At 41.7% G+C, this 279,460-nt stretch overlaps 2 protein-coding genes across 3 annotated transcripts; both read right to left on the reverse strand.

The window, feature by feature from the left end:
- Positions 1–86,551: 86,551 nt before the first annotated feature.
- Positions 86,552–195,866, reverse strand: TBKBP1 (TBK1 binding protein 1). 2 transcript variants are annotated; one of them, XM_060780906.2, is made up of 11 exons: positions 195,776–195,866; positions 186,556–186,674; positions 150,009–150,289; positions 147,685–147,807; positions 138,435–138,539; positions 134,344–134,485; positions 131,287–131,483; positions 128,674–128,735; positions 92,007–92,125; positions 90,152–90,873; positions 86,552–87,787 (listed from the first exon to the last, which is right to left on the reverse strand). In XM_060780906.2, exons 2-11 carry the CDS (start codon positions 186,575–186,577, stop codon positions 87,659–87,661), a joined length of 1,902 nt encoding a protein of 633 aa, XP_060636889.2. In that variant the 5' UTR covers positions 186,578–186,674; positions 195,776–195,866; the 3' UTR covers positions 86,552–87,658. The 2 variants fall into 2 exon arrangements, with proteins under 2 accessions (XP_060636889.2, XP_060636890.2); XM_060780907.2 differs by lacking the exon at positions 186,556–186,674 and having other exon boundaries at positions 195,776–195,859.
- A 37,947-nt stretch (positions 195,867–233,813) lies between these two features.
- KPNB1 (karyopherin subunit beta 1) lies at positions 233,814–269,640 on the reverse strand. Its single transcript, XM_060780908.2, has 22 exons — positions 269,181–269,640; positions 265,749–265,807; positions 260,161–260,343; positions 259,394–259,594; positions 258,357–258,509; positions 256,044–256,103; positions 254,069–254,158; positions 253,851–253,961; positions 253,138–253,239; positions 251,547–251,771; positions 249,209–249,400; positions 248,799–248,929; positions 248,032–248,179; positions 247,615–247,686; positions 246,839–246,983; positions 243,652–243,734; positions 241,209–241,316; positions 240,197–240,340; positions 240,004–240,109; positions 239,137–239,251; positions 237,164–237,325; positions 233,814–236,048 (listed from the first exon to the last, which is right to left on the reverse strand). Coding segments are annotated over exons 1-22 (2,631 nt in total). The 5' UTR covers positions 269,221–269,640; the 3' UTR covers positions 233,814–236,047.
- Positions 269,641–279,460: the final 9,820 nt, after the last annotated feature.

The raw sequence follows: 279,460 nt of genomic DNA on the forward strand, positions 1-279,460 counted from the left end.
AAAACAGTGCATAATAACAATTTAAAAGCAAAGAACTATGTCCTCTCGTTCGAATCCTCATCCCTTACATCATCTTGGGCCACACTCTGGTTACATCCCGTTTAGACTACTGCAACGCTCTCTACGTAGGGTTGCCTTTGAAGACAGCTCGGAAGCTCCAACTAGTCCAACGCTCGGCAGCCATGATTTTAACAGGAGCGGAGCGCAGGGAGCATACAACCCCCCTGTTGCGCCAACTCCACTGGCTACTGATCTGCTACCGGGCTGAATTCAAAGTGCTGGCGTTGGCCTTTAAAGCCCTAAACGGTTCCGGCCCAAGCTACCTATCCGACCGCATCTCTGCCTATGAACCCACCAGGACTTTGAGATCTTCCGGGGAGACCCTGCTCTCGATCCCGCCTGCTTCTCAAGCTCGGCTGGTGGGGACGAGAGATAGGGCTTTCTTGGTGGTGGCTCCTCGGCTGTGGAACGCCCTTCCTACGGACATTAGACTAGCACCATCTCTAATGGTATTCCACAAAAAGGTGAAGACCTGGCTGTTTGAGCAGGCGTTCGAATAATGCAATGATTGGTTAATGAACACTGGAATGGAACAATGGATGACGAATCTGGAACATGTTTTTGATGACGAGACGACAGTGAATGGGTATTGTAGTAACTGTTTATTAATTGTGTAATGTGTTAGGTTGTTAACTGTTTCTATACCGTAGCACTGAATTTTTGCTGTTCGTATTTGTTGTGAACCGCTGTGAGTCGCCTTCGGGCTGAGAACAGCGGTATATAAGTAAGGCAAATAAATAAATAAATAAATAAAATTTCTGATTCAAGTTTGTATATCTATTCCGAGGTTCCAAATGCTTGCTCCAAGAGCCAAGTTTTTACTCTTTTCCGAAAGGTCAGGAGGGAGGGGGCTAATCTAATATCCCTAGGCAGGGTTTTCCACAGCTGAGGTGCCACCACCGAGAAGGCCCTGTCTCTCGTCCCTGCCAGACATGCTTGCAAAGCAGGCGGGATCGAGAGCAAGGCCTCCTCGGATGATCTCAAGTTCCTGGAGGGTTCGTAGAAAGAGATGCGTTCAGATAGATAAGTTGGGCCGGAACCATTTAGGTTGTATTGTATAGAAAACCCACAAGAGTAAAAAACAACAACAACAACTTGGTATTATACCAATTGTGCTGGAGGAAAATTCTGGGAGTGCTTTGGACCGCAAAAAGATCAAACCAGTCCATACTCCAGGAAATAAAGTCTAACTGCTCACTGGAGCAGATATGCAGATGATACCACTTTGATGGCCAAAAGCGAGGAGGAGTTGAGGAGCCTTCTAACCAAGGTGAAAGAAGAAAGTGCAAAAGCTGGGTTGCAGTTCAACATCAAAAATGTGGAGGCAGTGACAGACTTTGTATTTCTAGGCGCAAAGACTACGACCGTCATAGACTGCAGGCAGAAAATCAGAAGATGTTTATTTCTTGGAAGGAGAGCAATGGGCCCAGTCCTGTTCAACATCTTTATTAATGACTTAGATCAGGGGTCCTCAAACTATGGCCCGGGGGCCGGATACGGCCCTACAAGGTCATTTACCCGGCCCTCGCTCAGGGTCAACCTAAGTCTGAAACGACTTGAAAGCACACAACAACAACAATCCTATCTCATCAGCCAAAAGCAGGCCCACACTTCCCATTGAAATACTAATAAGTTTATATTTGTTAAAGTTGTTCTTCAATGTAATTTTTGTATTGTTTTTAAGTGTTTTTTGCACTACAAATGAGATATGTGCAGTGTGCATAGGAATTCATTCATGTTTTTTTCAAATTATAATCCGACCGTCCAACAGTTTGAGAGACTGTGATCTGGCCCTCTGTTGAAAAAGTTTGAAGAACCCTGACTTAGATGAAGGCTTAGAAGGCATGATCATCAAGTTTGCAGACGACACCAAATTGGGAGGGATAGCCAATACTCCAGAAGACAGGAGCAGAATTCAAAATGATCTTAACAAATTAAGAGAGATGGGCTGCAACTAACAAAATGAAGTTCAACAGTGACAAATGCAAGATACCAAGTTTTGGCGGTGGCCAGGGGAGCTTTTGTACAGTTAAGACTTGCGCACCAGCTGCGCCCATACCTTGGGAAGTCTGATCTGGCTAGAGTTGTCCACGCTGTGGCTACATCCCAAATAGATTACTGCAGTGCGCTCTACGTGGGGCTGCCTTTGAAGACGGTTCAGAAACTCCCATTAGTCCAACGGGCGGCAGCCAGATTACTAACTGGAGCGTCATACAGGGAACATACCACCCCCCTGTTATGTCAGCTCCACTGGCTGCCGGTTCATCTCTGAGCTCAATTCAAAGTGCTTGTTTTGACCTATAAAGCTCTATATGGTTCTGGCCCAGCTTACTTGTCCGAACACATCTGCTTCTACATCCCACCTCATTATTTAATAATATCCGGAGAGGCCCTGCTCTTGCTTCCTCAAACATCGCAAATGCGTCTGGCGGGGACGAGGGACAGGGCCTTCTCAGCTTTGGCCCCCCACCTATGGAACACACTCCCAAATGAGATAAGATCGACCCCATCCCTCCTGGCCTTTAGGAAGAAATTAAAATCATGGTTTTGGGACCAGGCTTTCGGACAACAGACTTAAGGAGCACTTTAGCTGGATATCAACTGGAATGACATTACAGCTGTTTATATTGCAATACTGTTTATGGTTTTAATTAATTCTGTATTCACTTTTTTAAATTATTGCTGTATGTATTTTAGTTGGGATTTACTATTGTGATTTTTATGTATTGGCATCATGTCGTTATTAAATGTAAACCGCCCTGAGTCCCCTGTGTTGAGAAGAGACAGGGTATAAATACCAAAGGTAAATAAATAAATAAATAAATAAATAAATACACCACTTAGGCAGAAAAAATGAAATGCAAAGATACAGATTGGGTGATGCATAGCTCGAGAGCAGTACGTGTGAAAAAGATCTTGGTGTCCTTGTAGACAAGTTAAACATGAGCCAACAATGTTATGTGGTGGCAAAAAAAGGCCAATGAGATTTTGGCCTGCATCAATAGAGTCTACGTCCAGGGAAGTCATGCTATCCCTCTATTCTGCCTTGGTTAGACCACACCTGGAATATTGTGTCCAATTCTGGGCACTGCAATTGAAGAGAGATATTGACAAGCTGGAATGTGTCCAGAGGAGGGCGACTAAAATGATCAAGTACGCCCTATGAGGAGTGGCTTAAAGAGCTGGGCATGTTTAGCCTGAAGAAGAGAAGGCTGAGAGGAGACATGATGAGTGCCAGGTATAAATATGTGAAGGGAAGTCATAGAGAGGAGGCTTGTTTTCTGCTGCCCTGGAGATCAGGACACAGAACAACAATGGCTTCAAACTACAGAAAAGGAGATTTCACCTGAACATTAGGAAGAATTTCTTAACTGTGAGAGTTGTTCAGCAGTGGAACTCTCCACCTCAGAGTGTGGTAGAGGCTCCTTTTTTGGAGGCTTTTAAATAGAGGCTGGATGGCCATCTGCGGGAGTGCTTTGAATGCGATTTTCCTGCTTTTTGGTAGGGGGTTGGACTGGATGGCCCACAACTCTAGGATTCTATGATTGTAGATTATATGGCAGTGTAGACTAGTCATGGGCAAACTTCGGCCCTCCAGGGGTTTTGGACTTCAACTCCCATAATTCCGGCTGTTAGGAATTATGGGAGTCAGAGTCCAAAACATCTGAAGGGCTGAAGTTTGCCCATGCCTAGTGTAGACTCATATGATAATGTGGATTACTTGCTTTAATTCTCCTTGCTGCCACTTAGGCCCTATTTTCACAGCCACATAGAATCCCGATTATCAGCTTTGAACTAGATTATATGAGGCTGGATCTACACTGCCATATAACCCAGATGATCAAATCAGACAATTCACATTATCTGCTTTGAACTGGATTATATGGGTCTCTATTGGCATATAATCCAGTTCAAAGCAGATAATCTGGATTTTATATGGTAGTGTAGGAGGGACCAAATAAAGACAGAGCATGATACAAGGCACAGTGGGCACAGTCCCCAAAACATTGCAAAAAGCAATGCTGTGGCTTTTTGTTCAGCCTAATTCTGAGCATCTCTGAGGTTGCCCAATATACCAGGATCTGATCCCAGATTATCTTCCTTGAACTGGATTATATGAGTCTACACTGCCAAATAATCTGGGATAAGCAGATCATCTGGGGCCCCTTCTACACTGTCCTATATTCCAGGATTTGATCCCAGATTATAATTTTATGTCAAATTATCTGGCAGTGGAGACTCATATAACCCAGTAGAAAGCAGATAATTAGAACAGATCCTGGGATATAGGGCAGTGTAGATCCAGCCTTAGAAATACCAGACACAATTCTAAAGTGTCAGGCTCTATCACTGAATGCTCAAGTTATATGTCAAGGCCAGATTCTTGGAGATAAGGACCCAACTCTATAAACACAAAATGTATATATGTTTCATAGCAACCATAAATAGCTGAAGGTAATTTGAGGCAGTGTTTTAAAGATTTTTGTGTATTTTTTAAAGAAGTTTGTGTGCACTGAATCACCAGAAATCAAAGGCACGACTCTCTCAGCCACCTATGTGAATATTTTTTGGATTTTGTATCATTACTCTAAATGGGCATAACAGATGCTCAGCACTGCACACTTCACTATACTCACACAGGTAATTTTTAACAGTGGATCTCACTGCCTCAGAGTATGGTGGGCGCTCCTTCCTTGGAGTCTTTTAAACAGAGACTGGATGGTCATCTGTCGGGGGTGCTTTGATTGTGCTTTTCCTGCATAGCAGGGGTTGGACTGGATAGCTTGTGTGGTCTATTTCGACTCTATGATTCTAATTGGGAACAAAGAAGGAGCCAATTAATGGGGTGGGGGGGGGGAGAGTTCTGGGCTCAAATACTTTTATATGCCGAATTCAGAGCTACAAGTGCCTTCTCCTGCCCTATACATGAGCAGACGTAATGTGGGAGGTTTTTTGCACTCCAATGAAGAAGTGTTCAGTCATGTGAGTCTCCATCTGTGGCCTAAAGTGACATACCTGAGATGCAGAATTTCATAGAATCATAATAATATAGAATCATAGCATTAGAAGAGATCACACTAGCCATCCAATCTAACCCCATTCTGCCATGCACACCCAACAGATGACCATCCAACCTCTGCTTAAAACCCTCCTGGAGACTCCATCACACTCCCAGGCTGCATATTCCAGTGCCAAACAGCTCTTACCATCTGGAAAGATGCAGCCTAACTCTTTCTTTGACTGTCACATATAATTTTTCATCTCAAGTAATTTATTACGTGTGAGAACTAGAACTAGCAGTTGCCTCCTCTGTGGTTTCCCATCCAAAAGACAACTCAGGTCAATACCAACTGGGATGCAGCGATATTACAACATAATATGTTGCTGAACTTTTCAATATTTTGCATCCTTTTCATCAGAAACATGTGAAACAGAAATGATATGCTTTGATTCTCATTTGGATGATTCTGTTTGAGGGGCACTTACATTTCTTCCACCAGATAAGAACTGGGATTCAGTGGAATATGAAAATATATCTGGGTTGTTGTAAGTTTTTTCAGGCTATATGGCCTACCTCTGAGGATGCTTGCCATAAATGCAGGTGAAACGTCAGGAGAGAATGCCTCTAGAACATGGCTATATAGCCTGAAAAAACCTACAACAACCCAGTGATTCCGGCCATGAAAGCCTTTGACAATACAGAAAATATATCGTTTGATGGAAATTTCATTTTTCTATTCCCCCCCCCCCCCGATTTAATTTTAATTTTATTCTACGCATCAGCTCGGCTTACCATGCAGTGTTGTTATGAAAATGCAGAAGAAGGGAACTCTGTAGTCTACCTTCAACTTGATATAATATTTCAAACATCTTTCTTACTCATAGATTGACCAGTTCAAGAATTTGTAATCTTCTCTAAAAGTCAAGTGATAACTCAAACATATTATCATTGTGTTGTCAAAGGCTTTCATGGCTGGAATTGTTGGTTTGCTGTGAGTTTTCTGGGCTTTATGTCCATGTTCCAGAAGCATTCCCTCCTGATGTTTCTGCCATATATGTGGGTGAAACATCAGGGGAGAATGCTTTTGGAACATAGCCATACAGCCCGGAAAACTCACAGCAACGTATATTGTCATCAATCTTTCTTCATTGCTGGAAGGTCCAATATTAAAGAGAGGTGGAACTCAAACTGAGGGGATGACCCAGGAAACCTCCCACAGACTTGGCACGATTTTTGCAGCAAGTCAGATCAAAAGCATTCCCTTCTCAAATCAGTTTTCATAAAAGCCATCTAGGTTTGAAATGCTGATTTTAAAGCTCCTTGACAGGATGTTTCTCCCAAAGGGTTCACTGCTTTAATCTGAAAGAGATATACTTACAAAAAAAAAACCATACACAGGCCATTTTGGGTACATTTTTCCCTGCTTCTCTCTGTGTCTCATAGATTTTAAATCAGCATGAACAATCTCTCTTCTAAGACTGTAGTTTAGTGAGACTCCAGCCCTGTGGCAAAGAAGGCTAAAGATCTTGTCAAACTACAACTCCCATGAGTTAACTAGCACAGGGCCTCATTTGTCCTAAATCGGGCACTGAATTCAGTGCTTTACAGATAATAATAATAATGGCACAAGAATCCCTGAAGTAAAGGTTGTGGGACATTGTCTCAGGAGAGCTTAGAGCCTGCTCAAATTCACCATGTTTTCCCCAGAGTCTTAAACCAGCCATAAGGTAAAGGTAGTCCCCTGACATTAAGTCCAGTCATGTCTGACTCTGGGGTGTGGTGCTCATCTCCATTTCTAAGCCGAAGAGCCAGCGTTGTCCGTAGACATCTCCAAGGTCATGTGGCTGGCATGACTGCATGGAGCGCCATTACCTTCCCGCCGGAGTGGTACCTATTGATCTACTCACATTTGCATGTTTTTGAACTGCTAGGTTGGCAGAAGCTAGGGCTGACAGCGGAAGCTCACGCTGCTCCCCGGAATCGAACCTGCGACCTTTCGATCAGCAAGCTCAGCAGCTCAGTGCTTTAACCCTCTGCGCCACCAGGGGCTCCTAAACTATCCATACAGAGAGCAATTTAAGACAGGTGAATATCAAAAAAGCCTTACAGTGATCAAATATCACAGATTCTTTACAAAGGCAAGTTTAAATGTATTTACCTCAGAGCTGCTAAGAGGCAGATTGTCTGGAATTCCTTCCTCCCAAAGACTATGTCCCTGTGAAGGAAATGAAGTAGAAACAATAGAACACATTTTATTGAAGTGCCGATATTACACAGTGCAACGTAGCCAACTTTTATATCCAATTTTGTCCCACATGATCAGCCTCCTGGGCAGCCGCAGGGGATGGTTAGATATCTTTTAGAGGACAAGTGCTACAGGGTGACCCTCATAGTGGCAAAATTCCTTGTAGTGGAATCAAGGACCAGAAAGAAATTACCCTTGGATAGGGGTACTACTTGAAACCATGTATATTAATCTTATACAATGAGATGGGAGAATGTATTAATGACTGTTCACTGATGGGTCTATGAACCATCATAAATGTTGTTGTTGTTGTTGTTGTTGTTGTTAATGATGATCTTTATTTATAGCCCTCCCTATCTCCCCAAGAGGACTCAGGGCGGCTGATAGTGTAGATAGTGTAGATCAGGGGTCCTCAAACTAAGGCCTGGGGGCCGGATGTGGCCCGCCAAGATCATTTACCTGGCCCTCGCTCAGGGTCAACCTAAGTCTGAAACTACTTGAAAGCAAACAACAACAACAACAATCCTATCTCATCAGCCAAAAGTAGGCCCACACTTCCCATTGAAATACAAATAAATTTATATTTGTTAAAATTGTTCTTCATTTTAATTATTGTATTGTTTTTAAGTGTCTTTTGCACTACAAATAAGATATGTGCAGTGTGCATAGGAATTCATTCATGTCTTTTTCAAATTATAATCCAGCCCTCCAACAGTTTGAGGGACTGACCTGGCCCTCTGTTTAAAAAGTTTGAGGAACTCTGGTATAGATCATGAAAAACTATGGATCACTACTAAAGAAATAAATGTGCCATGGGATTTGATTGTCCTGATGAGTAACCTGAACAGAAAGAGAGCAAAGGAGTGGCCCCCAAACTGGCAAAAGAGCCAAGCAAGGCTGAGCGTTAGCATCTTGTCTGTTTAATTTGTATGCAGAAGAGCCTCAATTTAAGATATGCCAATGATATCGTAGTGCTAGCAGAAAATAGAAAAGACATGGAATGATTACTGAAGAACATCAAAGATGAAAGTGCAAAGGCTGGTTCACAATTGAGCATTAAGAGTAAACATAGCCATAGATTATATTTACATAACTGTAAAGTAGATAATGAAGACACAGCAATAGTTCAAAAGTTTTGATACCATGACTCAGTCATTAATCAGAATGGAGACTGCAGTCAAGAAATCAAAACTGAACTAGGAGCTGGAACGGCAGCCTTAAAGGAACTAGGTAAGATTCCAAAATGTAAAGATGTATAATTGAATACAAGCATTAAGATTTTCCATGCTATCCTATTTCCCATTTCTATGTATGATTGTGAAAGCTAGACATTGAAAAAAGCTGATAGGAAGAAAATAATTTAATATGTGATGATCGAGAAGAGTTTGACAGATACCATGGACTATAAAAAGATAGATAAAGGGGACCTACAAGGCTGTTGGTGACTTGGAGGTCTGTCATTCCCAGGGTTGCCATAAGTCAGTGTTTCTCAACCTGGAGGTCCGGACCTCTGGGGGGGTTGCGAGGGGGTTTCACAGGGGTTGCCAAAGACCATCAGAAAACACAGTATTTTTTGTTGGTCATGGGGGTTCTGTGTGGGAAGTTTGGCCTAATTCCATCATTGGTGGGGTTCAGAATGCTTTTTGATTGTAGGTGAACTATAAATCCCAGCAACTTCAACTCCCAAATGTCAATGTCTATTTTCCCCAAACTCCACCAGGGTTCACATTTGGGCATATTGAGTATTTTGCCAAGTTTGATCCAGATCCATCATTGTTTGAGTCCACATGCTCTCTGGATGGAGATAAACTACAACTCCAAAACTCAAGGTCAATGGCAAACCCTTCCAGTAGTTTCTGTTTTTCATGGGAGTGCCAAGTCTGGTTCACTTCCATCATTGCTGGAGTTTCAGAATGCTTTTTGATTGTAGGTGAAATATAAATCCCAACAACTACAAAATCAACCCCTCTCAACCCCACCAGTATTCAAATTTGGGCATATTGGGTATTTGTGCCAAATTTGGTCCAGTGAATGAAAAATTATCCTGCATATCAGATATTTACATTACGATTCAAAGTAGGAGCAAAATTACAGTTGTGAAGTAGCAACGAAAATAATTTTATGGTTGGGGGTCACCACAACATGAAGAACTGTATTAAGGGGTCGTGGCATTAGAAAGGTTGAGAAACACTGCCATAAGTGGAAGTCGACTCAACAACAACAAACGTAGAATTCTTAGCCGGAGAACTCAAGTACTTCCAAAAAAAGTCAGAATTTTACAGGAACTTGCCATGGCCGTTACAGTGGAATTGAAGTGCTATGTTTGTATTGTGTAAGGGGCCCAAAGATGGTTCAGCTCTGTCTTACACACACCACTCTCTCTTTCTTTGTCCTTCTTTCCTTTCTCCCACAACAATGCAGACTGAATTTAATCTTCCAACCAGACTAATGGCAATTTAAAAGATTTGCCCCAACAATATCATTGGCTCCTTACAACACAAAGGTTAAGTAATACATATCTTAATATTGCTAATAGCTGTAGGGGATGTAGATTTCATGCATTTCTTTTGCTTATCTTCCTACATGCTAAATTTTAAGGAGACTGTTGTAATTATCACTCAAGTTAAAAAAAGATACCATCTTCAATTCACCTGGGTATTGAGTTATTTAAAGAGGATATCAAAACAGAAGACACATAATTGGTGCTTATCTCAGTGACAGCTGTACAAACCTGTATTGCTCCTTTTTGAAAACAACAAGCAATAGGAAGTAGTTAAAACCTATTCTTCCTCACCCTCAAGTTGGATTTTGTTTACCAAAAAAATTAACATACTACTAATATTATATTATAATATAATATAATATATAAATAACAGAAGTTATTTTAGATGATGTATTGATTGACTTATTGAGGGATGCTTACAATTTCAGGAAAATAATTTAGACAAGGTAGGAGCAAGAATATTATACACACAGTTTTGGAAGAGGGTATACCATTCAGCAATAGAAGAATATGTTGTTGAAGGCTTTCATGGCCGGAATTACTTGCTATGAGTTTTCCAGGCTGTATTGCCATGTTCCAGAAGCATTCTCTCCTGACGTTTCACCCACATCTATGGCAGGCATCCTCAAAAGTTATGAGGTCTGTTGGAAACCAAGCAAGTGAGGTTTATATATCTGTGGAATTTTTCTGGATGTTTTTCCCACATCTATGGCAGGCATCCTCAGACCTCACAACCTCTAGGGATGCCTGCCATAGATGTGGATAAAACATCAGGAAAGAATGCTTCTGGAACATGGCCATACAGCCCGGAAAACTCACAGCAACCCAATAGAAAAATGGATGGTTAAAGTCTTTAAAATATCAAAAATTGACAAATTAGCAATGATGAACAATGAAAAAAAACACAAAAAACCTTTATCAAAGACTAGGAACCATTTGTAAACTTTGTTTAAAAAAGAAAGAAGGAAAAGTGTTTACAGAAGGCTTCACAATTTAACCTGTTAGAATCAGTGTAGGTGGGCCCGTAGCCAGGATTTTGATTTGGGAGGGGCTGAGTTTGATTGGGGGGGGGGGGGCTGAGTCTACCCTAGCAAACCTTTTGTATCATTACCCCAATACCCCCATGCATATGGGATATATTGAGCATGGTGATCAGATCATGATATAAATAAACATAACTGTTTAAATAATGTACCAGTAAGGCCTTCTCGCAGACCACCATGAGAAGTTCAGGGGGGGGGGCTGAAGCCCCTCAAGCCCCCCACCCAGCTACATGCCTGAGTGTAGGGGATTTATAAATAATAAATATCAGGCTGGAAGGAAGAATAGAAAAATAATGTAATAGGAAGGAGGAATGGAATTATATATGAATGTCTCCAACCCAAGGGATGAGAAGTCACTAAATTGGGAGGGATGGAAGGAGGGGAGAGTATAACCAAATACAAATATTGTATATATGTTAGGAAGTATTGTATTGGTTTGTGCTCTGACTTACAAGAAGCACTGCTTCACTATCAAACAAAAAGTGGATGCTAGAAATAATATCATACAAAAGCTGACTGGCACAACCTGGGGATAACAACCAGACACAGTGAAGACATTTGCCCTTGCACTTTGCTACTCTGCTGCTGAATATGCATGACCAGTGTGGAACACATGTCATGTCACCATGCTAAAATGGTGGATGTGGCACTTAATGAGACATGCTGCATTATCACAGGATGTCTATGGCCACACCACTGAAGAAATTATAATGTTTAGCCGGTATTGTACCACCTGGTATCTGCCGGAAAGTAGCAGCCTGTAATGAAAGTACCAAGGAATTGGCATCTCCGGCCCACCCTCTGATTGGATATGAACCAGCATGCCAATGGCTTAAATCAAGAAATAGCTTCCTAAGATTTACAGAAACACTTGCAGGAACCCCTCAGCAAGCGAGAGTCCAAAAGTGGCAGGCTAAAATCCGGAACCTCAATCCATGACTGTTACTGGATGAGAGACTCCCTCCTGGGCACACTTGGAAGGCACTGAATAGACTGCGCTCTGCCACCACGAGATGCAGGGCCAACCTTAAGAAAGGGGACTACAAAGTGGAGTCCATGATATGCTAGTATGGAGAAGACAAACCACAAACCACTTACTACAATGCAGCCTGAGCCGTGTCACACGCATAATGGAGGACTTTCTTACAGTGACACCAGAGGCATTCCAAGTGGCCAGCTTCTGGTCAAAGGACATTTAGTGTAATGTCAAGTTTTTAACTCTGTTGGTGTTTTTAAATATATTATAACTGTACCCTCAATTTGCTTCTGAAATGATAAATAAATAAATTCATACATACATACATACATACATACATACATACACATTTGTTTCATTCCTTTTTTATGAATATGTAAACTGAAAATAAAAAATATTAATCATAGACAAGGTACTGTTTATATAGGATCCATTCTTTTCTTTTCTCCATTTTATCCCATTTTAAGTGATCTGAGGCAGACCCAAGATGTAGAGAAAGTGATTTATCTTCAGCTATTTGACAATGCAATAATTCATTAACTTAAAGCTTTATTATCGCTTTTGTTTTGGACAGGGGCAAAAAGACTGCTGATGGACACAAAAATAGTAATATTGGATATGATTGCCATAGCCAGCGTTGTACCAGGTGAATTTCTGTCTGCTGGTCATTAGGGGTGTGTTTGAGAGAGAGGGAGGGAGGAAGAGATAGAAGTGGGGCAAGTGGGAAGAGTGTCAGACAGACCTAGCCATCAAGGGTACTTTTGTAATTCAGACTTTGAAAGTTTTCACAATCACCTGTTTTGTCTTCATCCCTGTTTTGCTTTGCAAGGTTAGGTCAGGAAATGCTTGCAGACATCCTGATGACCAGCAGAAAAATCCGCCTGGATGTATGTAAACCAAAGGGTGCCCCCCTGTGAAGTTGTAAGCAAGGGCGGTTTGATGGGTGAATTTGAGCCCCCTCCCCAACCCACCTGGGTTGTGTATTGCGCCATCAGACAGACTTTAGCATCCATCTCAGACAATTCACAACTTCCATTGTTTGGAAGGGTTTCTTTGCCTTCTTCCTCTTTGGATGTCAAACTCTCTTTCCGGCTTCTTGCAAGTTGCGCTGTAAGGTTCCAGGATCTTGGAAAGGGAACAAAAAATGAGAGAGGAAATAAGAAAACAGCTGTTTTGCTCTGGGATTTTTATGAGGGGATGTGTAAAACCCAGGCAAAATGAGAACCAAGAAATCTGGAGCCAGGCAATATTGTTAAAAGCTGAAAGTGTCATGAATGGATGCTGTTGCCTATTGTGCTCGTTTTCATCTCTGGTTTGAAGCAAACCTGGAAAATTTATAAACAACCACCTCTTGATCTTCTCTCCAAAAAAAAAAAAAAAAGGAAAAAAAGGAAAGCCTTACTGATTGATTCCAGCCCAAAACCAATGGAATGTCTCAGTTTCTCCTATCATTCACTTTATTTATATATATATATATTGCTATCTAGTTACAGTATTTCTGCATTTTTTAAAATATCAGGAATATATTTTGAAATATGGAAAGAGAGTGGTATGCCTCTAAGCATATGAAGAGTGCATTTGCTATACCAGTGAGTCCTCCGAGTTGGGTGTTGTTTGGCGATACTTCCCAGAAGCTTTTACCAGCATATCCAATGGTGGGGACTGCTGGGAATTGCACTCCAACAACATTTGGAGAGGCACATGACTTTTATAATAATAATACACTTTATTTATATTCTGCTCTATCTCCCTGAGGGGACTCAGAGAGGATTACAGTATACACGCATTGTGCAGGTACAGCTGTACCAGGAGCTCCAATTTTGTTTGCTTTGCACTGAATGTTTGTTGTAGTCCTAAGTTTCAGGGACTCTGCAGATAGGTGGCTTCTTTTGCCTGCAATCATAGGGCAAGCCACCTGTCAATTATAGTTAGGTTCCCTGGTCCCGCCCACTTTTTGGGTTTTAGAGGGAATAGGAGCCATTTTGGGTTCAGTCCACACAGAGAAGCCTTTCACACAGGACATAAAACCAAGAGCTCCTGTAGAAAGCTTCGTCTTCTACGGCTTGGCCAGGGAGATATACAGCCCTACAGCTTCTTTGCTGAGGGACTTAAGCCAGCCATCACCGAAACATGAACTCCTTTCCCCCTGGAAGTCTACAAAGCTCTGCTTGGTAAGGGTCACTCGCGGAAGCCAGAAGCAGTTGGTACCGGGTGCAGGGGCTCCACGCCAACAGAGGCAAAGACAGACTGCCCAGATTAGAAGTTAGGGATTTCCCTATGAGCTAAAATACAGTTTATGAAGATAGTGCCTGTTCCCTGTGGACAAGATTGAGAGAGAGCCAATAGACTGTTAAGAAAGCTTTAAAGTACCTGTTTGTTTTCATTAATAAAGAACATTGTTGAACCTTTAAGCAATCTAAAGACTCTGTTTTAAGGAAATCCAAGGGCCTTTAATCTGAGGCAGCCCCGGCGTCCCATTGGGCACATGGAATTTATGCCCTGTCTACAGTCTTAGGCACAGGCCCAACGTGCGACAGCACACGCATATATAGGCAAACATTCAATGCCTTGTATACAGTGAACAATGACATACAGTACACAAGCAAAGGCAAAGGTTTTCCTTTCCATTTCCGGCATCTGGAGGTGATGCTCTACCCTGGCCATGGGGAGATGTTCTTGTTCCATTTTTCCATACCAAGGAGCCTGTTGTCCATAGACCCTCCTTGTTGTGTTGCCTGCATGGCTGCATGGCTGTCCTTTACCTTCCTGCCAAGGCAGTACCTATTGATCTACTTACATTACATGTTTTCGAATTGTTAGGTTGGCAGAAGCTAAGGGTAACCCTGATTTGTTGCTTTGAATTGCCAACCTTCTGGTCAGCAAGTTTTTCTGCAGCTAGCAGTTTAACCCACTGCACTATGACGGCCTTCACACTTCTGGGATGAGAGAACAAACATGTTGGCATTGAGAAACGTTTCTACCCTCAGGCTTGTTTGAACATAACACCTATTATTCTTTCCCCCATCTATTTTACACTATACAACATAATTTTTGTTCCTGGATTATCAATGTCATTTCCTAAGTTGGTTCTATCATAAAAACATGGCAAAAGTTTATTAAACTGTAAAAACTTTGTTTTTGCGGTCTGCACGAAAGGTTGAAAATGCCATATGAAAGTTTAAAAATGGCACATTGAAAAGGGTTAAGAATGGCAGCCCCAAAAATGAAGTTTCTGGAGTAAGTAATGCACAATTAAACAGGAAATAATGCATTCAAACCAGGAACAGATTTTTTTCAAATGTTGTTACATAGGGTTATTTGGTCTTTCTGTGTTGAAATATTTGCATACTTGCCCCATAAATAACATCAGAAGAATAACTGTGCTGTGCTCCAAAGTTGATTTTAATAGTACAGAGAGCTCTTGTTAAGTGAATTATTTATTTGTTTCTTTGTTTGTTTTATTTACTCTATGTATACCCCACCTGTTAATTGCACTGCCCTGTTCTCTAAAGGACTGATCCCACAGCCAAGTTTTTACCTTTCTCCTGAAGGCTAGGAGGGAGGGGGCAGATCTGTCACTGGAGAGGGAGTTCCATAGCCGAGGGGCCACCACAGAGAAGGCCCTGTCTCTCATTCCCACCAGTCGAACCTCCAAAGGAGGCAGGAACCCAGAGCAGGGCCTCCCTGGATGATCTTAATCACTGAGATGGTTCATGGGGGAGATACATTCAGACAGGTAAGCTGGGCCAGAGCCATTTAGGGCTTTATAGGCTAAAGCCAGCATTTTCAATTGTACTCAGTAGCAAACTGGCAGCTGATATAACAGGGGGGCTGTATGCTTCCTGTACGCCGCTCCAGTGAGCAATCTGGCTGCTGCTCATTGGACCATTCATAGCTTCCAAACACTCTTCAAAGGCAGCCCCACATAGAGTGAGTTGCAGTAATCTATTTGGGATGTAGTTATTCTCTGAAAAGCTGGATTTGTGCAAAAATAAAGACAAGATTGTGATCTGGTGTTTTCTGTTTTTTACAGTGATAAACATTAGAAGCTGTTGAGTCTTTTCCAGGAAGAAAGTTCTGCTTTTCCTTTCTGCTGGGAAAAAAGCCATGCTGTATATAAGCTTGCCTTATCTGTTCTTTGTCTCGAACAATGGCTCCAAAACTTGGGTGCTCAGACATTGTTGACTCACAACCTCCGGAATACATGACCATGGAATCCTGGCAACGAAACCCAAGGGCTCTTCAAAAGGCTCTGTTTATGCCGGGGAAATGTCTTTCTTTCCACAGCTACTGTGGTTGTTGTGTTTATTCTGCATACATTTAAGGAGAAGGGTCTCTGACTTTACTATGAATAGTGATAAAATGTACCTTTAGTATTTCATGCCAAATGACCCCTGGTTTGTTTTGTTTGTTTGTTTTTTGCCTTCCTCTTCTTTAACCATGAATGAGGATAGAATGAAGTAGGCTCAAGTCCACATAAAGTATTCATCTTAAGTTCCTACATAAAAGTCCTTGAAACAAAGCATGGGAATGTTATGATGTTGTTCCATGTAATAGTCCTTGTTCCAAAGCTTAGAAATGTTGTTTTGCTGCAGAAGCTTCTAGTCAGCATGGGTTCTAAAGAGAAGTATTTCCAAGCTCTGGTTTGTTGATTCTGTTCCATGCCTTTACTCTTTCATTATCCAATATGGCCTTGTGATTTTCTATTGGACAACAACAAATTGAATCCAGACAAGATAGAGGTGCTCCTGGTCAGCTGTAAGGCCAATCAGGGTATAGGGTTACAGCCTGTGATGGACAGGGTTACACTCCCTCTGAAACCACAGGTTCGCTGCTTGGGAGTTCTTCTGGACTCATCACTGAGCCTGGAACCCCAGGTTTCGGCGGTGATCAGGGGAGCATTCGTACAATTAAAACTTGTGTGCCAGTTGTGCCCGGACCTTGAGAAGTCAGACTTTGTCACAGGAGTCCATGCTCTGGTTACATCCTGAATAGACTACTGCATTGTGCTCTACATGGGGCTGCCTTTGAAGACTGTTCAGAAGCTACAAATGGTCCAATGGGTGGCAGCCAGTTTGCTCACCTTCTGTCATGTTAACTCCACTGGCTGTCAGTCTGCTACCGAGCACAATTCAAAGTACTGGTTTTAACCTATAAAGCCCTGAATGGTTCTGGCCCAGCTTATCTGTCTTAACGTATCTCCCTCTATGAACCACCACAGAGTTTAAGATCATTTGGGGAGGCCCTGTTCTTGGTCCCGCCTCCCTCGCAGGCATGATTGGTGGAGATGAGAGACAGGGCCTTCTCAGTGGTGGCCTTTTAGCTGTAGAACTCCCTCCCCAGGGATATTAGCTTCCTGACCCTCTGCAAGAGAGTGAAAACACGGCATTGTGACCAAGTCTTTGGAGAACTTGTGCAATAGATAGACTTGGAACAATGTGCAATGATCATTGGAATGGCTCAGATTACACTCGTGGATTACACGTTTAATTCTGAATGTACTGGTTTTTTTAAATGTTTTAATTGTTTTTAATCTACTTTAAAATTCTATTTATTTAAGTATGCATTGTGTTTTAAGGCATCAAATCATTGCCTGTATGTAAAACCACCTTGAGTCCCCTCAGGGTGAGGAAGGCAGGGTTGAAATGTCTTAAATAAATAAATAAATAAATAAATAACTGCTGTGGCTTTACTAACTGGAAGTAACATGTCTCATCTCTCCTTCATGTAGTATTTCTTCATCCCTCTATCCTTAATGGTGGGATGGTAAATCCATTCTGGGTTTTTGTCTAAACATTAAATGAGCTATGCAAGGAGCGTGAACCCAATTTCTCAAATAGGTTCAAATAGGTTTCATCAAAGTTTTAAAAATTGGATTAAACTTCAGAGTGAATTCGGCCATAACAACATCTTGTCTTCCACAATATTTTGGCCATTTGTGATACATTAGTAACTACACAGTGCACATGATTTCATGCTTATTTGCTACCAAAATGTTCATGTAATGAAAAAAAAAGAACATCTTTGAAAGAAATAATCACATATATGTCTTCTATTTTATAGAGCTGCTTCTCTCCTCCTTCTTCCCTCCCAAAATCTAGCTTGCTGTGAAAAGCAGTATTTTAAAACTAGAGTGGAGGAGATGCATCTCCAGTTTGTCCCCAAAACTTTTCTTCTAAGAGGAAGCTGCAGTACCTTTCCCTCTACAGCAGACAACTGAAGGTGACAGTGATCAGCTGAAATCAATGTCAACTTGGGTTTTTAAAAATGGATCTTCCGCAATACTGATCCGCTAGAACTGATTGGGGAGCTTTTTAAGGTCATTATGGCTACCTAGAGTCCATGACACACTGGAAAGATAAGATACACTTAGCTAGTCCAGATTTGGCTAGTGCTATACAGCTGTTCCCAATGAGCTGAAATATGTTAAATGAGGGAATATACTATTCTTAAAAGGAGGCTGACTGATACATCTCTCCCATATTTGCGGTTTTCTCCTTGATTTCATCCCTTCTTTTCTGGAGCTGGGTCATTCATCCACTTCTCGATACAGTGATAATTGATGTAAGAATTTAATTTGTTCTGGGACCATGTTCTTAAGTCAAAACATTCTTATCTCAAAGCAAATTTCCCCATTGGAATGCATTGAAATGTTATTAGTCATTAATTTGAAATGGGTGACAGAAATTGAACAGGTGAAAGCTTGTATGACTAAATGGGTTGCCCACATTGGACATTCCATAAAATTGGAAGAATGGGAGAGACTTTGGAACAATAAATTAAAGTATGCTTATTCATACAATTTGAAAGAAAACTGGTACTGGTGGTATATTACCCCTCAAAACCCTTGTGCCGGCAGGACTGAAGACTGACAAGTCGCAGGTTCAAATCCAGGAAGAGCATGGATAAGTTCCCTCTGTTAGCTCCAGCTCCTCATGGAGGGACATGAGAGAAGCCTCCCACAAGAATGGTAAAACATCAAAACATTCAGGCATCCCCTGGGCAATATCTTTGCAGATGGCCAATTCTCTCACATCAGAAGTGAGTTTCAGTTTTTCAAGTCCCTCCGGAAATGGAAAAAAAAACCCCCAAAAGTTGGCAAAAATGCTACAAAAATATACAAGATAAATGCTGGAAATGTGAAACACATGTGGGTGCATTTTACCTCATGTGGTGGTCCTGCAGAATTGCAAGCAACTATTGGAAAAATGTTCAAGAAATAACTCAGAAAATATTGAAAATAAGAATCCAACTTAAACCAGAATACTTCCTCCTAGGAATGACACGTCCTAAACTTGAAAACAAAATCAATGATATTCACTTAACTACTTTGCTACAACTGCAAGAATAACATACGCAATGTACGCCATTCCAGTTTCCCTCCTTCCCTCCCTCTCTTGCACCCTCTCTTTCTTTCTTTCTTTCTTTCTTTCTTTCTTTCTTTCTTTTTGAAGCAAAACATACAGTACCAGGACTTAAAAGCACACATTTGAACTAATCCAAATTTCCTTGGTGGATAGCAATCTCCCAAAGCAGTGAAGAGCATGCAGGCAAAGACATGCAGGCTGAGGCACTGAGCCACGAGGTACAATGGTTACTCCGGTCTGCTGGAAACCCTGTACTCACTGTTTAGGCAGAGCCTCTGCTACAACAGGATGGACTGCAACCTCTGGAGTGGACTCTCTGGATTTGACTCCTCCCAAAATGTTCAGAGGAAGCAATCACATGGAGCTGGAATTTCTGCCTTGCAAGAAGAGCCAGAGGTGCTTTGGCTAGAAGTCCAGTCCAAGCTTTGTCTCTCTGCCTTGCTGTTAGAACTGGTTAGGGGACAAAGAGACCTCTTTTGCATTGTTCATAGGTCAAAACAGCATTCGTATGTAAAAAACATCACTCTAGACCGAGTAAGGATTTGTAAGTTAAAACGTACTTATTTTGGAACAGTCTTATGTAGGGGTTCTACTGTATAAGGTGTGATTGGACCATTCCTCTTCAGGTTAAAAACAACACACAAGCTACCTAAATATAGCTGAATTGGGGTGCTGTGAGGTTTCTGGGCTGTATTGCCATGTTCTAGTAGCATTTTCTCTGGACATTTTGCCTGCATTTGTGGCTGGCATCTTCAAAATTGCCTGTTTCTCAAAAGGGGTTGCCTGCTAAATCTCTAAATGAGTCACTTTTTCTATTAAAGTAGCCCATTAAGGCCAATGACTCATGCAGGAACTGAGGTGGAAATTCCAAGTCTTGACACAGCGAAAAAGTACGTTTCCAATTAAAGCTGTTTATTATATTCTTTCCTCCAACATATTACTTAGTTTCGAGGCAAAGAACCACATCATAAAACAGTTAATATTATGCAAGTGTGTGTACGGGGAAACAACAAGAGGCAAACTTTTAGTTCAGGAAAAAAGTGTGCTGCAGCATTAGCAAAAATTTGGAAACGCTAGCCTAGCGTTAGCTTTCATTGTAGCTTATTTGCCAAAAGGCCTTTAGGACTTAGGAACTGTGACCAGGACAAGTTGTTGAAACTTCAACATGGACACCAGGGCAAACAGAAGCCAAGGATCAGCCCTACTATAAAGCATGGTGAGTCAACCACCAAGGTCAGTGAATCTGGAGCATTGCAAATGGGCAGCAAATGATTTGATTTATCATTGTATTTTTACTGGCAGGCATGGAAACAGGCATTTGCCAGAATAACCTAGCTAACTTTGGATGTTATGCACCTTGACTCAAGTGAGTAACCAACATCATAAGCTGTTCTGTCTCAGCCAGAAAAAAAATGTATTTGAAAGTATATTTTCTGTTTTGTGACATTTCTATCTTGTTCTTCCTCCAAGGAACCCAGTTTCGCAAACAAACCTCCAAGGTAGATTGTGTTGAGCCTGGAACAGAGTCATCCAGACCTAATCCTTACAAAGGTTGTATCCCAGTTCTAGTGTGCAGTACAGTATTCTGCCCTGGTTTGACCCCATTAATATAATACTTGGTCTTGAAAGCCACACAGTTCCCCTTGAAGTCACCTCAGTATGAAATGCCAAATTTTTGGCATGTTCACGTGTTTGCTATATTGGATAATTTTAGGTCATACGACCACAGCTGGTTTTTCTCCCCTTCCCAAAATGCATGCAAATTTACATGTATAAACTATTAAGTAATATCCTTCTTGTTTTCCTGTCAGTCTTACCATCCACCTCCACTCCCACTGGCTAGCTCTCCCATCCCATAATAACATACACCCCTTAAAAGGTAAAGGTAAAGGTTTCCCGTTGACATTAAGTCTAGTGGAGTCCAGTTGTATCTGACTCTGGGGGGTAGTGCTCATCTCTGTCTTCAAGCCAAAGAGCCGGCGTTGTCCTTAGACACCTTCTAAGTCATTTGGTCAGCATGACTGCATGGAGCTTCCCACCGAAGCGATACCTATTGATATACTCACACTTGAATGTTTTCAAACTCCTAGGTGGGCAAAGCTGGGGCTAGCAATGGGAGCTCACCCCATCCATGAATTCGAACTGCCAACCTTCCAATCAGTAAGTTCTGCAGCTTAGCAGTTTAACCTGATGCACCACCATGGCCCCTAACACATATACCTCTTACTGGGCAGAAAATCTCAGACTTTGAATATGTGAATATCCGCATACATACGTTGAATGCTAGAAAAACAAAAACAAAAAAATAGTAACACCATGTTTGTTGGATTTGGATGCCAAGGCAACTACTCACCAATCCATATCATCCTTGAATTATTCAATTTCCCAATTCCACCCTAATTCCAATTCAGGCACATGATACAAACTGGAAAGATCCAGTTTTTCCTAGAAACTGCAGGGTAAAAAGTTTTTTTCCCTTAATCACATTAAATCCCATAGGCATCAAAAAGAAGTGCTTTCACTTTGAAACCAGAGGAATGCTTTGCATTTAAATCGGACTCAGATCAAGGTAAGGATGAATTATTTTGGAGGTGTGAATTCAGTCCCAATGATCTTCATAGTTGAGTGAAGAATCGACTCCCCATCTACACCGCTATATAGTCAGTTTCAAACTGTATTGCATGGTCAGTGTAGACTCATATAATGCAATTTCAAACTGCATTATAGGGCAGGTGGTGCTTGAATCTTCCTTTCACATGGGCTCTCAGAGAATGCTTTTGCACTATAGAATCAATGCTGTTTGACACCACTTTCACTGCCATAGCTCGATGGAGTGTGACCTTGGAATATGTAATGTAGTGATACGCTAGCAATGTCTAGCAGAGATGGCTAAAGACTTTCTAAAACTACATCTCCCATATTCCATAGCATTGAACTACAACCATTAAAGTGGCATCAAATTCCATTAATTCTGCAGTCTAGATGCACACAAAGGATATTAGATGTTTGTTCTTAGCAGAAACGGCCTAAAAAACCTCTAAAAACAGGACAGTAAATAAAGAGGAGCACTCAAACAACATGGGAATTCCTGACATGAAACTATCAGGACTACCTATCACCTCCAAACAAAGGATTCCCCTGGGCAGGAAGCAGCTAGTCTTTGAATCTGCAAGGACATTCATTGCTAATCAAGGTGGCCAGTTGCAACATTCACACCCTCCTCAACCAGGCAAGAGTTTTTTCTCCCACCCTGGGCATTCCACAGATATATAAACCTCACTTGCCTAGTTTCCAACAGACCTCACAACTCCGAGGATGCCTGCCATAGATGTGAGTGAAACATCAGGAGAGAATGCTTCTGGAACATGGTCATACAGTCCGGAAAATTCACAGCAACACAGTGATTCTGGCCATGGAAGCCTTCAACAACACATCGGCCTGAAAAATATAGCTGTTCAATTTGAAAGTTTGCTCTCAGAATTTTAAAGACAAAATGGCTCTAATAAAAGTTCTTTCTCCCTCTTTCTATTGAATGTGGGAAGATAATGTTCCCTCTATAATTTCCCTCCCTATGTTGGGAAGGATTTGTTTGTGAGAACTCATTAGGAAGAAGGAGAAAGTGTTACAGCACGCAGCTAAGAATGTGTTAATTCATTCTAGCTTGACTTTCTCCCCTGCAAAGGAAAATAAAAATAAAATGTAATGAATACCTTGTGCAATCAGGCTTCACAAGCCAGGAAGGGAAGAAAAGGAAGCCATTACAGCCTGAAAGCTGAAATGCCCCTCACTTTGACTGACACGAGTTAGCATGATGTGCTCCCATGTCTCCTTTGTGAATGGGAGAGCAAAACAAAAAGTCAATGTTGGGAGAAAAAAACCACTGGCCAGAAAGAAGATCTCTAGATCCTGAAAACAAGAATATTTTGTACAGAAATCTAGTTGATCCAAAAGTAATACTTCTGCCACCTCTTCATAGAAAACTGGGGATTATGAGATAACTTGTTAAGGCAATTCAGAAAAGCAGAAACTTTTTAAAGTTGTTTTTTTTATTTGTTCAGTCACTTCCGACTCTTCGTGATATCACCAGACACCAGAGCTTCCTGTCGGCTGTCACCATCCCCATCTCCTTCAAGGTCAAGCTAGTCACTTCAAAGATAACATTCATCCACCTTGCCCTTGGTCAGCCCCTCTTCCTTTTTCCTTCCCTTTCCCCCAGCATCATAGCCTTCTCTAAGCTTTCCTGTCTTCTTATTATGTGGCCAAAGTATTTCATCTTTGCCTCTACTATCCTTCCCTCCAGTGAGCAGTCAGGCGTTATTTCCTGGAGTATGGACTGGTTGGATCTTCTTGTGGTCCAAGGCACTCTCAGAATTTTCCTCCAACACCACAGTTCAAAAGCATCTATCTTCCTTGTCTCAGCCTTCCCTATGGTCCAGCTCTCACATGCAATTGTTTTAACTATGCAGATCTTAGTTACCAGTGTGATGTCTCTACTCTTAATTATTTTATTAAGATTGGTCATTGCTGTCCTCCCAAGAAGTAAACGTCTTCTGATTTCCTGGCTGCAGTCTGTGTCTGCAGTAATCTTTTCTCCTAGAAATACAAAGTCTGTCACTGCCTCCATGTTTTCTCCCTCTATTTGCCAGTTATCATCTGTCTGGTTGCCATAATCTTGGTTTTTTGATGTTTAACTGCAACCCAGCTTTTGCATTTTCTTCTTTCACCTTGGTCAGCTCCGCAGCTCCTCCTTGCTTTCAGCCACCAAAGTTGTAACATCTGCATATCTGAGGTTGTTAATGTTTCCTCCATCAGTTTTAACTCACTTATCAGAAGCAAAATTAAAAGATATTAGACAACTGCTGTCAGATGAAAATGTCACTTAATTTGAAAAAGAGGTTTGGCATTCCTTTAAAAGTGTGCTTACTATGTTTCTTGGGAAAAACAAGGGTACTGAATATGTCTTCATTGTTGAAAATGTGCCGAACAAATCCAAAGCGTTGGGATGTTTAATGAGTATTGAAATTCATTTTTTGAATGCCCATTTGGACTTTTCCCTAAGTTCAGTAAGTGAGAAACAGGGAGAACATTTCCATCAAAAATATGCATTTTCATAATAATAGTAATAATAATAAGTTTTATTTATACCCCGCCCTCTCTCCCCGGAGGGACTCAGGGTGGCTTACAGCAATCAAACAATACAGAAAACAATATGGTAATAAGCAGTATACAACAAAACAGTTAATTACTTAGTGCAGTTAAAAAGACATAATAATACAAGTATTAATAAATAGCAGAATTAAAACTATTTGACCTCCAAAAATAATCTAATCTAAATCTAAATACAATCTAATCATCATCAATCTAATCTAATCTAAATACAATATTCCTATTGTCAAGCAAGCCAGCAATTATGATTAATGTTCTCGTTCATGATCAATTCAAGTCCTGTCTGATAGTTCAATAATACTCTAGCCATTATCAAAGGCTTGCTCAAATAGCCAGACTTTTAACTCCTTCCTGAAGGTTAACAGGGTGGGTGCTTGCCTTATTTCTTTGGGGAGAGCATTCCAGAACCAGGGGGCCACTATTCAGAAGGCCCTCTCCTTCATCACCACCAACCTCACTTGTGAGGGAGGTGGGATCGAGAGGAGGGCCTCCCCAGCTGATCTTAAAGTCTGACCAGGTTCATAGGGAGAGATGTGGTCACATAAATAGACAGGACTCGAGCCTTCATGAAATTTATTCCATTGTCAAATTTCTCTTGGAAATCATGTAAGTTGTAAATAATGCCAACAATGAAGGGAATACAGTAGGCCCATGGTATCCTCTGACATTTGGTTCCAGGACCCCCTGGAGACATCAAAATGTGTGGATATTCAAATCTCCTTACATTAAATGATAAAATCAAGGTTTACTTTAGGGAACTTTTTTTGTTTTGCAATATTTTCAAGGCTGAATCTGTAGATGCAGAATCCGTAAATACACAGGACCAACCACCATTGCATTCCACATGACAGAACTTAAGTCGATCAAATCTCAGATCATCAAGTTTTAATATTTTATTCTATTGTTGTAATGCCCTCTAATAGAAGCTGCTTTGGAAAATTAGCATGAATACTTAAATAGGCATCCTGGACATTCCACAGATATATAAACCCCACTTGCCTAGTTTCCAACAAATCTCACAACCTCTGCCATAGATGTGGGTGAAACATCAGGAGAGAAGGCTTCTGGAACATGGCCATACAGCCCAGAAAACTCACAGTAACCCAGTGATTCCAGCAACGAAAGCCTTTCACAACACATTATCTAAATAACTTTGAAAACAAATTAAAATAAAACATATAAACACAAGACACAAAGCTATGGCTTTCCTGTAACCACATTTTAATATCAATAGCGAAGTAAGCTGGGCCAGTGAACTGGGGAAAGTGCGGGAAGTTGTGGGCATTCGTTTGCTTAATTAAGCTCTCTGTTTCATTATTAAATACATCAAACCAGCGATGACTGCACTGAGTCACAGGATGGAAAGTGGGGTATAGTACACCTGCGTGGGAGTATTTGCATCTAACGTTTCTATACATAGAGAGTATAAGGGGAGAAATTGCTCACTGGCAAAGGCAACATCTGTAACAGCTGGCAACCCCCTTGGGAAAGAACCAATTCATCACCCACACTGAGCGAGTTGCTGAGTAATTACACGTGTGCACATGAAGATACTCTGCAAGAGCCCAGCAGTCTAACTTTCTAGTCCCCGTAATACTTGGAAGCCAGATTTCTAATTATATAACCTCATAGCCAGAACTTTATTTTTAAAAGATTTGCTGGAACAGTTATTTTTTCAGAAAGCCTTGGAGCTAGATATATAAATTTGGAATTTGCAAACATCAGGAGGAATACCAACCTACATGCTGGACTGCTCTGCAGAACATGTTCATTTGTTCCAGTGGAAGTACCATACACAATGTGAAAAAATCATCTAAGAACCATCCTTAAAGAATGGCTTGTTTCACTGTCTCTCTCCATTGGTTTAGAATGCAGTCTATTGATACAGTAGCATGCTGCAGGTAGGGGAAAAGCAGAGTTGTGTGTCGTAAACTTGTATGTACTAACAAAAGAGCCACCACTAAGAAAGCACTGTCCTAAATTCCCACCTGCCTCCTACCAAAAGAAATATGGCCCAACGTGGAATCTCTGACTCAGGCTGGGAGTGCTTCCAGACAGCACAAAATCATGGGTTTTAGTCAGGGGCAAATAAACACAGGACTTGAGAAGAGGTCTATATAATAATAATCTTTATTTATACCCCACCACCATCTCCCCAAAGGGGACTAGGGGCGGGTTACATGAGGCCGAGGCCAGAAATACATTATTGCAAAATACATAATAAAACCAAAAACAACTTAGGGATACAATAGAATCATAGAATCAAAGAGTTGGAAGAGACCTCATGGGCCATCCAGTCCAACCCCCTGCCAAGAAGCAGGAATATTGCATTCAAATTACCCCTGACAGATGGCCATCCAGCCTCTGTTTAAAAGCTTCCAACTCTAAAACTCTCAATGGTAGAGCTTGGAAAAATGAATTTTCTACCATAATTCCCATATTTCCAAGCCGGCGTAGTTCAGATTCAGTTTAGTTTAAACTTTGTCTCTTCCCATTTGTGCAGTGAGGTTTCCATTGGAGGTCATTTCTCTTATGCTACCAGAAAACTGGTGCCAAATGTGAGGTCTGCCTTCGTTGATGTTGTATGCCTTCAAGTAGTTTCTGATTTATGGTAACTCTGAAACTCGGATGATCACAGGGTTTTCTTGACAAGATTTGTTCAGAGGGAGTTTTTTTCCTTTGAGACTGAGAGAGTGTGACTTGGCCAAATGGGTTTCCGTGGCTAAAGTTCTTGCTACTTTTCACTGGCCTACAAGCCATCATTAATTTCTCCTGCGGCACGCCACTTGTTCATTTCAGTAGTGATTCTATAGAACTTTCCAAAGGATCATGCCTCTGATATTCTATCCATTTATTATTTCTCCCTTCTTTCTGTTCCAAATAGTACTCAGTTGGAAGCTGCTTCCTCCTTTTTAAAATTGTATTGCCTTTGAATCCCCAAGAGATTGTGTGGATTATCTTAAAATGCTGAGATCTTCAGCCTGCCATTTCTGCACCTTCTCCTCTAACCTCTTGCGTGGCTATTCTGTACGCTGCAATTTGTTTCAGAGGAAACCAGATTGTGTCTGAAAACAAGCTTTCCCCTTTCTAACCGCTCGTGGGGTTACTCCAAACACTGTCGGCCCAGCTTAGTGTAACTCTGGAAAGCAGAGTCTTTGGGGTGGATGGCCGGAGGGGCTGCTCCTTTCATCAGAAGGATTAAAAGGCGAAGAAATGATGGGTACTGACCGCTAAGAGAAACTGGTAAATATTACATGTGTTACAACCTCTGGGGAAACAAGGAAAATAAAAAGGGTCAACAATCTTGTCATACACTGATCCTGCCTTTCATTTGGTATTCTGGAATGCAGGCACTGAGGAAAATTTCGGAGAATGTTCAATTAGAAGTGTGAAACAGCTAGGGAAGGACTGACAGGAGGGGGAAAGAGGCAAGAAAAGAGGGAAAGAAGGCCTGGCAAGGGAGGCAAAAAGATGGAGGATATGACAGCAAAAGATGAACTTCAAATATTTATATCAGGTTGTGGGTACTCACAGATTGTATGCAAATTAGTATTGGACCTAAAATTTGTTGGATCATGTAAGGAATCAGGGAGTGTGTGTGTGACAACTGTAAAATAAGATGCATGAAACTGATTGGTCGGGCTATGTTCAGGGAGCAGGCTGAGCCTGGGACTTTTGGATACTGTTACATTTTTGTTCGGGCTTCAGCTATGCAGGTATTTGGAGCAGCAGAGAGAGAGAGAAACAAGCAGAGAGAGTTTGGAGTGTGTTCTCGCTTCATGAGCTGTTGAAGGAGTTTGCCTACATGGACAAAGGAAGACTATTTTAAATCTCTCATAAAAGGACATTATGTGAGTTGATACAACTGATCACATTGTACATATGTTGTTCTGAACTATGAAGAGTAAATGCTTGTTATTCATTGTTCATCTGTGTGGCATATCTTTTTTCTCTGGCAAGGCAGTGTGTGGGCTGATCAAACGTGAACTACACATGGTTAATTTTACACTACGCCACAAAATTCAACAACGGAAGAATCTCAAATTTAAAAAGTCAAGTCTCCAGTTCTCATAGCTTCTTATTGAAATAGTGAGGGAGGGACTATGTCTGGGGAATCTTAGCAGCCAAAGCAATGTTATCAGATTTAGAGATCTGCTCACTGTCATGCTTTCAACACTGTTGTTCACAGGCAGCCAAAGTACCAATAAACTGCAAAATAGTAATATGGGTGAGAATTTGTCTGGTCATATTTTACACAGATTACAGAAGGTAGATTTCTTGGATATCCATCCTCTCTCTCTTTCTTTGTGTGTTATGCATATTCAACACACAACTCTACTTTTATGTGATTTACCTGAGCCAAACTGAGCACTGACTGGAAACTGTTCAGAATACAAAATAATACTGAAATATTTACAGGATCAACAACAAAAGAGTTTATTTTCACATGCCAAAGTGCTTTCTCCCATTACAGAAGATTAAATACAACTCAGCTTTACAGATCTACATTCATAATTGCTTCCAAACAAGGCTGTTTAATATGAGTCACCACACGTCCTTTGAGCAATTTTATGAAAACCCGAGAATGACAAGCTTCTGAAGTTCTCCCTCTTCATTTTGAAGATGGAACACAATGAGAATCAAACATACTCCCAAGAGCACAATATCCACATGGCAATGTTCTTCCTAATTTACGGGCAACATATATTTGATAGCAGTTAAGAGCCCATATCTGTAAGGAAACGAGGAGACCAGATGTATGGCAGTTTCAAATGGAAGGAAAGGGAGAATGAAACCAGAAGTTAAAATATTATTTATTTATTTATTACCCACTTTATCTTTCCCACAGGAGACTCAAAGTGCCTATGCAAAGCTTATCTATCTTAAGTTGACACTAATCTTTCAATAGGTCAGTATCATACCTGTTGTAAAGATGGAGGGCTTGAAGCCAACCTATGTTTACATATGGATGCGTTCCCTTGCCCCATGATGGGGAATAACATTTTGATCTCTCATCTGGAAGTCTAAGGAGCCCATAATAAAGCCAGAACATGTTGCCTTACACACTCTGGCCCATGCCAGCAACAACATTCCTCTCCAGTCGTCTGAAGGAAAATTACATTCCAGCTCCCCCCTGCTCTATTACCAGCTGGGATGACTTGGTTAATCGGTCACACATATCCTTCATGCTCTAATTCTTGAAACTGGATGCATTCCAAACTTGATATTCCAGTAACTCTCACCCCATCCTCCCCATCTTGTTGCCCCCTCACTTCTCCTGAACTGTAACTATGACATACAGTTATGGCACTTTAACTGCCATCTTCTGGAATCCTGGGATTTCTAACTTTATAAGATACTTTCTGTCATTCAGTAGACAAGAGAATTCTAATATCTCAGCAAACTAAAAATCCCAGGAGTCCAGTGGATGGAATCTTGGCAGTTAAGATGGTATCAACATCTTGATTTGTGTAGTGTAGCTACAACCTTGGACTTACATCTAACTTTTTGAGCTCCTCCCCCCTGCCTTTCTCTCTGTTCTGACACCTCTTTTCATTATCACAGGCAGTCCCTGAGTTACAAACTTACAAACAACTCGTAGTTAAGAACAGAGGTGAGACAATAAGTAAGAGAAATTTCCTCCATGGTAGGGAAATTCACTCCTGAAAGAGTTATCATGGGGAAAAGGTGTCGCAAATGAAGCTTAATCACCAATCCTTGTTTTCACAAGTCCATTTTTTCAAAATCCAATTATCACATGGACAGAAAGTGAGATGAAATATTTTGAACAGGGGCACAGATGGCAAAACGCCTATGCTATTTAATGCATATATATCTTCCTCCTTCTAGAATTTGTCCCACAAATTAGTAGGGTCCACTTTGCCTGTCATTTCCACATGGCTTTCTTTTAGGCATTCCTTTTTTAAAACCCTCATGGTTTTGACAGTTTGATGCAACTGCTTGTACGGCAGCTGGAACATCGCACCACCTATCACTGCAGACCATTGCCCGTTGGTTGGTTATCCAGCCGGCACTGCTGGGAGGTGGGGGTCAGACTTTTGCTGGCCTTCCAATGCATATACAGTGTTCCCTCGCTACTTCATGGTTCACTTTTCATGGACTCGCTATTTTGTGGGTTTTTGCCTCCCAGTTTATTAATGGTTGCCATTGCCATAATCCCACCTCCTGGCAACAATAGAATGTGGAAGGGGGTTTCACCCTCCCCCTCAAGAGAGAGGCAGCCAATCAAGAGAGATTGCAAAGCAAAGCAGAGAAAGTTTGCAAAAAAAAGTGCACGGTGCCTTTAAATCTCTCCTCACTTCGGCCTCACCCACTGAACACGATATACATATATAGTGTCCCTACTTTGCAGATTTTCACTTTTCGTGGGTGGTCCTGGAACAGTGTGTGTGTGTAGAGAGAGAGAGAGAGTTAAAACGTATATGTTCCGACTTACATACAATTTCAACTTAAAAACAAACCTATGGAAGCTATCTTGTTTGTAACTTGGGAATCCCTGTATTGTAACTTTTATACAGATGCTGCATACAGAGCTTTGTACAGGAAGACTCTGTCAGTTATCATCAAGTGGCAGTAGTCCAAGGTCCAAATATTGACACTTAGACCTGTTTTAGACGCCTTGGCATTATAGCATCATAGTGCTATGATTTCGTGTTAACTGCCAGGGTTGCATCCTATGGTATACTAGGATTTGCAGTTTGCAGTGACATTTAGAATCCTCCACCAAAGAGTTCTAGTGTCTCCTGAACATCAAATTCCAGGATTCATACAAAAGGACCGTGGCAGTTAAAACTAAATAATTGTGTTATAACTTTGTTATGTGAATGGGTTCAGAAGTAACTCAAGAGCACCCAGTCACTTTCATGTTTCAGTGGGCACTTGACTCTAGATCAGTGTTTCGCAACCTGGGGGGGGGTCATGAGGGGGGTTTCAGAGGGGTCGCCAAAGACCGAACTCCTTTGGCAGAGAAGGCTGAAGATCTCTCCACCTGTCCATCTCTTGCTTTTTGGTGTTGGTGAACTACAATCCCCAGAATTCAAAAACACCCCCCCCCCAAACCCCACCAGTATTCAATGTTGGCCATGTAAGTAGTGTGCCAAGTTTGGTGCAGAACTGTTGTGGGCTGGGTTCAGAATGCTCTTTGATTGTAGGTTAACTATAAATCCGAGCAACTACAACTCCCAAATGTCAAGTTCTATTTTCCCTAAACTCCACCAGTGTTCACATTTGAGCATACTGAGTATTTTTGCCAAGTTTGGTCAAGAGCCATCATTTTTTGAGTCTACAGTGCTCTCTGGAGGTAGGTGAATTACAACTCCAAATCTCAAGGTCAATGCCCACCAAACACTTCAAGTATTGTCTGTTGGTCATGGGGGTTCTGTGTGCCAAGTTTGGTTCCATTCCATCATTGGTGGACTTCAGAATGCTCTTTGAACTATAGGTGAACTATAAATCCCAGCAATTACAACTTCTAAATAACAAAATCAACCCCTCCCCCCCAACCCCACCAGTATTCATATTTGGGCGTATTGGGTATTTGTGCCAAATTTGATCCAGTGAATGAAAATACATCTTGCATATCAGATATTTTCAAACATCACAATTCATAAGAGTAGCAAAATTACAGTTATGAAGTCGCAACAAAAATAATTTGATGGTTGGGGGTCACCACAACATGAGGAACATGAGGGGTCGCAGCATTAGGAAAGCTGAGAAACATTGCTCTAGATGCTCCAAATCCCAGCCTAATCACTATAACTGCTAGGCCGCACCAGCTGTCATAAAACCTTAAAGAACAATGTGAACAAAAGGGACTGTAAATAAATGATGTAAATGGCTTCATTATCATAATAAGATAAGTTTAATGAAAGAAAAACCGCATTTCGATGTGATCAAATGGAAGTCATAGAGCTTGATTTTATTTTATTTTTGAAGCATTGCTACACAGAGAGACACAGACAGTATGTGTAAGAAACTGTCCAAATGCTGATTCAGGAAAAATCAAAGAAAATATTCTTTTATACAGTGTGTGATTATCAATGTGCACAATTAACTGCTGCAATATATGCCAATAGCTACTGATGCACCTATACCAGGCATGGGCAAACATTGGTCCTCTGGGTGTTTTGGACTTCAACTCCCACAATTCCTAACAGCTGGGAAGCTGGCTGGGATTTTTGGGAGTTGAAGTCCAAACCACTTGGAATGCTGAAGTTTGCTCATGCTAATCTACACTGTAGGATTAATGCAATCTGACACCACTTTAACTATCATGGTTAAATTCTATGACATCATGGGAGTTGGAGTTTTACAAGGTCTTTAAGCTTCCCTGCCAAAGAACGCTGTTACCTCACAAACTGTCACTGAGCCATGGCAGTTAAATTGGTATTAGATTACATTGATTCTTCAGTGTCAAAAGCACCTTAGATTGCTTTAAAAGGGGACTGCAAACCCCAGTGGATAACTTATTCTGAACTTATCCTATAAAAACAACTTTCCCAAGTTCTGACAAATCCATAGTTAGAGACCATGCTGGCTGTGAAATTCTGAGAGTTACAATTTAATAAATAATTCTGTATAATGTTGAGTAATTCCAATCAAGATAGATCAACCAGCAACAAATATTAGCTCTGATGACATTTTAATGGAACCTCCATCTGCTAGGATGGTATACTACTCTCCATCTTCCTGAATAGTATACCAATATTAGAGAAAAGGAAGCGCAGACTTGCCTTCTGACTTTCCTCATTTAAAGCCAAAGTAGAAATTGACCTCACATCTCCTTCCTTCCTTCCTTTGCTGGATCAGAGATCTGGCTGAAAACAGATTAACCCCTTGGAATCCCTTCTCTAGGTGCCCCCTTCCCGTCCCCAACCCTCTCTATTTCGAGCTGGTTTTGGGTGGCATTAACTGAGCTATGCTAATGGCTTTCCTTCCTGTTCCTCTCTGTTTACGCTGACAAGTATCGGGTTGTGCTCTTGGAGTAACCAGAGCTCACTTCCTTCCAGAAGATTAAGAAGTCCTTGCGCTTGCAGAGCCCCTCGCTGCCCAAGGATGTTGACAAGGAGCTAAAACTAGTGATTAATATCCCAGGACAGGTTCTTAGATCTTTTACCTCTTCTCCAGCATGGGACAAAATCCTTTTCGGTTCCTCTTTCCTCCAGTATAATCCTGAAACCTTTGCCATTTGTCTAACTTTGGCCAGTTAATTTCTTTGGGGAGCTTCTGCCAGAGAGAGGGGCTTTTCACTTTTCACATAGCCTTCAATCTAGCTGAATTATCTTTCTTTCAGATATCCCAGAAGCAGCTTCAAGCTGCTTTACAGTTTAATATAGGTTGAGTCTCCCTTATCCAAACTAATTGGATTTCCCCCCAGATTTTGGAACACCTCTGTTTGCATATACATCTATATATAAAAAAATGCTCTGTGCATAATGAGTACCTTAAAAACAAAAGAACTAATGAACAAAATCACACCAAATTTGGCAACAAAATGTCTCACAATACAAGGAGTGACCATCACTCAAAAATTATGATTTTTTTATTTGGGAGTTGTAGTTGCTGGGATTTATAGTTCATGTACAATCAAAGAGCATTCTGAACTCGACCAATAATGGAATTGAACCAAACTTGGCACACAGAACTCCCATGACCAACAGAAAATACTGGAAGGATTTGGTGGGCATTGACCTTGAGTTTGGGAGTTGTAGTTCACCTACATCCAGAGAGCACTGTGGACTCAAACAATGATGGATCTGGACCAAACTTGGCACAAGCACTCAATATGCCCAAATATGAACACAGATGGAGTTTGGGGGAAACAGGCCTTGACATTTGGGAGTTGTAGTCACTGGGATTCACAGTTCACCTGCAATCAAAGAGCATTCTGAACCCCACGAACGACAGAATAGGGGCAAACTTCCCACACCCAACAGAAAAGAATCCCCAAAACCAACAGAAAATACTTAAGGCCATCCAGTCCAACTCCCTTCACCAGGGCAAGTCCTCCTGACAAAGAGCCATCCAGCCATAGATAGATAGATAGATAGATAGATAGATAGATAGATAGAGATATGATTCACACACAGAGAGATATAGTATCCTAGATTTGAAAGGGACCCCTAAAGCAGGACAATGATACGTTGCATGTTCCAGGGTGGGCAAACCAGACACTCTCCACATCAACACTGACAAAGAAACAGCAAGACATACTGTTGACCCACAAGCATAAAGAAATTACATATATTAGCAACCAACACTTTCTCATTACTTTATTTTCCAGATCAACAGACTGGGCCACAGCAACGCGTGGCAGGGGGCAGCTAGTACCTAATGAAATCTCTTGGAGATGGAGCCCAAGTCCAATCACAAAATGCATTCATGTTTGTTATACACTTTAGAGACACGGAACTTGTATATAATATTTTAGCAATTTTGTTCATGATACAAAGCATGTGCATACAGAACCATCAGAAAGTAGAGATGTTACTTACATCACTTATGTGGACAGTTTTGAATTTGGGAATATTTTCAATTTTGGAATGCCGGATAAAGGATGCTCAACCTGATGCAAGGTAATGTGATGATGGCTTACATCAGAGTTTTCCAAACTGTCTGTTGTGGCACATTTGTGTTGTTGGCTACAGTGTGTAAGTGTGTGACAAACAAAAAACTTCTGAATCTATATGAAATAAGAAATAAATCATATTTATTTATTTATGTTGAAGAAGGGGGACATGATTATCTACTTATGAGCTGAGGAAGTTTTCCAGGAGAGATTACTCTTGCCATTGCCCACCTGAATTTGGAAAAGCTCTTGCACAAGCAGATACAGGATTCCTCTTTGCTGAATATCTGAAAAATCTCTTATGCTAACATAGCTGCAAGTTATATTAACTTGGGAAGTCTGATTTGGCCACGGTAGTCCACGCTCTGGTTACATCCCGGATTGATTACTGCAACGCGCTCTACGTGGGATTGCCCTTGAAGACTGCTCGGAAGCTTCAGATGGTCCAGCGCTCGGCAGCCAGGTTGCTAACGGGAGCGGCACTCAGGGAGCATACCACTCCTCTGTTGAGCCAGCTCCACTGGCTGCCAATCCGCTACCGGGCACAATTCAAGGTGCTGGCTTTAGCCTATAAAGCCCTAAACGGTTCTGGCCCCGCTTACCTCTCCGAACGCATCTCCACCTATGAACCGACTAGAACATTAAGATCGTCTGGGGAGGCCCTGCTCTCGATCCCGCCTGCGTCACAGGCGCGTTTGGCGGGGACGAGAGACAGGGCCTTCTCAGTGGTGGCCCCTCGGCTATGGAATGCCTTGCCGGCAGACATCAGACAGGCACCTTCGTTGCTGACGTTTCGGAGAATGGTTAAGACCTGGCTTTATGAACAAGCGTTTGGCTAAGCAATGCAACCAATTAAGGAAGACGGTAAATGGAACATAGGAATGGCACAAGGACTATGAGAACGGATCTGATTTCAACTGAGGCGTTATATATGTTGTTTTGTTGATTTGTCTTGTCTGATTGTTAATTGTTGTGGATCGATGTGTTGATCCTGTTGTTTCATTGTTATGTTTTTAATTGCACTGTAAACCGCATTGAGTCGCCTGTTAAGGGCTGAAAAATGCGGTATAAAAATGAAGCAAATAAATAAATAAATAAATAAATTACATCACCAAGAAGACTCAACCCGGAGATCCAGTGCATGGAAAAGTTGCTTTGTGATCCCATAACTTTCCTTCCAGAAAATGATTTTTTCCAAGCTCTGGAATGAACATATTCCAAAAATAGAATAGGACATAATATCAATGTTCTGCAATTTCACAGCTCTCTGGTGTGCTGGCAATTTGGTGTAACCATTGCACTGTGACAGATCAACTCTTACTCTGTTCTCTGCTTGTGGCACACGAGTGGTCCAGATTGCATAAACTAAGGGCAGAAGCTGACAATCACTTGGTCCTATGTAAGCACAAATGCAATACTTGTGTGTATGCCCAGCTTACCTGTCCGAACGTATCCCCTCCTATGAACCATCGAGGAGCTTAAGACGTCTGGGGAGGCCCTGCTCTCCATCCCGCCTGCCTCGCAAGTGTGATTGGCAGAGACGAAGGACAGGGCCTTCTCAGTGGTGGCCCCCCAGCTATGGAACTCCCTCCCCAGAGATATTAGATCGCCCCCCCCCTTTCTCCTGACTTTCCAAAAAAAGTAAAGACCTGGCTCTTTGAGCAAGCTTTTGAGAATGCAGGGGAATAGATAATACGGAACTATGAATGATGAACATGGAATCGCCAGATGATGTTACTGGATAACATTTATAACAAGATGACACCGATGATTATATGGTTTTTATTTATATTTTATATTGTAATGTTGATTATTTTTAATGGCACTTTTATGAATGCCTGACATTGAATTGTGCCAATCTGTAACCTGCCTTGAATCGCTATATGGCTGAGAAAGGTGGGCTATAGATATCGTAAATAAATAAATAAATAAATAAATAAATAGTGGTTGTTGTAGGTTTTTCCGAGCTATATGGCCATATTCTAGAGGCATTTTCTCCTGACGTTTCGCCTGCATCCATGGCAAGCATCCTCAGAGGTAGTGAGGTCTGTTGGAAGTAGGAAAATGGGTTTATATATCTGTGGAATGACCAGGGTGGGACAAAGGACTTTTGTCTGCTGGAGCTAGGTGTGAATGTTTCAATAAATAAATATGTGTGCCAATCTGATAACCTTTTTGCCCCGTCTTACCATTCGCTTTTAAAGTGGGTGAAATTCTCTTTGGCAAAACCTTCCACTTAGCAAAGAGGGAGGCCACAGAAAGTCTCCCACATCTCCAAGAGCGGTCCTTTGTGATGAAATGTGACAGCCTGCATGGAAGGCAGGACAACGGCCAATATCTTGAGGGCAAGCATCTTGCAGGAAATGGCATTCACACACATACAGACAAACAGAGGCACACCGTGAGGCTGAGTCAAGATGTCAGGCCTGGAACAAAACAGTTTGTCATTTCCTTAACCTTATAATTAACGGAGGATTCTTGTTCCAAGCAGAGGGGTGTGTGCATGTGTGAAATCATGGTGCGTTTGGAGCTGCAAAAAAGGGTAATGTTTATGCAGAAAGAGAGCTGTGCTAAGTTTGCTCTCAGGAGAACATCTGTCTTGCTTAGAGGTATATTGCACTGCATGTACAATGACTCTTTGCAAGCAGAAATGCAAGTCTACAGGGGACTGCCATGCAGAAAATAACAGGAAAATGATACTGCTTAGCAGATGGGAGTGGATTTTTTTCTTGTTGTGGGGCTGAACAGTTTCAGCTCTGTTTCACATGTATGACAAATACAGACACAGTAACAAGCAAGGAAACTTGGTAACTTTCACTCCTAAGTTCATAAAGGTGCTCTAGCTCTTTTTGAATAACACTGAGTTCCAGAAAATCTTTGCAGCACAAACAGACCAGGAGACTACACTGTTTCAGCTTGGTATCCAACCGCCTATCCCAATGTGTTTCTCAACCTTTCTAATGCCGCAATCCCTTAATACACTTCCTCATGTTGTGGTGATCCCCGGCCAAAAAATTATTTTCATTGCGACTTCATAACTGTAATTTTGCTACTGTTATGAATCATAATGTAAATATCTGATATGCAGGATGTATTTTCATTCACTGGACCAAATTTGGCACAAATACCCAATATGCCCAAATTTGAATACTGCGGGGGGAGGGGGGGAGGTGATGTTGTCATCTGGAAGTTGTCGTTCACCTACAATCAAATAGAATTCTGAACTCCACCAGCAATGGAGTTGAACGAGACTTGGCACACAGAACTCCCATGACCAACAGAAAATACTGGAAAGGTACTGAACTCCACCAATGATGGAAGTGAACCAAACTTGGCACTCCCATGACTAACAGAAACTACTGGAAGGGTTTGGTGGTCATTGGCCTTGAGTTTTGGAGTTCTAGTTCACCTATATCTAGAGAGCACTACGGACTCAAACAAGGATAGATCTGGACCAAACTTGGCATGAATACTCAATATGCCCAAATGTGAACACTGGTGAAGTTTGGGGGAAGCAAATCTTGACATTTGGGAGTTGTAGTTGCTGGGATTTATAGTTCACCTACAACCAAAAAGCCTTTTGAACCCCACTAGCGATAGATTTGGGCCAAACTTCCAACACAGAACCCCCATGCCTTGAAGGGACTTGCTGACGCTGACCTCCCTCCTGTCTTGCATGCTCTCCTTCGCCTGCACATGCACACCATGCTGCCATGCGTCAAGCATGCCTGCTCTCCTCTCCCCCACTTGGAGTCTCAGAAATAACCCTCCCCTTGGCTGAGAGGCTGGCCAATCACAGTGGAGGAGTGCTTTTGGTGGAAGGATTTGGTGTCTGTTTCCAAAAAGGAAGTGAAGGACAGGCAGAGAGATCTTCAACCTTCTCTGCCAAAGGGGTTCCCAAGACCATCAGAAATATATATTTTCTGATTGTCTTTGGTGACCCCTCTGAAACCCCCTTGCGACCCCCCCTCCCCGGGGTCCAAACATCCTAATTGAGAAACGCTGGCCTATACTGTGTATATGGATCTATATACCAGTGTGTATGGCTCAATAACACTATGTGAAAAATTTTCTGTTCCTGGATTGAAGTGTTATTTCCTGTTTACTTGTGCGGTACTTACTTTGAAGTAGTTGTTATACTCCAGAAACATTTTTGTGGCTGCTATTTTAAACCTTTCAATGTACCATTTTTAATCTTTCATATGCTATTTTTAAACTTTTGTGCAGACCACAAAAAAGTTTTTGCTGTTGAATAATCTTTTCACATGTTTTTATGATAAAAGCAATTAGGAAATGACATTTATAATCCAGGAACAAAAATCGTGTTACACAGTGTCATCAATGAGCATGGTTGAGAAAGGATTAAAATTGCAGGAAACAAAAACATTCCATCTAAACATTAGGAAGAACTTCTTAATGGTAAGAGCTATTTGACTGTTATATTGCCTGGAAGTATGTTGGAGTCTCTTTCTCAAGAGGTTTTTAAGCAGAGGCTGAATGGCCATCTGCCGGGAGTGCTTTGATTTTGTGTTCTTGCATGGCAGGGTGTTGGACTGGATGGCCTTTATGGTCTCTTCTAACTCTATGATTCTATTAATTTCCTAGCAAGAATTGCACACATGAGTCCTAGTTTTTATCTGTGAAATGGAGCCCCCAATAGTGCAATGGGTTAAACCCTTGTGCCAGCAGGACTGCTAACCGAAAGGTTGGTGGTTCAAATCTGGGGAGCAGTGTCAGCAAATTAAACTCTCACCATTTGCCACGCTACTCAGAGAATGGGATGGTTTCTTTTTTTATAGGAGTTCAGGTACAATACTCGAGCCCCCAGTGGTGCAATGGGTTAAACCTTGTGCTGGTAGAACTACTGACCAAAAGATTGACAGTTCGAATCCAGGGAGCAGGATGAGCTCCCATCTGTCAGCTCCAGCTTCTCATGCGGGGACATGAGAGAAGCCTCGCACAAGATGGTAAAACATCCAGGCATCCCCTGGCAACGTCCTTGCAGACAGCCAATTCTCTTACACCAGAAGCGACTTGCAGTTTTTCAAGTCACTCCTGGCACACACACAAAAAAATAATCTGTGAAACTCTGGAGGATAACTCAGCTTTAGTGCAATACTGTAACCATAAAATACACAGGCATTTGGGACTTTTCCACTCCTATGGCCTTGTGTTTTAATACAAATATATTATAAGCAGTAGTAGCCACTGTAGACACAGCCAGCTTAGTATTTGAATGTTGGCTATGACTCTGGAGATCAGGGTCTGAATTCTTACTCATCCATGGAAACCCACTGGGTTTCTAAAAGTCAGAAATGACTTGAAGGTATACAAGAACGGGAGCCACTGTGACACATTACAGCCTCTGACAAATACCGATCTTCCTTGGTGGGCTGCTGGAATTTCATAGGTGCCCAGTATTTCCTGTGATGTTATTGCCATTTTTCTGAAGTCGTTGCCTACTACTTTCATTTGGGTGGGAAAAGGAAACATGGGGGGTCTCAATGCTCTATATGATCTCATGCACATTTTGAAATAACAATGAGTTCTGAGAAGTGGAAACTAAAGCTCACAGAGCAGCAGAAAAAGGAAATTGCTACCCACCTGACCACATTTTAGCCTATGCATCATTAAGGAGGGAGGAAACAGGTGGGAACAGAAAGGAATTTTAGATAGCTAGCGCAGTCTGGTTTATTTGTGTGTTACACTTATATCCCACCTTTCCTCCAATGACCTCAGAACAGCTGTACTATTCTCTCATCACTCCTTTATCCTCCTGACAAGACTGTGAGGTAAACCAGATTGAAGGAGACTGACAGCCCCAAGTTTATCTAATGCAGTGGTTCTCAACCGGTGGTTCCCCAGATGTTTTGGCCTTCAACTCCCAGATATCCTGACAGCTAGTAAACTGGCTGGGATTTCTGGGAGTTGTAGGCCAAAACAGCTGAGGGCCCACAGGTTGAGAATCACTGATTTAGTGAATTTCACAGCTGAGTATTGATTTGAACCCTTATCCCACAAATTGTAGTCAAACCACTAGGAAATACTGCCTAGACAATGAGAATGTGAATAAAATATTTTCAAGATTAATTTAGGAAAATACAGAATTTTTCAAGGGAAAAGGAAGGCATACACAGAAAAATGCACCCCTGTTTATTTACCAGCAGCAGTAGCCAAACCCCAAAGGCATCAGTTCTTGTCTGTGATTGGATTTTAAGCAGGTTGGATCCTGGTGAGTGCTTGGATGGGAGATAGCAAATAAATACCATGTCTTGGAAGCTATATATTAGAGCAGTGGTTCTCAGCTTGTGGGTCCCCAGATGTTTTGGCCTTCAACTCCCAGAAATCCTAACAGCTGGTAAACTGACTGGGATTTCTGGAAGTTGTAAGCCAAAACACCTGGGGACCCACAGGTTGAGAACCATTGTGGTAGAAGAAAGATCTAGCAAAACTAGTTTGGACTATTCCTTAGCTAAGAAAGCCTTAATAAAAAATTATGGAGTGGTCATAAGTCTACAGACAACTTGAAGGCACCCTTTTCCCAAGTGAAAATCTCTGTCCCCCTCTAGTGGCAATGGCTATTTAGTAAATGAAAGGTCCTAACCAAGAAGTGAAGAGTAGAGACATCACCCTGGCAACTAAGAGCTGCATAGTTAAAACAATGCCATTCCCCGTAGTAACCTACGCGTGCGAAAGCTGGACCATAAGGAAGGCTGAGCAAAGGAAGATAGATGCTTTTGAGCTGTGGTGTTGGAGGAAAATTCTGAGAGTGCCTTGGACCGCCAGAAGATCCAACCAGTCCATCCTCCAGGAAATAAAGCCCGATTGCTCATTGGAGGGAAGGATATTAGAGACAAAGATGAAGTACTTTGGACGTATCATGAGAAGACAGGAAAGCTTAGTGAAGACAATGATGCCAGGGAACATGGAAGGAAAAATGAAGAGGGGCCGACCAAAGGCAAGATGGATGGATGGATGGTATCCTTGAAGTGACTGGCTTGTCTCTGAAGGAGCTGGGGGTGGTGATGGCTGACAGCTCTGGCATGGGCTGCTCCATGAGGTCACGAAAAGGCGGAAGCAACTGAACAATTAAACAGCAAGAACAACCAAGGTGCATAATAAACTAAGCCGGCAATTACAACACATCATTGCTGCCTTTCAATGTAAGAATTCAACAGTAATATTTTGGCATTTTTAAAGACTTGATTCCAGATTGTTCACTCTGAAGTCACCTGTTTTAATTTCCCTAAAAAACTTTCAGACATTGTATCCCATAATGGACTTATTTAGGAGATGGTTACTTTGCTTTTGTTGGTACAGTGGGCCCTTGGTATTGACTGTGATTAAGTCCATGGATACTGAAGTCCCTATATATATATATATATATATATATATATATATATATATATATATACATAGTAAAATGGTGTTCCATTAGATAAATCAGCAAAACCAAGGTTTGCTTTTTAGAATGTTTGGACAGAGCTGTTACTTTATTTTTTTTTACTGCTGGGGATGGGAATAGGCCATATTTTCAGTCTCATAGGCCAAAGTATCCTAGCTGTTTTGAGTACTGTGCCTTTTGACTCATTGAGGAAGCGAATGCTTGAGACATCAAAATGCCTTTGAACTCTGAACCATTCAGAAGAAGATGCTGACAACCCTACTTGTGGTTTGAAGACTTTGAGTGTCATTATCATTTTCAAGGAACCATGGTTGTTGGGACCCACAGCCTTTTCTAAAATAGACACTGTAGTAAATGCCTCTTTGGCTGGAATTGCAGTACACTTTTAAAAATAAGCAAGGCTTTTAAAAAGCATGTTAAATAAGCATGGCTAAAAACATTGCTTTGGGACCAAGCCTTTGGTCAATAGTGCAGTGCAATAAGTGATGATGAAAAATGTGCAATGACAATTGGAATGGCTTAATCTATAATATCTGCTTTGAACTGGCTTATCTGAGTCCACACTGCCATATAATCTAGCTCAATGTGGATTTTTTAAAGCTGTGTGGAAGGGGCCTAAGATTTTACTTTTTGCCACTGTACTCAGAGAAGGGAATGGCTCCTTTCTTTTAATAATAATCCTGTTAAAGAGATTCAGTACCATGGAGAGCTCTCTTCAAGCATCCAAGGAGAAATTTAACAGCTTCAAAAAGTGGGTTGTCACCTATTTCAACATTATCTTGTCATTACAGGAAAATGACGATGTTCCTGCTATGGATGGCCTTCCTCTGGGTAGAACTGGGGAACAGCACACAGTGACACAAGATCACAGGCCCCATGACTGTTGCCAAGGAATTATGTATGAAAGGAAAACAGCCCTCTAAAAATCAAAATGTCCTCTAGTCACATTTTTGGAGAAAGACCTCATCATATACAGAGATAACACATTATTATTGAGAGGGAAAGCTGATGAAGGCCAGATTGCTTTGTCAAAACACTATGATCACTGGCAGCGAATGGACTTCAAGACAGTGCAATTGCCAACTTGATTGGGGTTTGTTCCCTTAAAGTTTGGCCTACAGCCTGGATTGGAATCATTGCCCAATTAATTATGACCCATCAGCTTTAGGTTTGTAAATGTTTGGGGGTTTTAATTTGCAATAACCAACTCTATGCTGCTAGGTTTGGGCAAAATGGAAGACAAATGGTCTCCCGATTGAACCAAAAGAAAGTACTACATTCCTGAAATGGAATAGGACATTGGAGGAGGTTTGTCCTTTCTGTTCCATTTATCCATGTTGCTGCTTACGATTCTGAGACACAGCTCCCATCATACACTGCCAAATAGTTTTCAGCTGACCTGATGGACCACACATCAAAATCCAAATGTTATTCTGTAGAGGTGAGGAATCTCATATTGTCTCAGAAGTTGGTGGATCAATCCTGGGACACAAAATTGCTCAGCCAAGTCTGGGGGGGATGTATTTTCCATGGGAGCAGTCGCAGTTCTCTTGGATTGCTGCAACTCAGCCTGATTTAAACAGGGAAGTTAATTAAAAATGTAAAGCACACTTTGGCCTTAACTCATCAAAAGTGATTGCTACTTCATGTTCCCTTCACTCAGTGGCCATTCTGTTTCTAAGTCCACTGGAGCCATTTCTATTCTCATCCTTGCCTAGAATGGCTACCAGGAATTTACTGGCCTGAAAATGACCATTGAAAAGGAGGTTCTGTTGACATTGTTTGTTTGTTTGTTTGTTTGTTTGGAACATTTATATTCCATCCTTCTCAACCTCTGAAGAGAGATTCAGGACGGCTACCAAGAGGCACTATTCAATGGCAACACAAAATAAAACATAGCATAAAATAGAGTTAGTACGAATTAAGACGGTTATAAATATACATTGCATTAAAACAGTTCACCAGTTCAATTTGTCATCCTAAAAACAGTTCATTGTCGTCCATTAAAACATTGTCTTTCCCAGCAAATCAGTCTATTCTGCAAACGCTTGATCCCACATCCAAGATTTGAGTTTCTTCCAGAATGTCAGGAGGGAGGAGGCAGATCTGATCTCATTAGGGAGGGAGTTCCACAGCCGAGGGGCCACCATGGAGAAGGCTCTGTCTCTCATCCCCACTAAACGCGACTGCAAAGGTGTTGGGACCAACAGCAGAATCTCTCCGGACAATCTTAAGGTCCTTGATGGTTTGTAGAGGAAGATACATTCTGACAGATAAACTGGGACAGAACCGTTTAGGGCTCATTTGTCTGTGTAATATCAATTCAATGCCAAGGTGAACACTATGTCTTCTTCTGATTAGTAGTGTGTGGATAGAGCAGGCATGGGCAAACTTCAGCCCTCCAAGTGTTTTGGACTTCAACTCTCACAATTCCTAACAGCCTCAGGCCCCTTCCTTTTTCCCCAACACCCTCTCCTATGAAAGGTGGAGGTGCCCCAGATTTGGAAAGAGCCTGAGGTTGTTAAATTGTTGAATTATGGGAGTTGAAGTCCAAAACATCCAGAGGGCCAAAGTTTGCCCATGCTTGGGATAGAGTAAGAATCGTTGCAGGTCTGGCTACTGAAATGCCAACTACACTTTGCTTGGACTACTTGCTTTGAAGTACAGCTTGGGAGGATTATATTTTTGCACTACTGTTCCCAGAATCCTTTAATCAGCAACCAGACCAGGTGGTAGATTCTGGGAGTTGTAGTAAAAAAGGAAGGTCACAACATTCTGCTTAGAGGTGATTGAACAAATTAAATGCAAGTTGTAGGCTATATTTCCCAAGAAGGAAGTGGCAAAATCTCTGAGCATTAGTTGCCTAAGAAAACTATGAAAAATTCAAGGCATTGACCTTCAAAAAAATTCAAGGCATTGGCCTTCAAGTCAACAAGTGACTTGAAGGCACATGCTTACCTTTGAATTAGAGTGTTGGGTTGGAGTTAGAGAACCCTGTTCAAACTGCCTTTGTGATATAAAACTTGGGTCATTCACATACTCTAGGCCTGTTGTACCCTATACAATTATTGTGATGGTATAAATGGGAAGGGATCCCAGTGCAATGCCCTAAAGTTTGTTGCAGAAAATGAGAAATATAAACATCAGAAATCAATAAAACAAAATAATAACTGGAAGGATAATGTGACAGAGATTTCACTGAGGGGAACAGATAAAATCAGTTCCCTCTTCCTGTGTTTTGTGAACAGGGCAGATCTCAGATAAGAGGTATCAGGTGGAGTTTGGGGAATCAAGAAACCCCCTTTAATGAAATGAAGGCATTTAATGGATGGGACCACAATCCATGCAGTCTGCAGTTCCAACTCTCTGCAGCGCAGCTGGAAGAAAGCCGGGCAGGAGTGGAGAAATGGATCGGCATTTGCCTACATGGGAGAAAAGGACTTCTCAAAATTCAAAGTGACAAATGATGGCCCCTGTGCTTTAATTGATGTGACGCTGGGCTGACATTGCTACTTGGGGAGAAGGCGGCCGGGGGAGGGGAAAAGAGAGGATGCCTAATATCCATGTGTGTGTGTGTGCATATTAGGAAGAGGGCAAAATCCAATCAAATATAAGAAATAGGTCACAAGGAAGGAAATAAAAGCAGTTTTAATTTCAGCAGTTCAGTCAATAAAATTTCCCTCTTCCTTATCCATCCCTCTGTTCTTCTGCTTACAGGAATCTTCATTTGTGAGGCTACATAACATTTCAATAAAAGCACAAACCAGGTCCTATGGAAAAGACTGAAATGAAGTAACTTCCCCATAAATACTCGAGTATAAGCCACCCCAAATATAAGCCGAGGAACTAATTTTACCACAAAAACCTAGGAAAACTTCTTGACTTGAGTATAAGCCAAGGCTGCGAAATGGAGCAGCTACTGGTAAATTTCAAAATAAAAATAGATACCAATAAAATTGTATTAATTGAGGCACCTGTAGCCTAAATGTTTTTAAATATTTACATAAAACTGTAATTTAAGATGAGACTGTACAACTCTGGATTAAATCATTATTCTGACTTTCTTCAATGTAAATGTGTTTATGTATCCTTCCAAAAATCATCATAGTTTATTTTAACTATACATTTTGGGGGAAATACTGTGTGTCCATAAATAAGAAAAAAGTGGGAAAGACTGCTGCTGAGAGAGGAAGGTGCACGCTGCATTGAGAGAGGAGGAGAGGAAGGCGTGCGTTGCGCAAGAAAAGAGGAAAGGAAGGTGTGCGCTGCACGAGAGAGGAGAGGAAGGAGAGCTGGGTTGCTGTGCAGAAAGGTGAGGGTCCTGGCAGGAGGGCAGGAGGCTGAAAGAAGAGATTTAAAGATGGGCTTAAAGCCAACTTTAAAACTGTGGCATAGACAACAAGAACTGGGAATCCCTGGTCCTTGAGCACTCTAACTGGATGTCAGCTGTTGCTAACAGTGCTGTGGAATTTGAAGAGGCAGAAATGGAGGGTGAAAGGGAGAAACGTGTCAAGAGGAAGTCACATCAAGCCAGTTCTGACCAGGACCACCTTCCAGCTGGAAATCGATGTCCTCACGGTAGAAGAACTTGCAGATCAAAAATAGGTCTCTACAATCACCTACTGACCCTACGCTTGGAAGGCCATCCTCCCTGGACATGAGTGATCTCCGATGATGATGATGGTTGGGGTCCAGGTTACCTACAGGATTGCTTTCTCCCATATAATCCACCCTAAACACTTCGGTCCTCTGGGCATTTACTCCAGCCATGACTCAGAGGACCCTTTCATTACTGACTCAAGACTGTGAAAGAGATTTGACAGCTAGATCTGCCATAGGAATTTAAGACACATTTAAATACTCATCTCTTCTGGCAAGCCTACCCAGTCAATTTTAAAATTGTTGGAGAAGGCAGTGATATGTCAAGCAGTCTGCCTTTCATCTCCTAAGCTATCTTCTTGCCTTCCAACATGGGGCTGAATACCATAATATCACCATTATTGAGGAAAAACACATCTGCCAGTTCTGTCAGGTCTTGTACATGGAAAGGGAGGTCCCCCTTTGTCTTTTTCCTCAGAAGACATACGTCTTGAGACAGCCCTGAGTAAGATGTATAGAGTTGTGCCAATATGGTCAGCTCCTTTTAGCAAAACCGCCCCTCTCTCATTTAGCTAATATCCGCAAAGGCAAAAAATAAGCAAGAAAACAAATTTGCTCACTTTCAAATGGCAGCTGCCACCATTCCTATGGAGGTTTGACAAAGGTCATACGAGCTGTCCAATGTGCTGTAAATGATCCCCAAAACATCACCTACATTTTGGATAGCAGGATTTCAACTAAATCCTGAACTAAATCCAATACTCCACTGCTACAGGATATCCTGGCATCCATTTCTTTTAAATTTGATTTTTGACACCCTTTAGGTACTTCAGTGATAGGGCCAATCCTGAAACAGTAGGATTTTAAAATAATTTTTCAGGTGTTTTAATAATTTGAGTATTTTAATTTAAACAACAAACACCCAACTTTAATAGGAAACTATGGCTATTGGATAACACCCATGGCATAATACATATCAATGGGACTGCAGGATTCACTTTCATAGATGTGATCTTAAGTTTCAGAGCTTGGAAACCAGTTTGTTGGACTACAACTCCCATAAGAATTTTCAGGAAGGTATTTCTGCAAATAGACTCCCCATTGGATTCCTTTCCTGTGTTTATTTAATACAAAACGGCAAAGAATTCACAAGATGAATTGCTCTGGACCACATTTTACTTTAACACCTTGCTGTTGTCCACTCAGGATGTATATATTGTTATTTCTCATGATCTCTTTATTTCCAGTGAGACTGACTTCCTGGAAAATGTGCATTGGTTTTTGGCATTAAGCTCGGAGTAAGTCCCATTGGCAGATGTTGAATCGGGATGCTTTGGGATATATGTGTGAGCAAATTCATTTATTAAGTGCAGAGCTCGAATGCTCTTGATTGCATTGCACTCATTTGATTGTCAGTAACCCTTCTCGCCTCTGAAGGGTCACAAAAAGTTCAGACCAATAGAAATACCAGCAGTTTATATTGACACATCTGGTTGCTGCAACCTGCCAGGCACTGACTATATTTAGAAAAAGGGAAGGGGAAAGAAAAGGGAAAAAAAGAAATATTGACAGTGTTATTTATTCAAAACCTTGTGTACTGTTTTTCTTATCAAACTCAAAAGTGACCAGGATTCCATCTTTCAGGAAAATACACTATTGCAAACACAAGAGCTACAATATTTGGACAGTATATGAAAAAACTAACATTATACCTCCACCAACAAAAATGATTTACTGTATATATTCTGCCGGGGCCCTGCTTCAGATATACAGTGAAATGTGGGCTAAAGCGAGGGAATTCCCTGTTTTTAATGTACAGCTCTTACTTTCATTACCATCATCTCCTCTATTTGGAGTGCTTTCCAGGCCAAAACCAGATAGTTTTAGGATAAATAATGCTAAAAGGGATGTTCCCCAATAATACTGAGCAAGCCGACAGGTCTCCCAATCTGCTTGCTCAGATCTTTGTACAGGGGTAATATCAGACTATATCAGTGAAAACTGCAGAGTCTTATGTTAATGATGAAGAGGATTAATTTCACATACACTTTTGTGGACTGCAATCTACTTCACTAGATGCATATTCACAATCACTTTACAGATTTGTGTACAAAATTTTGCATGTGGCAGTTGCAAGCAGACCTGCTTCCTCTTCAGCCCTTCTTTTCAACCAAGGCATTTTGGTGATACATATCCATTATATTAGGCAGATTCTTTTTGGTGCCTCCTTAAACTTTGTTTCCAGCTGATTCAGGAGCTGCAAAATTTCCTGGGGCTGCAATGGTGTGTCATAGTCAATACTGCAGGAGGATGATGATGATGATGATGATACACTTTATTTATATTCCGCTTTACCTCCCCAGAGGGACTCAGAGTGGATTAAGTTTTGCATATATAAGGCAAACATTCAATGCCTTTTTACACAGTAAACAACGACATACAATACACAGAGAGATAAAGGCCTTCCCCTTCCATCTCCGGCATCTGGAGGTGATGTTCAACTCTGGCGATGGGGAGGTGTGCTTGTTTCATTTTTCCATGCCAAGGAGCCTGTTGTCCATAGACTTCTCCAATCGTGTTGCCAGCATGTCTGCATGGAGCCCCTTTTACCTCCCCACTATGGTGGTCCGTATTGATCTACTTAGATTACATGGTTTTGGACTGCTAGGTAAGCAGAAGCTAGGGCTAACAGTTAAGAGCTCACCCCGACTCACGGTTTTGAACTGCTAACCCTCTGGTCATCAGATTTCTTGCAACTAGTGGTTTAACCCACTGCACTACTGTTATATGTGTTTGTGTGTCAAGTCACAGTAAGACCTTTCTTATGGGCTCAGTGGTATTTCCTGGTTTCAGGGTAGAATGCTATTTTAACTGAAGCTCCTTCCTTCTTCTTTGGTGTTTAAAACTTTCTCACCAGGACTTGCAATAGGAATAGATTCTGAAATGACAGATATAATAAGGGTCAAGGTAGGCGTATCATTCTAAGATCACAAAATCGACAGGAGTTGCAACATCAAAACATGATTCCGCAGTAAAAATAGATAAAATCCAGTTTCTAAAATAAACCCAGTGTGGTTGAGTGGATGCTCTTGTTTTAATGGTTATGATGTATTACAATTGTGGAAGTTCAATCTCTTTAAATTCTGCTGGTTTGCTTTGAAGACCCAATCCTGAAAATAAGCTTTTGAAACCTTAAAAGGCTCTCTGGATTTCTTTCTGTAGATACCATGGACTGCTAAACAATTAATAGGTCTTAGAGGAGCCCCTGGTTGCACAGTGGGTTAAACTGCTGAGCTGCCGAACTTGCTGCCCGAAACATCGGCGGTTCAAATCCAGGGAGTGGGGTGAGCTCCTGCTGTTAGCACCAGCTTCTACCAACCTACCAGTTTGAAAACATGCAAATGTTACTAGATCAATAGGTACTGCTTTGGTGGGAAGGTAATGGCACTCCATGCAGTCATGCTGGCACATGACCTTAGAGGTGTCAATGGACAATGCCAGCTCTTCAGGCTAGAAATGAAGATGAGCACCACCCTCCAGAGTCGGTCACGGCTAGACTCAACATCAAGGGAAAACGTTTACCTTTACCTTTTAGAGGAAATCAAACCTGAACTCTCCCCAGAAGCCAAATGATGACCAAATTGAGACTGTGATACTTTGGAGATATTATGAGAAGACTTCACTCATTAGAAAAGACAATAATGCTTGTTAAAAGGCAGTAGGTAAGTGGTTCTCAACCTGTGAGTCCCCAGGTGTTTTGGCCTACAACTCCCAGAAATCCCAGCCAGTTTACCAGCTGTTAGGATTTATGGGAGTTGAAGGCCACAACATCTGAGGAATCACACGTTGAGAACCATAAACCCAATCTGGAAAGTCAAAACCCTGAGTATTCAAGAAAGAGCTGGACTGTTGATGACTTGGAGATCTCACATTCATGGGGTCCTCATAAGCAAAAAATTAGAATTCTCTTTGGTGCCTAAATAAACTACAAAAGCCAGAACTCCACAGGATCAAATTTTAATAGAATGCCTAGAACCTTGGACAGTTCTTTTACAGTCTGGGCTAAAACTCAATAGGTTTGCTGCTCCAGAGAATGGAAGCTACACCTGCGCCCACTGCATACCACAACTTGTTTGTGCATCAAAAATGCAGGAAAGGTTTGGAGATTGCAATTAATATTTAGGAAATGAAAATGTGAGAGCAATTCTCCTTGTAATGTGCATTCTCTTCATCTCTTTAACTTGCAGGCTGAGAGAAATAGGGATAGTTCTCCTAACCATAGAACAAATGGCAAGCAATGCTTTATTGTCTTCTTCTAAAAATGTACCTTATTTCCAGAGAGCCCGGCTTGCTCTCTGGTCACTAATCCCACTGGAACAGATTGATATGTTCTCTGCGAATCCCACGTGAGTCTTGTCTCGACATTTATGGTCAAGCGAGACTGAGCAAAACAGACAGCAACTGCCTGACTATCCAATGTATTTCTCAACATTTAGATTTTGACACTGCCATTGACATGTGCATTTTGCCCAACTCCTCAGGTCCTTAGCCAGAGGATTTGGAATCTGTTTCTATTGCAGTTGGGGAGGAGGTAGTGTGAAATGGACTTGTTTACATTCGACTGTCTGTACATATACTGGTATTCAAACTCCTAGTATAAGATGATGCTCTTTTCCACTGAATTGGTCAGTCAATAGAAAGGGCTTGGAAAAGTTACTTTTGTGGACTGCCAGGCCTTAATTCTGTGGCCACCATGACCACATTAAAAAAAAACCTTTCCAATTCTCTATTAGAGCCAAGGCTTTGAAAAGTCCCAGAAAGAGTTTTCAATTCCAATCCCCGGATGGTGAATGAGTGAAAAAATAGTATTTTTGAACACATGAAATGCTCTAAGTAATCAATACCAGTTTCCCGGGACCCAACTTTAAGGCAAAAAGTCTTGAAGTCAGAAATTATAGTTTGCAGGATGTCTGGTCTTCTGGTATGAATTTTCATCTCTCAGCATATCTTTTGTTTTGGTCAGCCTGGATGCCTGATGTTTTTCCTACTACAGACTGTACCATAAAACACAAATAGATACTTTCAGGTTGTTTCCAACTTTAGGTGATCCCAGATGTGTAAGTTAGTGACATTGGACTGATGGCTAGAGTTTTTAATGAAAAAGAATACATAAACTAGGGGCCCTTCCACACAGTCCTATATCACAGAATATCAAGCCAGAAAATCCCACATTATCTGAGTGTAGATTCAGATAACCCAGCTAAAAGCAGATATTGTAGGATTTTCTACTTTGATAGTCTGGGAGATAGGGCTGCGTGGAAGGGCCCTGGGAGAGAGTCCAGCAATTTGCCTTTGGCTATGGGCCCTTCCACACAGCCATAAAATGCAGAATATCAAGGCAGAAAATCCCACAATATCTGCTTTGAACTGGGATATCTGTATCCACACTGCCATATATTCCAGTTCAAAGCAGATAATGCAGGATTTTATTCAGCCATGCAGAAGGGGCCCAAGTCTACAGGGAAGGGCAAATTTCTATTGGCTACTAACCTTTCCTGATTCAATGATGAATTAAAGGAGTGCAACTTCCTTTTGCACTTTGAAGTCAGGGCCCTTCCACACAGCCATATAACCCAGAATATCAGGCCACAATATCTTCTTAGAACTGGATTACCTGAGTTCACACTGCCATATAATCCAGTTGAATGCGGATTTGATACAGCTATATGGAAGGGACCTCCATTTCCAACAAGTGAAGTAAGCATATAACAATGGGGGGAAATGAGGAAAAGGGAAGAAATTTGGACATTTTAAAAGCAACTGGAAAAGTGCTATGACATGATTAAGTGGGGCTAGGTAATGTAAAGGGTTACGTTACATTAAGTCTAGCCGTGTCCTATTCTGGGGGGTGGTGCTTATCTCCATTTCTAAGCCGAAGAGCCAGCATTGTCCATAGACACCTCCAAGGTCATGTGGCCAGCATGACTGCATGGAGCACCATTACCATTGCAGAAGTGGTACCTATTGATCTATTCATGTTTGCATGTTTTCGAACTGCTAGATTGGCAGAAACTGGGGCAAACAGCAGGAGCTCATCCCGCTCCCTGGATTCAAATCACCAATCAGCAAGTTCAACTGTTCAGCAGCTCAGCGGCTTAACCCACTGCACCATCAAGGGGCCACTATTCCTCCAAAATCAGGACAGATGCAGGTTTGCACTTGTTATTGTGATGTTCCCAATTTTTTATTCAGAGTGTGAACTTGGGAACATAACAGAAATCTCAACGATCTTCAGGAATAAGCTCTCAGCTACAGCTGCCACAGAGCTCTACTTCTATACAGAGCCGCATAAAAGAACTGGTCAATGGCCTATGGTTGTTGGTCTTTTTGATTTTGTGACTGGGTTGTACAAATTTGAACGCACCCTTGGAAAGGAAACTCAGCTCCTCTTCTCTCCTCTCGCCAACCCCATTGCTGGGGGGACTTGTAACAGCCTTTTCATTCTCCCGCCTTCAGCAACTGACACCAGAGTGAGAAGAATTCCATTTTGGAGCACCAAGTTCCCTTAACCCTAGTGGGCAACCCTGATGAAATATCAACATGCGCCAAAGATCACAAACCTATGACTGAAAATTAAAATGTGGAGACAGGCTTGTATCTGCTGTGTGTACTCTTCTCTCTCAGTTCATAGAATGGGAAAGAAGGGAGAGAAAAATGACAGGTCACAGCTTTGGGGAAATGACATGTTTGGGATTTTTGTTTTGCTTCCCATGATGCGTGTATGCGTGTAAATACCCGAGATGCAGAGCATGCAGAGGGGCTGCAGGGCAAGTGATCTCGCTGTCAGGAGGCGACAGAAATGAACTTCCCCTGATGTTACTATATATGACTCTTCCCTCTTGCGCTCCCCCTTCTTTATATTCCCCCCTCCCTTTCTGCGGTGGACAATGCCTCAGCAAACCAAGCCAAGGGGGTAGACCTCAGCTGTCAGATTTGATCTGTGTTGGGGGTAACATTTTCCAAAGCAGTAAGTGGGGTTAAACTTGGGGTCATGGGTATCAAACATCAAAGGGTGTTTGTTTATCAATCCAGCCTCATTTTGCCTCCTGCGAGCTCCCCTCTTCATGTCAGCTGCTGCCATCATCAAACCCCTCGCCCTGCTCCGAGGTGTAGGTCCCAATGGACTTCAGCTGGCTTGGCTTGCATGTGCCTCTCTTTGGCTGGGTGGAAGCCGTGAGCACGAGAGATGGAGAGAGCCTACAGAGAGCAAACTTAGCAGGGGAAACAGAGTTACAGAACAGCGGGTGGCACAGAGATTGCCGTGCCAGCCTCCTTTCCAGGCAGCTTCTGTGGGCTTCCCATTGCTTGTGCCTTTTGGCACCCAGATGCACCAGCTGCGGATCTTGTTTGCCTTGACTGTCACTTGTGTATAATTTTATTTCCTTTCTTCTTTTTTAATCACCAAAGTTTGGAAAAGAAGAAAGATCAGCCTTCAAGAAAGAGGAAGTTTCAACCCGTGAGCTCAGGTCTCTCACCTTTGCATTGATACAGAAAGATCTAAAAACTTAGCTTTTCTGATGTGCCTTTGGAGAGTGACCATATATTCCATTCCTGTTGTGTCATCCACACTGTTTTCCTCATATTACATTTCCCCCCATCTTATTGAAAGTCTAACTCCACCGTTTCATCCCCTACGAGCTCCTCCCCCACAAATACACCTTTTTCATTGCTATCTCATCCAGAGTTTTATCATTTTATGTCGTGCATTTGGCCCGCCCACTGTGCTTGATTTTCCATTATGTTATTTTGCACTGTTTATTTTACTTGGATGGCTTATTTATTTTATTGTGATGTTATTTTTGTTGCTTATATTTTATTTAGCTGTAATGTATCACTGGGCTTGGCCTCATGTAAGTCGCCCCGAGTCCCCTTTGGAGAGATGGTGACAGGGTATAAATAAAATTGTTATTATTATTATTATTATTATTATTCAGACAAAATGCATCCAGAATTTTATTTGTTAGGAATGTATGATGCAGAGTTCTTCAAAGACACTAATATGGAAAAGCTATTCACTTTTCTTGCAACAGTGGCCAGAATGGTTTTTTCCAGACTTTGGAAACAAGATTTTACTCCTTCAAGAGCACAATGGCTGGAGAAAGTAATAGACATTAAAGACATGGATGAACTGACTTATTGGCTTAGGCAAAACAATGGGAAAGGGACAAAAAGGACGGACTGGAATGCGTTGGAAAATTATATTGAAAAGGAGCTTTAATGGGACAAAGTTAACAAAAGATACAGAAAAAGTTATAGAAAAAGTGAGAGAATGAAACTATAGGAATCATTTTTCCTCTACTACCTCTTTTGATGTTTTCCTTTTGAGAGGGGAGGAGGGACTATGACACTAATGGGAGAAGCGAAGGAAGAAAAGCGGAAGTCACAATTTTATTTTATTTTTACAATTTTTTCCTCTTCTTTTTAGATATATGTCGTCTTATTTATCCATCCTTTTTTTCTTCTTTTTTTCTCTTTTTTTCTTTTCTTTTTCTTTTCCCCTCTTTTATTTTTAAAACGTTAATAGCTATGTCTATTTGTTGTATGTATTTTCTTATTACAAAAATCAATAAAAAAATATTATTCAGACAAAGTGCTTGCCTGGGTTACAATTCAGGGCTCTTCCACACAGCCCTATATTCCAGAATATCAGCGTAGAAAATCTCACAATATCTGCTTTGAACTGGGTTATCTGAATCCACACTCAGATAATGTCAGATTTCCTGCCTTGATATTCTGGGATAGGGCTGTGTGGAAGGGCCCATAGAGACTCTTCCAGCCTACAAGGCTACTAGGAATTATAACCCAAGAAAGTAATGCTTACATGCTTTGCACCATGGATTTACTATATGGCTGCTTCCTCCAACCTGGTGCTCTCCAGATGTGTCTTGGACAAATTCCCAGACTGTGTGATGGGAGTCGTAGTTCAACACATCTGCAGGGCACCACTAGGGAAGCCTGCTCTTTTTGGTTTCAGTTTCATTTGCTATGCAAACAGTCTAATAGGGATGCCAAGAATAGAAATGAGAAAGCAGATGGTATGTATTAAAAGATTTGTCAAAGCCAAGCATTGCTAATAGTTTTGCATATTTTCCGAAATTTAACATGATGCTATCATGTTTTGCTTCTTTTCCAAAATTTAACATGATGTTATCATGTATTTCTCCCCCATCCCATTCCTCCAAGTGGTATTGGAGAAATACAACTTTTTGACTGACTGTTATATTTGGGACAAATTCTCTTTAAGAGTGAAACATCTTTTCTGCCTTTAGTTATATGATATGGCAGTGTAGTATATTAGTGAGTAAGCAAGCAAATAATCTGTTACTCTCCCTGGCATTAACTGAATTGGGAAGAGATGTAGTAATTATAGTTGCCAGTTCAGGATGGTCCTAGACCCTAAAATATCCAGGCCCAAACATGAGATTTAGGGCCTTTCTACGCTGCCCTATAATCCAGATTGTCAAAGCAGATAATCCACATCCCATTTGAACTGGATGAGTCTATGCTACCATATAATCCAGTTTAAAGCAGATAATCTGGATTTTATATGGCAGTGTAGTGTAGGCCCTAGAAGTGTCCTGGTGATGATACTAGCCACAAATTTTCACAAATTGCCATTCAAACATACATGAACCCACAAATTTTCCTGTTTGGAAATTAATAAATCTTAGGGCCCTTCCACACAGCCCTATCAAGGCAGAAAATCCCAAATTATCTGCTTTGAACTAGAATATCTGGCAGTGTGGACTCAGATAACACAGTTCAAAGCAGATATTGTGGGACTTTCTGCCTTGATATAACCTTAAGGAGAGAAGACAAGTAGATCCTGAACACTGGACCTGTTACACGGGTTCCTTAGTCACAACTGTCATCACCGTTGGGCAAGACAGACTACATATTTTTGTTTAAATATCAGAATCTATATAAATTAAAATGTAATGTTTGTTTGTGGGATTAACATAACTCAAAAACCACTGGACAAATTGCCACCAAATTTGGCCACAAGACACCTACTAATCCAAGGAACAATCATCACTAAAAAATGATTTTGTCATTTGGGAGTTGTAGTTGCTGGGATTTATAGTTAATCTACAATCAAAGAGCATTCTGAACTCCACCAATGATGGAATTGAACCAAACATGGCACACAGGACTCCCATAACCAACATAAAACACTAGAAGGATTTGGTGGGCATTGACCTTGAGTTTGGGAGTTGTAGTTCATCTATATCCAGAGAGCACTGTGGACTCAAGTTTGGTACAGAACGATGGATCTGTACCAAACTTGGCACAAATATTCCATATGCCCAAATATGAACACCGATGGAGTTTGAGGGAACTAGACTTTGACATTTGGGAGTTGTAGTTACTGTGATTTATAGTTCACCTACAATCAAAGAGCATTCTGAACCCCATTTACGACAGAATTGGGGAAAACTTCCCACAAGAACCCCCATGACCAACAGAAAATACTTAAGGCCATACAGTCCAACTCCCTTCACCGGGGCAAGAAAACATAATCAAAGCCCTCCTGACAAAGAGCCATCCAGCCATAGATATATATAATTCACAGAGAGAGAGAGAGAGAGAGAGAGATAGTATCATAGATTTGAAAGGGACCCCTACAGAAGGACAATTATATGTCGCATGTTCCAGAGTAGGCAAACCAGACAATCTCCACATCAACAGTGACAAAGAAACAGCAAGAAATACTGTTTATCCACAAGCATAAAGAAATTACATATATTAGAAACCAGCACTTTCTCATTACTTTACTTTCCAGATCACCAGACTCGGCCACAGCAACGCATGGCAGGGGACGGCTAGTTATTTATAAAAGTGTCTCTATAAATACAAATGAATATACGAAGATGTAACTCAAATCTGTGCTGTTTTGTCATGTGTTCATTCCCAGTTGAGATGTCACGATTTCACACTGAAGAACAGCCCTCCCCTAATGAGAATCAGACAGGATAATCTCCCTGTGGATGGTGCCCAATATTTCCTTCTCTACTAATAGCCATGGTGTTGGCTTCCTTTTCTTTCAATGGCTCCTTGTTATTGGTTCATGCTCTACTGCCATCTCAGTGGAGGGTTTCTCTCTTCCCTTTCCCCAGTCTCATTACCTTCCACTGCCTCCTTCCCCATCTCATATACAAAGTGAAGCAATTTACTGCTTTCTTTTGATAGGTGAACTGGGGGCTCTTCTCCTGGTCTCCCTCTGGCCTAGTGGTGCTGGAGGGATTTCGAATGCAGTGGTTGAGTACTAACCATGTGATGCATTGTGACAGGGAGGGAGTGCTTGTGCAATGGATTTTGGCTGTGCCCCCCACCCTCAGCCTTCCTCCCCCTCCTGTCTATCCCTACAGGCTCATCATCACCTCAAAGGTGATAATAGGAGAAACACGTTCCGTTTTCTCACATTGAGAACGGGAAGGGTGACGGATAGGAACTGTGATCCTGCAAAAGAAAGAGAGGGGAGGTGGGATTCATATAACTCCTTCTCCTGCTCTTGTGCTCCAGGCTTTGCAATCCTAAGGGACACCCAAATATAGAGTGATGCCAAGGTTTTTTGGTAGCTGTGTACTCAGAACAAAATAGGGGAAGCAATCTAGAAAGAGAGAGAAAATCTCACCCAGTTGCAGGAATGATGAAATTAGCTATAATGCATGCCATATTTTCTTGTATCCCATAAAATTCATGATAAACTGATTCACTTTCAGAATTATTCTTAATAAGATATAATTACAAATATCCAGATGCATATGTATTTGATCTGGTTTATTTATTTGTACATGCATTTATTTGTATATGCATTTGGATATTTGGATACTTCCAAATGCACTTCCAAATGCATAGGAGTCCCCGGTGGCACAGTGGGTTAAACTGCTGAGCTGCTGAGCTTGCTGACCAAAAGGTTGCAGGTTTGAATCCAGGAAGCGGCATGAGCTTCTGCTGTCCGCCCCAGCTTCTGCCAACCTAGCAGTTTGAAAACATGCAACTGTGAGTAGATCAATAGGCACCATTCTGGCAGGAAGGTAATGGTGCTCCATGCAGTTATTCTGGCCACATGACCTTAGAGGTGTCTACAGCTCTTCGGTTTAGAAATGGAGATGAGCACCAGCCCCCAGAGTCGGACACAACTGGACTTCATGTCAGGGGAAAACCTTTACCTTTACTATCCAAATGCATGTCTAGTCAGCCTGGTTTAATTATTTGAACATTCCCATTTAAGGTGACTGATGGCATTGTAGTGTTTGTGTTTTAAGAAAACAAACCTTAAAATACTGAATTTAGCAAGTTACTTCCTTGAGGATTGACTTATCTGCAATTAGTCCTTGATACAGGTCTTGCCTTCTAGATTTTTTTTCTTTTTCTTTCATATATTGGTACTATATAAAGATCACTCTGACCAAAAGGTCATGAGTTCGAAGCCAGCCCGGGTTGGAGTGGGTTTCCAACCAATTGTGTAGCCTGTTGTCGACCTTTGCAACCTGAAAGACAGTTGCATCTGTCAACTAGGAAAATTAGGTACCACCTTAAAGTGTGGAGAGGCTAAATTAACTAATTTATGAGGACATAAAAAAAAGATTCTAGCAAGCACTCCAGCAAAAAGCACGCGGGGAATGCAGAAGTACTTCATCAGTGTCGCAGATGGACGATGAAAGTGACAGCTCTCCTGACGGCCAGAAAAAGTTAAGTAGCCTCTGTCTATGTCTGTATATGTTGTATGTCAAAATTGGCATTGAATGTTTGCCATATATGTGTACACTGTAATCCGTCCTGAGTCCCCTGCGAGGTGAGAAGGGCGGAATATAAAAGCTGTAATTAATAATAATAATATGTTGTCGAAGGCTTTCATGTCTGGAATCACTGGATTGCTATGAGTCTTCCAGGTTGTATGTCCATGTTTCAGAAGCATTCTCTCCTGACGTGTCACCCACAACTGTAGCAGGCATCCTCAGAGGTTCAGGGATCTGTTGGAAACTAGGCAAGTGAGGTTTATATATCTGTGGAATAATGTCCAGGGTGGAAGAAAGAACTCTTGTCTGCTTGAGGCAAGTGTGAATGTTGCAATTGGCTACCTTAATTAGCATTTAATGGCTTTGCAGCTTCAAAGCCTGGCTGATTGCTGCCTGGGGGAATCTTTTGTTTGGAAGTATTACCTGGCCCTGATTTATTCCTGTCTGGAATTCCCCTGCTTTTTGAGTGTTGTTCTTTATTTACTGTCCCGATTTTAGAGTTTTTTAAATACTTAATGGCCTGGATACTAAGAGGGGAAAGAACAGGGAAAGTAAAGGAGGGGACTGCACATAGAAATGCAAATATAGCCCAATCTCTCAAACTGGAATTTCTTTTAGAAAACTCACATTTTCCCGTCCTTCTCTTAAATGTTTTACAAATTGTAATAAGTTCTCACTTTTTTTTTAAAAAAAAGTGAAATTAAATCATTTATATTGGTTGTAGGATATAACACCAAAACCCTAGTTTGCATTGAGCTTCAGAAGATAAAATACATACAATACAATCAACATATGTGCTAAATATGTATGTATTAAATCAGTGCCTTGAAGCATTCAGATCAACATTATACCTACAAATGCAATGAACTAAATCTATAAATTAAAAATATAGCATGTTAATTGTAAATACATAAATAAGGACAATTCAGTGTTCCCTCACTTATCATGGGGGTTATGTTCCAGGACCACCTGCAATAAGTGAAAAACCACGATGTAGGGATGCTTCCCCACTGACATGGGGCTCTCACCCAGTCGCCCGAGAAAGAAGCCTACCTTGGTGGCCCTCCCCGGCCCTCTCTGGGCTCTTTGCCAGCCACACACATGCCTTCCTCGCAGCCCGCCGCCTCCGCAGCCAGGACAATGCTTCTGGTTTCCGAAGAAGAAGCCCCGGTGGAAGATCCCTTTGTGGCCCTCTCCGGACTCTTTGTCAGCCACACACTTGCCTGTCTGTGAGTAACCCTGCAATTCAAGTTTGTTGTAGCATCTATGCTGAAGAAACAACACACTTTGATAATGGGTATATAGTGTATTTTAATTTATTTTTAAAAAACCCCCGCAAAACAGCAAGTCTGTGTGAAGCAAACCACGAAACAGTGAGGGAATACTGTATGCTGTATTACGCAAGGAAATGTAATAAAGGAAGTTTTGTGTGTAAGAGGCTTCAAATCACCTGTAAATTAATGGTGACAATATACATTTCATAGATTTTTGTTAGTGAAGGAATACTTTGCCATTTCCCTTCTCTGAAATTCAGCCTACAGCATTTGCTGATGGCGGCCCTCCATCTATGGACTAACCGGGCCTGACTCTGTTTTGCTTCCAAGATCAGACAAGATCTGTTTCCTTCAGACAATTTAGGTAGTAGATGAGGTGTTGGGGGAAATCAATTTGTTTAAATTGTGTTGGCTGCAAAGCCATTTCAGGTAGGACTCAAGACAACCAAGGCAATGATGCATGGCTGTACTCCCTTTGGCAATATATAAGGCATCGGTTATTCATTCCATCCCTAGCTCTAATTGGAACTTGAAGTCTTGACCAATTTACAGTCCAAGTCCTAGGAAACCATCCAAACAAAAACAGTCAATTAAACATTCAATTTACAGTCCAAGCCCTATGATGCCATCTGCATGAAACCACCAATAAAAAGAAATATTATCACCCTGGAGGTGACACAGGATAAACTTTTGGCACCATTTGTAGGCAAACAGTGCACACAAACATGGACAGACTCCACTCAGTTGAATAAAAAGACGTACATGCAATCAAAAATAAACGTTTTTCCAGGATTACCTGTGGTGCCTCTTGACAGATAGAGTCAAACATTCACAATCAAAGGACATTGTACAATTCCAGGAGGCGTTCACACTATTCTGATAGACCATTCTGATTGCACTTGAACTGCCACAGCTCCAATCCTATACTATTTTGGGATTTGTAGTTTGGGAGACTACTGTTCTCTTGCTGGGAATTCTGAATACTTTTCCCTGATCTGGAAATCTCAGAATCCCATAGGATGCAGCCATGGCAATTAAAGTGCAGTTATTGTGCTATAATTATTAGTGTTAAAGGACCCTTTTTATTTTCTCCTTAGCATTTTTGGTAATCCAAAAATCCAAGAAGCATTATGGAAACTGAGGAAAACTACAAGCTGAGAACTACTTTCCATAATGTCCTATGTCTCAGCACAGGTCTTGCCTGGGTGCTGGATGAGGGTTTTGGTAGCTGTAATACAATCAAATTGTTTACCCTGGCTGTGTACAAAGGATGTGTTGAGACCCTGCTCCAATTCTGCTGTGGCTTCCTGGCTATTCTATGTCCACCTCATCTTATCTTCAAACTCTTCCATGCTTTAAATTTCCACCTCAACTATTTCCATGTTGTGTTATCTATACCTGGCAAATATTACCTGCAGTAGGACCAGGGTTGAGGGGCCCTGGACAAAATACCCTATGGTTGGTGGCCTCTGCTATTTTACACTTATCTCAGTGACAGCTGGATCTATGAACAGTATCTTAGAATGATATTGACACATAGGACATTATGGGAAATTATTTAAATAGTAGTTAGATTTCTCTGCCATTGGTTTTGTTTTAATATGACAATTTGTTTTGGTTGCATCCTAATATTAACTAGTTTTAGATTTTTTTTCCTTATTTTAAATATGCAATGGATAAGTCGTAGTTTGAGTTTCTAGAATGAAAAACTAGATTTGACTGCTGTATATTTAACAGTTGTGTAAAAGAGGGTATTTCTATAGGAGTTGCTTGTTATACAGTTAGGTAACAGGTAACACCTGCTGAAGTTCCTTCTACATAATCATTAAAGGTACAGGAGGCCTTCCCATTTTTTCACTTCAGCAGCATATGAATAGGAAGGAAGGATGAATGGATACATGGTCACATAATAAAAATCACTCCTGGGTGGTTGAAATAGGGAAAGGCAGAGCTCTGTGGAGGAAATGTCCCCCCCCCCCCCAGGACCCAAGGCATTCTTGAAGATGGAGAAGCTTTGTCCACCTTCCTTTCAATTCCAGGACAAGGCAGAGATGAAGATTCTTTTGACATCAAGTGGACATATCTCCCAATTTCCTGTTCACACAATGAAGTTGAAGGTATGTGCCCAAAAGGCTGTATTGACATCTTGCAGTTGACAGATCTCTTGTCTTTTTTTGGCATTAATCAGGCATAGGAGCCCCCAAAGGTGCAATGGGTTAAACCCTTATGCTGGCAGAACTGAAGACCGACAAATCGCAGGTTCAAATCCGGGGAGAGTGCAGATAAGCTCCCTCTGTCAGCTCCAACTCCCTATGTGAGGGCATTAGAGAAGTCTCCCACAAGGATGGTAAGACATCAAAACATTTGGGTGCCCCCTGGGCAACATCCTTGTAGACAGCCAATTCTCTCACACCAGAAGTGACTTGCAGTTTCTCAAGTCACTCCTGACACACACACACACACACAAATTGCTAGCTTAATCGTTAAAAGTGAAGCAATGTCTCAGGTCCCATCTACACTGCCATATGATCCAGGTTATTTGAATTGGACTATATGACAGTGTAGACTTAAATAATCCAGTTCAAAGCAGATAATCTGGGATCAGATACTGGATTGTATGGCAGTGGAGATCCAGCCTCATGCAACTGTTCTGAATGTTATGAAAAGATTGAAAAGTGGCTCCTGCTGTACTCATTATCTTTTGCCGCTCGTGAAATTGTACTTTTGGGGTTTTATGTGTTTGTGCCAGGTGCCAAAATACAACCAATAATAATAATAATAATAATAATAATAATAATACCACCTGCCTGCAACAAAGAACTTATGAGATCATAAACCTGAAAAAGTTACAGAAAAAGAACATGTCAAGTACTCTGGGACTTCCGAATTCAGACAGAGAAAGATCTGGAGCATAATACTCCTGAACTCACAATCATGTTAAAAACAAAGTATGGATTGTCGATGTTGCAATTCCAGGTGACAGCAGGATTGAAGAGAAACAACTGGGAAAGCTGACATGATATGAGGGTTTAAAGATTGAACTGCAAAGACTCTGGCACAAGCCAGTCAAGGTAGTCCCAGTGGTGATCGGCACACTGGGTGCAGTGCCTAAAGGCCTTGGCCTGCACTTAAACACAATCGGCGCTGACAAAATTACCATCTGCCAGCTGCAGAAGGCCACCTTACTGGGATCTGCACATATCATTCACCAATACATCACACAGTCCTAGATACTTGGGAAGTGTCCGACATGTGATCCAATACAACAGCCAGCAGAGTGTCTGCTGCGGACTCATCTTGTTGTGTTTCAAATAATTAATAATAATAATAATAATAATAATAATAATAATAATAATAATGCACAAGTTTGCTTTCTGCTAAATCATATATTTTTAAAATGTTTTAAAGCTTCCCTAAAATATCTTGTCTTTTTGCAAAATACAACCTGAACAAAATCTCCCTTGCACAGGTATCTGCATAATGTCTTCTGTTTCTCTTTCTCTTTTAAAGGTTAGGATTCATGCCATCCAGTGAGTCCATCAAATTAGGGCTTTTTGCCCCACACAACCTTTAATATGAAAGAAAAGTTTCTTCTTATGGTTCACATGACACAGCAGGTTAAAAGCATGGTTGAAGCAGTGCACATTTCAGGTCTGAGTCACGCCTGCCACCATGCGGACAGGAAACTGTGGGAGGAGAGAAAGCGGTTTTGACTCCCTTGACAGGTGAGCGGACTGGAGAAAGTGCAGGGCTGGTTTCCTATAAAAGAAGAAACTTCTCTGAAGCGAAGGCAGCGGAGTGCGTGGGACTGGGAGTCCCGTGACACAAGCCACAAACTCTCCCAAGGGTGCTTGGGGAAAGGAGTGAGAAGCATAGAAAGAAGCTTCTGCTAGCTTGTGTGGTTCCCCAAGTGTTTACCCATTTCTGTAGAAGAGAAAAAGATTTATTTGGGGAGGGGGTGCAAATGGAGGCAAGGCATTGGAAGAGAATAAGAGGAGTCCTGCTGGATTACATAAAAGGCCTGCCTAGTCTAGTTTCCATAATGGCCAATAAGGTACTCCAGTAGGGTTGCCAGTTCTCAATTGTCATGAATTATCTTTAAGCAACAACTGAGAGTACAAGGTCTTTGGGGGAGGGGAGGGGTTTGGGGGGGGGGATCAGCTTGGAACAATTAATTAATTGTATTGTCGAAGGCTTTCATGGCCGGAATCACTGGGTTGTTGTAAGTTTTTTCGGGCTATATGGCCATGTTTTAGAGGCATTTCTCCTGATGTTTCACCCTGGTCATTCCACAGATATATAAACCCTTTTTCCTAGTTCCAACAGACCTCACTACCTCTGAGGATGCTTGCCATAGATGCAGGCGAAACGTCAGGAGAAATGCCTCTAGAACATGGCCATATAGCCCGAAAAAACCTACAACAACCCAATTAATTCATTTATTGCTGAAATTTGCTTAGGCCCCTTCCACACAGCTGAATAAAATTCCGCTTTATCAGTTTTGAACTGGAATATATGGCAGCGTGGACTCAAATAACCCAATTCAAAGCAGATATTATGGGATTTTCTGCCTCGATATTTTCAGTTATATGACTGTGTGTAAGAGCCCTTAGTTATCTTCCTTTTCTCCAAGTTGTTGTGGTGCTAGAATTCACCTTCTACTCTCCTCTATGTCTGCTTTCTGGGAGAAGTAAGGGTGCATCTACACTGCAGTATTAATGTAGTTTGACACCACTTTAACTGCCATGGTTCAATGGTTCAATGTTCTGGAATCCCGAGAGTTGCAATTTGGTGAGGCATCAGAACTCTTTGGTCGAGAAGGCTCTATAGAACGATAACTGTCCTGATTCCATGGCATTGAACCATGGCAGTTACAGTGATGCCAAGCTGCATTAATTCTACAGTGTAGATGCACTCTAAGTAGTCTGGAGTACATTCTCCTTACCCTACTTCTCCAAGACAGGGAAAAGGAACACAATTCTTTTAACTTGATCTGGAAACAGACAATGTACAGACAATAAGAATAATACACTTAGTTTATATTCTGCTCTATCTCCTCGAGGGGACTCAGAGTGGATTACAGTATACACATATATAGGGAAACATTCAATTTCTTTTATACAGTAACAACAATGACATACAATATACAAACAAAGGCAGAGGTTTCCCTTTTCATCTCTGGCACCTGGAGGCGATGCTTGACTCTGGCCATGGGGAGGTTCTCTTGTTGCATTTTCTTTTTTAAAAAAGAAATTTTATTAATTTTTTTATATAGAATACTACAAAAGAGTGAGAACAATAAGGTATAGAAAAGTGAAGAAGAATAAGAGAAAGGGAAAGGCCAGTAAAGTAAAAAGTAAAAAGGACGTCCTTAATAAACCCTAAAAAAAAAGATTTTTAAAAAATATATAAACTACAAAAATACATACACACACACACACACACAAAAAGAAAGAAAAGGAAAGGAAAAAAGGTGACTTCCATTCTATCTTCTTGGATAAAATATTCTTATTATTCAAAAATATATATAACTTTTTTATTAAAGATAATAAACTTGTCTCTCTTGTTTTTTATTTTTGCAAATTGTCCAGATAGTCATGAAGATTGTCCTAATTGGTTCTTTTTATTATAGTGCCTCTCTTGTTGCATTTTCCATGCTGAGGAGCCTTTTGTCCATAGACCCTCCTGGTTATGTTCGTCAGCATGGCTGCACTGGCGCCCTTTAACATCCCGCTGAGGTGGTACCTATTGATCCACTCACATTTCATGTTTTCAAACTGCTAGGTTGGCAGGAGCAAGGACTAAGTTCACCCCGACCCATGGCTTCGACCTGCCAACCTTCCAGTCAACAAAATTTCTGCAGCTAGTGGTTAAACCCGCTGTGCTACTGCAGACAATGTGATCCCCTCCTTTGAAGAGCAGACAGATAGTAACAGCATCTTAGAGCATTACGCAGGTTACTAACTAGTGTGCTATCTGCTCAGTTTGCCAACAAAATATCATAGGAATCTCCTTGGTGAGAAGCACTGACACTCCCTTTTCCCACTGTGGGACAAAGCCCTAGTTTAAGACCAGGCTTTGAAAAGCAACACACAAACACCCTTTTGCAGTGATGATTTGCTTCTGGTCTCCAGCTCAAACCACTACCTAGCACTAGGTTTCAAAACAGTCTGGAAGTGGTTCCTTGTAACCTTGAACCACGTGCTTCATGCTTCCAATCCCACTCGGACAGACCATAATTGCTTAGGAGGAAAATGACAGGCACTTGACGCTCAGAGGCAACTTATGCTTTTGCAATTAGTTTAATTATATGAATGTTCTTAGGACTTGAACTGATGAAGAGAAGACTCTTACAATACACTGGGTTTTTGTAGGTTTTTCAGGCTATGTGGTCATGTTCTAGAAGCATTATCTCCTGACGTTTCACCTGCATCTATGGCAAGCATCCTCAGAGGTTGACCTCACAACCTCTGAGGATGCTTGCCATAGATGCAGGTGGAACGTCAGGAGAGAATGCTTCTAGAACATGGCCATATAGCCCGAAAAACCTACAACAACCCAGTGATTCCAGCCATGAAAGCCTTCAACAATACTCTTACAATACATTTTGAAGAAGCTTTATTTAGATGAGAAAAAGTGATGTTCTGGATTATATCTCCCAAAACAGAGTGTCAGTATGGCGTCATAATTTCAGTATTGGACTACAGTTTTTGGAGATCAGGAACAAATCCCTATTCAGCCATGGAAAGCCAAAGGGTCGCCTTAGGCAAAGCACATTCTCTAAGCCTCAGAGGAAGGCAAAGTCAATGTTTTCTGAACATGTCTTATTGCAAAAACCCTGTGATAGAGTCACTTAAGAGTCACCATAACTTGGAAATGATAAGTTTCCAAAATCCCTCAGCTAATTTCTCCCCTAAACTCTGATCATGGAATAAGTGGTCAGGTTGGGGGTGATGATGGGTAAAGAATGGAGAAAGGATATCCCTGAATATTGCAAAAGCAACAGATCAGAAGCCAGACATAAGTTCTTTCCCTATTATCTTTTGCATTGGAAACTCTCTTAAATTCACACAATTTTTTTCTACATCTTCTGTTCCTTGACTTTTAAAAAATTGTTTGGCACGTCTCACCTCTGCTGCTACTACATGGCAGGCTATGACAAGGCTAAATCTATTCTGACACCTCTGTGAACTTCAACCACTTTGCCTGTACTTGACCCAGCAGTCCAGAGTTCCCAGTGGTGTTTCACTAAGTGCTTTGCAGCCACAGATACGGGGGTATTTTATCCAGGCCCAGGTTCAGTAGAAGGGCAAGTCTCTATCAAACATCTCCAGTGTTTTTCCTTTTTTATTTGCTTGCTCATTCTCCAGCTCTCTTTCAGCCTAGTGACTTTTTATTCACCTTTCAAAGTCAAGTAAAGCCAACAAGGAAGCTCAATGTCTATTATTATTATTATTATTATTAGTAGTAGTAGTAGTAGTAGTAGTAGTAGTAGTTACTTTTACCTAGGCGATCTCACATAGCATGAGGATGATTGTCTTCCAAATGTGGTGTCTTGGCAGTGGGTCCGTACATGGCTGTGGAGCCCTATTCTTGATCCACACGTTCTCCTACAGTGAGGACATCGGTTTCCAGATGGAAGGCGGTCCTGGTCAGGGTTAGCTTGACGTGCCTTCCTCTTGGAATGTTTCTCCTTTTCGCCCTCCATTCATACCTCTTCAAATTCTGCAGCACTGCTGGTCACAGCTGACTTCCAGTTCGAGCAGTCAAGGGGATCATTAGAGGGAAAACAATCAGGGACATCTAATCACCTCTCAACAAAAGATTGCTCCAGGCACTTCCAGGCCATCAAATGCTAATCAAGGTGGTCAGTTGAAACATTAATACCTAGCTCCAACAGACAAGAGTCCTTTGGTGGGTCCTTCCACAGATATATAAACGCTTTTCCCTAGTTCCAACAGTCCTCACTACCTCTGAGGATGCTTGCCATAGATGCAGGTGAAACGTCAGGAGAGAATGCCTCTAGAACATGGCCATATAGCCCAAAAAAACCTACAACAACCCAAAAAAATTGTTTTCTTTTGATTTTAATTTTTGTAGTTTTCAAAATATAACTTCTGATGATGGCCAGCCCTCTTGTGGCCAGTCAAGGAATAAAGTTAGGAAAGTTTGTGTCTATTCTTTGGTGCCAACATTGTTCTTGGTTAAGCAACAATGAACACTGGTATAAGGCACATAGCAACTGGGGAGGGGGATAACTATCTTAGTTGTGTCTCAAGCTGTGTCGGAAGTCCTTTTGAGCATTTACTCCATTATGAATAGGGAGTTTGTCTACACTGTAGAATTAATGGAGTTTGTTACCATTGTAACTGCATGGCTCAATGTGATGGTGTCCTGGGATTTGTAATTTGGCGAGACACTGACACTCTTTGGCAAAGAAGCGTGCAGACTTTGTAAAACTATATCACTGAGCCATAGCAGTGTCAAACTTCATTAATTCTACAATGTAGATTCACCTTGAAACTAAATTAAAGAAGACTGTTGATAGGAGAATGGTGCCTTTTCTTCTACCTACTATCTTCACACTCTAAGTTGATCACCTTCATAAACTTTCTTGACTCATACACTTTGTTCTCACTGGAAATCATACCCAAGAGTCAAGCAAGGAGTGAGAAGCTATGAGTCAGATCAGAGATATTACAATGATGCTTGAAGCATTATCATGTGATTTAGAAAAATACAAAGACCTTCTCATCATGAACTGGGTATGTATTTCCAAAGCCAGTTCTAGGGACCAGAGATCTTGCGAGTAACTGGTTTCAAATAACTAGCTACCCATAATTTATTCATTTGACAACAAACAAGAGAAAACTAAGATTGTAACCTTAAGGCATGAGAAGAAAACTTGAAGCTGGGAAGGAGCTTTTACATTCATATTGTTTTCATTTTTACCTTGCAGTATTTTGGGGCAATGGGCCAGTACTTGTGTTTTTGAAAGGTAGTTTTGTTTTGTTTTAACTGGTCCATTTAGCAAAGCTTGAATAACCATGGTCACAAAGAGCTATAGGCTTGTTAAGCCCTTTCTCAAACAATTAGTGTATATGTAACTCACATTATGACTAGAATGCAAAGGTGGCTTCATCCCTCTTTGCTGCATTGTTGTAAATATTTAGCTACTTTTCTACTTATGGGGTGTGTGACGTCATTAAATGGTGAGAGAAGAGTGTCTCGGGGGTTCAAGTAGTGGCTTGCAATGCTCTGTTGTGGGTGTTGAGGTGATGACAAGGTAGATGATGGTGAAGAGTGCTTACCGCAGGCCGGCAGATTTGTATGTATGTGAATGAAACTGAGGTCGTTACTTTTGAGAAACAGAAACAGAAGTACTTTTTGTAATTGGAACCACTGTGACAAACAATTCTGACCTTTGGTAACCCTTTCACAGGAATTTCTGGGGCTGAAAACAGGTGAATTGTCCAGGGTCACTCAATAGGGTTTTATGGCCAACTTTAGATTGTATGCCTTCGAGGTATTTCTGACTTCCAACACCTGGCAGATACCCATGATGCTCAGGGATTTTTCAAAGCCACAAAGGTCATTTATGGACCAAGAAACCATGGCATACAGCCTCTACGCTCATCAGATGGAACCAAATTCCTGAAGGGCCAAAAATCAATTGCACTACATTGGAAAGAACACTACCAAAGCCTCCTGAACCGCAGCTCCAATGTGGCCAAAGAGGTTCTCTCACAGATCCCAGAACAACAAACCAGGGATGAGCTTGCAGCACTGCCTAGTTTGAAAGAAGTCAGCAATGCCATCAGCCAACAAAAAATAATGAAGTCAGCGAACCTGATGGGATCCCTGTTGAAATCTTTAAAGAGGGAGGACCTGAGCTGACACAACAACTCCACCATCTCATAGAAAAAGTGTGGGTGACCGAGAAAATCCCAGGAGATTTCAAGGATGCCACCATCATCACCCTCTTCAAAAAAGGGGAAAGAACAGACTGCGGAAACTATCGAGGTATCTCCCTTCTAACCTTCGCTGGGGAAATCCTCGCAAGAATCCTTACAAAACTGGGAAGCTCTGGCCCTTGAGCGCTCTAGCTGGAGGTCGGCTGTGACCAGCAGTGCTGAAGAATTTGAAGAGGCACAAATGGAGGGTGAAAGAGAGAAACGTGCCAAGAGGAAGGCGCATCAAGCCAACCCCGACCGAGACCGCCTCCCACCTGAAAACCAATGCCCTCACTGTGGGAGAAGATGCAGGTCAAGAATAGGACTCCACAGCCACCTACGAACCCACCCCCAGGACACCGAACATGGAGGACTATCATCCTCGGACTACGAGGGATCACCTAAGTAATACTGCAGCAATCTGGTTTCATCACAAATTCAATGTTAGCAATTTCTTCCAGCTCAATAGGTAGGTTGACAGATACAATGGATATGATAGATACATAGATGATACCTAGCTAGCTAGCTAGCAACAAACAAACAGACCAACAGACTGACATATGATAGATAGATGCTAGCTAACTAGCTCAATAGATAGGTTGATTGATATAATAGATGCAGTATATTTTTTGCAAGACAACCACAAAGGATAAAATGTTCCAATGTTTATCTCTGATTTCTAACATTTACTAGAACTGACTTTATACATCTTAGAAAGTCTCTCTCTTATACAATGATGTTTTCTTGTCACAATTTTTTCAGAGATTATTTGTCATTGCCTTCCTCTGAGTCCAAAAGAATGTGACTTGCCCAAGACACCCAGTGGCTTTTCATAGCTGAGTCTCCTGTCCTCCAAGTCACAGTACAACACTATGCTGGTTCTTTTGATCTTATAATTGTAAGTCATCATTTTTGAAGGCCATTTTATTTGTTATTGGGTAACAATAACAAATAAAATGTATGTTGTTGTTGTTGTTGTTGTTGAGCCAGTGTGCAAACCTAGCCTAATACTGGTTTACAGGTGAATCTTAGCTTAATAGTCAGAGTGCAATGTGAGGTATATCCCATCTTACAGTTCTCTGCTCACACCATGGACCTGCGATATCCTCACTTTCCAAGCCAAATACATCTCAGCACCATGCACATACATACCTTGGTTACATTGTTTGAGCAAGGAGCTTCCTGTTCTTTATATGCTCACTCACCCTGCACCCTTCTCCCCTTCTTCTATCTAGCTCAGTGGTTCCCATCCTGTGGTTCGTGGATCACCAGTGGTCTACAAGAACTAAAATATGGTCCATGACCTCACTGTTACTGCACCTTTGCAACAAGAGTGACTAGTCTTGTGAAACCCTCTTATAGTGCCAAGGCTTACTATATATGGTTTTATATAGGTGAGCAGATGGCAACTACTGGGTGGCATATGTTCTATATCAGAAACTAAAGCTGTTGTGGTCTATCCAATGCAGTTTTCTATATCAGCGCCCCAAATAACCAAACCGAATCTAAAGTTGACCAAAAACTGATTCGTAACCCTTTTGGTACTAATGTTGGAGAGTGGTCCCTGGTCAAAGTGATCCCTGGTCAAGTGGTTCCTAGTCAAATGGTCCCCGATCAAATTGGTCCCTGGTCAAAGTGGTCCCTGGTCAAAGTGGTCCCTAGTCAAGTGGTCCCTGGTCAAAGTGGTCCCTGGTCATGTGGTCCCTGGTCAAGTGGTCCCTGGGGAAAAAAGGTTGGGAACCACTGATCTAGCTGGACATTGGAGAGATAGCAAAGGAGAGATAGATACACCCAAACTGTCAGAATTGGGTTGCAATAATGCAATAAAGTAAATAATGCAATAAAGCTTCAGCTGGGAAAAGGCCGGATTTTATTCCAGCCAGTCTCACAGTAGCCATGTTCACTTGCCTACAGCAAGCAAAGTTGTTGCCTGAAATCCTTACTGAGTATGTGTGAATGGCAAAGCAAAGAGGCAAGAGGGAAGACAGATATACCTGTCTCACCATCTCCTTCCAGCATGATAAAATAATAGGTCTGATCACCAGAGTGAAAACCATAGGAAAACTAGAACCTGGTGAAAGAAAACCCTGGATGCATTTTGGAAGAAGCTTTGAAATGGTCTCTAGAAAGTTCAGAATGCTTCCAGTTGTGCAAGTCTTGCCTAGTTGTTTCATTTCTCATGTGCATATTTCTCGTTTTAAATTTTTTAAAATCCTGAAAAAAGCAAACTGCTTTTATATAATTAAAAAAACTCTATTTCTATGCCTTCAGTGTTATTGCTGCTGCTGTTATCAAATTGTCTGTTAAAGGAGACATGCCCAGGATCCCATGGACTGAGTTGGACCTGTTTTGTGACCTGTACATCTTAACAGTGGTTCCACCTTTGAGGAGACCCACAGCAAAATGCTTCTGGTTAGCCCTCCCACCCCGACATTATGAGAAGTTATTTAGCAATGAGTGGCATAATACTGGCCATTTGAATTGCCCACAGTACCCTCAACATGCCATAATGTCATATTCAGTATATAAATAATCTTAGTAACTGTGCACAAGCAAATAGCAGCAAGTTTTCTTATTCAGGAAATGCACTGTTATCTCCCACTGCTGATCAAAGATGAAGGTGGGGTTTCCCTGAACAACACTCCTTCATCTCTAAGCAGGGAAATCCCAACTCTTATCTCTTATCAGTGACTGGAGATGAAAGTGGGGATTACCGCACATTCGGGGGGGGGGGGGGAATGTCCCCTATATCCATCTTAATGACCAAGTATATCATGTAACATTATTTTTGAAGCAGTACTCCACAAGTTAATTTGAAAAATTGTATCTATGAGAATTCCTCAGACAACATAGGTACGTTTTTAGACTGAAACTCCCTTTTACTTTTAAACTACTTAGCCATCATGGGCAGTTTATGCCCCAAAAGTAATCTTTCCAAGCTCTAGAGAACAATCTCTATTGATGAAAAATGTAGGACACTATGTGAGAATAACAATAGGATTGTACCTTAATTTTAGTCCTAATTTTTACTATGGTGTTCCCTGCCTCAAGCCGTGAAGAGGTGGGTAACAATAACAAATAAAATGTATATTATTGTTGTTGTTGTTCTTGTTATTATTAGTATTATTATTATTGCCATATTTCTTCAGTTCTAAGAGCCCAATGATTGTAAAAGCACACTATCTATACCAAGAAAAATACATAAGAAGCATCCCATTTTAGAGATGTTTATATGGGGAAGACATGCATCCTAGAATTGAAGATACAAATTATTGTTGTTGTTGTTGTTGTTGTTGTTGTTTTACTGACACAAAAACACAGTATGTCATAGCAAACAAGACATATATGCTGGAACACTTCCCAAGCGTCTAGGACTGTGTGATGTATTTTCTAATGATGCGCGCAGATCCAAGTAAGGTGGCCTTTTGCAGTTGACAGATTGTGATTTTGTCAATGTTTATTGTTTCCAAATACTGGCTGAGATCTTTTGGCACGGCATCCAGTGTGCCGATTACCACTGGGATCACCTGTACTGGTTTATGCCAGAGCCTTTGCAGGTTTAATTTTGAGGTCTTGATAACGGCTGAGTTTTTTCTGTTGTTTTTTCCCAATGCGGCTGTCATTTGGTATGGCGACATCAATAATCCAAACTTTTTTCTTTTCCACAATCATGATGTCTGTTGTTGTTGTTTGGAAAGGACACATGGAAAACAACTGAACTTAGAAGTGATTATGTTTTCAATGCATCTAATAAATAAATGGACAAATCTGCCTGTTTGATGTAATTTACCAATATTTTAAAGTACAGTTTTAGGGTTTTTTGTTTCCACAAAAAATGCATTTTTAATTTTTAAAAAACATAGAAAAATATGTTTTCTTGAGGGTGTTCAACAGTACATGTACGTATGTTTTGAAGCAAGTTTCCATAATACATTCAGTTGTTACCAGTGCTTTCATTTAATGCATGTCTTTTGTCTGCAATTTTTTTTCTCAGCGTATGCATATTTGCATACAGCTTTCCCTTATGTATGCATTTTTTAAAATCAAAGAACAGTGCCATAGATTTCAATAAAGATCTCAGCAGATGTCTATAGCATTATATTTTCAGTGGTCTTCCCTAAACTCTATTTAAGAAGGCATCCTGGAATCACATCCATATGGCCACAGAGTAAATGCCTCTTCCCACATCCACAAGATGAAACGTTTGCCTATCTTTCTTTGATGCAGGAATGGTTCTACAGCCATTCCTGACAAGCAAGCATATGGTTCTAAAGTGCTTTGCATTGTGGGTTCTTTCCTCTTCTAGAAATGTAGAGATCAGCTTCTAGCACGGCTGCTTCGCCACAACCTCTCGGAAGAGTGGGTTATCTCCTTCACACCATCTGGCCAGGCCTTTGTGCGGGTTTGTTTTTTGCTCGCCAAGCCACAAAAGATCTCTAGAATCAATTTGACTAAAAACTGGCATAGAGAGGGGGGAAGTTGTGAACACAACGGTGGTGAGAGCACACAAAAAGGCAACCCTCAGGGGCATGATTTCCACTGATGCATCTAACAAATCCTCGTAAATCAATAAGTAGCCTTGAGAAGGTTGAAGGGGGAGTCTGGAATTTGTGGTCCCTAAGTTTGGCCAGACTTTTTTGGCATTGGACAACGCAACAGGATAGCAATGAGTGTCTTCATTCTCCCATGCTCAAAATTTCCTCTTCAAAACTGGCTTCTAACTATGTGCTTATGTATATGTATAAACTCTGTGGCTTTGCCATTCTTTCCTCGGTTCCCAAACAGTGTTCCGTGGAACCCTAGAGTTCGCCAAAAGCACGTAAGTGTTTTTTAAAGTCTTTTTCAAAATCTTTTTTTTAAAATCTGTGCCAGAATATGTATGAATTTTTTTTTGAAATTCAGTATACCTGCTTTAAATTTGAATCTGTGCCACTGAGTGACAATTGGGTAGGACTGAGAGATGTATAGCTGCCAGTACTGGAAAGGCTATTTGAGCAATGTTCCCCTTTATTTCCCCATATTGTTGCAAATCAGGCTTTTAAAACAAATGCTTACAAACACACATTTTGAAGTAAGTTAGATGCCACCTTGGATTTATGTATTCAGCTGTCAGACATAAATCCCAATTTCAAAACTAAAAGTATAAAAATTAAGCACATATATTCATCACTTTAGATATGAATCCCATATTTTCCTATGCCAAAATAAACATTTGTGGTTATATCCTATATTTTCTTGTATGAAAACAAAGGTTTGGCTTTAAAATGTGTTCTTCTTATGGCCAAACTTACTACATTATACAAACACTCAGGCAATAGGGACTATGGCTAACAGAAGATTTTACCGAGAAGAAGGTTGGCAGTTCAAGTTGCAGGTCAGGCTCCTGCTGATGGCTCCTGCCATCAGCCCTAGCTTCTGCTTACCTAGCAGTTCAAAAACAGATAGATAAGCACCGCTTTGGCAGGGAGGTAAAAGGCGCCCCTGAAAAACATGTTGGCAATTTGATCAGGAAGACATCCACAGGACAACAGGCTTCTCAGCATGGAAAAATAAAACAGTAACACCTCCCCATGGCCAAGTCAAGCAGCCTCCAGATGCCAGAGATGAAAAGAGGGAAGCCTTGCTTCTGTTTATGTACTGTCTGTCCTTGTTGTCAATCACAGAATGGTACTGAATGTTGTCCATATATGTACCCTGTAATCCACTCTGAGATAAGAGTGGAATAAAAATAAAGTTTATTATTATTATAGATGAAAAAAGGAAGAACTTTGAAGGTGTGCAATGCTGAGGGTAAGAGTTATGGTTCCTTGGAAAAATCAGGGTCAGAATCGGGTTCTGCAGGAAAATCAGGGAAAAGATTAGGGTTCTGCAGAGTGGGTGGGTGTCTTCTGAAGGGTTACATAACCAAAAAAGTTTGGGAACCGCTGGTCTATAGCACCCAGTAAGGTTTGGAGAAAGGAATTCAGAGTTGGAAATCTGGAGAGACTACTGGATGATTTAAACAACTTCTAGTTGCACTGCAGTCTTTTACCTCTTTCTGTCAATCTCCTAGACTAAATCACTCTTACTTTCTTTAGGTATCCCTGAACAGCTTGAACTCCTTGAGGAGTGATTCTTATTTGAATCAAATTAAGGGCAGCGACACTTAGCAGCAATCAAAGAAGTCAAAAAGCCATAACTTTGCAAAGAAGAGTGAGGAAGAGGTGTCACCTTCTCCACCTCAAAGAACAAGTAACTTATTAACACCTTCCCCACATTCTTAATAATGAAACAGACCTCTGTACTTTGTGGGTTCAGGTGGCATGTTTCTCCCTCCCAACGAACATGAAGTATCAGCCACTAATTAAGTTCTAATTATCCAAGGCAACTTGCTTTTCATTAACACGTCTGATTCACAAGCAAGTGCATGATGCTCAAATCGTAAAAGCGACTTCATTAGCATGGCCTCTCAAGTGTTTCAGGAAGCTTCCAGTTTGGAGATGCCATCTTGCTAAATTAACCACAGTTGGGGACCAGTAAGCAACCAACCGTTTTGTAAACCATTCACTGGTCCACCATAGAAACTATATCAAGAATAAAGCTACATGTGCCTTTGAGCTGTAATATGTGTATAGTTGAGTCTCACTTATCCAACATAAATGGGCCCACAGAAAGTTGGATAAGCGAAAATGTTGGATAATAAGGAGGGATTAAGGAAAAGCCTATTAAACGTCAAATTAAGTTATGATTTTACAAATTAAGCACCAAAACATCATGTTTTACAACAAATCGACAGAAAAGGCAGTTCAATACATGGTAACGTTATGTTGTAGTTACTGTATTTACAAATTTAGCACCAAAATATTGCAATGTATTGAAACAGCTGTGGATCCGGGTGAGAGACAAACTGCATTGGATAATACAGAATGTTGGATGATTGAAGGTTGGATAAGTGAGACTCTACTGTATTTTAAGAACTCTTCTTTTAATATCCTGGAGTTCTACATATTCAAATCATCTTGTGAAGTATGGCATCTTGGGGGATATCCAAACTCCGTACTGTTTTCTATATCAAGTGTTATTCAGACCCAGAGAGTAAAAATCCCCCATGATAGAGCCGAAATATGCAGTATAGGGGAATGATAGAGGAGGATATGCTTGACATAGCACTGAGAAAAAGCGTTGGTTAGAAAATGTACAGGACTTTCTAAAAAAATTATTTTGAACTTCCACTTGAGAATTCCCCAGCCAGAATGGACCAAGTTCTACAGAAAATGAACCCTCAAAAACCTATTAAGAGCTCTCAAAGGCTTTTCGGGAATCTACAAAATATATGTATTTGAAGATTATTTATTAATGTTTGTGTTATGTCCCAACTTTCAGGCAGATGACAATATTAGGTAGACAGCTAAACCAATACAAACTTACTTGATATGTCTAATTGAGCAGACCACCTCAAAGATATTAATGCACCTATCTGTTTCAGTGTTTGTGTTTATGGGCAGATTATGCTTGATATACTGTGCCACATAGCACTGTGCATTTTTACTTAGAAATAATATGCTGAAGTGGAACATATTAGGCTCTTACAATTGGTTTTAACGGTATTGTATGGTGGTGAAAAAACAAGCTATGAATCAGAACATTTCTAGTGCAAATCACACCTCTACCACAAACTCACATATTAGGTTGCTTTTGGTAAGCTAATCAACCTAGCTTACCAAAGGCCACCTAATACATGATCTTTGCAAGATTTAGAGGAAAAATTCTTTGAGTTTTTTTTACTACTGCTACTGCTAAAAGGATCCTCCAGCCAACACTTGCAATAAGAGATCATTACTGACCGACGTACAATTGCACTTCGTTGCTCCAATTTTCCATTTCAGAAAAATATAAGCAACGATGTCCCTAGCACTTTAGAGCTATTCAGCCATTTATTGAATCTTTTTTATTATGACCTTGTATAGAAAGAAGCCTTCCCTACAGTCCAGCTGTGACCTTAGGGAAGGCTGAGCGAAGGAAGAGAGATGCTCTTGAACTGTGATGCTGAAGGAAAGTTCTGAGAGTGCCTTGGACTGCGAGAAGATCCAACCAGTCCATACTTCAGGAAATAAAGCCTGACTGCTCAATGGAGGGAAGGATACTAGAGACAAAGTTGAAGTACTTTGGCCACATCATGAGGAGACAGGAAAGGTTAGAGAAGACAATTATGCTGGGGAAAATGGAAGGAAAAAGGAAGAGGGGCCGACCAAGGGCAAGATGGATGGATGGCATCCTTGAAGTGACTGGATTGACCTTGAAGGAGCTGGGAGTGGTGATGGCCAACAGGGAGCTCTGGCATGGGCTGGTCCATGACATCACGAATAGTTGGAAATGACTGAACGAATGAACAACAAATAGAAAGAAGGCACTAAGAAGAGCTGTGGGTTCATTTACAGTGTAGAATTAATACAGTTTGAAACCACTTCCAACTGCCATGGGTCCTTGCTATGAAATCTTGGGAGTTGAGAGTTTTACAAGGTTTTTACTTTTTTCTGTGAGAGTACTGATGCCATACCAAACTACAACTCCCAAGACTCCAGGACTTCTCCACAAAGTTCCCCTTCTAGAGATAGGGGAATACTTTTCATTCAGATGTGTTTTTGGGAACTGATGGTACTAAGAAATTGACTCTTTTTTTAAAAAAAAAAACCAATCCAAATGTTTTAAAATACTATCATATTTTTATTATTTTAAGACTGCACCACGATGCCCCAATGACATCAGATAGGATCTTCCCTAGGGCAGAGATGTTGGTCCCTGGTCTGACAACCTTATTCCCACTCCTAATTTATGATGTCATTTAAACTGGAATGGCGTATTTGCTGCTATGTGTCAAGCCGTGAAAGAAATCATTAGCAAAGAAAAAAAAATACAAACAAAAATAGATAATATTTTAGTTGAATTTTAAAAAAATGTCATTCTTCATTGAAGTTTCCTCTTGGGGGGAAAAGACAAACAATTAAAGATATCTCATTATTGTGACAGTCTCCTTCCTGAGAGGGAGACCCATCAAACATGTGTCTTTCTTTCACTCTCCATTCGTGTCTCCTCAAATTCTACAGCACCGCTGGTCACAGCTGACCTCCAGTTAGAGCGCTCAAGGGCCAGGCTTCCCAGTTCTCAGTGTCTATGCCAGAGTTTTTAAGGTTGGCTTTAAGCCCATCTTTAAATCTCTTTTCCTGTCCACCAACATTCCGTTTTCCATTCTTGGGTTCGATTTCCATGTTCATAATCCATATTCAAACCGTGCCATAGCCGGTAGTCACTTATTCTTCAAACGCTTGTGTGCAAAGCTGTCTTTAACTTTTTTTAAACTTTAGCCTTGTGCTATCTTATGCTCTTCTCCACAACTTATTTATGCAAACAATTGCTTTCTGCTTTGCTGAAAATTAAAAACAAGTCTAAGAATTTATTGAAAGTAAGTGATGATATGCGTGTAACTTTGAGCAATAATATTAACTCCAGGATTACCCAATTTTAGAGACGATGCAAGCTCAAAAATCACATTGTTGCACTCCAAATTTAATTTTCTATTTAAAATGTTATTTTCCATATTATAATAGTACTTTTAATTCATGTTACTATTAAGTTTGATTAGTTTATTTTTAAATTGACACAGTTTATTATTCTTGAACCTTGTGGTCCCTGCTAACAACAACAAAATCAAAGTGGGTTGTTATAGGTTTTTTCGGGCTATATGGCCATGTTCTAGAGGCATTCTCTCCTGACGTTTCGCCTGCATCTATGGGAAGCATCCTCAGAGGTTGTGGTGCCTGATCAAAAAAAGGTTGGGAACCACTGTTCTAAGAACTGGATGAAGAATTATTCCCAACATCGCTAACTACAACACAAAGCAATTCATTGCTGGTGTAGGAAATGAAGACATACATGAAAAGGTCCATCAATTGGCAACTTTTATTGGAGTTGTTCTGTTTCACAGAGCACAGAATCTCTTCAGAAGAAAAACACACATCAAAGAAAAGGATCAGGACAATACAAACAGACCAGTCTCTCTCCCAAGGGTTTTTTGTTCTCAGCCCAACAGCTAAGTAAGTTTTTCTTGCTCCTTCGTGTTTGGGACAAACAAGCTAGAGAGAAGGGGTGTTGGAACAGAGAGGCTGATTTTGGACAAACAAGTAATGTAACAAACAATATGTTCTTTTTCAAACTGTGCTGAATATTCCCTCCACCCCCATTTTGTGGAACCATTCATCCTTTGCAAAAACGGGACAATGTTTTGTGACTTTTAGGAGGGAGAGTACATTTAAAGAATTTGGGGGCATGGGGTCTTCATATCACTCCTTTTTTTCTTAATAAAGGAAAACATGCCATTGCTTCAAGCAGCTGTTTGGCTGCTCCCTCTGTGCTTCATTCGTGGGGTACTGCATTGGTAAGTCCTCCCCGATTCTTGTGAATTCTTTAAATTTGCCCACTTAAAGTGTAATACAAGCTTTGGGTGCATTTTGGTCCCTGAAACCTATGCGATTCAGATGAGCTAAGCCAGGCATGGTCAAACTTTGGCCCTCCAGGTGTTTTGGACTTCAACTCCCACAATTCCTAACAGCCAGTAGGCTGTTAGGAATTGTGGGAGTTGAAGTCCAAAACACCTGGAGGGCCAAAGTTTGACCATGCCTCAGCTAAGTAGTTCAACTAAACATTATTTGTTTTAGGAAAAAATATTAGACAGAAGGAAAGGTGTGAGTATGTGAATAGTGAAAATCTATAGGTAGACTATTTTGATCCTGCCCAAAGGCAAATCTAATCTATATTACCCATTGTGAGACTCCTATGTGTTGGTTAATAAGGAACAAAAGACGAACAAAGGGCTGGAAGAGTATTCACATAAACATGCATTGTAACAGTGTAGAATAATGTACTCCCCACCCCATATTTTAACAACACACATTGGAAAAACAATTGGTTTTCTTTGTTTACAGAGTTCTCAAATCCATTCCAATGGTTCTAAGAACCGAAAAGCTGTCTTGAGGGTTTATATCCAAAAATTTCAATTTACGCCAATGTTCTCTTCTTGACAGCAGCCATGCAGATGTTCCTGGGAAACCGTCAAGCAAGGCATGAAAGCAGCAGCTGACCAGAGCCTGGAAATGTTAGATTTGTGGCCTGGAAATCTCAGAATCACCCAATCAGCATAAGTGATTCTAGCAGCAATAGTTAAAAAATATAACATTTCCAAGCCCTAGCCCTCCTCCCCTGAAAAATGGTAACCAGAGAAAACTTACATTCTGTTTAGCCATTGGTAGACCCTATACTATAAGGCAGTGGTTCTCAACCTGTGGGTCCCCAGATGTTTTGGCCTTCAACTCCCAGAAATCCTAACAGCTGGTAAACTGGCTAAGATTTCTGGGAATTGTTGGCCAAAACACCTGGGGATCCACAGGTTGAGAACCACTGCTATAAGGCTTAGTTTAGTGGTTCTCAACCTGTGGGTCCCCAGGTGTTTTGGCTTACAGCTCCCATAAATCCCAACCAGTTTACCAGCTGTTAGCATTTCTGGGAGTTGAAGGCCAAAACATCTGGCGACCCACAGGTTGAGAACTTCTGGCTTAGTTAAAGACAGTGTTGATCTTCTAACTTTTGCTTCCTACACAAATCACAAAACCGGTTTACTTTACTGCAAGTAATTCCGACACCAATGTACTGTGACTGTACAAAAGCCATTCTCCAGTTATACATTTATAGTTGTCTGTTGAGTCTTGGGGTGCTTCTAAAAAGGGGCAGATGCTTCCTGGGTAACAAAAAGGAATATTGGAGCCACTTCTTCCTTCTTCACCACCCCTTAGCTTTTTTCTGGCAGATTAAAAAAGACTGGAGAAGCAATGGAAAAATGAGGAGAATATTTCATAAACTGAAGATGACATCTGCCCACTCACCCCATACACTTCTGTGTGTGAGAAAGAGATGGTTCCTTCATCTGGAAACACTTTGAAGTCACTGGTGGTTCCAAAATACCAATGGGCCCTTCTACACAGCCCTTTATCCCAGAAAATTGAGGCAGAAAATCCCACAATATCTGCTTTGACCTGGGTTATCTGAGGGCCCTTCCACACAGCCCTATATCCCAGAATATCAAAGCAGGAAATCTCACATTATCTGAGTGTGGACTCAGATAACCCAGTTCAAAGCCGATATTGTGGAATTTTCTGCCTTGATATTCTGGGATATAGGGTTGTATGGAAGGGCACTGAGTCCACACTCAGATAATGTGAGATTTTCTACCTTGATATTCTGGGATATAGGGTTGTGTAGAAAGACCCTACATGAGATATATGTGTTAAATGTGAAGTTTCATTCAGAGCTGTTATAGTCCACTGCTCAGTTTAGTCACTATGCTAAACCAGCCTAAACAGGTATAATGGATCCTGGGCAGAGAATATTTATTCTGTTCATGGCCTTTGCTTCCCGTTGTCATCAACGCCTTGAGCTTGCCATCTCTTTTTGTTTCCAATAATGTAATGCTTCAAGGCAAGGAAAAAGAGTTTGGAGAATATTAAAGCCCTTCAAATATGGTAGGCTACAGATTTTCAAAAAATAAAAGTATCTTCCCGTCACTTAATGCCCACCCACCCCCACATTTTTTGCTTGTATCATTCCTGCTTCTCATCAGTCCTGAGGTAGATTTCGCAAACAGAAATGGAAGAAAGGTGACAAGTGGGAGAGACGCATTTTCAGCTTTGTTCATAGAACTTGCCTATTTTCCCACTTTTAAAAAAATCCCCACATAATCAGAGAAAGAATATGATTTCATGAGGATGAAATGTTTCCGTGGCTAGTTCTCAGTGCCTGTATGAGGGAAGGCCCATACAACATGGGTGCCAAGTGAATAGCTCCATTTTAAATAGATCCACTCAGTGAATTGTGCACATATGTGAGGAAAATCACTGCATTTACCAGACACCTTTTTACTACTATACAATTTTAGTTGAAGACACTTTGCAGAGGTATCTACACAACTCATTCTCATAGAGGAAGACTCACCATGGCTCCATGTGGCAACTGTGTCACTAAACTTTGGTGATAAAGATGAGGGAAAATAATGTTGACCTGGCTCAAGCAGAAGCAGCCCTGCCATGTAGTAAAGTGAGGAATTATATCAGGCTGCTCTGGAGACACCATTACAAGTCACTAGAGTGGGAGAATTTTTCTCAAAATAGATACTATTACAATGAGTGGAAAATACATCCCTGAATTCCATTTCCAACTACTTCCCAGATGATAGCGGAACAGGCTGTTAAACTCAGATCCTAAGTCAGCTGACAGAGAGTAAAGTATATGTTCTGCAAAGGCCAGCTTCCCAGAAGACATCTCTTCTTGCACAACCAACATGTGAACCTTCTAACTGGGGAAAAGTAAGACGAGAAAGGCTACAAATCTGACCAAGACAAGAGTAAGACTGGATGTCCATCAACTCTACTTAATACAAGTTTTCTGTGCCTCTTTTACCACAGTCTGTGGGGACAACACTTTTGGAGAACCTTCAAACAAGTTGATGTGGAAGAGCCCCATAACTGTCCTGGGATGGCATGGCAAAAACATGGCCGGTGAACAAATTCAGAATGTATAAATAAGAAACAACATGTTAGAACATCCACTATATTTGCAAGGGACTTGGGTACATTATCATTCCATTCAATAGGAGTGCCCAGATGAAAATGAAAACCAAGGTAAGTGGTCCTGGTCCTTGAAAAATGTACTCCTTAAGCTGGTCTTCTCCAACCTGGCTCTCATGATTCCTAATGTGGCAATGGGAAGAATTAAGTGGAGTCAAATACATCTGGAGAGTTCCAGGTTGAGAGAGGCTACCTTAATGAGTGAGGATATATAACAACTGTCCAGTCCTTATTGGGTTGTAAAATTCTTGACAGGTTGTTTACCTCTTAAACTAGACTTATTTCTTAGAAGAGATTAATGTGAAGTTAGTGAGGTTCTTAGAGACTTTGACTGGAATCCTGCTTATTAGGCCTAAGAAGAGTAGACTCATTCAATGAATTGTTGAATAACACTATGTAACACAATTTGACAAAAATTCTGTTCCTGGTTTGAAAGTGTTATTTCCTGTTTAATTGTGCAGTATATACTTTGAAAGTAGTTGTTGTACTCAATAAACTTAATTTTTGTGGCTGTCACAAACTATGTTGAATTGGTTGAGGCTCGATGAGATATTCACTGAAAATCTATAACAAAATATTCTGCAGGTTGTCCCATAAAAAGTTTAATAAACCTTTTTCTGTATTTTTATAATAGAACCAATTAGGAAATGACATTTATAACCCAGGAACAAAAATTGTGTTATGTAGTGTAATAAAGCAACACATAGGTACATCCCATTTATTCAATGGGCCTTCTTTAGGTAAGACCAGGAATCGACTTCAAGCCCTTGTATATAAAGAGACACACAATTTGTAAATGCTCAGTGGCTGAGACAAAGTGACATGTCCCATGGAATCTTACTTATTTTTAGCATACATTTGTAAGAAAAATCGGATTCACTTTTACAAAGTATGTAGCAAGACAAGGATGGGGGACATGTGGCCCTCCAGATGAAGCTGGATAGCAACTCCCATCAGTATATGCCTACACATTCAGTAGCGAGCGATGGTAGCGGTTGCAGTCCCACAGCATCTAGAATGCCATACATTCTGTACCCCATAGTAAGATCTCCAGGACTGGACCTAAGTCTGGCTAGGAGATAAACAGCCAGAGGCAGGGTGTTAAATTAAGGGAGAGAAGAAGTGGACAAGGAAAGGTTCAGCTTCACCCTATTGCCAGCCACTTCCCCATCTGGAATCACTTCTCCACTCTGTTTTTATGGAAGTTTGGCAGTAATTCACCTTTGAAAACATGGATCTGCCATCATTGTACCCTTAGGACAGACAAGATTCAGTGTAAGGGGTGGAGAATATTATGTGGACATACTGAATGAGGAGTAAAAATAGGAATCAAAGAAAGGAAATGTGGAAATTTGAAACCTTAACAGGAGGGAGATCATACTCAAGATAAAAGGAGGAAAACAACACTGTTGTGATAGGTTCAAATCTACAGAAACAGAAACTGGACTGGGTTACAACTAGCTCTATGGGAGTGAGCATAAAGGAATAAAATATTAATAAAGCATATTTCAATTCCATGTCTCATTTTTAAAATTCCATTCTCCTCTTACGTTCCACATGAATTAGATAGTGAGTCACAAAGGCTCGTGTCTATTTGCCACTGGGTATCCTGAGACCTCTTGGGATAAGGCAGTCTATAAATCTCAACACATACATTTGTTAATAAAGAACCTGGTGATAGGAAGACAGTTGCCTAAAGAGGAGAATTTCCGTGCAGCTCTTTTTTTTTCTTTTTTTCTTTTTCAGCAAAGCCTGATGTATGCACAGGCTGTTTTTAAAGGAGACAATTCTCACAATATGGAGGCACCACACATCCGGAAGGAAGAGATCAACCGGAACATGCCTGTAGTTTTAGATCAGTACAGCAAAAAATATGCTCAGTAAGGCCAGAGAAAGAGAAAGAATGAAACCATGGGTGTCAGATATGGAAAGTGTGTTTACATTTATGCTGTTGTCGAAAACAGTGTCAACATGCTGTCATTGCGAGAGATTTATGAGGCAGAATGTGGTGAGTACCATTCTTGTTATACAGGAACTATCTAAAGCAAGGTGAGAAGGGTGTTTATGAGAAAGGCGGAAAACAGTCACCAAAAGAGAACACGGACAGTCACGCGGGGACACTTCCTGGAGCTCTACCCAGTCAGGGACGCACAGTTCCTCTAGTGCAACACACAAGAAAATAGCATGGGAGGCCAGGAGGAGCTCCTTTGGAAGTGGCGGTGGGGAAAGCTTTGTGTGTTGTAATGTCCAGTGCAAAAACATAAGAACGTCCATGCTACACCTCTGGAAGTTGGCTCTATTTCTCAGCAGCATCGTTAAAAGTAGCCTTTTAATGTAAAAGACCAAGACGAAGACACTTGAACCAGTGACTGGAGGCCAAGGCTTTCTATGTCCGATAATTGACCAACCCAGATGCCCTTCTTAGGTGCTGAAAAGGTGGGGAGATTTGACCCACTTGGATATCCCTCCACAAGACGGGCACAAAATGAAACCTTTTGATTTCTTATCTTCTGAGTGGCAGGCTGTGCCCTCAGTCGATTGCAGTCCATCTTGTCTGTTCCTGCATCCCACCCCAAAACACGCAACCAGGTGTGACTTCTCACTCATCCTACCCTGAGATCTTCCAGAGACACCCAAACTGAACCATGTAGAGAGAGCCCCCCAGAAGGCAACCTCACTTCTGAGCTGTTGGGTTGTTATGCCCTGCTCAGCCTGGTTCGAGGATATTCCTCACCCCCTCCCCTACCTCCAGAGATGGTCCAACCATTGGAGAAATATTGCAAGTCCTGCTCAGAAAGAGCAGGAAGGAGAGGCAAAACCCACTTTACAAACCAAGGCAAAGAGAAGAGGACAAAAGAGGGAGGCAAAATTCTTCATGGTTCAGTCTGCCGGAGACTTGGAGGTATTTTAGAGAGAGCCCCTGTTGCACCACCACTTTTCATGCAGCATCCAAGACGGGTGGGGTGGGGTGAGGTGGGCAGGTCTCATTAAGGAAGCCAGAAGAGGAAGGAGGGCAGCCCAGGCCTCAGATCTTACTGTTCTCCAGGTGTGAGTCAATATGTTTTATCAAAGCATCGTCTGGGTAACCAATGGGAAAGGCCACCTGGCAGAGAGGGCAGCTTCGGATGTCAGAGTCTACCGTCTCCATCAGCAACTGCAGGATAATAGAGTAGGAGAAGGAATGGACATTAGAGGAAAATTTCACTTTTTAAATAAACCCAAACTAATAAATATTTATGATTTTTAGATGAAATGAGAGCTCAACGTATTCTGAAAACTGAACCTCTCATATATACTCCTGATCAGCAAAGTACATTTGTGCAAGGTCACATGCAAAAAATAAATAAATAAGCCACTATGTGGAGGTTAATCTTTGCTGTGAAAAAGAGCTTTTCACAGCAAGTCATATGTTTTCCTTCTTACACTGGTCCCTTTTTAAAGAGAGAAGTCTATGATAGTTTTAAGTACACAGAAAGGGAGTTCGGGTAGCAGGGAAAGAACATACCATAAGTGGCTCTGGGAAATTCCTGAAGGGGATGCACAGAACTGTGAACTAAGCTTTTTTGGTAACTTATTTAGGACATGATGAAATTATAGTAGTAGTAGTAGCCATCCAGTTGTAAAAAATAAAGCTATAGATAATTTCAGTGTTTATATACTGTGTTTTTATACTATGGGAATTTAGATTATTTTATTTATTTATTGCATTTTGCCTTTCTACAAGAGCAGGACACTTGACAGGCATTGGAGCACTCACATCATGTAGAGTGGTCCTCCATCTTTGGTCCTCCAGGTGTTACGGTCCTCAGTTCCCAGAAGCCCCAGCCAACTTGGTCAACTGTAGGAAATTCTAGGAGCAAAACACCTAGGGGACCAAAGGTTGGAAGCGACTGGTACAGAAAATAAAAGGATAGAGGAAAAATATTTTAGATAACTAACAGCTCATTGGGTTGAAGAGTTAGGTTAGTCTTATACAATGTTTTTGTGCATTCTTCAAGGAGCACTCCCTTACAATCAGATGGTATAGATTTTGCTCCTAAAACAGTTACCAATGTGATATTAATCATAACATAAGAATATTACTCTTTTGCACACAAAGCACCTGGCATCCACAGACAGGATAGTTATTAGCCATAGGGTTCAAGGAGTTCTAGGCCAAAAGGAAGAACTTCTCCAACATCTGCACATTACTGGGTTGAACCTTCTTTAATGCCTAATTTCAGTCATCATTAACACCTGGTAGTGCATTCCTAATAGGCAAACTCTGGCCAATCCCTCCCCTTTTCCTATCTGTCACTCGGAAACAATGGTTCCCAACCTGTGGGCTGTGATATCTAAAATAAGATCAGGGGCTACTACCAAATCAGCATTAGATTATTAAATATGGTTTTCTGTGGGCGAGCAGATGGCAACTACTGGATGGCATATGTTCTGTATCAGAAACTAGAGCTGATGTGGTTATTTCCTGAATCAGCACCCCAAATAACCAAACCAAATGTAAAGTTGACTAAAAATGGATTTGTAACCATTTTGGTTTTGTGTTTGTTTTGTTTGTTTTTGTCATGTCAGGAGTGACTTGAGAAACTGCAAGTAGCTTCTGGTGTGAGAAAATTGGCCGTCTGCAAAGACGCTGCCCAGGGGATGCCCGGATGTTTTGATGTTTTATCATCCTTGTGGGAGGCTTCTCTCATGTCCCCGCATGAGGAGCTGGAGCTGATAGAGGGAGCTCATCTGCGCTCTCCCCGGATTCGAACCTGCGACCTGTCAGTCTTCAGTCCTGCTGGCGCAGGGCTTTAACCCGCTGCGCCAATGAAGTACTAATGTTGGAGAGTGGCTCCTGGTCAAAGAAAGATTGGGAACTACTGCTCTAAAATCAAGTTTCACACACAACAGTCCATATTTCAAGATTCATGAAGGCTACTATGAAGTAAGTTCTGAGAACAGCTAATAAGTGGTGGTGATGAGGCAGAGAAGAAAGTGTGTTCAAATGAGACGGAATTCCAGAACTGCTAAACTGAATTGGATTTCAATGGATCACAGATGCATATGAATAAATAAATAAATATGATTTAGTATTATCTCGCTATTAAACAGAAATATTACTTTACAATTCAGTGTAACATATATTGCCCTGAAAACATTAAAAAAAACCCCTACAAAATATGACCTTCTAGCTCCATGATCCAAGACCCATGAGATTTTGTCAGTCAGTCACCCCACTGTTCAAAGTTTCATGATGGCTACCATCACCACAGAAACAGCAGCCTTCATAATATTTAGTCCTTCACCAAGAATCTGTGCTGACAACATATTTGGGTTTGAGGCATTCACATAAGAAACATTCAAATATTGCAGTTCCTCCCCTCTTCCCACCAACCTTCCACAACCTTTATCTGGATGGAAAATGAATGAGGCAAAACAAGAATGGGTATTTGTTTGTACCTTAGTAATTCGACACAGTGCACCTAAATCGGGGCAAGGGAGGGCACAGAACACAGATGGCACTGGTATTGCTTACATTGATTGAGGGCCAGGACTGGGCATGTTCAGCCCTGGAGTACGAGGCATCAGTCCGGTGCATGGAGGTGTCGGGGATGGGGAACCCTGCACAGAAAGAGGCGCAGCGGATGCCCCCTGCTTCAGGGCTGGGGGGACTTGGGAGGGCCCAGTCGTCTTCGTCTGAGGACTGCTTCTCGAAGCGCAAGTGCTCTTCAAAGGCGTCTCTGGCGTAAACCTCACCGTAGGGACGGTGCTTTGGTAAGGTGGAAGCTTCAGGCTGCAGCCAGAGAGAGCGGTTCTGCTGGTACAAAGCCGCATCGCTCACCTCCGAGTAGCTCCGACGGCCTTGGAAGCTTGCTTTGATGTGGTGGCTCGAGGGTTTGGAATAGCCCAGATCCATAATGCTTCTCTCGCCACCGGGAGACCTGTGTTGTGAACTGATGGCAGGGGATGAACAATTGAGGGATGGTGAGCAACGTTGCTGGGCAGGAGACGGGTTAGAAGGCGGAGCTGGAGAACGACGCTGAGAGACGGGTGACTGGCAAGGAGGTGGAGCTGGGGAGCGGCGCTGATGAGCTGGAGACTGACAGGGTGGTGCTGGAGACCGTCTCTGTAGGGCCGGAGACTGGCATTGAGGGATGGAGGGTCTTCCTTGCTGAGCTGGGGAAGTGCACTGCGGAGCTGGAGAACGGCGTTGGTGGGCAGGTGAATGCCGCTGGGAATGGGGAGAGTGCCGCTGGCCTGGAAAGGATCAGAAACAAGTAAGAGGAGAGCCAGGCGCTACCTTGGAGAAGGAATAGATGTTCCAAGCTGTAGGGAACACACACATTTATGCTACACTGAGGAGAGGTTGGATTGCAGCCCGTGTATGTCTAATTGTGAGTGAGATAAAAGACAATTCATGCTACATATGTTAGAAAAGACAATGGAAATAACAATACCTGTATGGTAATCCCATTAAACAAACCTATGGTGAAATCACAGTGCACATTTTCATTATTCAGGGAGGATCTAGGCAGCCCCTTTTTTGCGGAAACTTCCGCAGTAAAAAGAAGGCTGTCCAGACAATGTTCTGGTATGTTGTTGTTCATTCGTGCAGTCGTCTCCAACTCTTCGTGACTTCATGGACCAGCCCACGCCAGAGCTCCCTGTCGGCTGTCACCACCCCCAGCTCCTTCAAGGTCAGTCCAGTCACTTCAAGGATGCCATCCATCCATCTTGCCCTTGGTCGGTTCTGGTAACCCGGGATTAATTCACTGCAAACCTGGAAAACCTTCATTTGTGGCAAATTAATTTGACAATGGGTTGATTCCGCATCTTCTTGAAAAGCATGGGATAAACCCACTATTTCAGGTGTCTGGGCTGAAAAACTGTGGGAATACCCACTCCTTTTCCCCCAAAGTCCTAAAGAAATCACTGTTAAAAATAAAAGTACAGTGTTCCCCTGCTACTTCGCGGTTCGCTTATTGCGGACTTGCTGTTTTGTGGGTTCCTTCACCACCACCGGAGACACAGGGAGGAGGAAGAGGAGGAGGAGGGGAGAGGAAATCAGGCACTGGACCTTACCCTGGGGCTTGTCTCCGGGCTGGGTCTCTGCTGCTCCCTACTCCCTGCCTTTGAGTCTTTCTAGTACATTTTCTAGACCATATGTATGCATGCATGTGTGTGCACATAGAGGCCAAGACCTTGCACTGACCTGCAAGATCCCACATTGACATTATGCCATTGTACGTCACCAAGAGGATTCAGGTTGTAGTCTCACTTAAGGAATCAAACACCCAAGTTTACACATTTATGTTTGAAGTTTTGATATCCTTTGAACTGCTATCAAATTCTGCAAATCCTCCACCATCTCCTCTTTGATTCTTACTCACCGCCACTGATGGTTTGCTCTTGCATAAGCGTCCGAAGAATCTGGCTTTGCAAAGAACTCAGGTTTCTCAGACGGCACAACTCCTCTGTCAGCTCTGTGTAAGCAAGAGCCAGGTTTACCCTAACAAAAGAGAACAATGGGGTAGCCCCCAAAGGCAAATAAGTTTCAGCTTCTACAATAGGAGACGATTTAATTTTTCCAGGGTGAAAAATTAATTAATCTAACCCAACTACTTGGGATGTCTGTTTTTTGTCTTTCCAACGTTTTGTGGATCATCAATGATGGAAAAGTGAAAGAGTGAACCTGTCTTTTTTAGTCATTCCCTGCAAACATAGCTTCCAAATAAGAATGCCAAACAAAACCAGTGATGCACCCAGTTCAACCTTGGTTCAATGATTCAAGCTTGGTTGAAAGTCCCAACATGAAGTCTCATCACTCTGGACTGTTTACCTGTAGTGGCAGCACCTGCATGTTGTCAGATAAGTTCATACCTGTCCTCTCCACATTACCTATAATACTGGTTTTCCCATGTCTGAGACCTCCAGACACATAGGCCTACAGCTCCCATCACCTCAATGTCAATGGAGGAAACCAGGGTGGAAAGTGCAAAGAAGACTGACTAACACTACAAAGTGCTGGATGAGGTGCAGAAATTGAGTGAAACAAACTTTCAAGCAAGTAAAGCAATAAAAGATAAAGGTTTTCCCATGACATTAAGTCCAGTTGTGTCCAATTCTGGGGGTTGGTGCTCATCTCCATTTATACGCCAAAGAGCTGGCGTTGTCTGTAGACACCTCCAAGGTCATGTGGCCGGCATGACTGCATGGAGCACCGTTAACTTCCTGTTGGAGCGGTACCTATTGTTCTACTCGCATTTGCATGCTTTCAAACATGGTTGGCAGAAGCTGGAGCTGACAGCGGGAACCTGTGACCTTTCGGTCAACAAGTTCAGCAGCTCAGTGGTTTAACCCACTGTGCCACCGAAGGCTCCAATATTTCATGTAAAAGCCCTGAGAAATATATTTAATCAACATTTTTATTCTTCATTTCACAGTGCTCCAAAATTTGGCTTAATAATTTGTCCGACTCTTAAATGCTTTTACATGTAGGATTGCTCAAGCTAGGGCTTGAAATATTTACCTTTTTTTTTTAACAACTTCCAGAAGCCCACTGAACATGCTGGCTGGGATGTAGCCTAAAAAATAGCTGCCCAAGCTCTGCACTCAACCACAGAATCCTTTCCTACTGACCATAACTCAGTAGTAGACTTATTTTGCTCCCATAAAATTTATTCTGCCGTGGGTTGTTGTAGGTTTTTCGGGCTATATGGCCATGTTCTAGAAGCATTCTCTCCTGATGTTTCGCCTGCATCTATGGCAAGCATCCTCAGAGGTTGTGAGGTATTCTGCAATGTTTTCATTCCAAAGGATCTCCAGCAGAAATACTTGCAAAACAACTGCCAGGAGATCTTAGACACCCTTCCCTAACTAGATGCCATTGATTCGTTCTGGGGATGATAAGACTTAGGGGTTCATATCACACAGAGGTCATCATATTGGAGAAATCTGCTCTAGGGTACTACTGGCAGAAAGTGGAGCTAAATGGACCAATTATCTGAATCACTATGAGTGACACATTCAAAGCATTAAAGTTGAGGGATACATTTCATATATTCTGTTTGTGTCATCTAGGTCATCATGTGGTTGTTCTACACAAACATCATCTTGTAATTTCTATGAGGCAAGGAACCACATGTTTTTGGCCCAACCACATAGTTCCAATCTATTCATTACCAGATCAGTGTGGGAAGAATGTGGAGGGAACCAGTTTCCACATCACTGTGATACCGCACATCGTTGTGGGACATCTGGGCCACAAGGGAATCTGAAGAGGTGGTGGTGGAAAACTACGAACCTCATGGTATTCATCATGTTTTTCTGAATACTTGCACTGTCACCATAGTTTGGAGAAATTTAATAATGTGTTTAGAACTGTTTGTTAGAAACCAAAACCCAAATGCACAAGGAAAGCAGCCACAGAATCATGTAGCTCTGTATATAGAGTCCACAGCAGTGGTTGTGCTTTTGCTTCTGCAAGAGGAGCAGCATAATATGAACATCTTTGGGTTTAGTGTCCCATTTTTTGCTCTAGTGCTATATGTAGATAGTGAGATTGGCTGCTTATTTTCCCCAGGAACCTCAAACTCCACAGACTGGACCCAGATACACAATTACAGCTCAGAAGTCATCTACTACACAGGGCAACACATGTTTTGGTTCCTCAGATTGTAGACCTGTTTCCGGTTATATTTGATTCCAAAAATGGCAATATTTCCCCCTAGTTTTTGAGATACAGAACATCTGCCATACACCAGTTGCTATCTGCTTGCCCATAGAAAACTATGGTGACCATATCTAAAACTAGAGCTGATGTGGTCTATCCAATACAATTTTCTGAATCAGTGCTTCAAATAGCCCCAGGAACAAGCCTAAAAATTAAAACATCAATAACATATTTATTTTTTCTTTGGTTGGGCTGTGCTGTAGCCTGTGAACCTGCCTTCCCCAAACCCAATATACTCTAGTTATGAACTACAATGCCTATTAGCCCTAGCTCTCATGATCACTGGCTAGGACAGTTGGGAATGATGGTAAAAAAAACACCATATTAGATAAAGCAGGGGTCCTCAAACTTTTAAAACAGAGGGCCAGGTCACAGTCCCTCAAACTGTTGGAGGGCCGGATTATAATTTGGAAAAGAAATACAAATGAATTCCCATGCACAATGCACATACCTCATTTGTAGTGCAAGAAACACTTAAAAACAATGCAATAATTAAAATGAAGAACAATTTTAACAAATATAAACTTATTCGTATTTCAATGGGAAGTGTGGGCCTGATTTGGCTGATGAGATAGGATTGTTGTTGTTGTGTGCTTTCAAATCGTTTCAAATCGTTTCAGGTAAATAACCTTGGAGGGCCGTATCTGGCCCCCGGGCCTTAGTTTGAGGACTCCTGAGATAAAGCTTCCTAAAAGTCACCTTTGAAGTTACCAAAGATATTCAAACATGTAAATGTATAAAAATCACTATTGTGAACAAATATCCTTCCCATTTAAGTTTGCCTAAAAACAGGTTTCATTTCTAATTTTTCAATGCTTGGTCCTATCCTTTCCAAATCTCAATCCTGAATCCAAGACAACACCCTAACCATAAATGAGGCCATCAATCAGATTAGCATTTAGGTATGGCATTATTAAGAGAAGTACGCAGAAGTCCATCCAATGAACACAATAACATCAATGCAAAGATGCGATGTGGAAGCTCTTCCTCCCTTGAGGGGCTGACCCACTGCCCATCAACGCCTTGACAAAACCATCAACTCTCACAAAACTCCTGCCCTGAACTCCCATGTCACCTTGAAATAACATATTGGCTACGTTTATAAGAATGGAGAACCTGTCTGATGAGGTTACCAAAGGCATATCACCAGGAGGACGTCTTGCACTAAGAAAGCCATGGAGTTAAACTGAATGGCTGTGACAAGTGGGGGGGACAAACACAGGAGATGAGGTGCGTCTAACTTCACCAGACAGCTATTCCTTTTCCATGGAGATGTCGCCAATTGTCTCTTCAGTGTTCTGGGGGCAGGGGTGAAGATTATGCCATTCTGCCGAAAGAAAATTAAATTGTATTCTTTTTCGCTGCTGAGTTAAATTGGACAACAAACTCCCCTCAGAGGGTGCGATTTGTTTCTCACAAGATTTGGAAGATTTTCTTGAAAAGTTTTCATAAGCCGTGACATGAAATACCTTGAAATATCTGATTGTGAACGACTGTCATAATCTGACAAGGAGAAGTACACATCCAAAACAAAACAAAACAAAAGCATGCAACTTCCAATAACACAAATGGCATGTCCACCTCTAAGACAAGATGTTCCATCAAGAGTAACCTTCACAGCTATGGCAAAAGATGTTTTTTCTACAGATTGCCAAGACTTCCAGCTTTATACTCCCTTCTTGCAATCCTAGCTTCAACTATACCTTTTATTTACGTCTAAATCAAACTTTCCACTTGCCCAATTTGAGGCCCAGAAGACCTGAAAACAATGCCAAACACATCAAGTAAAAGAAAATATTATTGACCACAAGGTGCATTCCCTATTGGCAGGAGCATCTTTTGCTTGTGAAAGTACAGTATTATGGAGAATCCCTGAGCCTCTTCTGCGCCTACAAGTAGTGTCTCCACCATGGTCCCTTAGAGCAGTGGTTCTCAACCTTCCTAATGCCATGACCCCTTAATACAGTTCCTCATGTTGTGGTGACCTCCAACCATAAAATTATTTTCGTTGCTGCTTCATAACTGTAATTTTACTACTGTTATGAATTATAATGTAAATATCTGATATACAGGCTGTATTTTCATTCGCTGGACCAAATTTAGCACAAATACCCGATATGCCCACATTTGAATACTGGTGGGGTTGGGAGGGAATTGATTTTGTCATTTGGGAGTTGTAGTTGCTGGGATTTATAGTTCACCTACAATCAAAGAGCATTCTGAACCCCACCAATGATGAAATTGAACCAAACTTGGTACACAGAACTCCCATGACCAACAGAAAATACTGGAAGGGTTTGGTGGACAGTGTCCTTTCATTTTGGAGTTGTAGTTCACCTACATCCAGAGATCACTGTGGACTCAAACAATGTTGGGTCTGGACCAAACTCTACACAGAGACTCAATATGCCCAAATGTGAACACTGGTGGAGTTTGGGGAAAATAGAATCTTGACATTTGGGAGTTGTATTTGCTGGGATTTATAGTTCACCTACAATCAAAGAGCATTCTGAACCCCACCAATGATAGAATTGCACCAAACTTCCTACACAGAATCTCCATGAACAACAGAAAATACTGTGTTTTCTGATGGGTTTTGGTGACCACTCTGACACCCCCTTGCGACTCCCCAGGGGTTCCAACCCCCAGGTTGAGAAACGCTGCCATGGCGGCACTTGAAATGAGACTTCTGCGGCCCCTTCCACACAACTAAATAAAATCCCACATTATCTGCATTGAACTGGAATATATGGCAGTGTGGGCTCAGATAACCTAGTTCAAAGCAGATATTGTGGGATTTTCTACCTTGATATTCTGGGATATATGACTGTGTGGAAGGACTCTGAATGTCTCCAAGACCATTACCAATTTTGAAAACACTGGGAAAGCAACATATCTATCATCAATGGGACACCTTCCAGTGTCCATAGTAGGACCAGGACATTTCTACTGTCACTAGATATTCAGACTCTTGATTTAATAGTTTTTTGGGGGCTCCAAATATGGCAACAAATACATGAGTAAGTGAATAGTGTGTATTAGTTAAAAGTCAGGCTTACTGTATTCATGGAAATTCGATATCCACTGGGCTACATGAGGCAGCAGACTTTTGCTCTCAAATGCTACTCTTGTGACCCATTGTCTGATATGTCTGGCACCAAGGATGTGGAAATTCTCATCTTCTATGTTTATCTGTATCCACTTAAGTATTGTATTACAAACTTAAGCCATTCCCTACCTTACTTGCTGCATATTATCTTTCCAGGCCAATTTGAGCTCTTTGCCTATATATATATATATATATATATATATATATATATATGCTTCTTGTAGATTTTATGGACTTATTCTCACAACTTTTTAATAGCATTGTTTATTTTTGTTTCTATCTCATTTCTCTGTAAGCCGTTTTGAGCATTACCTATGCTGAGAGCATGCTACAAATGTCCTAAAATTTTATTGGGGTTTTTGTGTGTGATGATTTTACATACAAATGTAAAATCTCAATAAGTGCATTTTCCCGCATCCTGGAGCTGACATTATGAGAAATGCTGCATGTTCTCTACAAGCTGCAATTATTACAGAACCAAAAAGTTGTCAAGAAAGAACCCAACTGCAATGCTGCCATTAGAGTTGCATTTAAGTCTGTCCAAATGAAAGATCGTTCTTGTCTCACATGCCTACACATTCAGCAGTGGTACTGGTTTGGTATTTGTTTTTATAGGTAGAGGCATATTCTTTCTCACTTGACAGAAAGAAATGTTTCTAGTCCTTATGTTCACAGGGGAAAAAATGCATGCAACACTAAGAGAATGGGACTGCCGCAGCTGTGGCTTCATAGCACTAACTACAACCAACACAGTCAACAATGAACACACAGCTATGTAGCCTAGGTATTTAGATAAATGAAGGGCCCTTCCACATAGCCATACAACCCAGAGTATCAAGGCAGTTAATCAACAATATCTGCTTTGAATTGGGATATCTGAATCCAGAATGCCATATAATCCAGTTCAATGTGGATTTTATACAGCTATGTGGAAGGGGCCTAAGCTAAAATTCACCTAGAAACTGAAAACCCCCCACTAACTCTACATTTCAAGGCTCTGATCCAGAGAACTGTATGCATAGAGCAAGATCTATGCATGCTCTTTGAATACTCAGATCACTTCACATGTCGCATGTTAGGTAAAGGTAAAGGTAGTCCCCTGACATTAAGTCCAGTCATGTCTGACTCTGGGGTGTGGTGCTCATCTCCATTTCTAAGCCGAAGAGCCAGCATTGTCCATAGACACCTCCAAGGTCATGTGGCCGGCATGACTGCATGGAGCGCCGTTACCTTCCCGCCGGAGCGGTACCTATTGATCTACTCACATTTGCATGTTTTCGAACTGCTAGGTTGGCAGAAGCTAGGGCTGACAGCGGAAGCTCACACCGCTCCCCGGAATCGAACCTGCGACCTTTCGATCAACAAGCTCAGCAGCTCAGTGCTTTAACCCACTGAGCCACCGGGGGCTCCATGTCGCATGTTAGGAATCCTTAAATACGCCCCTGTAAGTTGGGCCGCTATCATCTTCACATTGAAAAAGTTTGGAAGAGACTGGGGCTGTGAGATTGCAATCTCGTTAAATCTGCATTAAAATACGATGTGAATTATGGGGTGCATCATTCATAGTATTAACCAGTTTCCCAGGAACTGATAAATGTCTGTGTCACTCAGAATACTACGAATATAGCTTAAACTGCAAGGGAAATGTTAATGCTTTATGCCGATTTTACCAATTTCTAATTGGTGCAAAAGTAGCTTGTTTCCCAGTGCAATCGTATTAGCTTGACTGATTGAAATTATTATTATTGTTATTGGGTTGTTGTAGGTTTTTTTGGGGCTATATGGCCATGTTCTAGAGGCATTCTAGCCTCTAGAACATGGCCATATAGCCAGAAAAAGCCTACAACAATCCAGTGATTCCAGCCATGAAAGCCTTCAACAATGCATTAATGTTATTGTTGTTGTTGTTGTTATTCAACACATATTTATACATTATTCTTCCATTTACTGAGCCCATAAGGTCATATTTTTTAAAATGAAAGAATAGCACTAAGCTTTGATGCAGGACTAATGTTCAAAAGCAACGACCAGGAGCAGTCAGATATGTGAAGAGTATCTCTGGGCATGTGCTGAATGAACTATCCTCTCCTCTTTCCCTTTCCCACTGGAGCAGCCCCAGCCTCTCTATATATACAAAATAGATGGGGAATCACACACAGAAAGAGAAAATGTTGGACTGCAAATCCCAGCATGTTTCCCATTTATTATGTTCTTTCACCCACTAGAACGCAGAACAATGGCTTCAAACTACAGGAAATGAGATTCCACCTGAACATTAGGAAGAGCTGTTTAGCAGTGGAACTCTCTGCCCTGGAGTTTGGTGGAGGCTCCTTTTTTGGAGGCTTTTAAGCAGAGGCTGGATGGCCATTGTTCGGGGGGTGCTTTGAATGCAATTTTCATGCTTCTTGGCAGAAGGTTGGACTGGATGGCCCATGAGGTCTTTTCCAACTCTATGACTATGTTGGCTACAACTACTAGGAGTTGAAGTCTAACAGTATCAGAAGGACCACAGGATTCCCAATCCTAATACAGGATTAATCTGAGGTCCCAATACAGATCATATAATGCACCAGAAATTCTCAGCCCTAACACTTGAAACAAAAAACACTGATGTTCTGTTCAATTCATCTTGCAGACCATACTTTAAAAAAAAACTTTTCACAACAAATTCCACCATTGCGTTTGAACCTTTTAAATAAAATTGGTCTTGTCTAAAAATATATATATGGTAACTAAATGAGATGGGTTTGTTTCTGACCATAACGCCAGGTAAGTACCACAAAATACTATTCTCAGAAAGTGCTAATGGGCAAAAATAGTGTGCAGTGGAGGCCAGCGTTAAAATGGGCAAAAGGTACTTTTGCATTTCACACCTCTGATATTTTGCATCCTTGCAGGAAACCAAAGCAAATGAAGTCTTTGTAAATGTTTCTTTAAAGAACTAGTGCTTTTCATAAAAAAGATTTCTGAGTGGGCGAAAGAAAAAAGGTGGAATACTTCTGACAACAACATAAAAGGTAAGAGTTCAATGGGTGAAAAGAGACTGGCTTCCAAAACCTGCTTATTTATGATCCAGCAATGATTCTTTTCCAAAGGTCTGTCTTGAATAGAGGTCATGTTTCCCAGATCTGAGAATCAGATTGGAAATGGATTTACACATAATTCCATTTCTCCCATTCTCCAACACACAGTTCAAAGTTGAATGACACTCAGAATGATACCACATGAAACTTTGTTCCTTGATGATCCATTCACACAATATTTATCACTGGAGGGTCCAGTCATCAACTGATGAAGGACATCTAAGTGTGTGAAAGAGCTCTGCAATTGAGTGATTCTTTCATTACAGAGGTTTTCAAAGGTCCTCAACATTTGATTACTGTAGCTATACCAATTTTTTTCCTGAAATCTTCACTCTGTAGTCTCATATTGACTTATTTCCTACACCAACAGAAATAGTATGGGATGTTTGTCAGAGTTGATGCAAGGACTGTATTACTTTCTGAATCATAAGGCATAGCTTTCCAAACTCTGTCACAACACATTGGTGTGTTGGTTGCAGTGTACAAGTGTCACACAAATATAACGAGTTTATGTGAAATCATATATATATGATTGTGTCTAAAAACTGTGTAACCAGCACAAAAGGTTTGGAAACCTATGAAAGGTTTTCATGAGATATGTTGTGTCCCCATAAAAGTTAAAAGTAAATGTTTCCTCTGACATTAAGTATAGTCGTATCCGACTCTGGGGGGATGGCGCTCATCTCCATTTCTAAGCTGAAGAGCGGGCATTGTCCATAGACACCTACAAGGTCATGTGGCCAGCATGACAGCATGGAACACTGTTACCTTCCTGCCAAGGCAGTACCTATTGATCTACTCACATTTGCATGTTTTCGAACTGCTAGGTTGGCAGAAGCTGAGCGTAACAGCGGGAGCTCACCCCGCTCCCTGGATTTGAACTGCCAACCTTCCAGTCAGCAAGTTCAGCAGCTCAGTGGTTTAACCCGCTGAGCTAACAGGGAGTCCTTATATGTTATTATTATAATGTACTTATGGTATATGTCCACATCTCCTATAAGGGGCTGGTTTAACCTCTGGTTTGCTAATAAAACATGAACGATTGTGTTGTGAAATGATGTGTGTCTAAAAACTGTGTAACAAAAGGTTTGGAAACTTCCACCATAAAGACTCAGAGATTGCAGCTGTGGTGGTGCAATGGGTTAAACCTTTGTGCTGCTGAACTGCTGACCTGAAGGTTGCCATTTCTAATCTGCAGGACAGGGTGAGCACCTGCTTTTAGCCCTAGCTCCTGCCAACCTAGCAGTTCAAAAACATGCAAATGTGGGTAGATAAATAGGCATCGCTTCAGCGGGAAAGGGATAAGGTGCTCCAAGCAGTCATGCCAGTCTCACAATCAGGAGGTGACAACACAGGCTTCTCAGCTGGGAAATGGAGAATAGCACCTCTCCCACAGCCAGAGATGAGCACTGCCTCCAAAGCCAGAAATGAAAGGAGAAGCCTTTGCCTTTGTTTGTGTTTCATTGTATTGTCACAAGGCATGGAATGTTTGACGGTATCTGTTTATACTGTAATCTGCTCTGAGTCCCCACGGAAAGAAGGGTGGAATATAAATAAAGTGTAGTATTATTTATTACTAGCTGTGCCCTGCCACACGTTGCTGTGGCCTATAGTAAAACTTATCAAAGTTGAGGTAGATATCTGGACTATTATGAAAGAGAGGTCCCTACCTATTCCTTCCCCCTTTTCCTCCCCCTTTCTCTCCTTTCTTCCTTCTCTACCTCTTTCTTTCTTTCCTTCTTTCACTACTTGGTTTCATCCTTCTCTCTTTCCTTCATTCCCTCCCCCTTTCTTCCTTTGCCTTTCTTCCCTCCCTGTTTGCTTCCTTCTTTCACTATTTATTTCCTTTTATTTCACCACCATCATAACAATAACAATAATGCAGTGCATTGCCTCCGGGACCTGACACCTGTCCCATTCCCCCTAAAAGGGTCTCATAGGAACAATAGCATCATCATAATAATAGAAATAACAACCTTTACCCGCCACGTATTGCTGTGGCCAATCTTCCCTCTTTCTCTCCTTCTTTCCCTCCCTCCCTCCTTCCTTCCTTCCTTCCTTCCTTCCCATCTTTCCTTCTCCTCTTCTTTCTCTATCTCTTTCCTTCCTTCCCCCTTTTTCTTTCTCTTCTGCTGTCTCTCTTTTCTTTGCTTCCATCTTTCCTTTTCTTTCCTTTTCTTCTTCCTCTAACTTTCCTTCCTTCCCCCTTTTTCTTTACCTCCCTTTCTCTTTCTTCCTTCTTTCCTTCCTTCCTGTCTTTCCTAGATTTTGACAGGGCGGGAAGGGGCGGGGTGGGGTTTGGAGGTGGCGTGAAGTAAAAGGAGGTAAGATTGGGGCAGGGGAGTGATGGAGTGTGGGGTTGCGTGTGTGTGTGCGGCAGCGGGGGGAGTGATGGAGCGTGGGGTTGCGTGTGTGTGTGCGGCGGCGGGGGGAGTGATGGAGCGTGGGGTTGCGTGTGTGTGTGCGGCGGCAGGGGGAGTGGGGTTGTGTGTGTGTGCGGCGCTGGGGGAGTGATGGAGCGTGGGGTTGCGTGTGTGTGTGTGGCGGCGGGGGGAGTGGGGTTGCGTGTGTGTATGCGGCGGCGGGGGGAGTGATGGAGCGTGGGGTTGCGTGTGTGTGTGCGGCAGGGTGTGTGTGTGTGCAGGAAGCGGCGCAGCGGGGCTTGGAGTGGGCATGGTTTCCGCAGAGGGAACGTTGGCCGGAAGGCCATGTGCGCGCGCCAGGGAACTTGCGGCTGTGCGCCAATGCGCATGCTCAGTTGTTTTGCCATTTTGTGAGTGTGTTGTTGTGTTGTTTTTCATTTTGAGTAGATATGTTTGTACCTTGTGGGTTATGTTATGGGTATGGGAATTTTGGTTAAGTTTCGTTGGGGTTTTTTTGAGTTTTGTTCTTTTGCCGTTTTGTGAGTGTGTTGCTGTGTTGTTTTTCATTTTGATTAGATATGTTTGTACCTTGTGGGTTGTGTTATGGGCACGGGGGATTTTGGTAAAGTTTCGTTGGGGGATTTTTGAGTTTTGTTGTTTTGCCGTTTTGTGAGTGTGTTGTTGTGTTGTTTTTCATTTTGAGTAGATATGTTTGTACCTTGTGGGTTGTGTTATGGGCACGGGGATTTTAGTTAAGTTTCGTTGGGGGATTTTTGAGTTTTGTTGTTTTGCCGTTTTGTGAGTGTTTTGTTGTGTTGTTTTTCATTTTGAGTAGATATGTTTGTACCTTGTGGGTTGTTGTGTTGTTTTTCATTTTGAGTAGATATTTTTGTACCTTGTGGGTTGTGTTATGGGCACGGGGATTTTAGTTAAGTTTCGTTGGGGGATTTTTGAGTTTTGTTGTTTTGCCGTTTTGTGAGTGTGTTGTGTTGTTTTTCATTTTGAGTAGGTATGTTTGTACCTTGTGGGTTGTGTTATGGGCACGGGGATTTTGGTTAAGTTTTGTTGGGGGATTTTTGAGTTTTGTTGTTTTGCCGTTTTGTGAGTGTGTTGTTGTGTTGTTTTTCATTTTGAGTAGATATGTTTGTACCTTGTGGGTTGTGTTATGGGCACGGGGATTTTGGTTAAGTTTCGTTGGGGTTTTTTTGAGTTTTGTTGTTTTGCCGTTTTGTGAGTGTGTTGTTGTGTTGTTTTTCATTTTGAGTAGATATGTTTGTACCTTGTGGGTTGTGTTATGGGCATGGGAATTTTGGTTAAGTTTCGTTGGGGGGTTTTTGAGTTTTGTTTCCTCGTTGGATGCCCCTAACAAATTTATATATATAGATTATTATTATTATTATTATTATTATTATTATGATTATTATTATTGGAGTTGTAGTCCAAAAACAGCAGTGTTTCAAAGTTCTGCTCCAGCATTTCTCCTTTAAAATGGAAATACTCCTCTGTGATCCCCCTAGCCATCTTTTCAGAACATGGTTGTGATTGGAACTGAGTGGCAACGATAATTACAAATAACTATAAATACTATATCACAATCCATTAAAGGTACCCAAAGTCCAAGCAACTTTTCTTTTTGAGGCAAAAAACAAGAGAGCACCGACCATAAGAATTTCATACAGCATTTGACAGGACTGGCAGGTGAATCTGACTTCAGCACTGATGAGTGCACAGCACTATAAACAACACCTGAGGTCAGCAGCTTAGCTTTGAGGGGATGCTGGACAGAGAGCCCATATGACAGATTCCACAATTTCTCCAGCAAAAGGAATGGCTGGAAGACTCAGGAAGAAGAGCAGAAGGTTTGCAGCCTTTCTGCAAATCCAGCCTTTGCTACCTGAGGCTGTGGTTGGCTTTGATGGGGCCAAACAAAGAGTTTACGATGATAAAATCTGTTAAACCATTATTTTTATACTGGAATCTTTTGTCAGTATTCTATACCTATCAGTGTCTAGTCACATTGCCGCAATGTTAGCAATTTTTGGATTGGTTTATTAAATACTATTTATGCATGAAATACAAATTATTGCATCTGTTTACAAAATCCTTTTCTTTCCACTTGTTGTCAACTCAAATGTGGCTTATAGACTTAATTAAAAAGTCCTGTTCATGACAGCCAAACACCAAAACTCAGAACATTGATTCTAATGAAGATTTCAATATTTGGGCAGGAAGAGGCAACTCTGATCAATCTGGAAAAAGATCACAGCAACAATCTGTGCCATTCTGCAATTGTGAGGAAGAAAATAAGCTGGAAAGCTCAATGTAGGGCCTGTCCAGACAGTATCTTTATCCCAGGAGCTTCCATACGAACCAGAAGGGTGGCCAGATGCCATTCCGTGTAAACACGGAAGCAATTGCTGCAAACAGCAAAAATGCAAGATTTTCAGATGCAGGAATATCCCGGACCTGAGCTGAAAATTTGCATCTTCGAATGTCTGTAAGTCCCTGCACAGAGAAATCACGGGATTTCTTATCTAGGTTTGTTCCTGGGTTTTAGATGTTTGTTCCTGATTGATCGGTTCCTAAAAAGAAGCTGACAGTTGAGTAGAATGCAAGAACTTTGTTTATGTATCAGAAACTTCATGAAATGTGTGGAGGACACATTTTCTCTGGCCAGGACAAAATTGTGCCCCACTAGTCAACATTGTACATCCTTTCACAATAAGAGCAATCAGGAACAAACATGTATAACTCAGGAACAACACAGTCTGCACAGATGGCCCTGCAGCTTATATAATCCAGGAACGGAACTTATACAATGATTAGCATCTTCGTATCTTGAGTTTCTTTTTGAAAAAATGGACATCCCACGACAGCCATCTTGGGAGCCCCTAAATCCCACAACAAAGCAGCAAGTGTGGATGATAGAGGCAGAAATCCCGGGACCAACAGGTCTGTATTTGGACCTCTTCTGAAGTCCCGGGATTTGTTGGCTCTGATTAAAACCCCTGATTTGCTACTTTTTGAAGTGCCTGTAGTTAGGTAAGAAACAGGTTTAATATGGCATCTCTCAGGAGGCAGTAATGTGTAAGGAATGAGTAACAAATGAATGTTACGCTCTTTAAAGCCTTAGCTAGATTTTGTAGAACAACATTCTTGTGGTACAATTTGATTCTTTATGCACTGTTTATACAATTGTAACATCACCAAATGCTGTGAAGGTCCACTGGAGAAGAATCTAATAGCATCTTTTTACTACCTATTCAATGACTTACTACTATATTGAGCTACTCAGAAGTCAGTAAGGCCTCATCCTTGATAAGCAAATAGATCCCCAAAAACTTGGAAATATTAAAGTTTTAGACCACTGCTTCTTAAACTGAGTCCCGGCCCCATCTGAGACCCCCTTAGTTCAATGTTGGGATCATGAAAAGTTTGACAACACCACCCACTTACACTTGTAAACAAGTGAACTGTGCAGAAAATGCTTTGGCTGTACCACAAGAAAGAAAAACCAGCCTCTTCAGCAAATCTTGCAAATAATGATTTATAATCAACAAATGTTTTGATGTATTGTCGAAGGCTTTCATGGCCAGAACAATTGGGTTGCTGTACGTTTTTCAGGCTGTATGGCCATGTTCCAGAAGCATTCTCTCCTGATGTTTTGCCTGAATCTACGACAGACCTCTGAGGATGTCTGCCGCAGATGCAGGTGAAACGCCAGGAGAGAATGCTTCTGGAACATGGTCATACAGCCCGAAAAACTTAGAACAATCCAAATGTTTTGATGTTTATACCTAAATACCGAGGGTGTGACAAAATTTATTGGGTGGATTGGGGTCATGAATAGAAAAAGACTACAATGTCAGGACGAACTTTCCCTTCCAAGTCAAAATAGATAGTCTTCATGACGGCAGAGAAATTCTGGAAGTGGTAGTCCTCAAGAAAGTAACTTTTCTTCCATCAGTTTTGGAAAATCTCAAAATGGGGAGGACATGACCATGGATTTCAGTAGAGTTTCTTTTTGCAAGCCAAAGCTGAGCAACATATGCCTCACTGCTGTGAGCATGCCACTTCTGAAGCCCCCCATCCAGCCTCCTCCCCAGGGGTGTAATGGAACACAGGGCTCTCTGTGTGGTTTCTGTGCGGCTGGGGGAAGTCTGCATCTACAGCCACTGCAGGGGAAGGAGCAAAGCGCACGCCTCATCAACAGGATCATACACAAACCAAAGAACAGAGCTGAAAAACCACAACCTTATCTACAACCTCAGCGTGGCTGAGTGGGCAGAGGAACAGAGCTATGCGGAGAGAGGAAATGGCCAAGCCAAGCTTACAAACTATTTGTTTTGTATTATTTAAAAGAAGTTGTTTACAAGGGAATAGATGGGACCATGATATTTTGTTAGCCGCAAGAGACACTCATATTGTTATTTTTAAATTTAAGTTCCAGCCCCTTTTCACATCTCATACATTAAACAACTAGGAGGGGGTGAATATATCTTTTACATTCTATTAGAGGCATGGGCAAACTTCGACTCTCCAGGTGTTTCGGACCAACTCCCACAATTCCTAACTGCCTGCTGGTTGTTGTGAAAGTTGAAGTCTAACTTTTTATTTATTTATTTACAGCATTTATATTCCGCCCTTCTCACCCCGCAGGGGACTCAATGTACACATATATGGCAAACATTCAATGCCAATTTTGACATACAACATATACAGACATAGACAGAGGCTATTTAACTTTTTCTGGCCGCCGGGGAGCTGTCGCTTTCATCGTCCATCTGCGACACTGATGAAGTACTTCCGCATTCCCCGCATGCTTTTTGCTGGAGTGCTTGCTGGAGTCTTTTTTTTAATAGCCTCATAAATTAGTTAATTTAGCCTCCCCACACTGGAGGGCCGAAGTTTGCCCATGCCTGTACTATTAACACCATATTATAGTCTTTGTGCTGTGTATGTCAGGCATCCTCCAACTCAGGTCCTCCAGCTGTTTGGGCCTCTAACTCCCAGAAGCCCTGGCCGGTTTCGTCAATGGCCAGGAATTCTAGGGGGTTGGAGGCCCAAATATCTGGAGGGCTGGAGTTTGAGGATGCTTGATATATGTTAATATATGTTTTTTAATATTATTGTATTTGACCTGGGTGTTTTAATCATCTTTTACTGGGGAAAGGCAGATAAGATATAATGATGATGATTGGGATGTTGTAGGTTTTTTCGGGCTATATGGCCATGGTCTAGAGGCATTCTGTCCTGACGTTTCGCCTGCATCTATGGCAAGCATCCTCAGAGGTAGTGAGGATGCTTGTCATAGATGCAGGCGAAACATCACCTCACTACCTCTGAGGATGCTTGCCATAGATTCAGGCGAAACGTCAGGACAGAATGCCTCTAGACCATGGTCATATAGCCCGAAAAAACCTACAACAACCCAGTGATTTCGGTCATGAAAGCCTTCAACAATACGATGATGATGATGATGATGATGATGATGATGATGATTACCCGGAACCATTAAAAAAAAGAAAGTATTGCCAAAGTTTACTGTCTCGTGTGCATATGGAAGACAGGGAGCAGTAAGATAAGAAAACTTCAGAATGTCTATTTCAGCCATGTTTGGGGTGAATTTCTGGAGTCTAGTACATACCCAAAGAAATACATTATTAAAATCATGTTAGCATATTCCCTACTCTCAAAGTGTACAGGGCCAAAATCATGTCTATATTATCCTAAGGGGCAGAACTGTGGGGTCAAATGAAAAATACCCCTCTTGGAGCAGGCACAGAGCTGTTTCCTAAGGAGAATATTTGGAACAGATAAAAACACCCCAGTCCAAGCAGTAAGAGCGGAACGTGGGGCTCATTCTATCCAGTTTTTTTTTTCCGTGTCAGGAGCAACTTGAGAAACTGCAAGTTGCTTCTGGTGTGAGAGAATTAGCCGTCTGCAAGGACGTCGCCCAGGGGACACTCATATGTTTCAATGTTTTATCATTCTTATGGGAAACTTCTCTCATGTCCCCGCAATAGGGAGCTGGAGCTGACAGAGGGAGCTCATCCACACTGTCCCCAGATTCGGACCTGCGACCTGTTGGTCTTTCAGTCCTGCTGGCACAAGGGTTTAACCCACTGAGCCACCAGGGGCTCTATCCAGTGCCAGGTATTGATAAAAATCTTTCATTACTGGCTAAGGATTTCTCAAATGGATCCAGGGAAACTCCCTAAACTCTGCCTAAAAGAACAGTTTGGTCTTCATGACAGTGACCCAACCTCTGGGTATTCCAGCTTTACCAGCTAACACACTAGCTAGACTTTTCACCCTTCTATCTACTTTCCCTAGGACAATCAGCCCAGAAAATATTCAGACAAAGAGTTTTGAATATATACAAGTTTTTCTTTCTGGGGAGAATCTATACTTTGTCTGCTGTATAGCCAAAATCATTATAAAAGCCGCCCACTGGAGATACCTTTATCTCACAAAATCTGGTCCCTTGCCACAGTGATGAACCTATCTAAATTATCTGGTTCTTTTACACTTGTCAATCTACTCCCACTGCTTTCATCTTGCAATTTAATACCATTTTACAAAACTTATTATTTAATCAAGTTTTACTGTGTTTTAATTAATTTTAGTTAATTATTAGAGGAATTTTAGGATAGTGATTAGTGTTTTTGTTTTTTATTGCTGTTATGGTCAGTGGACTAACCAATAAACAGATCTATCTATCTAGCAAGCTAGCTAGCTAGCTATTCCTCTATCTGTTAGTCCTAATCAGAATAAACCCATTGAATCTATGGGATTTATCTATGTGTTGTCACACTGTTGAATTATTGATTGAAGGAGCCTATTCAGTTGGGACAACCAGTATTTGAATGAATTGTAGAGATGTATTGTCGAAGGCCTTCATGGCTGGAATCACTGGGTTGTTGTAGGTTTTTTCGGGCTATATGGCCATGGTCTAGACTAGAGGCATTCTCTCCTGACGTTTCACCTGCATCTATGGCAAGCATCCTCAGAGGTAGTGAGGTCTGTTGGAACTAGGAAAAAGGGTTTATATATCTGTGGAAAGACCAGGGTGGGACAAAGAACTCTTGTCTGCTGGAGCTAGGTGTGAATGTTTGAATTGACCACCTTGGTTAGCATATAATGGCCTGACAGTGCCTGGAGCAAACTTTTGGTGAGAGGTGATTAGATGTCCTTGTTTGTTTCTTCTCTATTGTTGTGCTGTTGTAATTTTAAATACTGGTAGCCATAGTCAGCCATAGCAGAGCACCTGATGAACCAACCTGGACACAGCATTTTATTTGAGAACACAGAAATGCTGGACGACTCTCACAACCACCATGTCAGACTACACAGAGAAGCCATTGAAATCCACAAGCATGTGGACAACTTCAACAGGAAGGAGGAAACCATGAAAATGAACAAAATCTGACTACCAGTATTAAAAAAAACTCTAAAATTACAACACCACAACAATAGAGAAGAAACAAACAAGGACATCTAATCACCTCTCAACAAAAGTTTACTCCAGGCACTGTCAGGCCATTATATGCTAATCAAGGTGCTCAGTTGAAACATTCACACCTAGCTCCAGCAGACAAGAGTCCTTTGTCCCATCCTGTTCATTCCACAGATATATAAACCCTTTTTCCTAGTTCCAACAGACCTCACTACCTCTAAGGATGCTTGCCATAGATGCAGGCGAAACATCAGGAGAGAATGCCTCTAGACCATGGCCATATACCCGAAAAAACCTACAACAACCCAATTGTAGAGATGTTTTGTCAGAATAAAGAATGAGAATGCCTCTGATCATAGCCAGAGGATCTTTCTTTGCCAACCCAATCATACTCAGCAAAAAACATAAGCTATTGCCTCAACACAATACCAGTGATGAGGTGGTACATTTTGAAGTGCAGGTGCTCCTCATGACAATTTCTGTAGACACAAACCCCAAAGAATCCAAAAGTAAATGGTGATGATCAATGTCAGGGGCAGGAATGTGACTTGGGGGAAGTCCAATATAGCCCTGGGATGCCTATCAAGATCTCCAGCTCACTTAACTACCACCACCATCACCACCCACTTGCCCATATCAAAAAATAGTCCCTGTAGCTCCAGGATACTTCGAATGCTATTTATAGAACATGCTGAAATTGCAAAAATCCCATCCAAAACAGCCCCAGAAGGAGACCAGGGCTGCTGTGCTTATTTTAAAATCCAGCACTTCGATCCTATAAGCAGCTGCATATTAGAGTCCCTGCATGTTGTCATCCTGTGAGGTGCCTACACTGATATACATGAGAGACAACTGCAATTACCAAAAAATGAACAATTAAATAAAGGCACATTCATTGATCTGTGCTTAGAGACATAGTTTTATTTATTACTGTTTTATATGCGCCAGATCTGAGCTCTTGTTTTTTAACACTCAGATTACTGCTTCTGTTCGTTTCTCTTACTTCAGCCACTAGACATATCAGGAAATTCAGCCAAAGTGTGCTATCTCCAAAATGCAAATAAGTAGCTTGTAAGAAAAACCCAACAGTTGTTTATGCAATCGTGCTGTGTGTTGTTATGTTTTCAAGAAACTATCTTGGCCTGGTGAGCTCAGAAGAGCAAAGCACATTTGCAAAATATAAGCATGCTTCTAGAGCAGTGGTTCTCAATCTTCCTAATGCCGCGACCCCTTGATACAATTCCTCATGTTTTGTGACCCCCAACCATAAAATTATTTTTGTTGCTACTTCATAACTGTTATTTTGCTACTGTTATGAACTGTAATGTAAACATCTGATATGCAGGATATATTCACTGGACCAAATTTGGATGTATTCACTGGACCAAATTTGGCACAAATGCCCGATACATCCAAATTTGAATACTGGTTGGGTTGGGGAGGATTTATTTTGTCATTGGGTAGTTGTAGTTGCTGGGATTTATAGTCACCTACAATCAAAGAGCATTATGAACTCCCACCAACGATGGAACTTGGCACACAGAGCTCCCATAACCAACAGAAAATACTGAAATGGTTTGGTGGGCATTAACCTTGGTTTTGGAGTTGTAGTTCACCTACATCCAGAGAGCACCGTGGACTCAAACAATGATACACCTGGACCAAACTTGGCAAGAATACTCAATATGCCCAAAAGCGAACACTGGTGGAGTTTTGGGAAAATAGACCTTGACATTTGGGAGTTATAGTTGCTGGGATGTATAGTTCTCCTACAATCAAAGAGCATTCTGAACCCCACTAACGATAGAATTGGGCCAAACTTCCCACACAGAACCCCCATGACCAACATAAAATACTGTGTTTTTATGGTATTTGGTGACCCGGCACCCCCTAATGACCTCCATGTTGAGAAACGCTGTTCTAGAGAAAAACAAAAATCCTGGAGGAGTAGACCTATTTGTCCGCTACAGCAAAGATGTAGAAGAAAAGTCTTGTAGAATCTTAACAACTAACATATTTATTGTGGCACAAGCTGCCACCAACAAGAAAGCTCATATCTTTTTAGCCTCAAGAGTACTGCCCTCAGTGCCACAACTTGATTCATGTTTACATGATTGTCAAAAAGCAACACTTCAAGCAAGAAGTGGACAAGAGTCCACAAATATGTAAATCAGCTACTAGAGCAGGCTTGATGTAATGAACAGAGCATTGGGCTGGGGCTCTAGATGATCATGATTCAAAGTCCCTGTCGACCTCGTACCCTCAATGGGTGATATTAGGAAAGTCACATTCATTCAGACAAAAGCAAAAGCAATCTCTATAATGGGGATCAGCATATATATGTTGGAGTCAACTTGAAACGCTTAACAGCAGGTATTACTCTTTAGAGGTGTTACTTTCTTCTTTAATGTAAAATAGTGCTCTTCTTGGTCAGAGAAATTCAACTCAAATCAATCTCTTTGAAAAGCAAATGTAGTTATATTAAAATAACCCTTGAAAGCTACTTATATAGTTGAGGCTGAATATGCCAAAAAAGCTGACTCTATCATAGATGTTAGGGATGGGAAGGTTCTTCTGGTGTTGCTGGATTTCACTTCTGATCCCATGCATTTTGGATAAGGGATATTCAACTTATATAAGAATCCCACACAAAGAATACATGCTAGTTGGTTCAAGTCAATGATAAGTTCATATACATATTCCATTTAAATATTTGCAAAGGCCTGCTGTTTTAAATATGCTGCTGCTCACCTGAAACCTTTGAGGTGTTGTGATTTGTAATATGAATAAATTGAGAAACTAAATTAAATTATTTGAATGTAGTATGTCAAAAAATGCAAGTCGCTTCTCACACAAAAAAAGTCAAAAATATATCTTTGCACTTAGGTGGACTGTACCAATAGGCACAGTCCCATTGCCATGTCACATTCACCAAAATTTCCAAGTTCACTTAAAAGTTCACTTGGTTTTGATGGTTTCATATGGTGATGGTTAAAGGAGTAGAAAATTAGCTTCACAATTGGGAGAACCTGAATGAAATTTCTACTTGATGGCCAAAATAAATGAGAACATAGGAAACAGTCTTAAGCTGAATCAGTCCTGCTAGTTCAATATCTGTTTGTTTGTTTGTTTGTTTCATTTACATGCCATCTTTCCCTCAGAGTGGGACACAAGGTGCCTCCCAGTGTCACTGAGGCTAAATTTGCTAGCCTTAGTGACAGTATAGGTTGAACATCCATTATTTTAATTTCTAAAATTCAAAAATTTCCAAAATTGTGCACTTGGAAAGCTAAAATAGTGACATCTTTGCTTTCTGATAATGTTGTTTCATGTGCACAATTATTTAAAATATTGTATAAAATTGCCTCCAGACCACCTTTATTGGAAACAAATGAATTTGTGTTTAGACTTGGGTCTCTTTTCCAAATATCTCATTTGGTATGTATATACAAATATAAAAGTAAAAGCAAAGCTTTCCCCTTGATATTAAGTCTAGTTGAGTCCGACTCTGGGGGTGGTGCTCATCTTTATTTCTAAGCCAAAGAACTGGTGTTGTCTGTAGACATCTCCAAGGTCATGTGGCCAGCATGACAGCATGGAGCATTGTTTCCTTCCCACAGAAGCAATACCTATTGATCTATTCACAGTCGAATGTTTTCGAATTGCTATGTTGGCAGAAGCTGGGGTTAACAGCAAGAACTCATCCCACTTCCCGGATTCAAACAGCCAACGTTTTGGACAGCAAGTTCAGCAGCTCAGTGGTTTAACCAACTGTACCACCATACACACACACACACACAAATATAGATATTCCAAAATAAAAACATAATTAAATCCAAAACACTTCTGGTCGCAAGCATTTCTGATAAGAGATTTTCAATCTCTACTTTCATAATTTTACAAATAAAATTGTACTCGCATCACATTTACACATAACTATAGGAAACTGTCATTATGTGCAATTCAGATCTCAGACTATCTGCCATTAGCCATCCTCTCCAATCTAACATCTTACAGATGTGTTTCACTACAACTTCTATCTTCCCTGGCCAACCTGGTTCTATTGGACTGGGAACAATTTATTTATTTAAAGAATTTGCATCTTCACACTGGCAGCAATGATCCACATAGTTAACCAATGGTATTCCCCGCAGAAACCTATTGATGCGATAGCTAGACCATAAGGAAGGCTGAGTGAAGGAAGATAGACGCTTTTGTACTGTGATGCTGGAGGAAAATTCTGAGAGTGCCTTGGACTGCGAGAAGATCCAACCAGTCCATATTCCAGGAAATAAAGCCTGACCGCTCACTGGAGGGAAGGATATTAGAGGCAAAGATGAAATACTTTGGCCACATCATGGGGAGACAGGAAAGCTTAGAGAAGACAATGATGCTGCGGAAAATGGAAGGAAAAGGAAGAGGGGCCAACCAAGGGCAAGATGGATGGGTGGTTATCCTTGAAGTGACTGGCTTGACTTTGAAGGAGTTGGGGTGGCGACGGCCAACAAGGAGCTCTGGTGTGGGCTGGTCCATGAAATCACAAAGAGTCAGAAGCGACTGAACAAATAAACAACAACAACGCATGTATTCCTTCAGTAATAAAGTTATGGCATCTAAAATCCTACAAATCTGGAAGACAACAGGTTATTTTGATTTAACTTGGGATTTTTCTATTTTGCTTGGTTTTGGTTTCAACATTTAATGAGTTTTACAGTGCTGTTCCATGCTATTTAATTGGACAGAGCCTTGAGAGTCAATCTCCTGGAGAAATATACCTTATAGAGGCCTAAAATGATAAGAACTGCTTTCTATGATTTGCCCTTTCTCAAGCAAATAAATAGTAATGGAAATATTTTCTGCAGATGCCTTCCACCAGCATTATGCAAAGATGTTTGGTTCAAGGATGGCACAGTTAACATTGCCAGTTCATTTGAAGTGGGCGTAATGAGACCTTCCTCATTTGCACTTTCGTTTTCCAAAAAGAGAGCAATAAAAGGTTGAATGAAGAAAACGTGATTAAAACCTTCAGTCCCTTCCACCTTTTTGTGGGTAAGGTTTGGGGGTGAAGTGACTGGTTCAGGAAGTTGAGAAAACCAAAAACATTTTTTAAAAAATCCAAACACTCCATGCTGCCATGCAATGGAAAAGCAGAGTTTACAAAAAACGGAACTGCAGTTACAAGAAAAACTATTTCAAGAAAGCAAACAGTTTTTTTCCTTAAGCTTTTACAAGATGGCATAGCTTTTGGGGGTTTTTGTTCCTGACCAAACCCCTTCTCTTTCCCCACCATAGGCTTAAGAAGAACCGGGCTTTGTCTTTTTTATTTGCCCTACATTAATTTATCTATGGCTGTGTGTACAGTAAGTAAAATGCGCCAGAATAATCTTTACCCCAGAGCCCATCTGTACAGTCAGTAAATCAACACTGGTTCCCTGTCTTCCTGGTGGTTCTTGCCACCGTTGCTGTTTTACTGGCAAGAACCAGCTCCTTGGCGACATTGTTCCTGGCAAGGTCACAACAAGTTGCCCAGATATGTGACCACCAGAAGTGATATTGCCAGCAAGGCTCTGCTAGGGAGCTGTTTCTGGCTAGTGAAATAGTGAAGGGTCTTTTTAACTTATGGATACTCAATTGACCCAGATCCACCACAATTTAGCTCTCTCCACATCAAAAACATAGGGAGACACTCTGGAGTTCCCTGGAGTTCTTCTTGTGCTGGATTAACAGCTGGAAGCACCACTTCTGCTGTGGAATTGGCCATAAGCCATGTGGATAGCTTGCAGGGAGTTTGAAGTGAGCACATTCTATTTGGCCAATGTCATGATGGTATATTAGCCCATGAGCTAGCATACCATAAGGTATATTAGTACAAAAACTAGAAAAACTAGTATTTATCTCTTGATGACTATTACTTCAAGTGGGAAGGAGACCCTGTAGACAGGGACTGCTATATATATATATTTCATAACATCCAATATGATCCCCAAAGAGTAATTTTCATGTAAATCTATTCCACAAATAAAACAACTGAAGTCTAATTTCCTGTTAGATTGTCAACACCAGTTGTCTGATGTAGGAGGAATACAACAATATATCACATATTGTACAAGGACATGGAGCACATCTTATTGCTATTTGGGGCCATTCTACACAGTCTCTGAAATGCAGAAGAAACTGGGATAAAGTGGGGGGGGGGGGGTTACTGGTTACATGACTTTGCCCAAAATGTATGCTGGATCACATTAACAGCTGAAAAACATGCATTAAAATGTGCACTTAAAATCAGATTTTGGACAAAATATGTGCATATTTTCATCAACATATATCCCTGCATTCAAGAAAAACACGTCACTTCACTACTATACACAGGTGCAGGCTGCTCCAGTGTAAGTACACATTTTAAAATCCCAAAACAGCTGATGAGGGCTGTAAACAAATGGAGTCACAGACACACAGGTGGCTAAATGGAAGCTCAAATGGAAAGCAATTCCCATGAGAACTCTCTGCAAGCATTCCTTTGTTTGTTTATGAAATTAAACAGAGCTTGAATTTACACAATGGGCACCAGCATGGCAGGCAAGTGACCCCAAAGGGAAAACAGGGTTTAAGAGAGCAAATGTAAAGGAAGCAGGAGGATATATATTGATAAGAAATCTGCTTGTGAGCACATTAGTATATCCACATCAGTGCTTATGAGGTCCAGCACACCTCAGAGAATCAATTTTTAAAAAAGTAAACTTCCAGTGGATGTCCCATGTCTGTCTTGCAGATTTCTTGAGGCTGTCTGGAAGGGCCCTTGGTGACAGATGGTTTCAGCGTATCACTATTTATTTATTTTATTTATTTATTTGGTACACTTGTATACCGCTAATATCTCAGCCTTGCGGCGACTCATTGCGGTTTACAACATGTTAAAATATACAATTCACTTTAAGCATATAAGATTAAAATTAAGAATACATACAAAAACATACATAGTATTGGGCCACCAATACAAATCGGGACATCTCATAGTTAAAATCGTAGTCCAATTCGTTATCCTTGATTGCTAGTCCATGGTCAAACAACATCACATCAAAAATCAATTGAAGACTTGCTCGAACATCCAAGTTTTTAGTTTTTTCCGAAATGCCATTAGCGAGGTGGCTGATCTTAGTTCAGTAGGGAGGGCATTCCAAAGCCGGGGGGCCACCACAGAAAAGGCCCTGTCTCTCGTTCCCACAAGCCGCACCTGTGAAGCAGGTGGGATAGAGAGAAGGGCTTCTCCTGAAGATCTTAGGGTCCTGGTGGGCTGATAGGCCGAGATACGTTCGGATAGGTATGTAGGGCCAGAACCGTTTAGGGCTTTAAAGGTCAAAACCAGCACTTTGAATTGGGCTCGGTAGCTAATCGGTAGCCAGTGGAGCTGGTACAGCAGAGGAGTTGTGTGCTCCCTGCGCCCAGCCCCTGTTAATACCATGGCTGCCGCCCGTTGGACTAATTGGAGCTTCCGGGCCGTCTTCAAAGGCAACCCCACGTAGAGAGCGTTGCAGTAATCAAGACGGGATGTAACCAGAGGATGTAACTATATTCATTCATCTTAAAAGTAACTTTCTGTGTTCTTCTGAAGGAAAGATGTGCTCTCCCTTCCTGAAGAGCTTTAAGTAGAGATGACATTTTTTTGTTTCCGAAACCCTAGTTCTGCAATTCCTGACTTTGGACAAGATTATTTATAACAGAGGCAAGCAACGTGTAGCTTGCAGGTCACATACCAGCCTCCCACCCATTGTGTAAGCCTCAACGCCCCTTAAAGTTTACCAGTCATGTATTGCTTCCCCTGTACCAGGTTCTCTGGGCCACAACAAATCCAGAGAGGGGACGCAGTACCAGTCACCTATCCTAGCTTCCAAAGCGCCCCTCAATTTAACAGTTCTCTAATTTCAGTTTTGTTATGGAAACTTTATTGCATATTGTAACTTCCCATCCATATCTCATTCCTTACAATATCAAGATTCTGGGTAACAACCAAGACTTCATGGATTAATATGGATAAAAAAGGAAGTGACCTCAAGACTACTGCAAATTTTTACATCAATGGCTGAATTAAACCTGCTTTTACATTGCCGAACAATTGCCCAAACTCCTGAACACAAGATGATCAGCACTATCTTGGCAATTATATCACACCCGCTCTACCAGAATGTAATTCTTTTTTATCATTTTAATGATATTTTGGTTGATATTTTTGCTACGGAATGCAAAAGAAAATGTTAACAGTGGCCATTCTTTCACACAATAATTGAATAGCTACTACTTATTACTCTGCAAGCTATTTGCACATTTCATTCTGAATTACACAACAGCTTCACTCCAAGCTTGGTCATATTTTATCAGTGGACCACATTTGCAATCCCTACACATTTAAATCATTGAAATGAATGCAATTTCGTTCTGAATAAATATGAGTCGGTCTCCATTGTAATTAAACAAAACAGATAACAAAATCAAAATATTTAAAATGTTAATACTCTGAAAGGTCTTTTAATTTATCAACATGCATTGCTGCAAAATGTGCTATTGGTCACTAATATAACTTTTTTTTGAGTTTTTATTTTAACTGTTTTGTATTGATTATTTGTTATCGCTTTTGTTTATTGATGTGCTATGGGCTTGGCCTCATGTAAGCTGCACCGAGTCCTTTGGGGAGATAGTAGTGGGGTACAAATAAAGTATTATTATTATTATTATTACTTTCTCTCTCTCAAACCATTAGACACCAAGGATTATGATGGCTGGAGATGTTGGGGACTATGCCTTAAAACAATACAAAACTCAGTATGTAACCTCATTTCCCCTAAATTCTAAAATCTATATTACTTCAGACATGTCTTTGACCCTGCAGCTGTCTTCCCTTTGCAAACCTCCATGAAATCAACATATCTTCCAAACAGATTGCTCTTTCCTTTATTGTGAGAACAGAAACAAAGAGCAACAGAACTCCCTCCAGCCCTGTAGCACCTCTCTGTCTTCTCCATGCCAATACTTCTGCATTAGCCCCTCTATGCTGTGTCAGTCCGTGTCTGTCCACAGTTTGGGAGATGGCTTTGTCTCCATGATTTTTGTTTGCCTTCACATATTGTGGCACATTTGATCCAGGCTCATTGTGTTCTCTTTGAATAATGCAGCCCTGTCAAGGGCCTTCTTGCACCTCATAATGTGTGGGGTTAATCTGGACAAGGTTGAATTTGACATGCCGACAGAAAAAGAAGCCAACAAATAAATATCCAGGCAAAAAACTGTAATAGAATTTGGCTTGAATTATGATTGACAGTATTTTTTCTAACATCTTCAGGTTCAAAGGAAGTAAACAAGGCATTGAATTTTCTGCTATAAATTATATTATCCACAGCTGTGTAGAACTGAAAAGAGTTCACGGAAGGCTACACAGGACGTCTCGGGATCAACTACAGAAATGACCCTGCGAGTTTCTCCATTGTTCATAAGTTGTGATCCACAGGTTCAGAGGATCTTAACAACTTTCGCCTTTCTAGGATGTGCAAGCCAGTGAACTATCACAAAACCAAGCATCTGTTTTTAACACAGGGAATGAATTAATAATAATAATAATAATAATAATAATAATAACTTTATTTATACCCCGCCACCATCTCCTCCAACGGGGACTCGGGGCGGCTCACATGAGGCCAAGCCCAAACAACAAATTACAATAAAATTTAAAAAATCCGAAACACAAATAATAGCACAGTAAAATATGAAAACATATGAATACAATAAGCAATGTGCACAAAATATAAGGAAGCAGTAAACAAACATAATAACAGTGAGCGGGCCACATGTACAATAAAATGATTTTAAAACTCAGGGTAAGATAAAAGAAGCAAATTATTTGCAAGGGAGAACTCATTGAGAGACAGGATGGTAAACAGATCTTCGTACGGGGGGGGGGGGGGGTGTAATCCTAGGTCAAAAACTTTAAGGGGAACAATAGCTTAAGATTGTGTGATTACTTTCCAAAAGCGCAATGGCAGAGCTATGTCTTGAGATTATTTTTAAAGGTTTCTAAAGTAAGGGCCTTCCTAATCTCTCTGGGCAATGAGTTCCAGAGTCAGGGGGCCACAGCCTGCAGGGTTGCTCTTTTTAAGGTTTCCTTTGATATGATTTTACTTGCATTTTTCCTCTTAAATTAATTTGAGAATTTATTCACAGGTTGGGATATAAATATCCATATCATTAATGTAATTAATTTAATGCAATTGAACTGCAGCATGGTCCCCATGTAATACAGGAAAATTATGACGATACTATTCAGCAACATCTATATTGTGATGCAGCAATAATAAATACAGATGAGGAACAGAAGGTGAATAGACATTTGGCTCACTCTATGCATTGCTATGCAGTGATACTAGCCAACTAAGGCACTTCTTCCATGGAAAGAAGCACCTTTCAATATTCTCAGTGATATGGAGAATACAAAAATATATTCAGGTCTACATCTGGTCTGGCACAGTCTCCACTTTTCCTTCTCCAACCAATTCTGGTGCATGAAATTAATCTGTTTCTACTCAAAACAACCATTCGAGTAGAACTGCAGAGAAAGAAATAGTAGCCTACAAAATGCAAACTAGAACAGCATTTTTAAACAGTGTTTTTAAAGAAGTGATTCCCAACCTGTGGTCTGTGGATCACCAGTAGCCCACAAAAACTAAAATATGATCCGCAGCCTCACCATTACTACATGTTGTAATGAGAGTGACTGGTCTCATAAAACCCTCTTATAGTGCCGAGGCTTATTAAATATGGTTTTCTGAGGGCAAGCAGATGGCGACTACTGGATGGCATATGTTCTGCATCAGAAACTAGAGCTGATGTGGTCTAACCAATGTCATTTTCTGAATCAGCACCCAAATAACCAAACCGAATCTAAAGTTGACCAAAAACAGATTCATAACCATTTTGGTACTAATGGAGAGTGGCCCCTGGTCAAAGTGGTCCCTGGTCAAGTGGTCCCTGGTTGAAAAATGACTGGGAAACACCGTTTTATAGTATTCTTCTTATCAGGGCACAAGTGGGGGGGGGGGGGGGGACAATCTTAGATTAGAAATTAAATGGAAAAGAGGCAATAGTTCAGAAAACCCCATGATAGGGTCACCGTATGTCAGAAATTATATGAAGGCACACAACAACCAAAAGCTTTTATAAATGGTGGTAATCTGTGCAAATGCACTTTGAGCATTTCCAAAATCTATCTATCTATCTATCTATCTATCTATCTATCTATCTATCTATCAATGCTCTGTTTGTTTTGGATGACATCATAACTCAAAATCCGCTGGACAAATTGCCACCAAATTTGGCCATAGGACACCTACTAACTCAAGGAGTGACCATCACTCAAAAATTGATTTTGTCATTTGGGATTTGTAGTGCTGGGATTTATTGTTCACCTACAATCAAAGAGCACTCTGAACTCCACCAATGATGGAATTGAACCAAACTTGGCACATAGGACTCCCATGACCAATAGAAAACACTAGAAGGGTTTGGTGGGCACTGACCTTGAGTTTTGTAGATGTAGTTCAGATCTAGACCAAACTTGGCATGAGTACTCCATATGCCCAAATATGAACACAGATGGAATTTGGGGGAAATAGACTTTGACATTTGGGAATTGTGGTTACTGGGATTTATAGTGCACCTACACCCAAAGAGCATTCTGAACCCTATCAAGGATAGAATTGGGCCAAACTTCCCACACAGAACCCTCATGACCAACAAGAAATACTGTGTTTTCTGGTGGTCTTTGGTGACCCTTCTGACATCCCCTCGCGAACCCCACAGGGGTCCCAACTCCCAGGTTGAGAATTGCTTTCTTAAGGCCATCCAGTCCAACTCCCTTCACCAGGGCAAGAAAACATAATCAAAACCCTCCTGACAAAGAGCCATCCAGCCTTAGATATAGACAGATATATAGGATTCACACACACATATATGTATATGACAGATGCAATATCATAGATTTGAAAGGGACCCCTAAAGAAGAACAATTATATGTTGAAAGTTCCAGAGTAGGCAAACTAGACAATCTCTACATCAACACTGTCAAACAACAAAAATACGGTTTACTCACAAGCATAAATAAATTACATATATTAGAAACCAACATTTTCTCATTACTTTATTTTCCAGATCACCAGATTGGGCCACAGCAATGCATGGCAGGGGACGGCTAGTAAGTTGTAAACATTTTCTATGATTACAAGAGGTCCTTGAGTCTTTCCCTTCTACAGTTATCGTGTCTTCTCATCTGTGAGATCTCAACTGTTTCTCAATCTTCTTGACTACACACCTGACTCTTAACCCTTCCTGCAAACATGCCTTGTCCTGTTCTATGAGACCCTTATTTCTTTGATGTTCTCCTCATTGCCAAAAGTGATGCCACCTTAGAGGAAATAATGCTAGTCCTCAGGCCACTTTATCTCTACTGCTTTTATTTGAGAGAAAGAGGAAGCTCTAAGAGTGCAAGACACTTGTAAAAGTACAGAGCACAAGAGGTTGGATCCCAACCTTCCCACAATGCAGGTTTTATCAAGAGGGGAGGAGAGGTTAGCTGGGGGCACACGTTCAATTGCTCAGTTAATTGTGGTGCACTGGAGCGGACCTGTAAATCTGAAGCAGCATGTTCGTGACACTGCAGACTAAAGTACCATCAACCAAATTACCCATTTAATGCACTTGTTAACAAGCCAGGGGTCACATATGCTGATTCACCAAGGGGACCATTCAGAATGAAAAACAGCCCCATGGACAGAAACACAGAAGGAAAGGGAGCCGGATACAGAGTACTTTCAGCAACTAGCTGGATTTTGGCTGAGTCAGAATGATGACTAAGCAGTCTATTTTAAAGAGGTGGTGATCAGGGATAGCAACATACCTACTGTTCATTTGAAACGTCGCTCCCCGTTCTCCCGTCATGCCTCCATGCAGAGTTCAAGATGCAATGGCTCAGAGGCCTCTTTTCTCACTCAGCACAAGAGCAAGGTAGGTGTCATATCAGCTCCCTGTGACACATTTTACATTCACACTTCACACCCCCTTTCTGTAATCCATCTTCCCCTTCCCTCTTCAAACATCAACTAATTTAAAGGAAACATGCCAGTCGAGGTGCCAGATACACACACACACGCACGCACACACATGCACACAAGCAAAATCCAAAGCTTGCATTCGTTCAAAAACTCCTTCACAGCGGTTTATTACCTTCAATGCAGGTCAAAAATAAATCACAATATAAACCAGTTTTTCATTATCAAACAAATGCATATCTTCTGTGTAAAGGTCCAATAAGGTTGTATCCAATCAGTGACTATTGCTAGCTCACCAAAACCAGAAACGTAGCTCATTCAAACTAATTTTCCAATCTGGAAGCTCATCAACAATTAATAAGTTGATCATGGCACAAGCCTTTGTGGATCAAAACTTCACCATCACAGACACCATATTGTCTTTTCAAGAAATCTTTGCAGCTTTTGCCACAATGAAGAAAAAGAAGAAGAAGAAGAAGAACAACAACAACAACAACAACTTTATTTTTCTACCCCCCTCCATCTCCCCGAAGGGACTTGGTGCAGCTTACATGGGGCCAAGCCCAGGGCAAAATACAATTAAAAAACAAAACAATAATCAGTTAAAATAGCATAAAAAACAGCATAAACAATAATAAACAAACATCAAGGCAACAGCAGACTATTTTTTGGAGGAGGGGGAAAGAGGGAACTATGCAAACTGGTTAAAGGATAGAGTGGTTCAAAGGTGGATAGAAATGTATAATAGCATAGGAAATGGCATGGAAACGAAGCAATTTAACAGGATCGATTCAGCTTAACTTGAATTCAGGACAAGATTCAGGTCATGACACAAATCATTTGTCATAGGGGTTGTCAGTCGAATGCACAATGAAACATCCACATCTTTAATTCCTTACGGAACGTGGACAGGGAGGGTGCCAGTCTAATCTCCCTGGGGAGGGAATTCCAGAGATGAGGGGCCACCACCAAGAATGCCCTCTCTCTCGTCCCCACCAGCCACGCCTGAGACAGGGGTAGGAGCGAGAGAAGGGCATCCCCAGAAGATCTTAAGGATTGTGTGGGCTCGTAGGGGAGCATGCAGTCACAAAGATAGGCAGGTCCTGAAACATTTAGAGAAGGGGTCCTCAAACTAAGGCCTGGGGGCCAGGTGTGGCCCTCCAAGGTCATTTACCCGGCCCTCGCTCAGGGTCAACCTGAGTCTGAAATGGCTTGAAACCACACAACAACAACAACAACAACAACAAAAATCCTATCTCATCAGCCAAAAGCAGGCCCACATTTCCCGTTAAAATACTAATACGTTTATATTTGTTAACATTGTTCCTCATTTTAATTATTGTATTGTTTTTAAGTGTTTTTGGACTACAAATAAGATACATGAAGCATGCATAGAAATTCATTCATTTTTTTTCAAATTATAATCCGGCCCTCCAACAGTTTGAGGGACTGTAACCTGGCCCTCTGTTTAAAAAGTTTGTGGACCCCTGGTTTAGAGCTTTATAGGTAATAACCTGCACCTTGTATTGGGACCGGAAACTTATCAGCAGCCACTGGAGCTGTTTAAACAGGGGGGTTGACTGCTCCCTGTAACTTGCTCCAGTTAACAATCTGGCTGCCGGCCTTTGCACCAGCTGTAGTTTCCGAACCGTCTTCAAAGGCAGCCCTACATACATTACAGTAGTCCAATCTTGAGGTAACTAAGGCATGGACCACCATGGTCACGTATCCATTCTCTGCAGTCTGGACACAAAAAAGGATATTTATTTATTTATTTATTTACAATATTTCTATCCCACCTTTCTCAAGCTCGAAGGCAACTCAAGGCCACTAACAAATTGTCAGCAATTTGATCCCATAACAATCTAATAAAACTTTGTGCAAGACTGGAGTAGGCTTTGCTACTCCAAATGCCAGAGCTGGGCAAATACATTAATAGAATCATAGAGCTGGAAGAGATCTCGTGGGCCATCCAGTCCAACCCCCTGCCAAAAAGCAGGAAAATTGCATTCAAAGCACTCTCGACAGATGACCATCCAGCCTCTTTTTTAAAGCCTCCAAAAAGGAGTCTCAACCACACTCCGGGGCAGAGAGTTCCACAGTTGAACAGCTCTCACAGTTAGGAAGTTCTACCTAATGTATTGTCGAAGGCTTTCATGGCCGGAATCACTGGGTTGTTGTAGGTTTTTTCGGGCTATATGGCCATGGTCTAGAGGCATTCTCTCCTGACATTTCGCCTGCATCTATGGCAAGCATCCTCAGAGGTAGGGAGGTGAGGTAACTAAGTTCTTCCTAATGTTCAGATGGAATTGGAGGCTGGGACACATTTTTGACCCTATGCTCCTCTTCACAATACCCAGACATCCCTACTGATGCAAAACATGAGGAGGCCAAATAAAGCCCAACTGACAGAGATATATAAATCCAATTTTCCTAGTTTCCAACAGACCTCACAACCTGAGGATGCCTGCCACAGATGCAAGTGAAACATCAAGAGAGAATGCTTTGGGAACATGGCCATACAACCTAGAAAACTCACAACAATCCACCAAATGACACATTTTGCAAGCTTTTGGAGGAGTTTGGGCAATTTGGAAATATTTTTTCTTCTATTAAAAAAACCAAAACCAAATGTTGAACTTATCCTTGGCAGTCTTGATAGGTCACAAAAAGGCATTGTGGTTGCATACAACATGTGGCCTACAATTTCCTCATCCTTGAAGTAAACTTTGTTTCCTTTCTCTCTGCCCTCTGCAAATTTCCATCACTCACTGATGCCCCAAAGAAGAGAGAGGGGCTCCAACTATCCACCTGCCCAGATAAGGACATTGTCATGACCCAAAAGGCATTGAAACACCTGGCATTACTTACATGTATTGTAGTTATAGGCAACACTCTCTATGGAAAGTGCTACCTTAGGAAACCATAGAAGCTTCAACCGGCAATTATCAAACATTGGGAAACTGGCCATTTAACTGACCAATCCCTGCCTTAACAAGCTCCACGTATTACAGCCATTGTTGCAAAACTGCAGCTATGGGTGAGGGATTTGAAGGCTTTGCCCTCCTCCAATAATTATGTCTTTCCAAAGAAATGTTCTTCTTTCTCCCCACATTTCTAGCACAGCAGTAAATTAAAACTTCAGAAATCCAGAAATACAATTTAGGCATTCAAAGAAAAGGTGCAGGCAAGGTTAATAAGTATATGTGAAAATAGCAAGTGCAAGAGTTCTAAGTGTGAACAATTTTCAAGGTCTCACTCTCTGCAGTGTTAGAAGATCGAGGACTGAAAGAACATTTACGTGTGGGAGGAGAATTCTTATGGGGAGGTCAATGTCCTCATTTCCACCCAGGCCTGTACTAATTTTTTGCTATCAGCCACCTTGGAGCTATCTTATTAGGAAAAAAGGATTTGGGTTATTCAAAATACGTAAGTATATAGTTCCCTGTTCACCTGATGCTCTGGTGTCACACAATAAGCTTCATGTCTAGCATCTACAGTCTGCTACATCACTCAACTCTTAGGGCACATCCAGACAGCCACTTTATTGTGATAACTCCCGCAATAAAGAAAGGGCTGTCCAGATGAAGTCCTGGACAATCCCGAATTAATTTGCTACAAAGCAGGAAAACCCTGGTTTGTAGCGAATTAATTAAATAATGGATTTATTCCATGCCTTCTTGGAAGGCGCAGGATAAACTCACTATTTCCAATGTCTGGACTGTAGACCAGACATCATTCCCACAGTTTTCCAGACTAAATTAGTCTGGAAAACTGTGGGAATACCCACCCCACCCACCCCCTCCCCCAAGGCCCCCAAAACCCTTTGAAAAGTAAAGAAAACTTACCCGGCCTTCAGTACACTCTTGCAGCAACTTTCCCGGTGCGTAGAAATTACACGCCACGAGAGCGGGGGAGGAGCAATTTTCCTCTCCCCTCCCCCCACTCTCCTGGTGTGTCATTTCTACGCACCGGGAGAGGTGCTGCAAGAGTGTACTGGAGGCCGGGTAAGTTTTCTTTACTTTTAAAAGGGGTCTGGGAGCTTTAGGGGAGGGAGCAGTGTCCCCAGATGTTCTGCCAGGCTAGTCCTGGCAAAACATCTGTACACCAACCCCAGAAAGTGTGCGCTTTCTGGGGTGGGTGTAGATATACCCCCAGGAACATCCGCATTTTAAAAACGCAAATGATCCTGGGATAAAGGGCTATCTGGAACTGCCCTTAAACTGAACATATACAGAATATGCTATTGTCACATCATTAGTCATTGCAATGCCTGCAACTGTCGTGGATGGTTTCTTCTCCATTAACAGTCCTATGCTTACAGAAATCTACAGTGTTCCTAGCTATTTCTTATATTACATCAAAAAGAACAAAACCTTTGTTTTGTACGGCATCATTTTGCCACTACCCATCCTTCTTAAGGTAGAATTTCCAAAGGAGTTGCTAAATGTAATTGTCCTGGTCAGTACTATCTGCATTTAATTTACTCAAAGCCTCACTGTCTACAATCTCACCTTCTTATTCCAAGTCCTAGTTATTTTTCTCAGAAACTCTAAAAAGGATCTCCTACTTCACCTCTAAATCCCCAATTGGTGCTTCATCCAGCTCTCAGGGTGTAATTCAAAAGTGGGGAATATGTGATCCTCAAATGTTGTCAGATTGCAATTTCCACCAGCTGTAGCCAGAAGAGGGAACGATGAAGGATGATGAACATTGCAATCCAACACTATGTGGAAGGTCATACATTTCCTATCTTTGCTTCAGTCATTTAACTTTGTCTCTCTCCAAGTTTGTCCAAACTGCTTTCCTCTACTCATTCACCAGAAGGCAACCCCTAGAGAAAGAAGGTGTTGTTGGGAAATGCAATCCATTACACTACACCTCAGTTTTGGTGACACTTGGCAGTCCATTACACTACTTTTAGCATTCTTCTCAGGTGTCCTTCACCCTATCAGTGGTTCTCAACCTGTGGGTCCCCAGGTATTTTGGCCTACAACTCCCAGAAATCCCAGCCCGTTTATCAGGGATTCTTGGGAGTTGAAGGCCAAAACATCTGGAGACCCACAGGTTGAGAACCATTGCTCTAGATATTCTCACCATCTCCAAAATATATCATGGCCCTGCATCCCACATATTGTTCTACAAACATGCAAGCACCCATATTTACATCCACAAAGCATTAAATGCCAACAAAATAAACATCCACTCATTAGAATGGGCACTTACTGGTCATCCCCAACCTTCTTCACCCAAGCCATATCTCTCTCCGACTGACTGGTTGCAAGATCCTATGAAACATTAAGATAAGCCCTGTTACAATAGAAGAGAAACAAGGCAAGCAAAGAAAGAAACCAGTCCATCATCATATGCCTGAAATACCCCAGTTTAACCAATTAGAGGTAAGATCAATTTTGCAACTAGATTACATCGGAAAAAATTAAGTAAGTGATGTATTGATTGCCAAATTTTGATCTTCTGGGTGCTTTGATCTTTAGCTCCCATAATTTTCAGCCAGTTTGGCTGAAGTCAAGGCTATCTTGACTTCAGCTTGGAGCTGAGGTCAAGGATATCTAGAAGACCACATTTGGAAACCCCTGATTTAAGACATTTTTCCATGTTTCAGTTAACCCCTCATACGACATGGCACAACAATAATTACAAAACAAAAGCACCACATATGACAAGAAATGTACAATCTAAAGAAAGCAAAAAAAAATGCACAATCAAATAAAACTGGCCTAATTGCATAGAACAGATATAACCTCACTGGAACAAATACTTGGCAAAATAAATAACTTTTGACAATTTACCTAAAAGCCAAAACAACAAAAACAGAGGCCTATTGGTTTTTCTCAGGGAAATGAACTCCACAGTTTAGGTATAGCTTTGACAGGTTCTTGCCCCATGTCAATCAATAACATTTCAGTAGACAATGAGATGCAGTAGGCAGCAAATGATATTCACAGTTTGATGTTTTGTGCAAATGTATGCAGTTTAGGAGACAAAAACATGGTTCATAGGGGTTCATGGCTAAACCTCAAGATATTGGTTTTCTGGATATATTGAATAAGGAATTATCCAGAACCAACTCTAAAGTCTTTCTTTATCATGTTCCTGACCATAGTCTAAAAAGGTAAATGTTTCCCCTTGACATTAAGTCTAGTCAAGTCCAGCTCTGAGGGTTGGTGCTCATCTCCATTTCTAAGCCGAAGAGCTGACGTTGTCTGTAGACGCCTCCAAAGTCATGTTGCCGGCATGACTGCATGGAGCGCCGTTGCATGTTTTCAAACTGCTAACTTGGCAGAAGCTGGGGCTGACAGCGTAAGCTCACGCCACTCCCCGGATTCGAACCTGTGACCTTTCGGTCAACAAGCTTAGCAGCTCAGTGGCTTAACCCACTGTATAACTGATAATGCGATCACCCTTTCAGTGTGGCAAACATCGTTTACATATTATTTCTAAAATGTTGTCTGGAAAATGTCATTAAAATATTTAATTATGTTTACATCCCAATTTTGAGTCAGTGAGTTCAAAGGAGCCTACATAGTACTTATCCCCCACATTTTTCCCTCCCTTGTGATGTAGGTGAGGGTAAATTCATCTGCTGAATTTCACGAATTTCACATTTGCATGTTTTCCAACTAGTAGGTTGGCAGAAGCTGGGCCTAACAGTGTGAGCTCATTGTACTCCGCAGATTCGAACTGCCAACCTTTCGGTCAGCAAGTTCAGCAGCTCAGCAGTTTAACCTGCTGCACCACCATAGTCTAGTCAGCAACAAATCTATGAGTTGGTAATTAACTAGAAACAAGAGTGGGATATAGCATAGGACATGAATCTTAAATAGTAATATTGATATGTTTTAATTCTGTAAAGCAAAATTCAGACTGGGGTCCATTAACCTTCTTCGTAAATGGAGTTTCTTGTTTGACAAGCACGGCTTTAATTTTACACAAAGCCTGTTTTGGATCAGCATTGTGCCATTAATCCAGGAACAATAATACCATTTCAACCAGAGCATTAATACCTCTTTTCAACATGACTCTCATACTTCAGTGATCACATGATCTGAGAATAATCAACATTATTAGCGCATGTTAAATAAAAATCTGTCTCTTGACTAACTCAGAATCCATTTTTGTTTTATAATCAGATCAATGCTTTTTCATTGCCATAAGCATTATCGGTTACCTTGCATTCTTAGTAACATTATCTAAATTACACACAAACAAATAGATAATACTAAGGCACTAGCATAGGGAAGGGAAGGGTTAACACTCCTGTGGTGTTTCCTTGCTCTCTGTGCAGAAGATTTTACCTCACTTTCTGTCCCTGTGACCATTGGATTTCGAAAAATCCGGCTTGTTATAGAAATAAGGATTGGTGAGGAAGCTTCAGTGGAGACTCCTTTTCCCCATGATAACTCTCAGGACTGGATTTTCTTTCCTGTTTGTAGCTCGGAGTCTGCCTGTATAGACAAGTTCTATGCTTCCACTTTGTTGTCATAGGCTGTATTTACACTGCCATATAAATTATCTGCTCTGAACTGGATTATATGGCAATGTAGACTCACACAACCCAGTTCAAAGCAGATAAAATGGATTCTCTGCTTTGATAATCCGGATTAGATGGCAGTGTAGATCCAGTCATAGTTTCATCCTTTGTGGATCTGAAACTTACAATTTAACAAAAGGCTTTTACCATTATCAGATGGTGCCCTTTATTGCCTCACCAAAGGCAAACCCCAGGATTCCACATGATGCAGTCCTAACAGTTGACGTGGAACACAAGCCCTATAACAGTGCAGGGTGAAAGGTCCTATTGCAGGGTTTCCATGTTACCTGCGCCCGTGTCTCTTGTAGCTGCTTCACCTCAGCCTGCAATCTCTCACATTCAGCCTTCAGCTGTTCTTCTCGGTGTTGAGAGTTCTGGACTTCCTGCCTTGATTCTTCCAGCTCGACTTCCAGTCGCTGCACCTCCAAGCCCTCTGCCTCGCCTAAGCCTCTGGGACTCTGCCAATTCATGGAACGATCTAATACTAGCAACAGAGAAATAAAGAGGGAGAATTGGGGAAAGGGCAGAAGAGGGAAAGAAAGATGTCCGTGAGCAAGTGTAGACTTTGAGAAAACTCTAGGTTTGGAGCAGGGGGAAGAGATCTTATGCATGTTTGTGGGGGGAAACGCTTCTGGTGCCCCCTGTTCTCTTTAGGACCAGGAGTGGAGAATCTCTTTCAACCTCAGGATGAAAGTTCTCAAGAGAAGTTTCCCAAAAAATGGCTGAGACAAAATGATGTGACCACGATTACTACACAACTTAAAGGTAGATGTTGTCACCAGACATGCTTTTCTTGGCCATTATGGAAAAAGAACTGGATAGTAAATACCAATTACTTCTTTGATACATGACAACAGCACCAAGAATACTGTTTGTTCAGTCCTGGAAATGGACTGAAGCACTGAGGATGGAAGAATGGATTGTTGTGGTTGCTGAGCTGGCCCAAATTGACAAATTAACAGGTTTTGAAGGATAAGCCAATTGAAGGTTGTTGTTTATAAGGTTGTTGTTGTTGTTGTTTATAAAGATGGAAAACAAGTTATGGAGTTATTTGAGCAATAAGAAATCTACCAATGTAATAACCTATGGCTGTAACTATTAGAAATTTTAGCAGGATTACATAGCTAGATAATAATAATAATAATAATAATAATAATAATAATAATAATAATAACTATTTTTGTGTCTTGCCACCATCTACCTGAAGGGACTTGGGACGGCTAACATGGGGACAAGCATACGTAGTTAAAACATAACACAGTAAAATTTAAAACAACACAGTAAAACAACAGTATAAACAACCATCAACCAAACAAACAATACAAACAGACTTGGTAAACAATACTGAGCTCGGGAAATCAGGTTGGTGCAATTCAGTTACAAGAACAGGGCTGATGGATAAAGTGCAGGAGCCAAGTGATAAGTTAGGAATAGGAGGGCAATATAAAATAGAACATTATGTCTATAGAGCAAGGAGTCGTAGTAAAGTGCAAGGGCAAGACACTGAGTTATGGTTGGGGGGCCAAAGTTATCTGGTAAACTGCTTAATCAAAGGCACAGTAAAACACCTATGTTTTTAGGATTTTATGAAACATGACCAGGGTGGGCACCAGTCTAATCTCCATGGGGAGAGAGTTCCAGAGCAGGAAGGCCACTACCGAGAAGGCCTTCTCTCTCGTCCCCACTAACCACACTTGTGACAGGGGTGGGAGCGAAAGGAGGGCCTCCCCAAAAGATGTTAGAGATTGTGCAGGTTCGTAGGGGAAGATGCGGTTGTGAAGATAGGCAGGTCTCGAACCATTTAGGGATTTGTAGATGATAACCTGCACCTTGAATTGAGACCTGAAACTTATCAGCAGCCTGTGGAGCTGTTTAAACAGAAGGGGTTGACCACTCCCTGTAATTCACTCTTGATGTGTAATGACATGATGTTTTTCCCTTTTCTAATTTTTATTACAGTCACAACTCTACCATGTTTTACTTATATGTCTTTCCCTCCCTATTCTCACTTTATCTCTCTCTTTCTTTAGCTTCTTTGACTGTATTTTGATTGAAACTGTGATAGTATATTAGATTAAAAGTTAGTGTTAAAAATTAAGGGCAAAACAGCAATTAGATCAGAATGTCTTATCGCTTTAGCACCCTTTATTAATCACAGAGAGCATTCCTTTAAACATAAATTTGTGAGACCATTCACCTTGCAAAGAGAAGTTAATATGAACTACTTTTGGTGCATAATAATAATAAAAAGTGGGTTGTGATGGCAAATAAATTACAACCTCCCCGCCTGCCAATTTTTAAAGAGTGACAGTTATGCTTTGGAAATTTAAATGAAGAATGGCCAAATAATATTTCTGAAGTCATTTGGAAATTGATTATATTAGATATATGTAACTATGTAAATGTGTTTGTGTATGTGTATCTATTTTTCTATCTCAAGTAATTATAGCACCATCTACTGGCAAAAATGTCTTGTTCCTCAACACAAATACCATAGTTTACAAAACTCGGAGGAAAAAAATCAACAGATTAGACAATAGGCTTGTGCATTTCTGCTGAACTTTGATCCATTTCTTCTGGCTGGATTTCGGTAGACCCCTGTATCCATTTTCGTGTGCCTTCCAAAAAAGGGTGGATAGCTGGATAGCCGTTTTTGGTCCGCAGACAAAAAAATGCAGCTAGATCCGGTCCATTGGTGGGAATGGGGAGCTTACGATGCTCCCCTTTCCAGTCCTGTCCCAGTCCAATCCCAGTCCTTTCAAAAGAGCCTGGGTTTCAGCAACGGGGTTAAGAAAGCATCCTTCCTGGGATTCTTTCCTTTTTTCCTTTCAAAGGAGCCCAGGTTTCAGCAATGGGGTTAAGGAAGGAGACCCCATCGCTTGCAGGCAGGGCTCACAGGGAAACACAGTGCAAGCAGGCCACCACATGATGCCGTATAGGGGAGGAGGAGCCGTGATCGGCTACCACATGGTCCCATAATTGATCAAAAAAATGTGATGGCTGAGCCCACACCATTACACCCATCCAGCCAAGCCAAACAAGACAGATTGGCCAAAAGGAATTGACCACTCCGTATCCATGCACAAGCCTACTAGACAATTAGGTTTTTCCCCTTAGGATGTGGCTTCACCAACTTTTTCCAGCCACCTGGAGATATATATTCCATGATTTCCTGAGACATCACCTCCACACTATGAATGTGCAACCACAACTCCCAGAGAGGATGTAGATGAGACATTTCTGCAGAGGGACTTATTTCCACATAAACTGTGTTTCAAATTTCAACCTCAGGAAAGTACAGGTGTTTCAAAGGGATTGTGGAAACCTGGAGATCAAATATTTACCATGGCCACCATGAAGCGACAGGTATTGAACTTCCTGGTTTGGAAGCTGAGAGTTGAGGTTCGGAAATGAGTTGCCATCTCTCTGCCTCAGCTGCTGCTCCAGGCTTCGGATCCGATTCAGATGGGTCTCAACCAGTGCTCTCTGCAGGAAGATCAGGGCCAGAATAGATGGAGGGAGAGAGAAAGTATAGGGAGAAGATAACTTTAGTTTACCTGGGGCAGGGGGAGGGGTTAAACCCTATTTTACCATTTTAACTAACAAGACTGTTTCTCATTGTCCTCCCTTTTCAGTCTAGTCCTGGACACAAAACTCCATTAGACTCAGAAGAAGGCACACTCATAGGCCATTTCTACACTGCCATATATAATCCAGATTATCAAATCAGATAATCCATGGTATCTGCTTTGAACTGGATTATACGAGTCTACACTGCCATATAATCCAGTTCAAAGTAGATAATCTGGGTTTTATATGGCAGTGTCGAAGAGGTCGTAGCCTTGATGATCACAATCAACATATAGGACAGGCATGGGCAAACTTTGGCCCTCCAAGTGTTTTGGACTCCAACTCCCACAATTCCTAACAGCCTACCGGCTGTTAGGAATTGTCGGAGTTGGAGTCCAAAACACTTGGAGGGACTAAGATTGCCCATGCCTGATTTAGAAGCACAGTGAGCCCACTGTATCCATTGCCTTGAAAAAATATAATCATCATTGCAACCATTTAATAGTGTGGTATTTGACCATTCACCTATTTTGGTATCTATGCAGGGTCCTGGAATCAAACGCTTGCAGATACAGCAGGTTCACTGTAACAACATTACTTGTAACATGTTACTTTGACAATGGAGGCATATGGACATTCTTCTTATAAAAGTACATAAATGATAATACTATCACCCTTTCAGAGTGGTAAACATCGTTTACATATTATTTCTAAAATGTTGTCTGGAAAAGGTCATTAAAATATTTAATTACATTTACATCCCGATTTTGAGTCAGTGAGTTCAAAGGAGCATACATAGTACTTATCCTCCACACTTTCCCCTCCCTTATGATGGAGGTGAGAGTAAATTCATCTGCTGAATTTCACGAATGCGATCTATTTGGATCTTCCAATTCCCCATCTAACACTTGAATCACTTTTTCCTTTTAAAAACACCAATTTAATTAAAACGCAATCTGTTGCTTGTAATGCCATGAATTTTAAAAAGTGCGCCTCATCAATTCACTTTTTAAAAGATAAAATTTCAAGCTGTGCTTAAATCAGAAGGCCCTCCAATTTGAAGGCCAGTTTCCTGTCCTCCTGCTCTGAAGCCTCCACTCCCAGTTCTGCTTTGATCCTCATCAGCTTTCTCTTCATTTAGATTTCCTGAATAATGCCAGTGGCTTTCCGACAGCTTAGCTAGTCAGATCAAAGCAAAACTCAAATCTTCCTTCGTACTTTCCCGCTATATTCTCCTTTTTTCCCAGACTCCTTTTTCTTCTCTCCATTCATTCTGATTATCCAGATCTCCCTTTGTTTCTTCTCCTTTTCTTCCTCTATGGTCCCTTCCACACAGCTGTAAGAAATCCACATTGAACTGGATTATATGGCAATGTGGACTCAGATAACCCAGTTCAAAGCAGATACTATGGATTATCTGTCTTGATATTCTGGGTTATATGGCTGTATGGAAGGGCCCTATGTTGTTGTTGTTGCTGTTGTGTGCCTTCAAGTCATTTCTGATTTATTGCAACCCCAAGATGAAGCCATCACAGGGCTAACTTGACAAGACTTGCTCACAAATAGACAGTGGGTTACACTGCTAGCTACAGAAAACTTGCTGACCAGGAGGTTGGCAATTCAAAGTCACGGGTTGGGGTGAGCTTCTACTGCTAGCCTTAGCTTCTGCCAACCTAGCAATTTGAAAATATGCAATGTGAGTAGATCAATAGGTACTGCCTTGGCAGGAATGTAAAAGGTGCCCGTGCAGCCATGCCAGCGACAAGAACAGGAGGTCTATGGACAACAAGCTCCTCAGCATGGATAAATGGAACAAGAGCACCTCCCCATAGCCTGACTTGAGCATCGCCTCCAGACACCGGAGATGGAAAGGGAAACCTTTGCCTTTGTTTGTGTATTGTATGCCATTGTTGTTACTATATAAGAGGCATTGAATGTTTGGCTATATATGTGTATACTGTAATCTACTTTGAATCCCCTCTGGGAGGTAGAGCGAAATATAAATAAAGTGTATTATTATTATTATTATTACTATTATTATTATTATTATTATTATTATTATTATTATTATTATTAAAGGGTGTTGCCACTGCCTTATTCTGAAGCTGAGAGTGTGTGATTTGTCCAAGGTCACCCAGGCCCCTTCTACACTAACATATAATCCAGATTATCAAATCAGATAATTCACAGTATCTGCTTTGAAGAGGATTGTATGAGTCTACACTGCCATCTAATCCAGTTCAAAGAAGATCATCTGGATTTTATATGGCAGTGTAGAAGGAGCCCCAGTGGGTTTCCATGGCCAAGCGGGGGATTCAAACTCTGGTCTCCCAGGCCCCATCTGCACTGCCATATAATCCATTTTCTGAATCCAAACTATCGGCTCTGACCTGTATTATATGGCAGTGTAGATTCATGTAATCCAGTTCAAAGCAGATAATCTGGATTCAGAAACTGGATTATATGGCTGTGTAGATCCAGCCCCAGTGTCCTAATGCATCATTCAAACTGCTACATCATATTGGCTCGCTTCTTCCAGTCCAAACCATCTTTTATAATTAAAAATATTTCAATATTCTTCCTTCCACCCTATCTCAATTAGAAGCACACCTATGATTATTAGAATGCTACAAGATCCCAGCATATACTACAAAATATATCTTCATTTGATTCATTTCACAGTACTCTCACAACGGTGTAGAGTGCAAATTGTCAGCCTTTTCATTATATATTATTCTTCATGCACTATTCATTCATTCTAGGCCATGTCCCTAGAATTATAAATGTAACAAAGGCCCCTTCCACACAGCAGAATAAAATCCCACATTTTCTCCTTTGAACTGGAATATATGGCAGTGTGGACTCAGATAAACCAGTTCAAAGTAGATATTGTGGGATTTTCTGCCTTGATATTCTGAGTTATACGGCTGTGCGGAAAGGCCCTAAGAAGTTAACAGTTACGCCACCAAGATAATGAATCTGTCCCTCATTTTCACAACTATGATAATAACATTATTATTGGGAAAGCATTAACTGAAAGTACTTTTTATTTATTTATTTATTTGCATTATTTCTACCCCGCTCATATCAGCCTGGAGGCGACTCAGAGCAGCGTACACAATCGGCACAATTCAATGCCATAAAAATACATACATTGATAAGCAAAAGAACCATTATAGTGCAATTAGACATAAGACAGTGCATAATAACAATATTAAAAGCTAAAAACTATATCCTCTCTAGTTATAAGCTTTACTTGTAAGTAGTTAGAGAAACTAGTTGATTCAAAGCTTTACTATAACTTCTGGAGGGCCCTTCTACACTGTCAGATAAAATCCAGATTATCTATTTTGAACTGGATTATATGGCAATGTAGACTCATATAATCCAGTTCAAAGCAGATAATGTGGATTATCTGCTTTGATAATCTGGGTTATATGGCAGTGTAGAAGAAGCATGAGAAACAAAGTAGATTAAATATTAGTATGATTATATGTTAACCATTTTTAACAACTAATTCAGCCTTCTATTATTGAATTTTTGGCAAAACAGACAAAGCATGTGTTAAAATCAGTGATAGCATCGGGGGAGATGAGCAGCCTTCCTTATTTCATGAGAAGTGCCACCAAATGTCAGCTTAGCGGAAAAAAGAAAACAATTACTCAGGAAGGCCTTTGGGGTGGAACTTTTGGCAATTCTCCACAAGTTAGTTTTAGAAAAAGATCTGGTTCCAGCAGCTAAATTTAAAAAAGCAAAGCTGCAGTCTGAGCGGATGCAGCAATGGCCATCATCACATCACAGCATCATGCCAACAGGTACATGGAAAAGGAGGGCACTGTGTGCCTTGCGGCCTGGTCAAACCCACCATCTGCCCCAGCTCTGATTCAAGGTCAGTCTTCTCCACACACAGCTTTTCATAGGCTTGGATCATCTCAGCCAGCTGCTCTTCCCTCTCCTTGCTTTTCTGCAGCTAGGGATGGGAAACAGAGAAAATGAAAGACAGAGAAAACATGATGCAATCATTGAATTTGTGATTGTTTAGTTTCAAAGGGTAGAGACTGACAATAGCCTCTCATGGCATTTTAGATACTCATGCTATCCCTTCCCATGACTAAGCTCAGAGGAGACTTCTGCTTCCAATGTGTATCAAATGCTGTACAGTGCTAACAGTTCAGTCTTTCAGTTCACCAGGGTGCTCCCTGTGTTTTTGTTGAGCAAGATTGGGTATGGAGCTTAACATGATAATGAGCTTTTCACTCAACATTAATCATCCTACATCTCCTCAATTGTTTATTTTTTTCTCAACACATTTATTTTATTTTATTTTTTAGATCTCACAGTCTACCGTGACTCAAACTAGACCATAACTGATTCCAATTCTATCCAACAGGCATTGTTGAACAATGTGGCACCTGGAAAGTAGTGTCATATTTTCGCAATGATATTATTGAAGTCCTATCCAGAACAATACCACCATTATCCATTCATTTATAGTTCTTCTATCACATCAAAAGTATCTTCTCTAGGAATCTCTAGGTCACTGGTTCTCAACCTGTGAGTCCCCAGATGTTTTGGCCTTCAACTCCCAAAAATCGTAACAGCTGGTAAACTGGCTGGCATTTCTGGGAGTTGTAGGCCAAAACACTTGGGGGCTCACAAGTTGAGAACTACTGCTCTAGGTCTTCTAGTGTGACTCTACAATCAACTTCCTTCAGTAATTTCACTGACGACCACTCGAAGAAATTTGGGGCACTTCCACACAGCTCTTTATCCCAGGAACATCCGCATTTTAAAAACACAGATGTTCCTAGACCCCTATCCACACACACACCCCAGAAAGCACGCGCTTTCTGGGGTGGGTGTCCAGATGTTCTTCCAGGACTGGCACCTGGGGACTCAACACCATTCCCACAATTTTACGGACTAAATCGCAAAACTTGCCTGACCTCCAGTAGAGTGTTGCCAGAGCTCTCCTGATGCATAGAAATGATGTGCCAGGAGAACCGGGGGGGGGGGGGGGAGTTTTCCTTACTTCTAAAGGGGGGTTTAGGATTTTTGCGGAGGGGGTTGGGATTCCCACAGTTTTCTGGACTAATTTAGTCTGGAAAACTGTGGGAATGGTGCCTGGACTACAGTCCAGACACCAGAAATATTGGGTTTATTCCGCACCTTCCAAGAAGGCACGCAATAAATCCACTATCTAATTAATTTGCCACAAACCAGAGTTTTCCTGGTTTGTGGTGAATTAATTGCAGCTTGCCCAGAACCTCATCTGGACAGCCCATTTTTATTGTGGAAGTTTCCACAATAAAGGGACTGTCTGGATGCGCCCATGGTTACAGGTAAGCAACCCCACTTTCTTCATCATGGTCTTGGTGAAATACACATCTGTGCAAATTTCACAGGTGACCACTCGAAGAAATATGGTTATAGGTAAGCAACCCCACTTTCTTCAGCATGGTCTCTGTGAAATATGCACCTGTGTGAATTTTACAGATGGCCACTTGAAGAAACATGGTTCCAGGTAAGCAACCCCACTATATTCCAGGATCTGATACCAGATTATCTTCTTATCCAGTATTATCTGGCAGTGTAGGCTCATATAATACAGCTCAAAGAAGATAATCTGAGATCAGATCCTGAGATATAGGGCAGTGTAGATTAAGCTTTAGATATTTCTATAAAGAATATTTCTCTAGGGGCGGTTTCAGACAGGCAATTATCCCAGGATCATCCATGTTTTAAAAATACAGATATTCCTGGGGCCTGTCCACACCCACCCCAGAAAGTGCGCACTTTCTGGGGTGGGTGTCCAGATGCTCTCAAAGGACTGGCATGCAATAACATCTGGTAGCCATATCCCCCTCCCTCAAAGGCCCCAACCCACTATTTCCAGTGTCTGGACTACAGTCCAGACACCATTCCCACAGTTTTCTGGACTAAATTAGTCCAGAAAACTGTGGGAATACCCATCTTCCTCCCCCAAAGCCCCCAACCCCCTTTTAAAAGTAAAGAAAACTTACCCGCCCTCCAGTACAGTCTTGCAGCAGCTCTTCTGGCACGTAGAAATGATGTGCCAGGAGAGCAGGGGTGAGGGGGGGAGAAAATGCCAGGAGAGCTGCTGCAACACTATACTGAAGGCCGGGTAACTTTTCTTTACTTTTAAAAGGGAGTTGGGGGCTTTGGGGGAGGATGGTAGGTATTCCCACAGTTTTCTGGAATAATTTAGTCCAGAAAACTGTGGGAATGGTGTCTGAACTGCAGTCCAGACACTGGAAATTGTGGGTTTATCCTGCACCTTCCAAGAAATCCACTATCTAATTAATTTGCTACAAACCATGGTTTTCCTGGTTTGTAGCGAATTAATTCGGGATTGTCCAGAACGTCATCTGGAGAGCCCCTTCTTTATTGCAGGAGTTACTGCAATAAAGAGGCTGTCTGGCTGCACCCTACGGCTCCTTCCGTACTGCCATATAATCCACACTATCAAAGCATAAAATCCCGATTATATGATTTGAAGGGGATTATCTGAGTCTACATTGCCATATAATCCAGTTCAAAGCACACAATCTGGATTTTATATGGCAATGTAGAAGGAACCAAAGTTGTACTGAAAAACCTAGAAATGTTATCTCAGGTTTAAAAAATAGCAATTTTATCTGTGGTTTTTCACTTTTTCAAGGGTCTTGTGCTGCTAACCCAAGCAGAGGGATGACTATCTATTCTAATATAATGAATCTTTTCCCCGAAAAATGGCATCTTACAATAATTAACATAAATATGGTGAAAAGTATTTACAAAATCATCAATAAAAACATTTAAAAGGTATTGTTAAAATCAAATTAAACAATCCATTAATTAAAGCCTTTTAAAACAGAGCCATTGAAAGACATGAGATAAAAATCAATCAGGCAACACAACACCAAAAGCACTCAATTAAAAACTCTTGCAGTTAATTCCTAAAAGCTTGTCACTTGTCGACAGAAAGCAACAAGGAGAGTCATTCTAGCCCCTAATTGAGATTTTTTAAACAACAAGAAAATGTTAACATTTCTCAACCTGTACTGAAGTGTTCCAAAATGCTTTGGCAGCAAGTTGGGAATGCATCCAACCGCTTTTCCAACAGGAAACACATGCATGATAAACAGGACGCTCTTGATGCTTTGGAAAACTGCCAGTGAAAGAAGATAATAATGGGCAGCTGGGTGGACCCATAGCTTCTTATGCTCCTTTGCAAGTCAAAACTCAGGAAGTCATGTATGGAGAGGTGACATTCCTGACTTACTTGCTATAAAAGCTATTCTGTAAAACAGCTATGCAGGTTTCCTTTGAAACCTACAGGAAAATAAATATATTGACAGGAGAAGACACATTATATTTCTAGTTCCTTGATGGTCCGGGATGGAGTAAGCTCCCAACCACTTGCTGTCGACCTTTGCAACCGGAAAGACAGTTGCATCTATCAAGTAGGAAATTTAGCTACCGCTTATGCGGGGAAGCTAATTTAACTAATTTACAACACCATAAAACTCTCCAGCAGCATGCAAAAGAATGAGGAAGTACTCCATCAGTGTCACAAGTGGACGGTGAAGCGACAGCTCCCCGGTGGCCAGAATTCAAAGCATACCCTCATGAAGCTGGAAGTTAAATAGCTTCTGTGTGTCTGTTTATATATGTTGTGTATCTATGGGACTGAATGTTTGCCATGTATATGTGCATTGTGATCCGCCCTGAGTCCCCTGTGGGGTGAGAAGGACAGAATATAAATACTGTAAATAAATAAATTATGCTATGCTAACCAATTTGCGGCCTCCAAAAGATATTAAGGCTGTGATGCCTAAGGCAACAAGAGGATGAAAGGCCTCATTGGTACTGGCACTGTTTTAGCCTTGGAGGGAGAGAAGAATAGGAAGGCCCAGTTCCATCATGCCTAGGACCAGAAGAAGATGAAAGGCCAACTGCTACTGCCCTGGCCTCAGAGGGGGAGGAAGCAGACACAGCTTCACAATACTGAGGTCCACAAGCAAATGAAAGGCCCTACATCCATCCTTGCTACCAGTGCTGTGGCCTCAGAGGGAGAGAAGAAGGGCAAGGCATAGCTCGATCATGCTTATGCCCAGAAGCAGATGAAAGACCTTCCCTTCATCCCAACTGCCACTGCTCTAGCCTTGGATGAAAAAAGAGAAGAGGCAGTAGATCTCCTGTTGGACTAGATCTCCTGTCACATTGCTATCCCGTTTCCCTTTTGTGCCATACCTTAATCACATTAATAATAATAATAATTATTATTATTATTATTATTATTTATTTATTTATTTATATCCTGCCACCATCTCCCCAAAGGGACTCAGGGCAGCCTACAAAGCTCAGCAGAGTGAACATATAACAGGTAAAACCAGTACAAAAGTATAAAACAAGTCACATTGCAAGCCTGAGGACAGGAGCTGTATTGTTGTTTTTACTTGGAAAGCACCAGGTAAAGTTATGGTGCCATACAAATAAATGGCGATAATAATAATACTGATAGCAAAAACATCACCAACTCCCACCAGACCTAAGCAGCATGGACAATGATAAGGGATGATGGATGCTCTAATGCAATAGCATCTGGAGTAGCATACTTTCCCTGTGTCCTTTCTAACCCTGTCTAGGTGTTAAGCTCATAGAAAGACTAAGACCCCTTTTACACTGTCCTTATATCCCAGAATCTGATCCCAGGTTATCTGCTTTGAACCGAATCATATGAGTCTCCACTGCCATATAATCTAGAATTAGATCCTGGGATGTAAGGACAGTGTAGAAGGAGCCTAAGAATGTTGTGTGGGGCTCTGGTGGGAGGTATTTATATCATTAAGGCCCCTTCTACACGGCCATATAAAATCCAGATTATCTGCTTTGAACTGGATTTTATGTCAGCATAGACTCATATAATCTGGTTCAAAGCAGATAATGTGGATTATCAGTTTTGATAATCTGGATTTTAAAATTCTTCCGGATAATTTTATTGACACTCCTCTTGAACCACTGCTTCCCTTTTCTCTCACTTTGATTTAATATTCCATTTTGATTTATATTAATAGTTACAGTTGAATCCTTCTCCTCCACTAATAGATTCAAGGTAGCATGCCTTTGAGATTTCTGGTGTTTTCAGTAGAAAAATTGCACTAGAATTCAAGATGCAAATGCTGTTTGGGACCTAAACCGGCACAGAAGCACAATGTCACCTAGCTTGAAGGTGTGATTCGAGACATGGGTAATCCAATCTTCCCACCTGCCCTTGATTCCCATGCCCTGCTCTACAATGTCATCTCTGTGCTATGGAATTTCCAGAGCTGAAACTGTAGAGCGCTCCCTTTCACCTCATTCTGCCTTTGAGCAAGGAAAACAATGTCATCTTTTTGAAAAACGAAGTATGCCCCATCGTGCTGCAGCTCTGGTGTATACCGTCAAGCTCTGGCACACGCCTGCTCCAAGAAATAACCAACAATAAGAGCAACAGCAGGTGATCTTTATAGAGGAAAGAAGAGGAAAGAAGCAGGAAAATGAAATCTCCTAGCAACTGCAGTGGTAACAGGACCAGCCTGACCGAAAGGCACAGTGAGGTGGCTGACTCAGCCACCAAAGTGGAGGGACAGAAATGGCTCTTTCCTGCTACTGCAGGAGAGAAAGGTATCCTTTAGGCAATGTGTCTTTTATCCCATCAGCTTGCTTGCTTCCTGCTGCAGCACATTCTCCTTTCACAAATTTTGCAGAAAGTTTCAACTATGAGGGTTGAATGAAAAGTAATGCCTCCACCTTCATAACTCCTCATCAGATGGCAGTACTGGTATGTGGCAGGTACTGGCTTGTTCAGTAGATTCTCCTCTACAGTTCCATTTTGCTGGGGAGCCTTAGCATTGAACGGTTGTGTTGTTAAAGTACAAAGTATGGAAACCTGCACAGACGGTCGGTCAATGCAACTTAAGCAACATTCAGTCATTGAATTCTTGACACCAGAAGATGTCACCCTAAAGGAGATTCATCAAAGAATCACAATCACAAACACAATGGTGGTTGTGTTGATGTAAGTACTATGTATCGTTGGCCGAGTAAGTTTAAAGATGTTGAAGTGGGAACATCCAACTTGCGTGACAAAGAATTGGACGTCCTGTGGCAAGCAATCACCAAGATTGATTCAGGACAATCGTCGTATCACTCAGAGAGTAATTTCAAGCATAACTGGCATTTCACAAGAACGTGTGGGTCACATTATTGCTTTGCTTGGCTATCGGAAGATCTGTGCACAATGGGTTGCAGAAACAGTGTCAACTTCTTCCGTGATGGCTTCAGAAAACTTGTTCATCATTGGCAGAAATGTATCCAATTGTCTGGTGTTTATGTGGAAAAGTGAATAGTGGTAATTAAAGAGCACATTCTAAGGATTATTTCTGCATTTGATTTATTAAAAGATTCCCATCCAAACCCAAGTAATGAAGATGGAGGCATTATTTTTCATTCAACCCTTGTACTAATACCAGTGGAATAGAACCTACAGCAGTAGCTTTCAACCTGTGGGTCTCCAGATATTTTAGCCTTCAGTTCCCAGAAAATTGCTAGAAAATTGGCTAGAATTTCTGGGATTTGTAGGCCAAAACACCTGGGAACTCACAAGCTGAGAACCACTGACCTACAGTTTAAATGGCCACCATGAGATCTTTGGATATAAGGTGAGAGAGCCAGCATGGTGTAGTGGTTTGTGTGTTTGACTACAAGTCTGAAGACCATGCTTCATTCCTTGCTCAATTATTAAAATATGGCTGGGTGATGCTGGCTGAGTCACTTACTCTTAGCTCCAGTGATTTATTATTCTTGATGTGTTCCTTCAAGTAGTTTCCAACTTATGGCAATCCTAAAGAAACCCTATTGCAACCTTAAGAGTTACCATTGTGTTGCCATAAATCCAAAACAACATGTGTGCCATAAGGCACACAACAAAAAACAACAAGATATGTATTGTCGAAGGCTTTCATAGCTGGAATCATTGGTTGTCGAAAAATTTTTGGCCTGTATGTGTAATGAATGAATGTGTGAGTGCATGCGGAAGAGCAGAAGAAACAAGGCAAGAAGAATCAACATGGAGTTTGCGCAAAGCATGATATGGGTCAGACTTGGCAGTCGAAGCGAGGAGGCAGTAAGGCATAGCTGAACAACAATGAACAATAAGGTGTGCGGCCGAGCATGTAAGGAGTGCAAGGAATGTGCAGGAGGTACTCCATAAGTCCTGTGGCCTGGAATGTGGATGTCTTGAAGTTGAAATAACAGACCAGCATGTTTAATAAAAAGAAGAAAAATTGATTTGGCCTATAAATGCAGCAGATCATGCACGCTTCCTGATCTGCAGCAACCAGGAACGTCCACACCTTCTTGGAGGAAAGCTGATCATCATTTTCCGGAGAAGGCCTGTGTGTGTGTGAGTATGTGTGATTGTCTGGAATGTGTGCATGAAAGCTCTCTTTTGATGTGATTCTATGGTGACTGTATTTCAATAAATGTTACACGAATAGTGTTAAAACCAAATTTGGTCTCTAAAGTGTCTCATTGATCTAAATTACCTTACTACTCCTTGAACACTCTGCACAAAAGAACAGGAACCTTTTGGGGTACATAACATATGGCCATGTTCCAGAAGCATTCTCTCCTGATGGTTTGCCTGCATCTATGGCAGGCATCCTCAGAGGTGGTGAGGTCAGTTGGAAGCCAGAAAAATGGGGTTTATATATCTATGGAACGTCCAGGATGGGAGAAAGAACACTTGTCTGTTGGAGTTAGGTGTGAATGTTTCAATTGGCCACCTTGATTAGCATTTAATGGCCTAGCAGTTTCAAGGTGTGGCTTCTTACTGTGTGGGGGAATCCTTTGTTGAGAGGTGATTAGTGGGCAAAAACAAATCAAGGAACATTAAAGGCACTGCAGACTAATTCAACCAGAGAAGTCAGCCACAGCAGAGCACCTGATGAACCAACCTGGCCAAAGCATATTATTTGAGAACACAGAAATGCTGGACCACTCCAACAACCACCATGTCAGACTACACAGAGAAGCCACTGAAATCCATAAGCATGTGGACAATTCCAACAAAAAGGAAGAAAGCATGAAAATGAACAAAATCTGGCTACTAGTATTTTTAAAAAAATCTAAAATCATAACAGTAAATAAAGAACAACACTCAAAAACATGGGAACTCCAGACATGAAACAATCCGGGACAGCTAATATTGTAAGAAAATAAATAGAATGGTAGCAACGTATCTTAATCTAATATTATGAAGAAATTCCTAACTGTGAGAGCTGTTAAGCAGTGGAACTCTCCGCCATGGAGTGTGGTGGAGGCTCCTATTTTGGAGGTTTTTAAACAGGGCCTGGATGGCCATCTGTCAAGGATGCTTTGAATGCCATTTTCCTGCTTCTTTGGCAGGGGGATGGTCCACAAGGGCTCTTCCAACTCAATGATACTTTTTTGTTCTAGAGCAGGGCAGGGAAGTGGATGTCCTCCTTGGCCTCCACTGTACTTTAGCACTCTGTGTGGCACCACTTTTAACCTGGCATAACAAGTTCACCCAAAAACACCATAGACCAGGGGTCCTCAAACTTTTTAAACAGAGGGCCAGGTCACAGTCCCTCAAACTGTTGGAGGGCCGAATTACAATTTGAAAAAAACATAAATGAATTCCTATGCATGCACATATCTTATTTGTAGTGCAAAAAAAACCCCCAACACTTAAAACAATACAGTAATTAAAATGAAGAACAATTTTAACAAATATAAACATTAGTATTTCAATGGGAAGTGTGGACCTGCTTTTGGCTGATGAGATAGGGTTGTTGTTGTGTGCTTTCAGATCATTAGGTTGACTCTGAGCAAGGGCCGGGTAAATGACCTTGGAGGGCCGTATCCAGCCCCCGGGCCTTAGTTTGAGGACCCCTGTCATAGACCATATTCTTGAGCTAATCACCGCAATTCATGAGGCACGAGTGCAATGCATCCTGCTAGAGGCAAAAATCTATGAGCTAAATTGTCAGCTAAAAGCCTTTCCTCTTTAAAAGCCCCTTCCAAGTCTGTCAAGACATATCACTCACCTCACGCTGGAATTGATTCAACTGTTGCTGGAGATTGGCCTTCTCACTTTTCAAAAGAGATGTCTCTTTGGAGTCGTAGGATGGGAAGATACGCTCCTCTCCAAACTCACTGATCAGCGGGAACTGCATGCCGGGAGTATAAGAAAAAATGTGAGCAAACATTGTGGCGCTTGTGTCTGTTTTCTCAAATATTTATGCAAAGTGGGGAGACCTATTAATTGAAAATGCAAAACTGAAACCATAAGATCTTACATATCAGAGAGCCAGCTATCTTAAATATGTTTTATCAGACATTGAAAAATATGACACAATATTGTAAAGTTCAGTTGCCATGCTGTCTGGAGGATTCTGTAGATTTTGTGCCACAATTCAAGAGGGATATTGACAAGCTGGAAGGTGTCCAGAGGAGGGTAACTAAAAGCTCTAGAAAGCATGCCCTATGAGGAGTGGCTTAAAGAGCTGGGTATGCTTAGCCTGAAGAAGAGAAAGCTGAGAGGAGGCGTGATAGCTATACTTAAATATCTGAAAGGATGTCATAAGGAAGAGGGAGCAGGCTTGTTTTCTGCTGCCGTGGAGACTAGGATTCAGATAAATGGGTTCAAATTACAGGAAAGGAGATTCCACTTGAACTTTAGGAAGAACTTCCTAACTATGAGAGATGTCCAACAGTGGAACCTTCTGCCTCAGAGTGTGGTGGAGACTTTGAAACAGAGGCTGGATGGCCATCTGTCAGGAATATTTTGATTGTGCTTTTCCTGCATGGCAAGGGGTAGGACTGGACAGCCCTTGTTGTGTCTTCCCACTCTACAATTCTATGCAACTATGATTCTATGTCATCAAAAAGATTTTTTTCTGACTGTGAAACCAACTTTTGTGGTGAAAAGCCATATTCAAACACAGGATAAAAATTATACCGAATTTTAAAGGAAATTTTATGTGGTTACATTTCAGTCCAAGCCTTTCTTAAGAGGCTTTGTTGAGATTTCACTCAAAGTATGTTCAATGTGTTGTCGAAGGCTTTCATGGCTGGAATCACTGGGTTGCTGTGAGGGTTTTTTGGTTTTGTTTTTTTTTTTAATTTGGAATACTTGCACAAACATAAAAGTAGTCTTTCGTTGTGGTAAGGTGGCCTTGTATTTTACTACACGGAGTGCCCAGAGGATGCCCGGATGTTTTACCATCCTGTGGGAGACTTTCTCTTATGACTCCACATGAGAAGCTGGAGCTGACAGATGGGAGCTCACCCTGCTCCATGGATTCAAACCGCCAACCTTTTGGTCATCAGTTCTGCTGGCACAAGGGTTTCACCCAGTGCACCACAAGAGGCTCCTCATTGTAAAGCTGTCCAGGCATTGTTCAAGACACCGAGACTCAGCAGTCAAATACAATGGTTATCTGACCATAATCCGTCACATTATGATGAAAAGTGCATTGCATATTTATTTAAATGACAGCAATCTTTTCTAAATGTGCATGAAAACACACCAAGTGGTGTGTGCATGTTCTATGCTAATCAATATGCTCTTTTTGTGATGTACATACTCTTTTGGCCAATTGGCAGGAACTCTGGGCGCTGAAATCCAAAACACCTGGATGACTAAGGGCCCTTCTACACAGCCATGTAACCCAGAATATCAAGGCAGAAAATCCCACAATGTCTGCTTTGAACTGAGTTATCTGAGTCCACACTGCCATATATTCCAGTTCAAAGCAGATAATGTGGGATTTTATTCAGCTGTGTGGAAGGGGCCCAAGAGCACCATTGCTAGAAATACACACACACACATATATATACCCACACATACATACACACACACATACATACACACACACACATGCACACACAACCCTCAGTATTCGTTTAGAATTATTATTAAATTAGTAAACTTGTCCTGGATTTAATAATTTTAAGCTACTTTGAATTCCATCACTGTGGAAATGGCAGGACATAAATGAATAAAAAAAAATCACCTACATTCCCTCACTTTCCATTGTAAGGAAATGCTCAAGCTGATTAATATTTAAGGCAGTATCGTGGGTTTGAAATTTAATAAGGTAATTAAATAACAGCACTCTATGCAGTCATGCTGGCCACATGACCTTGGAGGTGTCTACGGACAATGCCAGCTCTTCAGTTTAGAAATGGAGGTGAGCACCACACTCCAGAGTCAGACACGACTGGACTTAATGTCAGGGGAAAACCTTTACCTTAATAAAATAACAGGACAGATAACTGTGATTTTGTGAGAAGTCCAAAACATTTGGAGAACTAAAAATTAGGAACGATTGCAAGGGAGCATCCATACCTACAAACCACAACTTACTTTGATCTCATACATCTTGAGTTTGCGTTTGAGACTGGCGTTCTCACGCTCCAGTCCTGTTAGTCGATTCTTGATGTCATCGTAGGCCGTGATTAGAGCAAAGTGAGAAGCGGAGCACATCTCACTGGAGAAGTCGGTGTTGGGGCTGTCCAGCCACTCATCGTCCTGAACCAGCGCATCTTGGGTGAGGATGCTGATATCATCCTCAAACATGGAGTCCATGGCACAGTCCGGAAAAGCTGGGCGTTCAGCAGGGAACACCAGGGCATAGCAAACTCTGACTGTAGGAAAGGACAAGAAACAAGAGTGAGAAATAGATGAGGCATGCTCCATCTTGTTGAACTTACTTTCTATTGCATAATAATAATAATAACAACAACAACAACAACAACAACTTTATTTTTATACCCTGTCTCCATCTCCCCAAAGGGACTTGGGGTGGCTTACACAGTTAAAAACATAACATATAAAATTTCCTTTGAGCATGCACCAAAAAAGGGAGTATGAAAACCTGAGGAAAAGATCAATGCCTTACAGCAGTGGTTCTCAACCTTCCTAAAGCTGCAACCCCTTAATATAGTTCCTCATGTTGTGGTGACCCCCAAACATTACTATTTTTGTAGCTACTTCACAACTGTAATTTTGCTACTGTTATGAATTGTAATGTAAATATCTGATATGCAGGATGTATTTTCATTCACTCGACCAAATTTGGCACAAATACCAGATATGCCCAAATTTGAAAACTGATGAGGTTGGGGGTGAGGGGAGTTCAATTTTGTCATTTGGGAGTTGTAGTTGCTGGGATTTATAGTTCACCTACAATCAAAGAGCATTCTGAACTCCACCAACAATAGAATTGAACCAAACTTGGTACACAGAACTTCCATGACCAACAGTAAATAATGGAAGGGTTTGGTGGGCATCGACCTTGTGTTTTGGAGTTGTAGTTCACCTACATCCAGAGAGGAATGTGGAATCAAACAATGATGGATATGGACCAAACTTGGCACGAGTACTCAATATGCCCAAATGTGAACACTGGTGGAGTTTGGGGAAAATACACCTTGACATTTGGGAGTTGTAGTTGCTGGGATTTATAACTCACCTACAATCAAAGAGCATTCTGAACCTCAACAATGATAGAATTGGGCCAAACATCCCACACAGGACCCCCATGACCAACAAAAAATACTGTGTTTTCTGATGGTCTTTGGAGACCTCTCTGACATCCCCCTCGCAACCCCCTCCCCCAGGGGTGCGACCCCCAGGTTGAGAAACGCTGCCTTAGAGTCTTTAGGATGGCATTTTTAATTGCTCTGTGTCTCCAACGGACACAGGTTTTGCCAGAAATCGGGACAAACATATAATAAATAAAATAACAGGAAAATGCAGCTTTGAAGTTAATACAGGCCCCATCTACACAGCCATGCAATATCCAAATTATCTGCTTTGAACTGGATTATAGGAGTTTACTCTGCCATATAATCCAGTTCAAAGCAGATAATCTGGATTTTATATGTAGAAGGGGCCACAGTCAGCCCTTTCTATTCACACATTCTATCATCCGTCACTTGAATATATCCTCCCCCCCCCCCCCCCAAAAGTTGATTTTGTCATTTTATTGAAGCATTTCTACTCTGCCATTGTTTATAATGGGACTTGAGCACCCATGGATTTTAGCATTCATGGAGAGTTCTGGATACAAACCTAAAAAGCCTTCCTAAGGTATCTTAAAGGGAAACAGATGCATTCTCACTTTAAAGATATATAGATATAGTCATCATATATAGATATGGACACACATACATAGAGAAGGTATTAGAGTTAGAGGATTAGTTATCATATAGTGTAAGCCTTACTGTTTCATTTGAAACACAATAGGATACAAAATCAATCAATCATTCAATACTTTCTTTTGCATTTCAAAAAATGCAATAAATAAATAAATAAAAACCCAGACATTTAAAAATCCATTTTAAATCAAATTGATGTACAGAGATTAATCAGAAATTGATTTCCAAATCAGAGCTACTATAGATCTCCATACTGTTTTGTTTTTGTCCAGCAGGTCTCTCAATAAATAATGATGTAAAGACGGAGGATATACAGTCATTTTCAAAGGATATAAATTGAGTAGAAGTCAACCTCTTCTTCTAACGAAACAGTCATACTTCCCACTCTCCACTTTCCTGCAGATCCAGACTGCAACAGGCAGAGTGGAACAAGCCCAGATTCCCACACAAAACTAAGCGCAACTGGTAATCCAGGGCAGAAGTCTACTTGAAGCCTAGGACTATCATATGGAATAGCCTCCAAGAAAGAGAGGTGGAGGAAAGGTGCAACCACCACAGTCATTTGAGCCAGTTACCTCATTCTGTCTAACAACAAGCCTTGACCTACTTCTTTACCTGACTTTCACCCTTCGTACACTGAAAATATGTATGAGCGACTGGCACTGCCACTTGCTGGCATGTGCCAACCATACCTCCTGCTTAGGTCAACCAGGATTCCCTCGTATGTGGAGAATTCCTTCACACACTTGTCAATATGCAAACAGAAATCCTTGTACAGTGATGGATGAAGCCATCTGGCACAACCATGTCTCCTCCTACTTGCTTTCAAAGTGTGAAGGGATGTCAAGTCTTCTCTTGTACACTTTGTTTTATTTCAGAGAACTTCGATAAAAGCGCTTTCCTAGGGATCTTGTTCCATTGCTGCCTCCAGTTCTGCTTCCCTTCATAGCACTACTAATTTAACCTCTGGTACAGGTGGAGCATCCTTTATTTGCAATGCCAGAAATGCTCCATATTTAGGACTTTGTTGGATTTGGAATACTTGAACAAACATAATGAGATATCTTGGAGATGGGGCCCAAGTCTAAATACAAAATGTATATATGTCTCGTATCTAACTCCTATACCTACCCCGAAGATAATTTTATATTCACCATTTTAATAATGTTGTGCACGAAACAATGATTGTTTACATTGTACTCTCAGAAAAGAATGCCATCCACATGGACAATGTTGATTTTTGGAATTCCAGATAAGGGATCCTATTGTTTATTTTTTGCGTTGTTCCAGGTACATTGTGCCATCTCTAAGCCGCCCTGAGTCCCTTCGGGAAGATGGAGGCAGGGTACAAGTGTGTGTGTGTGTGTGTGTGTGTGCGCGCGCGTGCTTAATGTGAACTTTTTTGTTTTGTGACAGAACTGCATTAGGACTCAGGAGTCCTTCTAGACTGGAGCTTCTTAAACATTTTCACTCAGGACCTCTTTTGGCCCAACAAAAGTTTACGCGACACTCCACCCCTCCCCCCCCCCCACCCTGGTATGCAGGCAGTCCCCGAGTTACAAGCATCCAACTTATTAATGACTCACAGTTAAGGATGGAGGTGAGACAACAAAAAGTGAGAGAAATCTACTGCTCAGAAGGGAAAATCACTCCTGGAAGAGTTATCTTGGGGAAAGGGGGTCTCCACTGAAGATTTGTCACCAATCCTTGTTTCTACAACAAGCCAAATTTTCAAAATCTAATTATCACAGAGACAGAAAATGAGGTGAAATCTTCTGAACAGGGGCACAGGCAACAAAACAACACAGGGGTGATGATGATGATGATGATGATGATGATGATGATGATGATGATGATGATGATGATAATATTTATTTATATCCCGCTACCATTTCCCAAATGGCACTTGGGATGGCTTACAAGGCATTACAAGTGTTTTTATACATGAGTATAAAAACAATATCACATAAAAGTTATAAAAGCAACCACTATTAACACATAAAATAAAATAAAAACACAATTTAAAACACAGACCATCTGTAGTTAAAACTAGCTGCCTTCAAATCACAACTAAAGTGCCAAAGTGTCAACCTCATATGGGCCCATTTCAGCCTACCCAAGGCCAAAAGTCTGCTTAAAGATCCATGTTTTTAGGTTGGATCAGAAGGAGGTAATGGGGGTTAAACAAATCTCCCTTCCCTAGGCTATCCAAAGCGATACATACACACACACACACACATTTTTAAAGTGTAACTCCAGCCATATGTGTGTGTGTGCACGCGCGCACGTGTCTGGAGTTACAACCAATGAAAACGTGGATCAAGAATAGGGCTCCACAGCCACCTACGGACTCACCAGCAAGACACTATGCTTGGAGGGCCATCATCCACGGGCTAAGAGGGACCACCTGAGTAAGTAGGTAAGGAGTCACACCTTAAAACTGTACCTATTCTGACTTACAAACAAATTCATCTTATGAACAAACCTACAAAACCAATCTTGTTTGTAACTTGGGCAACTGCCTATCTAGGTATATAAAATAGGTATAAAAATCAAACATTTACTGATAACAAATCAGCATTTGCATGACTTGCTAAACAGGCTGGTTTTTCTTTTTATAAAGTACAGCTGAAGCATCTTCTGCAGAGTCCACCGTAAACACTGCACAATCCTCTGAAAGACTGAGATTTAACAATTCCTTAAACACGGACCCTTCAGGGTGCTGAACAGTAAACACCCAGATCCACACAGCAGTAAAATTATATTTTTCATAAACGCATAAACTTTCTGTGTGCTATCTGTGATGATAAAATAATTTCTTGAACTCCTGGGGTTTTCCTTTTACATTCAAAATCTTCAACCTAGACAGCTGCTCTCCTTCTATACTTTGCCAAGAGAAAGAATTGCCAGTTCAGGATTGTCCCATGTTCTGAGGTTTCTGATCCAAAATCGGAGACCTTGAGATGGCTCCTGAGGATGCATGAAGGACCAACTACAGTTTGTCATTCAAAAACACACAGAAGAGAGACTGGGACATAGACATAGAAAGAGAAATATATATTTTCTTATTTGGAAATTAAGACAGAAATCTTAGCTCAAAGAGACCGTTCCCTGATCAAGGTGAAATGAGAGGATTATTCTTTCTCTCCTACTTAGACAGATGGGATAAGGAACATTTAATCTGTCCTGCCTGCTTCTGGCCAGAAATACGGACGTAGGAAAGGGAGGAAACTAAATAAATAAAAACACAGATCTCTTGGAAAGTCTTTCTAAATTGCAACAAACCAAACAATGAAACCTCAATGCAAACTAGTGCTCTGTAAATGGGCGAGTTCTACACAACTGTTTCCTCTTGGCCAAAGCTTAGCCTACCAAAATGGGAAAGTTTGCATGCTGATTTCCGAAATGGTGACGACTCTTGAGAACTGGGGACTGAGACTGGCAACCCCAGCAAGAGATTCTGAGAAGATGCATCCAGCGCATTCTATTTCCAAGGAAAGCAATGGCAAATCAACTCTAAAAATTCCTTGCCTTAGGCCCCTTCTACATTGCCATATAATCCAGATTATCATAGAATCATAGAGTTGGAAGAGACTTTATGGGACATTCAGTCCAACCACCTGCCAAGAAGCAGGAATATTGCATTCAAATCACCCCTGACAGATGGCCATCCAGCCTCTGTTTAAAATCTTCCAAAGAAGGAGCCTCCACCACACTCTGGGGCAGAGAGTTCCACTGCTGAATGGCTCACAGTCAGGAAGTTCTTCCTAATGTTCAGATGGAATCTCCTTTCTTGTAGTTTGAAGCCATTGTTCCACGTCCTAGTCTCCAGAGAAGCAGAAAACAAGCTTGCTCCCTCCTCCCTGTGACTTCCTCTCACATATTTATACATGGCTATCATATCTTCTCTCAGCCTTCTCTTCTTCAGGCTAAACATGCCCAGCTCTTTAAGCCACTCTTCATAGGGCTTGTTCTCCAGACCCTTGACCATTTTAGTCACCCTCCTCTGGACACATTCCAGCTTGTCAATATCTCAAAGCAGATAATCCACATTACCTGGTTTGAACTGGATTATATGAATCTACACTGCCATATAAAGGTAAAGGTAAAGGTTTTCCCTGATATTAAGTATAGTCGTGTCCAACTCTGGGGGATGGTACTCATTTCCATTTTCTAAGACGAAGAGCCAGCATTGTCCATAGATACCTCCAAGGTCATGTGGCCTGCATGACTGCTTGGAGCACCATTAACTTTCCGCAGAAGTGATACCTATTGATCTATTCAGAATTGAATGTTTTCAAAATATTAGGTTGGCAGAAGCTGGGCCTAACAGTGGAAGCTCACCCGGCTCCCTGGATTCGAACCACCAACCTTTCAGTCAGCAACTTCAGCAGCTCAGCAGTTTAACCCAGTGTGCCACCAGGGGGCATATAATCTGCCATATAATCCACTTTAAAGCAGATGGCAGTATAGATGGGGCCTAAGATATCCTTATGAACTCATGGGGTTGCCTTAAAACAACAGGCAACTTGAAAACAGGCACACACAAGCACACGAAAGCAAGCCGAATCCGTGGATAAAAAGCAGGAAGGGGTTGATTAGGAACAGGACCTTCAGCAAAAATGGAAAAGGCATAAGTAAAAACGCAAGGGATGGAATGAACGGTAAGATCCGTGGCTAAAAGCAGAAAAGGTGGTTTAAATGCAGTCCTTCAGTTAGCACTTCACCATAATCAAAATCTTTGTATGGACCTAAATAACTCTCACCTCAAAAAAGATTGCATTAGCTATTCTCTATAAATAGCCATTGCACAATCTACAGCGCTTTTAATCCCTCAATCTTTGCTTCTTTTCTATAAGCAGGCAATGAAAGTGCATCTTTCTTCTATGCAAAATTTGTAAATTGTAGTTATTCTGGCCATGAAAGCCTTCGACAACACACTGAACATCTCTACGGGGGGGGGGGGGGGGGGACTGTCCAAGATACACAGAGATTGGAAAAACTATGGACCAGAAAAGCACATCTGCTGTGCCTAGTTTCCAACAGACCTCCCAACCTCTGAGGATGCCTGCCATAGATGTGGGTGAAACGTCAGAAGAGAATGCTTCTGGAACATGGCCAGACAGCCCAGAAAACTCACAGCAACCCAGTTATCCCAGCCATGAAAGCCTTCGACAACACAAATATAGTGATGTTAGTTCTTATGTATGGGGTGAGTGTGTGAAGGATAAGCAAATCAGACATATGAACCTACTTAAGAGGAAATAGAAGTATTACTGTATATACTCGAGTATAAGCCTAGCTTTCAGCCCCTTTTTTAGGCTGAAAAAGTTACCCTCGGCTTATACTCGAGACAAGGTTATTTATTATTTTACTTTGTTATTAGTATCATTTTATCACATGTATTATTTTAATATATTTATTATTATTATTATTATTACATGTACCTAATTTTTCTCTATTATTATTTTATTACATTTATTATTTTACTCTATTTATTATTAGTATTATTATTTATTTGCTCTTTATTATTATTACATTTATTATTTTACTTTATTGTTATTGTTACTGCATTATTATTTTACTCTTTTATTACTGTTATTACATTTCCATTATTTTACTCTATTATTATTATTATTATTCTGACACAAAAACACATTATGACACAGCAAACAAGGTAAATATGCTGGATTTCATTATTATTATTATTATTATTATTTTACTCTATTATTATTGGAACGATACATAAGCACATTTACACTGAAGAAGATTAGAATAATGATTTAATCAGAGCTGGACAGTCTTATCTTAAATTACAGTTTTATGTAAATATTCAAAAACATTTAACCGACCGATGCCTCAATTAATGTAATTTTATTGGTATCTATTTTTATTTTGAAATTTACCAGTAGCTACTGCATTTCCCACCTTCGGCTTATACTTGAGTCAATAAGTTTTCCCAGTTTTTTGTGGTAAAATTAGGTGCCTCTGCTTATATTTGGGTCGGCTTATACTCGGGTATATACGGTAGTTATTTGGTCTAGTATAGTGGTTTCCAACCTGTGGTCCGTGGACCACCAGTGGTCTGGAAGAACTAAAATATGGACCGCAGCCTCACTATTACTACTAGGGACAATAGCACAGGCCAACCAAAAAAAATTTCTTTGTGTCTTTGTTTTCAGGTCTGTTCCTGGGGTTATTTGGGGTGATAATTCAGAAAATTGGAATGGAAAGACCACATCAGCTCTAGATTATTAAATATGGTTTTCTGTGGGTGGCGACTACTGGATGGCATATGTTCTGGATCAGAAAATAGAGCTGATGTGGTCTATCCAATGCAATTTTCTGAATCAGCACCCCAAATAACCAAACCAAATCTAAAGTTAACCAAAAACCTATTTGTATCTCTTTTGGTACTAATGTTGAGGAGTGGTCCCTGGTCAAAGTGGACCCTGGTAAAAAAGCAAAGGGTCATTCACACGTTCGAACATTTAGTAGATGAAAACACAAAGCACATGGCCGAGCAACATCAGAATGTGGTCAAGAGGGCAAAATTAATAACGAAAAACACATAAGATAAAAGAGGTTGCATCAGTTTGCTTGTGACTGAGAACCCTTCTACACTGCCAAATAACTCCGATTATTTTTCTCTTAGAATCTTCTATAGCTATCTGTGGATGCAGATTACTACATTAAGTGCTTGAGTAACCAAAATAAGCAGAGAATGGGATGAATGCTAAGGCCTGGCTCTTAATCTTGAGTCGTAAGCACGGTTTCTTCCACTGTTGTTGCTTGTTGTTATTACTTGTGTGCTGCAAGTCATTTTTGATTAATGGTAACCTGAAGGCAAACCTATTATGGAGTTTTCTTGGCAGAATTTGTTCAGACCACTGTTATGATTTGATTGTCTCCCTTTTGTTTTTTTGTGCTTTCGGGTCATTTCTGACTTATGGGCATAGGGTTCTCTTTGCAGTATTTGTTCAGAGGGGGTTTACTATTGACTTCCTTTTAGGAGGCTGAGAGAGTGTGTCTTGATCAAGGTCACCCATTAGGTTTCCATAGCTGAGTGGAAATTTGAATCCTGGTAACCCAGGCTGGATCTACATGGCCTTCTAAAAGTCATGGCCCTTCTAGACAGGGCCTATATCCCAGGAACTGATCCCAGGTTTTCTGTTTATCCCAGATTATCTGTCAGTGTTGTTCATTCATTCAGTCGCTTCCGACTCTTCGTGACCTCATGGACTATCCCATGCCAGAGCTTCCTGTCGGCCGTCACCTCCCCCAGCTCCTTCAGAGTCAAGCCAGTCACTTCAAGGATATCATCCATCCATCTTGCATTTGGTCGGCCCCTCTTCCTTTTTCCTTCCAGTGTAGAGTCATATAATCCAGTCTAAAGTGGAAAATACGGGATCTGATCCTGGGATACAGGGTCTGTCTGGAAGGGCTCTCAATTATCTGCTTTGAACTGGACTACATGGCAGCATAGGCTTTTATAATCCAGTTCAAAGTAGATAAAATGGATTATCTAATAACCTGGGTTATATGGCAGTGTAGATCCACCCCAGTGTTCTGTTCCAATACTCAAATCACTATACTAAGGCCCCTTCTACACTGCTATATAATCCAGATTATATGCTTTGAACTGGATTATATGAGTCTACATGACACTCCATGCAGTCATGCTGGCCTCCAAGTCATGACCTTGGAGGTTTTTACGGACAACACCGGTTCTTTAGAAATGGAGATGAACACCAACCCCCAGAATCAGACACAACTGGACTTAATGTCAGGAGAATACCTTTACCTTTACCTTTACTCTTCCATATAATCTAAAATCAGATAATCTGCATTATATATGGCGTGTAGATCTAGGGCTCTTCCAGACAGGCCCCACATGCCAGGATCTGATCCCATTTTTCTGTTTATCCCAGATTATCTAGCAGTGCGGACTCATATAATCCAGTTTAAAGCTGAAAACCTGGGATCAGATCCTGGGATATGGGGCCTGTCTGGAAGGGCCCCCAGGCTCAGTTTCCTAAAAGGAAAACAATGGCAACCCCACACTGGACAAATCTCACCCCAAAAATGCCCATGATAGGTTTGCCTTAGGATCAATGGATGCCAGAAATGACTTCAAGGCACTTAACAACAATTTAAGTAGCTGCATCCTCCTTCTTTACCAGTATCCCTCCATTACTTTTTAAATATACATTACGACTGGACAGTAAATAAAAATACAAATGGGCATACAATTAATTTCCTGCTCTTTTGATAAACTGTAACATGTGTTTTTTAAAACTTTTCAACAAGGTTGCTGTCTGAGGTAGAAGGCAGGGTTCTTATATAAGGCTGAGAACGATACTTTGTCATTCAAATTAAGGAACATGCCTGCTTGAGCCACAAATATACAAATGTCAAAATGAGAAATGTGCCGGACCACTCTAACAACTACCATGTCAGGCTACACAGAGAAGCCATTGAAATCCATCGAATTTCAACAGAAAGGAAGAAACCACGAAAATGAACAAAATCTGGCTACCAGTATTTAAAAAATCTAAAATTATAACAGTACATAAAGAGCAACACTCAAACACAGGGGAACTCCAGACAAGAAACAATCAGGGACAGTGAATCACCTCTCAACAAAGGGTTTCCCAGGCAGTAACAAGCCTCACCTAAAAACTGTCAGGCCATCGAATGCTAATCAAGGTGGCTAATTGAAATATTCACACCTAGCTCCAACAGACAAGAGTTCTTTCTCCCACAGATAAATAAACCCAATTTTCCTAGTTTCCAACAGACCTCACAACCTCCGAGGATGCCTGCCATAGATGCAGGCGAAACGTCAGGAGAGAGTGCTTCTAGAACATGGCCATATAGCCCAAAAAACCAACAACCCAATGTGGGGCCCTTTCATGCCACACAATTTTAGGACTTCTAGCCTATGCGATCCTGGAGTTTGTAGTCCGTTCAGGCACTAGAACTCCCTAGTGGAGAATTCTAAATGCTCCCTTTCTAAACTGGAAATCCCAGAACTCCATAGGATGTTTTCATGGCAGTTAAATCAGAATCATAGCCCTGCAACTGTGTAGTGCAAAAAGAGTCCCTAGTCTAAGTCAGCAAACTGAAACACCTTGCTTTAAATCCATCCAACTTAATATCTACTCGCTTTCATCATCAGTTTACAATACATAACGTTTTAAAAAGTCTAAATGTCCCCAGGCAGCATCTGTGTTTTTAAAGAATCATCAAAGCATCTGTTATAATGAGGGAAGTTGAAGATCTCGAAAAACAAAATCCTCTTCAGTGACTCCCTTTTTAAAATTCCAAGAGTTCCAGGGTACAGGGCTGTATTCCATACAATGCTGGCTTAGAGACCATCTTGAGAAACTGCAAGTCGCTTCTGGTGTGAGAGAATTGGCTGTCTGCAAGGACGTTGCGGAGGGGGACACCCGGATGTTTATGTTTTACCATCCTTGTGGAAGGCTTCTCTCATGTCCCCACATGGGGAGCTGGAGCTGACAGAGGGAGCTTATCCGCGCTCTCTGCAGATTCAAACCTGTGACCTGTCAGTCTTCAGTCCTCCCTTTACCTCTGTTCATGTACTGTCTGTCTTTGTTAATTGTATAGTGGCACTGAACGTTTGCCGTATATGTGTTCTGTAATCCGCCCTGAGTCCCCTCGGGGAGGTAGGATGAAATGTAAATAAAGTATATTATTATTATTGTTATTATTATTATTATTAAAGAATATTATTAAAAACATTTCTCAACCTTGGAAAGATTAATTTCAACTATTTAATTATTATATTAATTTATATCCCAACTTTTTTGCAGTCCGAGATCCAAGCCATCTTACAAAAGCTAAAGCAGATGTAAGTTTAAAATTCACATCATACAAAAGTTTTAAAAACAGTGGAACTACCAATAGACTTAAAATCATAGTCACTAAACAGACTACCATTCTAGGGTTGGAAATCCCAAAGTCTGGGAGCAGCCACCAAAAAAGTCATCTTGTGTCTCTCTATGACTCTTTCTACAATGTTATATAAAATCCAGGTTGCTGGATTATCTGCATTGATAATCTGGGTTATATGGCAGTGTATACATTGCCTAATATTTGCGTTGTAAATAAAATACATATCATTCTGTTGCCAAATGCAGATTTGAATCCTGGCTTCCAGAGTCATTATTTATTTATTTATTTATTTGCAATATTTCTATCTCCCCTTTCTCGAACCCAAAGGTGACTCAAGGCAGCTCTTAGTCCAACAATCACACTGCTCCTCCAGACTGGCTCTCCAAATAAGATTATATTTCCAGAACAGAAAATAGTTACCTACTAGTTATTTCAAAAATACTCTCCATCCCACAATTTACAATAGGCACCAATCACTACTGTCCTGTTTAGCTTCTGAAATTAGATGGCAAAATATGTACAACCATCCCTCTACAGCTGTGGTTTTGATTTCTGCAGATTTCATGATTCATGGATTTGACTAAAATCTTTTTAGGAATCTCTAGTTCCTCTACTGTGGCTCTATGCCTCCATCTTTACTGCAATATAAAATCCAAATTATCTGATTTGAACCAGATTGTATGGTAATGCAGACTGCTATAATTCATAATGTGGATTACCTGATTTGATAATCTGAATTATATGGTAGTGTAGATCCAGTCTACAATCAACTTCCACCAGTCTTGTTGGAGGACTTACAGCTTTGTAAAGAGAATACATCTTGAGATCACTAATATACTGGTTCCTAACCTGTGGTCCATGGACTACCAGTGGTCCACAAGAACTAAAATATGGTCCGCAGTCTCACCGTTTCTCCACCATTGCAACAAGAGCGACTGGTCTCACAAAACCTTCTTAGTGTCGAGACTTACTAAATATGGTTTTCTGTGAGCAAGCAGATGGTGACTACTGGATGACGTATGTTCTGTATCAGTAACTAGAGCTGATGTGGTCTATCCAATGCAATGTTCTGAATCAGCACCCCAAATAACCAAACCGCATCTAAAGTTGGCCAAAAACTGTTTCGTAACTCTTTTGGTACTGATGTTGGAGAGTGGTTCCTGGTCAAAGGGTTCCTGTTCAAAGTGGTCCCTGGTCAAAGTGGTGCCAGGTCTAAGTTGACTCTGGTCAAGTGGTGCCTGTTCAAAGTGATGCCTGGTCTAAGTGGTTCCGGGTCAAAATGGTGCCTGGCCAAAGTGCTCCCTGGTCAAAGTGGTGCCTGGCCAAAGTGGTCTCTGGTCAAAGTGGTGCCTGGTCAAAGTGGTACCTGGTCTAAGTGGTTCCGGGTAAAAGTGGTGCCTGGCCAAAGTGGTCCCTGGTCAAAAAAAGGTTGAGAACCACTGCTCTAATGCAATCCTATATTCGGTTTCCAGTGGAAGTCACGCTGGAAGACCTACAAATTGCTAAACAAATTATCTCTCTAGGGAAAATAGCAGTTTTTCACTTTCAAGGGGATCCTGTGACCCTAACTCCAGTGAATGTGGAGTGATGACCATATTCATATTTCATTACACAAACATAAACAAAGAGAGACACACCTTCACTCTGTTAAAATGAAGGGGGCATCTGGGAACTTGAGTAAAAATTCTCAGCTATCAACACAGCGAGAGAGGATGGATCAATCAACCCAACAAACAGATGGCAAGCTCAGAGAATGGCAGAATTTAACCATCAAGGCCCACAGAGAAGGAAAACACTATGCAAACATTTTTTTAATAGTAGCAAAAGAGAGGAACATCAAGTGCAAACAGAAGGAAAGAAAGGATGCAGTGGCTGGGGAAGCATCAAACACGGAAAAAGTGGGATTCGAGATTATATTGCAAAAACTAGAAGGACACATCAGCATTTTTTAAAAAGTGGTTGACGTGGGTGTTTCCGTTGCAGAAATGAGGATGCAGACACCATAAAAAACAGATATTGTTGCAGTCAACGATGAATGAATCTTATGCCACATACACAAAAACACCCCCTCATTTTCTGTCATTAAAAAAGAAATGTAGAGTAGCTGACAGATACTTCCTCTGTAATCACAACCAGGCAGAATCTATCCGGCTCAGTAAAACCTATGGAAACAAATTGGGATCTACTGTTAGGTTACTTGAAGTCATTTCTGATTTGTGGCAACTCTAAGGCAAAGCTATTATGGGATTTGCTGGGCAAGATTTGTGGTGGGATTTGTGGTGACCCCCTGGTGGTGCAGCAGATTAAACCACTGAGCAGCTGAACTTGCTGACCAAAAAGTTCAGCAGAGAAGAGAAAATTGCTCCAAAATGGCAGGTTTTTCTATTGATTTCTGAAATATTCAAGTCTTGTCAATTCTCATCCTCTCTCCTGTAGTGAATTGTCTGTATTTCCTGAGCTATTCAAATCCTGGGAGTGGGGTGAGCTCCTGCTGTTAGGCCCAGCTTCTGTCAACCTAGCAGTTCAAAAACATGTAAATTTGAGTAGATCAATAGGTACTGTCTTGGCAGGAAGGTAACAATGCTTCATGCAGTCATGCTAGCCACATGACCTTGGAGGTGTCTACATATTTCATTGCACTCTTTGGCTTAGAAATGGAGATGACCACCACCACCCAGAATTAGACACGACTATACTTAATGTCAGGGGAGACCTTCCACACAGCAATATAAAATCGGCATTGACCTGGATTATACTGTAGTGTGGACTCAGATAACCCAGTTGAGAGCAGATATTTTGAATTATCTGCCATGATATTCTGGGTTATATGGTTATGTGGGAGGGCCCCAAAATAGTGTCACCCAAGGTCACCTAGTGGGCGTAATGGTCAAGCAAATATTTGTATCCCAGTCTTCAGAGTTTTAGTCCAATGCTCAAACCATGCCGGCATTAATTTTAATGCCTATGAGCTGGCATGAATCCTATATTAAGTTAAAGATGGATAGATAGATAGATAGATAGATAGATAGATAGATAGATAGATAGATAGACGGACAGTCTTCAATCTATGGATTACTACCTGAAGATATAAAGTACTTTGAATAGTAAATAGTTATAGCTCTAGGATGCCAAAATGAGTTAGCTACTGTTGTAGTTGCAATTTTAATAATTGTTTTGATTTCTTAAAAAATAATGGAAGATAATGAAAATAGTTACTAGTTACTTTAAAAAAACACATGCCAACACATGTTTTGCACCATCAATCTACTGTACAAAGCATACTCCCCTCCAACCTTTTCATATCCACAAAACACATAACAGAGGATGAAGCAGAAAACCCAAGCTACGCCTTGAGCCAAGAGATTTTTCTCCCCAGCCATTTAGTGATTTTATTTTTGTATGTGTCAGGAGCAACGTGAGAAACTGCAAGTCACTTCTGGTGTGAGAGAATCAGCCGTCTGCAAGTTGAGAAGGGACCAAGCTTGTTTTCTGCTGCTCTAAAGACCAGGGCCCCTTTTACACTGCCATATAATCCAGATTATCTGCTTTGAACAGGATTATATGAGTCTACACTGCCATATAATCCAGGTCAAAGCAAATAATCAGGATTTTATATGTCAATGTAAAAGGAGTCTTAGAATAACTATGAGTTCCAACCACCCACTGTTTCTGCTGCTATTGGCTAGTAGCAATTTTGGGGTGAAATATCATTTGGGAATGGCAGGTTAAATGTAAAAACCATAAACGTGAAAAGTAAAATTCCATTTGCAAGTTCCTCGTGGATGTTATGAAGTGGAGGAGAAACAAAGAGGAGAAGGGGGAAGAAAAGAATCCCAAGTATGGCATTCAATGTGTTCAGCCTCTTTCTTCAATTGCGTTATTGTAACAGGGAATAAAAAAAATAAAAAAGCGACCTTTTTTCGTACTGGTGATATCTTTTGTTTATTAAATTGTAAATTATCTTCCGCTTTCATTATTTCAAAGGGCACCTCCGTGCATGCCTGCTTATCTGCAAATGTATTTAAATATGACCATTTGATTGATTCATCTCTTAAAAGTCAGATAATTTAATGGCCTCCATCTCTTGTACAATTGCATCTTATGCATGTTTCCAGACAGATGGCTCGTAGTATTAACAATCAAAAGGCATTGTGCAGCTCTTCCATTTTCTTCTTCTGAATAATCTTTGCAGTTGTTTGGTGATAAGAGGGGAGAAATGGAAGAAGCAGATGAAAAGCCAGAGCTTAGAAAAGTTCTATATTTACACAGAACACACCGCCCAGGGGGCCTGGGAGCTCTTGTTTGAAAAAGTAAATTGTCCAAGCCCTGGGGAAAGTACAGGAGGGTTGGAAGTGGGAGATGATGGAAATATCCGGACTCTATGTAAAATTCTGAGTCAAAGTAAAAAAAGGAGCACCTATGACCATTTTGTATATGGGGGACGGAGGACAAATAATTGGTTGTCCTGACAAATTTGTGAACATCCGGAGACTCCTCCACGATGACATAATGACAACAGTCTTGGACAGCAATGGCTCCCAAAGGGACCCATTTATGGTGCACGTTCAGAAGAAGACCTACAAGCCACTCTAAACACTTTGGCAGAAGCATACAAGAAGCTCGGTCTCTCATTGAACATCGAAAAAAAACAAACTGCTCTTCCAGGAGTCACCAGCCAATCCCTCTGCAATGCCAAAAATTCAGCTTAATGGTGTAACATGAGAAAATGTTGACCATTTCCACTACCTTGGCAGCCACCTCTCCACAAAAGTCAACATTAACACTGAAATACAACTGCCTGAGCTCTGCGAGTGCCAGGCCCGTAGCCAGGATTTCGTTTCGGGGGGGGGGGGGGGGCTGAATTTTTTTTCAGGGGGGGTTTCGGGGGGGCTGAGTTTCGGGGGGCTGAATTTTTTTTCAGGGGGGGTTTGGGGGGGCTGAGTTTCGGGGGGGGTGCTGAGTCTGAGTGAAAGAGGGTCTAGCCTAGCAAACCTTTTGTATCATTACCCCAATACCCCCATGCATATGGGATATATTGAGTATGGTGATCAGATCATGATATGAATAAACATAACAGTTTAAATAATGCACCAATAAGGCCTTTTCGCGAACCACCATGAAAATTGGGGGGGGGGCTGAAGCCCCCCGAGCCCGCCCCCCCCCCCTCCCCCCCCTGGCTACATGCCTGGCGAGTGCAGCATTTTTCTGAATGAAGCAGAGAGTGTTTGAGGACCGGGACATCCTTAGGGTTACCAAGGTGCTTGTTTATAAAGCTATTGTTCTCCCAACCCTGTTATATGCCTGCAAAACACGGACTGTCTATAGATGTCATAGTCAACTCCTGGAATGAGTCCATCACCGTTGCCACTGAAAAATCCTGCAAATCCCTTGGGAAGAAAGGCGGACAAATGTCAGCATGGTGGACCACCAGCATTGAAGCAATGCTCCTACACCAGTGGTTCTCAACCTGGGGTCTCCAGATGTTTTTGTCCTTCAACTTCCAGAAATCCCAACAGCTGATAAATTGGCTGGGATTTCTGGGAGTTGTAGGCCAAAAACATCTGGGGACCCCTGGTTGAGAACCATTGTCCTACACCATCAACTCAGCTGGACTGGCCACGTTGTCTGAATGCCCGATCAACATCCCTCAAAGCAGTTACTATACTCCTACTTTAATACTGACTTAGGATGGACTGTGCTCCCTCATTTCTCTCCGAAAAATCCTATCCTAGTTATATTTTACCTTGTTCACGTCAGCATATTTTCAATTTTAATCTATTACATTTGGCCCAGCCATTTTAAAAATTGTTTATGTCACTATTGATTGTTTTTTGTTTATGTGATTTATACGATTTGTATTTTATTGATTATTTATTGATGTTGTGTTTATTGATGTTTTGTTTGATGTACTTTGGGCTTGGCCTCATATAAGCCGCACCGAGTCCCTTGGGGAGATGGTGGTGGGGTACAAATAAAGTTTATTATTATAATGTTGGTGGACAGGAAAAGAGATTTAAAGATGGGCTCAAAGCCAACCTTAAGAACTTTGGGATAGACACCAAGAACTAGAAAGCCCTGGCCCTTGTGCACTCTAACTGGAGGTCGGCTGTGACCAGAAGTGCTGCCGAATTTGAAGATGCCTGAATGGAGGGCGAAAGGGAGAAATGTGCCAAGAGGAAGACACATCAAGCCAACCCTGACCGGGATCACCTTCCACCTGGAAACCGATGTCCTCACTGTGGATGAACATGTGTATCAAGAATAGGGCTCCACAGCCACCTACAGACCCACTGCCAAGACACTACACTTTGAGGACCATCATCCTCGTGCTACGAGGGATTGCCTAAGTAAATAAGTAATATGGGCGACAGAGAACAAATATTGTCCCAAGCCCTTCTGCATTTCAGTGACACAGGTGATACTTGAATAAAGGTTTCCTAGATCTAACCCAACTCACCGGCACAGAAATAGCTAACTTTTCACCTTCCCGAAGTGTTGAGCTTCAGCTCCACTAAGCCTCAGGCAGTATGACTAATGGTGAGCCATTGTCAAAGTTGTACTGCAAAACATCTGGGCCGCAGAATCAGATTACTTGCCCTAGCTCTTACATAGCACACAATTCTCATGCAAAGAATGGGGGGAAGAGGGGAAAGAGTTAAGGCAGAAAAATTGAACCTGCCCAAATTATATCAACTGCCACTCCCTGGCCAACAACCTTGCACATTGGTTCATTACCCAATGTGATAACAAGCTGCATGCATTTCCAAGCGAATCCCCTCCGGCAAGAAAAAGCTTTCAGTTCCAAGAAACCATGAGCAACATTCTCTTAAACTTTGCATTGTTGAGGTTTCCTCCTCTTGTGCCATTTCTTGCTACTGGAAAGTATATTATTTCCCTTTGGCATTCCATTGTTTTGATTCAATACCACACTGATCATTTTTTGCAGGTTGGGAGGGGATTGTGGTTACTACAGAAATTAGCATTTCAATGTATTCAATTACAGTAAATACAAACGCACACTAGTCTTTGAGAAAGACATCATTAAAACCGTTTTGAAACGCCAGCCATGCCTGGGAGACAAAACATTTTTTTTCTTAAAATAAGAACATCAACAAAACAGAACAAGACATTGGTTCATATCTAAACACCAAAGAAGGGACTTAGCTTGGGTGTACAGAGGTAGTATACTGAACCACTTGAACTGCCCTTGCGCTATGCTACTTTGCTTCTGAGTATGCATGCCCAGTGTGGAACACATCTCACCATGATAAAACAGTGGATGTGGCTCTTAATGAGACATGCCACATTATCACGGGGTGTCTGTGCCCTACACCACTGGAGAAATTACACTGTTTAGCTGGTATTGTACCACCTGACATCCTCCGAGGAGTAGCAACCAATAGTGAAAGGACCAAGGCAATGACATCTCTGGTCCACCCCCTGTTTGGGTATCAGCCAGCACACCCACGACTTAAATCAAGAAATAGTTTTCTAAGGTCTACAGAGACACTCGCTGGAACACCTCAGCAAGCGAGAGTCCAAAAGTGGCAGGCTCAAACCCAGAACCTCAATCAATGGCTGATACCAAATGAGAGACTCCCTCCTGGGCACACAGAAAACTGGGCAACTTGGAAGGCACTGAACAGACTGTGCTCTGGCACCAAGAGATGCAGAACCATCCTGAACAAATGGGGCTACAAAGTGCGAGTGTGGAGAAGAGAAAACCACAGACCACCTACTGCAATGCACCTGAGCCCTGCCACATGCACAATGGAGGACCTTCTTGAAGTAACACCAAAGGCACTCCAAGTGGCCAGTTACTGGTCAAAGGACATTTAATAGAATACAAAGCCTGCAAATTTTGTATTTTGTTTGTTTGTTTGTTTTTAATGCTATACAACTGTTTTGCTTCGCTCTTGACACGATAAATAAATAAATAAACTGGCCAGTGGATACTCTGCCACAGACTTCAGAAGAGTTGCAAGCCCGAGAACAAGCCATGGGAGTAAAGACAAATATCCACCCCAAGGAAAAGTGTTCTTACCATACATCAGGGGTCCTCAAACTTTTTAAACAGAGGGCCAGGTCACAGTCCCTCAAACTGTTGGAGGGCAGATTATAATTTGAGAAAAAAATGAATGAATTCCTATGCACAATGCACATATCTTATTTGTAGTGCAAAGAACATTTAAAAACAATACAATAATTAAAATGAAGAACAAGTTTAACAAATATAAACTTATTAGTATTTCAACAGGAAATGTGGGCCTTCTTTTGGCTAATGAGATAGGATTGCTGTTATTGTTGTTGTTGTTGTTCTTGTATGCTTTCAAGTCGTTTCAGACTTAGATTGACCCTGAGCGAGGGCCTGGTAAACAACCTTGGAGGGTCCTTAGTTTGAGGACCCCTGCCATACATCAAGGGAACCATTGACCGCATAGGGAAGCTGATGAGGAAACAAAACCTGCAATCAATGTACAGACCCACTAAGAAGATCCAACAAAGGGATCCTCTCACCTCTGTAGGAGTCTACCGTATTCCATGCAGCTGTGGACAAGTCTACATAGGGACCACCAAACGCAGCATTGCCCAAACGTGAATCAAGGAATATGAAAGGCACTGAAGACTACTTCAACCAGAGAGGTCAGACATAGCAGATCACCTGAAGAACCAACCTGGACACAGCATATTATTTGAGAACACCGAAATGCTGGACCACTCGAACAACCACCAGAAAAGCCATTGAAATCCACAAGCATGTGGACAGTTTCAACAGAAAGGAAGAAACCATGAAATTGAATGAAATCTGACTACCAGTATTAAAAAAAACTCTAAAATCGTAATAGTAAATAAAGAATAATATTTAAAAAACAGGGGAACTCCAGACAAGAAACCATCAGTGACAGCTAATCACCTCTCAACAAAGGATTGCCCTAGGCAGTAAGAAGTCACATTTTGAAAACTACTAGGCCATTAAATGCTAATCAAGGTGGGCAATTGAAACATTATTTCTTAGGCGATCCCTCGTAATCTGAGTAGGATTGTCTTCCAAGATTGGTGTACTGGAGGTGGATCCATAGGTGACTGTGGAGCCCTATTCTTCATCTGCATTGAGGACATTGGTTTCCAGGTGGAAGGCGGTCCAGGTCGGGGTTGGCTTGACGCGCCTTCCGCACACCTACCTCCAACAGACAAGATTTCTTTCTCCCACCCTGGACAGTCCACAGATACAGTGTTCCCTCACTTATTGCGGGGGTTCCTTTCCAGGACCACCTGCGATAAGTGAAAATCCGTGAAGTAGGGACACCATATTAATTTTAATATTTATACATTATTTTATATATATTATTTTCTTACCCGCGCTTCCTTATCCGCCTCCTGGCCCATCCCAAGGGCACCTGTCTGCCTCCCTGGTTCTGCAGAGCCTCCAGAGCCATGCAGGCAGCAGCAGGCCAGGGAGGCAAGCCTTCCCCACTGTGCCTCAGGCCACTGCACTTCTGGGGTCCCTGGCCTCCACTGAACGTAAATATTTAATATTTTGTATTAATATTTTCAAAAACCCACAAAACAGTGAGTCCGCTAAAAGTAAACTGTGAAGTAGCGAGGGAACACTGTATATAAACCCAATTTTCCTAGTTTCCAACAGACCTCACAACCTCTGAGGATGCCTGCCATAGATGTGGACAAAACATCAGGAGAGAATGCTTCTGGAACATGGCCAGGCAGCCAAAAAAACTTACAGCAACTCAGTATACAGAGGCATTTTAGGAATCTGGTATTTGCAAATTCCAAGGTGAACCTGTTGGGCTACAATCGGTCATGTCTGTTGAGCCATTCTGGGACCCAGGACTCTCAAAACTAACTTTTCCAAGCTTGGATATGATCCGGCTTGATCCACATCTCCCATACTAATGTGAAAATCAATGGGACTTAAATTGATCGTGACAAGCTTAAAGTTCTAATGATTTCGATGGCTCATCTCTAATTATGATTAGACGGGGATACAACCTGCTATGTGACCCAATTAAATCAACTTTCTTGGAACCTATGGAAGGAGAACAAAGACTTCTTCAAAAATGTGCATAACAATAGCTCTGCTTAGCGGCTATAGACTTCTAAAGCAAAATATAATATCCACTTGGGTATAGTATAAAACCCAATTGGCTCTAAGCCAACTGGTAGTCACAGTTTGATTGACTGAAGCAATGGGATATGAATAAGTGTTTGTTCAACGGATCTACTTTAGCTGGAACTAGTAACTGGATTTAAGTCTTTGATGCCACCAGGTAGTTCATATAAAAGCAGATGCAGGCTCCTCCATTCCTCCATTATGATTGACACAGTTGTGGTGGCCTAAAGGTAACACCTCCAGGGACAGAGAAGCAGATGGTGAAAACAGAAGAACAGCCTGCCTCAGGGGAGTGTGCTTGTTCTATCAATGTTTAACATTTGCACAAATGATCAGCCACTGCTAGAGAGTTTCATCTATGCTGATGATCATGCCATCACCACTCAAGGAGGGAGCTTTGAAATGGTTGAACAGAAGATCTCCAAAGCATTAGGTGCTCTTACTGCCTATTACAGGGGAAACCAGCTGATTCCTAATCCATCTAAAATGCAGACGTGTGCTTTTCATCTTAAGAACAGACAAGCATCTTGAGCTCTGAGGATTAACTAGGAAGGAATCCCACTGGAGTGTTGCAGCACACCGAAATACCAAAGAGTTACTCTGGTCTGTGCTTTGACTTATAAGAAGCACAGTGAAGACATCAGCCCCTTCGCTTTGCTACTCTGTTGCTGAATATGCATGCCCAGTGTGGAATACATCTCACCACGTAAAAACAGTGGATGTGGCGCTTAATGAGACATGCCGCAACATCACAGCATGTCTACGCCCTACCAATGGAGAAATTATACTGTTTAGCTGGTATTGCACTACCTGACATCCAACAGGAAGTAGCACCTTTTAATGAAAGGACCAAGGCATTGACATCTCCGGCCCATCCTCTGTTCAGATAACAGCCTGCAAGCCAATGCCTTAAATCAAGAAATAGTTTCTTAAGATCTACAGCAATGGTTCTCAACCTTCCTAATGCCGCGACCCCTTAGTACAGTTCCTCATGCTGTGGTGACCCCCAACCATAACATTATTTTCATTGCTACTTCATAACTGTAATTTTGCTATTATGAATTGTAATGTAAATATCTGATATGCAGGATGTATTTTCAAATCCCAAATATCCAATATGCCCAAATTTGAATACTGGTGGGGTTGGGGGGGGGGGATTGATTTTGTCATTTGGCAGCTGTAGTTGCTGGGATTTATAGTTCACCTACAATCAAAAAGCATTCTGAACACCACCAATGATGAAATTGAACCAAACTTGGCACACAGAACTCCTATGACCAAGAGAAAATACTGGGAGGATCTGGGGTAGACATTGACCTTGAATTTTTGGAGTTGTAGTTCACCTGCATCCAGAGAGCACTGTGGACTCAAACAATGATGGATCTGGACCAAACCTTGCACGAATATTCAATATGCCAAAATGTGAACACTGGAGGAGTTTAAGGAAAATAGACGTTAACATTTGGGAGTTGTAGTTGCTGGGATTTATAGTTCACCCACAATGAAATAGCATTCTGAATCCCACCAACGATAGAATTGGACCAAACTTCCCACACAAAACTCCCATGACCGACAGAAAATACTGTGTTTTCTGATTATCTCTGGCGACCCCTCTGACACCCCCTTGCGACCCCCACAGGGGTCCCTACCCCCAGGTTGAGAAACACTGATGCTCTTAGGAACACCTCAGCAAGCAAGAGTTCAAAAGTGGCAGGTTAAAACCCGGAACCTCAATCAGTGACTGATACCAGATGAGAGACTCCTTCCTAAGCACACAGAAGACTTGGCAACTTGGAAGGCACTGAACAGACTGTGCTCTGGCACCACAAGATGCAGAGCTAACCTTAAGATATGGGGCTACCAAGTGGAGTCCACGACATTGAGTGTGGAGAAGAGCAAACCACAGACCACATACTACAATACAGTCTGAGCCCTGCCACATGCACAATGGAGGACCTCCTTACAGTGACACCAGAGGCATTCCAAGTGGCCAGCTTCTGGACAAAGGAAATTTAGTATAATGTCAAGTTTTTAAACTTGGTGGTTTTTCTATACATTATAACTGTATTCTCAATTTGCTTCTGACATATTAAATAAATAAAAATAGAAACACCTCTCACATCATATTCCCCAATAGTGTGTGCCCCACACATATACATTGCCATGTTTTCATGTGTTTGTTTTAACCTTGTACTCCAATCCTAGCTATCTGGCAAAGATCAACCTCTAATTTGGCTCTAGGATACCTCATCTTATGACTCTCCTCTTGAACAGTCATGCTGTTGACTTCAGAGAGAGAAAAGATGTAGATATGTGCTTTCAAGTTTACCTGTCAAACATACGGCAATCTCATGAAATCCATAGGGCAAGGTGAATTTGACAGCTTCTTTCTCTGAAATACAGTCACTTGGTATTCTTTAGTCATCTCCATCCTGGTACTAAACCAGGTCTGAGCCTACTTAGCTTCCAAGATCAGATGGGATGTAGTCCCTTTAGGGTATTTAAGCCACCTGCAAATACTAGTACTGACCAATACATAGCATAAATTATCTTACCAAACTACTTATTGAAATTAAGTCAACATTGGGAGGGCAACAAATGGCTCATTCCTTCTTGAAAAAATGCTGGATAGTTTAACAAGCCAACTTCAGGCACCATCAACCATTATGCCTCCTCTAGGCCAGTGTAACTCAAAGTGGTAGACAATGATCCATGAGGCTGAGATGTTAGATCTCAAGATAGTTTGTATTGCTACAGAGTCCTAATGTATTCCCCTAATTTTTAGCAGAGAAGTTTATGGACCCTTCCACACAACTGAATAAAATCCCACATTGAACTAGATTCTATGGTAGTGAGGATTCAGATATTCCAGTTCAAAGCAGATATTGTGGATAGCTGCCTTGATATCCTGGGTTAGACGGCCTTGGACTGCGAGAAGATCCAAACAGTCCATACTTCAGGAAATAAAGCCCGACTGCTCACTGAAGGGAAGGATAGTAGAGGCAAAGATGAAGTACTTTGGCCACATAATGAGAAGACAGGAAAGATTGGAGAAGACAATGATGCTGGGGGAAATGAAAGAAAAAAGGAAGAGGGGCCGACCAAGGGCAAGATGGATGGATGGTATCCTTGAAGTGACTGGCTTGACTTTGAAGAAGCTGAGGGTGGTGAAGGTTGACAGGGAGCTCTGGTGTGGGCTGGTCCATGAGGACACTAAGGGTCGGAAGCAACTGAATGAGTAAACAACAACATATGGCATTGTAGACTCATATAATCCAGTTCAAAGAAGACTATGTGGATTATCTGCTTTGATAATCTGGAGTATATGGCAGCATAGAAGAAGCCTATATATGCTACTGTACTACAAATCCCAGAATTCTGTAGGACAAAGCCATGGCAGTTAAAATAGTATCAAGAACTTTAATTTTGCAGTGTAGCTCAGTGCTGTGGTCCTTGGACTGCTGCTGACCCATTAGCCCTCAGCTGTTGGTACCTGGGGAGTTGCATGATGTTGTTGCTTGTTGCTTGTGTTTTTGTGGTTATATTTTGCTGTAATTTGTTGTTTGGGCCTGGCCTCATGTAAGCTGCCCCGAGTCCCTGTTGGGGGAGAAAGTGGTGGGGTATAAATAAAGATTATTATTACTAGGTTGTTGTAGGTTTTTTTCGGGCTATATGGCCATGTTCTAGAGGCATTCTCTCCTGACGTTTCGCCTGCATCTATGGCAAGCATCCTCAGAGGATGCTTGCCATAGATGCAGGCAAAACATCAGGAGAGAATGCCTCTAGAACATGACCATATAGCCCGAAAAAACCTACAACAACCCAGTGATTCTGGCCATGAAAGCCTTCGACAATACATTATTATTACTATTATTATTATTATTACTTCCAGAAAAGTAAGAATTGTAGCCAGAAGACACAAAAACAGTATTGCTCCCTGGCACAAATGGGAAAAGATACCAGTCTCCTGCATCAGATAGCTTCAGAAGTATTGATCTAGACAGATATTCAAAAAGAGATCTGTGGGGAGCCTCTGCTGATGAAGAGAAAATGATACCAAGTCTGTCTCAGGGACACATTTCTGCTCATACCCATCTCTCTAGACAGAGCAATAGGGAGAAGGCAGATTGAGCCTATTTGTAGACCACCAAGGGAATTAGAATGTGTTTACTTACAGGCAGCTGACCACCTGGATAACTGCAGGGAAGTTACTATGCACATTTTAAAATCATATTCAGCATTCCCAAGCCTAGAAATGAATTATCGATTCACTGGCATCTAAGCAATACAGCCAGATTTAGATATTGTGCAGGTTTCCGTGTCATTTGCTCCAACTCAGCAAGGGCTTCAGGTTAGCTGTGATTCGGCAGTAGGGACAATACAAAGCCCTTTCCCCCTCTGAAATTAGACTGCAGAAATAAAGAAAGCCTGGCAATGAGCAGAAGTAGGAGTAGATTTGCACAAGAAAGGATTTCGGCATGAGCTGTAGTTGTGGGGGAATAAACCCCATCCCTGGGCTGAGCAAGTGCTGAGAGAACCTTGGCCCACAGTTCCACATCCTCCCCTTCTTAGATGCTAGTTTTTATCCAGCTCTGTGTGACAGATCTTGGACAGACCTTGGAAAAGTTTTCTTTTTTGAGGGGTAGAAAATAAATGTTCCAGAACCCAACCCAGCCTGCATAGCCAAGTTCTCTGGAGCTTCTTATTTTATTTATTTACAATATTTATATTCCGCTCTTCTCACCCCAAAGGGGACTCAGGGCGGATTACTGAACACATATACGGTAAATATTCAATGCCGTTTATCCACTGGCAAAACAGAAAACGGTACATACATACATACATACATACATATATATGTTTTTACCATCTTCGCCATAATGGAGGCTTGTGCTCAGTTCCAGCCACAGGGGGGTGTTGTCACTCTATCTCCCTTGCCAAAGAGCTTTGTTCGTAAACTTCCTCCTTGATAGAATCACCAGCATTTCCTGACATTTCCTTATGGAAATACCTCCCTGCTTTAAGTGGTACCTATTTATCTACTCACATTTTGCTTTTGAACTACTAGGTAAGCAGAAGCTGGACTAAAGGCCAGGAGCTCACCCTAATCTGGGGTTCAAACTGTCAACTTTTCAATTGGCAAGATTTGATGCAGCTGGTGGTTAACCTGCTGTGCTAAACCCCGGCCCACTCTTTCCAAGAGATGTCTTGTACTCACTGCAGACAAAAAAAATGGTCCCAATTTTGTCAAAGGCTTTCATGGCTGGAATCACTGGGAGGGTATCCTCAGACCTCACAACCTCTGAGGATGCCTGTCATAGATGCAGGTTAAACATCAAGAGAGAATGCTTCTGGAACATGGCCATACAGCCCGGAAAACTCACAACATACCAGTCCCAATTTTATCTTTTAGGGAATACTCCTGAAATATGGTGTCAAAATACATATGTATGTTAACATTCTTCAAGAGTAAGCCCCTTCCTTGGAAAGTGAAATCTCTGAAGTGTCAGACAGACACATATTTGAATGGAAAAACACAAAGGTGCCATGTGGTTAGAACACAGACATAGGATTTATTTCCAGTTGGACTCCCACTGAGAGTAGGCTAGCTGAACAGTCATCATATTCCAGTCATATTTCACATATGTGTCAGAGATTTCAAAGGTTTGACTATGACTAAAAGCACATTCCTAAGTATGAATACAACTAAAATGGTCAAGGGCTAGCCAAGTTGAGACTAGGCTAGTCTGCTATGCTGAATTCAAATCCTTCTCTATCTAAGGATATGGGAAATTAATACTTAGAATAGGCCACTGAAATCAATGGCATTTATGTCAGGTATGGTTTGAGTCGCATGGATTTTCAGTCTAAGGCCTCTCCAACAATGCCATACAAAATCCAGATTAGCCTCTTTGAACTGGATTATATGGCAGTGTAGACTCATATAATCCAGGTCAAAGACGATAATGTGGATTTTTATTTATATTCATCGTGTCAGAAGCCAATTGAGAGTACAGTTATAACATATAGACAAACCACAAAGTTAAAAACTTGGTATTATACCAGTTGACCAGAAGCTGGCCACTTTGAGTACCTCCGGTGTTGCTGTAAGGTCCTCCATTGTGCATGTGGCAGGGCTCAGAGTGCATTGTAGTAGGTGGCCTGTGGTTGTAGTAATGTCAATTATCTGCTTTGATAATCTGGATTATATGGCAATGTAGAAGGAGCTAAATCTGGAAAGCAATTGCTTGGCCTGATCTGCTGGAAGACTATGCATCAATCATGTGACACCTTCATGTTAACACTGCTGCTGGCATTGTGGCATTTCAAATCCTCCATGACTTCACACCTTCTCTATCATTTCTTTTCTGTTTAGCCTGCAGAGAAATTTGGCCAGTAGATTGATCTATCTCTGAGCTAGCTGCCGCAGGAGCACTTTTATGAACAGAAGAAATTTAAAATTCATTTTAACCCCGCACAATCCAATATATCTATGCAGATTGTTCTGTAAATCTGTAAAGATATCTATACTTGTTCACACAAAATGGCCAATATACCAAAATATGCACCTGTCTTCAACTAATGATCCTTAAGAACAGCTGCTGAAATGGGACACTAAAGTCCTAAAGAAAGGCGCTAGATAGCAGAACATACCAAACTCAGGACCAAATATCACCCATCAATGGCCCCTTCAACACTGCCATATAAAATCCAGATTATCCATTTTGAATTGGATTATATGGAAATTTGAACTCATATAATCCAGATTAAAGCAGATCTGGGTTGCTATGAGTTTTCCAGGTTGTATGGCCATGTTCCAGAAGCATTTTCTCCTGATGCTTCATCCACATCTATGGCAGGCATCCTCAGAGTTTGTGAAGTCTATTCTAAACAAGGCAAGTGGGGTTTATACATCTGTGGAATTTCCAGGGTGGGTGAAAGTACTCTTATCTGTTCGAGGCAAGTGTGAATGTTGCAATTGATCACCTTGATTAGCATTGAATAGCCTTGCAGCTTCAAGACTTGGCTGCTTCCTGTCTGGGAGAACATTCACACTTGCCACAAACAGACAAGATTTCTTTCTCCCACCATGGACATTCCATAGATAAACAAACCCCACTTGCCTTTTTTCCAACAGACCTCACAACCTCTGAGGATGCCTGCCATAGATGTGGGTGAAACATCAGGAGAGAATGCTTCTGGACCATGGCCATACAGCAATCCAGTGATTCCGGCCATGAAAGCCTTCAATAACACATTAAAACAGATCATCTGTACTATCTGTGCTGATAATCTGGACTATAGCGCAGTGTAGAAGGGGCCTCTGTCAACATTTTGTGCCAAGGAAACCCTTTTCCTCCCTGGTGGAACAGACACTTTGCATAGAGCTGAACTTTGAAGTAACAAGTTACAACAAACATAAGGTAACTACTACCAGTGAAAAAATATTGTTTAGAAAAACAAGGGTATGATAATGTCACATCTCTAAAGTAACACAACAAGTAAAACCCTAACAGCTTACAGTCTCTAGACACATTTAAAGTTACTGCTTAAAGGCAACTTTGGGAAGCATTTTGATGGGAGTCTTCTGTCATTTTCTTACCACATCTAAAAGGCAAAACGCAATGATCAGACCACCTCTCAATTAGTAAAGGTAAAGGTTTTCCCCTGACATTAAGTCCAGTGATGTACAACTCTGGGGGTTGGTGCTCATCTCCATTTCTAAGCTGGTGTTGTCCATAGACACCTCCAACGTCACTTGGCCGGCATGACTCCATTGAGCACCGTTACCTTCCCGCTGGAGCGGTACCTATTGTTCTACTCACATTTGCATGTTTTCGAACTGCTTGGTTGGCAGAAGCTGGATCTAACAGTGGGAGCTCACCCCACTCCCCAGATTCGAACCGGCGACCTTTTGGTCAGCAAGTTCAGCAGCTCAGCAATTTAACCCAGTGCTCCACTGGGGGCTCAGTTGGAGCCCATAAATTGAAGATAATTTACCTACATGTTTTCTTGTTGTATTTTCATTGATTCAGTGGGTTTTCTTTCATTGGGGATAGACACTGGATTTTAGCCAGACAAAAAGTAACAAGCAAAATAACAGGTACTGCAACAGGTTACTAAAAATAAAGCCTGCAAGATATAGTGACAACTTTAAAAAAACCATAATGGATAAGCAGTTACTTCAAGGAAAGGGCTATGGTTACAATACAAAACTGACTGGAGGAATTGTTCCATCTGCTACAAGGCAATACCTTTTGTTTGTGTTGTAATTTGCACATTCTGTAAGTAGGATTGTAAGTGTGACAGTGGTACCCAGAGGTTGACATATCTGTTGCTTTTGTTTATTGACTTTTTTGCCCCATGGAACCAGAATGATCCCTTCTGCCCAGCATCACCATTTCAATTACAAGGTGGGAAGGAGGAGAAAGAAGCCAGGGAATTGAAAGCAATTAAGCAAATATCTTCTTTGTCACAGCCAAGTAACCAGCAGACGGAAACAAAAGTTATAGTACTCCTTGCAAAAAAGAGAGCCAGAAAGATTTCTATTATCCAGACAGTGTTGTTTAGAACAACCTGTTTGGAAAGGATTCCATGGGGCCATTTAGACTCACCCTGCATCTCAGAATATGGCAAAGCAAAACTGTACACCCAGGAAAAAAAACAGTGTCTAAACCCTGTAATACAGTGGTTCTCAACCTGTGGGTTCCCAGATGTTTTGGCCTTCAACTCCCAGAAATCCTAACAGCTGGTAAACTGGCTGGGATTTCTGGGAGCTGTAGGCCAAAACACCTGCGGACCCACAGGTTGAGAGCCACTGCTATAATAACACATCCAAAACAGCGTGGTTGGTGACATTTACTTCATTATCACTTTGTTACCAAGAAAAAGAAGCAATAAAATGGCATGCTTACACTGATGATGATGATGATGATGATAAACTTTGTTTATATTTTGCCCTCTCTCCCCAAGGGGTCTCAGGGCAGATCAACTATCAACAAGCTCCCCAAGACTCAAATATATATATATTGGGATTTTGAGATCATAATCCATAATTTTGGCCCCAAAACCTGCCTTCAACTTATACATGAGGTTGACTTATACACAAGTATATATGGTAGTCCAGTGGTTCTTAACCTGTGGCCTGCGGACCACCAGTGGGCCGTGAGGATGAAAATCCGGTCCAAACCCCTCCTTTATTTATTTTATTTATGCTCTTTTTGCACTGCCTGTCACTTCTTCCCTGTCGCTGACCATGGCATATGTTCTGTATCAGCAACTAGAGCTGATGTGGTCTATCCAATGCAATTTTCTGAATCAGCAACCCAAACCGAATCTAAAGTTGACCAAAAACGGATTTGTAATACTTTTGGTACTAATTTTGGAGAGTGGTCCCTGGTCAACGTGGTCCCTAGTCAAAAAAAGGTTGGGAACCATTGTGGTAGTCAAAGGCCATCCCACAGAGAAGAGGAAGTGCCAACGTTGAAGGGCCAGCCAGCCCACTATTGCCATTGCTGCCATTTTCCCACTCAGGTTTCCAAAAAGGTATTTTTCCTCTCAGCTCAGAAACCTTTGATTAAAGTAATGTATTTTTTTACATGTCAGGAGCAGCTTGAGAAACTGCCAGTCGCTTCTGGTGTGAGAGAATTGGCTGTCTGCAAGGATGTTGCCCAGGGGACGCCCAGATGTTTTGATGTTTTACCATCCTTGTGGGAGGCTTCCCTCATGTCCCCACATGGGGAGCTGGAGCTGACAAAGGGAGCTCATCCATGCTCTCCCCAGATTCAAACCTGTGACCTGTCAGGCTTCAATCCTGCTGGCACAAGGGTTTAACCCATCGCGCCACTGCAGGGTTCAAAACTGTAATAATTCTTATCCATTTGCTTCTCTGAGTGATGAAAGGCAAGATCTTAGTTAATTCAGGGAGAATCTAAAAGAAGCACTGATTTCCCCCACCTCCCTTCTGCCAAAGAGCTGCCACTGTTTTCCCACCCAGGTATTGAAAAAGACCAGAAGCAGCACTGCGATAGGGAGTGGAGGAAGTCAGTGCTTCTCCTAGAACAGGCTTGTCCAACTTGTGGCTTGTGGACCACCTATTAATGTGGCCCAAGACAAAATTGCAAACTTACTGAAAACAATAAAACCTCTTTTTTGTAACTGAATTGTGCAGTTCTTGAGCACAAACTTTGTAGACGACAACAGAATGCAATGGAATAATCAGAGCATGTTATGTCTACAAATATCAGAGTATTATCTGAAATGCATATTATAATTGCAAACGGCTCAGCCAGAAGACCTGCTTGACAATTTTAAAAGATTCTCTGAACAGGGCAGTGCATAATAAGGATTATTATGCGAGGAATTTATTTTTTTTTTTACTTATCTGTGGTGCCGAATATCACAGAAATTATGCACAGACCTTTTTGGCTCATCAGTTATCATGCTAGAGTATTTTATGTTTGTCCCAAGATAATTCTTCCTCTTCCAATGTAACCAAAAAAAAAAAAAGGTTGGGCATCCCTATCCTAGAGCAAATTAAACTCTCACCATTTGCCACGCTACTCAGAGAATGGGATAGTTTCTTTTTTATAGGAGTTCAGATACAATACTTGAGCCCCCAGTGGTGCAATGGATTAAATCCTTGTGCTGGTAGGACTACTGACCAAAAGGTTGAATCCAGGGAGCGGGGTGAGCTCCCATCTGTCAGCTCCAGCTTTTCATGTGGGGACATGAGAGAAGCCTCCCATGGGATGGTAAAACATCCTGGCGCCCCCTGGGCAACGTCCTTGCAAATAGCCAAGTCACTCACACAAGCAACCGGCAGTTTCTCAAGTTGCTCCTGACACCAAAAAAAAAGGTACAATACTTACATCAGTCCATGGAGAGTCAACCAAGATTTCTGGAATTGGGTTGCTATAAGTTTTTCGGGCTGTTTGGCCATGTTCTAGAAGTATTCTCTCCCGACGTTTTGCCTGCATCTATGGCAGGCATCCTCAGAGGTTGTGAGGTCAGGAGAGAATGCTTCTGGAACATGGCCATACAGCCTGAAAAACATACAACAACCCAGTGATTCCAGCCATGAAAGCCTTTGACAATACATTTCTGGGATTGATTTTATATTAAAAGTTGTGGACTTATACATGAATCCAGTATGTCTCCTTCAAACAGTATATCTCCTTCAAACAGCATGGTGAATATAGTTCAAACGAGTAGGTTTTCTAAAGCTTGTTACTTCGCTGCCTTATACCATTAAGAAACTACTGGACTTGGTAATTTGAATGTATATTAATAGATGTAAAGGCTAGAAACTTTACATTTGACATTTAAAAGGTAAGCAAGAATACGAAGAAACTGAAAGTAATTGTTTGCATGATGAGGTGGGTAGAAGAATTGTCCTACCTACAGTGTTTTCAGGGAAGTTTCAAATATTGTGCATAAATAATACATTTAATATGTAAAATGTGTACACTAAGACACCCCCCCCCCCCCCAAATACCTATATGGGATATATTCCTGGCCAGATAACATTTACCTGAAACTGCAGGTATGTCCAAATTTGTGAAATTACTTGACTTCCAGTCCCAACATCCTACAGATTCACCCTGGAGGATCTAGAAATTCCTAGACATGTATTCGCCCCAATGTTTTGCTAGGGCAACTCTATAGTAAATTCTGGAGACAGGCAGTTTCCCCTCCCTGCATGCAGATAAGTGAAATTGTGGATACAAGTTTCACTATTACAAGGTTCTTACAATATGCGAGAAATCTCTATTTGCAAACCTATGCAGGAGAATATGGGCACATGTGCCTTTCCACTTCATCTAAACAGAACAAAACTGTTGGAGTTGTATAATTATGTTTTAAGAGTACCTATAAGAATTCCTTTTCTATCTACTACTGTAGAGACTCAATCAATAGAGGGCACAGTCAAATAATGTAGGTGACTTAAAAGTACACAATACGGCTGTGTCTTTGCATAAAATACCTTGAGGGACATTAAACACATTGCACTCAAGACCACTGTTTTGCATCTCACTTTTTTGTTGTGGACCTTCGCATTGTTTCTGACTTTTAGTGACCTTAAGGCAGTGTTTCTCAACCTGTGGGTCCCCAGATGTTTTGGCCTTCAACTCCCAGAAATCCTAACAGCTGGTAAACTGGCTGGGATTTCTGGGAGTTGTAGGCCAAAACACCTAGGGACCCACAGGTTGAGAAACACTGCAGCTTAAGGTGATGCTATCATGGGGGGGGGGGGGGGGGGGGTTGGCAAAATTTGTTCAGAGTGGGGTTACCTTTGTCTTCCTCTGAGGCTGAGAACATGATTCACGCAGGATCGCCCAGTGGGTTTCCATGGGCAAGCAGGGATTTGAACCCGTTTCCACAATCATAGTCCAGCACCCAAACTACAGTCCCACACTGGATCCTCTATCTCCTAGCCCTTATCTTTCTAACTCTCCTTAAGAAGACAAGTTTAGCAATCTGGTTGCCAACAGGAATGGGTTATAATTATTATGTTTATTTCAAAGAATCATAGAGTTGGAAGAGGCCTGGTGGGCCATCCAGTCCAATCCCCTGCCAAGAAGCAGGGCAATCACATTCAAAACACCCCCAACATATGGCCATCCAGTCTCTGTTTAAAAGCCTCCAAAAGAAGGAGACTTCACCACACTTCAGGGCAGAGAGTTCCACTGCTGAACAGTTCTCACAGTTAGGAAGTTCTTCCTAATGTTCAGGTGGAATCTCCTTTCTTGTAGTTTGAAGCCTTTGTTCCGCATCCTAGTCTCCAGGACAGCAGAAAACAAGCTTGTTCCCATCTCCCTATGACTTCCCCTCACATATTTATACATGGCCCTCATCCTATCTCCTCTCAGCCTTCTCTTCTTAAGGCGAAGCATGCCCAGGTCTTTAAGCTGTTCCTCATAGGGCTTGTTCTCCAGACCCTTGATAATTTTAGCCACCCTTCTCTGGACACATTCCAGCTTGTCAACATCTCCCTTAAATTGTGGTAACCAAGGCAGAATAGAGGGGTAGCATGACTTCCCTGGCTCTAGACACTATCCTCCTATTTATGCAGGCCAAAATCTCATTGACTTTTAAAGCCGTCGCATGACATTGTTGGCTCATGTTTAACTTGTTGTCCACGAGGACTCCAAATCTTTTTCACACGTACTGATATCGAGCCAGACATCCCACATTCTGTATTTTTGCATGTCATGACTTTTCTGCCTAAGTAGAGTATCTTGCATTTGTTCCTGTTGAACTTTATTTTGTTAGTTTTCGCCCATCTAGGATCGTTTTGAATTCTACTCGTCTTCTAGTGTCTTAGCTCTCTCTCCCAATTTGGTGTTGTCTAAAAACTTGATGATCATGCCTTCTAACTCTTCATCTAAGGCAGTAATTCTCAACCTGTGGTTCCCCAGATGTTTTGGCCTTCAACTCCCAGAAATCCTGACTGGTAAACGGGCTGGGATTCTGGGAGTTGTAGGCCAAAACACCTGGGGACCCGCAGGTTAAGAACCACTGACTTAGATGAAGGATTAGAAGGCATGATCATCAAGTTTGCAGACAACACCAAATTGGGAGGGATAGCAAATCTAAGTCATTAATAAACATGTTGAACAGAACTGGGCCCAGGACAGAACCCTGCGGCACTCCACTCGTCACTTCTTTCCAGGATGAAGAGGTAGCATTGGTGAGAATCACCCTCTCACCAATTTTTCTCCACAAGGATTCAAAATGGACCATGTGAGGGAGGCATCAACATGTATAAGGTAAACTACATTTACAACTTTCAGAAAGATTGGCTTGAACCCCTTTGGACCCCTCACAAAAAAGCACTACTATAAAAGAAAACATGGCCAAAAAAAATTTCTACAGATCGCATTTGTAGCCACTAAGTGGCAAAGATCGAACTGCACATTAAGCTGTAATTGTTCTGTTTCTCTTATGGGGTCATGATCAATGAAACTATACAACATGTGTATAGAAAGAGACATGCAGATAGCTGAGCCATTAAAAATTTTTGTTTACAATTCTAGTCCAAGCACTTCCACTGCTGAAGAGGCAGGCTGCCTTTCTGTACAAAATTACCACAATTACACTGAGAAGTGAGAGCCAGCAAGAGGAAATAGTTCCAGCATTCGACTATGACTCTGGAGACCAGGATTCAAATCCTTACTTGCTCATGGAAACCCATTAGATCAGTGGTTCTCATCTGGTGGGTCCCCAGATGTTTTGGCCTTCAACTCCCAGAAGTTCTAACAGCTGGTAAACTGGCTGGGATTTCTGGGAGTTGTAGGCCAAAACAACTGGGGACTCACAGGTTGAGAACCAATACATTAGATTAGTGGTTCTCAACCTGTGGGTCCCCAGGTGTTTTGACCTACAACTCCCAGAGATCCCAGCCAGTTTACCAGATGTTATGATTTCTGGGAGTTGAAGGCCAAAACATCTGGGGACCCACAGGTTGAGAACCACTGCATTAGATGATCTTGGGCCGGCCTCATCCTCTCAGCCTCAGAGGAAGCAAAGGCAAACACCCCCACCACCACCACTGACCAAATCTTGCCAAGAAAATCAAAAGATAAGTTTCCAATAAGGTTGCCATAAGTGAGAAACAACTTCAAGGCCCTCAACAAGAAACATTATGAAATAGGTTATCTCTCGAGCATGCAATAACACCATTCAACATGAGAAGTTTCACCTTTCAATAAGTCCTTTTCCATTTGTATCACAGTCTCAGGAGTAACCTGCTGAGCCCTGTAAGGACCACTGGTAACCCCAAACTGAAGTCCAATGATCGCTGTAGTAACACGAGCCTATCTGCATACAAGAAGGAAAAAGACTGTTGGTGCATGGTAAGCTCATAATACAGCTTGCTTCTGCGATTTCACGTGGTTTACAGATAAATAGATCGCAGGGATGTTATTTCACAGTTCTCAAATCATTTCAGAGAGGAGTACACTTGAGAGGACTGGAACCCAAAATTCAGACAGTTTGCCTTTCCCAAAGCCATCCAAAATTCATGCAACTGCAGCTGCTTATCCATGAACGAAAGAGCATAAAATGAGGTATACAAACCAGACCAAAGTTTAGTGTCAGGTTCCCACAGCCAAATCCCCCTATGACAAACCTAAATCAGTGCATGAGTGTCATAACATCCTTGTTTTCATATTTTGTCCCCACAATGACCAACCAACTACTCCATGTAAAGCCATAAACACCCCACAACAGGGCACGGTGGTGTTCTCATAGGCAATGGTATACGGCAGTGATGGGCAACCTTTTGAGCTTGTTGTGTCAAAATTCGCCAAAAAAACAAGCATAACTCGGGTGGGGTGTCACTTCGAAAAAAAACTATAATTTTGCGATATTTATAGTTTAAATAACAAAAATGTATAATTATAATATATGGCGGGAAATGGCACCCATAACTCAGGCTTTCGCCTCTCCCAGCACACCCATCCCCCCACTTATCTCAGTAATAATGGTCAATTATTAATTAATTATTTATTTAAAACATTTATATCCTGCCCTTCTCACCCCGAAGGGGACTCAGGGCAGAGCACAGCATATATACGGCAAACGTTCAATGCTGGGACAAGAATTCATATATGCATACATAAACATTAAAAGCATTTATCTCAATATTAATATACACCATTTAAAACCGTCTTGGTCATCTGCGTCAAATCTAATTGGCCTGGTAATCTTTCCTATTGCTGCTTTATTGCCCTGTCTCGAAAGGTTGGTCCCACAGCCAAGTTTTTACCATCCTTCTGAAGGACAGGAGGGAAGGGGCTGATCTGATCTCACCAGGAAGGGAGTTCCATAGCTGGGGGGCAATCACCGAGAAGGCCCTGTCTCTCGTCCCCACCAATGGCGCCTGTGACAATGGTGGGACGGAGAGCAGGGCCTCCCCGGAGGAATTAGAAATCCATGACAACCCAGAACAGTAGATTGGATGATGGTTGCTGTGGTTATGTGGTTGCTGGTAATGGTGATCACAGGCCTCCAGAGATGTGCCCCCCCCCCCCCCACAGGATTCTGCTACTCCCTGCTCCGCTGGCTGGTAGTGAGGTCAAAGATCCTCAAACAGCCTAACCGGAAGTCCCAGAACTAGACACTCTGTTGTTTTTGCCTACAGACCTCTGGCACAGAGTGTCTACACTACACTACAGCAAATGTTTCATTGTTGAAAGCTTTCATGGCCAGGATCACTGGATTGTTGTAGGATTTTTTCGGGCTATATGGCCATGTTCTAGAGGCATTCTCTCCTGACATTTTGCCTGCATCTATGCAGGCAAGTTCCAACAGACCTCACTACCTCTGAGGATGCTTGCCATAGATGCAGGCGAAATGTCAGGAGAGAATGCCTCTAGAACATGGCCATATAGCCCGAAAAAACCTACAACAACCCAAATGTTTCATCCTTTGCTTCTGTACCTGGCCGTGCAGGAGCCAAGGGTGAAATGTCCTTCTCGTCATGCAGTCTCAAACCTCTGTATGCGACCGCGTGTCATCGAAAATGGCTATGCGTGTCAGTGCTAACATGCATGTGATAGGTTCGCCATCAGAGATCTACAGGATTCTCTCTGCTACTAGAGATCATGCATTTAGTTTTGTTTTGCCCTGTCTTTGTCCCCAACTGAGACTTAATGTGGCTAATTAAATGAGTAAAACAAGTACAGTTTTAAAACAGTCTGAACTAAGGCAACTTCAAAAGCACATCACGACAGCCATTAATTGCCTCCCCCTCCACAATCTGCCTTTATTAGTCCCATTTTAAATCCATTCAAGCTCACATCTATCACTACATCTGGTGGTACTGAATTCCACAATTTAGTTATGCGCAATACTTCACCGTGGCCTCGTGGTAAGGGTCCACTCTTGCCACGGGAAGGATAAAAGGAGCATTTAGCTAAAAGCAGATACGATCTGGAAGCCATATGACAGTTGGAGACCAAAATATGAGGGTTTGGGGGGAAAATAGGAAATAAGGATCCAAATACAAAACATTCCGTTGATGTGTGATAGGCTTTGGCGACATAACCTTGCAACAGAAGGGAACAAAGATGCTGCGATAGAGAGCTGAATGTTTTGTACCAGAATCTTTATTTTTCTATTTTTACCCCACTCTCACATGTACAGCACCACAGAGAAACAAAATGGGTAGTATACATATCTTAAACCTAGCAGCCTACTTGGTAAGCTGGGAAAGAACTTGGGGAGGGGGAAGTAGTGCCTGAGTGGCGAGGAGAAATGTACTCTGCTTGTACCCAGAGGCATTCTTCTCTATTATTGCTTCACAAATCAGGTTCTGAAGGGTGAGCTTGGACTCCAGTCTGCACCGTTTCATGAAGCACTTATGGGGGAGAAGGATATGATGGAGGAAGGGATGGAAGAAGAGTTCGAATTTGCTGCGGAGGGAACAAACTGTCACAAAAGACAATGGGACCCATTTGATAGACAGGTTGACTAGATGGAGAAATGAACCCTGGAAACGAATAGGTGATGGGGAAAAAAATCTACGGGTCAAGGAGATTTGGTTGCAACTGTTTGTTCATAATTCATTATATGTATTTTGCATACTGGGATCCCGCCTTTCTTCAGCTACGGAACTTAAGTTAGACCACACCTGGAATATTGTGTCCAATTCTGGGCACCACAATTCAAGAGAGATATTGACAAGCTGGAATGTGTCCAGAGGAGGGTGACTAAAATGATCAAGGGTCTGGAGAACAAGCCCTATGAGGAGCGGCTTAAGGAGCTGGGCATTTTTAGCCTGAAGAAGAGAAGGCTGAGAGGAGATATTATAGCCATATATAAATATGTGAGAGGAAGCCACAGGGAGGAGGGAGCAAGCTTGTTTTCTGCTTCCCTGGAGACTAGGACGCGGAACAATGGCTTCAAACTATAAGAAAGGAGATTCCATCTGAACATGAGGAAGAACTTCCTGACTGTGAGAGCTGTTCAGCAGTGGAACTCTCTGCCCCGGAGTGTGGTGGAGGCTCCTTCTTTGGAAGCTTTTAAAAAGAGGTTGGATGGCCATCTGTCAGGGGTGATTTGAATGCAGTATTCCTGCTTCTTGGCAGGTGGTTGGTCTGGATGGCCCATGAGGTCTCTTCCAACTCTTTGATTCTATGATTCTAAGTGGAAAGACGTGACTTCCCAAGTTGCCTCCAATCCCAAGATATTATAATTATATATTTTATAATTATATTACTAATAATATTACAATATAATGGTATAGTACAATCTATATAAATAAAAATGTAATGTTTGTTTGTGGGATTAACAGAACTCAAAAACCACTGGACGAATTGACAACAAATTTGGACACAAGACACCTAACAACCCATTGTATGTCCTTCACTCAAAAAATAATAATTTTGTCATTTGGAAGTTGTAGTTGCTGGGATTTATAGTTCACCTACAATCAAAGAGCATTCTGAACCCCACTAACGATGAAATTGAACCAAACTTGGCACACAGAACTCCCATGACCAACAGAAAATACTGGAAGGGTTTGGTGGGCAGTGTCCTTTGGTTTTGGAGTTGTAGTTCACCTACATCCAGAGATCACTGTGGACTCAAACAATGTTGGGTCTGGACCAAACTCTACACAGAGACTCAATATGCCCAAATGTGAACACTGGTGGAGTTTGGAGAAAATAGAATCTTGACATTTGGGAGTTGTAGTTGCTGGGATTTATAGTTCACCTACAATCACAGAGCATTCTGAACCCCACCAACGAAAGAATTGGACCAAACCTCCCACACAGAACCTCCATGTGGGCCACAGCAATGCGTGGCAGAGGACGGCTAGTATAAGGTAAAAGTAAAGGTAAAGGTAGTCCCCTCACATTAAGTCCAGTCATGTCTGACTCTGGGGTGTGGTGCTCATCTCCATTTCTAACCCGAAGAGCCAGCGTTGTCCGTAGACACCTCCAAGGTCATGTGGCCGGCATGACTGCATGGAGCGCCGGTACCTATTGATCTACTCACATTTGCATGTTTTCGAACTGCTAGGTTGGCAGAAGCTAGGGCTGACAGCGGAAGCTCACGCCGCTCCCCGGAATCGAACCTGCGACCTTTCGATCAACAAGCTCAGCAGCTCAGTGCTTTAACCCACTGCGCCACCGGGAATATATAATACTGATACTGTACTATGCTAATAATGTAATATATTGTATGTATATATATCTTGTAAGCCGCTCTGAGTCCCCTTTGGGGTGAGAAGGGCAGCATATAAATGTTGTAAATAAATAAATAAATAAAGATATGACAGATTAGATGGGCAAGGAACAAATCCTGACTCAAAGGGATCAATAAACAGTAGGGTTGCTTAAGGACACAGCCGACATAAGGGGGGGGGGGGGGGAATGCAACCAGCACAGAAAAAATACAGGGACGACCACACAATACAGTGGGGTGGTTATGGGAAGTAGAAAGCAATCCCCAAGAAAGACAAGTGCGAAATGATGGGAAATGGGGAGGCATCCACACCAAGACGGTGTGAGACGGGGCGTCAAGGTGGTAGGAGTAGAAAGGAAACGGGAGCAGATGGAAAGGCCAACAAACAGCGGGAATGTGGGTGCAGAGTCCTTAGCAGATAGCAGCCTAGTAAGAGAAGAGGGGGAAAGTTGTAAGGAAAGAGGGGGAAGCTCAAAGCGGAGAATCTGGAGCTAGGAATGCAAGAAACCCTTCAAAATCAGGAACAGGGAGGGAAAACAGTAAACAGAGAGAGGACTGCAGGTTAGTAGGAAGTATCACAGTAAGGGAGGAGATTGGGGAAAAATGCAAGCAAAGCAATTAGTTGGGAAGGAAATTAGGAGTCAGGACAAGAAAGAGCTGGACAGGGCCGGGGAGACCTTGCAACTGGAATGAGTGGAATAGGGGAGATTCAGAGGATGGCTTGTACCCCCCACATAAGATGGAGAGGGAAGTGGAGGGAGAGGGCATGGTGTTGGGGAGAGTCAACAGATGCGGGGAACTTGCTGAGGAGGGGGTTTGCTAATGGCAGGAGGGGGAGTCAGGCCGAAAAGCAATTCCGGAGAGGTACCACAAGACCTTATAACTTCTGAGGGGCGCAATGGGCGCAAAGGATGCAGTTGTGAATAACATGTCAAGGCAAGAGAGTGAAGGGGGGAAGGGGGTCCAAACTAGATGGGGAGAGTCCAAGAGGAATCATGTGAAGGGGAGGAGCGACCAAAAGGAGTCATGGGAGTTCAGATGGGAAGGAAATAATAATAATAATAATAATAATAATAATAATAACTTTATTTACATCCCACCACCATGATATGTGCTTACAAAACAGCAAATATCATGCCGTCTATATAAATAAAAATGTAATGTTCGTTTGTGGGATTGACATAACTCAAAAACCACTGGACGAATTGGCACCAAAATTGGACACAATACTCCTCTCGTGCCAATGAGTGACCATCACTCCTAAAAACACTGAAAAACACAGCAGAGGAGACTTACAAAGCCAAAAAACAAAAAAATACATTACAGCGCATGCACAAAAACCACACATATATACACATAAACACAAATACACACACAAAACACATATACACATACTGAGTCACAGCAACGTGTGGCAGGGGATGGCTAGTAACACATAAATACATATATAAGTAAACATAAGTACATCAATATCCATAATAATAACAATGACAATGTCAGTGAATATAAATAACACAAAAATTGCAACAACTGAAAGGAAGAACCCAAAGACAATTGGGGGATCCAAACCAGATCTCGGGGGGGGGGGGGGGGAGAATCCAAAAGGAGTTATATGGGGTTCAAAGGAGATGGGGAGAGAGAACCCAAGAGGGGTGATATGGGGTTTTCAAGCTACATGGAAACAGAAACCAAAAGGGGAGTCATATGGGCAGGTCAAAAACAGATGGGGAGGAAGGACCCAAGGGGGTCATATGAGGTGGTACAAACCCGAGGAGAGACTATGGGTCCAGACCAGATGTGGGAGTCTGGAGCCCAAAAGTGGTTATGGGGAGAGGGGAAAAAAAAGATGGGATGGAAGAAGTAGTGGGGAGTCAACCTGGGGAGGGGTCCAAAATTAGATGGGGTGGGAAACTTCAAGTGAAGTCATATGGGGAGGAAGAAGGCAATGGGAGTCATATGGGGGATCCAAACCAGATTGTGGGGGGGGGGGGGGGAGAAGAAAACCCAAAAGGAGTTACATGGGGTTCAAAGCAAATGGGGGAGGGAGAATCCAAGAGGAATTAAAGGGGGGGGGGATGAAAATCAGATGGAAAGGGAGAAACCAAGTGGGGTGATGTGGGGGTTTTCAAGCTAGGTGGAGAGAGAAACCCACAGGGGAGTCATATGAGCTGGTCCATAACAGATGGAAGACCCCGAGGGGAGTAATATGGGGTGATCCAAACTCAAGGAGAGACTACGGGTCCAGACCAGATGTGGGGGTCCAGAGCCCAAAAGCTTTTATTGGGGGTGGGGATAGATGGGATGGAAGAGGTAGTAGGAAGTCACATGGGGGGCTACAAAACTAGATGGGGAGGGAAAGTTAAAATGAAGTCATATGAGGAGGAAGAAGCCAATGGGAGTCATGGGGGGTCAAAATCAATTGGGGAGGGAGAAAAACAGAAGGAATGATATGGGGTCCAAAGCAGATGGGGAGGGAGAATCCAAGGGGAATTAAAGGGGGGAGTACAAACCAGATGAAAAGAGAAAACCTAGTATGGGAGTTTGCAAGCTAGATGGAGAGGGAAACCCAAAGGGAGTCATATGGGCTGGTTCAAAACAGATGGGGAGGAAGAACCCAAGGGGTCATACGGGGTGATCCAAACTATGGATCACCCTGTATGGATCCGTAAGAAGAGACTACGGATCCAAACCAGATGTAGGGGTCCAGAGCCCAAAAGTAGTTATAGGGGTGGAGGGGGAAAATGGGATGGAAGAGATAGTGGGAAGTCACATGGAGGGGGTGTCCAAAACTAGATGGGGAGGGAAAGTTCAAGTGAAGTCAAATGATGAGGAAGAAGCTTATGTGTGTCATATGAGGGGTCCAAACCAGATGGGGAAAGAGAACCCAAGAGGGTTGATATGGGGTTTTCAAGCTACATGGAGAGAGAAACCCAAAGGGGAGTCAAATGGACTGGTCCAAAACAGATGGGGAGGACGAACCCAAGGGAGTCATATGGGGTGGTCCAAACCCGAGGAGAGACTATGGGTCCAGACCAGACATGGGGGTCCAGAGCCCAAACTAGTTATGGTGGGGGGAGGGGAAAACAAGATGGGATGGAAGAGGTGGTGGGGAGTCACATGTGGGGGGGGGGGGGTCCAAACCAGATGGGGAGGAAGAACCCAAGGGGGGTCATATGGGGTGGTCCAAACCCAAGGAGAGACTATGGGTCCAGATGAGACATGGGGGTCCAGAGTCCAAACTAGTTATGGTGGGGTGAGGGGAAAACATGATGGGATGGAAGAAGTGGTGGGGAGTCACATGTGGGGGGGGGGGGTCCAAACCAGATGGAGAGGGAGAACCCAAGAGGGGTGATATGGGGTTTTCAAGCTACATGGAGAGAGAAACCCAAAGAGGAATCATATGGTCTGGTCCAAACCAGATAGAAAGGAAGAACCCAAGGGGGTCATATGGGGTGGCCCAAACACGAGGAGAGACTATGGGTCCAGACTAGACATGGGGGTCTGGAGCCCAAAGTAGTTATGGTGGATGGGGGAGGGGAAAACAAGATGGGATGGAAGAGGTACTGGGGAGTAAAACCAGATGGGGAGGAAGAACTCTAGAGGGGTCATATGGGGTGGTCCAAACCCGGGGAGAGACTATGGGTCCAAACCTGATATGGGGGTCCGGAGCCCAAATTAGTTATGGTGGGGGGGGGCGAAACAAAATGGGATGGAAGAGGGGGTGAGGAGTCACATGGGGGGGGGTCCAAACCAGATGGGGAGGGAGAACCCAAGAGGGGTGATATGAGGTTTTCAAGCTACATGGAGAGAGAAACCCAAAAAGGAATCATATGGTCTGGTCCAAACCAGATGGAAAGGAAGAACCCAAGGGGGTCATATGGAGTGGTCCAAACCCGAGGAAAGACTATGGGTCCAGACCAGACATGGGGGTCTGGAGCCCAAAGTAGTTATGGTGGGGGGGGGGGAGGAAAACAAGATGGGATGGAAAAGGTACTGGGGAGTCACATTGGGGGGGGGGTCCAAACCAGATGGAGAGGGAGAACCCAAGAGAGGTGATATGGGGTTTTCAAGCTACATGGAGAGAGAAACCCAAAAGGGAGTCATATGGGCTGGTCCAAAACAGATGGGGAGGAAGAACCCAAGGGGTCATATGGGGTGGAGAGACTATGGCTCCAGACCAGACATGGGGGTCCAGAACCCAAAGTAGTTATGGGGGGGGGGGAGTAGAAAACAAGATGGGATGGAAGAGGTACTGGGGAGTCACATGTGGGGGGAGTCCAAAACTAGATGAGGAGGGAAAGTTCATGTGAAGTCATATGGGAAGAAGCCAATGGGAGTCATATGGAGTCAGATAGGTAGGAGAGTCCAAGATGAGTTATATGGTTGGCAGGGGGGGGGGGGGGCAGAGCTCAAGGAGAGTCTCCATCCCAAACCAATAGGAGGGAGGCTTCCCAAACAAGCTCTCTTCTCGATACAGGCATTGGGCCAAGGCCACAAAGCCAACAGCTGGATGCCCCCTCGATTTGGAGGGGGGGGAGGTGTGGGGGGGGGTCAGATCTTCTCCTTTCTTCCCTCCCCCCTCCCCTTCGGAAGCAGCACCCATTCCTGGGCGGGAGAGAGGGACCCCTTGCCAACCCAATCTGTGTGTACAGTATGCACAAAGGCTGCCTTAGGCCAGCATCCCTCTCCCTCCCTCCCTCCATTCCTGGGGAGCAGCTCGGACTCACCTGGCCCCCCAGCTCTTGGCAGAACGGCGGTCCATCCCGAAGAGAGCCGGGCGATGGAGGGCGATGGAGCAGAAGTGGGGCCGTGGAGGGGGGAGAGGTTGGCCTGGCTCGCTTTTCCTCTCCCCCTCCCCTCTTTTGTTGCTCCCTCTCCACCTCTTTCCCTCCTCCCCCCTCCTTCCTTCCTTCCTGCCTTCCTTCCTTCCCTCCTCCTTCAGGCTCACACCACCGTCAGGCTCGGCTGGCCAAACCCACGTGGTGGCTTCCCCTTTGGGGGCCTCGACACACCTCTCCCGGGACCCCCCAAAATAAAGGGGTCCAACCAAGAGAGCTTCTCCCTGCCGCCTGGGCTGCTTGGCTGGCCTACTGTCGCCTCCTCTTTCCTTCCCTCCTCCTCCCTCCTTCCCTCTCTCTCTCTCGCCTTGCCTTCCACTTCCAGCTCCAGTTTCCTGCTCCCGATCAGCTCAGCACACACCGAGCTGCACACGCAGCAGAAAGCAGGAAACAGAGCGAAAGAATCATCACAGAGCCCGCTTGCTGTCCCCTCTCCTCCTCCTCCTCCTCCTCCCTTTCCCTGCTGACACCCGTGCCCTCCCCACCCAGGATCTCATCACTCCCTCTAAGATCAAACTTAGGGATCAGCCTCCCAGGAGCCCCACAGACCTTTCTTGGTTGTTTCTAGTATCTACAAGGTAGAATCCATGCCATTTTGACACCATTCGTGGCTCAGTGCAATCCTGGCATGGTGGGAGTTGTAGTTTTGCAAGCCACCTCCGCCCAAGAGGGCTGGGGCCTCACCAAATTGCAACTCCCAATGATTCCATAGCATTAGGTCATGACAGTTAAAGTGGGGTCAAACTGCATTAATTGTACAGTGTTGGATGTATTGTACTGTGTAGCATAGGCATAGGCAAACTTGGGCCCTCCAGGTGTTTTGGACTTCAACTCCCACCATTCCTATCAGCCTCAGGCCCTAGGTTGCTGCAAGTTTTCCAAGCTGTATGGACTTCAATTCCCACCATTCCTAACAGCCTCAGGCCCTGGGCTGCTGTGAGTTTTCCAAGCTCTATGGACTTCAGCTCCCACAATTCCTAACACCTTCAGGCCCTGGGTTGCTGTGAGTTTTCCAAGCTGTATGGACTTCAACTCCAACCATTCCTAACAGCCTCAAGCCTGTGTTGCTGTGAGTTTTCTGAGCTGTATGGACTTCAACACCCACCATTCCTAACAGCTTGAAGCCCTGGGTTGCTGTGAGTTTTCCAAGCTCTATGGACTTCAACGCCCACCATTCCTAACACCCTCAGGCCCTGGGTTGCTGTGAGTTTTCCAAGCTCTATGGACTTCAACGCCCACCATTCCTAACACCCTCAGGCCCTGGGTTGCTGTGAGTTTTCCAAGCTCTATGGACTTCAACGCCCACCATTCCTAACACCCTCAGGCCCTGGGTTGCTGTGAGTTTTCCAAGCTCTATGGACTTCAATGCTCACCATTCCTAACAGCCTCAAGGCCTGACTTGCTATGAGTTTTCCAAGCTGTATGGACTTCAACGCCCACCATTCCTAACACCCTCAGGCCCTGGTTGCTGTGCGTTTTGTGGGCTGTATGGAATTCAGATCCCACCATTCCTAACAGCCTCAAGGCCTGGGTTGCTATGATTTTTTGGAGCTGTATGGACTTCAACTCCCACCATTCCTAACAGCCTCTGGCCCTGAAGGGGACTGAGGCTTTGCCGTCAAAGGCTTTCATGGCTGGAATCACTGGGTTGGAGTTTTCCAAGCTGTATGGCCATGTTCCAGAAGCATTCTCTCCTGATGTTTCATCCACATCTATGGCAGACATCCTCAAAGTTTGTGAGGTATACTGGGAATTTAGCAAGGGAGGTTTATATTTCTGCAGAAGGTCCAAGGTGGGAGAAAGAACTCTTTTCTGCTTGAGGCAAGTGTGGATGTTGCAATTAATAACCTTGATTGGTATTGTAAAGCCTTGCAGCTTCAAGGCCTGGCTGATTCCTGCCTGGAGGGATTCTTTGTTGGGAGGTGTTAGCTGGTCCTGATTGTTTCATGTCTGGAATTCCCCTGTTTTCAGAGTGTTGTTCTTTATTTACTGTCCTAATTTTAGAGTCTTTAAAATACTGGTAGCCAGATTTTGTTCATTTTCATGGTTAACGAATCAAGGAACATGAAATGCACTGCAGACTCATTCAAACAGAGAAGTCAGCCATAGCAGAGCACTTGATGAACCAGCCTGGACACAGCATATTATTTGAGAACACAGAAATGCTGGACCACACCAACAACCACCATGCCAGACTACACAGAGGAACCACTGAAATCCACAAGCATGTGGACAATTTCAACAAAAATTGAAATTTCTGTTAATTCCTGTCACTTAAGCGCCCGAGGGGGGAAAGGAGAGGGCCTGAGGCTCTTAGGAATGGTAGGAGTTAAAGCCCATTAAGGAGAAGGTTGACTCAAGTGAGTTTTAAACTCTTCTCAGGAAGATCATACTGTACAAAAGGCCAGGATCTCTAAGAAGGTCACGCATTTCCAAAAGGTTATGATTTTTCCAAATAGTGTGAATGCCAATTAATTTCCAAAAGGGTCATGCTTCCAAGAGCTTGTGAAGATTCCTAGTTTCCCCAAAAGGTTATAAATGCCATTTTCCAAAAGATCTGATATATATTTTAAAAAATAACAACTGGTTTTATTCAGAACCATTATCTAGAATTAGGCGAAATAAATATGAGGATTGAATGAAAAGTAATGCCTCCACCTTTGTAACTCCTCAACAGATGGCAATACTGGTATGCGGCCTGTTCAGTAGACTCTCCTCTACAGTTCCATTTTGATGGGAAACCTTAGCATTGAACAGTTGTGTTGTTAAAGTGCAAAGTATGGAACCCTGCGCAGACAGTCGGTCAATGCGACTTAAGCAACGTGCAGTCATTGAATTCTTGAATGCAGAAGGTGTCACCCTAAAGGAGATTCATCAGAGAATGCAAGCTGTTTATGGTGATTGTGTTGATGTGAGTACTGTGCATCGTTGGGTGAGAAAGTTTAAAGATGTTGAGGTGGGAACATCTGACTTGCATGACAAACAAAGAGTTGGATGTCCTGTGAAAGCAACCACCGAGTTTCACAAGCAAAAGGTTGACAGATTGATTCAGGACGATCGTCGTATCACTCAGAGAGAAAATTCAAGCATAATTGGCATTTCACAAGAACGTGTGAGCCACATTATTGTTTGGCTTGGCTATCGGAAGATCTGTGCACGATGGGTACCCAGGATGAGAGAACTGTGAGAAGCTAGTTGCGGAAACAGTGTCGACTTCTTCTGTGACGGCTTCAGAAGTTGGCAGAAATGTATCCAATTGTCTGGTGATTATGTGGAAAAATTAATAGTGATAGTTAAAGAGCACATTCTGAGGATTATTTCTGCATTTGATTTATTAAAATATCCCCATCCAATGGGTTGTTGTAGGTTTTTTCGGGCTATATGGCCATGTTCTAGAGGCATTTCTCCTGACGTTTCGCCTGCATCTATGGCAAGCATCCTCAGAGGTAGTGAGGTCTGTTGGAACTAAGGAAAAGGGTTTATATATCTGTGGAATGACCAGGGTGAGACAAAGGACTCTTGTCTGCTGGAGCTAGGTGTGAATGTTTCAACTGTCCACCTTGATTAGCATTTGATTGCCTGGCAGTGCCTTGAGCAATCTTTTGTTGAGAGGTGATTAGATGTCCTTGTTTGTTTCCTGTCTGTTGTTGTGCTGTTCTAATTTTAGAGTTTTTTAATACTGGTAGCCAGATTTTGTTCATTTTCATGGTTTCCTCCTTTCTATTGAAATTGTCCACATGCTTGTGGATTTCAATGGCTTCCCTGTGTAGTCTGATATGGTGGTTGTTGGAGTGATCCAGCAAAAAAAACCTACAACAACCCAGTGATTCCGGCCATGAAAACCTTCGACAATACATCCCCATCCAAACCCAAGTAACAAAGGTGGAGGCATTACTTTTCATTCAACCCTCATCTCTTTTATTCCAAGACAAACGCATTCTCAAACGAAGAGATAAGATTCTGCCTTTCCAGGAAACATAGCCTGAATGTATAATTTCTTCCGATCCATTCTATCTTACTCCAGAGCTTCCATCGTGGATGCACTGGTGGAGTTGGATCCACAATCTATTTTCTCCAGAAGGAAGGGAACTCCACAGCATTCTGGCACATCTCTCTTTGCCTTTAGATCACGGTTCATTTCATTCTTGGTCTCTGTAGGTAGTATTTTGGGGGACCGAGGAGACTGTCAGAAGGAAGGAAGGAAGTCTGATTCAGTTAGCTCATTTGCACATACCTAAATCTGTATCCAACCCACCGAATTTATGATGGGAAAACTAATGTGAAAGCAATAAATGTGGAAGCATGATTCAAGTACATCATCAGTGCATCAGATATTTTTAAAAATCCATTAAAATCACATTTGGAAGGAAACAGTTGAACACACACGTATTTATTGTAGAGATAGAGGCCTTCGTGACACACCGCCTATAAAATATACATTATATTGAATCATGACAAGTGAATATTGGGTTCAAAAAGCACACATATTTTGTGTGTTCTTGAAACTGTCCAAAATTCCCTTCAGAGTCTAAAGGTTTGCCTCATTTTGGATGTATGCAAAATGTATATTGGTCTAGCTTCTATTACTATGTTGCTGTGAGTTTTCCAGGCTGTATGGCCATATTCCAGAAGCATTCTCTCCTGACGCTTCGCCCACATCTATGGCAGGCATCCTCAGAGGTTGTGAGGTCTGTTGGAAACTAAGCAAGTGAGGTTTATATATCTGTGGAATGTCCAGGGTGGGAGAAACAATCAAGGCCTGCTAACACCTCCCAACAAAGGATTCCCCCAAGCAGGAAGCAGCCAGGCTTTGAAGCTGCAAGGAGTATCATAGAGATTTATAATATCTGCCATTATATATATATTTAGAATGGGGAGTTACATTTTTGGACTGAATCATCCAACATCTTCAGTGGCCATGCTGACTGGGATGTTTGGGGAGCTGCTATACGGAAGAAATATGATTAGCTTGCTGTGAGTTTTCCAGGCTGTATGGCCATGTTCCAGAAGCATTCTCTCCTGACATTTCACCCACATCGATGGTAGGCATCCTCAGGGGTTGTGAGGTCTGTTGGAAATTAAGTAAGTGAGGTTTATATATATATCTGTGGAAGGTCCAGGGTAGGAGAAAGAATTTTTGTCTGTTTCAGACAAGTGTGAATGTTGCAATTAATCACCTTGATTAGTATTGAAAAGCCTTGCAGCTTCAAGGCCTGGCTGACTCCTGCCTGGAGGAATCCTTTGTTGGGAGGTGTTAGCTGGCCCTGATTGTTTCATGTCTGGAATTCTCCTGTTTTCAGAGTGTTGTTCTTTATTTACTGTTTTTAAAATACTGGTAGTAAGATTTTGTTCATTTTCATAGTTAACGAATCAAGGAACATGAATCGCACTGTAGGCTAACTCAACCAGAGAAGTCTGCCATAAGAGAGCACATGATGAACCAATCTGGACACAGCATATTATTTGAGAACACAAAAATGCTGGACCATTCTAACAACCACCATGTCAGACTACACAGAGAAGCCAGTGAAATCCACAAGCATGTGGACAATTTCAAACAGAAAGTAGGAAACCATGAAAATGAACAAAATTTGGCTACCAGTATTAAAAACTCTAAAATTAGGACAGTAAATAAAGAAAAAACTCTGAAAACAGGGGAATTCCAGACAAGAATCAATCAGGGCCAACTAACACCTTCCAACAAAGGATTCCCCCAGGCAGCAACCAGCCATGCTTTGAAGATGCAAGGCCGTTAAAGGTTAATCAAGGTGGCCAATTGCAACATTCACACTTGCCTCAAACAGACAAGAGTTCTTTGTCCCACCCTGAACATTCCACAGATATATAAACTGAAAGCCAAAACCAAGGTTACAACAACATCTGTTATAGAACTCCAGTACGCCAACGACAACGTCAGCTGTGCGCATTCAGAAGAAGATCTACAAGCCACTCTAAACACCTTTGCAGAAGCATATGAGAAGCTCGGCCTGTCACAGAACATCAAGAAAACCAAAGTGCTCTTCCAGCAGTCACCAGCCAATGCCAGAGATACAGCTTAATGGTGTAACATTAGAAAATGTTGACCATTTCCGCTACCTTGGCAGCCACCTCTCCACAAAAGTTAACATCGACACTGAAATACAGCAACGCCTGAGCTCTGCGAGTGCAGCATTTTTCCGAATGAAGCAGAGAGTGTTCGAGGACAAGGACATCCATAGGGAGACCAAAATGCTTGTTTATAAAGCTATTGTCCTCCCAAACCTGCTATATGCCTGCGAAATGTGGACTGTCTATAGACATCACATGCAACTCCTGGAACGATTCCATCAGCGCTGCCTCCGGAAAATCCTGCAAATTTGTTGGGAAGACAGGCGGACAAACATCAGCATGCTGGAAGAAGCAAGGACCACCAGCATTGAAGCAATGGTCCTCCTCCATCAACTCCGCTGGACCAGCCACGTTGTCCGGATGCCCAACTACCGTCTCCCAAAACAGTTGTTCTACTCCGAACTCAAGAACGGTAAATGGAATGTTGGTGGGCAGGAAAAGAGATTTAAAGATGGGCTCAAAGCCAACCTTAAAAATTATGGCATAGACACTGAGAACTGGAAAGCCCTAGCCATTGAGTGCTCCAGCTGGAGGTCCACTGTGACCAGCAGTGCTGCAGAATTTGAAGAGGCACGAATGGAGGGCGAAAGAGAGAAATGTGCCAAGAGGAAGGCGCATCAAGCCAACCCCGACTGAGACCGCCTTCTACCTGGAAACCAATGCCCTCACTGCAGGTCAAGAATAGGGCCCCACAGTCACCTACGGACCCACCGGAACACTGATCCTGGAAGACTATCCTACTCGGACGAGGGATCGCCTATATAATTAAGTAAGTATATAAACTTCACTTGCCTAGTTTGCAACAGACCTCACAACCTATGAGGCTGCCTGCCATAGATGTGGGTGAAACGTCAGGAGAGATTGCTTCTGGAACCTGGCCATACCGCCCAGAGAACTCACAATAACCCAGTGAGTCCATCTATGAAAGCCTACGACAACACACTCTATTACTATGTTTGAACACCCCACAAATGTAAGACTCTAATAAAACCTATGAAGGTAGAGAGAACATTGTGTCAGAGGGAGAATAGTTAATAGCATATAATTGTTACATATGGCTCAGAGTGAAGAGGATAACTTCTCAGTCCAAAGGTATAATTTTATGATGCATGGCATAGCAATTCAAAACCAGAACATTGTTTTTTCAAAAAGATGATTTTAATGTGGAAATCTGGAAGAAGCCCCCTACAAAATCATCTATATCCAATACTTAATGCCACAAAGATTAAACAGAATATATAAAGTACCTATATGAGTAATTTATTGTAAGGATGGAGGCCTCCATGACACACAGCATATAAAATATACATTACATTGAATCGTGACAACTTAATGCCATGAAGAGGGAAAGAAGTGCAAATGGGGGAAAAACAATGCAGAGACTCATCATCAGCTTTGCTGCTGTTCATCCTTTAGAATCTGCTTTCAAAATCCAAACGCTTAAACAGATTCATTGTAAAATACACATATATTTGCCTGCAGCAGAACCTCAATGGCAACCTATCAGGCATACTGTAATAGCCTATTTCCTGGCAGGACTGTCCCTAGAATTAGACAGAGGCAAAGAACGGTCTGAAGCAGCAAATGCAGTCCAACAAAGAGCAGGAGCAAGGTGTTTATTTATTTGATTTATATCCTATTTTTCTCCCACATGGAAACTGGAAACAGCTTGCAATACAAATTAAAACAGAATACGTAAAACAGTATGAAGTACAACCATTTTAAAAGCATTAAAACCAGACATTTAATTAAAGCAGTACTTTAAAAACACTTAAAATACACATTACATTACATGTTAAGAGGACAGGACTCTGTTTGCCTGATTTTGGGGGGTGGGGGGAGTTACCCTTTTGCCAATATTTAAGGAAGATGCAACTGTCAATGTAGCTGGTTTCTGTATGTTAGAATATTTTTGCCCAGTTGAATTTTTCAGCAGAGAATAGAGCCAGCGTTCTCAACTTCTGGTAATATTTTAGTTGAGACGGACTAAATATTTATGTTGTCCAGGCTGGCACAACAGTTTAAACCACTTGCTATAGGATATCCTGCCAACGAGGAGCCCCCGGTGGCGCAGTGGGTTAAACCCCTGTGCCAGCAGGACTGAGGACCGACAGGTCGCAGGTTCGAATCCAGGGAGAGGCGGATGAGCTCCCTCTATCAGTTCCAGCTCCTCATGCAGGGACATGAGAGAAACCTCCCACAAGGATGATAAAAACCATAAAAATCATCTGGGCGTCCCCTGGGCAACGTCCTTGCAGACGGCCAATTCTCTCACACCAGAAGCGACTTCTGACATGACAAAAAAAATCCTGCCAACTGGAAATTTGGCAGTTCAAACCTGGGTAGAGGGGGAGCTCCCACCATAAGCCCAGCTTCTGCTCACCTAGCAGTTCAAAAACAACAATGTAAGTAGATGTGGAGCCCCCGGTGGCACAGTGGGTTAAACCACTGAGCTGCTGAACTTGCTGATTGAAAGGATGCAAGTCCAAATCCGGGGAGCGGTGTGAGCTCCCACTGTTACGCCCAGCTTCAGCCAACCTAGCAGTTCGAAAACATGCAAATGTGAGTAGATCTATCGGTACCACTCTGGCAGGAAGGTAACGGCACTCCATGCAGTCATGCTGGCCACATGACGTTGGAGATGTCTACGGACAACACCGGCTCTTCTGCCTGAAATGGAGATGAGCCCCAACCTCCAGAGTCGGACATGACTGGATTAATGTCAGGGGGAAACCTTGACCTTTACCCTGGTAGGGAAGTAAAAGGCACCCCGAAAAACATGCTGGAAAAAATCCAACTAGGAAAAGAGTCTATGGATGACAGGCTCCTTAGCATGGTTTTTAATTATGCAGGTGCGAGTCCATACAGTATGTAGTATTTTAAAGGTGCATCTTGTCATCAATACATGTAGCATTTTTAATGATTTATAGGATTTTATTGTGTATTTTATATTGTATTTGGTAATCTGGTGTTCATGTATTTATCTATTTGCCTTGTATTGTGAAAGATCCATAGTCTAAGCATCAAATAAACTGAGAGTGAGAGTAACTAGGAAAAGAGTCTATGGATGACACACTCCTTAGCATGGAAAATGAAACAACAGCACCTCCCCATGGCCAAGTCATGCACAGCCAGATGCAGAAAATGAAAAGAGGGAAGCCTTGCCTCTGTTTATGTATTGTCTGTCTCTGCCAATTGCATAACAGCATTGAATATTTCCACGTATGTACCCATAATCCACTCTGAGTCCCCTCAGGGAGATAGAGCAGAATATAAATAAAGTATATTATTGTGATGTGATACATAACAAGCTTAGTACACAGCAAACAAGATCACGATGCTGGCTTTTGTATTTGATCACATGTCGGACACTTCCAAAGTATCTAGAACTGTGTGATGCAGGTCCGTAGCCAGGATTTTGATTCGGGGGGAGGGGGGGGGGCTGAGGATCTACCCTAGCAAACCTTTTGTAATGTTATCTCAATACCCCCATGCATATTGAGCATGGTGATCAGGTCATGATATGAATAAACATAACAGTTTAAATAATGTACCAGTAAGGCCTTCTCGTGGACCACCTTGATAATTTCGGGGGGGGGGGGCTGAATCCTCTCAACACCCCCCCCCCCCCCCGGCTACATGCCTGGTGTGATGTATTGGTGAATAATGCGTGCAGATCCAAGTAGGATGACCTTTTGTAGGTGACAGATAGTAATTTTGTCAGTGCTGATTTTTTTTAAGTGCAGGCCAAGGTCTTTCAGTGTACTGATCTCCACTGGGACCACCTTTACTGGCTTCTGCCAGAGTTTTTGCAGTTCTATCTTTAAATCCTCGTATTGTGTAAGCTTTTCCAGTTGCTTCTCATCAATCAGGAGTATTGTGCGCCAAAACTCTGTCAGTCTGAATTCGGAAGTCGGAAGTTATTCAGAAGTTATTATTATTATTATTATTATTATTATCTTTTTCACATTAATTAGGTCCAACTACAGTACAATAGCCATCAACTACAGAGCACAACAACAAAAATGTTTTGGTATCTTGGTTTTAGGCCTGTTCCTGGAGTTGTTTGGGGCACTGATTCCTGCATTGGATAGACCACATCAGCTCTAGCTTTCTTAGGTATAGTTATCATGATTTTCTATGGGCAAGCGGGTGGCAACAGGTATATGGCATATATTCTGTATCTCAAAAACTAGAGCTGATAGGGGGAAACTAGAGCCATTTTTGGAATCAAAAGATCAGATATATCAAGAAACAAGTCTAACATTTGAGGCACCAAAATGTTTGTTGGCCAGTGCTATCGCTCCCTGTGCCACAAAACGTGGGCACATAACACAGGCAAAGCAACATAGTGAGTTAATTCCTCATAATAACAATCAGAGATGGAAGAAGGCCATTTTCCCTCATTCTCGACCAGAGGGGACTTTGGAATGTTTCCACTTTCCAAATACTTAAATCTTCACAAGTGGAAGGGTAAACTAGGATCCCTGTAGTGTAGTATCACGTTTGTTGCTGCATACGCTGATCAGGGTATTTGGGGAAGTGTAGTTTTTTGGGTTTTTTTTTTCAATTGTAGCCTTTCCGAACTATGTACATAAGTTATATAGCTATATTTAATTCCACAGTTTTCTCAAAGCAATCCAAATGTGTTATGGTCTCACCAACTGCTTGAAGTTCTCAGACTTTTTTTTTCATATCAAGAGTGACTTGAGAAACAGCAAGTTGCTTCCAGTGTGAGAGAATTGGCCGTCTGCCAGGGGACGCCTGAGTGTTTTGATGTTTTACCATCCTTGTGGGAGGCTTCTCTCCTGTCCCCGAATGGGGAGCTGGAGCTGACAGAGGGAGCTCATCCGCACTCTCCCCAGATTCGAACCTCCAACCTGATGGTCTTCAGTCCTGCCGGCACAAGGTTTTAGCCCATTGCGCCACCGGGAGCTCCATTCTCAGGCTCTTATCAAGCACGTTTCCATCACCCTTAGCGTTGCCAAGGTGCCAAGGTCGCATTTCCTGCCTGTCAGTAAAAAATCTCTACCTGACTGATGTCCACATGCTTTAGTTTAGCTTGACTGCTTTGGTGTTGCTAATGTAGATCAAAAGGCCAGCAATCCAGTCATACAGATAGGTAACAGAGAGATGTCAAAGGACCACTGATCCAAATAATTGACCCAAAAGACCAGACTAGTCACATGGTTACATCTCAGTGTTCATCCTGTACCAGTGGTAGGAAACTGGTAGTGCATCAGAAGATGTATGGAGTCCATCAACCCCCCTTCCATGGAAATAATTTGGGAATGATGAGAATCAGAGTCAAGCAATATCCAGAGAGGCACAGTTTCCCCAGCCCTGCTCTATACAATCCAGAATAAAGTGGAATTTGCTAGTACCCAAAGGGTCTTTTACAACAAATTGCTTGAGATGCCTCCTGCAAGCAAACTGGGCCATAGACTGCAGAGATCAGCAACCAGATACAGGATTGTTAATCAGCTTGACTCACAAAGCAAATTCATTACCAACCTTGGAACTACATATAATAGGAATCCAAGCACGAGAAAAGTAAAAACATGGCTATGTTAATGAAAGCTCTGCCTCTGCGCTTTACCTCATTTCCCACATTATATAGGGATGCACTGAATAAAGTCAAAGGGATGAAGAGGACGAGTGGAGAGAAACAGAAGCAGCTTAGAGACTACTGGAGCAGACAATATTTGCATTAGCAATGGCAAAAATAGCACTCTTGCCACATTTAAGTAGAGAAGTGCCGAATTCAGATAATGTGATTGTAGAGTTCTGGATGGGAAAGAGAGGCACATACCGAATAGCAATGTCCTGTATTTACATCACACCTCTTATATTATGGATCTAATATACATTGATCTAATATATTGGAGCCCCCGGCGGTGCAGTGGGTTCAACCAATGAGCTGCCGAACTTGCTGACTAAAAGGTCACAGGTTCGAATCCGAGGAGCGGCGTGAGCTCCCACTGTTAGACCCAACTTCTGCCAACCTAGCAGTTCGAAAACATGCAAATATTAGTAGATCAATAGGTATCGCTCTGGTAGGAAGTTAACAGCGTGCCATGCAGTCATGCTGGCCACATGACATTGGAAGTGTCTACGGACAACGCCAGCTCTTCAACTTAGAAATGGAGATGAGCACCAACCTCCAGAGTCTGACACGACTGGACTTAATGTCAGGGGAAAACCTTTACCTTTACCGTAATATACATGTATATAATACTATGTAACACAATTTGGAAAAAATGTTCTTGGTTTTAAAATATTATTTCCTGTTTAATTGTGCTGTACTTACTTTAAAAGTAATTGTTATACTCCAGAAACTTTGTTTTTGTGGCTGCCATTTTTAACCATGAAAGGTGCCATTTTAACCTTTCATATGCCAGTTTTAAGCTTCTGTGCAGACCACAAAAACAAAGTTTTTGCAGTTTATTAAACTTTTTCTGGTGGCACAGCAGGTTAAAACACTAGCTGCAGGAAATTTGTTGACTGAAGGGTCAGCAGTTCAAAGCAGCAAGCCGAAGTTAGCTCCCAGCTTTCAGTCCTAACTTCTGTCTACCTATCCGTTTGAAAGCATATAATGCGAGTAGATCAATAGGTGCCACCTCAGCAGGGAGGTAAAAGGGTGCCCCATGCAGACATGCCGGCAACAGGATTGGAGAAGTCTGTGCACAACAGGCTCCCGGCAAGGAAAGTGGAGCAAGAGTGCCTCCTCATGGCCAGAGTTGAGCATCGCCTCCAGACACCGGAGATGGGAACAGGGGAATCCCTATACCTTTGTATGTGTATTGTATGTTGCTATTTACCATGTAAAAAGGCACTGAATGTTTGTCTTATATATGTAAAACTGTAATCCGCTCTGAGTCCCTCTGGAGAGATAACGCAAAATATAAACAAAGTGTATATATCTGGCCACGGTGGTCCACGCTCTTGTCACATCCCGGCTGGATTACTGCAACGCACTCTACGTGGGGTAGCCTTTGAAGACTGCTCGGAAACTACAACTAGTCCAGCGAGAAGCAGCCAGATTGCTCACCGGAGCGACGTACAGGGAGCATACAACCCCCCTGTTGCGTCAGCTCCACTGGCTGCCGATCCAATTCCGAGCACAATTCAAAGTGCTGGTTTTGACCTACAAAACCCTATACGGTTCTGGCCCAGTGTATTTGTCTGAACGGATCTCCCTCTACGTCCCACCTCGAAGCTTAAGATCTTCTGGGGAGGCCCTGCTCTCGACCCCGCCACTGTCACAAGTGAGGCTGGCGGGGACGAGGAGCAGGGCCTTCTCAGTGGTGGCCCCCCACCTGTGGAACTCACTCCCCGGGGAGATTAGATCGTCATCTTCCCTTTTGGCATTTAGGAAAAAACTGAAGACCTGGATCTGGGATCAAGCCTTTGGTCATTCTGACAGCTAACTGAAGGATCTGATGATAGACAAGGACAAATTGAATGGAATGGATATATGGACTCTGAACCCTGAGCATGAGACTGTTTTTATTATTTTATTATCTACTGATGTTTTTAATTAATTGTTGAATTGTTTGTATTTGTATTGCTTGTGAATTGTTTTGGGCATCTAATTGTGCCCCCACTGTAAGCCGCCCTGAGTCCCCCCCGGGGTGAGAAGGGCGGGGTATAAGTAAATGAAATAAATAAATAATAATAATAATAATAATTATTATTATTATTATTATTATATTTTATGATAGAACCAATTAGGAAATGACATTTGTAAACCAGGAACAAAAAATCGTGTTACATTGTGTAATATAATATTGTGTGTGTGTGTGTGTTTATTACAGTGGCCAGAAAAGGGAAATCTTTTGCAAGTGTGTGTGTTGTGGGTATCACATATTATATATTGCCCATAATGCCTGTATCAATATGCGAGTAATATATTTATTTATTTATTTATTTATTTATTTACCTTACTTATATACCGCTGTTCTCAGCCCGAAGGCGACTCACAGCGGTTCACAACAAATACTAATAGCAAAACAATATTATATTATATTAAGGTCACCAATTACATATATGTAGAGAAGGAGGTAGATTTCACATATCTTTATATATTAGTGTATAATATGTGTGTGTGTGTGTCCCACTTTATTCATTACACATAGAAATCTATGTATATGTATCTTCATGTCACATGTTGATTTCTATTAATAGCAACCCTATTAATTTAATAGGATTTTCTTAGGCAGGGAATACTTGGAGGTGTAGGTTATATTTCAGAGTTCCTTCCTTCATATTATACCCTACAGCCCCTGGTATTAATTGACAGTCTCTCATCCAAGTACCAGGACATTGTGTGATATTACAAATATTATATTAGAGTGGCCAGTTGCACCTCACCAGAAAATGATGTATCTCTGTGTGTGTATCACACATTATACCTTATATAAACTTGCTGGAGAGTGGTCCCTGCGGCTCCTCCATAATGACATGATGGCAACAGTATTGGACAGCAGTGGCTCCCAAAGTGACCCATTTAAGGTGGAATCAGGTGTCAAACAGGGATGTGTTATTGCCCCAAATCTATTCTCCATCTTCATCGCTATGATACTTCATCTTGTTGACGGGAAGTTTCCCACCGGAGTGGAAATCATCTATCGGACAGATGGCAAGCTATTTAACCTCAGCAGACTGAAAGCCAAAACCAAGGTTACAACAACATCTGTTATAGAACTCCAGTATGCTGATGACAACGTCGTCTGTGTGCATTCAGAAGAAGATCTACAAGCCACTCTAAAAACCTTCGCAGATGCATACGAGAAGTTCGGCCTGTCATTGAACATCGAGAAAACCAAAGTCCTCTTCCAGCAGTCACCAGCCAATCCCTTTCCAATGCCAGAGATACAGCTTAATGGTGTAACATTAGAAAATGTTGACCATTTCCGCTACCTTGGCAGCCACTTCTCCACCAAAGTCAACATCGACACTGAAATACAACACCGCCTGAGCTTTGCGAGTGCAGCATTTTTCCGAATGAAGCAGAGAGTGTTTGAGGACCGGGACATCTGTAGGGATACCAAGGTGCTTGTTTATAAAGCTATTGTCCTCCCAACCCTACTATATGCCTGCGAAATGGGGACTGTCTACAGACGTCACATGCAACTCCTAGAACGATTCCATCAATGCTGTCTCCGAAAAATCCTGCAAATCCCTTGGGAAGACAAGCGAACAAATGTCAGCGTGCTAGAAGAAGCAAAGACCACCAGCATTGAAGCGATGGTCCTTCGCCATCAACTCCACTGGACAGATACCCGACCATCGTCTCCCAAAGCAGTTGCTATACTCTGAACTCAAGAATGGAAAACAGAAAAGAGATTTAAAGATGGGTTCAAAGCCAACCTTAAAAACTCTGGCATAGACACTGGGAACTCGGAAGCCCTGGCCTGTGAGCGCTCCAGCTGAAGGTTAGCTGTGACCAGCAGTGCTGCAGAATTTGAAGAGGCACGAATGGAGGGCAAAAGAGAGAAACATGCCAAGAGGAAGGCGCGTCAAGCCAACCCCAACCTGGAAACCAATGCCCTGACTGCAGGAGACAATGCAGATCAAGAATAGGGCTACATAGTCATCTATGGACCCACCCTGGAGGATTATCCTACTTGGACAACGAGGGATTGCCTATTTAAGTCCCTGGTCAAAAACAAAAAAAGGTGGGGACCACTGGTTTAAATGAAAAATACATGTCATGATAGTGAAATATGTGGGCATGTTATTGATAACACTTGCTCAGATAGGTTCATGATAGGCAATTTCAGGTTTCCTTTGCTCTCCTTCCTTTTGGTTCTTGATCTATAAACCAGGCAGCTTTTCAAATGAAGGACTGTCCTTTATAAAAGTGGACAGATGGCCATTGCTAAATATACAATGTAGTGTTTGTTTGTTTGTTTTTTAAAGGGAAACTAGCGGTTTTAATACAATCATATGAGCAAGAGCGAGGAGGAGGTGGAGTGCCAGCGCAATCGTCTTTGCACCCAGGATTTAAAAATAAAATCCCTTGCTCACAAAATAGGTCTATAGAAGTTGAAAGGAACGAGAAGAAGAGAGGCCGGCTTTATTTTCCAGCATTTCATCTCTTGTCTTTCCCTTTCTCTCTTTTGCTTTACCGATTTGCTGTGGAGGACTTTGAAGTACAAATTAGGTCTTGCCATCAGCTCTGGCATTAAGCGTTGATGGAAAGGAAGCAGAAATAAATAAATAAGAGGAGCAAACACAACACACACAGAGAGAGGAACATTTCTCTTCCAGTCTGCCGAGTTTTACTGCACAGGAAAAGACAAGTGACTCAGAGACAAAATATAACATCTGGAGGTATGAGGAAATCAACAGTCTCCTGCCAGGAAGTCAAGGGAGGAAGACACTCCACTTTGAGTATACTTCATTCCAGAGGCAACACAAACGCTGTATATGGGATGTACCACTTCAGAATAGAGATGGGGGGGGGGGGGGGTGTCACATATTTGAATAGAGAGAAGAGGAGAATCCCTCTTCACAGAAAACTAGAATGTCACAGAGAAAGGTTTCAAACTATTCTTTTCCTTCCCCATTTCCAAAGCTCAAATAATATGCTGTGGTGTATATTAGTCTCCAGCTGTATTCCGAAGAAGTGCAGTCCAGGCACAAGTTTACCATTGCCATTACTAAGAAATAAGAATTTATCTAACTCATGACCTTCTGGCAAACAAACTAGTCAAACTGGGTTGTTGTAAGTTTTTCGGGCAGTATGGCCATGGTCCAGAAGCATTCTCTCCTGATGTTTCACCCACATCTATGGCAGGCATCCTCAGAGGTTGTGAAGTCTGTTGGAAACTAGGAAAATTACGGGTTATATATCTGTGGAAAGTCCGGGGTGGGAGAAAGAACTCTTGTCTGTTGGAGCTAGGTGTGAATGTTTCAATTGGCCACCTTGATTAGCATTTAATGGCCTAGCAGTTTTCAAGATGTTGAGAGGTTATTAGCTGTTCCTGATTTATTTATTTATTTATTTATTTGGTTTACTTTTACCCCGCCCTTCTCACCCCGAAGGGGACTCAGGGCGGCTTACACAACCAAGGCACAATTCGATGCCCGTAACATACAGCAGCAATAAAACAAAATAACGCAAATTAACAATCAGCAGCAATACATTACATCATACTCACTAAAAACAATAAAACCAATAAAAATTTCATACAAACCGATATAAACCAATTACTCCTTATTGCTGGTCAATGTTCACTATCTCTTAGTTCAGAGTTTCCTTCCACATTTATCAGTCCTGCCGGTCTTATTTGTCTGGTTGTCCTTACCTAGTTAGCAGGTTGCCCGAAGGCCTGGTCCCACAACCACGTCTTTACCTTCCTCCTGAAGGACAGGAGTGATGTTGATGCCCTGATCTCCACTGGGAGCGAGTTCTACAGGTGAGGGGCCACCACTGAGAAGGCCCTGCTCCTCGTCCCCACCAGCCTCGCTTGGGAAAGCAGTGGAGTCGAGAGCAGGGCCCCCTCAGATGATCTTAAATTCCGTGGTGGGACGTAGAGGGAGATACGTTCGGACAGATACGCTGGACCGGAACCGCACAGGGTTTTGTAGGTCAAAACCAGCACCTTGAATTGGGCTCGGAAGTGAACTGGCAGCCAGTGGAGCTGACACAGCAGAGGGGTGGTTTGCTCTCTGTATTGTTTCTTATCTGGAGTTTCCCTGTCTTTGAGTTTTGTTCTTTATTTGCAGTTATAATTTTAGAAGGTTTTTTTAAAATACTAGTAGCCAGATTTTTTTCATTTTCATGGTTTCTTCGTTTCTGTTGAAATTGTCCACATGCTTGTGGATTTCAATTACTTCTCTGTGTAGCCTGACATGGTAGTTGTTAGAGTGGTCCAAACTAGTCAAATCTGGGCTAGGCAAACTATTATTAGGTGGATCTGTAATTAGTTACCTAAGCGAACCCAAAGGATGCTCACCAATGCTTCTTCTTCATCCCAGAAAGAAGTGACGAGTTGAAGAGACGAGTGGAATGCAAACAAACTAGTCAAATGTGGGCTAGGCAAAACTACAGTTAGGTGAATCTGTAATTGGTTAAATGAACGAACCCAGAGGGTGCTCACCAATGCTTCCTCTTCATCCCAGAAAGAAGTGACGAGTAGAGTGCCATGAGCAAGGTTCCGTCCTGGGCCCGGTTCTATTCAACATCTTTATTAATTACTTAGATGAAGGGTTAGAAGCCAGGATCATCAAGTTTGCAGGTGACACCAAATTGGGAGGGATAGCTAATACTCCAGAAGACAGGAGCAGAATTCAAAATGAACTTAACAGATTGGAGAGATGATTGGCCAAAACAAACAAAATGAAGTTCAACAGAGACAAATGCAAGGTACTCCACTTAGGCAGAAAAAATGAAATGCAAAGATACAGAATGGGGGACGCATGGCTCGAGAGCAGTACGTGTGAAAAAGATCTTGGGGTCCTTGTGGACAACAAGTTAAACATGATCCAACAATGGTCTGCATCAATAGGAATCTAGTGTCTAGATCCAGGGAAGTCATGCTACCCCTCTATTCTTCCTTAGTCAGACCACACCTGGAACACTGTGAGCAATTCTGAGCACCACAATTGAAGGGAGATGTTGACAGGCTAGAATGTGTCCAGAAGGGTCTGGAGAACAAGCCCTATGAAGAGTGACTTAAAGAGCTGGGCATGTTTAAGCTGAAGAAGAGAAGGCTGAGAGGAGACAGGATGGCCATGTATAAATATGTGAGAGGAAGTCGTAGAGAGGAGGGAGCAAGCTTGTTTTCTGCTGCCCTGGAGACTAGAATGCGGAATAATGGCTTCAAACTACAGGAAAGGAAATTCCACCTGAACATTAGGAAGAACTTCCTAACTGTGAGAGCTGTTCAACAGTGGAACTTTCTGCCCCAGAGTGTGGTGAAGCCTACTTTTTTGGAGGCTTTTAAGCAGACCCATCTGTCAGGGGCGCTTTTCCTACTTCTTGGCAAGGGGTTGGACTGGATGGCCCACGAGGTCTCTTCCAACTCTATGATGCTATGATTCTATGATTCATACCTGATTGCTGGATGGTCACCAGACTTGGCTCAATATTGTTTATACCTTTCTCTATCAGGGGAAAATGTGACTTGTCAACTTAGAGTTTAGTAATACTGTTCCATCACAAAACAGCATACCCATCCCTCACACTCCAACAACCATTGCACAGCCCCCAGTGCCACATCAATGCGAAACCATGGAGTTCAATACAGTTTCAGCTCTAGGATAAAGGCTAGCTCTCAATCTGTTTGTCCTTGTCTTTGTTATCCTGTACCATCTGCCATTCTCGTACCATAGGAAGAGAGAGCTGTTTTCCAGTCAACTTATCATGTGGCCACTTGGGCTGAACTGAGATAAGATGGAAGGAGCAATGAAGTGAGATCTGATTGTCTGCCTGGCTGGCTGCTTCTGCACATGGAATAGGAGATCCCATCTTATCATTTCCCTTTGACCAGGCTGGAAAATACTGTAGTATTGGACTGACCTGTTAATCTGGACAACTTTGATTAAAATGGAGAAGATATTGATGGACAGAAGTTGGAGAGTGTGGCATAATGTAAAATAAATAAAATAAACCACATGTAGTGCTTGTTTGATCAGTTCACACAGACTTGCAAGAGAAAGAAAATATGCCACACAGATGAACAATAAAGAACAAGTACTTTACTCTTCTTAATTCAGAACAACATATGTATAATAAGATCAGTTGCATCAACTCACTAAATGTCCTTTTGAGAGATTTAAAATGGTCTTTTCTGTGTCCATACGAGTAACCTTTGAGCAGCCAAGAAGCAAATCAGCCCCCCCCTCTGCTTCTCACTTCTTCTTTCTCTCTACCTGCTGAATACCTGCATAGCTGAAGCCTGAACAAAAATGTAACAGTATCCATAAGTCCCAGGCTCAGCCATCTCCCCAGACATTGCCCAACCAATCAGCTTCATGCATCCTATTTTGCAGTTGACACACACTCACTGAGTTTTTGCATGCTCCAGCAGAGAAGACTTGTGTTTTTGTGCATTCAAGTCATCTGAATAATAGAGGCCCCATGAATTTCATAGGATTGTTTACCAACAAATACTCATTGGTTTTGCCAGTTCCTTCCTCCAAAAAACTATAGCTACTAGGCCTGTCGGTTTTAGTTCGTTAATTCGTTATTTCGTAATTTAATCGTTATTTTTACCATATCCGACGCGATTTCAAAACATATTTTCAAACCCGGAAGGGTTTAAAAATATCGAAACAGCAGCCCCATTTTTTTTACGAGCTTCAGCTCGTCTCGTTAATGGGATGGAGGCTGCTGTGCTGCTGGTGCCTGGGAGCCAATCCGGCGCTCCCAAGCACCCCAGCAGTAAATGGGGCGGGCGGGGCGAAGGGGCGGCGCGAACAACACAGCTGGGAGGAGGAGGAGGAGGGCGCAGCAGCCGGAGCCGATTGGATGGCGCGCGCGCTCCTGCGTCCTCCTCCTCCTCCTCCTCCTCCTGGCACTTCCTGCAACACAGCTGGGAGGAGGAGGAGGAGGAGGAGGGCGCAGGAGCGCGCGCGCCATCCAATCGGCTCCGGCTGCTGCGCCCTCCTCCTCCTCCTCCTCCTCCCAGCTGTGTTGCAGGAAGTGCCAGGAGGAGGAGGAGGAGGAGGAGGGCGCAGCAGCCGGAGCCGATCGGATGGCGCTCTTGCTGTGAGTTTTCAGGCTCTTTTGCTGTGAGTTTTCAGGGCTGTATGTATGACCATGTTCCAGAAGCATTCTCTCCTGACATTTTGCCCACATCTATGGCAGGCATCCTCAGAGGTCTGTTGGAAACTAGGCAAATGGAGTTTCAGTTTATCTATGGAATGTCCAGGGTGGGAGAAATGAAAGCCATTCAATGCTAATCAAGGTGACCATTACTGCAACATTCACACTTACTAGGCCTGTTTGATCAAGAAAAAAATTGTTTCTAAAATGTTTTGTAAATATTTACGAAATTTCGTAAATAACAAAACATTTTTTTGGAAAGTTTTGTAAATATTTTAAATATCGAAACAAAAAAACACCCCAATTACAAATCGATTTTAGAAACAAATTTTTTCTTGATCAAACAGGCCTAATAGCTACAGTACCTGATATTAATTGGAGGTCCCCCATCCAAGTACTAACCGGGGGGGGGGGTGTTTGTCTTATTTAGCTTCCAAGATCAGATGGGATTTCATGCCCTTAGGGTATTTAGGTAGTGTTACTGGACATGTAAGCATTTATTCCTCTGCTGTGATAATTCACAAACCCATGATTATGCAAACTGTACTGTGTGAGTTTGTATCAAGCTCACATGAAATGTCTAGACAGCACAGTGTTAGAGCTTTACTGAGTCTACTGCTGAATATATTAGCCAGATTACTTTTGTAGTTTTATGCAACGCATCCAGAATTTCTGATTGCATCGTTTCAAGGAGATGTCCAGACATTTATCTCCTTACACTTTTTTTGCTAGGATTCACAATGGTTGATGGATAGTGTTCCCAACCTTAATGGCCTTGGATTGATCTGGAGAACTCTTGCCACACAACTGTTGTCCTCCTCAACGTCTGCATAAGATCACTAGGCGGCTTTTTAAAATTATTATTATTATTAACTTTATTTGTACCCCGCTAACATATCCCGAAGGACTCGATGCGGCTTACAAAGGCCAAGACCTCAATAAAACAACAATATAACAAATACACATAAACCAAAAGCAAATCAAAACATTAAATCAATAACAGTAAACAGTAAAAACAGTACATCGTAACACAATAAAAACTAGGCCGGGCCAAATGTAATGGGTACAGATTAAAAAGTGCTGAGTATGCTGAGTGAGATATAAGGATTTTTGGATAAGTGCAATGTGTGGACAATCTTTATCTCTAATAAAGTGCTTCTGGGACGTGTTGCTGGAGTTTCCTATTCTGGAAAGGCACACCGGAATAGCCAGGTCTTCAAGCAATTCCTAAAGACTGCCAACATAGGGGCTTGTCTGATGTCCTTGGGGAGGGTGTTCCAGAGTGGGGGGGGGGGCACCACAGAGAAGGCCCTGTCCCTCATCCCCACCAGCCACGCTTGCAATGCAGATGGGATCGTGAACAAGATCTCTCCGGATGAACAAAGGGAGCATGTGGGTTAATAAACGGAGATGCAGTCACGCAGGTAGGCAGGTCCCAAACAGTTTAGGGCTTTTTAGGTGAGCACCTGCACCTTGAATTGGGACTGGAAAATGAACGACAACCAGTGGAGCTCCATAAACAGGAGGGTTGATTTCTCTCTGTAAGGAGCACCAGTTAACATCCTGGCTGCCGCCCGTTGGACTAGCTGAAATTTCCGAGCCGTTTTCAAGGGCAGCCCCACGTAGAGCGCATTACAGTAATCCAATCTAGAGGTGACCAAGGCGTGGACCACCCCGGCCAGATCAGCCTTTACGAGGTACAGTCGCAGTTGGTGCACGAGTCTCAATTGTGCAAAAGCCCTCCTGGACATCGCCGACGCCTGAGCCTCTAGCGTAAGTGATGAATCCAAGAGGACTCCCAAACTGCGGACCTGTGATTTCAGGGGTAATGTAACCCCGTCCAGCACAGGTTGCCACCCTATACCCTGATCCGGTTTTCAATCGACCAGGAGGACCTCTGTCTTGTCGGGATTGATCTTCAGCTTGTTCCTCCTCATCCAGACAGCCACAGTGGCCAAGAAGGATTACTTCCCAAAGTGGCACACAAAACAAAATAAATAATACGAATCAGTAAAGCTCAGATTTGAAAAAAAATGACAGTGAATATCAGGATGAAAAGTTTGGTCTTAAATTAAGAAAAGAGCCTCAAAAATGGATGGTCTTCGAACCTTAACTCCTGCAAATAACAGGTCTGGTGGCATTCACCACCAGCAGACGGAAGATGTACAGTCAATGTCCAGGGCATTTTTATATTTTTATTTATAACCCAATTTGCCTGAACACAAATCTCATAGGATACGGAATATCTGTTTACCCTTGAAGATGAAGATGACAAACCTGCACTCATATTATCCAAGAAGCAACCTACACAACAAGCATGTAAAGTAGAAGTAACATTATAATTGAAGATATTATGCGTTTAGAACAGAAGTCACAGACTGTTGTAATAGCAACATACTCCTGGTTTTCCCGAAAACAACAGAGATGCTAACAGATGAGGAAAATTAGTAATTGGAACAAGTCTCTCATCCACCCAGCAGGAAAAGAAAATTTAAAAACATTATTTTCATGGTACCCATTTATTTGTAGACTCATGTTATCATATTGAAAAACGTCAACATTTAAGTCAGAGAGAAAGTGTTCAAGACGAATGCTATATTTGTGCTGAGGTTGCTTAATGCTACAGATGTCAGCCAAATGATAGCAATACCCTAATGCAATACTCTGCACTAATTTTGCTTGTGAAGGCTGAAGAACAAATTAACACCATGCCAAAGACACACAGTCGCACTGCCCTGTGTTGTACTTGAGTTTTTGCATTTGAAAACCATGCATGAATTCAAGCTTGTTTGGATAAGATGGAACTTGTAACAAAATCGGAAATTTTAGCTTTCAATGCTATAGACACACAACATATATAGACAGAGACCTAGAGGCTATTTAACTTTCCAGCTTCATGAGGGTATGCTTTCTGAATTCCGGCCACTGGGGGAGCTGCTGCTTCACCGTCCACTTAGAATCATAGAATCATAGAATCAAAGAGTTGGAAGAGACCTCATGGGCCACCCAGTCCAACCCCCTGCCAAGAAGCAGGAATATTGCATTCAAATCACCCCTGACAAATGGCCATCCAGCCTCTGCTTAAAAGCTTCCAAAGAAGGAGCCTCCAACACACTCCGGGGCAGAGAGTTCCACTGCTGAATGGCTCTCACAGTCAGGAAGTTCTTCCTAATGTTCAGATGGAATCTCCTCTCTTGTAGTTTGAAGCCATTGTTCCGCGTCCTAGTCTCCAAGGAAGCAGAAAACAAGCTTGCTCCCTCCTCCCTGTGGCTTCCTCTCACATATTTATACATGGCTATCATATCTCCTCTCAGCCTTCTCTTCTTCAGGCTAAACATGCCCAGCTCCCCAAGCCGCTCCTCATAGGGCTTGTTCTCCAGACCCTTGATCATTTTAGTCACCCTCCTCTGGACACATTCTAGCTTGTCAATATCTCTCTTGAATTGTGATGCCCAGAATTGGACACAATATTGCAGATGTGGTCTAACCAAAGCAGAATAGAGGGGTAGCATTACTTCCTTATATCTAGACACTATGCTCCTATTGATGCAGGCCAAAATCCCATTGGCTTTTTTTGCCGCCACATCACATTGTTGGCTTATGTTTAACTTGTTGTCCACTAGGACTCCAAGATCTTTTTCACACGTACTCCTCTCGAGCCAGGCGTCACCCATTCTGTATCTTTGCATTTCATTTTTTTTTGCCAAAGTGGAGTATCTTGCATTTGTCACTGTTGAACTTCATTTTGTTAGTTTTGGCCCATCTCTCTAATCTTTCAAGATTGTTTTGAATCCTGCTCCTGTCCTCTGGACTATTGGCTATCCCTCCCAATTTGGTGTCATCTGCAAACTTGATGATCATGCCTTCTAGCCCTTCATCTAAGTCATTAATAAAGATGTTGAACAGGACCGGGCCCAGGACGGAACCCTGCGGCACTCCACTTGCCACTTCTTTCCAAGATGAAGAGGAAGCATTAGTGAGCACTCTCTGTGTTCGTCCACTTAACCAATTACAGATCCACCTCACCGTAGTTTTGCCTAGCCCACATTGGACTAGTTTCCTTGCCAGAAGGTCATGGGGGACCTTGTCGAAGGCCTTACTGAAGTCCAGGTACGCTACATCCACGGCATTCCCCGCATCTACCCATCTATCGAAGAAAGAGATCAGATTAGTCTGGCATGACTTGTTTTTGATAAATCCATGTTGACTATTAGCGATGACTGCATTTGTTTCTAAGTGTTTGCAGACCGCTTCCTTAACAATCTTTTCCAGAAATCTTGCCCGGTATCGACGTGAGGCTGACCGGACGGTAGTTGTTTGGGTCATCCTTTTTTTCCCTTCTTGAAGATTGGGACCACATAGGCCCTCCTCCAATCTGCTGGAACTTCTCCCGTTCTCCAAGAACTCTCAAAGATGGTTGCCAATGGTTCCGAAATGACTTCCGCTAGTTCCTTCAATACTCTGGGGTGTAGTTGATCTGGCCCTGGGGACTTGAACTCATTAAGAGCGGCCAGGTATTCCTGGACGACTTCTTTCCCAATTTGGGGTTGGATGTCCTCCAATCCCTCATCCACTCCATCTTGCTGAGGTTGAAGACTCTCTTTTTGTGAGAAGACCGAGGCAAAGAAGGCACTTGTGACACTGATGGAGTACTTCCTCATTCTTTTGCACGGTGTTGGAGAGTTTTATGGCGTCGTAAATTAGTTAAATTAGCCTCCCTGCATAAGCGGTACCTAAATTTCCTACTTGACAGGTGCAACTGTCTTTAGGGCTGCAAAGGTTGACAGCAAGCTAGACAAATGGCTGGAAGCTCACTCTGACCCGGGCTGGCTTTGAACTCATGACCTCCTGGTCAGTAGTGATTTTAATGCAGCTGACTCTCAACCAGCTGCACCACAACCCAGTCGGTCAATTATTACAATTATTAATTGTAAGTGTACCAAATGATCAAATACTAAGAAATATTAAGGTAGCTTTTGTAGATGAGACCTCCCAGGAATAACAACGATTGTCTACCACCTATCATGTGAACACTTACTTTTAAGTAACCATGCTGGACCAAGGACAATTCTAAGTATATGTATTGTGCTTTTAAGATTCAACTTATGTAAGGTGCTTCAGTAATGATGGGGAAATGTAATTGCTTTTCTGTCTAATTTACCTGCAAAGAGGCAAAAATAATAACAATCTGCCTTTCAGTATTGACTCCCTTGTCCTTGCACTTAGAAAACAATTCCAGAGCCCCTAGTTCAGCATCCTGAAAACCACTTGTCCTCCATTCCTTGCATTTTCTCGTCATACAACAGACTGTGGTCAAGGCCTTACTGTGACAGAACAAACAGAAGGACTTTGCAGTTATTTTAAAACTGATCATTTACATAAAAGTATTGTACTAAGTGTTGGAAACTCATATCCCCTGGCCTCAATTCAAAGTGGTACAGCCTATTCTGCCACTTCACCCTCCTTCATGGGCATATCAATCCCCAGCAATTTACATCTAGATCAGCCATGGGAGCCATCTGCTACAGCAGCTTCCAATTCCTTTGCACGACTAGGCAAAATGAATAATGGGAGCATTTGGATATTGAAATTCTAATATCCATTCTACGAGAGCCTGAATGTGTGATGTAGTATTCTCAAACAATGTTTTTTCCTTGAGAAACTGCAAGTCGCTTCTGGTGTGAGAGAATTGGCCGTCTACAAGGACATTGCCCAGAGGAAGCCCGGATGTTTTACCATCCTGTGGGAGGCTTCTCTCATGTCTCTGCTTGAGAAGCTGGAGCTGACAGACAGGAGCTCAGCCTGCTCACCAGATTCGAACCGCCGACATTTCAATCAGCAGTCCTGCCAGCACAAGGGTTTAACCCAGTGATTCTCAACCTGTGGGGTCCCCAGGTATTTTGGCCTACAACTCCTAGAAATCCCAACCAGTTTACCAGATAGGATTTCTGGGAGTTGAAGATCAAAACATCTGGGGACCCACAGGTTGAGAACCACTGATATAAGGTATAGTCAAGTAAAAACCCATTGCGCCACTGGAGGCTTCCCAACCAATGATCTCCAGACATACTAAGAAGCATGTTATGTGATCAGGACTTAAAGCAGGTGTAACATCTGAAGACCTAAGGCTGAGAACAATTGATCTAATGCAAATAGGGAAAATATATGGGCCACCAAATGTAGTGGGACTGCAACTCTTATCATCCCTTACAGCTGGCTAGAGTTGAAGGGAATATATTTAATTATTTATGACATTTCTACCCCACCTTTCTCAATCCTAGAGCGGTCTCAAGGTGGCTTTATTTATTTATTTATTTATGACATTTATATGCCACCCTTCTCACCCCAAAAGGGGCTCAGAGTGGCTTACAAGATATATATATATATATATATATATACACACACACATATATACATATATATATATACACACACACACAATATATTATATTATTAGTATAGTACAATATCAGTATTATATATTACTATATTGTTCTATAATATTTTATTGTAATATTATGAATAATATTACATGTAATACAAAATATATAATTATAATATCATATTAGTAGAAGTATATTATATTACATTATAATATTATAAATATTATATGTATATCCAATATATTATACTACATTATATTACTTACTTACTTAGGCAATCCCTCGTTGTCCAAGTAGGATTGTCTTATAAGACGGTGGGTCCGTAGGTGTCTGTGGAGCCCTATTCTTAATCTGCATGTTCTCCTGCAGTGAGGGCATTGGTTTCCAGGTGGACGGCAGTCCCGGTCGGGGTTGGCGTGATACATCTTCCTCTTGGCACATCTCTCTCTTTCGCTCTCCATAATAATAATAATAATCATCATCATCATAATCTTTATTTCTCCCCCGCCACCATCTTCCTGATGGGGATTCGGAGCGGCTTACATGGGGCCAAGCCCGGACAACATAATACAGCAATAAAATCAAAGCATATACAACAAACAACAACAATGTTATCAAAATGACATTAAAATAATAAAATAAAATAAAATAAACATTCCAATAGACACAATTACGATAGAGATGACAATGGGCGGGCCACATATTCCGAATAAAAAACAATTAACAAACGATGATGAGATAAAATAGGAGCAGGACGTTTAAATGGAACTCATAAAACACACAGAGTTGTGAGACAGAACATCCTGTTTGGAGGGCACAAACTCCATTCACAAAAAAAAAAAAAACTGTTGAGGGGGTGTAAAATATAATGCTGTGCACCTACTCACCAAAGGCGCAGCGGAAAAGCCAGGTTTTGAGGTTCTTTTTAAATGTTTCTAGTGAAGGGGCTTTCCTGATCTCCCCAGGTACATACAATCTGTGTATGTGTTTTGTGTGTGTATATATGTGTGTGTATATTTGTGTATAGGTGTGTTTGCGTATATATATGTGGTTTTGCACATGTGTTGCAATGTATTTTTTGTTTTGTTTTTGGTTTTTAAGTCCCTTCTGCTGTGTTTTTCAGTGCCTCTTCAAATTCTACAGCTGGCTTCCAGCTGGAGCACTCAAGGGCCAGGGTTTCCCAGTTCTCAGTGTCTATGCCACAGTTTTTAAGGTTGGCTTTGAGCCCATCTTTAAATCTCTTTTCCTGCCCACCAACATTTTGTTTTCCGTTCTTGAGTTCAGAGTAGAGCAACTACTTTGGAAGACGGTGGTCGGGCATCTAGACAGCGTATCCGGTCCAGCGGAGTTGATGGCGGAGGACCATCGCTTCAATACTGGTGGTCTTTGCTTCTTCCAGCACACTGACATTATATTATATTATTAGCATAGCACAGGAGATAAGGAGGAACCGCCTTCTTCCCCCCCCCCCCCTTCACTCTGGCCAAGAGCAGCAGTTGGTGTTGGGGGGAGAGGCCCCCAACTGATGACACATATGCAGGAGACAAGGTGGAACTGTCTTTACAACATAGGCAGCTATTTGATGCCATTAAAAAAGATGTCAAATTAAAATGAAATTTTAAACTAGGCTTATAAAGTATAACATTCTATGGAGTCCTGGATTTGCAAATTAGCAAGGGGGGTATTTAGAAGTCTTAGCCATAGAGCTCTACCTAACTAAATTGCAAATCTCAGGATTCCATAGGATACAGCTATGGCAGTTAAAGTGGAATCCAAGTGCTATGTGTAATATGAAAGGCCCCCAATGTACAGGAAAAGAGTTCCTACCTTGAATTTAGCTTAAATCCTCACTAATTCTAAGCAGAGAAGTGGATGAAATAACATCAAGACCTATTGTATGGTGACTCATATTCAAATCTTCACTAAAGCATGAAGCTTAGTAGGTTACCTTGGATCAGTCATAGCACTTGAGAAAGGCACTCTTTGGAACAGAATTCCCAGAATTCAACACACTATTTGAACACCAATTCTGGAAGGTGTTTCCAAACTCTGAGTCCAGTCATTGTCCATTAATTTAAATCTACTTCATAGGGCTGTTGAGACAATAAAATTGGCAATGCAGGAAACTATTATGTACATTGCTTCCTGTACAGTTCCAGTGCCTGCCGGTTTGATTCTAGGCACAATTGAAAGTGCTGGTGATGACCTATAAGACTACTACAATGTTATTTACGTGGGGTTGCCTTTGAAGGCTGTTCAGAAGTTTCAATTGGTCAAATGGGCAGCAGCCAGGTTGCTCATAGGAGTGGTGTAGATAGAGGATATCCCTCCTGTTGTGCCAGCTCCACTGGCTGTCAGTCTGCTACTGACCACAATTCAAAGTGTTGGCTTTAGCCTATAAAGCCCTTAACGGTTCTGGTCTAGCTTACCTGTCTGAACATATCTTCCATAAACCACCTCGATTAAAATTGTCTGAGGAGACCCAGCTCCCCAGACGTGGCCTTCTCAGTGGTGGCCCTCCGGCTGTGGAACTCGCTCCCCAGTGACATTAGATCAGCCCCTCCTTCCTGACCTTTGGAAGGAAAGTGAAAACTTGGTTTTGAGATCAAGCCTTCATAGAATAGTTGCAGTGAAATAACAGATATGGAATATGTGCTATAACTACTGGAATGGCCCTGGACTAGGATTACGGATGGTGTGATTTTTAATACTGAATGTAATGCTTTTAAATGTGTAATATGTATTAATTTTAATTATAATTTTAATGGGTTGTTGTTGTTGTTGCTTTTTCGGGCTATATGGCCATGTTCTAGAAGCATTCTCTCCTGAGAGACCTCACAACCTCAGGATGCCTGCCATAGATGCAGGCTGAATGTCAGCAGAGAATGCTTCTAGAACATGGCCATATAGCCTGAAAAACTTACAACAACCCAGTGATTTCAGCCATCAAAGCCTTCGACAATACATTTAATTCTAATGTTAATTGGAATTGTATGTTGCTTTAAGACATTGAATAATTGCCTATACGTAAGCCACCTTGGGGCCCCCGGTGGCGCAGTGGGTTAAAGCACTGAGCTGCTGAGCTTGTTGACCAAAAGGTCGCAGGTTCGTTTCCAGGGAGCGGCGTGAGCTTCCGCTGTCAGCCCTAGCTTCTGCCAACCTAGTAGTTCTAAAACATGCAAATGTAAGTAGATCAATAGGTAACGGCGCTCCATGCGGTCATGCTGGTCACATGACCTTGGAGGTGTCTATGGACAACGCTGGCTCTTCGGCTTAGAAATGGAGATGAGCACCACACCCCAGAGTCAGACATGACTGGACTTAATGTCAGGGGACAACCTTTACCTTAAGCCACCCTGAGTCCCCTTTGGTGTTGAGAAAGGCGGGTATAAATAGGGGAAGGAAAGAAAGAAGGAAGGAAGGAAGGAAGGAAGGAAGGAAGGAAGGAAGGAAGGAAGGAAGGAAGGAAGAAACTATATGGCTCAGATCCAGGCATTCTGGCATATTATACCTTCCTGTATTAGCCTGCTTGGGCCCAAAGATCATTAGGAGAGTCCCTTCTCTGAGTACCATTACCAATGTAGGCACGGCTCTTGAGGTTGCAAGAAAGGGCTAATTTTGCCTGTCTTGGATGTTAATGCTACATCCTCTTGGATATCTTATCTTTATATTACCAATAAACCATTGATTCAATGTACTTGTCTGTATTTCACTTAGTTCCTTGAGTTTGCCAAGGAACCGAGCATATCTGGACTGTTATATCTGGTTTACACACATCACCCTGCAGAAAGGCAGAATTAAAATATAACACATAGTACTGTGTATTCTTGTGTCTAAGTTGATCTCAAATTTATAGATTTTGATATGACCTGTGGATAAGTCGAGGGTTGTTCTCAAAGGAGGAAAGTGCCATCAAGAAAAGTATTTCTGCCAACGATGAACAAGTTTTCTAAAGCCATCACGGAAGAAGTCAACACTGTTTCCACAACCAGCGTCTCACAGTTCTCTCAACGTCTTCATCAGAAGCATAATGATGTCCCACAGATCTTCTTTCATTATCGGGAACAGATGGAAGTCAGACAGTGATAAATCTGGACTGTATGGAGGATGTCGTACGGTGATGAGATCAAGTCTCTTTCATTTCAGGCGTCAGCATCCTGGGTACCCATCATGCACAGATCTTTTGATAGCCAATCAAAGCAAGGTGACCCACAAGTTATTGTGAAATGCTGATTATGCTTGAAATTTCTAAGTGATATGATGATCATCTTGAATCAGTCTGTCTGTCCTTTTGCTTGTGAAACTCGGTGGTTGCTCTCACAGGACTTCTAACTCTTTGTTTGCCACGCAAGTCAGATGTTCCCACCTCAACATCTTTAAACTTTCTCGCCCAACGATGCACAATATTCACATCAACACAATCACCATAAACAGCTTGCATTCTCTGATGAATCCCCTTTGGGGTGACACCTTCTGCTGTGAAGAATTAAATGGCTGCACGTTGCTTAAGTTGCATTGACCGACCATCTGTGCATACTTTGCACTTTGACATAACTGGTCAATGCTAAAGCTTCCTGCCAAAATGGTACTGTAGAGGAAAGTCTACTCAAAAAGCCAGTACCTGCCACATACCTGTACTGCCATCTGGTGAGGAGTTACGAAGGTGGAGGCATTACTTTTCATTCAACCCTCTTATATGCTAACACATTGACTATGTTCCTTTTGTCTGATAAGCAAGACCATAATTAGTAAATTCTCTCACCACCTCCCCAGAGGTGGGAAAGCTCTTTCGTGATGCATTAGAATAAATGCCTCGCATAATAGATTGCCAACACAGCTATAGATTTCCTATACTAAGCAAGATCTATATGATAAAAGGTTAAGGGATGCCAAAGCCATAAATATGGTTTAATAATACTCAAGGGGCATCTTAAATAACTCTTAAGGCAGGAACAGTAAAATCCAGGTTTCTGAACACAGTGGCAGGAATAGTTGATAGCCAAAGCCTTTAGCATGACTGCTGGCAAGGTCATAAACTAGAAGATCAACTAAAATAGGAGATTGAGATGATAGCGCTCCAAATGGTTTCGACTGCTCCAGAACTCATGTGTTCCCTTGAACTTCTTCCGAGACGTCTGAAGTACTTCTTTATACTACTAATCCTAGGATTCTGTGGGATGGAGCCATGATGGTTAAAGGATTTTAACTTTGTAAAGTAGGTCAGTGCTAGTCGAAGTGGAAACCCAGGGACTGGTGTGCTCCAGGAGTGCTCAGCCGCTGGTCTCTTTGCAGCTTCCAGGGAAGAAACAATCACTAAATATGGTATCAGTCCCTGACATATTAAGAAAAGGTTACTGCTGCCCACCCCCCACCCCCAAGAGTATAGATAAGAATCAAGATTGCCCCAGGCACTGCCAGGCCATCAAATGCTAATCAAGGTGGTCAGTTGAAACATTCACACTTAGCTCCAGCAGACAAGAGTCCTTTGTCCCACCCTGGTCATTCCACAGATATATAAACCCTTTTTTCCTAGTTCCAACAGACCTTACTACCTCTGAGGTTGCTTGCCATAGATGCAAGTGAAACGTCAGGAGAGAATGCCTTTAGAACATGGCCATTCGTACCTCTGGTACAACCAAACACTAAAAGAAAAGAACTTCAACAACCACTTCATTAGATCAGCGTTAATAAAAATTTGGAATAAATATAAAATACAAATGTACTCAAAAACGCCATTATGGACATCACCATTAGAAGCGAAACAAAGACGACTGCTGGGATGGACCAAATGGCCGGTATACAAAGATGTACTAAAGAAAGAAAACAATGAACTAAAACTCAAGACGAGAGAGGAGATAAATACCCAATTTATAAATGTATCCTGGTTCCAATATTTACAGCTCAAAGAATATTACAATTCGGATAGGAAAATAGGCTTTATGATAAAGGAAGATATTTGGGACCAAATCTTAGGGAAAAAGAAAAAAAATATAACAATAATATATAATAAACTATTAGAATGGGCTACAGAAAAAGAAACAATAAAAGAATGCATGATTAAATGGGCCAAAAATATAGGAAGATCAATACAATATAAAGAGTGGGAACAAATCTGGAAAAAGAAAATTCGATACACATATTCGACTGATATGCAAGAGAATTGGCTAAAGATATTTTATAGGTGGTACATGACACCACAAAAATTAGGCTTGATGTACGATACCGCAAGAAACAAATGCTGGAAATGCGAAACACACATAGGAACGTTCTACCATGCTTGGTGGACCTGCCCCATCATTTGTACATACTGGAAAATGATAAAGCGAGAATGCGAAAAGATCCTAAAAATTAAGATACATATGAAACCAGAATATTTTCTACTAGGAATAACAGACGAGGAATTGGAACTAGATCAAAATAAGGACATTTTATTTAACTACTGTATTACAGCAGCAAGAATAGTTTTGGCAAAAAAATGGAAGCAGAAGGAAGTAGCCACAAAAGAGGAATGGACAAACAAGATGAAAGAAATCAAAGATATGGACAAACTGACGTTTGCATTAAAAGATTCATACGGAAAACCACTGAGAAGAACGGATTGGAAGCTATATGAGGAATACCTAAAGGAAGATCAAGAAAGGAGAGAAACAAAAAAGGAGGAAGAACGAATCTAGCAGAAAAAGGAAGAATACAAAAAAGATAGAACCAAAGAGAAGGAGATTATGGAAGTCAAATGACCCCCCTGCACTCTCCCCCCCTGCCCCCTCTGATACTCCTCGTATTTCCCCTTCCCCAACCCAATCCGCACCCCTTCACCCAACCCAACCCATTCCTCTATTTTTATTCCTGACTTTACCCATCCCCCCCTAACCCGCCCCCTTCCCCTCTTTTACCTATATACCTGTATGAATATATCTCAATAAAAATTATAAAAAAAAAAAAAGAACATGGCCATATAGTCGAAAAAAACCTACAACAGCCCAATCATAGCTCCGTCCTCACTCTCTGATAATGCACTATGTCTTAGATGACTTCTAACCTGCCAGAATGGGAATTGTGCAGCTTTCCAGATGTAATTGGATTACCAACAGCCCTATCTGAAATAGCCAATGTTGAGAGAGCTGATTTATTGTCAAAGTTTATACCACATCCGAGTATATGGACACCACTTTGAATTGGAACACTCAATTCTGTGACTTTTAACATGGCCAGAAAAGCCAGTGTGGTGTAGTGGTTTGAGTGTTGTTGGAAGACCAGGGTTAAAACCCCCACTCAGTTACATAAATCTACTGGATGGCCTTGGGCAAATCATTCTTTCAGCCTCAAAGGGAAGCAAAGGCAAACCCTCTTTTAATAAATCCTGCCAAGAAAACCCAGTTAAAGGTTTGTCTTATGGTCACAAGTCAGAATTGATTTGAAGGCACACAAGAAGGAAGGTTATCTGACAAAACATTTATGGGATCTTCCGTTTCCATAATCCCTATCATTGGACATAAAGTGTGTGGCTGAGGGTTGTAGATCAAACTGTCTGGAGTAAAATACAGTGAGAATGTTGCCGTCTCCCAAATGCCACAGAATTGCAACCTCCAGCAGTTCTGGTGAATATAATTATGATAAACAATACTGGGAGCAGCAGTTCAACATCTGTAGATCTACAGCTTCCACACCAGTGATTCTCAACCTGTGTGTTCCCAAATGTTTTGGCTCACAACTCCCAGAAATCCCAGCCATTTCCCCAGCTGTTAGGATTTCTGGGAGTTGAAGGCCAAAACATCTGGGGACCCACAGGTTGAGAACCACTGTTCCACATCCTTAGCTTTAAAAGATGAAGCTCTTCTTCATCTGCTAGTGACTATCAGTCATTCTTCTTCCATGCTACAATGCCACTTGCTCCTGGTGTGGTAACCTCTTATCAGCTTTGCAAATTTGCAAGTTGGAGATGATAGTGTGAGAGCAAACTATACATCAGATAAAATGGTTTAAAAAATGATAAAAGCCTACAATACCGCTAGGGGCTTATCTTAATTAACTTGGCCAAAATGCCATCTCTAGCTGCTGCAATTCAGCATTGGTGTCATAGAACATTTAGTAACCAAACTCCTAAGGTTGCAGTTTTCCTATGAATTTAGAAATGAAGAGATGGAAATGCATGCAGCTATTCTGAGTGGGCATCAAATACCCCAAAATCCTAGATCCCATCTAATCTCAGAAGCTGGTTGGTATTTGGAACAGAAATCAGCAACGAATACCAGGGACTGTAGCTATATTTAAGAGGAAGGAACTGTCAAACCCATCTCTTGAGTATTTCTTGACTAAGAAAACCTGAAGAAATTAATGGGGGTGCCATAAATTAATGGGTGACTTGAAGGCACAGAAGAGGATTCCCTCCTTTCACAACCTTATTTTGTTCTGTTTGTCTCCTTCATCAGTCTAGATGGAAGATGGTAATGAATTACATGCAAATGAGTGATAAAAATATACGAGGGTTGAATGAAAAGTAATGCTTCCACCTTCGTAACTCAACAGATGGCGGTACTGGTATGCGACAGGTACTGGCTTGTTCAGTACTCTATAGTTCCATTTTGGCAGGAAGCCTTAGCATTGAACGGTTGTGTTGTTAAAGTGCGAAGTATGGAACCCTGCGCAGATGGTCAGTCAATGCGACTTAAGCAACGTGCAGTTATTGAATTCTTGATAGCAGAAGGTGTTACCCCAAAGGAGATTCATCAGAGAATGCAAGCTGTTTAAAGATGTTGAGGTGGGAACATCTGACTTGCGTGACCAACAAAGAGTTGGACGTCCTGTGACAGCAACCACTGAGTTTCATAAGCAAAAGGTTGACAGATTGATTCAGGACGATTGTCATATCACTCAGAGAGAAATTTCAAGCATAATCAGCATTTCACAAGAACGTGTGGGTCACATTATTGCTTTGCTTGGCTATTGGAAGATCTGTGTGTGATGGGTACCCAGGATGAGAGAACTGTGAGATGCTGGTTTAGGAAACAGTGTCCACTTCTTCTGTGACGACTTCAGAAAACCTGTTCATCGTTGGCAGAAATGTATCCAATTGTCTGGTGATTACGTGGAAAAGTGAATAGTGGTAGTTAAAGAGCACATTCTAAGGATTATTTCTGCGTTTGATTAAAATATTCCCATCCAAACCCAAGTAACAAAGGTGGAGGCATTACTTTTTATTCAACCCTTGTAAGGATAGTTTAATGCTATTTTGGAATCTTTTCTTGAGTTAGGATATAAATCTTTTAAAGTTGATACCCTGCCTATCCCACAACCTCCGCTAGGACCCAAGCCAATTAAATAATGAGCCACAGGGATTTCTTCACCCTTGTTCCTATATTAATCCAAATATTGCATATCAGAAATCAAACATGAGAAAAAGGATTGCCTTTAAAACATTGGTTCTCAATTCTTGCTCCTGTTTTGGACTTTGGCTCCCAGAATCCTTGATCTTTTGCAAACTAGCTAGAGTTTCTGGGAGTTGGAAATCCAAACATCTTGTGGACCAAACATTGAGAATCATGTCCATGAAAAAGTATGAACCCTATAAACAAGGTGAGTACTCCTGCAAGCTTCTAGACACACCAATATAACCTGTGCACTCAAGCATTCACCCTCAAGGTCCCAAATACACCTTATAAGGCTGTGGTTCTCAATCTTCCTAATGCCAGGACCCCTTAATACAGTTCCTCATGTTGTGGTGACCCCCCACCACCACCATTAAATTATTTTAATTGCTACTTCATAAGGGTAATTTTGCTAATGTTATAAATTGTAATGTAAATATTTGATATGCAGGATGTATTTTCATTCAGTTGACTTGGCACAAATACCCAATACACTCAAATTTGAATACTGTTGGGGTTTGGGGGGGATTGATTTTGTCATTTGGGAGTTGTAGTTGATGGGATTTATAGTTCACCTACAATCAAAGAGTATTCTGAATTCCAACGATGGAATTGAACCGAACTTGGCACAAAGAACTCCCATGACCAATGGAAATACAGGAAGAGTTTGGTGGGCAATGACCTTGAGTTTTGGAGTTGTAGTTCACCTACATTCGAAGAGCACTGTGGACTCAAACAATAATGGATCTGGACCAAACTTGACACAGATACTCAATAGGTCCAAATGTGAACACTGGTGGAGTTTGGGGAAAACAGGCCTTGACATTTGGGAGTTGTAGTTGCTAGGATTTATAGTTCGCCTACAATCAAAGAGCATTCTAAACCCCACCAATGACAGAATTGAGCCAAACTTCCCACACAGAACCTCCATGACCAACAGAAAATACTGTGCTTTCTGATGGTCTTTGGCGACCCCTCTGACACCCCCTCGTGACCTCCCCTCAGGGGTCCCAACCCCCAGGTTGAAAAATGCTGTTATAAGGTATCTCAGGTAAGTTTTTATTGCAAGTTTTGATATCCTCCCTTGCTAAGATACTAAGCCAGAGAATCGTTAATTCGACAGATGTCTTCTTGAAACATGTTCATGGTTATTTGCACACATCCCACCCCGCTAGTATGCGCTATACTTATCTAAGCCTGGAGTAAGATTTCTTAAAGAGAGGCTGGCTTTGGCCCCAGCCTCTGGCATTTTAGGAATCAAGCAAGAGAGGAAAAAAAAATAAGACACAGTATTTGGTTTCCACTACTAACTCAGTGTACTTTATTCGCCTGCAGCCTACAGCTGAATAGCCAACACCGGACAGAGTTCAGTAGCACTGAGGAATGATCAGATCTCCCCTTCACACACCTCTCTCTCCCCAATTCAGGAATGGCTTTCGTGTTGTGGGTGTCTTTCAAAGAAAACCCCACCCCAAAGAAAAAAAGGCAATAAGAAAAGGTGGACCCAGGTTTTTTTCTCTCTCTCAAAAAGCCCATCTTTCAGACTCCTGTTGGAACTGTCCTGCTTAGCCACCTGGTCTTTTCTGTACACTGGTTCAAGAAGTCGGCACTTTGGGCTGCAATTCTGAACCTGGCACTGAAAGGCACGCGTCAGATACCCTGTACAAGAAACTGGCATGCTTGCTTTCCAAGGAAGATGGGCAACTAAAGAGCATCCCAGGATGATCCTGAGAAAGTACAGAGGCAGAAAAGGGATATGAGAAGCTTTCTTTAAAAACAAAAAATGCTTCTTGGAAGGTATTAAATTCTCTACCTCACAAGGCAAGTCTGAAAATGTTTAAAAGTTCCTAAGCATCAATAGCTGCATAGTTAGAAGCAGGTGTCTCCCATCCCTTCCTGCTTTCTTTTAAAAATTCCACACAGCTACAGAACTACTGCCTCTTCCCATCCTTATAGATTGTTTTAGAGTTATGAACTATATGAAATATTAACAGGTACACTGTAACTGATCCTAACACACAGCTGACCATCCAACTGCTCTCCTTTTTTTTTCTTTTGTTAAAAAAAGGAAAAATTGACTTCCTGTTTACTGAAAAGACCAATAGAAAAAAGTAATACTTGGGGGGAGGGAATGTTTGACACCATTTTATTAATCTTCAACTGCAGTGGAAAAATATAACCTTTTACAAGTGCCATTCTGTGTAAGCTCAAGTCAGTATATATATATTTTATATATTTTTTTCCTTTTTGAAGTGCAGCAAGACTAATAACGTATCAGAATCAAATAAAGAAAACAAATAGGCCAAGCAGTTTCCAAATCGGAGTTTTATCTTTTTGCTTTTTTTTGAACATTTGAATTTCAATCTTATTTTTTTGCAATCCAAAATATTTTCCTGAAGTTTTTTTTTTTATTTCTGTTTGGACTTGGTTTCCATTTAAACTCTTTGGCACAGTTGTGTGTGGTTCGGGCTACTTTGTTCACGCCAAGAGAGGGGCTTTGTCCCTTTGGGGATTTTTTTGTTGTTGCCAATTTAGAGCAGAGCTGTGTTTTGTTTCAAAGCCTCACATCCCATTTGGAGAAAGTGAATCCTATCTCTCTAATATAACGTGAGAGTTTTTTAGCTGGACATCCCACCCACCCCCCACCCCACCCCTGATTTCTACATTCACAGTTGAACAAAATTCAGGAAGGAAAGGCGCTTTTTAATGAAATAAGATCGTGAAAAAAGTGTCACGACGGGAGCTTTGAACATCCCACCAGCGATTCCCTAAAGAAGCCTTATGCAAAGTGACTTCTCTCCCCCCCTCCCCTCCCCCCCAAACTTTCTTATGCTTCTGCTGCTTCAAGTAGACTGAACTTGTTAGTTTTATGAAATGCAACTGCTAATCTCTTCAGTATTTCTTTTGGGAAAGATTAACTGCAATGACTTAAAGTTGAGAATGTAGATACCGCCTCATTCACACACACTCACTCCCGAAAGAAAATCCTTCACCCTTCCCGTTTCTCTCGTGCACTGACAGCGTTGTGCGGCCCAAAACTCCCCTCCCTCCCCAAAAGGTGACTGAGGTGGGCTGGAGATCCCACGTCCTCCTCTCCCTCCAGCAACGAAAGCCAGACCTTACTTAGTATATGAGCACTCCAATTGAACCTGAAGCTAGATTTCCTCTCTCCCAGACTTATTCATCTCTCCCTCTTCACTGGCCAAAAGACACAGAAGTTAGTCCTTGTCTCTTGTCAGAAGAGACTACATTGAAGTATGGAAATCAATCTTTTCCCACTTCCTGGAGGCAAGCGATGACAAGATTTTGTTGCTACGCAAGTCAGTGATTAGCTCCATTAACAGCGCTGCTGCTGTTTGCCGTGGCTGGATTTTCACCGTGGTGTGTTTTAAGCCTCTCACTCACTCATCCTCTCATTCCCAAACACTCAGCATCCGTGCACACTCCTCACTTCCGGGTTGGGTTTTTTCCTCAATAGATTGGAGATTTCCAGTGGGGGTCTCAGGTGTCATCCCAATGTAACAGATCTGCAAGGAAAGGAAAATAATGAAAGAACAAGGGAAAGGAAGGGCATAGACACTTGCAAGCAGCAAACAAGATACTTTGTTAATATTTCAATAGCACGATAATGTGATTGAGAGACCACAAAACCAGATTCTAAGGAACCCCAGGGTTCCACGCAAGCTTGTTTGGAAGTTGCTCAGGTCACACATGCCATGCCACACAAACTTGATGCTACATTACAGTGTACCAGGTTACCCTAAGTTGCATCAAATATATCCTTAAAGCACATAGACCTCTTACATTCTGTAATTGATGTTGATGACTACAAGGACAGTTAAACCATGAACTTGCTACTTCACTGAGAGTGATGGTCACCAGGTTGGAAAATTATAAAAGTGGACAAGTCAGTTTATGGAAGATGGCAATATATATTTTCTCTCGTATTAGAGGTAGTATTAATGTGTTGTTGAAGGCTTTCATGGCCGGAACCACTGGGTTGCTGTAAGTTTTCCGGGCTGTATGGCCATGTTCCAGAAGCATTCTCTCCTGATGTTTTGCCCACATCTATGGCAGGCATCCTCTGAGGATGCCTGCCATAGATGTGGGTGAAACGTCAGGAGAGACTGCTTCTGGATCATGGCCACACATGATTTCCACTGATGCATCTAACAAATCCTTGTAAATCAATAAGTAGCCTTGAGAAGGTTGAAGGGGGAGTCTGGAATTTGTGGTCCCTAAGTTTGGCCAGACTTTTTTGGCATTGGACAAAGCAACAGGATAGCAATGAGTGTCTTCATTCTCCGGTGCTCAAAATTTCCTCTTCAAAACTGGCTTCTAACTATGTGCTTATGTATATGTATAAACCCAGGGGCAGGTTGTAGGTTTTTCATTGCACCAACTTGTTTTGCCTGTATGAAGATTACATAAGCATTTAGCCTGATTGAGAACATTGTTCTTATGTTCTGCAAATAATATATAGAAGCAAGAAGAACTGAAAACCTTATAAATGCAAAAGCCATGGAACAGCAGTGCCCAAGACAACATCTATATAATGACATACGATTTCCACTTAAAACTTTAAGTTCTGAATAAGCTACACACACACACACAAAAGAAAAAGAAAATGGAGATTCCTTACCAAGCTTGATTCTTCAATTTTCTCAGCTCTTTAGTGGCCCAGGTAGCAAGAGTCTTTGTTTTGTTCGTCTTTGACCTCCTTCCTTCAGTTAGCAATTCATGTATCATGGGCCTAGTTTCTACCAATTTGAGGACATCTTTCCCAAATGCTGTGCACAAATCCCTATGAGAAACGAATTTGACAATGAAATAACTTTATGGATGTTTCTTCCCATGGGTTTTACAGATCCCTGTCCCTTAAGAGTGGAAAGATACCAGTTGAAATAATTCCAGTATGGTTTGGAGAGTTTGCAGTTGCCATTGCATTTCAAGATAAAACATGCTGGTTTTGAATTTTTAATGCTCTAAGTACTTAATACACCAGATATTTAAAATGTACCATGACATACCTTAATATTTCTCCTTGCATAAACTTGTCTAGCTTCCAAAGCCTTCATATAAGAGGTGACCAGGGGAGCATTTGCACAGCTTCGGCTCGTGCGCCAGCTGCGCCCGTATCTTGGGAAGTCTGACTTGGCCACGGTGGTACATGCTTTGGTCACATCCCGCCTCGACTACTGCAACGCTCTCTACGTGGGGCTGCCCTTGAAGACGGCCCGGAAGCTCCAGCTAGTCCAGCGCGCGGCAGCCATGTTGTTAACCGGAGCGGGACGCAGGGAGCGCACAACGCCCTTGCTGTCCCAGCTCCACTGGCTGCCGATCAGCTACCGGGCCCAATTCAAGGTGCTGGTGCTAACCTACAAAGCCCTAAACGGTTCCGGCCCAAAATACCTTGAGTACCGCATCTCGGCCTACGAGCCCACGAGGACCTTGAGATCATCCGAGGAGGCCCTTCTCTCGGTCCCGCCTGCCTCACAGGCACGCTTGGCGGGGACTAGAGAGCGGGCCTTCTCGGTGGTGGCCCCCCGGCTGTGGAACTCCCTCCCTGCTGAAATTAGACAGGCGCCTTCCCTCATGGCCTTCCGCAAGGGCCTGAAAACCTGGCTCTTCGAAAAGGCCTTCAATTAAGTGCTATGCTTTGGAATGACCACCGGAATGAACTATGACTACGAGATTGATTATGACCCATCCCAAACAAGACGAAGCGGATTTTTAGTTTAATTAGCTGTGTGTTAGTAAGATGTGTGTTATGGCCCTGAATTTACTGTAACTGTTGTCTTTATGTTTTATGTTCTGTACACCGCCACGAGTCGCCTTCGGGCTGAGAGTGGCGGTTAACAAGTGCAAATAATAAATAATAAATAAATAAATAAATAAATAAATAAGACAGTGGTTCTCAACCTGTGGGTCTCCAGGTGTTTTGGCATACAACTCCCAGAAATCTCAGCCAGTTTACCAGCTGTTGGGATTTCTTGGAACTGAAGCTCAAAACATCTGGGGACCCACAGGTTGAGAACCACTGATATAAGGTATAGTCGAGTACCTTAGAGCAGTGTTTGTCAAACCCCAGACTGTGTAATGAGATCCCTTTAGAAGTGTGCACCAGGACACTCAAGGAAGAGGCTCATCTGAACAAGCTTCAAAATGCTATTAGTGGATAATTCAGCTCCATTAAAAACAGAATTTCATTGCAGTTGTTACCTCTATTCAATTGTGAACTACTTCCAAGTGTTATCAATGAAGCTGGGTATTGTGATATCATAACATAAGCCCACCAGCACTCATTCATCATGGAGGAAATCTGCTTGAGAATCACTAGTGAATGTTAAAGACTGCAAAAGAACAGCTTGCTATATGACATGAATTGCACAATCCCAAAGTGCTAGCTGCAGTACACCCTTAAACGCCTCATATAAACATATAAACATATCTTTCTCTATTGTAGGCTACATAAAACGTAAGTCAACAAATTGTACAATTTCATTTGTGTGTGGAAGCAGAGAGCCACCGTTAAGTGCATTTAAGAGAAGCGAAAATTCACACGGTATGTTTAAACTCCACCCTTCTCCAAACACAAGGTAGTCTATCAATTACCCTATCAGGCCAGCTGCACAGGCTACTACTCCATCAGTATGATCTTCATCTGTAGCAATATGGTCAATGAAAGATAAGATGAATTCTACTCTGGGCTGCACCAGCATCACATCAGCTGAAAAGGAAGCAAAATTCAGTTCAAAAGATTGGCTGCATAGTCATATCCACCCAGGTAGAATTAAACATATTAAATGGCTATCACCCATGCCTATGTGACTAAGGCTCTGAAGTGTTTAGCATACATACATTGTCAAGTCTGTGCAATATTTTTTGCCTCTTGAAAATTGCTTTTGGGCTAAGTGTTTTGTAGCCAGGGCCAACAGTGGTTCCTGAACACAAACATAATGTGGAGACTAACATAGGACAACTACGCATAGGGTGCGCGATGGCCTCCCAATAGTTTCACTCTGAGGAATACTTGTGTTAAGAAATGCAAATGGCTTTATAATAACATTGCTGTAAAACAGTGCTATTTGATGTGGGTGACCAGCCCCTACCCCAATGTGTCAGAGCATTGGATACAAGTGATTCCTTGAGACCACTACCAGTCCTGAGACTGCCACTTTGGTAGCACTGCTTTAAAATACAGAAGGAGAAAAATTGGTCCAAAGACCATTTGGTGGCTCCAAACCCAAAGTATTGATGTTTGCATCTGCTTTCAACAGCCAAATATATCTGACTTGCTACTAACACGAGCAGCAGAAAACACAAAAATATACAATAGTACATTGCAAATCCTTGGGATAAGAACAGGAACATGCAGAGGCTTAACTTCAATATCTTTACCCTTACTCAAGGGCAGCATCTAACAAATGGAAGGTAATCCTCAGAGCTTAACTGCTTTCAGAATCTAGAAAACACACTTACGATGCACATTCTCTTGATCTCCTTTCAGTCCCTGGATGATGCCTGTATATGCTTCCAAACAGCCTTCTCGTAGCTCATTCAGGTAGTCCACCATGTCATAATCCGACTAAATCAGAACATAAGCAGGAGTCAGTTTGTGAGAACTACCCAAGTGTAGCAAGCATATGTAATGACCCAGGTTTCCAGGTCTTACCTTATCAACCTGGGCTGTTGAAGCTTGCTGTAGAGTGTTCAACACAACCTCTAAATATTTCTTAAATTCTCCTCCAATTGCAAGAGCAATGTCTCCAAACACAGAGAGAATCTGGGGTTTCACAGACCGATGCACATTTTCATTCTGTAAAGAAAAAAAAAGCTATTTTACTCACAGCGAGTGCTTAACTTTAGCAATTACATTATGTTTGAATCTTACTTCTATTTCTGACACAGCAAATCTTAACTGATTCACAGACTGTGTCTTTGTAGAGGTACAGAGGATTGCTCAAGATCAGCGAGTGAGCTCCCTGATAGAGCAATATTTGAACCCAAGCCTTCCAAAACCAAATCAAACATTCTCAATTCTTACACTGGGAACTAGCGTTGCTATTTGCCATTTGCTATGAAGGCAGACCTAGCAAGCTACATTGCACTCAACAGACAAAAATTACTGCATTTTTAATTCAGTCTCATAAATTATGTCTAGATTTATCAAGATGCACAAAACTCCAGGGAGGAGAAGAAACAACCCCACCTATTTGGTCTTAATGACAGCATAAGCTTTAATTCTCAGTTTTGGCAAACTGATGACAAAGCTTTCAGGATATGTACAGTCCACTCAACTCTGGCAAATAAACTGGGGTTTTTTTCTCCTCCCTGCACAGCTGTGTATGCTGAGCTACATAAAACCTCTTAACGCACTTTCAATAAATACTACAGGAGCTGGAGAAGAAAAGAAGAGCAAAATGTTATGTGCACATGGACACAATTCAAAGAGAACTCACACAATGTAAGAAATTATGGCTTTGACAAAGTGTTCTCTTGTTCCCTTGTTCCCTTTCCTTTGCCAAAATCCCAGCCACCATAGCAACTAAATGTTTACACGCTGGGCCTTCCAATGTTAGGAATCTCCCATCAAGTCCAAAGTTACATGTGGAATTTTTCTCTCCTTCGTAGCTCTTATTTGCCCTCCAGCTTGTTCAAACAGTATATTTTGAAGGAGCACTCACCCCCAAGTTTTCTAAAAGCAGCTGCATGGCCTCATCACAAAAAGGCAGGATGTTGGACTGCAAAGCCCGGCACAAATCACCCACTAGGCCAACTGCAGCCAAACAGACCTGTGAAGAAACAAGACACTAAGTTACACACCCACCCAATCCATGAGTCACATTTCACCCCCTTCCAGCACTGATTATTACAGCCATGTCCTATTAAAAACACTAAATCATGCCAGCAATGGCACAATGGTGACGTGCTTTGTGGAGTCATATCTTTTGTTAACTATCTAGTGGAGAGGAAAATGTAGCAGGGAAGGGAGACAAACACATTTGCTCCTGGGGGGGGGGGGGGGGGGGGAGGAATGGTACAGAAACAGCTTCCCAGTATAGTTTTGCAGAAACTCAGCAGCAGAAACACTGCCTATTTCAACTGTCAACATAAACAACAGTGAACATCCCAACAAGGGCACCTTCATTCTAAGACAAACACTGGAAACACCACATCACTCTCTGGATTGTGATTCCAAAGGTGGGTTGAACTAGAGCTATGAAGAAAGGATCCATCCTCCCTCTTTCTCTCGCACACACACACAAAAAAAATTGCTTGCAGCAGTTTGAATTAGGAAAAAAAAACACGTCTCCAATTTAATCTAATGGGAGCATCTACGATGCTGGTAGATGATACATATAGATAGGCTGGGGGCTCACATGGATGGCAAATTTCTATTTTTAAAAAGGTTCCACATGTATTCTTCTGGCTTTTTTCTAAATCACATTATAGATGGAGAACTTCCAACTGTGACTACAACTGGAGAGCTGAGCAAAGCATTAACATTTCTAACCCAAAAGAGTGTCACACATCACTTACATTTTACTGCTTTTTGTGTGTGTTGGGAAGGAACAACATCACCCAACCAAAGAGGGGCAAATGTGGGTCTGATGGGAATGCTCAGAAATTTATCTGGCCCATGAACATATTCCTGTTGTGCAAAGTTTCTCAATTTTGAACAGTAATATAAACTGCTGACTTCCATCTTTTAATTTCTTCTTTTTCAAAAATTAAGAATCTGCATCACCCACATTTCCAGGACTAAGAAACCTGATATTGCTTCACTTTGCACAGAGTACTCTGGTCCATCTGTCTTCTATGCTCAAAGCACATGCTAAACTTGACTTGTATAGTCCCTAAATATGTAATCTAGATAAATAAAGAGGCTCTCAGATTTAACCCAAATCTGTGGTCAATATCAATGTTACATCATCGACCCAGTATCAGATTCTTTGAAATTTGTGTAATACAACAGGGATCCAGTATCATTAACACTTATCAGATAGCAATGTGTGATTTGTACTCAATTATGCACCAAGTACATAGCTTTTGGTGGTATTATAATACTATTCTCATGCTTAATAAAAGAGTTTGCTCCCTTCTGTTAGTATTCCAGCTACCACCAAGCCAGCTGTCTAAGGAAAGAACTGTATGACAACAGAAGTAGCTTTGTCCTTATGGTCTTGGTCATTCAATCTGTTTCCAGATTTGAACTGTGGAGGTTTGGGAAGAAAATAGAACTTCAAGAAAGGAGCTGCTCTCTATATGCAGCTACTACACAGCATAAGACCACCTATTTCTTTGTTCAGAAGTCAGTGTTGCCACGTGGAAATCTGCACTTGCAAAACACTTTCAACAGCTTTTAAATAACTTATTTAGAAGCCAGCTCTTATTAGGTAAACCACGTCAAGGCCCCTTGTTGAAAGGCAATGTACAAATATTAAAAATACATAAATAACTAACTGAATGTTATTAATGTTGCATTTACTTATATTCTTCTGATATGCTGGCTGCTTTGATCGTTCTATCACCAATACTTAGGATGTAAGATAATCTCTCTTGTACCCTTGCACAGTCACAACTTGTATGCATCAGAGGTAATTGACCACATTTGGTTCCACAACAATCCTTTCTCTTCCTCATGTACCTCACCAAATTTTTTGCAGCTCTGCTTATCACTGTTCAGCACATAATATACTGGAAGTCACTGGATTGTAATGAATAACACACAAAGTTACTTTTTGAAACTGCAGCTACTAGAATCCCCCAGTCATTAGTATGCATGTCCCAGACTCCATTTGGACCGGGGTCTGTGTGTGTGTGTGTGTGTGTGTGGCAGAAGCCCAACTTTTGATACTAAAAACTATCCAAGGCAGTCAAATTTGCCTTCTTTTTCTGTGGTGCCTGAAAGGTTTGAAGATCCCAAAAACAACTTGGAGGCAGAGGCTGCAGTGAACAGATTTTTGAGGTAGCTCATAGCAGAGGTGAAAATGGGCTTTTCAGCAGACATCCACTTCCATTATAGATCAACTGATGAAATCCAAATCACAATGCATACAAAAACTATTTAAAAGATGCATGTTTGAGTGAAATAAACATTTTATGAGGCAAGAAAAAGGCCCTCACCTGATATTCAGCATAGTTCTTCAATCCAATGCTCAGGAAAGGTTTGAAGGCATCCATGTACTTGAGAAATTCTCCTCCAAGCACTGTGCAGAATGGGAGGGGAGAAACGGGTATCACACATCTAGGGTTAAAAACCCAACATTCCAAGCATTGCCGTTTTTGAAACGTAAGACCAGGGAAGCCAAAATGCTGCTACATAGTTCATTTAGCACTTAACAAATTCATCTTGCTGGATTTTCAGAAATTAACGCTACATAGAGGATTCCACAAGACACAGTATCATAAGAGCTGCTTGGAAGCAAGTCAACTTTTCATTCATGCAAAACAATGCTGATCATTTATGTTGCTTTCCCCTCAAATAGATCTTAATGAAAGCAATTGCCTTTCATTGAGAATGACTGTATTCTTTTACAGATGGAGAATGAACTCTGAGCAGATGTTTCCTTAAAGACATTCTAATGCTTTTTGTTGACATCAAGACTAGTGGAATGTCCTACTGGTTCATGTAGGTATTGCCTTCGTCTATTTGCATTTTAGGGCTGCTTACACTTACTATTTTGCCTGTGTGGCATTTTTATTGACCATAACAAATAAAACAATAACTAAAATTGTGCTTAGGAGCAGGTTGCAAGCTGGTTTGGCATTCAGTACAGTCAGCAAAAAATGCTACTGCAGACCTCAACACTAACCAGAAGTAGGTTCAAAACAAAGTGGGGGTGGAGAAGGCCTGCATAAGCCCACACACTGAGTTATATCTATCTTGTGCTGAATCAGATTCAAATGTAGGTGTTCTTTTGCGAAAGCAACCCAGCTAAGTTTTCAATTTGTCCAAGTAAGTTTTCATCTGCCATCACTGAAAGACAGTTTCCTGCATCTAGAGTGACAGCAGTCCCAAAAGGAAGCTTTCAAATGAGCTGTGATAGAACAGACAATATCAAAAAAGGGCACTAAAGTACTGCAGTTCAAGTTTCAGGATGTATCATTTCTCAACTACCTGATGAACTCTGAGAGCAGAAAATTTGGGATAGGGATGATGTGGAGAGACCTCAATGTCATCTAGCATCCAATATGTATGAAATCAAGCAGTGGGAAGACACAGTATGCAAAAAATACACAATTCTGTTCTGAATCAAGCAGTGTTTGTCAAGTCAGTTTCAAAATCATTCCCATTTGTTATAAATTGCTTCAGTTGAAACCATAATACAGAAGCAAATTGAAAACTACACTTGTTTATCGTTGAGGTGAAATAAATAGAATAGAAAAACCATTATGGAGACAAAAATATGGCAAACTTATTTCCACCCAGTAAGCTAGCTTTTTAACTGTCAGGTCAATTTTGTTGATAGGAATGAGGGTTCAGTTAGTGGGTACCACCCTTTTCTTCCTTCCGTCTGAGAGGCTTTAAATGCTGTTTTGAATTACGGGAGTTTTGAATTGTTTGTTTTAATGATAATTTTCAATATTATCTGCACACTGTTAGTTGCTTTGAGCATTATTTTTACTAGAAAATAATGCGTCATATATCTATAAACTGGTTTTCACTATTTTCAGTTGAGGAGGCCAACTGCATGTAATGTATAAGCCAAGCATGAATAAAAAATCCCTCCTTCCATTAAAAAAGCAAGACAGCTTCATTTGATGTCACAATGCAGCAAGGAACTGCTTATCTTCCTCCTGGTTTGCACTAGTAGTTCAAATGCAAATTCTTGCCCCTTAAAAAGTGTGTCTGTGTGTGTACATACACATCACTTAACTATCAGCCTCTAAGAGAAGACAGATTCAAATAGTTCTGGTTAAAACTGGATGTTATTTTGAAACATCTACTGAATGAGAAAATCTTGAAATCTCAAATATTTCATGAAATGGTTTCTATCACCCAAGAGAAGAAAGGTTTTGGTTCTCCTTAACGGAAAGCATCAAATTAGACACACATCCTACTTTGTTTACATGGAGATATATAACTAGTCAACCAGAAGCCTTCTCCCCAATAAACTATTGTTGGACTGCAATTTCATATTGAACACGGCCCATAACAAGGATAATGGGAGCTGCAGTCCAACAATAACTAGAGAACATTCATGTTCCCTATTTCTTCTCTAGTGTATGCCATGCTTTCTATTTCATACTTCCTTTATACAGGAAAGTCTCCCTCCCCCAGACATTTTAACAACAACAAAACCACCCTTAGAAACAGGAACTTTCAAATAGGCACAGCAGCACGTATTTACAACCAAGGGCAAAGTGAGCAACTGATAGGATCCTTGTTAGATCTTTATTTTGGAGGCATCTCTGAAGTTCAGCACTACTGACAAGAATATGCACTGCACATACATGCTCCCCCAGACCTTTGGAGAAACTCCTATTTCCTATGCTCCTGAACTTACAGACTTCAGAAACAGCCAAACCCCCTTTGTTTTCAAGTTTCTCCAAAACCCCATCAAGGTCTGAGATGAAACTCTGAAGTTCCAGTGTTTTAAAAAAACTAGTACCAATAACCAAGACCACTAAACTGTGAAGCCCTGGAACCAAGTCATACATTGCACAGTACTGTATTTTACAAACAGCAAGCAAACTTGCCAAACTGACCAAGTGATGAAAAGCCTTGTTTTCAAGAGTAGGACAGGAGCCAATCCCACTATTAACATTATGTCGTCCACAGACTACACCATCAACATTTCATCTCTGCTTTCGCTAGATTTACATACTCTATCAGAGCAATCCTTGTTCTTGGGTAAGAGTAGGGAATTTTGGCCCTGCAGATGTTTGAAACTACAATTCCCATCAGTCCCAGGTAGCAGAGTATGTAATAAGTGTGGAGGTTGTCATTTCAAATATATCGAAGGATATTTCCATAGTTTTAATCTAAACTAAAATCAAATTTTCATTCTTGACTTCCTTCTTGCACTAAGCAATTACCTTTCAATTACCAGAGAGTAATCTAACCAAGTGAACCATCCTTAAAAATTCTTAGCACAGCAAACCAGTTTATTTATCTATTGTTCCAAGGCCAGTAACCCTTCACCCCAAAAGCCCTCTTGACTTCATGTTTTTTTATCTAAACAAACAGCAAAAATCAAACTTTTTATTATAATTAGGAGAGCACAGAAGCCACAGAGTGCATTTATCATGATCACACAGTGCTGAAGTTCCTTTCTCACTAAAATCCTGCACAGAGCAAGATACTGACCTTCTACTAGGGTGCTGACAGCCATGAGGGCATCCTCCTGCACACCTCCTGATCCTGCCGTACTCTGGAACATTCTCAGAAGAGATGCCATCACCACATCTGAGATCTGCAAAGCATCCTGGTGCTGTACCTTACGAAGGACATTCTGTAAAGAAAACATAGATAAAGTTATGTCATCGAATTTTCAGTCACCCACCCTCCCTTGAATAACCAAGAACTTTTATACCATTAATACATCTACAAACAAGTTGATCTGAATGGCCATCTATTACACATTCCTGTTTTTAGATTTGTGAACTATTTTCCCTCCTCTGTAGCAATTCATGTTCAAGTGCAAGCATGCTCTACCCGTTACATGTCTTACCTTCTCTGTACTAGGAAGAAGGAGTTAATTTGATAACCATACTCAGTTGTTCAATTGATTGGACTGGATAAGTCCCTCTATCAATTGGTTAGGTTTCATCTCCCAGCCCTTCTTTTTGACCCTATCAATCCCAAGAACAGCTGAGATTTGAACCAATTCTTAGCTATTGTGATTGCTTTGTTTGAACAAGGGTATCAGGTGGGTATAGTTTATTGGGAAGAAGGCTTCAATCAAAATGATATTCTTTTTCCTAAGTTCAAAAGACAAATATCCACTATTCAAGCCAAAGTAGTATTCTGGGTGTCTCTTACCAAAAAGACCAACTCAAATCAATTTCCCTTTAAACATTCCTCATTAAATGCTTATGCTCCTTCTTCAGAAAGAACACAGATGTTAAAGAACAAGTTTTTACCTGCAAAGTGGCACACAGCAAAGACTGAAGATCGTTGAACTGGATTCTGTCAGATGTGCTCTGGATATGGGACTGCAGGAAAAAAAATATATTGTTAGGCATTCAAAAAGAGGTTTAACATGTTCAATGTTTATGAGACCTTGACCTGTACTTTCAAATCATGGTTAGGAATATGAGAGTGCACTGACAGATCTATAGAACTGGGGCCAAAACTCTCCCTCACTGATTGTTCTGCAGAGAGAGAATTTAGCCTTGCATGTCCATCATCTAGAAATTGGTGCACACAGGCAACTGAACGTCCTTAACTGTGGCACAACAGTCATAACTGTACAATGGGTACATGCACTTAAATTATATGCTATACCACTAGGCACAACTGACTGCATGCTATAAATCTCAAACATCAAAGCAGCCAACCTCCATCTGTAGCACTTGTTGCAGCCGTTCCATAATGACTAAAGTTGTCTTCTGGACAGCAGGGTAACAATCCTTGGCGCTGTTTTTCACAATCTCCATCAACGCTTCATAAGCAGCACTCCTCAGATTATTCTGGTGCCCATCAGGCCTAAAGAAGAAGAACATATACTTGAAACTACAAACTCCTTTGTAGTCTACTGACCGCTCTTCCAGGAAGAACTTGAAATGTGTAAATCATGTAACACCAAATTGAAACTTTCTGCCATCCCAATGAACCGGGACTGAAAAACTGCTTAGAAAAATTGAACACTCACACATGACTCAACTAAAATTACATTGTAAATCAGAAGAAAGCAAAAAGTCCTAAAGATCATCAGTAGCATTAACAAGCAGTATCAAGGAAACAGTTACTGTAAAGAAGGCTTCTTTTAGAAACTGAAAGCTCAGCCCAAATAAGAACAAAAAGAGAGCGAATCCACAGAAATGAAATTGTAAGATCATCAAAAAAGATTCCTGTTGTAAGATTAATAAAAAAATATTCTGACACATCTGAATCAGGAAGATCTCTAGGGAGGCAGTTCTTCCCAGAAACTCTTCATGGCCTTTTTTGCCTTCCTATCGACTCACGGCAACCATATAGCCCAACTTGGCAATATGCTGCCTTAATCTTAGCATGCAAGGATCTTGGAAAAATAGTTTGCATGTCATTATATGAAACATGTAACAGAAAGATGCCAGCTCAAGCAGAGAGGGAATGGCTCAGTTACCTGTCTGTAGTTTCCAAGAGTTTCTGAACTATTAGTTCAAATGATGAGGATAAGCAGTATGTTGCAGGCTCCTCCTGATCATCAGCTACATCAGCAGCTTCATAAGCAGCTTCTGCCAAACTAGAGAAAGCCTGAAAGACAGAAGTATCAGCTATTTAAACAGAGTTAATTGTCTCAGAAGATTTCTCCTTTTTATATGCAATCATTTCCACCCTGTGCCATCATCCCCTAATGTTTTATTCCAATTATTCGGACCTGTCATGGTCTTCTCTCAATCCAATGGTATAAACCAAATTATAACAACATTATCAGCATAGGTCACCCTGCTATTTTACCCAGCCCTAACCTTTCCTTCACTTTTCCGAATTAAATCATCACTCAAGTTACCCCAGAAAAAAACCTTGCCTTACCCAGCACACATTGGAGGCTACTCTTGGCTCTGCACTCAAGCCTTCAATCAGACACTGCAACAATGGAGCGAGGTAAATATCATTTATAGCTGCTTCAGGGAGTAGTTCGCAGATCCGACCCACAGTCCATGCAGTTGTGTCTCTGACCACCACACTGGGGTCCTTCATTAGCTCTATTAGGGTGGGCATAGCCTATGAGAAAATTGAGCAAACAAGAAGACAAACATTTTTTTATAGATTTTGCAAGTAATAGGTTAACACCCCACATTCCATAAGTCTAAAGGCAATGTACTAAAATGAAGATATATTAATCAGTTTGCTGGCCACAAGGGATTAAGATAGACCCCAGCTCTAGCAACAATCTAGTCAGGCTAAGGAATCATTTGCTTGAATACGAGACTTCTCTATAAAGCAGAAGACAAGGGGCAAAGCAGGCCACTCAGGGAAGAGACTATATATAGCTGCAGAGACAAACTTCCAGATGTTAGGAAGTGGATAAATTATTCAGGAATAAAATTACATGGAGGTTCTAAAGGTAATCGCTATAATTCTGAAATATGCTTGAAGTCAGTGTAGCTATTGTGAAATCTCAACATTTTCCTATTTCTCATAGGGTTGCTGGGAGAAATGAGGCCAACAACCATGCTCCAAACTCTTTTGAGGCTGAACAATATCTACAATTAAAGCGAAGACATAAATGTGGAGTTTGTTTCCAAAAAGTACCAATTCTGAACAAATTTTACAATTTAAAAACCCCATGCTGAGAATATGCATTTTTTGGTATAAAATGCAATTTCCCAAGCCCTGTATCAAAGTGATTTGATAAATGTTGATAGTTTTGATCTGTACATATTCTACTCCTAGACAACAATGAGCTATACTCATTTTTCATTTTTTGGATTTAATAATAATAATAAAACTTTATTTATATACCGCTCAATCTTCCCAAAGGGACTCAAGAGCGGTTCCCAGGTAACATCACAAAACATACAGAATAAAACAACATAAGATTAACAAAACAATATACTGTATTTGGTATCTTTTGGAAACAAACTCCACACAGAACCATAAGGCACAGAGTTAGTGATTTACAGTAAAGATATCCAATTCAGCTCTTTTTACGGCAGAGAGGAAGTTTTTTTTTTTTAATTTAAAAATTACAGCTCATCTTTCAATGAAGCAATTATTTTCCAATGCCTTTTCCTTTCGGCCTGTCAATTTTGCAACTCAGAATAGGAGTGCTTTTCTCTTCAGAAAGCAGGATCGGACACAGTTTCTTCTCCAGCTGATAATTGAAATCAAGGTCAATCTTCCCCCAATTGTATTCCTCTCACTCTGACACTTACAGTAAGTGATTGGTATTGAATGCCTACTTTATATCCACAGCCACTGCTGAGTTTTACTAAATCTTTTAAATCAGTAGGGGTTAAATATGTTTTATGTATATATGTGTTTATGTAAATTTACATTGTGATTGTTTTATATGTCCATGTATTTTACTGTATTTTGTTGCACTTTCAAGTGCTTTCATAAGCCGCCGAGTCCCTTCTGGGAGATAGTGGCTGGACATAAATAAAGTGTTATTGTTGTTTTGCTTACTTCTTGTGAAACTCCAGATGTTCCTTCTAGCGGGAAGGGTGAGTAAACTCAAAGTCCTTTTTTGTACTCTGGCCAACACACAGCTTGATATAAGATTTATTTTTCTGGTTTAGATGCAGGGATGCAGCCACCTAGTGGTTCCTGTCCCTCTCCACAGCAACAAATTAACTTTGCAAATGGCAATGTTACACTTCCTATCCAATACAAAGGCCACACACACAATATTCCCACCTTGTATTTCTCTAAACAAATTCATCACTCTGCGGAAACAATCATGTTTAAGTCAAAATCATAACTGATGTAGATTAACCACAGATGCATACACGAGCTTAGATTCCAGAATACAGTGGAAATTTTCTAGTCAAAAGAAAATTTAGAAATACACTGGCAAGTCAGTTTGAATATAATTTGGATACCTTTATGGCTTGATAGACTAAGTGGGTATGCACCCCAACACAAGCCCCCGGTGGCGCAGTGGGTTAAAGCACTGTGCCGGCAGGACTGAAGATCAACAGGTCACAGGTTCGAATCCGGGGAGAGGCGGATGAGCTCCCTCTATTAGCTCCAGCTCCTCATGCGGGGACATGAGAAAAGCCTCCCACAAGGATGATAAAACATCAAAAATCATCCAGGCGTCCCCTGGGCAACGTCCTTGCAGACGGCCAATTATCTCACAACAGGAGCGGTTGCTCCTGACACGGAAAAAAAAAAACAAACCCCCAGCACAAGACTCTCTTACCTGAATGACAAGAGGTTTGAGCTGATTGGGCTCTGGTCCTTCCAGAATGCATCCAAATGCCATGACAGCAGCATCTCGGTATCGCCAGTCATGGTTTTTTATGTGTTCTTTGATGAAAGGAAGAACATGAGGAACGATGTCATCTTCACAACAGGTAGCTAAGAGCATGAGGCAGACGCCAGCAGCTTTACACGGGTTCCAGTCATCATCATCATCGTTCTCATCCTAAATGGGATTCGGATAGGGAGAGAGCACCCAAGTCAGCCTCTCTGCACAAAACCTTTACAGTCAGGGCCCTTTTATTCTGTAGCCATGGAGATACATCATGGCATGATAGTTTAATAATGGGTAAATCAGTTATCAGGACTGACAATCTAGACCAAAGAGACCACACTAAATTGACTTCTTGACTAGAAAAAAACTTAACATGTGCATGAAACTATGCTTGATCAGAAGACTTGGGTAAAGTTATTAATTAAGGTGCTATCTTAATATAGTCACTATGTTTTTGATACCATAAATTCCCATTTCTCATGCAGTAGCATTCAAAGCAAAATACTACAGCATGGCAACAGGATTTCTCCAAAGGCAAGATGATGCACAACAACTTTGCATTGACTCTTGGTTCAATCCTGAAGCGGTTCATACTATGGAGTTCAGTTCTGATTTGGTGCAAAACAAACTATGCACCCCTCAGAACACAATCTTCTTGAACCTCAGAAGTACAGTACAAATGCTAGTGGAGCTTTAATTTGAACCAATGAACCCTATGACACATAAATTGATCTAATCTCATTGAAGCTTTAATGTAAGGTTTTTAACTAAAAACCCAGATGTACTAGCTTGATACAGGAAGGGTAACAAATCATATTGAGAGAGAACCTTTTGCTACCAAAACGGTGCGTCACATAGTTATTAACCACAGAAGCAGAGGAAAAGGACTGGCTTCAGAAGTTGGGAGATAATTCTGCCCTCAGTCTGTCACTGAAATAGCCTTTCTCCTAGGGAATGAAACTGGATGTGTACAAGAAGCCAAAACTGGGAAGCACACAATGAAATCGATGGTGCAAAAAAGAGATCTTTCTAAAATTATTGATAGGATGTTTGTTCATTGGTAGAAAAGCCCAAAGTGTTTCAGCTTATGTGTACTCCCCCTAAGGCCTTCTTCAAAAAGTTATATGAAGTAATAAAAAGGAAACATGCAAATACATATTAGACTGCACAAAATACAAATAATGTACAAATATACACAAGCAGAAATACACCGGGCACCCACTTCCCCAATAACCATATTTTTAATGTCTTGAGACATGTCTCTTCTTTCTCCACTGGATCAACGTAGTGACCAAAAGTAGAGAGAATGATGCATTGTGGATTACGAAGGTAAGACTCATGCCATGAACTGCCCCCAAATTTTCAGTTCCTTTGTATAATAGAAAATTAAAGGAAAATCTCATTTATTTAATTGTTATCTTTCTCAACACAACGGGACATCCTCCAGGCCTGCTTTCCAACTTCTCACAAGAATTACTACCTGGTGTGGAACTTCCTAATCTGAAAACTGGTACATATATATATAGCCACAGTTTACCTGTTTGGTCAGTGTCTGTGTGAGAATAGGGACAAGATACTGGAGTGCACCCTTGGCATAGAATTTGCTGGTATGCTCTGGAGGTCTTCCTTGTTCTGCTGCCTAGAAAATAAAATACTCATCTCCGTTAGATGCAACAATATATACCTCTGAAAGAGATCCGCCGATTTGGCAGTTAAATATTAAATACTTCAAAAAGATGAGCACTGAAATAAGTTTCAGATTTGCCCAGCTGCTTAGAATACCTATAAATACTGACAACTGCAACTAAACTACTTGTTTAACTCCATCTCTGACTCTAGGCACACAATTAGGGCAGAAACTTGGAAAACAGATGACACCCCACTAAACTAAATTTCATCAAGATGGCTCTGATCAGTTAATTCTCATTCATCTATAACTTATCAGCAAAGCAGATTACAACGATCATACAATAACCACAGGATTAGTGGAGAAAACTGTCCAAGTTCTTTATGACACAGTATCATACAGCCAAGAACATTCAGATGGCAGTCCACCTGGACTCGTTCAGGCAAATAAACACCCCATAATAAAAAACAGAAACAAGTACAGTTTGTGAAGTTCGGTCTCAGCCTTTATAGGAAATATATGCATCACTTTAGTCAGAGTGGTGCATGGTGTCTCATCATGGACCAAATACAACTGTACTACAATAATCTGGAAAACATGTTATTTACAGGCCTTTAACTCACCTCTGATGCCTCAATAGCAAGGTCCATTTCTTCATCGCAGACATTTGACCAGAATTCGATCCCTTGAAGAGCCACCTCATCTATGTCACTTTTCATGGCTTCGATCGTTATCTTTGGATAAAGGAAAGTTGTTTCAGATCATATTCCTGTTCTGCCTAGAGAACATGATCATAAAAAAATTACATTTCCTTTCTTGATTCCTGCTTTTGAATACTCACAGCAAAAAGTGCAGGACCCATATAAGTCTCCATGTATTGATAATAAAGGGACATAATCTTCACCAAGTTCTGTAAGGCAGCTACTCGCACCTAAACACAAGGAAAGGGATTATTTTCAATTATTTTTACAGAGGCTTAAGAAAAGAAAGGAAGTTTACGATGATGTGTAGCGCACAAGATACAGGGACAAGTAATGCGGGGTTCAGCTTGTACTGTCAGAACAAGTAGTTTCATTGTCTGCTTCCAAATTCCAAAGAAGAAAAAACTGCCAGAAAACAGGAAGAATTACAAAGCAACTTTCATATTAAGTACCAGAGAAATAACTTTCCTATGCTACCGTATTTTTGTTAAGTATCACTGCAGCAAAAGACTACTGCCTTCTTCCAGGAAAACCATATGTATAAGTAGATCACAATTTCATTACACCAAGATAAAAAAGTAGCAGTTATACCACTATCCCCAGTCTGCCATTTGACAACTGTTTGGGAACATACTGAAGGGGTTTTGAATAGAATAAACCATCTCTACCCAATGCATTCCAGATAGTAACACCTTTAAAGAAACATCTATGGGGCTGATACTTGCAGTATTCATTTTCTATCATCTCTCAAGACATCAGTACTTTGTCACAATATAGGGCAATTTTTCACATGAGTGCTTTCTCACATTAACAGAGGGACACTATTCTTCCACAGTATCTACTTCAAAATGCCTGTGTTAATCAGCCTCTATAATAAGTTGTATATTAGTGTTCACCAAGTAGAGCTGTAACACATTAGGGATACAACTGTTCAGTAAGCTAATAATCCTATTAAGTTGTGAATGTTGTGTGCCTTTAAGTCACTTCCAACTCATGGTGACCGTAAGGTGAATCTATCATGGGATTTCCTTGGCAAGATTTATTTAGATCATGTTTGTCTTTGCCTTCCTCTGAGGCTGAGAGAGTGACTTTCCCAAAGTCACCCTGTTGCTTTCCCTGGCAGAGCAGGAAATTTGAACTCTGATCTCCATAGTCATAGCTCCACACTCAAACTACTACATCATGATCCTCATCTAATCGTGAGAAATTCACCAAACTGCTTCCAGTTCCCAACCAGATTCTGAACTATTCATTTGACAGGCTGACACTTGATCATCATATTTATTTGTATCTCCTTTTACCCCAAAATTGGGACTAAATATTTAAATATGGTCAGAATCTGGAGCAAGATTCTTTCCACTCATCTGATCAAACGTTACTATAATGAATTGCTGCCTTTATTAGAAAAGATGTGGGTAGCTTTAGCACCAAAGGCCAAGGAGGCTGATGATACTACTCTATATAGCACAGTCACATTAATGCTCTCCTGTAAAATAGACTTGTGGGCACTGTTATTAGGGAACCATGTAAGTCCAGTATCCTGTCTGACAGGAAGAGGGAGGCATCATAAGAGATTAAATGCTGGTAACCAGGCCCGATCCTTGGAGGTAACCAGCAATATAATAAGGCAGCCACATACTCAGAAAGCAACTAAATATAAAACCCAAACAATTCATGCAAAGTAGAATAATCAATGACTTATTCGCGTCAACACCTGAAAATGATAAGTCTTTGGGATGAAAACAACAGTGGATAGCAACTGAGTCTTTGGTTTATTTGTTTACAGTTTTGAGAGGTGAATTAAGGCACTTGGGATTTTGATTAACTCTTTAGTCTTCATTCCCAAACTAAACATATGGACAAAAAACTGAGTTTACCCAAACGTATCCTATCAGAATATGTTTTCAAGTTCTTTGGGGGTGTTTATCTGTATTCTTTCATTTTCATAACTTGCTACTGGTCCTATATGAAGTATTGCCAATAAAAATATCCTTTTATCCAAGTTTATCACCTTCTGCATGTTTCTTAAGACAGGTTTCATGCTTTGAACAGGTTTACATATCAACACCAGTATTAGTTGGTGTATCTTTTAGAAATAATTTAGGATTTACTTACCCTTGTATCCGGACATTGTGTTGCTTCACAGACTACTTGCATAATAAAGTGCCTTTCAGACTGGATATTGGAAGTAGAAAGAAATAAAAAATTAGGACTATAAATTGCACAACTTCCTAACTGTAAATACAGCTCCAGATAAAATAAAGCTAAAAATAATCTACATACTGCTAAGAGAACTGTAACAATATCAATCGTGAATTCAAACAGTCCCCAAAAACAAAAGACAGGTTCTCTTGGAATGTATGGGCAACAACCCATATGCTCTGTACTGTTTGCTTGGGCTGAGAGGAGGGTCTTCACTTATTTGACAGCTTTGACTTGAAATTCAATAGCTATTATTTCCACTTGTAAATACCTCAGTTTCACTGTTACTTTTGCATAGCATTAATATCTGACTCTGTCCACGTTGCTTCTACTTATAAAAGAACCTCTTTTAGGGTTAATATAGTCTCTCCTACTTCAGTTTTATAGTAATTATTTCAATACTTTAAATTAATCCCTTTCTAATTAACCATGCTTATTAATTTCATCGGGGGACATGAGAGAAGCCTCCTCGCAGGATTGCAAGACATCCGGGCATCCCCTGGGCAACGTTTTCATAGACGGCTGGTTCTCTCACCCCCCCATCAGCCTGCACGTCAATGACTTAAATCTAGAAATAGTTTTCTAAGATCTACAGAGACACTCACTGGAACACCTCAGCAAGCGGGAGTCCAAAAGTGGCAGGCTCAAACCCAGAACCTCAATCAATGGCTGATACCAAATGAGAGACTCCCCCCCGGGCACACAGAAGACAGGGTGACATGGAAGGCGCTGAACAGACTGCGCTCTGGCACCACAAGATGCAGAGCCAACTTCAAGAAATGGGGCCACAAAGTGGAATCCACAACATACAAGTGTGCAGAAGAGCAAACCACTGACCACCTGCTGCAATGCACCCTGAGCCCTGCCACATGCACAATGGAGGACCTTCTTGCAACAACACCAGAAGCACGCCAAGTGGCCAGCTACTGGTCAAAGGACATTTAATCAACTACTAAACTCGCAAATTTTGTATTTTGTCTGTTTGTTTTGTTCTGTTAGAAATGTAATACAATTGACTGGTTGCCCTGACACGACCAAAAAAAATTAATTTCATCTCAACCAAGGACCACAAACTTGCTCTAACGCAGATACATAACAAAAAGCCAAAGCAATAACCTTTAAAAGGAAGCAGCATCTTTTATATGAATGAGAGAGTCTAGACATAGCCTGTGTAACCTGTGCCCCCCCAGGTGTTTGGGGTTTCAGCTCTCAGAATTTCTGACCACTGGACAAGCTAGCTAGGGCTTCTGGGAGCTGATGTAAAAAACACAACCTACTGTTACGTCACAATTAGAGAAGACTCGCTGAACCAATAACATTTAAGTACGCATCTACCAAGTTTCCACTGATTCAATGGGTCTATTCTAGTAGTACAAATAATTGAATTTAGGTCTGTAGGCAATGATGTTACTCCTTAATCATTTTAATTTTTAAAGAAGAAGCAATATATAAAAATTGAAGAACAAAAGAAAAGAAACTATTTGAAAAGTGACTTAATTTAGATAACTCACAAACTTGCCACAATATTAATTTCCAAGTAAGTGTACAAAGTAGTTAAAGATCCACTATTGTCTCCAAGATAACTACAGCCTCTGGAAGGCTCTAATCCAGATGTAAGTAATTTCCATGGACTGCTGGGGCACATTAATCCCCTGCAGGACATCAGAGAGCCGCATAACATAGGTAATCATAAAGACATAAGCGTACACTGGATAAGTATTGAAACATTCTATTCATGTTAGAAAAACATTTCATAGTGAATTTACTGTAGATGCAGGAACCTGTAAAGAACAGGTAAACCAAGCTTAAGAATAGGCTGCCTAGAAATCTAAATGCAGGCCCTGAACACTGAAGAGATTGACTTATTCCCTATGTACTGAAATTATCTTCAATAAGGGCGAACAAGTTGGTGAGATAACTTACAATCAAGACCAATGTTATTACAATTGCCCAATTCCCTTCAGCAGGTTCAGCCATGTCACTGTAAAGTCACCTTGTTTGTAACTGGAATTCTGTTCTCTAACTAACTGAACATTATTTCTCAACTGTAAGAGGAGTTCGCTGTACAGAAGTCTACCCCAGCCTAGAAAAAAATGAAGTCTCAGCAGAAATGGGAGTGCATCACAACTCAGCGTGGTGCATGATTTCTCATCATAGACCATGAATTTATGTTTGTCCCTACTAGCTTTAAAACCACTCCCTGTCCCACCCTATTTGTCCACTTACCTCTTTGTCAAAATTTGCTTTGGTGAATTCCAAAGAATTCAAGAGAGCATTGGTAGCCGCTAGCTTCACATTATTACTTGGCTCTTCTTTCCTCATGCCCTGTATAATGGCTGTCAAAATCTCATTAGATTTGTCTTGAAGCTGTTCTGGGTCCTGACACAAGAATAAGAGCAAAGTTAAAGTACATAGGCAGCAGTTTAATCTCCAACATGGTACCAGAATAAAATTACGGTAAGGTGGAGTCCTTGAAGATTACCACAAGTATGTAGGTGTGTCATTTATACAATAGCTAGATTCCAAGCTTTCAAGAGCTCCGACCGAAAATGATTTGTGCACAATACCCTTATGCACCACTGAGGAATGTATTCTGTTACTTTAGGATATGTGAGATGTTTTTAAAAACTCAGATGAAAATCCCTGAAGACTGAAGTTCCCCAAATATACCTTTTTTCCTACAAAGAAATGACGCAACAAAAGAAAGCGAACAAGAGGAATATATGACAAGATTGCAGTACTAGGCACACTGGAATGAGAGAGAAAGTGAATCAGGAAGATGTAGTTCCCCAGAAATATAAACTTTAATCATCAGTCTTCCCTCTTGGACTATTGTGAAATACACAGATAATCTTCTGAAATGGTCTTCCTTCATAACAGCAGGCATAGATCAATGATCCACAAACTGCTTATGTAATACCATAAAGACACTTTAGCCTACAGAAGCAACTTCAGGAAGCTTGTCTACTCTCCTGTTTCACCCATGACAAAATGTTTTTATCTACTAGGCTAATACATTATTGTTGGCGAAATCCCCTGCATTTATCCCAAACAAAATGGGTAGGAAAGTATGGGCAACAAAAGCAAACGCAAGCTTCTGATGGTGAGACAGTGGACAACAACTTGTTGTAAATTATTATAATATCTACTATTTAATGAACCCAGTGGGTAACATTTATTTAAAATTAAGGCATCAAGAGAAGGATAAAGATAGCACGTTTATGAAGAAAAAAGTACAACACATACAGTCAAGAAGCACTTACAATATCCTGACAGATGTAGCCAATTGCCTCCAATGTTGACTCTTTCATATGCTCTGTACTGTGCTGATTTGTAACATTAGCTACCAGCTGAGGAATAAGTTCAGGCCACTGGTTCATGGGGATTTCTGCACAGGCGATGCCAGCAACGCACTGTGATGCTGAGCTGGGCCTGTAGGTTTCTGTACCTAAGGTCTGCAAAACCTACAAAGAAAAGAGGAATGAGTTGACATGCCAACAGGTAAGAATAACACATTAGAAACTCAAGTGGCTCTAACTAGTCCAACAACCATTTATTAGTGTTTTTGTTTTTAGGGGTTATTTGGGGTGCCAATTCAGAAAATTGCATTGGCTAGACTGCATCAGCATTATTTTCTTAGATATGGTTATTATGTTTTTCTACGTACAAGCAGATGGCAACTGGTAGATGGTACCCGAATCTCAAAAACTAGAACTGATAAGGGAAACCCAGTGCTATTTTTGGAATTAGCAGGCCAAATATACCCAGAAACAGGGCTAACATTTGAGGCACCAAAATATGTATTGGCCAGTGTTATGACACTGACTCTTAAACATATACTTAATAAGCCTTCAAAAGCAAGAAAAAAAATGATTTTCAGAAATTGCAAATGTTTTTACTTTTGAGTTGGAACAAGACACACAGGGAACAAGTCTTTGTAACAAATACATAGAAGCACTGCAGAAAGACAGGACAAATTTGAGGGGCAAGCCAGCAAAACTGAAAAGAAAAGTATTAAGGCTTTACATACGTAATTCTTGACTTCTCGGCGAGCATTGGCGTCGATTGCAATCCATCTCTGCTGGTGCTGGGCCTTTACGTCAGGGTCTTTAGATGTCAAAGAGTTTTTGATCTGTAAACCAGCTGCAACTCTGGCAACCTGGCTATTTCCTGGGTTTGCTAGTACTCTGGACAGTTCCACAAGAAAAGTAGGCTGGCCAAAAATGAGAGGGAGAGAATGAGGTGAAAACACTTTAGTAACCCATATTGGCTTGAATTCAAACTTTTAAATGGGTTTATTTCAAACTGAATTTAAGTATCAAAAACTAATAACATCTAATGAATACTTTCAGACGTTCAAGTTCAGTATATATATATGCTTCTGTATCTTAATAGCTATTCTTCTTACGATTCATTTAGCATTTTATGAACTAAGGCAAACTGACTTGCTTCATGTAATTCAGCAAAACTGTGCCAAGCTCAAATATCATCCCATTTAAGTCCACAATAGCATACTGATTGCGCTCTCATTCGTTCAAACTGAGAGATTATGTCACATCTGGAGCACCACAGATTTTCCACTACTGTTCTTTGAAGACTACTACTGACCACACAAACACCACTGCTTGATCTTCTCCATGTCATAGGAGTATCTGAAGCCAGTTGCTTCAACCTGCAGCTTATCAAGGCTAACTGCTTAAGTCTCTACATCAGTTCTAAAGTGGAATTAAATCCATGAAAGCTCATGCTAAAATCAGGTAGTCTTAAAGGTGCTGCTAGATTCACCCTGCTTTTCTTTATATCGTTACATTTCACCTTTCTGATTTCAATTAGACTCCCTCTCTTTTACCCTCCTTCTGATATTTCATTCCAAATAGATTTCTACTTGTACATAGTCAAATATTATCTTAAGCAGTTCATGAAGTATCTTATACATATTATTTAAAAATATCAAAATACAAGCCAAGCATATAAAATTTGCTATAAGGCTGGGCAAAAGAGAAAATACATGCAACCCGAAGCAGCAATACACCATGGGATTCTGAAGATTCTAATAGAATTCCAATTGAGAGCCCCCACCCCACCCCCATTGCTACTTTGGACTCATTCCTGATGTTTATCTAAGCTTTGTGGCAATTAAGGCTTAACTAAATGATAAAGTACATTGTATTAATGGGCAATCACATACATAGTGATACTACATATAAAATGAAAATCAAAATTAATAGTCCTGTTTTCTTGGATCAATTAGCCTTCCCATAATATTACAGGTTAAATACACTTCTATACAGTAATTTTTTAAAAACGGGGATGCTAAGCTGGGCCTGTAGGCTTCTGTATCCAAGGCCTGTAAAACCTTCAGAGAGAAGAACGGATTGACATGCCAACACCTGGAAGTGACTCACAGTTGATCAGTCAATTTATCCCACGGTTGTTATTTGTGTGCCAACATGTCCAGCTAATAAGGATATTATGTAAAGTCATCGAATTGTATAGTGTAAGTCTGCAAAAATCCGCCCAGAGTGCATGAGTGCAAAGGGCAATTTGTTCAAGAGCAACTGACAGATTTGATGACTTTTTTTTCCAGTTACACTAGGATATATTGGCAGGCCAACTATGAAGTAATTTCCACTATGAATGCCCATAGAAAAAATGTGTTAATATCAGATAAGCTTTATTTATCCAGGCTGAACTGTGCAAAGGATGAGACACAAGTCAAACACTCTCTACAGTTGTGTAGTGCTTTGCTAATGCAGATCTGGAGACAAGAGGTCCGGCATTGAAGAAATACCTGGAATCTCACCACTGGGAACATTGATGCTGCTGCCTGAAATTTCAATATATGCCTATTTAAAGTTGCTAAAGTGTTGATGACCAGGGATTTGTTTCGACCTTCCTATGTATATCAGTTTTAAAAAAAATCTAGATCAGTGGTTCTCAACCTGTGGGTCCCCAGATGTTCTGGCCTTCAACTCCCAGAAATCCTAACAGCTGGTAAACTGGTTGGGATTTCTGGGAGTTGTAAACCAAAACACTTGGGGACCCACAGGTTGAGAACTACTGGTCTAGATTCAAGCAACAGATTGCTGTGTGCTGTAGAGGGCTAATGTTGTAGAAGGACAATCCCAAAGTTCCTCTCTATAACTGCAGTTTTGTGAATTGTAGCTTTTTCTTATCTTCCAAGTGGGCTGGTGCCAATTATTAGTGGAATAGGAACTCTTTTCTCAGTCCTCCTACAACAACTTTGTTTCATTTCTTACATAAGGACTAGCCCAGTTTGGAATATTTTTGCTTTACCGTATACCTTCCTACTTTTATCCAGGAAAAAGACCTAAATTATTATCCTTTCTTATTCTAAATCGTTAAAGAAAATTTGGTAAAATGGACTAGACGCAGCCACAATACAGATTAAAGAGATGTGCATGCTTGACCTTGCCACAACCCAGTGTGAAAGGGATGGAGATCAGAAAACTACAAATTACCCCAATGGCAAATGCACATGAAAGCACTATATGACAACCTGATTGAACAGCAGTGGTTTTGAAGACAAACACACTGTCAGTATTTGTGTTTGCCACTGAAGTTTCAGGCAGCTATCTATCAGAGCATAAATGTAAAGGGTGAAACAAGCTAAACAACTGTAAGAAAAAAAGCAATACAAAACAACCCTAAACTGAAATAGCCACCTCACAGTATGTTGTACTCCCCACACATATTTGAACTGTACATTCAATTCACCAGGAATCCCTAACCCATGTGATACATAAGTAAAATAAAGGCACTATTTGGCATAATTTGCGATGCTAAAATATTCACATCTGTGAACAGCAGTTAATTTTCAGATTTTTGCAGGAATCACAAATAGCAGGAATGTTGCTGCATGTGGGATCATATTTCCAATCACTGGTCAGCCAAGAAGCTCGCTGGCTGACCTTTAGCTATCAACTTCAGGACCAAGCTATCCTAGGGGCCCTTCCACACGGCCATATAACCCAGAATATCAAGGCAGAAAATCCCACAATATCTGCTTTAAAGTGGGTTATCCGAGTCCACCCACACTGACATATATTTCAGTTCAAAGCAGATGTGGGATTTCTTTCAACTGTGTGGAAGGTGCCCTAGAAGTCTGCTGTGAAGATAAAATGGAACAGTGTATATACAAAACTTTGGAAAGATTTCAAAGTATATTTATCACTCTGTATTTTTATCTCATCTTAAGTAGGGGGGAAAGTACATCAACACCTTTATAAGAAACAAGTTTGTGTGACTGTCACCAGAAATTTCAATGTAACCCAACAGAACATAACTTTGTAAATTAAACTCAAATGGAAAGAATGGGATGTAAACATATTGGGCACTTTGACTTTTCAACATTTGGTTTCTCCAAGAATAATACCTAGAATTGTCTCAAAAGTAAAGCGCCGAAAGGCCAGATACCAAGCAGGATGTTTCCCATGGCTTCATCCCCATACCAGGCCTGCCTCCACAGAATTCCAGAACAATCTCTTTGGTGTTTTTGTTCTTTTGGTAGAACTTGGAAAACTAATGTTTAAGACTCTCTCCCCCGTAATCAAACATATTCATTATATGCACTGTTATATTGTGAGACTGTTTATTCTTGAGATTAGTAGCTTTTAAGTATGTTCTCCTTTTTATCTGTGACTTTCACTTGTTCTGTATGCCTGGGTTGTGATTCTGTTGTTGAATGCAAGGGGTCCTCAAACTAAGGCCCGAGGGCCAGATATGGCCCTTGCTCAGGATCAACGTAGATCTGAAACAACTTGAAAGCACACAACAAAAAACAATCTCGTCAGCCAAAAGCAGTCCCACACTTCCCACTGAAATACTAATAAGTTTATATTTGTCAAAAATTCATTTTAATTATTGTATTGTTTTTAAGTGTTCTTGCACTACAAATAAGATATGTGCAATGTGCATAGGAATTCATTCATTTTTTTTCAAATTATAATCTGGCCCTCCAACAGCTTGAGCAACTGTGGCCTGGCCCTCTGTTTAAAAAGTTGGAGGACCCCTGTTGTATGCCAATAAAGGCTCTGTGTGTGTGTGTGTATTGTACCCCTTGCAGCAAATTTGAGGGATCTCAGTATCTTCATCCTCAGTATATATTATCTTGTTATATCTGAGTATTATCAATTTTTTATAAACTCCGTATTATCATCCTGTTACACTGGAGTATTACTGCCACTTTCATAAAGCAAAGCAACACACAACTATTTTATGCATTTTATTATTATTATTATTAACTTTATTTGCATCTCCCGAAGGACTCGATGCGGCTTACAAAGGCCAAGGCCTCAAACACAACATAACAATACAAAACCTAAAGCAAATTCAAAACAATTCAAGCAATATTAAACAACAAGCAATAAACAATCCACCAAGACACAATAAAACTGGGCCGGGCCAGAGTAATGGGTACAGAATTAAAAGTGCTGATGTGACAGGTGACATGTAAGGATTATAGGGTAAGTGCAGTGTGCAGCAATCTTAATTCTAATAAAGTGCTTCTGGGACTTGTTAATGGAGTATTCCTATTCTGGAAAGGCACATCGGAATAGCCAGGTCTTCAAGTTCTTTCTAAAGACTGCCAATGTAGGGGCCATATTTTTCAGAGTTGTGCTTCACACATGTAACTCCCACCACTACAACCTCTTCTGTTGAATATTTCTATTAGTTTTGCTCTAAAGGGTACTTCTGATGGCAGGACTGAATTGTTATTTCACCAAGTGATGTGAAAACTTAAGGATGGCAATTCACACATTTTGAACCGGGCTTGGCCTCAAACCACATACAAAAGAAAACCCGGATCAAAAGAAAGTTATATGGGCCAGATCTGGATAAAAGCAGAAAACACTGGTGTCCCTTCCACACAGCTGAATACAATCCCACATTATCTGCTTTGAACTGGGATACATGGCAGTGTGGACTCAGTTCAAAGCAGATATTGAGGGATTTCTGCCTTGATATTCCGAGTTATATGGCTGTGTGGAAGGGCCCTTGGAAAGCGGGAATGGGAGAGGAAGTTGGTTGATCACGGGAAGAGAAAGTGAAAAAAATGGCCCAGAGGCAGCAGATGGTAATGCTTAAACTAATGAAGGATGGCAGGAGGGAGAAAACGAAACTCAGTGAGGCCCGCCTAGGCTGAAAGGCCCGTTTTCCGCCGCGGGAGTTGCCTCCTCCCTCCTCCTCCTCCTCCTCCCCTGGCTGCGCCTAACTCCTCATGCCGGCTTCCCACATGGCCGGCCCCCGCAGGCCCCATCCATCCACCCGCCCTCCTCCCCCACTTTCCCTCCAAGCATGCAGCGCGGCAGAGCCAAACGGCCCTCCTCTTCCTTTTCCCTCCCGCGGACCCGGCTTGCCGTCGCGATTGGGTGGCGCGACTCTGAGGAGCCTTGCCATTGGCTGATTCTGTCATTTCCCCCTCCCCTCCTCCCCGCAAAAAGAAAAAAAAAATCCTTCGGTTAGGCTGCGCCCCTCTATGGCGGTTCGGCCTATGGCTTTTTTTTAAACACACACACACAGAGGGAGGAAGGGAGGGAATCCCGCTTTTGCAAACCCCACCCAAAGCTCGCCTTAAGCCCGATTTCCCCCTCTTACCAGGTTCTCGATGGCTGCCTGCTCCAAGAACTTCTGAGCCGCTTCGAGCTCGGTGCAATCTGCAGAGAATAAGGAGGAGGAAGATATATTTGGGGGGGAGGGGAATCAGTGATGCCCCCCAAAACATACACACACCCCAATATCCGAGGGCCCTTCCACACAGCCCTACATGCCAGAATATCAAGGAAGAAAATCCCACATTCAAAAACCCAGTTCAAATCAGATATTGTGGGATTTTCTGCCTTGATATTCTCGGATGTGTGGAAGGGGCCCAAGTCTCAGCTCATGAGCGACCCCTCCCCATCTTTTCATCCACAACCAGTAGCAATCAGGGCATGTCCTATATAACAGTCCTGATGCCCACATTCCCATCAGTAGGCCAACTCAGGGTCTTCGTGTTTCATTGACCCTTCTGAGCAAACTTTTCAACATATCAAAGAGTACAAAAAGATATTTGGGGGGAAAATATATAAACAATTCTCCACACAGCCATATAACCCAGAGTATCAAGGCAGGAAATCCCACATCTGCTTTCAACTGGGATAATAATATCAATAATGAAGAATACAAAAAGATATTTGGGGAGTCTTGTGTTCCACTCTCATCAAGAAATGAAGAAACGGGAAAATATATAAACAATTCTCCTGAATCAGAAGAGCCCTTCCACACAGCCATATAACCCAGAGTATCAAGGCAGGAAATCCCACAACACCTACTTTGAACTGGGATAATAATAATAATAATAATGAAGAGTACAAAAAGATATTTGGGGAGTCTTGTGTTCCACTCTCAAGAAATGAAGAAACAGGAAAAATATATTAAAAATTCCCCTGAATCAGAGTCCAGCCATATAACCCAGAGTATCAAGGCAGGAAATCCCACAACATTATTATTTATAACCCGCCACCATCTCCTCAAAGGGGACTCGGGGCGGCTGACATGAGGCCAGGCCCAAAATAATACAACATAATTAAACACAAAATAACAAGAAAGTACATAACAAAAATATAAAATAACAAATAAAATCAAACACAGAGGGCGGGCCAGATGTATGAGGTGAAATGTTAAAACGTTATATGGCAGTGTGAACTTAGGGCCCTTCCACACAGTCCTATATCCCAGAATATCAAGACAGAAAATCCCACAATATCTGCTTTGAACTAGGTTATCTGAGTCCACGCTCAGATAATGAGGGATTTTCTGGGTTATATGGCTGTGTGGAAGCGCCCAGAGAGGAAGAGCTTTGCCACCCCATCCTACATGCTAGGCCGCTAGGCCCACTGATTTGACAAAGAAGACCTCTTTGGAAATATGGGGCAGGTCGTTTGGGAGAGATGGCCTTCAGCCACGGCCTGGGCTCCACTCCTAACACAGGGCCCTTCCACACAGCCATATTGGGGCAGGTAATTCACAATATCTGCTTTGAATTGGGTTGTTTGCGCCTACACTGCCATATGCAATGTATTTTAATTGTGCTATATTTTATTCTGTTTTTGTTGTGCATGGCCCCCATATAAGCCACCCCAAGCCCTTCCGGGGAGGTGGTGGCGGGATAGAATAATAAAATTATTATGATCATTATTATTATTACACAATCATATAATCCAGTTTTATGTGGATTTTATACAGGCATGTAGAAAGGGCCACAATCATAGATCAATGCCTGGGAAACCAAAGGCCCTTCCGCACAGCCCTATATCCCAGAATATTAAGGCAGAAAATCCCCCAATATCTGCTTTGACATGAGTTATCTGAGTCCACAATCAGATAATGTGGGATTTTCTGCCTTGATATTGTGAGATATAGGGCTGTGTGGAAGGGCTTCGGGCCCTCAAAGAAAACTCTGGAGGACACGTGTGAATGACTTTGATTTAAAAAACCCCAACTCTTTTGTTATATACAAAGGTAGACATTGGACCTCTTTCTTGACCATTTTAAGGATGCAATGTGCAACTCCTTCAACTTCCTGACAGAAGTAGCAGCTTTGCCCCACGGCCATATGCTGAGAACAAGGAAGGGAGGGGGGAGAGATAGAGAGAGAAATCCGCCCCACCCAGGGTCCTGCCACAGGCCACAGAGAACCTTTGAGGACCCTTCCACACAGCCATATAATCCTGAACATCAAGGCAGATAGCCCACATATCTACTTTGGATTGGGTTATCTGAGGTCCCCTCCACATAGCTGAATAAAATCCCAGATTATCTGCTTTGCAATATATGGCAGTGTGGTCTCAGGCCCTCCACACAGTCCTATATCCCAGAATATCAAGATAGGAAATTCCCAATTATCTGAGTGTGGACTCAGATAACCCAGTTCAAAGCAGATATTGTGGGATTTCCTGCCTTGATATCCTGGGATATAGGGCTGTGTGGAAGAGCCCTGAGATAACCCAGTTCAAAATAGATATTCTGGGATTTAGGGCTGTGTGGAAGGGCCCTGAGATAACCCAGTTCAAACTATATTCTGGGATTTTCTGCCCTGATATCCTGGGATATAGGGCTGTGTGGAAGGGCCCTGAAATAACCCAATTCAAAATACATATTATGGGATTTTCTACCCTGATATCCTGGGACATAGGGCTGTGTGGAAGGGCCCTGAGATAACCCAGTTCAAAATTGATGTTCTGATATCCTGGGATATGGGGTTGTGTGGAAGGGCCCTGAAATAACCCAGTTCAAAATAGATAATGTGGAATTTTCTACCCTGATATCGTGGGATATAGGGCTGTGTGGAAGGCCCTGAAATAACCCAGTTCAAAATAGATAATGTGGGATTTTCTACCCTGATGTTCTGGGATATAGGGTTGTGTGAAAGGCCCTGAAATAACCCAGTTCAAAATAGACATTGTGGGATTTTGTGCCCTGATGTTCTGTGCTATATGGCTGTGTGGAGGGGCCCTGAGTCCACACTGCCTTATAACACAGTTCAAAGCAGATATTGTGGGATTTTATACAGCTGTGTGGAAGGGGCCTAAGCCAGACTCTCCCCTCCCCAACCTTCCCACTTCTCTCGTTTTGGGCATCGAATCCTCCACCACCCCGCATTCCCCAAACACGTGTCATCAACACCAGGAATGGCCCCCAACAAGATCCAGGAAAGAGGCCTCTTTGTGCTCAGAATCGTATGGAAGGGGAGGGGGGACCATGATCCCAATTCCCACGCGACTGCTCGCCACGCTGGGCCTCAGCCACTTCCACGTTGAGAGCGAGCGAGCGAGCGAGCGAGCGAGCGAGCCGGTCCTTACAAGGCCTTCCTCCTCCCTTCCTTCCTTCCCCTTTGGCTACTTTCCTCGCCTCCCTTCCAACGGCCTTCCTTGAGCTTTGGGGCTTTTTCTTCCCGCGTTCCGAAGGGAGCCGGTGCCCAACGGCCTCCCTTCCCCATTCCCCATATGGGCTCCCTTCTTCCCTCCTGGCCTTCTTTGCCCCTTTTACCTGGCGAGACGGTCTTCTCCAAGATAGTAATGAGCTCCATGACGGCGCAGGCGGCGGCAGCGTGAGGTAAAAACTGGGAGGGAAAGGAAGGAAAGGGGGGAGAGGGAGAGAGGGGAGAGAGGCCGAGGCGGGAATCTGCTGCCGCCGCCGCCGCCTCAGTAGTTCGACGGCCCGTTGGTCTCTGCGTGTGCCTGCCTCCTTCTCGCGCGCTTTCCTCCTCCTCCTCCTCCTTCTTCTTCCCCCTCAGTTGCGGGGCGGCCCCACCCCCGCCCGCTTGCTTGCCTGCCTGCCCGCCCGCCGGAAGCGCCTCGACCTCTCTTCTACTACTTCCCCTCCCCCTCCCCAACCGGAAGAGGGGAAAGGAAGGAAGGAAGGAGGGAGGGAGGGAGGAGGGGAAAAAGGCGCGCGCGGCGAGGTGAAGCTAGTCCGAATGGGGAGGAGAGGGAGAGGAACTCAAGTGCGAGTGCGCATGCGCGCGCCTGCCTCCCCTCCCCTCCCTCATGCGTCTTCCCTCTCCCTTGTTTGACTGACTCCAACGAGGCCTTCAGTCACGTCAACGTCCGTTGGCGTAAAAAGGAGGCGAGCGTGCTCACGCACGGAACCAATGACAGCTCTTAGCCCCGCCTCTCAACCCCGTCGTTGCCTGTCTGTCATGCTCCGCTTCGGCCGCTTATTGGTCGAACGCCAGCCAACATCCAACCCGGCGCAGTTTTTTTAAATAGTCATAGAATCCTAGAGTTGGAAGAGACTAGACCTCATGGGCCATCCAGCCCAACCCCCTGCCAAGAAGCAGGAATATTGCATTCAAAGCACCCCTGACAGATGGCCACCTAGCAGTAAATGCAGGTCAAGAGGACACATGGGATTTGGATTTCTTACACATAATTATAGAATCATAGAATCAAAGAGTTGGAAGAGACCTCATGGGCCATCCAGTCCAACCCCCTGCCAAGAAGCAGGAATATTGCATTCAAAGCACCCCCGACAGATGGCCATCCAGCCTCTGTTTAAAAGCCTCCAAAGAAGGAGACTCCACCACACCCCCAAGCAGAGAGTTCCACTACTGAATGGCTTTCACAGTCAGGAAGTTCTTCCTAATGTTCAGATGGAATCTCCTTTCTTGTAGTTTGAAGCCATTGTTCCGCGTCCTAGTTTCCAAGGAAGCAGAAAACAAGCTTGCTCCCTCCTCCCTATGACTTCCTCTCATGTATTTATACATGGATATCATGTCTCCTCTCAGCCTTCTCTTCTTCAGGCTAAACATGCCCAGCTCTTTAAGTCGCTCCTCATAGGGCTTGTTCTCCAGACCCCTGATCATTTTAGTCACCCTCCTCTGGACACATTCCAGCTTGTCAACATCTCAGTCTCCCTGAATAATGTCTTGTTGAAGGCTTTCATGGGTAGCGGTGTGGCCATGTTCCAGAAGCATTCTCTTCTGACATTTCGCCCACATCTGCTGCTGAGTATGCATGCCCAGTGTGGAACACATCTCACCACGCTAAAACAGTGGATGTGGCTCTTAATGAAACATGCTGCATTATCACGGGGTGTCTGCGTTTACTACACCATTAGAGAAATTAAACTGCTTAGCCGGTATTGCACCACCTGACATCTGCCGGGAAGTAGCAACCAATAGTGAAAGGACCAAGGCAGTGACATCTCCAGCTCATCCCCTGTTTGGGTATCAGCCAGCACGTCAACGACTTAAATCAAGACATAGTTTTCTAAGATCTACAGAGACACTTGCTGGAACATCCCAGTAAGCAAGAGTCCAAAAGTGGCAGGCTCAAACCCAGAACCTCAACCAATGGCTGATACCAAATGAGAGACTCCCCCCTGGGCACTCAGAAGACTGGGCGACTTGGAAGGTGCTGAACAGACTGCGCTCTGGCACCACGAGATGCAGAGCCAACCTTAAGAAATGGGGCCACAAAGTGGAATCCACGACATGCAACTGTGGAGAAGAGCAGACTACAGACCACTTGCTGCAATGCAACCTGAGCCCTGCCACATGCACAATGGAGGACCTCCTTGCGGCAACACCAGAGGCACTCCAAGTGGCCAGCTACTGGTCAAAGAACATTTAATAGAATACCAAGCCTGCAAACTTTGTGTTTTGTCTATTTGTTTGTTTTTTGTTAAAAAATGCAATGCAGCTGTTTGGTCTGCCCCTGACACGATAAACAAACAAACAAACAAACAAACAAATAAATAAAATGGAGTCCTCAGTGGTGCAGTGGGTTAAATCCCTGTGCCAGCAGGACTGAAGACCGACTGGTCGCAGCTTCGATTCCGGGGAGAGGCGGATGAGCTCTATCAACTCCAACTCCTCATGCGGGGACATGAGAGAAGCCTCCCACAAGGATGATAAAAACATCGAGATCATCCGGGTGTCCCCTGGGCAACGTCCTTGCAGACACCCAATTCTCTCACACCAGAAGCGACTTGCAATTTCTCAAATCGCTCCTGACACAACAAAAAAAAAGAAGAAGAAAAGAAAAGAAGAAGGCTTTCATGGCCGGAATCACTGGATTGCGGAGTGGCCATGTTCCAGAAGTATTTTCTCCTGACGTTTCGTCCACATCTATGGCTGGCATCCTCAGAAGTTGTGAGGTCTGTTGGAAACTAGGAAAATTGTGTTTATATATCTGTGGAATGTCCAAGGTGGGAGAAAGAACTCTTGTCTGTTTGAGGCAAGTGGGAATGTTGCCACTGATCACCTTGAATAGCCTTGCAGCTTCAAAGCGTGGCTGCTTCCTTTCAACAGAAAGGAGGAAATTACAAAAATGCACAAAATCTGGCTACGAGTATTTTAAAAAATCTCTAAAATGAGAGTACTAAATAAAGAAGAACACTCAAAAACAAGGAAATTCCATGCAAGAAAAAAAATCAGGGTCAGCTAACACCCCCCCCCCCCCCCCCGTAAGATGTTAAGATTACAGCACAGGCTAGAATGGTATGACTAAATATGTTAAATAACTTTATTTTACTTCCCCCCGCATAATGCGAATATGTAATGTTATGATCTACGTATATAAACTAATAAAAAATCCAAAAAATGTTATACATATCTACACATAGTGCTGGTACAGCTGTACCAGGAGCTCCTATTTTGTTTGCTTTGCAGTTAATGTTTGTTTGCAATCCCAGGCTTGGGATTTTGCAGCAGGGTGGCTTCCTGTTATAGGCTGCAATCATAGGGTAAGCCACCTGTCAATTATCATTGGGTTTCCTGGTTCCGCCCCCTTCTTAGGTTTTGGAGGAAAGAGAGCCATTTCCAGTCAGTCTCAGCCAGCTTAGCCAATGTATAGGATGTGTTTGACTTCCCCTGTACAAAGGCTTCAAGCTTTAAGAAATTCCAGGGTTGCAGAGTTTAACAGAATCTCCAGGAAAAGAACTCCAGAGAAGCCTTCCTACAGCTTTGGGAGTTTCCAGGAAGACAGCCTTAAACTCGAAAGAACTCCAGCCGGAGCAAATCCATTGCCTTTCTGGTAGGTCCTCTCAGTTCGGCCTGGCAGAGGAGCCCACACCAGTGAGGTTTGGATTCATAGTTAGCCTTGGGAGAAGTTAAAAAAGGGGAATTTTCCTTTAAAGAAAGTTACAGAAGACAGTGCCTGTTCCTTGCGAACAAGTTTGAGAGAACTGATACCTTGAAAGCTTTACAATTCCTGTTAGATTCCTTAATAAAAGACTTTGTTGTACCTTTTTAAGTCATCTGAAGATTCCTTTTGTAAGGAAAGCCTCTGAGAACATTTCCTTAAGGCCCCTGGCCTCCCGCTGAGTAAAGGTTACACATCCTATATCTAAAGTCAATTAATTATAGGCCCAGTGGCGACGGAACACATAGGAAAAATTCACACACACACACATTATATCAGAAGAATTTTGTAATGAATGTTTTCTAAAAAAAAAAAGGTACATTTAGCTACAATATATGGTGACTCTGGGGATATCCTGTGGCATTACTTACACTACATTACTCTGTAAAATTCTAAAGTTGTCCCTTACTTCCTAATTGAAATAATTTAAAAAATGGCTTTCAATCTTTCTATCCAAAGACATTTAAGTGCTAATTTTGTTATCCCACTATCACACAAATATGTAAAGTCCGCATTTCTATTTTATCATGCTATCATATATCAATCAATGAGACATTAAAAGGAAATAAAAACAGTGACACTTGCAGAATTATATGTACTTAATCTTCAAATTCTGCAAGTGTCACTGTTTTTATTTCCTTTTAATGTCTCATTGTTTGCCCGTGTGTGTGTGTGTGTGTACAGAGCAGAGCTTTCCAAGCATTTCATGGTAACATACTTTTCAGACATTGCATCGTTTTGTGACAATAATTAAGTTTTACTAGCAAATCTGACATTAAACCTTATAAAAAAGTTGGATCTATACATACATTATGACGAAATGTGTGGGGACGTGAGATATCACAAAAAGTCTCATTTATATATTTTTAAAATATATGATTTCTAAGGTTAAACAGAGGCTGGATGGCCATCTGTCAGGGGTGCTTTGAATGCAAAATTCCTGCTTCTAGGCAGGGGGTTGGACTGGATGGCCCATGAGGTCTCTTCCAACTCTATGATTCTATGATAAGGTCGCTTCAGGTGTGAGAGAATCAGCCGTCTACAAAGACACTGCCCAGGATGTGTTACGATCCTGTGGAGAGGATATATAATAACATATATTTCCAAGATTTTTGTCATTTCTCGTGATGTTCACATGATGCACACAGTGCAGCCAATTTGGGGAAATTTTGAAGTAATTTAACCCAGAATATCAAGGCAGAAAATCCCACAGTATTTTCTTTGAACTGGGTTATCTGAGTTCACACTGCCATATATTCTGTTTCAGACCAGATACATGTGGGATTTGATTCAGCCGTGTGGAAGGGGCCTCAGAATGTACTATCTATACCAGGAATGGGCAACTTGGGGGTCTCCAGAGGCCAATAGTAGCCTCCAAATCCTCAGGAGTGACATGAATGCCCAAAAGATAATATGGAAGTATGAAGTCTACTTTTGATTTTGAAATGCAAACTATTAACAAATATTATTTGTGTATGTTGCATGATTGTTGTGAGGACACTTAGACCTACAGGCTATTTACACTGCGCCACATTTGCCATTAATGTCAAGTTGGTCGAGATCCCTTTAGAGCAGGCATGGGCAAACTTTGACCCTCCAGGTGTTTTGGACTCCAACTCACACAATTCCTTCTAGGAGCTCCAGTTTGCCTTCTTTTGTCATCTTCTCCCCAAAGTTTGGGCTGGAGGTCTGGATGAGACTGAGCTGTAGAGAAACGGCTTTAGGCTGTGTGTGTGGTCCCAGGGCTGCCTTGTCTGCCTTTGCTTAGGCTAATTGGGAAACATTCTTTCATATTTCAGGCAAAGGTTCTTTTCACTCCATCCTAGAGATGCCAGGATGCTAGTTGAGCTTGTTCTCTGCCGCTGAGCTATGGCCCTTACTGTTGAGATTTACTTTAAGAGACTTTAATTTAATTTAAGGCTGCTTTGGGATTTTTCAGTTTGTGTCTCTAATTGTGTGCAGCCTATTTTTTAAAATATAAAATAAGGTAATAACATTTTAGCAATACTTTTCATTTGAGGCTTCTTACTTAATCCAGTAGTTTATGTCTATTGGGGCCAAAAGGAAAGCTATGAATTTGAAAACAAACAAACAGAAACTTGTACATATTTATGGGGCAATGGATTAAACCCTTGTGCCGGCAGGACTGCTGATCGAATCCGAGGAGAGCAGGTTGAGTCCCCCTTTATGCTCCAGCTCTCCATGCAGGGACATGAGAGAAGCCTCCCACAAGGATGGTAAAAACACGAAACATCCAGGCATCCCCTGGGCAACATCCTTGCAGACGCCCAATTCTCTCACACCAGAAGCGACTTGCAGTTTCTCAAGTTTCCCGACACAAAAAAAGTATTTAATTTTTGTAGGGTGTTTTAGGACCTAGTTTGGTGGAAAAGGTGGGCCTAAATGCAAGTTTATTTTTATTTATATCACACCAGATGAAAATTATAAGTGTGTTTAATTAAGGTTGCAAGAGGAAAGCATGAATACAAAATTAATGATTGGTACAAAGAAATGTGACAATAAACAATAAACCGACTTGTGAAATAAAATGCAAAAAGGAATTAATGAAATAAATGATTTTGAAGCAATATGGGACGAATTCCTAGAATATATTTGTCAAGGAAAGGTAATAAAACCAAATCAGCATATATGGAGAAGAGGTCATTATAGTAATTGTTAATATTGAGGATGAATAAATGTTCCATGGGTGGTGGATGCACCTAGGGATTGCATGTAGAAAAAATATATGATTAGTTGTTTAACTGATCTATTGTATGTTTTGTGTTAATGTTAATTGTGTGTTTAAATTTTTTAAATAAAAAAGAGGAAAGCATTGTTTCCGACCCACACTGGATTCTAGTAATATGAACTATTGATGCACAAACACTTCAGACCTTGAAAACATCAGCTAAGTGGTCATCTCCAAACATAAACATCCTAATACCTGCTCTCTATGCATATGTTTCCCATTTCCCCCCTACATGGTATTCAAGAGAGATTACAATACTGTATGTTAAAACAAAATATGATTAAAAATCACGGATAGTACAAAAGTGTAAATATTAAAAATAATGTGCAACTGTTTTCTTAAAAGGGCAATCAAAATATAATAATAATAAAAATACAACACACCATAATTAAAATACGTTCTCCAATGGGCAGTTAACAGACAAAGGCCTCAATAAATTAGGACTTTGACTGCCAGGAGAGCAAAGAAATAGGATCAGTTTTTTGTGAGAGGCCATGCTATAGTCCAAAGTCTTGGGGTCTGTATCCTTGCCAATCATACTCAGGATGGTTGTGGAACCAAGAGCAAACCGTCCATGAGGATCTTACAACCTGGGCATGTGTCCAGAGGAAGGCGACTAAAATGATCAAGGGTCTGGAGAACAAGCCCTATGAGGAGCAGCTTAAAGAGCTGGTCATGTTTAGCCTGAAGAAGAGAAGGCTGAGAGGAGATATGATAGCCAAGTATAAAAATGTGACAGGAAGTCACAGGGAGGAGGGAGCAAGCTTGTTCTCTGTTTCCCTGGAGATTAGGACACGGAACAATGGCTTCAAACTACAAGGAAGGAGATTCCATCTGAACATGAGGAAGAGCTTCCTGACTGTGAGAGCCATTCAGCAGTGGAACTCTCTGCCCCAGAGTGTGGCGGAGGCTCCTTCTTTGGAAGCTTTTAAACAGAGGCTGGATAGCTATCTGTCAGGGGTGCTTTGAATGCAATATTCCTGCTTCTTGGCAGGGGGTTGGACTGGATGGCCCATGAGGTCTCTTCCAATTCAATGAGTCTTGCTGTACATTGGGTTTTACATTTGTGGAAAGCCAAGAAGGTTGTGAATGAGTGGTTGCTTACCTGTAACCATAGTTTCCTGAGTAGTCACCTGTGAATTCGCATAATGTCTTTCCTCTATACATGCTCCTCAATAGCTGGTATAACAGGTGTATTGCCTTTGGTTGTGGAAGCAATATAAAGCCCTCCATCACTATTAGTTATAGCATTATCTTCCAAGAATATCTCTTTAACAGATGACCAAGAATGTCATTTCAAAGCTGTTACAGGTTAGCTATAACTATGTCATGTGGTAGCAAATATTAAGTGCCTGAAGTAGTACTTACTTTCATTATTCTTGACATCAGTAGATGAGACCAGGTTCCAGTATTAAGAAATAGGATTAATCCGCCTTTTACCTGCTATATTTCCATCACACCCTTTACCTTTTTTTCTTTAGTCAAACAGCATCATATGTTGTAGTCTTTCATCATGGCAAAGTTGTTCAAGCCCCTTTTATCATTTCAGTTGTCTTTTAAAATATCTTGTCCAGGACTATTTGTGAAATGAGCCGACTAGAACTAGAACTGTAGGAAATCTTCCAAATTTGGATACACCATTTATATAAAGATAATACTGACAGATAATACTGACAGTTGCACTTTTTCTTCCCTAATGCTCTCCAAGAAGGAATTTAGTTGATCCTTTAGCCACAACCACCAGATTTATTTCCTGGTTGGTCACTGCCAACTCTGACATTATGAGCATCTATGTGGACTTGGAATCCCTTCCTCAGTGTGCAGCACTCTGCATTTGTTTATGTTACACCACATTTACCTTTAATGTCAAGTCTGGAGAGATCACTTTGGAGTTCTTTACTGTCATTCTTATTTTAATCACAAACTAAGAACCGAGAAGAGAGCCTTGTGTTATTTCATCAATGCTGAGTTTCCTTGAGAAATTGTTGTAAAACCTTTTGAAAGTGAATGGGTGAACCATGCCTGTATTTCAATTTCTTCCTGCACAGTTTGAACACAATGCATAGCTACAATATTTATTTATTTATATTTCTATCTTGCCTTTCTCGAACCTGAAGGTGACTCAAGGCGGCTTATAACCATAACATTTCGTTATGTTGTCAAGTTTTAATATTGTTTTTAAAACTTTAAATTGACGTGACAACTTTTTGGGGACAAAAAGCAGCCCAGAAAAAAATAATTGTAAAAATAAACATAATATGGGGCCTGGACAATCCGTTTATATAGATTTGAAATATTTTAATGTACCAAACATACCAAGTTTGTATGAAAATGTGACTTCTATTTCCTGTGCTGGTCAATGATCGAAATAAATGATTTGATTTGATATAAACTGCTTCATGAACTTTTATAAATCACTTGTGAACAGTTTAATGCCTTTTGTGAGCAATCTGTACTTCCTGTACGTATGTCATTTTTAAAGCATTCTGTATTTGCTTCTACATCGTTTTTATTACTATTCATACCATTCATTTTTTGTGTGGCTTTGTTCTTCAATGATCCTAGGAATTTGAGAGAATTATCCTAGGAATCAATGGGGAAGGGCATTGGCATCCTTATTACCAAGTTTTAAAGAACAAAACCATATAACAAAGGTGCACTTCATTTTGAAGAAGACTCTCATTTATGAACTACTGTTTTTACAAGAAAAAAGTTGTTTAGCTGCTCATAGCACAGAGGCAATTTCAGCAGCAATTGGGGGCCCAAAAGCTGCTTCTTCCCTTAGCCTGCCCTTTGAGGCAAGGCTATACATGTTTTGCCAGTGTATATAAAACCTTGCTACCAATTACCCAGAATTGTGCCTTTTCCATTTAAGAGTTTGGTGAAAGGAGTTGATCTCTTCCTAAAACAACTTCCTCAGACCTTCATGGATGCCCTTAGAACAGAGTTCTCTTAATGTTTCAGAAGTCTAGTGCCTAAGAGAAAATATTTTTAATGTTTCTGGAAAGGATGGGTAATTTTTAATAATCAACTTATCATGGTCAGAAAATCTTCTACACACCAACCACCTCATCTATTTTCCAGAGCTGTGGTTCTCAACCTGGGGTCCCCAGATGTTTTTGGCCTTCAACTCCCAGAAATCCTAACAGCTGATAAACTCGCTGGGATTTCTGGGAGTTGTAGGCCAAAAACATCTGGGGACCCCAGGTTGAGAACCACTGTTCCAGAGGTTATTCTGCTCTTTATGAATGGATCTATCCCGCTAAACTTGATGAAGCCTACACATTTCTGATTGCTTTCTGGTAGCTCAGAGTTGTTTCCACTAAAGGTCTAATCACTCTTGGGGTACAGAGATGTCCTTTTTTATCGTGCCAGAAGTGACTTGTGAAACTGCAAGTCACTTCTGGTGTGAGAGAATTGGCCGTCTCTAGAGACGCTGCCCAGGGGATGCCCAGATGTATTACCATCCTGTGGGGAGGCTTCTCTCATGTCCCTGCATGGGAAGCTGGAGCTGACAGATGGGAGCTCATCCTGTCTTGCAGATTCAAACTTCCGACCTGAAGGTCAGCAGTTCAGCTATCACAAGGATTTAACCCATTGAGCCACTGTGGTTCCTAGAGATGTCCTGACATGATCTTTTGAAGATCTAACTCCGAATTTATTGAGCCTATTCTGTTCCTTCACTTGACAATTAATGTGGGGCCTATTCATAACACGGCTGATTTAACATAGGCAAAACATACTAATGAAATCTACTTTATAGAAATAGGTGATGAAGAAAATGTTTTTCTCCCAGAAGTAACGCATCTTTTATCAGATTTTTTTCAATGAATTGAAGGCAGCAAGGCACCAGAGAACTCCCAGAAGCCTAGTGTGACATGTTTGCTGAGCACTTCAAAGATAAATCCACTGTATTTGTCCCAAACTAGCCT

This window comes from Anolis sagrei, chromosome 6 (assembly GCF_037176765.1).
Source record: "Anolis sagrei isolate rAnoSag1 chromosome 6, rAnoSag1.mat, whole genome shotgun sequence".
NCBI lineage: Eukaryota > Metazoa > Chordata > Lepidosauria > Squamata > Dactyloidae > Anolis > Anolis sagrei.

Bases quoted from the DNA above. Each gene is read 5' to 3' on its own strand.
- TBKBP1 (XM_060780906.2), bottom strand. From the start codon at position 186,577: ATGGAAAAGGACTTATTGAAAG. The intron at 138,540-147,684 runs GTGAGTGATATG...TCCCATCCCTAG, and splicing joins TGAATCAATTCCAGCGTGAG to CTGCAGAAAAGCAAGGAGAG. The intron at 90,874-92,006 runs GTGAGTAAGAAT...GATCCTTTCCAG, and splicing joins AGAGCAAACCATCAGTGGCG to GCCAGCGGCACTCTCCCCAT.
- KPNB1 (XM_060780908.2), bottom strand. From the start codon at position 269,220: ATGGAGCTCATTACTATCTTGGAGAAGACCGTCTCGCCAG. The intron at 256,104-258,356 runs GTAAGTGGACAA...TCCAATATCCAG, and splicing joins AAGCAAATTTTGACAAAGAG to TCTGAAAGGCACTTTATTAT. The intron at 248,180-248,798 runs GTAACTGAGCCA...CTTCTTCTTTAG, and splicing joins CTCTTGGAAACTACAGACAG to GCCTGATGGGCACCAGAATA.